The 243,793-nt window shown below is 41.9% G+C and overlaps 3 protein-coding genes and 1 long non-coding RNA gene across 11 annotated transcripts; 2 read left to right on the plus strand and 2 right to left on the minus strand.

Annotated features, from left to right (window-relative positions):
• The first annotated feature begins 11,261 nt into the window (after positions 1–11,261).
• Positions 11,262–105,178, plus strand: MAP1B (microtubule associated protein 1B). The gene is made up of 7 exons (XM_060143091.1): positions 11,262–11,445; positions 20,086–20,187; positions 80,335–80,417; positions 82,879–83,019; positions 89,947–96,466; positions 99,376–99,614; positions 100,718–105,178. The coding sequence occupies exons 1-7, from the start codon at positions 11,262–11,264 to the stop codon at positions 100,871–100,873; spliced, it is 7,425 nt and encodes a 2,474-aa protein (XP_059999074.1). The 3' UTR covers positions 100,874–105,178.
• On the minus strand, positions 86,509–106,280 carry LOC132516878 (uncharacterized). The gene is made up of 6 exons (XR_009539493.1): positions 106,134–106,280; positions 105,614–105,798; positions 101,952–102,086; positions 99,089–99,170; positions 96,221–96,334; positions 86,509–89,860 (listed from the first exon to the last, which is right to left on the minus strand). It is a non-coding gene; the product is annotated as an uncharacterized LOC132516878 (long non-coding RNA).
• A 7,542-nt stretch (positions 106,281–113,822) lies between these two features.
• MRPS27 (mitochondrial ribosomal protein S27) lies at positions 113,823–215,411 on the minus strand. 4 transcript variants are annotated; one of them, XM_060143095.1, is made up of 12 exons: positions 215,330–215,411; positions 208,364–208,490; positions 198,811–198,888; positions 186,789–186,859; positions 184,680–184,738; positions 132,954–133,068; positions 129,419–129,497; positions 126,278–126,393; positions 122,459–122,561; positions 119,983–120,125; positions 117,799–117,969; positions 113,823–115,048 (listed from the first exon to the last, which is right to left on the minus strand). In XM_060143095.1, exons 4-12 carry the CDS (start codon positions 186,840–186,842, stop codon positions 114,809–114,811), a joined length of 1,080 nt encoding a protein of 359 aa, XP_059999078.1. In that variant the 5' UTR covers positions 186,843–186,859; positions 198,811–198,888; positions 208,364–208,490; positions 215,330–215,411; the 3' UTR covers positions 113,823–114,808. The 4 variants fall into 4 exon arrangements, with proteins under 4 accessions (XP_059999078.1, XP_059999079.1, XP_059999076.1 ...); XM_060143096.1 differs by lacking the exons at positions 208,364–208,490; positions 215,330–215,411 and adding exons at positions 191,954–192,037; positions 205,363–205,411; XM_060143093.1 differs by lacking the exons at positions 208,364–208,490; positions 215,330–215,411 and adding an exon at positions 205,363–205,446.
• PTCD2 (pentatricopeptide repeat domain 2) lies at positions 205,536–241,908 on the plus strand. Of its 5 annotated transcripts, none has more exons than XR_009539494.1 (11): positions 205,536–205,662; positions 206,953–207,045; positions 210,693–210,822; positions 214,949–215,066; positions 217,733–217,811; positions 218,220–218,311; positions 220,782–220,895; positions 222,538–222,612; positions 229,198–229,311; positions 238,100–239,375; positions 240,799–241,908. XR_009539494.1 is itself a non-coding variant. In XM_060143097.1 (10 exons), exons 1-10 carry the CDS (start codon positions 205,548–205,550, stop codon positions 233,109–233,111), a joined length of 1,143 nt encoding a protein of 380 aa, XP_059999080.1. In that variant the 5' UTR covers positions 205,536–205,547; the 3' UTR covers positions 233,112–233,973. The 5 variants fall into 5 exon arrangements, 3 of the variants coding, with proteins under 3 accessions (XP_059999080.1, XP_059999081.1, XP_059999082.1); XR_009539495.1 differs by having other exon boundaries at positions 238,100–238,242; XM_060143097.1 differs by lacking the exons at positions 238,100–239,375; positions 240,799–241,908 and adding an exon at positions 232,887–233,973 and having other exon boundaries at positions 217,733–217,799.
• Positions 241,909–243,793: the final 1,885 nt, after the last annotated feature.

Consider the following 243,793-nt stretch of genomic DNA (forward strand, 5'->3'; position numbering starts at 1 on the left):
ATAATGAAATCATCAAATTAGAATGATGTGTATAATGCAGTGAACCAATCTTTTCCAGATTGCCAAAATGTATGTTACAAAATCACGCATGGATAAAAAATTTCACTCAAAGTGAAGAATAGACAAAATGGATTTTAATGTAACAAAATACAAAAAGTGCATTGATTCGCTTTCACATTACACGTCGAACGTAAACTTTAAGAATCTACCACTTGTTGAGTTTTAGCGTAGTATCAAAGAAGCATATCCAGTTACCTGAAAAGGTTATAAAAGTATCTTTCCCTTTTCCAGCTATCTGTGTGAGACTGGATTCTCTTCATATACTTCAACCCAAAAGAATTTATTGCAACATATTGAATGCAAAGGCAGACAGCAGAGTCCATGTACAAATGTATAACAATGCCATTTAAAAATGTATAACAATGCCATTTTCTCTCTGAAATTTTTGTTTTGAAAAATATAATTTTCATAAAAACATGTCCTTAGATGTTAACATGTAATAAGTTTATTACCATTATTTTTAAATGAATTGATAAAAATATTTTAAGAATTTCCCGATTTTAATTTCTAATACAATAAATATCAATAGTGATACCCACATTTACAAAAGCTCTTAAGGGTCCTTAATAATTTTTAAGAGTACCAAATATCCTGAGTCCAAAAACTTTAAGAACCAGTGGTCTAGAAAGAAGACACAGACCTATAAGTCACTAATTCTAACCTATTTCTATATGGACTTTGATAAGAAGCAGCACAAGATAACATGGGAGACTAGGGGATCCAGCCCAGTCTTGGAGAGTCAGAGAAGGCTCCCTGGAGGAAGTTATCTCTATGCTAGGACTTGATGGATGAGAAGCTAGCATAGTAAGAGGGGTAAGATGTTTAGGATAGAAGGAGGAGCTGATGCAAAGGTCCAGAGGAAAAAGAGAGTACGGCTCATTTATGAAAATAAAAGTTACTTGGCAGAGCTAGAGACTAGTTCGTGATAACCTAGATTGTTCTGCTTATATGATCATTTCAATAAAACGAGCATATATGTGCAGTGAAGGGTTAAAAATGGACTCTCTCTCAAGTATACATAATACTAATAAAGGGGGGAAGGTGGAAATAGTCTCTGGCATGCTGTAAATATTTATGGAAAGTTTAAAAGAACCACCTTAATAAGTTGGCACAAATATTTAATTAGAAGTTGTAGTCTACATTCCATAATATCTCTAAACTTAAGCCAAAATTCAGACTATCTTTAAAAGATTTTTTCATGTTTAAAAGAATTCTAATGAGATATTTAAAGTCTGATTTGAATTTGAAATATTACATGTTAAAGTTTAAAGCCTTATATTCTTTATAAATACTGTTTTCACCCTGATCAGTGATAGTTATCTCATGAATTCAGGTTATATCCAACAGTGATTTCCTCTAAAAGTGTCATAGATTGTAATGTCAACTTCTCCACATCTTGGTGGCTTCTTTGTCATGTTTGCCATATGGTCATGGTTTCCTGTTTTCTCATTTCCATTCTCTTTAGTAGAGTCTTCACATCACACTAAAGAAAACCTTTCAATCAAATGCCCTGGAAAACTCCACCAGGAGTGAGATGTTGGCAGAGGCCAAGGTAGGCATGTGTCCTGAAGACCAGGTAACCAGCAACTCTGAGAGGCATGTTCATACTCAACGCCCCTGGTCTATCCCATGGGTATTCATGAGCTGGAACAGAGCTTCTGAGAGTGATTTTTTCTCTTTTTGGTAGGAGTTCAGAAGCGGCAGAAACAAATATTTCTGGCTCAGAGGTTGGGCTCTGTTTAATTGGTATCTTGGAACAGAAAGCCACCCGCAATCACATGACTGCAATCTTTGGATGGCAGGCTGCTTTTACATATTATAGAATTAGGATTCACTGTGAGGAAAATGCAGTGGCCAAGGCTGTATTGCTACACTTCACAAATCATCTGAAGGGCTCTATTTATTCATAAACACTTATAGGGCACCCCAGAGATTATTTAGTCAGCTTCTGTTTGTAAGTCTGCCTGCATGTTGCTTTATCAGTATATCTTCTGCATTACATGTTGCATGTTGTTTTGCTTGTCTATATCTTTTGTGGTTCCTGAGACTCTGAAAGGACAAAATAATACAACCATGGGTGGATTATAGTGTGACATTTTTTATAGTCTATTGTACTTTAAGGTATTATCAAAAACAAACCAAAAAAGCGGCAAAAATATGTCAAACCAGTAAAACTAAGTAGTTTAAAAATAAGGTCAACTCTGGAACTGTGGACACCACCTGTATCTCCTAAAAGATTTAAAAGGACATTAGACAGTTAACATACTGTATCCCCAGCAACTAGCACTGTGTCTGACACCCAGTGTGTGTGTAGTAAACGCTGAATGAGTAAATGAATGGATGACTGAATTCTATGATATAGAAATGATAGTTATGCACAGTTTTCAAATGAGGAGATTGAGACACAATGAGGTGAGGTAGCTTGTCTAATACACACGGCTAATAAAAGGTGGGACTGGGCTTGGAAGTCAGGCAACCTGACTATAAACTCATTTGATAAACCTCTATGCCAGGCTTGAATGTAATGTTAGTGAAGTTTTCAGAGATCATTTATATTTAGGTAATGTGACATTTTTCCATCAAATATGATGATTGAATATTTAGTCATTATTAATATTTAATAATTATTTTTTAGGGTGAAAGGTCTAACTTCCTCGCTGTCAGTAATCACTTATTGGGGTCATCTCATTGGTGACAGTGAGGGGGGTGGTGGATAAAAATCTCAGGGGACAGCACATGTGGCTCAAAGACTAGCACAGTGGCCTTCGTATTCACATGACCTAAGTAGCCCCCTCTTGCATGCTTCCCTGCTGTGTGCCCCTCCTTCATGCTGCTGTCATGATTAAGGTAAAATGCTTTTCCAGATCAAATCAGAACCTTCTTTTACAATTACCATTTGGTTTGTTTTGTTTGTAATCCTGATGATTAATACATTTTGGAGTTTCAAATACTTAAAAGGCAGTCGATTTTTATATTTGCCACAGGAGGGCATATGGTTTAAAAGGCTGAGAAACGACAATATAGTCATGTTGCCTCCAGGTTATAATAATACCTGTTAGTGATGGTCCTAATGACCTCCCTGTGCTGGTGTTGTGTCCTGGAAAATGGAAGCATGGGAATTGAGAGAGACAATGTTTCTTAAGCCTGCTACAAGCTCTGAAGGCAGTACAAATGCCCAGTTACACGGGGGCTGTTCTGAGTCTGGTCATCATCCCACGCCCCTTTAGTTCTGGCAGATTCTCCACATTTCTCACTGTCAGTTGGCTCTTTCTTCTGTCATGTCCACTAGTGGCCAGCTTCTCACTCCCTGGTGTGGATGGAGAAACGGTGGTTCAAGGGCATTCAAGATGCCATCTCATTCCACACTGAATCTGTGCCACTTCACAGTTCTTTCAGAGACATTTTGTCCAGTGAACCTTCCTTTATTATCATCTAAAGAATGTTTAAGATGCCGTTTCTCCCCTTTCCCTGGTTTTCTGTATCTGTACTTCTTCCCTTCTGGAAAGTAAGCTCTATGAGGGTAGGGACCAAGCTTGTTTTTCTCATCATTGCATCTTGAGGAACTACAATAGTATCTGGTACATGGTAGGTGGTTATTAAAGACATGCTGACTGAACAAATGTATGAGTGACTTAATAAAGGACTATCCCTTTGTGCACTGATATCACATCTTGGAAAACTTTCTTTTATTCTGCTTGTCTGTATATGATTTCCCTTTTTTATTCTATCACTTTTAAAAACTTCTCACACGTACACACAGAAGGAATCCATCTCTGAAGTAACTAATCCATAAGCAACTATGGAATTCTAAACAGAACCAAACTCTTTTCAGAAATGGCAAAACTTGAATACCATCTAATGGGAAATCGGATACTTGCTGACTATGGGATTCGAGATAGATGGCCCACAGTTTTCTAAAGGGCAACTTTGATTGTATCGCTATTTTAAATCCCAGTGGTTTTCAGATGTTTTTGCTCAGCTCCAACCTATTTAGAGGGTGAATACCTTGTACTCTGAATGTGCTCTATGAGAAGCACAAAGATGAGAGACGCTGCATCAGGCAGCTTCACAAACAGTCCCAATCCTTCATTCTCAGACCCATTCTCCCCATGACCCAGCCCACAATGGGTGGGACTGGGACATAGCCGTCCAGGATGCCAGGCTACATGAGAGCTTCCCAGACGGCATGACACAGAGAATTAGGTTCCCAAAGTGTTACCTGTGTTAACAAATTACCACAAGTTTAGTGGCTTAAAACAACACAGATGGATTCGTTTACAGTTTTAGGGGTCGGAAGCCCTAAAATCAAGGTGTCAAGCAGAGGTTCGTTCCTTCTGGAACTTCAAGGGGGGAATCCATTTGCGTGTCTTTTCCAGCTTCTAGAGGCCACCCACGTTCCTTGGCTCATGGCCTTCTTCCCCCATCGTCAAAACTAGCGGAGTACCTTCAAATCTCAATCCCTCTGTCTCTGTCTTTCTCAGCTCATCACATCTCTCTTCCATCATCACATCTCCTTCTCTAACTCAGAAACTCCTGTCTCCCTCTTATAAAGACCTTTGTGATTATACTGGGCCCACCCAAATAATTCAGGGTAATCTCCCCATCTCAAAATCCTGAGCTTAATTACATCTGCAAAGTCTTTTTTGCCAGGTAAAGTAACATATTCACCCATTCCAGGGATTAAGACATGAATGTTTTGTGGGGGGCATTATTCTGCCTATAACCCCACCCCCCTGCTTTCTTCCTAACAGCCTCACAAAGTGGCCTCAGGTCCTCCCCTCTCCGGAGGCTGAGCACGCTCACAGGCTGCTGGAGGCCTCCTGCCATTTCCTCCTTCTGCGTTTTCCTGGTCCTCCCATCCGGATGCCACCTACTTCTTTCTCCACGTTCCTTGGAGCAAGCCGGACCCTCTCGGGGCATTCCTTTCTGCTGCCTCCCACCACATGTGTGTGTGCATGTGTTACTTTCCTGACTCACCTGAGCCCAGAGCCAGCTCTCTGTGCCCTCCTGGGGCCTAGAGCACTGCGGCAGATTACAGGTGCTCAGCTGTAGCTGCCAGTGCTCAGCAGAGGACACGTGAGCCACTTCTCCCTGGGCCTGGGGCCATCCGGAGGTTTCCCCAAGAGTCCCCAGACAGCACCCCTCACCCCAACCCCGGAGCACCTCTGCCCGCGAGGGATGGCTTCCCTGACTGTAAGCTGGTTGGATCTTGCTGTTTAGACTACAGTTGTGCCTGGGGCAGGGGCCGTTTGCCTGTGGCCCGGGAAGGGAGTTTGCACTTACGTCTGCAGCTTCCCACCAAGCCGGCTTGTTATTGCTCTGCTGTTTGCTGTGGCCCCGGCAGTTTGTCTGCAGTGCCAGCCGAGGAGCTCCGTCTCCAAGCAGCCTTGGCTATTTCCACTATAATTCTCTTTCCCTCAGGATGCCATCCTCTACATGTGTTTGTATGACTCACTGGGCACTTGTACTTGGTAAGCGCCTGAGCTTAATGAGAAGGCTGGCCGAGAACTTCGCAGACCCGTTTCAGCCACTTCCTGGGCAGGTCTTACCTCAGCACAGTCAGAATCTTACCTCTAGCCATCAAGAAATGCAGAAGTAAGAACTGCTTAATTGCCAGACACTAGGTGAAGCTTGGGGCTGGAGTTGAAGTGGATGAAAGGGCAGGGCAGGTGAGGGAATAAAAACATGAAATCAAAGTTTCTGCTCTTACACATTCAAAATCGGCTGGGGAGAAAGATAGGTTACCAAGTCATTGCAAAATCTTCTCTCAGCAAAGTGCTGTGGAGCTGAGGCAAAATGAGTGGATTCATGTCTCCCAGTCTTCATCTGGATAAATCCAAATCATTAAGAATAAAGTCTTAAAAGTACTAGAAAACCCCTGGGTGAATTTTTCTTACATAATCTCAGAATGGCAAAGGCCTTTCTAAATATAACATAGGACTCATAAACCGTAAATGAAAAAATAGTTAAATTTAACTACATAAAAAATATTCCCCATCACAAAATCTACAATACATAGAGTCAAAAAAAAAAAAAAGCCAAAATGAGAAAAAATATTTGTAAATCTTACTACAGAAAAAAAGCAAAGTTCCCTAATGTATAAAAAATAGACACGGATCAATAAGAAAAACACTAACCATCCAATAAAAAAGTGGGCAAAGGATATAAGCAGACAGCTCACAGAAGATGAAATGCAGATCACCCTTAAAAGTATGAAAAGATGGTCCAGCTCACTTATAATAAGATAAAAAATTTTAAATCCATTCATAAAAACTGAGAACAAAATGTAACAAAGGGACCTATTTATGTATTGAGTTAGTGGCATAATATATAGAAAGGAGTTAAGTGACTTTAAAACTGCATCCCTGTGGGATATATATAATAACAAAGAAAATTGCAAAAAACAAAAAATCCTAAATTGCTTTCAGTAATCCTATTGATATCAGTAGCATTTTTATTGCTATTCTGTTATTCTAAGAGGGTTGTATACGAATTGTAAAATAAAACAAAAAGAAAAATGACCATTTTGGTGTTTTTGGCAACTGGTTATTTTGGTTCTCTAGTGTGACACATTCTAAGAAAAAAAGTAACTGCAAAAATTTTAAACTGCTTTTAGTAATTGTTGGCAAAAATATTTTGACCTGAGACTCCTGTGAGTACAATTTTGTGTGTGTGTGTGTGTGGTACGCGGGCCTCTCCCTGCTGTGGCCTCTCCCGTTGCGGAGCACAGGCTCTGGACGCGCAAGTTCAGCGGCCATGGCTCACGGGCCCAGCCACTCTGCGGCATGTGGGATCTTCCCAGACTGGGGCACGAACCCATGTCCCCTGCATCAGCAGGCGGACTCTCAACCACTGCGCCACCAGGGAAGCCCCTGTGAGTATAATTTGTATATATTTTCAGGTAAAGAAAATGAGAAATTATCTGCTCTTCTAATTCTTTCACCCTTGGTGACTTTGAGAACTGGAATTCTTGGCATAAGACAAAGGAAATACGTTGTAAAATTGAGGGGTAAGCAAAATCTCTGCAGTCCTGATCCTGAATTGGCAATTTCAGAATGAACTCATATTATCTTGAAAAAAAATTCACTTTCTATTTCTGTCCACTGAAAATATCTACAAACAATGACTAAGATAGTAGCAACAAGTCACTCCTAGTATTCAGACTATGGTCTCTAAATACAATTTCCCTCTTAAGGAACTAGGGTTCCTTAGAGAAATGGCTAATTCCATGTTCTGAGGCCAGGTATATTCAAGGTGAGCTGGGAATATGTTAGCATATCACTGCCCAAAGATTGAAAAATTAAAATATCAATATGAATAATGACTTAAGTTATATTCTTAATGATACAAAAAATTATTAATCACCTTTGGAGGGATGTTATGGAATTCATTATTTTCAAAATTAGTAAATAAAGAGAATCATGTGTTTATCTTTCCCTTCCTGCATAAGTGTACCTCAGGCTAACCCAGTGACAGGGTGATATTTCTCCGAACAGAAGTCTCCCAGCTGTCAAATGAAGAAAGAATAATAAAATTAGAATATTATTATATTCCGACCTTTAATGAAATAAAGGATCTAGGTAATGATCATCAGTGGCTGCCAGGGCCCCAGGACAAGGTCAGCCAGTCTTTATGTGCTTCCTGATGGAAGAACACAGTATCACCCAAGAAGTATAATTGCAAAAACTATCAAACCTGAATGTGATCAAGCCTTTAGATTTAACTATCAATATACAGATAATTCAGGAGTTGGACGAACATGTTAAATAACACAACAGAGATGCAATCAGCAAAACTCAGACTGTGAAATTCTGCAGAACAAATGTTCCTACTATTCAACAAGAAGTTTCAAAGGAAAAAAAAAAGGGTAGGAACACATAAAGGGACTTAAAACATATCAATCAATCGAAATATATGGATCTCATTTGGATCTTGATTTAAATAAGCAAACTGTAAAAATCATTTGATTGGGGGTAATGGGTACATGGAGGTTTCTTATACTATTCTCTCTCCTTTTATATACGTTTGAAATTTTCCATAGTAAAATGTTTAACAATAGCAGGAACAACTAACCCTTACTGAGTGCTTATTATATATACGGCACTATTTTAAGCACTTTACGTATTTAAACTGTCCCCCTGTCTGTGAGGTGGGCATTCATCTCTACCATGCAAATGAGGAAACCAAGGCATAGAGTGGTTAAGCATCTTGCCCAAGGTCACACAGCTAATAAACCATGGTGCTGGGACTTGAAAGCAGGCAGTCTGACTCCAGAACCCAATTTCTAACCTGTACACTACTGCCTCTCATGATGATGGTAGCTTGGACCAGGATGGGGACAGTGGAAAGAAGTAGAAGGATTGAAAAGATACTTAGGAGGTAAAATTGACCAGACTCCATGCTAAATTGTACATGGGGCTGAGAGGAAGGAGTCCAAGATGTCTGTGAGGTTTTTGCTTGATCACAGGATAGGTGGTGATACCGTTCACTGAAATAGGAAAAGTGAGAGAGGATCAGGTTTGGAGGCCAAAGACAATTTGGGTTTGGAGCATGTTGAGCCTGAGGGGCCTTTGGGACACCCAGGTAATGTCAAGTGGCAGCAGGTAACACAGGTACTCTTATATGTTCGTTTTCCCCTTCTTCCTTAGGACTGTATCTTTTTTTCCTGAGATGGGGATGGGAGCAACTACTTTTCTAGTTTGTAGTGTCACTTAATATTCAATTCTTGTTTCAGAGGTGTTGGTAGTTGTGCCCAGCTTGATGTCACCTACACATTTTGTAAGGGTGCTTTTACTTCATTATCTGAGAAACCTGGTCAAAACAGGTCTATTCATCAGTCATGTCTTGAGGGCTTACTATGTTCCAATCACTGTATTAGGCATTTACATTTATATCATTTACTCTTCTCTTATGTAGTTACTCACACAGTTGTAAATATACTCCGCCCAGTATATAGATGAAGAGACTGAAGATAAGAATAAGTCACTTTCCCAAAGTTACGGAGTTTTACAGTGGCAGTCAGCGTCTCTGGTCTGTGTTCTTCCATTTTGTCTCTTTCTCACAGTGTGGGTAATGACTTAGGTGGTTCATGGTCATGGCATTTAATTGCACGAACTCATATAGTAAAAAGGCTCTTCTGTTGTTTATTTTCATCCAACCTTCTGTTATGACAACGGAGAATGACTCTGGTGCTAGTATGTCTTCAATACCTCTCTAACACTTGCTATCTCTGTGTTTAACTTAGGGTTCACCTCAGGGTCAGAGTCTTCAGCAAATAACAGTGTATAGCAGGAATTTTATAATTTACTTATTTTCGTTATGTTTATTCTTAAGGATACCTCCTAATTATAGTAATATTAGTGTTTCCATCTCTACAGCAATAAAGAATTTCATTTAAAATAAATTTAAGTAAAAGAAATAGAGCTAATGAAAACTATTACATAAATAGAAGTAATGGTGGTTCAGAGAAATGGAAGACAATCACTAGCTGACGCTAATTCCAAAGCCTGAAATTGGAAAACAGTGCCCTCGCCATTTCTCCTCCCCCCATCATGGGCTTTGGTGCTGGCCTCATCTCTCTAACAGCAATTGAATGCCTTCTCTTGACCAAAATGTGATCTGTTACCATCTCACTTGGAAACTCTTTGTCACTGCTCACTGGTGAGGGCAGCTCACCAGTAAGATTGTCACAGACCCCAAGTGCTGTGGGCCAGATGGTATCTTTATTCCCCATTGACCAGACTGGCATTTAGGATGGGGCTAGGACCATGTCAGGGTTTCAGGAAGGAGCTAAGAGCAAAGAGTACATTACCAATAAGTCAGGGTGGTTAACAGCTCAGACCATGGGCTATTTTGGAAGTCTTAGTATATCCAGGTGATTTTTTTTTAATATGCATTCTAGTATTAAAACTATATTGACTACTCTAGTTTCCATCCATTCCTCTTTCCTAAGCCTCTTATCCCCCAGTCTTTTATGATAGTACTGTGTTTGCACGTTTTGTTCCTTCTTCACCACCACCACCCCCTTCCTGGGACAGAAGCTATATTCAGTGTTTGTGAGAAATGGTTGTAGATGGGCTGCCTTTAAACAACATTTTTATGAGTTATTCTAAACATAGACAAAGACAATAAAAATTCCCAATGCTACATGTATTTTAAAAGACATCATTGTCACATGAAATAATTTTTCTTGTGTGTTCCCCAAGGAACTGAAAAGTATATTATAGTCACTGTAATCCTGCTGGGTAGAGACAGTATCTTCTCTTTATTCTTTGTTATGCCTGATATCTGTTCAGCATATTATTAAGAAAAATCTGTATCTGGAATAATGCATCTGCATTCTTTTCATTTCCCACGAGCACCACAAAGCCAGTACTTTTTCATCAGTGGCTCCTGCAGAGTAAGGTCCAAAGCCTGAACAATGGTAAGCTTAGGTTTTGCATTTTTGATGTATTCTTTACAGTGAAGGTGGTGCATACTGGTAAATATGTCTTCCTGAATTCACATCAAAGAAGAGACAGGTTCCATCTTCCCGGGCGGGGTACCCTCAGCCCCAGGTCCGCTGTGCTAACACAGCTCCTGAGAACCTGGCTTCAACGCAGACAGGACACAAGGCAGAGCCCTGACTTGTGCACCTCGGACAAGGTAAAATATCCCGACTCTGAAAACGGAAACACATCCCATTCTCCTGCACCAGCGGGGTGAGGGTTTGCAGCGGGCGGTGGGTGTGGTGTGGGGTGTAGGTTGGGAGTGTTTTCCCCCCTTAGAGTCCTCCTGCCACTTGACTCGCGGCCCTGCCCTGACCATTGTCCGCACATCTCGTCCCTCCAGCTTCCGGGCCGCGGGCGAGATGATTTGCTGCAGATGACATCAGCTCTGGGCCAACGGCTGGAAGAGCGGAGGCAGCCACCCCGTGAGGATGTGCCGGGTGGTCCTTGCCTCCTCCTCTTCCTCCTCCTCCCCGGTTCCCTGCCTAGTCTCCATATAAGAGGCGCCGCCTCCCCGCCCTCTCTCACTCCCCACTCCTCTCCGCCGCGCGCTCTAGGAGAGGGCGGAGGGGGAGGTGGCGCGCAGCGCCAGGAGGAGGGGAGACGCAGGGGGCGGAGCGGAGACTGCACCTTCGGAGATAATCCTTTCTCCTGCCGCAGAGGAGAGGAGCGGCCGGAGCGCGGCACTTCGCCGAGGCATAGCAAGCCGGCAGGATGGCGACCGTGGTGGTGGAAGCCACCGAGCCTGAGCCGTCCGGCAGCATCGTCAGCCCGGCGGCGACCACCTCGCCCAGCCTGTCGCATCGCTTCCTCGACAGCAAGTTCTACCTGCTGGTGGTCGTCGGCGAGATTGTGACCGAGGAGCACCTGCGACGCGCCATCGGCAACATCGAACTCGGTAAGAGGCCCTGCGCCCCGAGGGGACGCGTTTGGGGAGACGCGCAAACGCGACCCCACCCAGGGCGCGACGGCCACCTTTCTCCTCCGGCACACCCCGCGCCTATGTCTTTCCCCGCTACTTCCCGCACTCGGTCCAGACTCTTTTTTTCTGGGCTCATTTCGGAGAATAATTCGAATTATCAGATTTGAGACGCAGTGGGAGAGCCTCTCCTAATCTTGACGGATCCGTTACCAGGCTGGGTCGGCAGATCCCAGCTGGCTACCGCCTCTCCCGCTAAATGAGATGCAGGTGTCAAAGGGGCAGAGGCCACAATAAAGCCGCAACCGCAGGAAACCAAAGGTGGGGGGGGGGGTGCTGATGCGGCCACTCCTTTCAGCCCCCCCTCTCACCCCCGCAAAATGCTGGGATTGCCCCTCGCCGGCAGACCCCAGGCTGAAGTACCATGTGCCAGGGCTCTCGTGGGAATCATTCCCACCACAAACACCTCAGCCCCCGAGAAGTGCCTTTGCTGGCTTAAAACCTCCCCATCTTTTCTTTCCTTGGAATGACTAGGCTAGTCCTAGGGCCACGCCCGCTCCCCCCCACCCCCCGGGATGCGGAGATGGAGAACCGCCTGCGCCTCCTTCCCAGGAGGCGCCTGCCTCGCTACCGCCCCTGGGGCCTTGGTTGCAGCTTTCAGCAAGGACAATGGGACCCCCAAGTTGTGGGGTGGGGCTTCTTTTAAAAGTCTCGGCTTCGGGAGTGATGGCTTAGGGAGGGGTACGGCGGGAGGCCCGCGGGTAGGGCCGGCGCCTCGCCCGGTGCGCGCACTACTGGCGCGCCCTGCAGAGGCCGAATAGCGGTTTGCCTGGAACCCTGGGCGGGGCCGTGAGGGTCCGGCGGCGCAGCCTCGGGCGAGCGGACCGACCCGCCCCGCAGCCCCACCCGGGCTGCCGCAGTGCTCCCGCCCGCCGCACCTGCCCCCCGCACTGCGGCGCCCCCAGTGGGCGCGGCTGGCCGGGAGTGCGCTCCGCCAGGGCTTGGGGGGTGCTACCTGCCCCCACCTCTCCCCAGCCCGGCTTTGTTGCGCTCGAAGTCCCTGGGTAGGCAGTCTGTCCTCTGCCTTTCCCTTTACCCCCGGCGTCCCAGACCTCCCCTCGCCCTGACAGAGGTCGCTACTCCCTCTCCAGGCCCAGCCAGCGCTCTATTCTCTCGGGGTGGTGCTGAAGCGGTTCTGCCCGGAGACACCGGCTGGTGGGCGTGGTGCAGTCCGCACTGCGGTCTCTACGGCAGCCCGAGGCGGACAAAGGGCGTTCACGCAGCCCTCGTTCCCCGCGCCCGCCCCCACCCCATAAATTTAAGAAGAGAGAAAAACCTTGTTTTAGATGAAAAAAAAAATAAACGCTAGTAGTCTGCCTCTGCATTTGGAAACGGTCGCCTGTCCCCAGAACAAAAGGCTGCAGGGTGGGGGCTGGAGTTGCAGACCTGGTTCTTTTGTTTAACTTTAAAAGCACTGATGTTCCCTTTCAGATTAAAAAAAAGAAAGAAAGAAAAAAGAAAAAGTGAGCAACAAGCAGTCTTGTTATTTTCTTCGGAAAACAATATTTAAGAATAGAATATGTCAATAGTGAAATGCCTCATTTGAGCATCTCAATAACGCTTCATTTTCAAACTACAGCCCTTTAATCTGATCTGTACTAATTTAGTTTATTTGCACATTTTTTCCTTGGAAGATTTCACACGTACTGATTTTGGGTGTGGCTACTGTATGAATCAATGACTTTGTATTTTTTTAAAAATATTATTTGTCAGCACCTTTGCTGGGAAGCAATAATACATCAGGAAGTGTTTTTCTATCTATAAAAGGTTCATAACCACCCGATGCAGTGCGAGGGGAGGGACCACCATCCCCATTTTGGAGATGGGGGGCCCAGAGAGGCAGGAAGGATAAAGGGACCAGCTCAAGGTGACACCACTCCTAAGTGACAGAGGTGCCAGCACTGCAGCATCACTGGTTTTCTGGCCCTGTCATGATGTTAGTGCAGGACAAGCTAACATCAGGGAGATCAAACAGCAATTTTCAGAGCTTGCTTTTATACAAAGGCAATAGTCATCCACTTGTGGGCAGCGCCCCATGCAGGGAGGTGGTTCAGCAGTCACCTTCCATGTAATTATATTCCTGCTTTGTTACTCTGCTGATATCCTTTTAGTGCCCCGTTTCTCAGGGGGTTTATTCAAGCTGCTTCTGTTTGAGGATAAACTAGAGGCATTCAAGTATCGCTGTGAAGTGCTCTCTACTGTGTTTTACACTGCTAGCCCTTAGTGATAATATTCAGATTTGTCTTCCTGTCTTTTAAAAAAAAATTTTTTATTGATGTATTATATAGAGAGGAAAAGGCACAAATCATAAATGAGGAGCTTGGTGAATTTTCACAAAACGACATACCTGTATGATCCTGATCAAGAAGCAGACATTACTGGAATCCCAGAAGCCCCCTCAGGTTTCCTTTTCAGTCAGCATGCCTTCCTGATTTTTTTTTTTTTTTTCCTTTTTTGCGGTACCCGGGCCTCTCACTGTTGTGGCCTCTCCCGTTGCGGAGCACAGGCTCCGAACGCGCAGGCTCAGCGGCCATGGCTCACAGGCCCAGCCGCTCCGCGGCATGTGGGATCTTCCCGGACCGGGGCACGAACCCGTGTCTCCTGCATCAGCAGGAGGACTCTCAACCACTGCGCCACCAGGGAAGCCCGTCTTCCTGATTTTGAATTCCCTGATTCAGTCAGGTTTTCGCAGGTACCTCTGAAATGGCAGTATTGATCCCATTAAGAATCAACCAAGTGAGTGAGCAGAGCCATTTCCTAACGCACAGTAACAGATGCTGCTTTTCCTCTGGAGATCACTTTCTTGGGTCCTGGGGTCTCGATGCAGATCAAGCTGCAGGGCCTTCCAGTGCTAAGTGAAAATACTGCTCCCGTAGCTTTTCCGACAGTCTGAGATGACTTAGCAACAGGGCAGGCTGGCTGTTTCCCTGTGCCGGATTCGCTGCCGCCTCAGCTTTCAGGTCCCAGCTGGACCTCCTCCAGAGGTCACTCTGATACCACGGCTGTAGTTGCTGGTGCCCATGGACCCCGTTGTGTGAAGCAAGATGGAGATGCTCCAGGGGGTTCGGCTCTGATTGTGTGCTGCAGGCTGGGAAAGCCGTTCATCATCTGTTCCTCTTGCTTCCCATTTCCCCTCTTGCCTTAACAAAGGCTCTGTGGGTTTGGAGACCCTGGTGACTTGGATTTTTGCCATTTGATGACTTAGGCCTCTTTGGGAAGTCCAGCAAATGGGTCTATAGGAAGATGGTGGTAATGCAGTAAATCAACAGGCCTGAAACACCCCAGCATGGATGCTTAGTAAATTCTTCATGAAACCAGGCGTTACTGAACCAAACTCAGGTCTGCTCACCCTCGCACAGTAAAGCCAATCTACTGACACCAGGTTGTGGTGGAGGAAAGTGCAGCTTTATTGTAAGGTGCCAATACAAGGAGAATGGGTAGTTTGTGCTCAAAACCCTGAACTCCCCGAAGGGTTTCAGCGAAGCCTTTTTAAAGGCAAGGTGAGGGAGGGCGTCCTGGGGTTTGTGATTAGCTCGTGCATGATTCTCTGGTTGACTGATGATGAGGTAACAAGGCGGTAATGGGCACTATGTGCTCATGGTCATCAAGTAGTTAATTCCTTCCATTTGGTGGTGGTTTTAGCATCTGAAAAACAAGTCAGGAAGTAATGCATCAGAAACTAATATCTAGGTACTTCAGAGAGGAGCTAAAGCAGAAGATATAGGGGAGGGGTCTGTCCCAGGAAGGCCCCATAGGGTCCTGCTTGGTTACACAAGGAAGAGAGACCATCATTCATTTCTTCAGCTGTATTCAAAATGCATAATGGAGGGTCTGGTCATTTCTTCTCAAATTTGAAACAATAGACTTTCCTCAGACTGGTCTAGCTTTAGTTAGTTAGTTATGCAGGACTCAATGCCAAACCATTGTTGCTCCACCAACTGCTCTTTGGCACCTCTGTTGCCCCCTTCCTAATTAGTCCCCAAGAAGGACTTAACAGTCATCCCTATTTTTAGCAGAGCCTCCACTCCTCCTGTTTATTTTAGGACATGGACTACATATATCCATGCCTTGCAAAACTAATTCTATAGCCTTGTGAAAAGTTTTCTTTGCTTTATTTTTTTAAAAGAAACTAAAACATATAAAGAATACTAAGTGTCCGTTTAATGTTTTCAATTACTGTTAAAGAGTTTAACTTTCCTCTAGTTAACATTGGGAATCAGCGGGATTTGTTCATAATAAGATAGATGTGTGTAACATCTAATGTCCTGGATTTTTAGATGTAAGTTTCGCTAACTACAGTGTTTCTGATGTCATTTATTGAATGTTTTTAGTCTAAGATGGTTAAGAGAATTAACCCAGGAAAGATTTGGGGTTTCATTTCCATTTTGTTTCAACAGGAAAACAACAACAACATGGTGGGAATTAAAAGAAATGTTGGGGACTGTTAAATTGATTATATTCATCTTCATACGTTTCAAAGTCAAAAGGCAGATGTCTTCTGCTTGCACTGCTTAATTGGTATTACCTACTAAGGGTTCTTTGATCCATGCTGAAATATAAGCCAGACGCTAAACTAAGGTCATTAAATTGATGAGTCATTATTAACCTTCTCTAAAGGATTACTTTTTAAATAAGTTCTCACTTTTAGGCCAATAAATAAATTATTATAAATCACTTCTTTTGCTTGCTTCTAATGTGAAGTGCTAGCCAAGACCTAACTTATTTATCATCAATGCTTTGAAACGAAGAACTCTGTAAGATACTGTCTGCATTACACATAACATATAAATTATGAACGTCAAATTGTTGGCTTAAAACAAAAGGAAAAAAGCAAATTGAAGGTTAGGTCAAGGGAAAAAATAGGAAAACTTTTCTCTAGGAAAGAAAACCTTATGGAATTTAGCATTTCCTTTGTTTTAATTGTTTCTTTATGATTCAAATCTGACTTCAGATCACGTTTTAGCATAGTTTTGAAAATAGAATCTTATGGTTATAGTTTAGTAATAATTTAGGAACTTGGGCAAAAAATATTCAAAGTCTGTTTCTGAGAGGGAGCAACTAAAGCTCATGGAAGAAAACCAACTTGCTCAAATAGCAGTCAGATAGAATCCGTGTACCATTTCAGCACACAATGCATGGTCATTTCTTTCTGCTTTCTTCAATCTATTGTTTATTTCAGGATATAGATTTTCGCCTTTAAGTGAGAGGCGTTTTTAAAAAATTGTTGGTTTTATTAAATAATCCTGCAAAATGTTTGCATGATCAGTAAACCTGGCAAGATCTAACCTATGTAATATAAGGCGACCTGGTTCTTCCTTATTGTTCACCCTGACTTGTCCTGTGATACCCACCCCCCAACAATACACACACACACACACACACACACACACACACACACACACACCCTTTTCTTTTCTCCTTTTTTCATCTGTCAACTTTATGTGCACTTTAGCCTCCCCTTCGTGCACTGCCACCCCTGGAATCAGAGAACCGAGATGGAAATCCATGATCCTCTGTTCCCGCCTGGTCATCAGGCTATACATAGACAGTGATGGTACTTGCTTCCAGGGCTGGAAGACAGTGCCAGGTTAGGTAGGGGTGTTCTCAGGATGCCTAGCCATAGGCTAGCTGCCCACGGGTGACAGATGTTCTCTGGGCCCAGTTTAAAAAGTGGAGGTTGATCTCCTCCAACTGGTGGGGTTGTTTTGTCCCCACCTGGGTAAGCCTGTAAGGGCACAGTCATGATAGAGTTTGCTGGAGAAGCAGAGGCCCAGGGAAGAGCTTGACCTGGCGTGGACTGGGGGATAGTCAGAAAAAGGGCCAGGAAATTCCATGGCTTTTCTACTGCCCACTGGAAACCAGGATGACCTGCTTCTGAAAGCCTCTTCAGACCTTCTTTACCCCACTATCCCCTCCAGCCATGAACTCAGGGAGGGGACTATGTGAGAAGAGCCAAAGAAGACATTTTTTGGTCCTGTGAGCTTTAGAGAGGCCACTGCTGGCTTCCTCTTAGGCACAAAGGAGCGATATATAAACTAAGTGCAATATGAATCTTCATTGAGAAGTAGTATTTCCCTTTACTAATATTATCCAGTAGAAGGTACAAGGTAATTACACAGTCTTTTCTTTCTAAAATTGGTATAGAAAGTGGCTTGGTTCCAAAATTTTCCTTTCCAACTAAAATTACTAGTAAATCCATTGTAACCTTTATTTTATAAGTGGTAGTAGTGATGATGCATCGTTAAGATGTAATTTGGCTGGAAATTGCTCCCTTGAAAAGAGAATCCTGAATTTTTAATTTCACTGGGAGTATAAGTTACATTATCAGCTGTTTGCTAATGTAACTTAAAAATTACTAAATGGTTTTTCTACTGTTTCATACTTTTTCCATTGCTGAATTACAAATCATACAACCAGGAGTTTATGAAATAAAAAGCAAATGTTTAACTGCATGTGTCATGACATTGAAGTTAATTGAAGCCAAGGGAAAAATGGCAAACAACAATCTAAGAACAAGTCTATGTATAACTCTAGATGAAGCCATTCAAATAATGTAGCAATTTAGACATTTCTTAGAACAAAGGCAGAAAAATTATGCAAATTTAATTTTAATACATGTGTTCATTATTAACTTTATTGACCCTACTTGACAAGCCTGAAGGCAAAGTGGAGCTCAGACCTGGAGCACAGATAATCCAGTCACCAATTTCCAATTAAGCAGCTCAGACAGGAGCTCGATGATTTTCCATGCTAGCCGAATACATAGTATATATACGTGGAAGTAAAATACTCTGATGAATTCAGGCCTCTCGACCTGTCACGCTTTCTGTGAAACAAACAAAAACCCATTTATCATTTCTGCACGGAAAAGATCTGCAAAATCACAACATGCCTTTCTTGTTAAAATTTAAATACTCCATTAGCACAAATGCAAACTGAGGCTGTTAATGTTTCCAGGGAGACCCATAAAATTCTCCCTTGTAATTTAGCCTCTCTTTAGGAATGTTAACTCTTGCACACCTGAATTCTTCCCAAAGATTGTATGAGAAATTTCTCCCTCTATGTAGTAGATGTACATCTATTTGAAAATATTTCTCATATTCGTAAAGATGTTTGGTGTGTCATCTGAAGATATTTTAGATGTGTAGTCAACTCAGTTTCCAGAATCTTTGTTGTATGTGTGTGTATCTACCTTCATTCTTTGCAAGACAGGAAAACTGAACAAGATTTAAATGGGGGTAAATGCACGTATGCCTTAAGGATTTGAGAGGTGTGTTTAAATAACACACTGCCATTTATACTTCCAAGTCTGTATGCATGACTAATGACCAGCAAAAATGATTAAATGACCAAGTGTTTATTTAGAGATAGTTTACCTGTGTGGTACCCTTAGACGTTCAAGTCCCTGCCTTTAGTAGATAGGCAATAATGATAGTTGTTCCAGAGGTTTGTTTCCGGCAATGGAGGATGCTCCATGCAGGGGTACAATCTAGGATACTACCTACATAATGGCTCTACCATGAGCCGTCTATTTGGGAAGATATAAAAATACATGAAAAACAAACACACGCTCCCAGTTCTGTGGTTCCCCAATTTTGCCTGGCCTGCTTCCCAGGACTCCCACCTCTGCTGTACCCTGTAGCCATCTCTCTTGGAAGGTCAGGAGAGAGGAAGGAGGAAGAGATGAGGGAGGTAGGGTGTCAGCACTCCTTACCCTCGTATTCCCCTCACCCCAGCTTCCAGTCTTGTGAACAGAAGGCTGAACTTTTGTGGGAATAGACAGTTCATGGCCCTCAACTCTGTAGAAGTTTTATACAGTATAAAAAGTTGCCACATTTCTTTGCCTCTGGATAAGAAAATTCAGGACAACTAACAATTGTGAATGAAAGAGCTGTCTGCCAAGCCAGTCAGGTAAATGCCTGGGAGGACAGAGAGGCCACGTCTTTTAAGATTGAGATCCAGCTTTCTTAGCAAAGATCACACAAATTTTGATTGATATCTAGGGGTTGAGAAATCAAGGTCAAAAATGGGAGGGGTAAAGAAAAGTTACCAGATACACAAAATGCATATGCACACTGCAAAAACCTTTAAAAACAGAGCCCTGGACTTGAATGCCAGCCTCCATATCTCTGCTTCCCCACCCTCATTCTACATTTTCTAGCCACGTACAAGCGGACCATGGGAAAGCTAGCAATTGTCTGGTAGCCCCCTAACTGCTACAGGCTCACCATCTTCCTGTCCTTTCTACTCCCACCCTGGAGTAAAGCCTGTCATTTTCCTAATAACTGTTTTCCTTTACTCTTCCAGAAGAGCTGCATTTACATTTTATGAGGGGCAGGAGTTCAGTCCACACTGCTAGTTATCCTTCCCCTGTGGCCTGGTGGAGAGACTTCCCCGGCCCTCCCGTTTTGTGGGCATCCACTGCTGGTCACCACGCTCTTCAGGAAAGGAGTTTCCACATCCTTCCTTAAAGCTTGAGAAATGCTACCGTGATGTTTTCCAAACCACTTCGAAATGAGTAACTGGAGATCTGTCATCTGTCTTCCTTTCCTTCCTTAGGAATCCGATCATGGGACACAAACCTGATCGAATGCAACCTGGATCAAGAACTGAAACTTTTTGTATCCCGACACTCTGCAAGATTCTCTCCTGAAGTTCCAGGTGAGGCTTAGTTAAGTATTAGTCAAGGTAGAATTTGAAAGGACGAGAAACAGGCCATTGGCTGGAAAGCTTTGCCTGGGGCATGGAAAAGATTTCCTCTTATTGCTAAAGGATTCTTTGTGTTTGTTATTATCAACTAGGTTAGCAAGAAGCCATATTTTAGGAAGGTCAGCTAACTCTTAAGTTGTCACTGTGTGGGTTTCCATTTTGTGGAGTCTTAAAAGTTTTTAAGTTCTAGGGTAAATTTAAAAAATTTTTTTCATATTTATCTCACTGTACTCTGAGCTTAAAGGTTTGTAAACTATTTAAATGTTAATTTTACTCACATGAAGTTATGAATACAAATTGGATGCTCCCAGAATTTCATAACTGCCCTTCCCTCTCAAGAAAATGAAATATTTGCTTTACTGCATTTTCTATCTGAATGAAATACACATTATCATTTTCGTCATTGCATTATCACCTACTTTTCTCAGTGTGGGTAAAAGAGTCTGAAATTCCAAACTACTGTTAAAATAGCCTTTCTTTCAGAGATGAAAAGAATACTACAGAATAATTAAAGGTAAGGACACAAACATTTGTCATTTATGAAGATGTTGCCGCTAACTAGCCACTTCACTGGGGATGTAGTCTACCTGTGCCTCTAGGCCTGGGGATGTAGGCAGACTCACCCACCTTGTCTTCCTCATGTGAGCTGTGACCCATACTTCTCCCACTTAGTCACATTTGAGGATTATGAACAGAGTTACTGGCCCATAAAGACTCTAAACCTGGGGTGTGTTTTTCAATAGCTCTGCCATTGATCTATCACATACTGTTTTGCATTTTATTTCTTAAATACCACCTAAATTTTATGTAAAAGAGAGAACACCCTTTTCTGTTTACATGATTTTGTTGTATGATTGCAAATTTTGTTGGCGTTGATAAAAAACCAGCAAGGAGGTTCAGCCTTTTTTTTTTAATCTTTTTTTTTTTTTTTTTTTGCGGTATGCGGGCCTCTCACTGTTGTGGCCTCTCCCGTCGTGGAGCACAGGCTCCGGACGTGCAGGCTCAGCGGCCATGGCTCACAGGCCCGGCCGCTCCGCGGCATGTGGGATCTTCCCGGACCGGGGCACGAACCCGTGTCCCCTACATCGCAGGCGGACTCTCAACCACTGCGCCACCAGGGAAGCCCAGTTCAGCCTTTTTGACTGATTACATCGTTGTACATACTTGTACATAGCCTTGTACATACTGAGATCGGAAATCACTTACAGACTGTCAGTGCCTTCATGCATCACACTCAGCAGTATGCCCATGAGACTGGGATAGTTCTTCTCTTTGAGTTTGCTATTAGAATAAAATCCCTTACTTTTCAGTTATCAAATGAATTGTAGCTTTCAAGCATGGAGTTGAGTAAATGTGTTCAGAAAAACTTAGCAAGAACTGGTTCATTAAAAGTTAAACTTGCTGTAAAGCCATGTGAAAAGCAGCTCTGTAGCTTTGCGTCGAGCAAAAAGAATGATCCAGAGACTATCAGACAGCGCATGATTTGCTGAAGTAAAGGTACAGTATATGGTTTTTTCTCTCGTTGTTATGTTGCATTTTTATGTCTTGCACATTTCTGTGACTTTTGAATTCATCTCACGAAAAGAAAAATAAGGGAAGTACCCTTTTCGAACAAGTATGTTTCAAAATGTAAAATTCAAGCTTTTATCCTTTCTCTGTAGGTTGTTCTGGCTTTCTTGCTATGACTTTTTTTTTTTTTTTGGTAAATGAATCCTGTGATTTGCATTGTGTTCCTTCATCCTTGTATTGGACTTTATAGAATGACAGTATATTGTGAAATGAAAGGCTGCAAGAATTGCTAAAGAATTAACCATTTTTGAACCAGGGACCTAGTATGACTCTTGTGGACTAAGGAAGGTCAGGTCCCCCCACAAACCACTACCGTGGGCTCATGTGGCCCATTCTCCCTTCTTTTCCTGCTGTCACCCACAGTAAAGGTTGGTTACCGACCTAGTTGTAGCAGTGCTGTGCTAGGCTCTGTGTCTAGAGATTGGCGCCTGGACACGCAGCACCCTCCCATTCTTGCCAGGTCCAGGAAGAGGTTATGAGCTTCCTTCCCCAGCCTAAGAGTGCAGCTGTGCGGGGCTGGGCCTGCGCTCTGAGAACCGAGCATCCAGAATGCTGCCATGGGTGTGAGGCCCTGTGTGGGAAGCATTCAGAGCGGGGTGGAGGTTGCTAACCAAGACTACAGCAGAGGTTAAAAGCACACGTCAGATTCAGTTCAGGTAAGTAAGGGTGTTTTAGAGAGAAGAGATGTTACGTTAGAGGATGAGGGTGCGAGATTGGGTAAGCGGAGATCGTAGGGTGATCGCTGGATTGGACCCAAAGAAGTCTTTAGCTTTTCCTGGACGAACTGAAGGGTTTTATGGGAACATTTGAGATCTGTTTTTTAAGTGGCTCCAAATCTAGTGTGTCTTCCCCACTCCCTGATAGTCTGTAGAAGCGAATGCCTGCACCTCAGGCCCCTAAAGTGGAGTCAGCGGAACCTCTGCATTTAGAGTTTCAAGAGTCTGAGTTAACTTAGAGGCAAGGAACGAGATGAAGGTTGAATCCTCTAAAAAAAATAAAGCTGTCCCTTCAGCCAATTAAAAAATACCTAAATAGCACCTACAGTGTGCCAGGCCGTGTGGGGTGGGGAAGGTGAACACAGTGATGAACAAAAAAAACACAGCCACTGCTTTGCTTACTCTTGTCTTCTTGTGAGAAGAGTAGGCATTTAACAGTCATATACAGACTAGCATCAACTCTAGCACCCTGCATCAAATCCAGACAGTTTTTTTGTTTTGCTTAGGCTGGCAGAGTTTTAATAAAATATTCATTGCCCTCCCTGATGACACAAGTATAGGGGCACTCAGAATCTGTAGAGATTTGGTCCAGGACTCCTGTGGGTACCAAATCCGATGAATTCTCAAGTCCCTTATATGAAATGGCATGATGTTTACGTATAACCTACGCACATCCTCTCATATACTTTAAATCATCTCTAGATTACTTATAATACAATGTACAATACCTAAAAGCCATGTAGATAGTTGCCAGCCTGTGGCAAATTCAAGTTTTGCTTCTTGGAACTTTCTGGAATTAAAAGTATTTTCAACCCTTGGTTGGTTGAACCTGCAGATGTGGGACCCACAGATATGGAGGGCCAACTGTAGGTGAGGAGCTAGGGTTGCCCATATATCTGTTTTGCATTCATGCCACTATACCCCTGTTGCTATTTTTAAGAATTGGAGAGTCCTTATAAAAGACTGGTGATAGCCTCAAACGCAGCTAATAGCTCATGCGAACAGCACAACCAGATTTGTCAGATTTGTTCCCTTGTACTAGTTTACGTCTTGTACTAGTTTTTAAACATGGTTTTGAGATTCAGTTGGCCTATTTCTTCAGGATTGCAGGTCTGATTGAATGGCTTAGTCATCTTGAACAAATATCCTTTGAGCAGGAAGCTGGAATATGTTGCTTTCTCTGCAGAGGTGGAGGTCATCTACTATGAATAATGAGGTGATGGGTCCCCCAGTTCCCCAGAATGTGAGCTCTGGGATCACCAAGTGCCGTCCAAGTCTGGCATGCTCGAATTCTTGGAATAGTCAGTCATCTAGGGTCATCTTACTCGCTCAAACCTGTTGCAGCATTGACTTCCTCAGTATCCTTCAGCAGATGTCTCTGTTCCCAGGGCAGATCTCTGCTGATTAGCCCTGGTGTAACACCACTCCTGGCCACATCTAAGCAGGGTTCAAGTGAGACCAGTTATCTTGAGAGAAAAGGTTATGTATTCTTTCATGAACACCCCCCAGTCTTTTCACTCAAGTCAAAGTTCAACAGTTGAGTCTTTTGAAAATAGAGGAATAGTCATATATTTCCTTATATGTACAAATTCAAATACTATTGTAAATTTTTGTTTATATATTACAGTATGTTTTTTGTACCTTAATTGTGTTGGATGAGAATCATTTTGAAAAATCTTACCATGAGAGTAGAGCTAGGTTTACCATGCTGAATGGAATTTATTTCACTCTCCATTCCTGTTTGCTTCTCTCCCTAACTTAACTTGAGATGTGTCTGCCCCTAACAATAGAGAGGACTATATCCTAGGGTTCTAGAAAGTGTCCCATGATTGCCTGTGTTAGACAAACATCATTTCAAAACAACAAACAAATACAGAGCATTCCTAGGACAAGGGACACCAGAATGAAAATGAATTTCAGTCCTTTTTCCATCATTTTGCTACTTCTGCCTAGAAAAATAATTCAACATTTTTGTTAACCCAAATCCTCACCAGCAACAGAGCACGATGCAGATCCTGGATCCTAGCTCTAAAAGTTATTTGCTGTGGGATCTCTTGACAAGTTACCTAAGCATTCTAAGCCTCAGTTTTGTTGTTTGTAACACAGAGATGATCACTTCTACCTCGTAGAGTTTTCATGAGGATCAAGTGAATTAATTTGTATAAAGATCTTGAAACAGTGCTTATCACATGGGAAAACAATAAACATAAGCTAGTATTAAAGTTGTGGCCCTTGTTGAAAATCTATCAGATTTGTATATTTGGTGATTATTATTATCTAGGGGAAAGAGTGGCTTTAGATATTGGCTGGCTTCCTTTTCATCATTAAAAACTTTGTATGAAAGGTGTTTCTCGGAGAAGCAGTTGCCATCGACATTATCAGAAGGCACATAGTTGCTGGGTGTGTGCAGGAGACAGCAACATGCTTTGGCTGGGTTTAGGAAGGTCCTTTGGGTGTGAGAGCGAAATGGAGGTGACGCATTAAGGTGCTGCCACAGCAGGACCGTAGGGCAGGGTTGAAGACCATGTGCAAAGTGGTCCTGTTGCTGCCCCTCTGAGGATGCTGAGGTGGGTGAGATTGCTAGCCTGCTCTCTCGCTGTGATGATCTGTCCACGGGCGACGTCTTCTGATCCCTCCTACCCCTCAGTTCTCTCTTCTTTTCTCTCCAACCAACAAGTGACTATAGACTTTTCCAGTTTTAAGAAACTGAGATTTCTTATGGCTTATTTTCTTAGTCAACTGAATAAATAGTAGTAAGACTTTGGTACATTTACATTTTGTCACTCGTTTTATAACTCCTAGATCGCATTCACAAAAAGGCTTCACGTGGTGTGATTGACTTTGTGATGTGTATATGGGTGCTTCTGTTTTAGAATCCATGCCTTTTCTCTGGAAGGTAAATAAACCACAGATTTGTGCTGAGTGACTGCTCAAAATATCTTGCCTCAAGATTGGTTTTTGACGGAGAATTAAAATCAAGCCCTTTGAATTTAAGTCATGAGAATCCCTTTCACGTTGAAGAGTCAAGGATTTACAACATTTGCTGGTAGAATGATAAGAAAATACTAAAATGCTCTTAGAAAAAGTCTAAGAATGTTGGTACTCATCTTCTTTCTCTGTCTAGACTTGTATGTTTAGTCTGTCGTTGCACAGAATTAGAGCCTAATTGTATGTGCCTAGAATACATCAACCCCTCTGTAACAGCCAGTAATGAATGTGTTTTCAGCCCTGCTCCCAACCTTTAAAAGATAAAGCACACAAATACACGTTCACTTGCATTCGAGAGGCTGACGCGACCCTCAGGGATCCTGTGATTTCCGAGGGAAAGCAGATGCATTATCCCCTGTTCTCTCTCTCTCACGTGCACACGCACAGGTACAGGCACTTGCTCACATGCCCAGCGGGCTCATCTTTTCTCACTGCATCATCATATGAGGTTATGGCAGGAATCCTGGTCTTAGAAGAAAATGGCAAATAAAGAGCCTTAGTTTTGTTGAAGTAACCAGACCTCTGCTTAACATCCATTGAGGTCAATGCCGCCCGCCTGGGAAGGGGACTCCCATTTTAATGCAAATCACTCGCCTTTCTCCACTCGCCCCCTGCCCTCGGCCTTCCCGGCCCCTCCAGCTTCATGCTCCACCCAAGTGCTCCCATTCACACGCTGCCCCAAACTGCCTGCTTGCCCCTCGACCCCCCGCTCCGTCCGCATTCCTTTGAAACAGTGAGAGGGCCAGACTTTCCAAGGAGAAGATCCAGAATTTGGTAGTGTATGCAATACAGGCGTTAACTCCTGTGAGGTTTGCAGTTTGCTCAGCTTTGAAATTTGGCGATCCTTTATATCCATAGATCCTTACAGCGCATGTGATTTTTTTTTTTCTTTTTCTGGTGCAAGTGTGGCCAGAGGAATAAAACGGTGTTTCATTGCCCTGTGCAGATGCCTTCATTCCCCAGGGTTGTTAATGATGGCTCATTCGAACCACCCTAGAAATACCTATTCATCTCACTTTTTTTTCCGGAGTCGGAAGGATGCTTTACTCTGCCGGCTGTAACGGCTCTCAAGCAGTTCCTAATGGGCACTGCGGGACCACTCAACGTAGGCAAGCATAGGCAGGAAGGTAGCAGAAAATTGGCTGCCTGGGCCCAGTAACCATTTTGGGGGCTGTCAGTAACCCCGCCATTAAATCTCTCTCGGTGCATCCCAGAACAGCTGCTACCGTCGCCCACCAAGGACGGCATCTTACGCTGAATGTCAGTGCTTTTGTCTTCATTTCCAGAGACCAAAGAGAGCCCATGGTTTTTGCTAGATTTGTTGCTGGGGTGGGTGTGTATTTGTTTGTTTTTAAAGCACACCACACAGCAACCAGCAAGTACAGTCCCTTTACTTTTTACTGCCGGCTTTTTTTTTTTTTTTTGTAGGCTGTTTTGTTCAGCATCTATGAAAACATGCTGGAAATGATGGTGGAAGGTGAGGAATAAAGCATAAGCTAGTAGATTTCTTTTAAAAAAGTCAAGTAATATTTCTGAGTGTTTAGGAATAAGCAAGGAATTTGTAAAGGGATCTATGGAAGAATTAGGTATCCCCACTGCTTATAAGTTAGTTGGGAAAATATGTCATTCACAGCTTTAAAAGACACTAACAAAGAGTGTTTCCTTAATTTAAAAACCATGTGTGTGAGAGAGACAGACACACGAGGAGGGGTGTGGGGGTGGATTTAGTCAAATTCCTAAAGAAGACAAGGGGTGAGAAATGGACATCATAACAAGCATTGCATTTTGATTGTTCAACCACAGATTGAGTCACAGTGACAGAGGTTACCCAGGTACCAGCACCCCACCCCAGCCGCAACCCAAGCCTAATTAAACGCTACCCAGGCAACCATCAAGTATCTGCAAACATCATACTCCAGGGCTTACGCCTTTTGTTTTCTCCGCCATGGTCTAAGGGTAATTTCTATTGCATGTGAAGTCAGATTTCTTTGGTCCTAGAGAAATGTGAGAAAGTAAGAAGTGCCCCTGGGGATGTGCACTTAAAATTGGGCCACAGGGACTGGAGAAATTAACATAAACACAAGACGAAAATAATGTTTTAATAAACTTTTCTAACCCATGTCGAAGACTTGCCTACAGTCAGGACTAGAGAGGTGACTGCTTGCAGAAAATGCAATATGAGAGTTTACATATGATTTAAAAATAAAATTATCTAATTAAAAATGAGCATTAAAAGCCTGGGGAAGGTGGCGTTCTATGAGATGTGGCTCCTTTCCGCAGTTACAGCATCGCTCATTTTAAAGACGCAAACTGAATTGCCTCTAAAAATTGCCTTATGGAGTTAATTACCTGAGGGTTTGAGATAAAATATGAACATCCCTAGGATTGCCTTGATTTGGAAAGCCCTCTAAACCTGCCCTTTGCTGGCCCTTTCTTTCCTGATCAAACTGATTTTCATTGGAGGCTGTGAGTAAGTGAGGCACAGTGGAGCATTTTGGACGAAATTCATAGATTTCCTGTTTGCATCTCCCATGGAGAGTCTGGGGCAGGGACAGCTGCTCCCCTGAGGGAGCACCGCATTTTGGTGCACCTTGTCCCTAGGATACTGCTCCATATAGACATTGCTTTTTGGTTCCGGAAATGTCAGTCGGTGGAAATGTCACATTTGGGCAAGCTAACTTGATAGCCATAAAACTAAAGACGGCATAAATTCTGCATCTCAGGCTGACGACACTCTTGGTACAGAGCTCCTCAGCCATTTGGGGCAGTTGTTTTCTGCATTCTAAATTCCCATCTGGAAGTGTAGACCTGTGTAAAGAAAAAGACCAGTGAAATAGGCATGAAGACTGATTGATGGAACTCTTCCCCTTTAATGTTTGTGTGCATCCAAGACAGAGAGAGAGCGAGAGAGAGAGCGAGAGCGAGAGAGAGCGAGAGAGAGCGAGAGAGAGCGAGAGAGAGCGAGAGAGAGCGAGAGAGAGCGAGAGCGAGAGCGAGAGCGAGAGCGAGAGCGAGAGAGAGAGAGAGAGAGAGAGAGAGAGAGAGAGAGAGATGGAGGGAGGGATACCTTATCATATTTGGAAAGGAGATAATCTTTTCATATTATGTCTTTTGAGAAGGTGTCGTAGTATCAGCCAGTCATTAAATATTTTCGTGGCAGTTCCTGGGAGCTGTTTACAATTGAGCCTGAAAATAAGATAACTAACAGAACAAGTCAGGGTATAATAACGTGTCAAATGAGAATTTTGCAGGAGAGAATCCTTCTGTAAATTTTTTTGTTCAAGCTATTTAAAAAATATACAGGCATAAAAATATGCACTAAAATCTTATTATCTATACAAATTGAGGCATAAATACAACAGATCTAATGTACTGGATTCCCTCTGTGATCGAGAAATTTGGATTCACACTGAATTAATTATTCCCTAGTTTGGAGCTACATTGTAAGCCCTTAAATTTAATTATGAAAAGATTGAAAGTTTTAGGATTCCTTCCCCCCTCTCTCCTCCCCTTCCCAAAAAAAAGAGCATGTGAGAACAGAACTGCCGAACTGAATGTAGAGACTTGATTTCAAAATTGTCTTCATCTTTGAGTGCTGGAAAATTATCCATTGGCAGACTCTGAAGACACTTGGGAGAGATTGTGGCAGTGAAAGGTTTTATGGAAATAAATCTGAAGTAATCGGTTCACTGCCCCGAGGCTAGAAGGGACACTTTGGAGAGAGCAGGGAGGGGACGTCTGTTGTGAGCTGCTTCCCAGGACCGCCCCCTTCCAGAGAGTCCTCGAAGCCTGACCTAGTCAGCAGCTCTGGGCCACACCTGAAATTACTGTTGCCCACGTAGCCCCCTGAAAAGTTGCTATGAGGCCTTTCCCCTTCTTGCAAAACAAAGGGGCTGGACTAGATTGGGGTATCCGAAGCTTTGTTCTGCCAACTGTTAGTTCTCTAAAATATTAATAGATAGTCAGTGGGGAGGAATGCCATGGTGAAATAAATCTGGGAACTATGGCATACTAGATCTTGTGTTTTGAGGAGCCATAAGGTATGTAACTGCGTGTAAATAAACTTGTTTAGTTTTGTATAACCGTAAATGTCCTTAACCTGTTTGACCTGTCACTTCCACCGCTGCTGTCTCCCAGGGATCTAAATTTCTCTAGAACACAGTTTGGGAAAGGATGGACTAAATGACCTCTGAGTCCCTTCCAGTTTTTGTATTCCATGATTCATGGATTTTTACTAAATTGTCTCATCTGTGAAATGTAGAAGGGAATTTGTCCTGTTCTGTGTTTAGCTTACAATGGCTTTTAATCCAAGTTTTAAAATGTCAGTGAACAAATTTAGTTTAGAAAATCTGCCTGTTGCATCTGCTAGGATTATTAATTTTAGGGGAAGATGCACGGCTTTTTGACACTCAGGCTGATCTCCCAGTTTGGTAATTCTTGGCCCTTGGCTTTTCCCATCTGTCTTTACCTTGCAGACAGACCAAACAAGACAAAACTTAATCGTGTTTGCCACGATGCCAAACACCTGCATGGAAAGTATTTCAGATGTCAAATTCTTGAGTGTTTGGTCTACATAATGCCAAATAGGAAATAGCTCCATTTTTTCCCATTAAAATTAGAATTTCCACGTTGATGTTTGGTGCTGCATTGAGCTTCAGATTAGTTACTTATTCACAGATCTTTGGAAGGAGGCTGAAGACTCAGCCTCCTGAGTTCTGGGGATCATCTGTAGGTTGAGTGTATTAAAAGTGCCAGGGACCTCGTTTGTTCTGGATAATTGAGAATGGCCTGCGTTTTAATAAGCATGATCAGCTATGCATATCTTGTCCTGTGAACCATCAATTAGCACAACACAATTTAACAAGTCAGTACATGCAGATATGAACACCTTTGGGAAGCAATGCTCAAATCAAATTATTACTGACAGTGTACAGCTTGCATGCAGGTAATCATTATCAGAAAGCCATGATTGTCCAGAAGGGAAAGTGATTTTTATGGTAATGTGTCATGTGATTGACTCTTGGTATCTAATAACCTTTGAGGTAACGATTTCAATCTGTCCTCTCCCTAATTTGATCATGTTTGCAAAAAATGTTTAGTTCACTCCCTAAGACCTATGTGTAATATTTTTACAGCAAACCTTACAGAGTGTTCTAAAACCCAAATGAAATAATCTTTGTACCAAAGACATTACTGATAATATCTCTATGGATGAGAAGACTGGTGGGCTGGTTAATCAAATATTCTACGTAATAGAGAGTTGCCAGTAATTCCTTGTGGGATTATTATTCTTTGAAAGTTTTAGAATCTAGTTATACAGCCCTTTCTTTTATATATACCCTCAAATTTATCTAGAATTAGAATTCCTAAACCAAATTTATTTCTTTAGCTCAGGATATATTTAAACAACGTATAGAAAACATGCCCTTAGAAATCTGTTGTTCCTTTTTCCTTCCGATTATGGTGATATTTTCAGAGGGAGTTTTTAATAAATAACTATTGTACCTTTGGGGCAAATATTGGCATTTTATTGAAGCATGGGCCAAGAGAGATGCACTCACACGAGAGAACACACTTTGTTTGCCACCTACTTGGAACCCAAGCTCAGAACAATCTAAGTGAGTCTTCCTTAGATAATTCAGGAGGAAATTCCCCTGTGCTTTGGGTCCTCATTAAAAACGCTAGTGGTAACTACACTGTCTACACAGGGGTGTGCTGATTAGAAGCAAGTTCTTGTTATTGAAATATTAGTGAGCAAACCATTTATGTTGAGCTAGCCAAATGGCCACCTCAATACTAATATGATTGTGTTTCTATATAAGACATCGGATATCCCCGGTAGTTATACTGCTTTTGAAGAAGAGTTATTGGATCTAAGTATTGCAGTGGAACTCAGAACTGCGGTAGGGAAAGAAGGGGAGAGCGGAGAAAGAGACGACGGCAGTCTTCTAGGTAGCTTTACAAAATGCGACTTTGCAAAATATTTGTTAGCCCACTGCATTTACATTGTCCTGTTATATATACAACTACTACACCCCACGCCTAAGTCCTAGCCATTTTTCCTTTCTGCTTCCTATGTCTCTTGCACATGAAAACACGATTTTTTAAATAGAGAACTGTCTTCTCCATCACACCATCTCCCTCCTCATGAGCTAATAAACAGAAAAACCCAACCAAGTGGTAAAGGAAATGAGAAGTGAGATTATTTTTAAAGGCTTATGGCCTGTGCTTTTAGATGGTCTAGAATAGCTTTGGATCTGGGAATAGACAGGTTGTGTGGCTAAAATTGTGTAAACATTTCCATGCACATATGTAATTATACGTGTGTGCGTGAATGACTTTGCTTTTACATTATTTCAAAAACATCTTTCCTCTTTAAAGAAGCATTCCAAGAGCCAAGTAGATATCCGTTGATGGAAAAGTGACATTTCACGTGGGTTTACCTCCTTTACTTCCATTGTTTTGTCATCTGTATCAATCACTCAAGCCTTTTTTTTCTAATCTAATGTCATCTATTTCCCCCGTTTCTCTTTTCTTTTTCTTACCCTTTTTCCTAATATGCCCCTCTCCACTCTCCAATCACAGTTTTCTTTTCTACAGATAATGCCGGTTTGGGTTATTTTAAAACATCTGACAAGATCGTTGTCTGCTTTCTAAAGAAGCATTATATTATGTATTCGTTATACATATTATTATACTGTGTCTTATTTTCGTTTTATTGTTTTATACGTAGAACAGAGACTATGCGGAGCCTTTGGAATAACATTCCAGCATATAAATATAAATGAAATCATTTGGCAAATTGACTCACCCTGGGGTCATCTAGAAATATGATTCCATCATCAGATAGAAATTTCTGTTGTTGGGATCCTTTAGCCAGCAAATGGATTTTCTATGCTTGGTTAGCAGACTCATCAAAAATACGAAACTAGTTGTTAAAAAACAAAACAAAACAAAAAAACCCAGGCTCTAACTTACAACTTAAAAAGAAGGAAAAGAAAAAAAACCAACTAACCAAACAAAAACCTATTTCGAATGAAAAAAATGGAGACCAAAGACCTTGAGTCAAGTAATTGTAGGGCTAGATTTTTAATCTTTCAGGATTCTAACTTTTCAGAAATGGCTTTTTCCCAGTCGCAACTGAATGATAAGAGAAAAGGAATGCAATTAGGTCATAACCACAGAACTAAGGAGGCCTTAGGCTAATGTCCCTTAATAAAGAACCGTAGATCAGTGCCTGGCACGTAATACTGGCTTAGTATGTGTATGACAATGAAGAAGAGGTGTCATGGGTTTGAGAAACTATAATTAGCTCTCAGGCTTGACAAATAAGCTGCGTAAGAAATCTGAAAATTTGTAGTGATTACTTATATAGCAAACAATTTCTTTATTGCAGATTTCCTTTAAACATTGAGGTGCGGCAAAATGTTTATTTACAAACTATTGATTACTTTCAGAGACTTGGTAACCTAGAAGCTCTGGTTAAGAGCCAGTGTCTTGAGAAGCAATGGATAGAATCTTTGGAGGGTGGAGGTGAGGGATAGAAAATGTGTTCCAATCCCAGTTTTACTGCTAAGTAGATTGTGCTATTGTGGACATATTACTTAGCATTTATTAACTTCAGTTTCATTACCTCTGAGATTCCTTTTATGTTCAGTACTCTGATATAATGCCAACCCATAGTGAAAAAAGCCATTTACGTGTTAGAAAAAAATGGTTTGCCTGGAAAGTTGATAGGCATAGCCAACGTGTAGAAGCAAGATGTGTTGTTAGTATAAAGTGCTTTGGGATTCTTAGGATACAACAACTTGCTTGGTTGAACAGTGCATAAAAACATATACACTCAGTCTATTCCTTTCACATATATATTGCTTGTCTGATGGGGCTGGTCCTGTGTCAAATATTGAGGTTAACGATAATAAGCAAAGTAAATAAATCCGCTCCCACATGGTCTCCCATGGAGCTCTCAGTCAAGGTAAGGAGGCAGATATTAATCAAATAGCCATGTAAATATGGATCACAATCTGTGCTAAGTACTAGGGAAGAGAAGATGGTGCTATATAAGGATATAAGAGAGGAAACTGACCTCTAAGGGGAAAGTGAGAGAACTGTAGAGCTGAGATGCGTGATGAATGCTTTTTATTTTATAAAACATTGGACACCGTATTTATCTTTCCCTTTGAATGCAACATTAGCAATTTAACCTAGTTTTACAGGTTCTAGAGTATACAGATATTTCTTGACTTTCACAGGGATCAATGTGAGGTTACAATAGCACATTTCTCAGGATATAGGAACAATTAAATAGACATGATTTTAAAATATTTCTGTGAAGATACTAACATTCTTGTAAGGATTCCACTACTTTGCTCTGAGTTAAGAATGGAAGTAAAAGAGAGCTATCTGAATATTCATTGGCCTCTTAAAAGCGTGGGCTTAATTACAAATTTGCTGGGCTGCAGAAATCCCAATGAGAGGGAAGTGAAGCAACCAAAATTTCTGAATCAGAATTTGAAGGTTTGTGTTGCAAAATAATTATGGTCCCTGAGTCCCTCTGGAACATCCCTCATATACATGGTTCTTAGAGGTTCGTTCAGTACCTTCTTCCCAGCATCTTCCCTGTGCCTCCTTCAGGGATACTCACCTGGTCATTGTAGGGCTCTGTTAGGCCAGACATCCCTTACTGATGTTTTCTTTTTTTTTTTTCAGGCCAATTATAAGCAGCTTCCTCGCATCACCTCTCTGATCATTTGTCATTTACCTTCTGGTTTAAATGTCCATTTCTCCTCTTGCATGGCAATTAATATCTCTTGGCCCTACTTGATGAAGTATAAAAATATTTTGCTTTAACCTGGAGGATATGACCATAGCAAACAATCTGTGTATTATTGGAAACCAGTGTCCCTCATTGGGAAAAAGAAAACCCGACTTTCCCATTAAGTCTAGTATAGAACAGGCTTTCTTGTTCTACATAGGATTTTATGTGAAGGTGTTAAAAATTCAGTTGCGTTCAGATTAACTTTCCCAGTCATTTGTTCACTCCCAGATCTTGGCTACTCTTCTGACGCTATCTGAAATTAAAATATGTTGTAAAGAAATATTGAGATAGAAGTATTTTTCATTATTTTTTCCTGAAATACTCTTGAACCCTTTCAGACTGCAGACTTTGGTCTCTTTTCAGGTGCAAAGTTCCTTTCCATATATCCTTGTCATTGTCTCTGTTCCCGTTCTGATTTTAGCCTTAAGAATATGTATATAATTCTTATAATAGTATAAGTTGTTTTTATACTCATCCTCTGTCTCATCATTTTTCTTTGATCTTTTGCCACATGTTCTAGAACACCTCACATTTGCCTTGTACGTCACGGTCAGTATTCTACAGGGTTTGTCCTGCCCTTTATTGCCAATTTAATTTCTGCTGCTGCATTTCGTCTTTCCCAGAATTATTTTGTTAATTCCAACTGTCTTCTTTTTCAATCTCTACCTATAATTCAGCCCATTCTATTTTTATTGTTTTCTGTCATTTCACAGAGATGATGTCTGCCATCTTCTGTATCGAGTGTCATTTTCTAAAATTTTATTTTTTTCCCTGTGGAAAGTCATTTTTAGAGATAGGGTTTTCCACCAAGCCTCAAAACAGTGCTCATTTTTTCTTGTGCTGCAGACTCTTTTCAAAGGTCCCATTTTTTTCTATTTATTTTCTGCTTCTTATAACACAGAGAAAGGTCTGTCCAGGCACAGCACTGGCTAACAGAGGGTTGTGGAGGCTACTTACTGATCCCCACTGCCCACTTGGGTGCTGACAGTTTCACCCTTTCATAAGTAGAGCCTGGAAGTCAGGTTCAGGTGCATATCCCCACCCCGTGTCCATGGTCCAGCATGTGGCTTGGGATGCAGGCCTGAGAAACGATGGTGTGTCTTTGCTGTCAGAGCTTCTGCCTCTGATAGAGAACTAGATGGAAGCTGCAATTCTGCTTTGTACAAATAAGATGTCAGGAAGACCGTGTACAGTATGGGCTGCGCTCTGAGTTCTTCCTCTCTCTGCTTCCACTTGCAAGTGCTTTTCCTGAGAAACCATTCAGCTCAGGTTGTAATGCAGGATGGCAATATTTTTCTACCCCCAGTGTCTGCTGGGTTCTGAAGGTGAGTAGCTGGAGGGGAGGGGGGCAGGGAGCAGTGGGAACAGAGTTATCAGTTACCCTGCAGTAAGGGACCAAGACCTCTTTTTCTGGTCTCTGCATCCTAGACTTAGGGGCAGATATTGAAAGGGTGAGTCAAAACCTTTTTAACCTTCTTGAATCCAGCAAAATGGTGAAGGGCAGGGACTCAAGGGCTGGAGTGCCCATGTTCAAATACAAGCTTCACCTCATGCTTAAGTTCTTTGTGTCATGGTTTTCTCATCTATAAACCCCACCTTTAGGGGATTTATGTTCTTCATCTATAAATCTACCATACAGAGGATTTATGAAAATTTGGTGGCATTAGGACATGTAAAGCATTGAAGTGGTGGATGGAACATACTAAGTGCTCCACAAACGTTAGCTATTGTTAATATAGGTACTGTTTTTCTGGGGTGGAGAGTGTGTTCAAGTGTGTCCAAAAATGTGTATTTATTTCAGTTCCCTTTGGTGCAATTCTTCCGCCCCCTGCTGAACCCCTCTACAACACCACCTTTCAGCATATGGCCATCTATTTACTTTTTTTTTTTTTTTTTGGCTGCGTTGGGTCTTCGTTGCTGCACACGAGCTTTCTTTAGTTGCATCGAGCGGGGGCTACTCCTTGTTGCGGTGCGCGGGCTTCTCATTGCGGTGGCTTCTCTTGTGAAGCATGGGCTCTAGGTGTGTGGGCTTCAGTAGTTGTGGCACTCGGGCTCAGTAGTTGTGTCTCATGGGCTCTAGAGCGCAGGCTCAGTAGTTGTGACGCACAGACTTAGCTGCTCTGCGGCATGTGGGATCTTCCTGGACCGGGGCACGAACCCGTGTCCCCTGCATCGGCAGGCAGACTCTCAACCACTGCGCCACCAGGGAAGCCCCAAAATCATATTTTTAAGAGAGAATTACACATGTCATTTGTACAAAACAAATCCTCTGGTAAACTTGATTCGTTTCATGGTAAACAGCATACCATTCTTATTTTAAATAATGTGTAGAATTCTGTACTATAAACCAATAGTTTTCTTTACCAAATATGTTATATTTTCTAAAGGGATTTTTAGATAAAAGTGCTTTAAAAGAAAACTTTGTGAATGATTAATGCTTTTAACCTGCTGTTCAAGGAAATGAATTAGAAATGTTAGCAGGAAAAGCTGATTCATCTTGATGTAATGTTCAAATGACCTGTAACATTTGCTACTCATAAAATCTACAGTATTATTCAAGCATAATTTGTTTGGGCTTATGGTTTCTTTATAACATTATCAGTTCTCTTTACTTGAAGTTCCCTAGAGCTAAATATCTTTATTTCTCTTATCTAATCAAGGCTTTACACATTTCAAAAGTTTATGTAAATCCCTCTCTTCTTTACAGTTTAGAAAATTCCTTCCTGCAACTTCTAGTTTCTGCCAAATGAAGTGCTACATTCATTCTTATGTCACCATATGAAAACCTTGTGAATTACAGCTTTCTTTTTTACCTTCAGTTTGTGCATGTTTGTGAGTGTTTTATGTGTGTACATGTTGTCTTTTGTGACGCTACAGTTCTCCTTGGTTGAATGAGAAAAATGCAGTTTTATTTAAGTGGTATCTTGGGGACGTAAAGTTTGCATCAGAAAAATCAAGCCTGAACCCATGGCCCAGGTAGTGCTTTGATTTCTGCTTCTTTTGGTATTGTCCCAGCAAGACTCCACCACTGCATTCGTGGGTCCCATTGTATTCACAGAGAGGGCCCAGTGGGAAGGGCTTGCCTGCCCCTCCCAGCGCCTCCATCACTCTGCATTATTAAGCCTGTAATTACAGCGGACATTACATTTGTCCCCAGCTTCTGTGGGATGATGTCATCACCCGTCAAACAGGGGATTAGCATGAAGAGCGAAATCCTACTGACATGTTCGTTTTCATTAAGAAGAATTTGGTTTTACTTCATTTTGTTAACGGGAACTGTTGTCTTACTTCATAGGATAAATTTTTAAAAAGGAAAAAAAAAAACAAGAAAAACTTGAGAACGTAGAAACAGACATGCGCTGACTGCATGAATGGGAACGTGCTCGGTAGCGCTACTCTATCAATTAGTGAAAGAGTCTGGGACACAAAGCATGCCTGGGAAATCTGCTCCCTTTCTTACAAAAGCAGAATATCATTCTTCTCAAAGCCCACAATGGCCTGGGCCTGGCTGCAGAAAATGTTCCTGAAAAGAAGGAAAGCAAAGACTGTGGCTACCGCTGAAAGGGTTTGCAGGCGGCTCATCCCACCCACCTCTGAAATGTTTCCCTTTCTCATGATGGCGTTGATCGAGGATGTCTTAAAGTCTCATTCCTTACATCTTAGGGGAAAGCTTAGTTCCCTTCCCATGTGGAAAAAATAAATCAGGGAGAGAGGCCTGATGGCCAAAGGATGCTTTGGTCCCAGAGCTGAGTCCATAGGAGAACATAATTTATATCAATCATTTTCAGTGCCTCCAACAAAAATAAGCATAGGAAGAAAGTCATGGTCAGGCTTGGGAAAGGGAGTCCTGTCCTCCTTTGGGGCAAACTACCAATAATTCTGCATCAGGAAAGCTGGACTCAAACGCCAGCTCTGGCTTCTACTTAGCTCTGTGACCTCGGCCAGCTGAATCGCTCTGAGCCTTAGTTTGTTCATCTGTACAGTCGAGTTAACTAGCAGGAGTGCCTGCACCTCACAGGGCTGTGCCTCGTACCTTTCGGCTGGTTTTCATCTCCCCAAATGATGTCCTTTCAGAATATAGTTCTGAAGTGGCCTTATTACTCGAGCGAGTAAAGGAGGCAACCTCCTCTTGTCCTTTGTCTCACCATTTCCCTCAGCGTCTTGCAGGCACAGACCTAGATTCTCGTCAGTCTAGATTCTCTCCCTGGAGCGTGGGCTGGGAGCCGTGAGATTGAGGAGATCGAGGGTCCCTGGATTAGACAGGCTCTGGAATTTCAGTCTTTTTGAATTTTGTCACAGCACTGGAAGAATTTTTAGAAGTTCTCACAGATTTTTCTTGGGAGATTTTCAAACCCTTCTAATGTTTCTCAGTTCTCTATATTTGGACACCAGAATTTTCTTAGCATCCAGTTTCTTTGGAACAGAGTCGTCCTGTGAAGAAGGCTGAATCCAGTCCAAATCAGGCCCTCCTGCCGAGTGATAATTTTCCATCCACACTGCCCTGGGACCTTTCCATTTTCATTTTTGTCTTGCTTTGAAAGGTAGCTGGTACGCTGTTTCTTTTTTCTCATCTGACTTCTCAGGTTCAATTACCTAGCTGATTGTTGCTTGTTAGAATGACATTTTAGAAGTAAGATCCTGAACCACACGTGGTTTTGAGGTGTAGCACAGCTGGGTTTGACCAAAGGTCAGTGTGTTTGATTGTTGTGCTGGAAGGGAACCTAGATGTGCCAAGCTCTGCGTGAGTGTTCTAGAAAGAACTAGACCCTCCGAATCACCTCTCCCATTGCCCTCGTGTGGAATGAGGAGAAGGGAGAAGGCACTGACTCGTGCTGAGCACTTAACTGCGACGTGAAGTACCAGTTACTGCCCTGGACGTACCTGGGTACATGTGCTCTCTCTGAGTTTCCCCTGAGTTTCTCTACTGGATTTATGGAACTTTGCCATTGTTTCCTTCACCCCCACCTCCAGTACTCCTTAGATTATCTGAAATACAGGGCAGGTCTCTTACCACAAGTTACCCACCTGTAGATGGAATTCCCAGGAGACATATTACAAATAGGAAATTGTCAGTTGCTTTTGGAAGTTGAAATTGCTCTCTGTAGGTGGCAAGATGCTCTTTCCTGGGCGGCTGGTGGGGCAGTTAGGTCATCTTCCCAGTGCCTCATTGTGTCCTCTCCAAGCTCTCAGCATGGTGCTAGGATAATTAAATATCTCTTTTCCACCCCCTTGCCCCCCATCTCCCCAGACCTGATAGCTGAGATGGTAGGAAAAGGGAAACATTCTCAGATGCCCCAGATCATACCTGGTCTAATGCTTTGTTCCCTCTACTTAATTGTTGGCCAGCCACTCCCTTCCCTTCCAATTAGAGGGTATTCTTGAGTTGTTTTGCATTCTCCCCTGATTATAAACTGCAGACTTAACAAATTTTGTCTACTGAGTCCAAGTCAGCCTATAAGAAAAATCTTGTCTAGAGTTTGCCAAGATGAGTGAATCATAGGTGAATCTTTTTTTTTGCAAACACAATATAAAAATTTATTTTATTAAAAATGTATTGAATTCAGTTTTGAGTATTTTACATTCGGTCATTACAGGTTGTAGAGAGATTCAGATTTCTGCGTCTTCTTCCACCCAGAGAACCGAGTGCTTTCCTGTTACTGAAGGCTGTGCTTATGGCACAGAAATCAGTGGGGTTCTTAGAGTGGTTGGCATTTTCGTTTACAGCAGCAGTCTCAAGCGTTGAATGATAGATAATTCACAGTTCCACAAAGTCAGTTCAGTTCGTTCATTAGGATGCTTTTTTACAAAGCAGCTTTTCCATTTATCTTCCTAGGGATGACAGACCATTTGCTGATAGGGCCTGTAGCTTGGCTGTTGACCTCCATGGATAGGAGTAAAATCAGTGACTGGTTGGCCCTGTTGCTTTAGTGGTTGATCATCTTGACAGCCTGTTTCTGTAGAACCTTGGAGTGGATTGTATTTCCCAGATCAGTTTCCTCGAGACGTACAGGCAACAGAGGTGTTCCATAATTGTGGTTTCGTGAAAACCACACATTAAACCATATTTTTCATTTGAATTACATGAAAACCTTCTGATCGGTAACTGGTAAGACCCGTTTTCATCCAAAATGAAGTGGCAGCACCTTCCCTTAATTGGCCTGGCCAAATCAAGCCTGTATTAATTTTAAATGATCTGTAACTAGTGCATATCATGGTGTAGGAGAAGCTCTGGTCTGAAGATACCTCCTTCTAAAAATGCCTTTTGAAAAAAATAATAAGGCTACCTCTCTCCATTCATCTGATATTTAAACTTGGGTTTTCAATTATCACGATTCCTTAAATCAAGGCACGCATACCTGTGTCTAAAATTGGTTCCAGAGATGGCTTCAGAACTAAACTTTGCTTTCTCTTAATGATATCTAACATGAATCAAAGCTTGTCTGTTTAAGTGAAGTAACCTTAAAAATATTTAGTGAACAGATATTTTTAGTCATAAGATCCATGTGCGTGAAATGTCATAAATCACTCCAGTCCACCATTTGTCTTTTGTTTCCAACACTTTAATATAATCGGCGTGGAAAAAGTATTAACTCTGCATCCTGTCTTGGAAACATGGAGAATTGTCCTCTGTTTTGTTTTGTTTTTTTACCAGCAGGTGGCATGAGTTATTGCTATGCTGGTAACAATGTAAAAACCAATGCATCTTGTTACTTTAAATTGTTTTAGAGTTAAAAGTGATTCCCAAAGTATTTGCTCAAAATATAACAGTCAAAATTTAATATCCATATTATATAAAGAGATTTTATAAATTAAAAGTAAATCCTTAACATTTCAGTAGAGAAATGGGTAGATAGGAACATTCAGTTTACACATATGTACACAGACACACACAGCAGGGAGTTGGTGGGGGGGTCAGGAAAAAGTGAGGGATAAAAAATGGCCAATAACATAAAAACACTCAACCTCTCTATCAATTAAGAAATACAAATGAACACAATGAGGTACAATTTGTTACCTATAAATTGTAAGGCTTTAAAAAACTATACTAATGATTGGCAAAGAGGACAAGATAGGCAGCTTCATATTTTGTTCTTTGAATATAAATAACCTTTCTGGAATGGAATTTTTTAATATATATCTGGAGTCTTAACAGTACTCACACCCTTTACTCAGTAATTCCCTACAGAGAATTTGTTCTATGGAAAATAAGCAGAGATATGCACACACACACACACACACACACACCTATGTAAAAAGATGCTTACTGCCACATTATTTATATATGTGAAAAACCGGGGAAAAAAAACCCCGAAGTTGTCAGTAATAGTGAATGGTGTAATGGATAATGATTCATCAGCAGGATGCCACATTTGGCCCGTTTTATGAAGCATATATTTAAAGAATCTTTACTGATTCATGTATTTAATGAATCTTTACAATCATTACTGATGTGTAATGTTGAGTGAAAAGGGCAGGATATATGAAAGTATTTTTCAGTTTGATCACAATTTTGTACCGAAAGAATTTTTGTATATTCATAGACAAAATACACCCACATTTTTAATATGGGTTATCACTGACTAATATGTCAACAAGTTATTTTAATTGTCTTCCTTATCTTTTTCTGTAGTTTTTACATTTTACACAGCGGGCACGTGCTATGTTACAGTGAGGGAAAAGTATAAGACTTTTCCAAAATGGGAAGCCTAGCATTGGAGACATGAGTCACGAGTGCTTTTGTGATTCTCATGGAAATGAGATTCAGTAGTAAGTTATATGTCTGGGGAAAATAGAGCTCATTTGAGTCGGAGGTTGGGAAGCTCTTACGAACACTAACCTCAGAAACCTCAAACCAGTATAAAGTGGAATAATGACATGGCACTAAAAGCCACAGATGTCAGTTTGAGTTAAGGAGGTTAGGGTAAATACATAATACAGCCAACAGAGGAGAAAACTCACTAGTGTCTTTTCTCCAGCTCTGGTAACCTCTAGGGTCAGTCTGTGCCGCCATATTTAATCTGTATCAAGGTGCATTGCACTGGGGCTGGGTACTGGAGGCCTGTGTTCTCCTTCTGGCTGCTGTGCTGATACATTTTGTACTTAACCTTGGGCAAGTCACCAAGCTTTCTGAACTCTGAGTTTTCTTCCAGGGCTGGATGTTTATTCTTTTTTGCAGTTTGGCATTCTGATACAGTTTTGAGCCCTATAAGGTGAGTCTCTTGTGGTGTCTGGCCAATGCTGAGGCAGATTGAGGCCCCTTTGGGGTCACACCCTTGAATCAGATGCGTCTGATGTAATCCTGGTCCTGTCATTTTTGAATAATAAGTTACTCTGACATAAATCCTTGAGAAGGACTGCAGTCGAGGGTAAAAAAGGCAGTTACATTCTCTCTTGGAGCTCACAAAATGAAAGCAGAGATATGTCACAGAACGTGAACAGACCTGGTATACTTTAACAATATATTTTTTTCTTATATAAAAATTCAAGTTTGCAGACTCACAGACATAAAGAACAGGCTTGTGACTGCCGAGGGGGAGGGAGGGAGCAGGGGGAGGGATAGATTGGGAGTTTGGGACTAACAGATGCGAACTATTACATATAGAATGGATAAACAACAAGATCCTATCGTAGTGTATAGCACAGGGAACTATATTCAGTATCCTGTAATAAACCATAAGGGAAAAGAAAAAATTTCAAGTTTGCAATTATCAAGTTAATTTTCATCCCATCAATGGTAGAGGTGGTTTTAGAATTGAGACTTTAGGGGCCGTGGATCTGCATCCAGCAAGTACACTAGCACATAAGGAGGGCCCAGTGCAGGAGATTCTATCGTTTAACCCAGACGAACTTATATTCAGAGATGTATGGGAATGTTTTATAGACTTGTTTTACCATAACTGCAGTATAAAAAATATGTGGTGACTCATGAATACGTATAAAATAGAAATAAAATTCTCACAAGACAATACCTGTCCTTCCTATTTTCAGTGCGTTAGGATTGTTTTCTCTTCTATTTTATTCTATTCTATTAAATACTGGTTGCGACTCACTAATGTGATTTCCTGCCACACCACCATATTGCAAACTTCATTTTGAAGAACCCTGGTATAGAGCTTTTTAAAGAGGTGCACAGAATGGAGAGAAAAACTATTTAAACTAACCTTGAGAGCTATTAAATATCACTTACAAATTTCTTTGCAGAGAAATAGGAAAGGAAAATAGATCCTTTCTGTATTAAGTTCTTTGTGAGGAAACAAGAACGCAAATAACATAGGAAGCACATGTCAAAGAGGAGGTTTACACGTATCCAATAATTTTCAGGTGAGAAGAATGCATCTGAAAAGAGGTAAAATTGTGCTTGTGGAAGCAATCACTTTAAACCTCTGCAGGTGGAGGAAATGGCCACGGACTTTAGACACCTCAGGCAAAGAAAAGGGCCAAGATCTAAGTGGGCCTGTTTCTAGTGTCTACCTAGTTCTTTTTGCTTTTTGTCTCAATACCAACCTCAGTGTATGGGTCCTTGTGATTGAAAGGATTACCACACGATAAATCAGCTCTAGGCAGCAACTCCTGAGGGTGGGGGGGTGGTGCACTGTCCAATTTCCACCTGCCTCTGGACCACTCGATTACTGGGGATGCCCACGACATCATGTGCTTTTTCTGGTGTCTGGGTCTCCTGCAGCATCACCTTGGCCAGCGTAGGGAGGAGTACCCTGCACCCCAGGACTCCACTCCCACCGTGTAACTCCCTGCACTCCGTTTCTGCACATTGCCCTCCTCCTGCCCGTGAGCTTTTCTCCTCCTTTCCTCCCATCCTTTCCTCTCTTCCCCTCTTTTCTGCCTTTGCTTTACTAATGGCACCGGTGACCATATGGCTAGTAAGGCTGAACACTTGTCACCCAGTGTGCCAGGATTTAAGTGGTTGGAGGTCCTTGAATAAGACTTGGTAGCCACAAGTCTTTAATTTCTTCAGCAGGTTTTTAATGGCCTCGGATGCCCAGTTAGAAATAGATGAAAAGACCTTTGTGCCGGGCACTTTATCAGCAGGCCAGCCCTGTCTGTGGGCCGAATGGATCTCTTGAAATCATTAATGCGTCGAGCGGGGACCAGTAGCCAGACTGACCTTTCCCACTCGTGGCCAGCCTGGAGCTTGGAAAGGTTAAGCTCTTTCCTGTGTGAGCTGCCCACTCCGTCCCCGGTACTGCATGACTCAGAAAGCTTGAAAGTGCCCTAGGATGACTTTCTCTGTTGAGCCCAAGAAACATTGTGTAAAATCAGTCTGTCTGAAACTCCTTATATGGAGAGGTTCTGAGACTCTATTTTATGTTTGGTTTGTAAGAGGATCACAGCTTTAAAAAAGAAAGAAAAGAAAGGAAAGCCTAAGGCAAGGGAATGATATCATATTACTAAGAGGCTTGGTTAGAGAAAGAAAAATACCCTTTCCAATCCGTTCCACCCTAATTCTGGATTACTGTCGGGGCGACAGCAAATCCATCATTTGCACTGGTTCTGGCCGACCTTCCTCTGCATCTTGAACCCTTTGGACCTAGGAAGACTTCCCTGATGAGACGCTGTCTGCCCGTGTCTCCCAGCGCGGGCTGCAGAGAGGCTGCGAGGCCGGGAAGTCCTGCCACGTGTTTCTGTAAATGGGAGGTTTTTATTATTTCTGGAACGCAGCCCCCAGCCCTAAATCTTAAAATGCTGACAGGGCAAAAGCGAAGGAGATGTGTGGGGCCTTAACCAGCTACAATTTGCTGACCCTCTCCAACCTGGCTCTGTGCCTGGAGGAGTGAGTGACAGCAGTGGGGGACTGGCTTAGGGGCTGGGACACCCTCCCTGTGCCCACCGTGGACCCCCAGCCCTCCTAGCTACCCTGAGTTGACTGGGGGCGCAGGCTAATCAGTAAAGAGGAGTAATTGATTAAGGTACCTCTGCGGGATGGGGGTCTGGGCGCTGCTTATGATGCAGATGAGAGTGTGTTGCCAGAAACTTGCCTGCCTGTGGGCGGGGCCTGCCTTCCTGTGGGTGGGGCCTGCCTTTTCACATCCACCTCCTTTCATCCGGGAGGAGCAGGGGCAGGCTTTCTGTGAAACCTCTCAATGTCCTTTAACATAGTGTTGACCTGGAACCTCTGATGGGTGAGCAAGAGCCGAGAACTGTACCTAGGCGTTTCTAAGCCAGGATATTGGAGCTAATTGAGAAATAATGACGTGGAAACAAATTCAATATCCAATCTTAAATGGATTATTTAAAATGTAGTTAAATAAAGCTGTGCACTTCTAATTTTCAAAGATGATTTGAGAAGACAAGACTTTTCAAGTCAAAGAGACTTGAAATAAAGAAAAAGAGATTTCTCAGGGAAAAAAATTGCTCTCCAAGTGGAACAAGTGAAATTTTCCAGCATAAGTTTCAATGAAAACAAACAAGCAAACAACACCCCGGCAAACTGACTTCAGCACATGGTATTTGAGCAAAGAATCAAAGACTAAATCAGAACTGTTGTGGGTTATTTTTATATGGCCTGTAATCTGTAAACATTTTAAACTTCCAGTTTTGATTTTCTATTTCTTAATAGGTTGGGGGTGGGTGGGTAGATTGAGGCATAGAGTTTTTAACTGATTTGAAGGAAAGATATAATCATTCTAGGTCCAACTGCATAGTTGACCCTTCAGAAATAAGATTTTCTGGTTCTTGTGTGAAATCCATAGTGAAAAGTTTGGTTGTCTAGGTACCAACATGTTGGTGTTCTAATAAAGGATTCTTCTGTTGTGTTCTTAAGGGGTGTGTGTGTGTGTGTGGTTTCTACAGGAACACACAACTATTGACTCAGTGTGGAAAATCTTTATATTTACTTTAGATAAGCTGTATAGTTTGACGAGGATTCCCAGACGAGAAAATGTGAAATACTCGTCCTGGGAATTTAGTAACGGAAGAATACACTGCCTTGTTGTGATGCTATATAAAAGAGAATGTTCAGTGCAGTCCAAGGGGCAAATATGTTTCCTTTCAAAGACCCTGGGGGGAGGCAGTGCAGTGAGGCCTTGCTTGAACATCCTGAACAAAATCCAGCCTTTTAAAAACCAATTCAAGGTGATCATTATGAATGTCCACGATTGGATTATGTCATTGTGCGTTCAGTGTCCTAGCAGAGGGGACCTGTTGGTTTTTCCATCACACTAAATGGTCTCATCTATGTTTTTTAAAAAATTTTTATTGGAGTATAGCTGACTTACAGTGTTGTGTTAGTTTCAGGTATACAGTAAAGTGAATCAGTTATACATATACATATATCCACTCTTTTTTAGATTCTTTTCCCATATAGCTTCAGCTATGATTTTTTAATTCATAGCCTTTAGAAAACTTATCCCTCTTGATCTCCTCCATGGGTATCATGCTGTAGGTTGTTTCTTTCTAAATTACCTTCAGTTGTTTCTAAGTACTCTTCCATGTTAGTTTTCTATGGCTGTCCTAAGGAAGAATCACAAACTGCGTGGCTTATAACAACAGAAACTTATTCTTTCACACTTCTGGAGGCCGGAAGTCTGAAACCAAGATGTCAGCTAGGCTGGTTTCTTCTGGAGGCTCTGAGGAAGAATATGTTTCATGCCTCCCTCCTGGCTTCTTATGGTTGCTGGCAATCCTTGACATTCCTGGGCTCGTAGATGGAGCCTCTGTCATCACATGGTGTTTTCTCCCTGTATCTCTGTCTCTGTTTTCTCTTCTTATAAGGACATCAGTCATTGGATTAGGGCCCACCCACCGTAATGTGATATCACCTCCTCATAACTAACTAGATCTGCAAAGAGCCTATTTCCAAATAAGGTCACATCCTGAGGTTCCAATGTGGACATGAATTTGGGGGGAACATTTTTCTTCTTTCTATTTTGTTCTTTTGAATCTGCAGTAGATTAAAAATCCAGCAACAAAGCCTATTAGACCTCGTATCTAAAGGAGAACAAAAGAGGAGAGACTTGACCCCGTGTGTTAAACCTTGAGGGATTTCCCTGGGATAAAGTCCTTGAGCTTTAGTGCTTTGACTGAGTTGTATCTGTTTTGGAGCTCTTTTCTTTTCTTCCTGGACTCTAGCCTGAATGTCCTGTAGTGGAGATTGCTGAGTAAAGAACCTCTGAATACATGATGTGTTATGGTTGGACCCTTCAGACAGCACTTTGTAGGGTACTGGGGGAAAATGAGCCAAGTAATGCTTCTCAGAGGTAGTCTAGGCCATTACCAGAAATGGGCAAGAAGAGGCTGTGTGGGAGAGGTCCTAGAATGCATTCCTTCTTACAGCTGAAACACAGATCCCTCTTTTTTCTTGCCCATCTGAGTTGCTGGAAACTGTTGGTGCTTGTGTGTGATTTTAGAAGAGGGCCCATCCCTGCCTATCTCTAGTGCTGCTTGTGAATTACTCTCTGTGTCGGTGCAGATCATGTTCTGTACAGCTGTGGGGGACAGTGTCTGGGACAAACTCCCTCCTCAGTTCCACTTATTAATATTTTTTAAGAACTACCCTTGTGCAGATTTGCCCACTAGACTGTGGACGGGGAGGGCACTGGCCTCTAGAGAAAATGAGAACAACCCTAGTGGAAAATGGTCATCCACACAGTATGAAGTTATGGAAAGATCTTCCTGGGAATTTGGGAGCCCTTGCCACCAACCTTTTTATTTCTCTGCCGAAAGAAAATACTAAACCTCAGAGGAACACAAAGAAAGAGAACGATATGAAATGCAGAATGATTTTAATCTTTGGCAGCAGCCCACACACTTAAAAAAAAGTCCTGTTTCCATTGTCGTGCACCTGTCATGACACTGAATGAGTTATTTTTCTCTCTTGAAGGATGGTGGTCTTAAAAGCTTGGTGTTTTTCATTAACAAAGTGAAATGGGGTTCCAGTGCGAATGCTCTGTCATTCTGATGGAGTATAATGCCTGAATCGGTGTAATTATTCAGTGTTTGCATAATCAGCAAGATTTTGAAGGGGAATGTTGCACAACTCACAAGTGGCCTCATTTCACCTACAATATTCCATTCAGACTCCAAGCATCCCCTTCAAGAAGAAGTGAAGTGTTGGTGGATTTCTGTAAGGCACAAGGCAATGATGATGGGAAATTGAGTTGTCCTAAATCACTGGCTAATTATGATAATGCCCAGTGGGTACCTAGAGGGTCTTGCTCTAGATCTCAGATATATTCATCGCTGTTGTTTGAGAAATGTGCTTTATTTATTATGCATGAAGTATGATACATTGTCCCACATGGGTCCAGTAAGGAACGACCAGCCAAATCCATTAAATTCCATTCAGGAGTAAAGTGAGACCCAGAAATATGGGCAGTTTGTCGGGAATCCTGACAGAAAGGCAGAAGCTGAATAAAGAGGTAGGTCCAATCAGAGACTCATTGGGAGTGATTTGGAAAAAGCTACATAAGTTAAATGTATACTTTCCTTTCTGAAGGAGAGGGTCTCATTTATCTATACAAGGAAGGAGCTTGCTCAGTTGAGCTGTTTCAGAAACCCTTGCAATACCAGTTGCAAAGAGGGAGACTGAATTTTTCATTAACTCATTTAAATCAATTTATTTCAGCCCTGCATGACACCAGAACCATAAATCTGAACAGTGCCCCAGGGCTGGATCTCACAGTCATCCAGCTTCATCAGACTTGGACTAGATTGCTTTTTTCATTAAATCTAAAAATAATTTCAGGCAGGCCACCTTTCTAGGGATTTCTGTGGTGAATCATATTCTAGGGAAGAATGTTCGCCTTTCTCAGACAGAGCTAGTGGCTTTTGAGTCTGCGTTTGTTCCCCTTTTCTCCATGAAGCCAGCATGTCTTGATCCTCATTTTTTTTTTTTTTAGTTGAAGTATAGTTGATTTACAATATGGTGTTAGTTTCAGGTGTATAGCAAAGTGATTCATTTATATAGATGTATGTATATACGTGCATATATATACATACATAGACATACATATATAATCAAAAAGAATATATGTATTCCTTTTTTCTATTCTTTTCCTTTATAGGTTATTACAAGGTATTGAATATAGTTCCCTGTGCTATACAGTAAATCCTTGTTGTTTATCTGTTTTATATATGGTAGTGTGTATCTGTTAATCCCATACTCCTAATATATCCCTCCCTGCTTCTCATTCTTGATGAGAGTTAATAATAATAATAATAATAGCTAACATTTGCTGAATGATCACCTTGTGCCAGGCACTGTTCTAAGCACTTTACATGTATTAACTAATGTAATCCTCACAACCTCCCACGAGGGAGGTACTATTATCATCCCCATTTAACTAGGAAGAAACTGAGGCACAGATTAGTTACGTAGCCTGCCCAAGGTCACATAGCCAGTGAGTAGTGTAGAGAGATGGGGCTCAGACTTCAGCAATCTGGCACCAGGGCTCACTTCTCAATTCTCCAAACCTCTGAATACAAGTGGAGAGCGTTCTCTAGGTAAAGAACTCCTGCATTCCAAGGCAGACCCTCTGAGCACCTTATAGGTCTGGGGCAAATGGATTCCAAGCACAGGTAGTACATGCATTTGAGATGCAGCATCGACCCCTTTCTGGGACACCTAAAACCTTTTTTGAAAGCGGAGCCTGGGGCTTCCCTGGTGGCGCAGTGGTTGAGAGTCCGCCTGCCGATGCAGGGGGCACGGGTTCGTGCCCTGGTCCGGGAAGATCCCATATGACGCGGAGCGGCTGCGCGCGTGAGCCATGGCCGCTGAGCCTGCGCATCCGGAACCTGTGCTCCGCAACGGGAGAGGCCAGAGCGGTCAGAGGCCCGTGTACCGAAAAAAAAAAAAAATAAATAAGCGGACCCTGATTGGCAATGAGATATGCTAAAGGATACTCTCATACACAGCTGATGGAAGAATATATTTTATCAAAATCCTCTTTTTTAAAAAAAAAATGAGCAAAGCCTAGAATCAACACTGCTGGCCACTTTCTCAGTAAGGCTGTACCAGAAAGGCCTGTCTTTCGTCACTGGGCCAACATCCTGAAGGACACCTGTGCCGTATCACTTGCTCTGTAGTTATTTATAGTCCACGTTAGAGGAATTACTGGAAGGATCCCTTTTAGTGATTAAAAAAGAGACGGGGGAGATGTCTGGGAGGGAAAGGCAGGATCAGTCCCTGGAAACCCAGAGCCTGGGGTGAGGCCCACAGACGACACCCCGCTGAGTGATGAACTGGTCAGTGTTCACGTGTCCTCCTAGAACTCTGCCCATCCTCTCCTCCCACTGCAGTCGGACGGCCCGCTGGGAGGGGAGGACTTGGGAGAGATGTCAAGGGAGAAAACTGGTGACTATTGGATGGACCAGGGTTGGTGGCTATTGTCTGGGAGACCCTGCTGACTACAGAGTGGACCAGAGGAGGAGCCAGTTTGCTGTCTTCACTGACAGATTTATAGACTGAAAAACAAGGCTTTCTTACCAGACCCTAGTGAGAAGTTAACGTGAGAATGAAAAGGAGTCTCTGCAAAGTGGTGTTCAGGACAGTGGTTTCCAAAACATCTCTTGGGTACAGAGGAGAGAAAATCACCCCAATTAGGGAAATGGTAAGTTTCCCTAAATAGAAGAACAATTTCTTACAAAGATGGTACCTAGTTTATATAGCAAATGATCCATATTAATTATAAATAAAGTTTTTGGTAGGTAGGAGGGGTATGAAGACTTTAAAAATAGGCATTATTTTGTAAAATACTTATTTCCTGAAACACTTCTTTTGCAATGCTCCTTGGAACCAAAGAACGTATCCAGCTTAGTGAAGCGACTTCGGAAGCTCTCTTCTGTGGAATTTTTCATTTCACCCTGAGGCAGCACAGGGCTTCTTAAAGTCCTCTTTCCTCCTAGTCCCCTGGGGATTCAGAGGACACCCCCTCAGCCCCTCTGTTCTTGGAGACCAGTGGAGGCATGCAAAAGAAGAGCACTCATGCAGGGAGGTCTTTGCTAGCACCGTCTAAGGAATTGGCCACCCGTCCTCGATGTTACCCTGCTAGGTTTTTCAATATTCTCCCCTTCAGATTCACTGCAGAAAGTCCAGCTTAGCTAAAGCTTTCATCAGACTCCCTTGGCGGGGGCATGCATGTGACAAATCTACAGATTCCTGAGTCTCATCCCAGAGCTGCTGAACTGGAGCCTCCGAGAGTGGGATCCAGGAATCTGCATTTTGAACAAGCTCACCACCAGTGCTCATCAGAGCAGTTTTCTGCTCTTTCTAGAGTTTAGAAAGCAACATGCTCTTAAGCATTTTAAGATCTGTTGAGGTCTTAAGCATCACTGTTCCTTCAAACAAGGAAGAGATTTCCTATTTCTAACCAAATGATTTATCCCCTCTTGGGGCAGTGTACTAGTCAAGCATGTTAGGGGAGGTGGTGAGCAAAATCTAATTTCCCTTTTTTTCAAAATAGACATTTATTTCACTGTATACTCTCAGCATACATCTGATGAACATTATATTTGTCAAGAAGTGTTTGGTAATTTGTTGCCTTTGCTGAAAAGATTGTTAGCTCATTAGTAAGACTCTGGTCCAGCTTCCTAAGATTGGAGAACTTGATTTTCTAAACAGATTGTTGTAAGTCTCCCAGGACGCCCTCTGGATAGAGTTTGTTTGCTCAGTGGGGATGCCTCTGTCTTCTGTCACTCCTCTGAACTTTTATTTAGAACCACGGAGGCAAGTGGGTTGGAACAGAAGATGGGGGAGGTAGGGGCAGGAGGTGCGGACCAAAAGGAAGGTTTTCTCTTACATATACCCTATAGCCAGAAGGGAGAAAGTGGGATAAATGAAATTCAAAAATAAGAATCGAAATTTATTCCTCAAAGCCAACTTCTCTGTGTATGTTCGGGTTTTTGGTTTTTGTTTTTTCCTGAATATTGATGTAGCCACTTGAGTGTACCATGGGGAGAGAAATCTTGGCAGGATTAAGTTTGTTTTGGGATTTGGCTGTGTGTGTGTGTGTGTGTGTGTGTGTGTGTGTGTGTGTGTGTGTGTGTGTGTGTGTGTCTGAGTGGGTCTATCACATGGGATCCCATTTTCTCCACTAGGAGCTGGGCGCAGGCCATTTCTGCATCTTTACATACGTAGGTTTTCACTCATTTCTTAATATCGGGTTGATATTTATTCCCATTTACGTTTTTACAAAAATGAGTGTGTTGATGTAGTGTGCAACACAAGCAGACTGGCTCATTTAAAACACCACCATGGTTTTCTAGGTCTTGATGTCTGCTATTTTTATTTTATTCACTAATTTCTGATTCAGAATCCATTTAAGATTTTATACCTGTGTAACTCAGGGCACTTGCATTCTCTTTTCTTATGGGCTGAAATTTTCTCTGGTGGTCCCTGGCGTTTTATTCTAAGCATCATTAACTGACCACAGAGCCAAAATGGACCCAAATGTTCTGGAACAATCTGTTGTGCCTAATTTACCAGTGAGGAGTAACTTAACCCCAGAGAGAACTGGATACAGGACTGTTCTTTTCCTTAAGCCATCCCTGTGGTGTATTAACCGAGTGGACACAAGTTGGATGCACCTTGACGCAGTGGGTGTCCGGTTAGGGTGAACTGCAGAGCTGTTGCCCAGTGGAGTTTGTGGGCAGCCATTAAACCTGTGTTTGCAAAGCTTTGGGTTCACGTCGGGAAGTCAATTACGAAAGAACATTAAGTGAAGAAAGCAGGACCGCAGAACGGTGTTTCCAACATGCCTTCAACTATGTAAAAAATGTGTGTGTAGAAATGAAAGGAAATACAATGAAAGATGAACAAGAATGATTGTTTCTGGGGAAGGTGAGTATAGGTGAATGTTAGCTGCTGCTTCATTTATGGCATCCAAACTGTCCACAGTGGGACATTACATTTACTTTCAAGATTTGTTACAGGTGTTAGAAAATCCATCTCTGTGAGACTGAAAAGGGCGTGGTCTTGCTGTTGGTGTAGGTGGCCTCCCAAGGCGGCAGCGCCGAGCTGGCCTGACCCCAGGGTCCTGGTTCTATCCCTCCGTGGTTGTCACAGCTCCCTCCCTTGTTTTTTGGGTAGGTAATAACCCCTGTGTGTGGACTGAGCATATTTTTAATCCCTTTTGACATTTCTTTTATTTTTGAATAATTTTAGGTTTACAGAAAAATTTTAGATATACAGACATTTGAATAATTCTGGATTTATGCAAAAGTAGTACAGAGAGTTCCTCTAGATCCTTTACCCAGCTTCTCCTAATATTAACGAGTTCTATAACCATGGTACCTTTATCAAAACTAAGGAATTAACATTGGTAGAGTGCTAGTAAAGAAACTACAGATTTTATTAGAATTTCCCCAGTTTTTCCCATTAATGTCCTTTTATTGTTCACGGATCCAAGGAAGAATTCCACAGTGCATTTAGAGGTGGTTCTTCTTAAAGGTACAGATCAGAACAGCATTCTAGCAGGTGTGTATGTAGATTATTCTATCTGTTGTAGATTATCGTATCTGTTTTATGTACATAAAAACCAGATTTGTTTTCCTCTAGGGGTGGAGTGACACAGTTAAGCAATCAGCCTCTAACTTCTCAAAATGAGAATTTGTTTTTTCTCCAAAACCCAGGGCTCTAGTCCTATTCTATCCCCTTCCCACCCTGAGCATCATGTTGAACAACCGCAGGGGAAAAATAGCAGAACAAAAGAGAGCATTTGGAAAATCCCATATGCTTTTTGATGGCATTTCTTATAAATAAATCAGGTTCTGTAAAAAAAAAAAAAAAAAAAAATACAGCTTTTGTTGAGAAACGCCATTTCAAGGGAGGACAGTGTACAGCTAGGCCTCTGAAAGCAGTATGGCTGCAGCGTGGCCCCCGGGCTGCTGGCCGGCCTGGCGGTAACGGGAAGCAGCAGCGTGGTTCCCCCAGCAGAGCCGCAGGGAAACCCAGGCCGTCTGAAGTCTGAGAAGAAAGCCTGTCCAGGGTCCCAGGAGTGAGCATAAGAAAACAAAAGTCAGTCGGGAAATCGCACTGTGGCTGTGTCTGGCGTCCGGCTCTGTAGAGTCTGACCAGACGATAGACAGGTGTTCGCTCCGTTACCTTGTATTTGCGGAACCTTTTCGCATAGGTTTGTCTTTCTTTGCGTGCCACCAGCACACGCGAGGCCACAGGTCACCCTTGTTGCATGGCAACCGGCTGCGCTCTCAGTGCCCGAGCTCTCATGGGAGGGCGCTGAGCAGGTGCTGAGCCCGCACATCATGCCCCCTGGAAGCTGTCTCACAAATAGGTAGGGGCCGCAGTTGACTTGAAGAGAAGCACTCACTTGATCTTGTGAAGGTATGAGGTCTTTTAATTGGCTCAAGTCAGGAAATAGTTGGTAGAGGCAATAGTATTCTGCCATTTTTTCTGCGGGTACCAATCTTCCATTATAGTCGCACTCAAAAATGAAGTGAAGACAGGCAGAACTGAGGCCTTAAAGCTGGTGTGGTGGTGATTTCTAAGGGTGGGTTGGAATTGAATCTGGGTGGGACCACACATAGCGGGTGGTGTGTGGCTTTGGGTGGTGGGGGATGAATAAGATAGGCAGTTAGGAATATAACCCCCTGAAGATGTCGGAATTGGTTTACTTTCCCCTTTCCATTCCCGGGGTTCCCTCCTGTGGGTCATGAAACAAGGAGAGAGAGGGCATCCCTTACCCTGGGTTTAGAGACCACAGGTTGACTCTGAATAGCGAATGAGAATGGAAATGCCCAGAACATCTCCAGCTCTCAGCTGTGGGACCCTGTGGGCAGCGTGCTGCACGGACTCGCTCCCAAAGCCTGTGCTGGTGCTTCTACGTTGTGTATTTTTTTTTTTTAAATCTCTTTTCCTTAGATGACGTTCAAAACACAAATTCTGACTAAACCCTGCAGGTTGGAGCTATAGTTAGGGACAAATTCCTGATTAAAACACCCTGGAAATTTCTCATATATTGAACAAAAGCAAAACCAAAACACATACAGTGGTATAGAATTATTATTTTGCTTATGTTTCCACTGGGGGATTGATTGTCTTTATTACTTGTCTCTTCTTCCTCGCTCACCCTGTGGTGTCTGTCGCGGTGGGCATGAGGCCGTCAGGTTCTCTAGGAACGTTATGTACATGGAGTGTTTTCATGAGCAGAGGGGACAGGATTTTGGGCCAAGCAACAGGGATGGCCCTGTTTAGGGCCCACGTGTAATGCCACACAGACTGAGTGACTTTCTTCCAAGTGTATGTTAGGCTGACATATTTTTGGATCAGTTGAATGTTTTTGGTCCCGTTCCAGTTGCTATTAACAACTTTATCTATTTGTAAACAGACATAGAGGTGGTGTTTCTACAACACGAAGGGAGGTTTGACAACTTACAGTTAATTTGGCCGATCCAGATGGCTACGGGCAGGCAAGAGTCAGAGGGACCTGGGGAAGCAGTGAGCCTTGTGGTTTCAGCTGTGCCCAGCATCCTGTCCGGTGGAGCTCGTGAGCTTTGCCAGCCAGGGTTTCCTGAATAAATAAGCACAGGGCCCCTAGCAGACAGAAGGGTGAATGTAGCACAGGCCTCCAGGCGAGCGATTGTACCACTCTCTGAGCCCAGGCTTGGGGGACTGAGGAGCTGCTGCTTGTTCATGGGGGCCTCTGTCCTCCAGGTGCACTGGATCCCAGCAGGACTGGGCTTTCTCATTGCTTCCCTTCGTGCATGCCTCCTTGCATTGTAAACAGGCATCCTAACAGCTGCTGTCTATCTCTGCTCATCTTGAGAGTGTCTTCTAAACAGGCGGAATCTTTTATCTGGGGAAATTTTGCCCTGACAAATCCAGGCGCACTGCAAAGTTTTGAATGTCATCAGCGAGCTCCAAAGCCTAGGTTATACTACACTCGAGGTTGGACAACAGATTAGGTGTTTTTCCAGAAATAGAGGGCTGAGCAGTGTGGTGAATTGGAGATGAATCCATGTCCTTACCCACTGTGTCCCTTCCCTGGCCTGGCATTTGAATATATACTAGCATATATTTTCTAAATATTTTCTATACAAAAATCTGGCCTCACTGACTAGAATGTTAAACTCCTCAAGAGTGATAATTCCATGTTTTGTACATCTTGTTCCCCCCAGAGTACAGCAAAAGCCAGCTTGGGAAAGGGCTTAAATTCTAGGCTGAGGGGCTTGGATTTAATCCTGAGGGCACTGGGAGCCATTGGTGGTTCTTGAGCTGTGGACTAACTCAACAAAAGCAGTGATTGAGAATGTGATTTAGTGAGAGTGTGATGGCTCGAAAACAGAGGTTGTGGTTTTGTGTATTCCTGTCCTTGAAAGTTTCTGGTAGTTGTGCTAACAACAACAAAAATATGTTATGGATTCCATGAAAATAGTGTTTAAGTCTGTGAAGGGAAGAAGGAATGGCACAACCATCCCATTATTTCCAGGCTCACACAGCCACATTCAGGGTCTCCGTTCTGTGTTCCCAACATCAGCAGACTTGGAAGACCAGTAATGTTCTCTGGTCTATGGTGGTCTTTTCTTTAAAAGCATATATATATATATATATATATATATATATATATATACACACACATATACATATATTTACTTATTGAAGTAGAGTTGATTTACAGTGTTTCAGGTGTACAGCAAAGTGATTCAGTTATGCACATATATATATATACACACATATATATATATATATATATTCTTTTTCTTTTTCAGATTCTTTTCCATTATAGGTTACAAGATATTACAAGATATTGAGTATAGTTCCCTGTGCTATACAGTAGGTCCTTGTTTATCTATTTTACATGTAGTAGTGTGTATCTATTAATCCCAAATTCCTAGTTTATCCCTCCCCACCCCTTTCCCCTTTGGTAACTATAAGTTTGTTTTTCGATGATGGACGCTTTTGAAACATTTCCTAAATCACTTTGTTTCTTGACAGTTTCCCCCTCACGTTCGAGTAGCCTTTTGGTAGAACATCCAGTAAGAATGGTGCAGAGGTAGTTGAAGGATTTTCATGTTGAACACACATCTAGCCCCTCAGGCTCACCCCTCTACCCCTGCCCCCCGATTTTCACTTCCTCTGCTTCTGAAACACTGAATTTTCTTTATGGCATTCATGTGCCATCATGCTTGCTACTCCAGGCTGCGTGAAAACAGCAGGGGAGGTGGGGACCTTGCCCACGAAACCCACCCCTTTCTGCTCCTCAGCCTAACTTTCTTCTGTCTGGGGTTTCTTAAGCCCCCTCTGGGGATAAGCACTCAATTTAGGACACAAAACAGAAAGCTGTCTGGCTAAGCAAACATTTACTTTATGGACCAAGGAGACAGTAGATGAGGGCAGGAAATTTTTAAAAATCTCATCTTACAAACAGAAGGCCACCTGATCGTGGAGTATAGCATGGCCACATAGTAAGAGCCACTGTGTGCTAATGGAATGGTATAAGCGTAAAATATGACAGAGATGCTTAAGCACAGTAGAAAGATAAGCTATCGATTCCTGATCCTGAAGATTGTTACATTTCAGGGATGTGAGTGATAACTCGTATTTGTACAGTGCCTTCCAACGCAGTTCTCATGTTACCTCTTTTAAATTTTGGAACAACCCTGTAGATAAGAATTGTCATTGTTCCCATATTGTATACCAGGAAACTAGGACCTAGTAAGATTTAGGGACTTTATGGTTCTTCTGGTTTCAGCTCCTGTTGCCGTACTTTTCCACGCACCATGTGGGGAACTGTTTTTTCTGACATACACAGGAACACAGAGCAAGACCAAAGTACCTGAGTTCCTCTGGAGTGTCAGAGCAGAAAGAGACTCTCTAGGGAAGCCAGTACAAACTCCCTCCCCACCTGTTCCCACTTTACAGATGAGGAAACTGAGGCCAGGGAGACCTTGTGAGTCAGAGCGGAGAAGCAGCGGCCTCTCACAGAGCAGACCTTCCGCCTTCCTGGCTCCTAATCACTTTGCTGTAGACTTATTTGTACCGGGCAACGGATTGTAAGCTCCCACATCCACCCTAACTGGCTGGGGGCCCGTGACCAGCGCTTGGTCAGTGCTTAGTAAATGTGCGTTGAACAGATGTATGAATGATTGACTGCCTTCAGTTGTAACTGTATGCAAATGGTAAATTTCTTTTGTGTCTGATTTTTCACTCTGGATTGAGAGGGTGATGTTTATAAAAATCCTGAGACGATCAGCTGAGAGGCCCCGTATGTGTATCAAGGACCATCAGTGGTAATAATGAGTCTCTTTTCTGTGGTACTGTGGGTTAATCAAAGACCTTTGTTATCGTTGTTTTAAACACAAATCTCCAATTTGTTATTTAATTTCTTGCTTTTTCTTAACGTATTTGAAATGCAGATAGTAGCAAAACACAGGTCACCAGCTGCAGCTGTGGGCTGAAGACAGTGGGAGGCAAGGGACTAGCTGGATGTGGGATCCCATGCCCTCCCCGGGGACTGACTAGGGAGGACAGCTTCGATTACGGGGAAGCGGGGCGGGTCTAGGAGCAAGGGGGCAGCAAAACCTAAAAGGAATCATTGATCTCATTCCCTCAAAGTGGAAAAAATGACTAGAGAGCCCATACCTGCCTGATAAGATTCATGGCCATCCCCTAATGGATCATGGCTGGAGAAGCAAAGTCCAAGCCTTCCAGTAATTGCTCTGGACTATGGGAAATGACAGTGGTAAAGAAAATAATGCATGCAGAGCACTTTCAACAATGCCTTGCCCAGGGCATCCCTGGTGGCGCAGTGGTTAAGAATCCGCCTGCCAACGCAGGGGACACAGGTTCTAGCCCGGGTCCGGGAAGATCCCACATGCCGCGGAGCGACTAAGTCCGTGCGCCACGAGTACTGACCCTGCGCTCTAGAGCCCGCGAGCCACAGCTACCGAGCCCGTGAGCCACAACTACTGAAGCCCGTGAGCCACAACTACTGAAGCCCACGCGCCTAGAGCCTGGGCTCTGCAACAAGAGAAGCCACCGCAGTGAGAAGCCCACGCACCGCAACGAAGAGTAGCCCCCGCTCACTGCAACTAGAGAAAGCCGGCCCGCAGCAACGAAGACCTAACGCAGCCAGAAATAAATAAATAAATAATTAATTTTAAAAATGTCTTGCACATAGAAAGCACCTACTAAATGCTAGCTATTATTACTTTTTCATCTGATTTGTATAACATTATAGTCCTCATAATCAGATGTATTAGTAAGAGAGTGGGAAACTCTAAAATGATGCAAAATGAAATGAACTTTAAATCTTGTCCTAATTTCGCACAACTATTGAGGTGACTAAAGCAATTGGAGAGAAGAAAGAGAGGTGTTTGGGAAGCGTGACCGGGTTCCCTTCCCGCTAGCAGCGATGGATACACAAGGGAAATGTCACGTGGCTGAATGGGGGAACTTTTCAGTGTTGTTTTATAGGTGTGTGATTTTTAGGATGACTAATTCAGAGAGGATCACCGATGTATCGATTGGTAAAGCAATGACAGCTTGGAATTTTGGTGAGATCTAAAACTCATGCTCAGTGGCAATGATAAAGGAAGTGGCAGGTAAGATTGAGGTGCACAAAGCACTGTGCTGTCCCTGTTCTAGGACTCTTACGGCAGAGCAGTTCAGGAGTGAGAGCTGATGAGTGGAGGACGCCGAATGGAGACAGTCGGGGCATCCTGGAGAGGAGCACAGGGATGGTCCGGGGGGGTTGTATATAAATGTCTCTATTTTTGTATTGAAAGGGTTCATTTATGCAGGAAGTTAGATATTTGGGCAATATATCCGACTCTAATTATGATAGTAATTATAGCTACGCCCATTTAGTGAGTACCCGCATGCCAGGCTCCTAAGGAAAAAGACCTCATTGAACCCTCACTGCAGCCCTATGAGGTGTGGGTCCTGTTATTCCCATGTAATGATGGGAACGAGGAACCTGAGGATCAGAGGGTTTCAGTAATCTGCCCAATGTCGTAGCTAGCCAGTTGCAGCGCTGGGATTTGAACTCAGGTCTGCTTTCTCCACAGCTTCTCTCACTGCCTCTATTGAGAGAAGGAGCTTTATACAATCAAGACAGGGGATAAAAATCTGTCTTTGATAAAAGGCTGTAGAGAGGTGATCCATCGTTGAAGACGGATGTTTAGGAATTAGTCAAAATGATAGATTACTACTCCATTATGCCTACATTTGCACTTATTTCTTAAGAATCCTTAAAAGTAGCAACAACTCTCTGAGTCTTTTGAAGGGGCAAAAATATCCAATGTCTGGAAGCTCCTGAACAGGCAGATAGGCTGTTAACACAGTGAAGAATATTGCTAGGTGCTTACTTCCTAAGGGCTGGTAAGTAATTAACAATAGGCCATCTTCTAGCTTGGCTGTGTACATGAAATTATGTGGTTTAAGTTGACCTATTGTATTGTTGATAAACATCATTATACCAGTGATTTAGTTTAGGCCCTGGAGGAGGAAGTGCCTAGACTCTCTTAATGTTCATTAAAAGTTGGCATCGGTGGATTTTTGAGGGTGCCCTCTAGCCATTGAACGACGGAAATGAAGAAAGGAACACTTATAAAGGTTCAACAGGGATTTCGGGGGCCCTACAGGAACTAGAGTTTCGTACCAAATTCACATCTGAGTCTGAGTCCAATTTTCAGGGGAACAGTGTTTCACGAATAGCGTGAGATCCAGGCCTTCCTCATGGTTGTTTAACTTGAGAAATGGCGCACACACCGCCTCTGTCCACAGGAAATCATGCTTTTCACCTGGTAGAGGACGGGGCTCCATCGGAGTCACGCCCAACTTGCTTCTTTTCTGCTTCCTTATCTTTCTGTGGTTTCTTCTCGAGCCAAAATGTGAGGTCTATTTCAGTTTTTGTGGAGAAGGGCAAAAATATGTTTTTGAAGATTTCAACCCATTCTTTTCTCTTCCTCGTATTTCCGTTTTCACTTTGAGCACAGAGGAGGTTGGGGGGGGCAGGGGAAAGGAAGATGATGTTATTGTGCATCAGGGACAGAGGAAGAGGGGGCTGAGTTGGAACTAAAGCCACCCTAAGCGAAAAGACCTCCTGCAGCCACTTGAAAAGACTCTGAAAGGAGAATAACATCTTGAATCAGGATCAGTAGTGTTAGGTCTTTTACTACAAGTTATACTTTTCTTCGAGCCTGTATTTATTTTGCCTGGCTGGAAATAGCTGACGTTATTTCAGCAGCCATGACTGTTGTCTAGGAATTGGATGTGGGCTGGGAATAGACTGGCTGATTACCACACTGTTTAGAAATAAACTCCTTTTTTGGCAATCTCTTCTGGTGAGAAGCGTTCATAAATGTCCCTGTGGCTGGTTGTTCCATGGTGCTTTTTTTTTTTTTTTTTAAATCAATTCAGTAGCCTTATAATGCGATCATCTTCTTCTGGAATATATTATTTTAAGCAGAGTGCACAGGGCTAGTCTTGTTCCTGGAGACAGGTACTATAGGCAATATCAGGAAGCCTTATAAGAAATCTCTTAATTAGTGGTAGCACTGGTGCTACAGTGAAGGGATGAATGAACTGAAATGCTTCCCTCTCTGAGATGCTTTTCAACTGAAAGGGCCTCTTGCCCCATAACAGCCCGTAGTCTGGCAGATGGACAGACTGGGAAAGTTGCAGTGGCCGCAGTTGGTGATGTTCCTGGCTTCCTCTGCCCTTCTTACCTACTTCTGGGGTTTTCTGCACCCTCAAGTCACACTTGGCTCTGTTGATGGTGTGGTGAAAAGGTAGGTGTTACAAGAACCAGAACTGACAGCAGTTCAGAGACCTTATGGGCCTTCAGGTCTGAGACAGCACTGTAGGCAGCATGACTCCATCCAAGGTGAAAGGCAATGGACTTTCTGTGGTGCTTAAGACCTAATGTTCTGTGATCAGGGATGTGGCCTGTTGTGATAAAACTGGTATGATGGACAAGATGAGTGTCTGAGCTGGAAAGAAAGGGAAGAACCGAGAATAGAGGCAGAAGTTTTTTTTCTCCTATGAAAGTCATTGTCGATATGACCATTTGAAAGACCTTTTCATTTCCTCTGAGATCTTTTCAAAGTGATTACCTTGAAAAATCTTTGATGTGAGGGTCAGGACATGATGGGGAAAGCATCTTCTTTTTCTCCACTTTTATCTTACTCCTTGGAGGAGAGATGAAAATAAAATGGCTCTAAGGAAAAGGAAAACATTCTTTTAAAAAGAAAGTTCATAAAAAACAAAAGGTGATAGCTCTTTCCTTACCCACTGTGGTTACCTATGTTACCTTATGGTCGTGATAATGAAATATTTCTAAAGAAATAAAAGGATGATCGCATGATTTTCCCTCCTTAGATGTTGTCGCTTCGGTGGAGCCCAAAGATTTTGTTTATGTGCATCGTGAGGGACCCAACACAGTGGGGACTTCGTAAATATAAAATCATTATCATTAAAAAACACTTCCTACTTCATTCTGAGATCTTTCCGTTTTATGAATGCACATGGGGAGAAATACTAATTACAGCACCGTGAGTGTTGCTCGGAGGTGATTACGCCGCCCAGCTTGACGCCTTCCTGTGCCAGGGTATGAGGATTTTTATTTCGTCCATCCTCCAGAGTTTGCCACGAGGGGTCTCCGAAGACAGGAAAAAAGGAGCCTGAGGAGAGGAGACTTACTGGACATTCTGTGATAGAGTTCCCTGCCTCCACACTATATCGTTTTGTAAATAAGATAGTTATGTTTTCCAGTTTGTTATTTCTCTAAAAGAAGAGAGGATGTGTGACCAACAGTTTTAGCCTAAGTGGATGAGGTTCGATGTTTTTGCCATCACTGATCCAAATAGGTAACCTAAGAACAGAGCTTCAGTTGCTTCTCTCTCAGTCCACTTTTGCTTCCACTAAGGAATCTGAGCAATATCTAGACTGAGAATCAGATACCTTTCATGTCACTTAACAGGATGCTTCCGTTTGCTGTGGGATAGAGTGCAGGTGCAGGAGGGAGGCATCTGGATCCCAGAGCCGTGGGGTCACTAAGCTCTGTGGGAGCATCCTCAGCCTCTGCAGTGGTCCTTCCAGGAGAGGGAAAAGCTTGGGTGTCGGGATACCCACGCTTGACTCCTGGCTCTCACATTCTCTTGCTGTGTGACCCTGGACAAGTCACTTAGCCTTTCTGAACCTTAATGTCTATATCTGTAAGACAGAGGTTTGGAATAGATCCATCCAAATTCACATTTCTCCAAACCTGGATTACTGGCTGTAGGCCTTCTAGTTGGACTGGATCTCCTCACCCCTGATGGCTCATTTCTAGGGCTTGGGGCTCCCTGCTGTACACCTTCTTGCTTCATTTCCCCACCATCTTCTAACTCCCATCTAGATGCCATCTTAGTACAGAAGCCTTCCTAAGCCCTCCAGTTACTCCCATGAGCACTTCTCTCTCCTGGGTCAGAGTGGGGCCATCCTGCTCTTTTTGCTGACCACTACCCCACAGTTCTAGGGTCATGCCAGGGTCAGCACTCTGTCAGGATTTGGTGAATCGAATTATACCCGATCATGAAGTAAAACACGGCCTCTGCCCAGTCATTCGTTCTTGTTCTCACATTGGCTTCTAGCTCCTTCCAGACTTCTTTGACTCTTCGCTCTCCTGGCTTCGTCCTGGCCGGAGGTATTTGCTTTCATTCGAGCGTGCCACCTCTTTCTTTTCCTGTTTTCTTAACTTGTGAAAGCCCCTTAGATTATCTCCTGTTTCAAATCCTAGAGGTGACTATCTTGATACATTGATAAGAGGAGAACTTTCCCAGAGGAGTTGCTTTTTACAGTGTCACATGTGGTTATAAATCACTGGAACTTAGGATTTAAAGGGGCCCCTAGAGGAGCTTCCGGAGAGGTCAGCCCTCCCCCCAGCACTAGAACAGTCTGTAGAACGGAGCTTCCCAAATCTGCTTGGTGATCAGAATCATCACCCAGTGCTTTTAAATCACAGCTTTCAACCCTGGCTCTAAGGTTCTGACTTAGTAGGTCTAGACGGGGGGCAGCCATGTGTAATTTTCACAAGCACCTCCCGTGCTCCCGGTGGCCAGCCAGGACCAGGAGCCCCCAGGCTAGAACTGCTGACAGCTGGACCCTCAGCTCCTGGTTTCACACCGCCGCTACAGTGCGGGCAGCCAGCCTCTGGGAACGTGCTTTCAGCCCCCTTTCAGCCAGCCTCTGGGAACGTGCCTCGACTCTACAGTGCTTGAAATTATTAGCTGGATCTAAAACCCATATTTGTAGGTAAAGTCATTTATTTAATGACTAGATTAAATCAGGTACCTGTTTAACAACTTCTTCTCGGGTATTTATGAACAGGTAGAATCAGCTTATGGGGGACACATTTATGCAGCTGTTTAAACATATCTGAGGATAGCTTATAGTCTGAATCAATATCTTTCCTTGTCTGCCTCATTTGCAAAGTCTCTTTTTAATGATTCTGCATCCATTATTCAATTAATAGTACTATACTCTTTTCAAAACCTTGAACTACGATTTCCGTTAAGGAGGCCTTTCCTTCACACTGTCATCCCACGGACGAATAATAACTAAAGGCCGAGCACCCACCTGTAAGAAAGCACCGGATTCCATCTTGAAACCTGATTTCGGACCACGTGGGAAAGCTGAGAGTGATGTTTACGATCGTGGGAGTGAGCCCCAGCTGCTCTGGGGCTGGGCCCTTCAGGGAAGACTCCCCAGAGGTGGTGGTGTGTCTCCAAGACCTGAAGGAACATAGGAAGCAGCCAGGAGGGGACCAGTCTTCTAGACAAAGGGAGCAACATATGGAAAAACCCAGAAGGACCGGGTAGAACAGGTTGAAACATCCTAGCTACGGTTTGTGTGACTATGGTGTAAAAACTGCCTAATTTATGAGGTGTGTCCCAGCACTTTGAGCCTCAGAACGTCTTCCCAACGTTTCCTCCCGGAGCCCTGTGGCTTCTGTGGCTCACACAGAGCCTCGCCTCTGAGCAGTGCTGCTGTTTCGTGATCCACATGAGAGTCCAGGGGGCAAGGGCAGCTCGGGGACCCATTTCCCGCGTCTGAGAGGAGAGAACTGACCACTGGAATTGTGGTGGAGAGTATTCCAGGGTCCTGCTATATGATGGACACCTGTGTGTAAAAAGCATGTGGTTTTGGCCCAAAGAGCGTTCAGTGTGGTCTGGTTCTTTGCGCTCATCTGCTGGAATAGGGCCCAGTGATAACAGAGCAGTATTCACTCCCTAGAAATCGCTTCCAGGCACCCAGAGGTGTCTCCCTCATCTTCCCCTCGGCTCTCTGGGGTGGGTGACTACCTTTAGCTCCTTTATTGTCTGCGGCCAGCAAGCCCTGGTGATAACGTGAGACCTTGGAAGTCCAACAGTGCCACAGTTTGTCTCTGGGACTCTCCTCTGATAACGTGGAAAGAGAAATACAAGCCCCAGGCACCAGCAGCTGGCCGGCTTCCAGAGCCAAAACTGAATTAGAAACTCATTAAATACTTCGAGCCAGTTAGGCTGGCTGGGCCGTGCAGCGGCTGGGAAAGCTGGGAGCGGAGGAGGGGACGGGGCGGGCGTCTCTGGTTGGCAAATGGCAGGCTGCGCGCCGGGCAGGAAACAAGACAAAACAGGGCCGCCTTGCCTGTCACCCAGACGTGTTTGTGAGTGTGCTGGTTTAGCACAGTCACATAATGTATGCTAATTGCTATATTTCCTTTATTTTTTCCGCTGGAAACGCTCCGTTGGAAAGCTTTGAAACCAAAGAGGCGGCGCAGAAATGCCCAAATGTAGACGCTACAAAAAAGGGAGGAGGAACAAAGGGAAACGGGGGATGTGGGTTTACAGAATGGCTTCGCATTCTGCTCTGTGAGCACCTCCCTCTCCCACGCAACCTTATGGAGAATAAGTAAGCAGAAGGGTCTGGTTTCCTAGTCCGAACTTTGTTAGCTGGATTTTTTTAAACAATGGAGGGAACATAGAGGTAGCAAGACGAAACTCCAGAGTAGTTCTCACAGCTTCCAGTAAATGTTAATAAGAACGCACGGGCTGGTTCTCTCTCTGCGACTCTTGTGGCCAAGCCAGAAATGCAGAACTGAGGAGGGCACGCAACTGAGCCCACTTAAATAATTATCCATTAATAGGAAAGACTCTCTCAGTACCTTGTTTTTAACATGTCAAACCATGTGACTCTAGTGTCCCATTAGATACCCTTGAGTGACTGTCATTCTTTAAATCAAGTAAAAACAGACCAACATATTAAAATAATGGTTTTTCTAATGAAGCTTATCAGAGTGCACAGACATTTTGTATTGAAAAAAATGGGCTAGGGAAGAGAAAAATATATTTTCTTCATCAGTGACATCAAAATCCCAAGGGTTGTAGTATTGATAAGTGAACGTCTTGTCTTTACCCCAATAACCCTTAATTTTTTTAGCATTAAAAAATGTAATTTATTTTTTTAAAGCAGTTTTGGAGACATGAGACATTTAGGAAATTTCATAATGAATTCGATTGGTCTGATAGCAAGACAATGTAGATATTTTCTGGAACAGTATAGAAAACACATCAAAGCATCAGATTATATCCTTTCAGAGTTGTAAGGAAAAAGTGGCATAAATTTAAGCATCGTTTTCAGATGTTTTAAACTTCCTGTAAGGCTTTTTGTCCCAGGATTAAACATTTAGCCACACTGCACAAAAGATACTGGATATGGTCAAGTGCCTGTGTGGGGAGGCCTCTATTTTATACACAGAAATCCTCTTCTGGCCCGTTTCCCCCCAAGTCCTGGTTGTCTGAGGGCAGATTCCTTTTGTAAAGCCTAAAGTTGTGAGAGAAAGAGCATCCTCTTTGTCTGGGGCTGGTATTCTGGCCCAACTTCAGTTAGGAAGTTGCCTCCAGAACCACATCCAGACCCTGATCCAGAAGCGTTTCTCTGAAAGAGGGAAGACATCCAGCAGGTCCTGGAACCTCTTCATGGAAAAAAGTTAAGGCTTTAAAGGGAGGATGGTATTGGATTTGCCTGGAGGCAGGATGAACAGTGGTCCCTTTTCTTCAGTGTGATTTACAGAATAACCGTCCGGGCTGCAGTAAAGCCCCTGGTATTTGGTTCTCCGTATAGGAGAACCTCGTACTGAAGATTCCAAAACCCGGATTGGGAAGAGCCAGGAACCTTCTAGTGCACTTGTGCAGCCCCTGGTCGTGACCAGCACACTCCAGGCTCTGACCTGTACTCCAGCCTCACAAAATCGAGTCAGTGGTACCTGCTACAACCTTCGTGTACCCAGCTGACCTTTCTGGCTTCTCCAGTGACAGCCTCTACTCCAAAATAAATGGGCAGGTGTTCAGAGTGTTGTTTTCTGGAGCAGAATTTTATGTTCTTTCTTTCAGTTATACCCCAGGGCTCCAGCAGAGGACGCTCTGGGGAACCTGATTCTGTCTGTTCTCCAGAGCCAGCTTACCTGTCGACATTTTCTACTTGGGACAAAACATACTCTCAACTCACACTCTTTTATCTGTGAAAGGACAAAGAGTAATGCATTCTAAGAACTTTGCTTAGCATACACATGGAAAGTGCATATATTCCATGTGTATAAATACATAATAATTAACCAGTAAAGAATAATACAAGAGGGCTTCGCTGGTGGCGCAGTGGTTGAGAGTCCGCGAATAATACAAGATAGGAATGTAGAAAGTGATTTTATGCATGCTAATTTTCTTATGAGAACCTGTTACTTCTCACTGAAATTAAAATCTGGAAATTCTCTTAAAAGCAAGTTTTCCCAAAGTCCCCAATTTACCTACCTTCCTCTTTGAACTTATTCTAAACTGGAATTTCAGTCTTTCTTAAAAGATGATTGAAGAGGGTAGAATTTGCTTGACTGACTATCTGTTAGAATCACTTTGCATCACAGGGTTTGGACTTTTTTTCAGGAGAGCTACCTCTGTTGGTTCAGAGTACACTTAACACTGCCTTGAAAATGCCCCTTAGCCAGATTTGATTGAATCATGTCAAAAACCAATCTCTGCTAAGTAAATATTAATTAACTATATGGCCCTGAATTTAGTCCTTGTTTCCTACATTATTTTCCTAAGTCTGCAGATGTAGTCATTCAGCTACAGTCTCCTGCAGAAGGTCAAGTGTGGTTTGGCGACATACAGTGGTACCCCACTGATTGTGACCTTGTGAAGACCTTGTAGACGAATAGAAAATCAAGATGGAATCTTCCTAATGATGCCCTATGTTAATTCCTTAAGGAATCATAAGAGGGTGGCTGAACGACCAGAGGCAAAATTCAGTGCACTGGTGAAAAATATGAACACAAATAACTCCTGACATCCTTCTCCTGCTGCTGCCTGTTGGAACAACACACACAGAGTAGAGAGGATAACATGGGAGCAGCTGGGGTGGTGGTGGGGGACACTTACCTCTCCTTCACTTAGAATAAGAAAAAGAGGGGACTTCCCTGGTGACGCAGTGGTTAAGACTACACACTCGCAATGCAGGGGGCCTGGGTTTGATCCCTGGTCGGGGAACTAGATCCCACATGCATGCTGCAACTAAGAGTTCACAAGCCACAACTAAGGAGCCCGCCTGCTGCAACTAAGACCCAGTGCAACCAAATAAATATAAAAAAAAAGAATAATAAAAGGAGCAAACTAAGGAGGAAAACATGTGAGCAAAGATGTCAGTCTGCTGGGGCCATTTGTCAGAGCACGGCAAGGGATCGAGGTGAGCAGAAATCATGAAAGACTGGCTAGGAGCCACGAGTTTTCTAAAGAAAAGTTCTTTACAAATGGAAAGAGTGTGCTCCGGAATCAATGAGATGTGAGCAGGGCGTCTGAGTCAGAGAAGCTGTGGACCAGGCTGTTAAGTGAAACTTCACATCCTGGATCAGCAGACAGGGCACATAACTGAGGGCAAAGAACAGGAAAGCAAAGAGGAATCACGGCTCTGGCCCCGCTGTGCTGAGCATCACCCTTCAGCCCTAGGAGAGGGAAGAGCCAGGTCAATCAGAATTGGCTGTACTTTTCTGGGCAGCCCAGGCACCAACCCAGGACGGGACAACACAGGCACATGTAAAGGAGAAATATACAGATGCTGGGCGGGGCAGCCATTTCCGCACCCCCCTTTCTGAATGAGGCAATGTATAAATAAACGGAACTAACACAAACAACAAAATGACAGCTCCCTTGGGTTGGGCTAAGGCTTTATGCCAGGTACTTTAAGAGATATGACCAGGTTTACTCATAGCAGCTGGAACACAAGACTGTGTATCCACCTTCTCATTACTTACTACAGATGGTGGCAGTGGAGGCATCACTTCAGCTAAGGCCAGATCTCAGGTCCCTTGAGCCTCATACTTCCAGGTCAGGATCTTGACCTCAAGAAGTCCCTTCCTGGCAGATCACCAAGCTGTTTGCTGTGCCCCAGCCCGACGCTACTACTGCGGGTTGCATTGCCCCCTCGGGACGTTACCAGGAAAATTCAACTCCTGCTGTTTCTCCCTGGTGTATGGCTAAGAGCTACCAGGGGATTAGTAATTATTAGTACGTGTGATATATGTTATGTCAGCTATTTTTCTTTTTCTGTTTCCTTTTCAATAGCCAATAGCCAATAGGGACTGATTTGATTTTTGTTTTTAAGGCAGCTGGCTTTGAGGTTGAATCGTGTGATGATTTGGTTCTGAACAGTAACAGATGAGGGTGAAAGGTCAACCATTTCCCTGGATTTGATCAATGGCAGAAGTTTGATGGCAAATTAAATGCCAGATAAAACTGTCAGATGATTCTGAGAATCGATACTGACTGGGGAAAGTCGTTTGAGCCTTTAATGATCACACTGGCTCCCAAGGGAAATAATTCTAGAGTCTGTTCAGACCTTAGGGTAGTAATGCATGAAATCAACGTGAGGATGATTTAAAATAAGATCACTTATTATGCTGTTATTGAACAGTAGCACATTCAGCATCTACACTGTCTTGTTTCTCAAAGAAGGGACCACAGAACCAGAATTGAGACTGCGGAAATGCAGAGTCCCAGGCCCCATCCAAGCCTCCTGAATCAGACTGCCTGAGGGTGGGCCATGCAAGTCTGCATTTTATTAAGTCTCTCAGGTGACTGCGGGGAATATTACACCCTGAGAACTGCCAACCTACAGTCTTTTCCCTCCACCAGGCAGATGTCTCCCAGACAAAAAATAAAGCCATGCCCACGGGCTAAGCATAGTATCAGGGCAGTGGATATGTAGGTCAAAGTGCGTATGCTTTGGGTTGAATTTGTAAAGCAGGTATCAGTTATTACTGGATGATTTAATGCATTTGCAATATTCTGCCTCGACTCTCCTCTGTGTGGAGGTGGTTTGAGTTTGCAAATCAGGACAGCACTGCAGTTATAGGTCACGTCAGGAGCTGGGGCTGAAGGTGAGCAGAGAAGTCGGTGGCACCATCACTTCTCTCGAGTTTTTCTCCATCACCTTCACCAGCTCTTTCCGCTTTTGCCCACCCTTTAAATAGTGGCATTCCCCAACACTGTTCTCAGCAAAAGGCTCTTTCTCCAAGAGCATCACTTAAAATATGCTGATGCCTCCCTGATCTGTGCTTATGGCCCAACCTATGGCCTCAGCATCAGATCCACGTTTCTGCCTGCCTGTTGGACAGAGCCACCTGGCTCTCCCACGGGAGAGACCTCAAACTCAGCGTGCCCCAAATCGACCTCACTGTCTTCTGTCTTCCCTCCTCCCGTTTAAAATGACTTTTGTGGCTAAGAGCCTGGGCTCTGGACACTAACCACCCAGGTTTCCATCCTTCATTAATATTCCCTTGGGCTACTGCTTAACTACCCTGTGCCTCATTTTTCTCATCTGTACAATGGGATTAATGACTTCCTCATAGGGTTAATGTGCGGATTAAATGCGATAACCGCGCATAAATAACTTAGGTCAGTGCCTGACCCGGGGCAGGTTTCAGTATATCTTAGCCATTTTTATTATTCATTCCTTTATCAAGTATTGATTGAGCTCTCTGCTGTGTGTCAGACACTACTTCTGACTTACGTTTCCCAAATTAGACACTTTGAAAATTCCAAGTCTCCCCATGAAACTCTCTTCCCTTCAGGGTAGGTATAGCATCCCATTCGTGCTTTAATCTCAATGCTAGTTTATGAAGGTAGCACTAATTTGCCCAAATTAAACTTTAGAAAGGTGTGTTCTCTAAGTAATTCACATTGTCTTAATAAACAGGGGATATAACATCTCTTACAAAGGCAAGGAAGGACCAGTAGGATTAAAAAACATTCTCCGAAACCTACTCTGATCTCAAGAAAGTGAGGTCTAATTGTTGAACCATAGGAAAGTGTCATTTTTGAGTTAAAAAGTAGCTAATATTGGCAATCTTATGGTTTAACCTCATAATTGGTAGGGTACCTGAAACATGGCAGGTATCCCTCAATACCAAAAGAATTTCCAAACCTGGGTCCCCAATTCTGGGAGTATTCTATAATATACGAAGAGAAATGTATCTCAGATAAACCTTATTTTTAAAAAATAAGGTTTCAGACCTTGTAAACTCCTAAAACAATCTGAGAAGCATTGGGAGGCAGTGACAAGAATGGGGATCAGGATTCAGACGGGCTAGATTTAAAACCTAGTTCAACAGCTTATTTTATCCCTGTGTTGCTGGATAAGACAGCTAACTCTTATTAGACAACCTGCTTCATCAGCTTCAATTTCGCCATCTGTAAAAAAGGAATCATTATAACAGTTGAACTTTGTGATGCTCTGAGATAACGTGCAAAGTAGAAAAGATTTTATAAGCCACCAAGTGCATAACAACGAAAGGTAGTGTTAGTATTTTAGCACCTACCCCCAGACAGAACTGTCTACAGTATGCATAGGAATTGCCTTTGGCAGCTGTACAAATACAACAGTCACCTATCATGGGCCTCTGTGCCTCTGAGGCTCGGCTTTCTCTCCTGTAGAGGGAGAAGAGTGGGGTGCAATGTCGCCAGGGCTCCTTCAGGTCCCCCCATTCTATGGGATGAGGAAATTCTAGTTTCTTCTTCCACAGGGCTGGCAAGTCCTTCTCAAGGCTCATGGGTAGGAGGTTCTCTCCTTGGCCTGCTCGACTCCTTGCATCTCAGAGGCAGAAGGGACTCCTGTCTTATGCCTGAGGAGCATATACGTATTTTTCTTTGTCTGCAGCAGGTTTTGCTGAGAACAGGGCACTCAAACCTCCCACCTCGCTGTAGCCCAGAGGACCGGGTTCATAGACTTGGAACACCTTCATCAAGGTTTAAATGGGTGAGCACAGAGGAAGGCGCTTTGCAAATGGTAAAGTGCTAGATAGATGTTGATCTCTGGAGTTGGTGGCCCTGACAGGTTAATACATAGCCCTTCACTTTTTTTTTTTTAAATCTGTAACATCTGTACATTTTGAAGAAACAACCTTCAGGTTATCTTATCACCCTCAGCTGGTGCCAACGTTGGGTGCTACTGTTTCCCCGTAGATGCTCTCCAGGGAGCCAGACTTTCATCAACACCGTCTCTGAGATTTATTTCTACTTCTTTCAGCCAGAGCATAAAATAGGGGGAAGAAAAAGGAAACAAACAGCTTTCTTCCACTCTCTTCCACTTCTAACCCTTGATAGCCTGGATTCTCATCCCTCTGCCTTGAGACCCTTAGAAAAGGGAGTGGGGAAAGGGAAGAAGTTTACCTAGGAGAGCAGGATTGGGTAGGAGAAAACCCCGAAGAGAGGATTTAGAAAAACGGTGCACTGTGAGAACCCTGCAAAAGGAATAGACCTTTTGTCCCTGGCATCCCATTTCCTCACGAGCTGTGCTCCTAGTGTGAGCAGCTGGAACAGGATGGGAAGGAAATGCAAAAGGAGGCTCCGCCCGCCCCCAGGAACAAGGGTGCCTGCACCTTTGTGCGGTGAACGTGCTTGGGACGAGGGAGCCTCGGAAGCCTGGGCAATTTGGGTTGTTTGCTTATCTGGGCATCTAAAGGTCAGGGAAACATAAAGCAGAAGATGGCAGAGAACCCAAGAGAATGATGGGGTGGAAGGACCAGCAGGTACATGAAAAACCAAACCAAACCAAATGACAATAAAAAAGAAAGATAGTTCGGTCCAGAAAATGTAAAGAAAAAGAGGTATAGACTCAAATTCCATTATAACTAAGTTCTCTGTAATGCAAAAGATATCTCTAAGTTTTTGAAAAAAACCTCCCAAGCAATGATCAACTTATTTAAATTTAAAAAATTATTTGTGAGGGGCTTCCCTGGTGGCGCAGTGGTTGAGAGTCCGCCTGCCGATGTGGGGGACACGGGTTCGTGCCCCGGTCCGGGAAGATCCCACATGCTGCGGAGCGGCTGGGCCCGTGAGCCATGGCCGCTGAGCCTGCGGCCTCTACTGTGCTTCGCAACGGGAGAGGCCACAACAGTGAGAGGCCCGCGTACCGCAAAAAAAAAAAAAAAAAATTATTTGTGAAGTCTCCTGAACTTGTTTATAATGGAATTTGAGTTCTTATTCTCTTAAAAAAAAACAAACACTGAAAATTTGGGGAGTGACATGACACTCAGGAACATACATTGGGGTTGAAACAAATGCAGAAACAGAAAAAATGTATTTCCAGTAGAAAAGAAACACCATTTCCAGGAATTTCAGGGGTAAGGTGGGAGAGAACTGGGCTCCGATTGTGCAGCAGAAACAAAGAGGGAATTGGCCTCGGAGTGTGTGGGAGGCCAGTGTGCCCGCTGGAAGGGTGAGTGAGTGAGTGGGCAGGCATTGGCTGACCAGTGGCTGACCCAGGCTGCGTGTTTACTGCTTACAAAGGAGAATCTTGGCATCACAACTTGAAAACCTTTATTTTGGACGAGGTGGATCAGGAAAAGAGGGAGAAAAGGATAGTGTCACAGCCTTGGCCACGAGTGGCTGCATGGCGTGTGACATGGGCCCTAGTCCTGCTCTCCTGTAGTGTCTGTGAGGCCTTGGGCAAGTCATTAGACCTCAGATATTTGGTCCATGAAGAGGGGAAAAGAATATTTGCTCCCACCACTTCACAGGAATGTTATGAGGATTAAACAGGGCACCACTACCCACAGGACAAAGTGCTTTGGAAACTCTGAAGCCGTCTACAGGCAGAAGGGTTTACTGCTGTGTTCTTGTGATGGGCTCTCTGGCAAAGAGTTGGATGCTCTTACTTCCACGCATTCGCCTCCTATTTTAGGTGGTTTTTTTTTTTTTTTTGGCAGTACGCGGGCCTCTCACTGTTGTGGCCTCTTCCATTGCGGAGCACAGGCTCCGGACGCCGCAGGCTCAGCGGCCATGGCTCACGGGCCCAGCCGCTCCGCGGCATGTGGGATCTTCCCGGACCGGGGCACGAACCCATGTCCCCTGCATCGGCAGGCGGACTCTCAACCACTGCACCACCAGGGAAGCCCCTTTATGTGTTTTTTGATCCAGGTGGGATAGCGGGAAGCACACAGAAGGTGCTCCCACACCTGTGTGACCTGAAAACCAGCTCTCAGGGTTGGGTCATGCTTCTGCTGTCTTTCCCCCCTTGTTCCCCCTTGCCTCTGGGACACCCTGCCTGGAAAGGGTCCTCTTCCCAGCCCCAGGCTGCAAGCTGCAAGAACAGACAGATGAGAAAGATAAGGAGTTGATTTTGATGTGTGAGAGCCCCTGGGGAATCAAACTCCCTCCAGCATTAGGAGTTTTACTGCCCTGGGGAGGGGATCTGTGTCGTCTCCCTGACAGCTGGTGTCCTGTGGTCTGCACTGACACGGTTGGAGGTGAGAGGTTTCCTCTTTGAGAATACACTTTGGTGAAGAGGTAGAGTTGGAGAGCTCTCATTGCTGTCATTTTCTCTTTCTTTCCTCCCTCCCTCCCTTCCCTCTGAGGAAAACAGACTTTAACCTCAAGCCCTTCTGTGCTTGTGGGCTTTTCTTGATCTACCAAACCTTACCTTTAGTTAAATAATCACAGCCCTTCTCTACCCCACGCATTTCCCTTTCTAACTCTAGAATCTTCTTTAACCCTCTCTAAGATTTCTGCTTCTGCACATTGGACCTTTTTGTAGTGCTAAATCATTATATCAAATTCCTTTTCCAAAAAGAGTCCACTCTGATTTCCACCAGGGCTAGGGGCTGGAGGACTTGTGGGTGAAGACAGGGCAGCGGCGGGAGCTGGCGGAGGAAAGGGCAGGGCTGGCGGGCAGAGGGCTCTTCTTCTCCCGTCCCAGTTACCGGTCCGTCCCTCTCAGTGGTTCAGGACCCTTCTCCTCACCGCCCCCCGATACTGAATGGATACAGAAGCTATCTTTATTCTTCATATCCGTTTCTTCATTATGCTCGCAAGAGTTCATTTTTTAGGAAAAGCAAGTTGTAGGGATAAGGTTCTGGATTGCGATCATTCATGGAAATGGAAATTACATAGTCATCCCCAAGATATGCAGTTATCATTCCTCTTAAAGACAATCTAAAAGGTTTTAGCGTTACTGGTTCTTATTTTCATCAAGGATTTTCTCCCATCTCTTAGCGCCCCTGCAGCTTGGGCCCAGCACTCTCTCCTTTGCGCTCAGCTTTTTCATTAAGCGGCTGCCTGCCTGGGCGGAGACCGTGGCTGGTGTTGGCCTGGCAGCGGAGATGCCACAGCCTCCTAGGCCACTGTGTCCTGGGGCCGACGTGTGAGATGTGTGTGGGAGACAAGGGGAGCTGTGTGCCGGCGAGAAGGCTCGGAGTTTTATGGGGCTGGGTTATGGCTGTTCCTCAACAGTGCGTGTCTTTTAATTTAGCCACGGTCGGACCCTTCTGAAACCAGGAGAGAGCCTGTGTGTGTGCGTGTCTGTGTGTCTTTAGATGAATATTAACTCTGTGGAGATAAGACCCTATAAGCGTCCTAAAAATCAAATACCTAGACAATGACGTTTTGCTTTCGGAGATTTCAAAGCCACCTGGATACAGTAAAACGTAAACCACTAAAACAGCCCAACCTTACAAGACACATAGATTGAGTTAATCTGTCAGAATTTCAGTAATTAAAAAAGGGTCCAACAATAGCTGAAAAATACAGGCTTATTTGAGTTTTAAGCATAGCCTTTGGGAGCCCACAGACAAAAGTCTCATTGTGTGTGAGGCCCTGCTGCTTCAGGGGGTCCCCAGGCCTTCCTCTTTTGATTCCGAGGTGCAGCACACCCCTTTTTGTCACATAACAGTCCCCCCCGCCCTCCCTGCCGCCCAGGATTGAGCCTTCACAATGACCCTGAGTTTTGTGGGGAAGCCCTCAAGGACCTTTTTTTTCTTATCACAGCAGTAAGTGACAAAGTCAGTCCATCCCAAGCCCCCGCTTTTGGTGCCCCCAGACCAGTGCTGAGGAGACCTGACTATTCATCCGGGCTGCCTAATGGTTTCCCTGTGAGCTGTTTCTGGAGAATGCAGGCGATAATGGCAAAGAGAGAGGCTGCAACCGCGTTGTCTTTCTCTTCTGGGAACTTCTTTTCTGAAGCGACTGAATGAGACCTCTGCAGGCGAGGGTGGTGGCCTCTCCTTCAGAATGCCTGGCCTGTTTCCCAGTGTGAAACATTCCCCAAATATGCAACTTCGTGAGCGTCGCAGCAGCCCAAGCCCAGAGCCGCCTGCGGCCAGGAGAGCTGGCACCCCGCTGGGATGTGGGAGTGCGGGCATGGCTTGCCCGGGCCCCTCGTGCAGGCCCTGGGTCTGCCAGATGCCAGGAAGGCCCGGCCCCTGCTTACGTTGTCGGTCGTCTGGGGCGAGAATCTGGCCAACAGTCGGCTGTGATGAGAGCTTGAAGCTTCTCTCTCTCTCTCTTTAAATCCCCTTCTTCATTCAAATCCCATCCTGTAAAAAGGCTTTTGTTGAAGGAGCAGCCATGGCATCTTGGTGCATGTCTGTGTCACTGCTGTCCGTATTTCCAAAGATGGGCAGAGAGAACATCCTTGGTTGAATTCCTGAGCCAACAGGTCCAAAAACTGACTTGGAAGGAGTAGAGGTAAACGGCAGCTGTCACGTGGCATTTGTGTTGTTTGCAAGTGATGAAGCCAAAGAGGAAAGGAACTTCTTGAGGATGGTAAGAACCCCCTTCCAGGGGGCTTGGCAGGAGGGTCCTCACTGCGTGTCTTGGGGAGGGGGTGCTGGGCTTTTGTGCTTGGACTTGCATTTGGGAGGGTGCAGCTAGCAGGGTCTGGGCACTGTGTAGATCACTTAGGAAAGAAAGGAGCTCTGGGGAAGGAGCTGCTTCCATGTACCTCGCTGGATGTACTTTTGTGGGTTCCTACAGAGTATAGCCATGACCACAGCCCCACCTTGGCATTATGCTGCCCGAGGCTTTGGGTGCCAGAAGGAGGCACGTCCAGAGTACGATCGAGGAAATGAACACTCACTTTTCCTTAGTCTTAAGCTTTCGCGTAATTTCATCTCAACTTAAGCACCTCTGAAGCTCCTGAAGTCTTTGTTTCGAGGAGGCCACTGATGGAAGGACCTAGAAAAGGGACGGTTTTCTATGTTTTGCTGATTGTCGTTTTACCATTTGCTTAATTCAGTTTCATGTTCTTTCGCTTTAGCTTGAAATGCACATGCTTGTCAAAAGCAAAAACAACTAAGCCAAAAAGCCGTGTCTAATAAGTTACAGGCTTGAGCGTCCACAGTAAACAAATGTTCTTTCCCATGGCTTAGTTGGATTATTTTTCCTGAGGCTTTAGTCCTTCACCTGTTCAAACTGTGTGACATTGTTCTGTTTTGGAGTTTCTTCATTTCCAGGCATTTGTAGTAAAACGTCATGTCCCTTCCCTTAACTTCACCCTCTTTTATGTGGGTGTTCTGTCACCTTCGCTTTTTTTTTTCTTCTTTTTGCCAATATTCTTCTCCTCATGCTTTCTGAGTTCTTGCTTCTTTAAGCACATCTCTGATTTTACTCCTTTGGATTTTTCCCAAGCTCTCCCTTTGGCATTTGACGTCTGCACCATGTCTGTTTTTCCAAACCCTCATCCACAGAGCAGTGAGGCGGAGGGCTCAGGAGCCTGGGTGCAGGTCCCAGCATGACCACTTCTTAGTTCTGTGACTTGGGGCTCGTTAGTTCTCCTCTATAGGCTTCACTGTCCTCAGCAGTAAAAGGGGATAATCATGGTACCTCTGTCACAGAGCTCTTCTGGGGACTAAATGAGTTCGCACTTGGAGGTGCTTGGAACAGTGCCTGAAACGATTATTTACTTTGGGCTTTTTCCATTTCTAATGTGGGGGTTTACTGGTAAATATTAGCTGTTAGCAAAGATAAGACAATGGAGGAAAATGGGCTTGTCAATGTGATGGTGGTAAGTATTTCAAAATATTCTGTTTCTGTAGTACTTCTGCTCCTTGATGATATAAAGGAAAAAAGCCCTAGCTAAAGCCACCTTCTTTTTTTTCTTAACCTCTTTATTGAGATTCAATTCACACACCATATAATTCGCCCCTTTAAAATGTGCTTTTCAACGGTTTTGATACACTGTGTTAATAATTTTTTTTCATTTCTGGTAAAATATATATAAAAAATGAAATTTGCCATTTTAACCATTACTAGATGTACAATTCAGTGGCATTAATTACATTCACAGTGTTAGGCAACATCACTGCTATTCCCAAAACTTCTTCATCACCCCAAAGAGAAACTCGTACCCATTAAGCAGTAACTTCCCCAATCCCTCCCCCTGCAGCCTCTGGTAAATCTCATCTGCTCTCTGACTCTGTGAATTAGCCTACTCTAGATAGTTCATGTAAATGGAATCATACAATTATTTGTCCTTTAGTGTCTGGCTATTTCACTCGGCATGTTTTCAAGGTTCGTATTGATGCATGTATCAGAACTTCATTCCTTCTTATGGCTGAATTATGTTCCACTGCATGGATAGACCGTAATTTGTTTTCCAGTCATCCATCGGTGGACACTCGGGTTGGCTCCACCTTTTGGCTATTGTGAAAAATGCTGCAGTGAACATGGACCTACAAGTCTCTTTTCAAGTTCCTACTTTCAGTTCACCTAAAGTGGAAATGCTAGGCCATAGAGAAATTCTGTTTTAGCTTTTGGAAGAACTGTTTGCCTGGAAAGCAGTTGCTTTCTGGCCATCCTCTCTTGTATATTCTCCGTTGGTGTCTGTCTCCCTCAGATTCTATCCCATTTCCTCCTGTCACCAGTGCTTCATTGTCCTTCCTTTTCTACCATCCCAAGCACGTGTCTCCCAGCCGTGTGTCTGAGGGACACCCCTCTGCAGCTCTGTCCGTCACCCACTGCCAGAGCATGTATCACCCACTCTGGCCATACATCCGCTTGATCACTTTCATCTCATTGTCTGAGGAGGGAGACGCTTGTAGAAGGTCATCCGTAGACCATGCTGGCCACATGAAGTTCCTAAATCCTTTCGGGTGCGGGGAGCCAAAAGCCCCGAAGAATTTCAGCCCTCCTCAGACAGGCTCCTTCATCCTCACGTCCCCTTGCTTTCATGGTCTCCATCCACTTTGCTTGTCTTTTTTTTTTGGCCACCCTCTCCAGAGGGAGAGTTGTTCTCCCATCTTTATTTGCTCACAGTTTCTGCACTTTTCTATGAGCAAGTGAATTAATGAATGAATCCCCCAACAGACTGTAAGCCTGCCTCAGACAGACATTCTGGTTGTTGGGCTAATTGTTAGCTGGGGTTTCTGGTATGTCATTCATAGTAAGGCTCCTAGTTAATCTCAGCGCCGTTCTCACCAGAAGAAAGGCTGATACGGAGAAACATCCTCAATTACCATGAGAAAGGAAATGTCAAGAGCCCTGTTGAGTTTTACTGGCATCCACCCCTTGTCTCAGATGAAAACCGCCCTTAACGCGCAGAGGCAGCCTGGCGATCAACCCTGACAACTAGAGGGTTGTGAGAGCCCGTGGAGCCCCGGACCGTCTTGTTTGGTGACACCAATTGTGTTTCCCAGGACAGTGGGGAATCCTGGAGCCCTGGGCGGCAGCGCCTCTGCTGTCCCAGAAGCAGGCGGGGCGGTTTTAATTCGGAAAAGCTATAGGTCTCCTCTTTTGTCTGTGTTTTTGTGCCTGCAGGACAAAAGATCCTTCATCACAGAAGTGACGTTTTAGAAACAGTGGTCCTGATCAACCCCTCAGATGAAGCAGTCAGCACTGAGGTAAGTATCCGGCTCCGCAGGGCCTCACACAGTGGACGGAGACCCAGCTGATGAGAGGGGCTGGGCAGGTGGCAAGAGAGGGACAAGGGAGAGACAGGTTCTGGGTCCAGGGATGCCTCCATACCCCTAGTCAGTGGCTGGTTCTCTGCATCAGTACCACCCGAGACTGCCCCTTTCAGTAAGGACGGAGTGGAAGATGCTGGCCAGAACTGGAGTATTTTGTAGAGGTGAAGCGGGTGTGGAATGTGGGGGTATACCTGGAGGGTGTGCTGCTGGGATGGAGTCTGGCTGGGAGGTAGCAGGGGAAGGAGACTGCAAGCCTTCGGGCTGAGACCTTCATGACCCAAATTTGGAGAACAATGGCTTCTCAGATGCAAGCCTCCTTCAGAGCATCCTGCCCACCCCCTTAGCACTGTTGAAAGGCAGGGCAGCACAGCTGCCAGGGGCACGGCCTCTGCTGCTGGACTGCCTGGGTTCTGCCACTTATTAGCTGGCGGCCTTGGGCAAGTCATTGACCATCTCTTTGTCTCATTCCACCTCTATAAAATGGAGATCATAATAGCGCTGACATTTAGTTTTGTGTCCAGAAGTGTCAAGTGCTTAGAACACAGCATGGCATATGACAACCGAAACATATATGTTGGCTTTTCTCAGTATTAATATTTGTATTACCACCATGTGAAATTGTTGCCAGAGAGAGTGGGTATTTCAGAGCCTACTGTAAGGTAGGAACTAGGCTGACGCCAAGAATCCCTGCTCACCCAGGGTAGAAGAATTGTTTCACCTCCGTTTCCCACTGTCTTTACTGCAGTTTGGTACCTTTGAGATTGAGTTGCTTCTTGGATGTTAGTTAGAATAGCCACAGGCCCAGGGGCCTGCACCATCCACAGCATCTCTTCTCCCATGCTGAGCATCTCTGTGACTGTAGCTTGTTTTTCAAAATTGAGATATAATTCACACGCCATAAAATCCATCCTTTTAAAGTATGTAGTTCATTGGGGTTTAGTCTATTCACAGTATTGTGCAGCTATCATCAGTATCTAATTCCTGAATGTGTCCATCAGCCCCCTAAACCCCAAGCCCATTAGCAGTCACCCCCATTCCCCCAACCACCGGCAACCACTAATCTACTTTTTGCCTCTGTGGATTTTCCTGTTCTGAGCACGTTATTTCAGACAGTGGAACCATATGATATGTGGCCTTTTGTGTCTGGCTTATTTCACTTTATGTAGTGTTTTCCAGAGTCATCTACATCGTAGCCCATATCAGTACCTCATTCGTTTTTATGACAGAATAGTATTCCGATGTATGGGTATACCACTTTTATTTATTCATTCATCAGTTGATGGACATTTGGTTTGCTTCCACTTTGTGGCTCTCATTATATAGCCTGTTTTGATCCCATTTCATCTGCTCCAGATGAGCAGGACCTCTCTGACAATCCCTGAAGGTACAAGGTGAGGCAAGTGATGGGCTAGCAATCTGTCTTTGGCCATCAGGATCAGGAAGTAGATACAACTTGAAAAAAGCTGGAGGTTGAATATATGTGCAGGCAGATTGCCTGGAACAGCTGTGAGAAATGAAGAAGGAAAAAATGAGGAATTTCTTGAAGGAACCCAGGCTTGCCTGTGGAGCAGATGGGGCTGGAACAATTACTTCGGTACATGTGCATTTCCCTGGATCCTGGGGTTCGTGGGGACCATGGGTCACGTCCTGTTTACTTTGCATCCCTCCCTTAGTGCCTAGCATGATGCCTGGCAGTCACTTTGTGCTGAACTGAGTTGGGCTCAGAATGAATAACCTTGGTGCTTGGAGTGGTATTTCTGCTGAAGGACAGGCTGGCTCCCTGCCACTTAAAGAACAGAGAGTTCTTTCGTGCAAACCGTTTACAATTCTATTTAAAAGATTCCCAATCAGGGCAGCCTTTTGTTTATGTTCAAGTTCAACGTTAGGCACCTTGCTGATCCCATTGGAGACTGCTTTGGGAGCTGTGTGTTCGGTGTATGGCTTGGCAGGAAAGGGGTCCTGGGTGGAAGGGGCTGACTTGGGACCCTAGCTGGAAACCTATGTTTCCTGAGGCAGCAGTTGGGAGACCTGGACTGTACTTGGTGAGTCAGCCTGTGAGATACTCATGTCTCACGGACTGCACGCTGCTAGTAGGCACAGCTGTGCAACAAATGATTGCCAGCTGTGGAGACTGCTTTGAAAAAGACAAGGAAACTGAGGGGAGAAAGTTAACTCCTACTACTGTCTTGGTGGTGGCCAGATTTGGAAAATGGCATTCATGGGCAGCTGGTGACCACAGTCATTGGCTCTGTCCAGCACCCCAGGGGCAGAGTGAATACCGGGGAACGCGTAATTCTTGTTGGTAAGAAACTTCAAGAGCTCCAAGGGCCAGCCTGATCCTGAAGGTGGGATTCCAGCGCCCCCCATGGCTCATGCTCCCCGTGCTTTGTTTCAGGTGCGCTTAATGATCACGGACGCCGCCCGACACAAGCTGCTCGTGTTGACGGGGCAGTGCTTTGAAAATACCGGAGAGCTCATTCTCCAGTCCGGCTCTTTCTCCTTCCAGAACTTCATAGAGATTTTCACCGATCAAGAGGTAGGCTCCTGTCTGGGAGTATCCAAGCTTTACAGTTGCTCGGTTATTGTTGTAGCCTTAGGCTGATCTTTGAAAGGGTGGTGGGAGATAGGGGGCTGCGGGGAGGGGGTGTTGCACGCCTTTGAAATAAGCAAAACCGCGTGGTGCAGTGCCCTGCAGTCCTGTGGCTCATCTCCCGAGGAATTTAGAGCACTCATCTATAATTAATTGGAACCATTCTGAATGTGCCCGAGATACAGATGGAGGGGGGTTGGTACAGTCAGCATTTTACAGATGGCAGAGGTGATGGAGAAACTTGGAATGACAGAGTCCAAAAGAAAACCCAGGTTTCCTGTTTTCTGAAAGAATACTCCAAAGATCTCTTGGATTTTGGGTAGGATTTAACTGCCCTGATCTCTTTCAGTGCATGTACTTACTTATCCTGGTCAAATAATTTCTGATTTCTCTTACTTTTAATGCCTGGCCCCAGTGTTTGAACTTGGGCTGCTTGAATAGCCCAAGAAAGGGAGGCATGTAGGAAAACGGGGTGTGTGTATGGGACATGTCCATGCCCCAGGAGAAGGATGGTTAAAATAGCTGGACTGAAGTGTGATCATTAATATTGCTAACGAATATATCTTATTCAAGGATGATACATGTGAAGTTTTGAAAATTATAGGATACTAGTGGTATTTGGTAAAATCAGATCAAACATTTGAATTTGGTTATTTCTGCTTGCGAATTTATCTGGTTGGGAAACTTCTCTTTGCAAAATAATGCGCCTCTGGTCTCCTAGTTAGAGCGACAATTCAGGGCTGTCACCATAGCAGCTTGGGGCTGCCCGTAGCTGACAGCAGGTTTCTACATGGAGAGGTTGAGGGACGTGCTGACAGGAGGAGTTGCCACATCTATTTAAAACCATCTTCCTGAGAACTTCCTGAGATGGCGGCGTCTTAGTCCCGTGGATGTTGGGAAGGGCCATCTGTCTTTCTGCATTTAATCTTCCTTGGCCCCGAGAGTCACTGAGAGGCCTCTGTGTACTTTCCATCATTGGCAAGAGCTGTAAATAAACTGCCCAGCTTCATTAGGTTCACCTGGAGGCTTTGTGTAGAAAGACTGGTCGGATGACATCACTGTTTCTCCACTCACTGGGGAGGAATAAAAAGGAACATTTTTCTCCAGCTTTCAGAAGTTATGATGTCATCTGGGTCCCGAGGCAGATAGCCCAGGCTCCCCCCCATGGTGAGAAAGGGCCCAGGGCTCCCTCACAACCTTGTTTGATTGCATTGAGATTCCCAAGCCAGAGCTCTAATTCTCACTCTCCCTGCTGCCCTGAGATGGGTGTGTGATCACTGTATTGTCAGAATCTTACACAAGATTGTGTCCCCAGGTTCGTGTTCTGCCCAGGGCCAGCTGGGCATCTGTCTGGTAGCTCAGAGGTCACACCCACTATCAGCACCTTGGCCTGGGCAAGGGAGAGGGCTGCAGAGGCCTGGAAACAGCCCCATGGCCCAGTACCGGGTGGGCGGTTAACTGGCTTGCTCTAGGTTCAGTTCAGCCCTGAACCCTCAGCTCATTTACGTGAACACAGGTGCCTCTCCTACATTCCGGTGCAGTTCCACAGTTAGTTTCTAGTGGTTGGTTTCTACCCGCATGTCATTGGTTTGTCTTTTTTTTTTTTTTACAGTAAAATAGAACAGAGGACATATGTAAACAAAAGGGTTTGTCATTGCCAGAATTTTAAATCTGGAGGTATCACAATCCACCCATCTGGACCCCAAATAATACCTCTCTCTCTGTCTTTAACTAAGGCAGTGTCAGTAAGGTAGTGTTGTGAATATTGCTGCTTAAATCATTTTTACTAGCCCACAGAAGTAGAATTTTAGCACAAGGGACTGTGCATATATCAGAATTTACCACTAATTACAGAAGAAAAAGAAACAGCTTTAACTGGAACATGGGAGTTCCGTGCAAGGGCTGAATTCTAATCACTGAGGCGTGCTCGGAAGGGCACACATTTTCATTATACCAGGCAGGCATTTTAAAGGCCAGAGGCTCTGTCATATTCTCCTCTGCCGGCCCCGTAACCCCCACCCCGATACTTTGGGGAAGTAATGCTCAACATACGTTAAAAGATCTCTAGAACTTTCCCTTACAGACTAGATCAGTGGTGTCAGGGGTGCTGGGGGGAGACACAGGGTAGAATTCACTCACTTCCCCTTGTCCCAGCCAGAGTACCTGGGCCTTTACCTCTTTTACATTCTGGATTTTGGAGAAAAGATGCCGCAGCCAGAGTGGGTTGGAAACCACCGGAGCAGGCCAGTGGTTAGCAGGCTTTTAGAGCCGTGACTGCCTACTGTTGCCTTGGGAGAAGGTTTTGAGTACAGAATGACTCAGTAACTAAGGGATCTTAAAGACCGTTTGATGGCTACTCTTGCTCCTTTTATTTAGTCCTTGAAACATACTAGTCACTCCAGAGAAACCAGAAACACAATTTGGCAAAACCAAAAATGACACTTTTTTTTTTAACAAGAAGAGCTAAAAATAAATGGACTGAAAAATAGAATTATCAGTGCATTTTGAGCTTCAGCTTTTGTGAGTCATTGGAGGTCAACGACAAAACCAGAGCCTACAGATAGAACAGTCATCTGGCTAACCCATCCCGCCCTGAAATCTGAGGATGGTGAAATCACCATCTCCTGGGGACATTTTTCATTCTCTCTGTTAGAAAGTTTTTCCTCATTTGTCTCATCGTATCTTCATGGAAGGAATGTGATCCCTTTTCCACCTGACAGTGTCTTAACACCCTTCACCAGTGCTGCCAATTTTTTTCCCCTCCAGATTAATCATTTTCATCTACTCAGTGTTCTCCATGAAACAAGATATTAAAAGTTCCTTACATTCTCTGGTCACTGTCCATTGGCAGGAAGCGGGGGTAGGGTGGGGATGGGGGAAACTCAGGAGCTCATTCTTGGCCATGTTTCAGTGCCTTGGCGTTATCGGACAATTAGATCTAGGAGTCCAGAGCTCGGGGAACTAAGAGTGGGCTAGAGACATTAATGTGGAAGCCATCAGTACATTAGAAAATAGATGAAGTAGTCTAGAGGGAGGAATGTGTTAGAAGAGAAGGGGGCCCAGGTCTAGCGTTTAGAGGTTAAGGCCAAGGAGGAGGAGCGAGCAATTTCAGTTGGTTTGTTTTTGGTCCAGTTTCTCTAAAATGCTATGACTCACACTGGACACCATACTCCAGGGGTCACTGACCAGGTTAGGAGTGTGAGGGTCAGTGACTTCTACAGTTTTCAATACAATTTTCTATTCAATGAGTCTAAAACTAACTTTTGACCATCACCATCCACAATTAAATGTCAGTGAAGAAGGGATGCAGGCTCTGAGAAGCTCTGTAATTAACACAGTTTGGGGGGGTTCCCTTTAAGAAAAAGAAAACAAAATTATTAATACACAATTAAGTACAGGACTTTGGGAGGGGACCAGGCCGCTGAGGAGCCTTGAAATTTAAACTTCTTTAGCTTTATGATAAATGCACTTGACTGTCAACTAAAATCCCTGAGTCTTTTCCACGGATACTGTTGATAAGCCCCATCTCCCAATCCTGCTTTCCCAGCTGGTTTATTGGACTTTACATTTATCCCTTTAGCATACCTCTGTTAGAGGTGACTTAGTCATCGTCATCCCAATGTCAATGGCTTTCCTAGATGTCTTAATTCTGCCGCCCCACAATGCCTAGGCCTCCTGTTTTCATGCTGTCCGCAGATTTGATAAGCATGCCTTCACCATTTTCATTCACGTCAATACCAACAGGACATAAATGAGCCCATCGCAGACCTCCCTCCAGGTTGACGTGGAGCAGCAGAATTTATATGGCTGGCTAGGACCACCCAGTTCTACTGTCACACCGTGCAGAGATCCTGTTAAACATCTTGCTAAAACCCAGATACGCTGTCTGCTGTATTTCCTCATTAGCCAAGCAAGTAATCTAACCACAAAAGGAAACGTAGTTAGTAGGCTATGGTTTAGAAATTGCAATCTTATTTCATTAATATTATCTGCTGTAAAGTCGTTTATTTCCTATATCTTCCTTCCTCTTCCAGTATGCCTGCATTTAATTCGAAAAGGTAATTAACAAAAAGGACTATCTTTGCCCCAAACAATATTCCTTCTGGTCATGTCACCCACCCGTCTTTGCAAGAATAAGGGGAGGGTAGCAGAGTCAGTGTGTTTGAGAAGTATTAGTGGGCTCTGGTCACTTCCCAAGTGTCCACTTCAGGAGGACAGCACGTATTTAACTGGCCAAGTTCAGTGAGGTTCAACAAACATCGACTGAGCCTGATGATGTGCTGGGGAAACAACGGTAACAGAGCTAGAGAAGACGTGTTTCTGCCTATTCAGGAGCTTTTAGTATAACGGGCTCTACTAGCTAGCATTTATCATGGGGATGATTTGCAAACCCTTTTAGAGGAAGCCTCAGGTCCCGAGTCTAGGACCTACTCACAGGTCCCCTTGTCACTGCTCACATTGTTGGCTCCTCCTCGTTGCTCTCGCCTGCCCCTTGGTTGAGCGGGCACTTGTGAGACCCGGTCTTTGCCCTTGAGGCCCTGTGTCTCCAGTGTGCCTGCTGGCACAGGTCTGGAAGCCGGTTCTGGGGGGATATCGGGGCTTTGTTTCTGCTGTGCTGCTCCAAGGCCGCAGCGCTTGTTCTTCCTCCTCCTCCCGGACCCTTTCCATCTGTCTCTTTCATGACGGGTTCTCTGCAGCCTGAGACTGTGTTCTTGTCTCATGCACAGTGCGTTGTTGCTTCTCCAAAGGAACCGGATTTTCCCTCTGTGAAAAAAAAAAAAACCTGTCTGGCAGTGCTGACTTTTGTTTTCTGCTCTCTCTTGTACGTCATAGCTTTCCAGTCACCAGCCTCTTTGCTGTTTTTCAAGGCCCTTGACTTCCTCAGAATTCTGCACAGCTTTGTTTCCTTTGGGGGGGTCATTTCCTTCGTTTCATAGAAACTCTCTGGGTAGAGGTGAAAGGATGGAAAGTAAGGAGGTATTCCACAAGTCCTTTTACCTTCTCCTTGATGTTGGTGATTACCTACGTCACATAAAAAGAGCTAGTGACTGAATACCCCCTGCACACAGCTGGATCATACCTTTACCTGCCACACCCCTCAGGGTAGAATTTCAAAAATTAAAATGAACTAAATTTTTGCATTTCACTATTAAAGACTCAGCAGTTTGAGTTATCCTGGATTTCGCCTCAAAAATGTGTTATAAAACATGAATAGTTTGCATGTGCTCTGTGTGAAAATTAGGACTGAGACAATTGTAACTGTTCTATAGTGATGGTGATGTGGGTCTATGCTAATTATTGGACAGGAAACCGTAGTTGGTGCTGATGTTTGCTTTGGTCGGCAAATAATTTGAGCAAAGACTCCCCCATGGATGGCTACCATTTGCTGTTTATCAGTTTTCTTAGCTTCCAAAATAGTTGATTCTTATCCCTTTTATAGAAGATCATCAAGTCAGAGGAAAACAGCAAAGTCAAAGAAAGACTTGTTGTTTTGTGACCCTTCACATAAAATGTAGGACAAATAGGCTAACAAAACAAAAATGGCTATTCTACTGCAATCTAACGTTGGAAAATTCAGATTTTATAACCCTTCTAAACATTCATACTAGTAGCCTCAGAACGCTGGTATCCAGGAAGTTGTATGAGACAGAGAAAACCACTCCAATACTAGAAGGGAAGAGTTTAGACCCACTGGCTCAGGGATGCCTGGACCAAATGAAATCTTTGCTTTGCCCTCATCATTTACCATTAAGGACACAGAGCTCTTTTCACTGGAAACGCTGAGCCGATTTACGAGCTTTGCTGTTAACTGAAGGAAGAAGACTGGAGTTTATGGCATGATTCTCCCTCACTACCTACTAGGCATAGGGCCATAATATGGAGTGAGAAAGAAAACAGCATTTTCATTAAGTCACAGTCCCTGTTTTGGTCCCAATTAACTCTTCTGCATTTCGCATCCTGCAGTACTAAACAATGTGTTGAAAACTTTTCAGCCAGATTTGATTTTAGCCACTCATGCCCAGCTTGCCCTGAAAAGAACAGGAGTTGTAATAGAGTAGAAGATCTCACCCTGGATTCAAACAAGAGCAAATGGGGGACAAATTTTGGCTCCTTGCTCACATAATTATCCAACTGCTCTGACCATCTTGGTTTCAGAGTGTCTGTATTTGCAGAGAATCTGCTGGATGAACTACTCATGCTTTACATAGTGTGAACTGATGCCAGAACCAGTAATTTTTTGTAGTAATATGCAGTCTATAACTTTGTCTCCAAGATGCAAAAAAAACCCCACCAAACTTTTTTCTTCTCTACCTACCAAATTCTAAAAATTGACACCATGTGCACTATATCAAAATTCATTTACTGTGTCATCAGCCCTTTTTGCCCAGCCCAGTGGAATAAAAGAAAACGTTTCATATCAGTGGTGAAATGACTCACCGAGCCATCCCCTGTGATAGTTTGTTACTTTTTAAAGGGCATTTTTGCATGGCAAGTACCCAGGGGTTGTATCCAGAGTACTTCATAACCACACAGGCACTGATCATCCAGATGGTCACTAGTCTTAGAAGTGGAGCAGAGTTCTGAAGATCCCCTGCTGGGCAAGAACAGATGGTGGCGAGGTCTGAGGGGGAGGTGTTTGGGGCAGGGGGGAGCGGAGCAGGGAGTTGAGGGAGGAGGGAATGGTAGGAGTGGTCAGGACAGAGGCTCTTCACTTACCAGTATGGAAATATTTACCAACCAACATCTCTGACGTTTGCCCTGTGTGCGTCCAGTGATCCTGTAATACCTAGTAATAGATGGAGAGGATGGATCAGTGATGACAGTCACTTGAACTTCTTCTTTCTTTGTTTCTTATGATTTTTTAAATCCCAGATTGGGGAGTTACTGAGTACCACCCATCCTGCCAACAAAGCCAGCTTAACCCTTTTCTGTCCCGAAGAAGGGGACTGGAAAAACTCCAATCTTGACAGACATAATCTCCAAGACTTCATCAATATTAAGCTCAACTCCGCTTCTATATTGCCAGAGATGGAAGGACTTTCCGAGTTTACCGAGTATCTCTCAGAATCCGTGGAAGTCCCATCTCCCTTTGATATCCTAGAACCTCCCACGTCAGGTGGATTTCTGAAGCTATCCAAGCCCTGCTGTTACATTTTTCCAGGAGGGAGGGGCGATTCTGCATTGTTTGCAGTGAATGGATTCAATATGCTTATCAACGGAGGATCAGAAAGAAAATCCTGCTTCTGGAAGCTCATCCGACACTTGGACCGAGTGGACTCCATCCTGCTCACCCACATTGGGGATGACAATTTGCCTGGAATAAACAGCGTGCTCCAGCGGAAAATCGCAGAGCTCGAGGAAGAACAGTCCCAGGGCTCCACCACAAATAGTGACTGGATGAAAAACCTCATCTCCCCCGACTTAGGAGTTGTGTTTCTCAATGTACCTGAAAATCTGAAAAACCCAGAGCCAAACATCAAGATGAAGAGAAGCATAGAAGAAGCTTGCTTCACTCTCCAGTACCTAAACAAATTGTCCATGAAGCCAGAACCTCTGTTCAGAAGTGTAGGCAATACCATTGAGCCTGTCATTCTTTTCCAAAAAATGGGAGTTGGTAAACTAGAGATGTATGTGCTTAACCCAGTCAAGAGCAGCAAGGAAATGCAGTATTTTATGCAGCAGTGGACTGGCACCAACAAAGACAAGGCTGAACTAATCCTGCCTAACGGTCAAGAAATAGACATCCCAATTTCCTACTTAACTTCAGTCTCGTCTTTGATCGTGTGGCATCCAGCAAACCCTGCAGAGAAAATCATCCGAGTCTTATTTCCTGGCAACAGCACCCAATACAATATCCTGGAAGGACTGGAAAAGCTCAAACATTTGGACTTCCTGAAACAGCCACTGGCCACCCAGAAGGATCTAACTGGCCAGGTGGCCACCCCTGCTCTGAAACAAGTAAAACTGAAGCAGAGGGCCGACAGCCGGGAGAGCCTGAAGCCAGCTGCAAAGCCACTCCCCAGCAAATCTGGGCGAAAGGAGTCAAAAGAAGAAACCCCTGAAGTCACAAAAGCTAATCACGTGGAGAAGGCACCCAAAGTTGAAAGCAAAGACAAGGTAACGGTGAAAAAAGACAAACCAGTAAAAACAGAAACCAAACCTCCAGTGACAGAAAAGGAGGCGCCCAGCAAAGAAGAGCTGCCTCCGGCCAAAGCCGAGGGGCCTGAAAAGCAAGGCACAGACGCCAAACCCAAAGTCACCAAGGAGAAGACTGTGAAGAAGGAAACAAAGGCAAAACCCGAAGAAAAGAAAGAGGAGAAGGAAAAGGAGAAGCCGAAGAAAGAAGTGGCTAAAAAGGAGGACAAAACACCTGTCAAGAAGGAGGAAAAACCAAAAAAGGAAGAGGTGAAAAAGGAAGTCAAAAAAGAAATCAAGAAAGAAGAGAAAAAAGAAGTCAAAAAAGAGGTTAAGAAGGAAACCCCACTGAAGGAAGCCAAGAAGGAAGTTAAGAAGGAGGAAAAGAAGGAAATTAAAAAGGAGGAAAAGGAACCCAAAAAAGAAATTAAGAAACTTCCTAAAGACACAAAGAAATCACCTACTCCCGTATCTGAAGCAAAAAAACCGGCTGCATTAAAACCAAAGGTACCCAAGAAGGAAGAGACTGTCAAGAAAGATTCTGTTGCTGCTGGGCAGCTGAAGGAGAAGGGGAAAATTAAGGTCGTTAAGAAGGAAGGCAAGGCCGCAGAGGCTGTGGCCGCAGCTACCGGCACCATGGCCACGGCGGCGGCTGTGGCGGCAGCGGCTGGAATAGTGACCGCTGGCCCCGCCAAAGAACTCGAAGCCGAGAGGTCCCTTATGTCATCCCCCGAGGATCTGACCAAGGACTTTGAAGAGCTGAAGGCTGAAGAGGTCGACGTAGCAAAAGACATCCAGCCTCAGCTGGAGCTGATCGAAGATGAAGAGAAACTGAAGGAAAGCGAGCCCGTCGAGGCCTATGTCATCCAGAAAGAGACAGAAGTTACCAGAGGTCCTGCCGAGTCCCCCGATGAGGGAATCACCACCACTGAAGGGGAGGGTGAGTGCGAGCAAACCCCCGAGGAGCTGGAGCCCGTCGAGAAGCAGGGGGTGGAGGACACTGAAAAGTTTGAAGACGAAGGAGCGGGTTTTGAGGAGTCCTCCGAGACCGGAGACTATGAAGAGAAGGCGGAAACCGAGGAGGCCGAGGAGCCAGAAGAGGACGCAGAGGAGAGCGTGTGTGTGAGCGCCTCCAAGCACAGCCTGGCGGCGGAGGAGGAGAGCGCCAAGGCCGAGGCCGACGGGCACGTCAAGGAGAAGAGGGAGTCGGTGGCCAGTGGTGATGACCGAGCAGAAGAAGACAGGGACGAGGTGCTGGAGAAGGGAGAAGCTGAACAATCCGAGGAGGAGGGCGACGAGGAGGACAGAGCCGAGGATGCCAGAGAGGAAGACTACGAGCCTGAAAAGGCCGAAGCTGAAGATTACGTGATGGCCGTGGTCGACAAGGCTGCGGAGGCTAGCGGTGCCGAGGACCAGTATGGATTCCTTACCACGTCCACCAAGCTAGCGGGAGCCCAGTCTCCTGTCCAAGAACCTGCATCTTCAATTCACGATGAGACTTTACCCGGAGGCTCGGAGAGTGAGGCCACTGCCTCCGACGAGGAGAATCGGGAAGACCAGCCTGAAGAATTCACTGCCACCTCCGGCTACACCCAGTCTACCATTGAGATATCCAGCGAGCCCACCCCCATGGACGAGATGTCTACCCCTCGAGATGTGATGAGCGACGAGACCAACAATGAAGAGACCGAGTCCCCATCTCAAGAATTCGTAAACGTCACCAAATACGAGCCTTCACCGTATCCTCAGGAATACTCCAAACCTGCTGTGACATCACTCAACGGACTGTCTGAAGGGTCAAAAACAGATGCCACTGATGGGAAGGATTACAGTGCTTCAGCCTCCACCATCTCACCACCCTCGTCCATGGAGGAAGACAAATTCAGCAGGTCTGCTCTACGTGACGCCTACTGCTCTGAAGAGAAAGACGTGAGAGCTAGTGCCACGCTGGAGATCAAAGACATCGTCTCAGCAGTTTCAGATGAAAAACTTAGCCCACCCAAGAGCCCGTCCCTGAGTCCGTCTCCACCATCACCCATAGAAAAGACCCCGGTGGGTGAACGTAGCGTGAACTTTTCTCTGACGCCCAGTGAGATTAAAGTCTCAGCAGAGGCAGAAGGAGTCCCAGCATCTCTGGAGGTGACCCAAGAAGTAGTGGAAGAACACTGTGCCAGTCCTGAGGATAAGACCCTGGAAGTGGTGTCTCCATCTCAGTCTGTGACTGGCAGTGCTGGCCACACACCGTACTACCAATCTCCCACTGATGAGAAATCTAGTCACCTTCCCACAGAGGTCATTGAAAAACCAGCGGCAGTCCCAGTGAGCTTTGAATTCAGTGATGCCAAAGATGAGAGTGAAAGGGCTTCCATAAGCCCCATGGATGAACCTGTGCCTGACTCCGAGTCTCCTATTGAAAAAGTTTTGTCTCCTTTACGGAGCCCTCCCCTAATTGGTTCTGAGTCTGCATATGAAAGTTTTCCAAGTGCGGATGACAAGGCTCCTGAGAGATGTACCGAAAGCCCCTTTGAAGGAAAGAATGGAAAAGAAGGCTTTCCAGACCAAATAAGTCCAGTTTCTGACATGACTTCCACTGGTCTTTCCCCAGACAAACAGGAAGGGAAAAGCACAGACTTTATACCGATAAAGGAAGACTTTGGTCAAGAAAAGAAAACTGATGATGTTGAAGCCATGAGTTCTCAAGCAGGACTGGCTTTAGATGAAAGGAAGTTAGGAGGAGATGTTTCGCCTACACAAATAGATGTCGGTCAGTTTGGATCTTTTAAAGAAGACACTAAGATGTCCATTTCTGAAGGCACTATCTCAGACAAGTCAGCTACCCCTGTTGATGAGGGTGTGGCAGAAGACACATACTCTCACATGGAGGGTGTGGCCTCGGTCTCCACAGCTTCTGTGGCTACAAGCTCATTTCCAGAGCCAACAACAGATGACGTGTCTCCCTCGCTGCATGCTGAGGTTGGTTCCCCACATTCCACTGAAGTAGACGACTCCCTTTCAGTGTCTGTCGTGCAAACGCCTACCACTTTCCAGGAAACAGAAATGTCTCCGTCTAAAGAAGAATGCCCAAGACCAATGTCAATTTCTCCACCAGACTTCTCCCCTAAAACAGCCAAGTCTAGGACACCAGTTCAAGATCACAGATCTGAACAATCCTCGATGTCTATTGAATTTGGCCAGGAATCCCCTGAGCATTCCCTTGCTATGGACTTCAGCCGTCAGTCTCCAGATCACCCTACAGTGGGTGCAAGTATGCTTCACATCACTGAAAATGGGCCAACTGAGGTGGACTACAGTCCTTCTGACATGCAGGACTCTAGTTTATCACACAAGATCCCACCGACGGAGGAGCCGTCCTACACCCAAGATAATGATCTTTCTGAGCTCATCTCAGTCTCTCAGGTGGAGGCCTCCCCATCCACCTCCTCCGCACATACCCCTTCTCAGATCGCTTCTCCTCTCCAAGAAGATACTCTATCCGATGTTGTTCCTCCCAGAGATATATCCGTATATGCCTCGCTCACCACTGAAAAAGTGCAAAGTCTGGAAGGCGAGAAGCTCTCACCAAAATCTGATATCTCTCCACTCACCCCGAGAGAGTCCTCTCCTTTGTATTCCCCTAGTTTTTCAGACTCTACCTCTGCAGTCAAAGAGAGCACAGCAGCTTGCCACACTGCCTCTCCCCCACCAATGGGTGCAGCATCTGCAGAGCCATATGGCTTCCGTGCCTCCATGTTATTTGATACGATGCCACACCATCTAGCCTTGAAGAGAGATTTGACCACATCCAGCCTGGAGAAGGACAGTGGAGGGAAGACACCTGGAGACTTCAGCTATGCCTATCAGAAACCTGAGAAGACAACCAGGTCCCCAGATGAAGAAGGTTACGACTATGAGGCTTACGAGAAAACTACCCGGACCCCAGATGTGAGTGGCTATTACTATGAGAAAACAGAGGGCACCACCAAATCCCCATGTGACAGAGGCTACTCCTATGAGACCATTGAGAAAACCACCAAGACTCCCGAAGATGGTGGCTATGTCTATGAAATTACTGAAAAGCCCACACGGAGCCCTGAAGAGTCTGGGTACGCATACGAGATAAGTGAGAAGACAATAAGGACCCCTGAAGTGAGTGCTTACAGCTATGAAAAGACTGAGCGGTCTCAAAGGCTCCTGGATGACATCAGCAATGGCTATGACGACTCTGAAGAGGGTGGCCACACACTTGGGGATTCCAGCTACTCTTATGAGACCACTGAGAAAACTGCCAGTTTCCCCGGGTCTGAAAGTTACTCCTATGAGACATCGACAACAACTACACGAACCCCTGTTACCTCCGCATACTGTTATGAGACCCCCGATAAAAGCGCTAGAACCCCCCAGGCGTCTACATATGCCTTTGAGACTTCAGAGCAGCGCTACACTGCTGAAAAGAAGTCCCCCTCCGAGGCTCGCCAGGATGTTGACTTATGCCTTGTGTCCTCCTGTGAATACAAGCATCCCAAGACGGAGCTTTCACCCTCCTTCATTAATCCCAATCCTCTCGAGTGGTTTGCCAGTGAAGAGCCAACGGAAGAATCGGAGAAGCCCCTCACCCAATCAGGGGGAGCCCCACCACCTCCTGGAGGAAAGCCCCAGGGCCGACAATGTGATGAAACCCCTCCCACCTCAGTCAGCGAGTCAGCCCCATCCCAGACTGACTCTGATGTCCCCCCAGAGACAGAAGAGTGCCCCTCCATCACAGCTGATGCGAATATCGACTCGGAAGATGAATCAGAAACCATCCCCACAGACAAAACCGTCACATACAAACACATGGATCCACCTCCGGCCCCCATGCAGGACCGCAGCCCTTCTCCACGCCACCCTGATGTGTCCATGATGGACCCGGAGGCCTTGGCCATCGAGCAGAACCTGGGCAAAGCTCTGAAGAAGGACCTGAAGGAGAAGACCAAAACCAAAAAGCCAGGTACAAAGACCAAGTCATCCTCACCTGTCAAGAAGGGTGATGGGAAGTCCAAGCCCTCTGCAGCTTCACCCAAGCCAGGGGCCTTGAAGGAATCCTCAGATAAGGTGTCCCGAGTGGCTTCTCCTAAGAAGAAGGAATCTGTGGAAAAAGCAACAAAAACCACCACCACCACTCCTGAGGTCAAAGCCGCACGTGGAGAAGAGAAAGACAAGGAGACCAAGAATGCCGCGAATGCCTCCACATCCAAATCGGTAAAAACGGCGACTGCAGGTAGGTGGAAGGTGCTGGCATTCTGGTACAGGACACGACAGTTCTACTTGTAACTGCAGCCTCTGCATTTCCATTTGACTTTGTACTGGGGAGGTGAGAGAACACAACTTGGTGCTCTCCCTTCCCTTCACTGTTTTCTTCTGCCAAAAGGTATAGATCTCAGCCCAGTGTAGCCTGTAGGCCTGGGGGTAGCTCAGCCTATGGCCCAGGGCAGCTCTGATTTCCCAGATGCGACCCCTGGGTTTGCTCCCTTTTGCAACACAGCAACCACAACCTTGTTCTGAATCTTCAGAACCAAGGATGTGTGTTTCACGCTCCTCGGGAAGATTCTGCTGGCATTGGCTTCGGCCATGCCGGCCCCAGAATCAAGCTGAGGTGACACAGGCCAGGAGCTCTCAAAGGCCTAGGGAGAACCAGAGTTCCAAGCCAAGCCTGGAATAAGCAGCATAGGTCCAAGATTTAGGTCCCATTTTTAAAAAATAAAAACATTTAAAATAAAGTTATAACATTTTAAAATTAAAAGTTATACAGTTTTTAAATAGAAAAAAATTACCAGGCTGGAGATGCATCCCCATTAAAGGCAATGCTTTGTTTGATCAACCAGCGAATTCAGCTGACCACTGGGTACCCAGTACAAATAGACAGAAAAGCATCCAAGGCTCTACTTATCCCATTCTGACCACACGGCCTCACTAACAGAGACTCAGCGTTCTATTTCAGATTGAAATGCCACTTGGCAAGAGCAGATACCCCTGACTTCAGATTCCTAGACTTATCAAGGTCTCAGCAATGACCTGGGTTTTTGATGGAACAGGTCTCTGATGGCCTAGCTTCATTTTGTTGCTTCAAACCAATTACAGGGATTTGAATTCATATATTTTATTTGCTTTACACAGTTATTCAGGGATTTTAGATCACAGTTCACAAAGTAACATAAATTGACACAAACGTGTAAATCAAACAGTAATTTAAGCAACACTTCCTTGATTTATTATGGAAAATCTAAGAGATGAACCTTTGGGACTCTCAAATTCAGTACATTTTAGGAAGTATTAGTTACAGGTACAAATTTTTACTTTTAAGCAACACGGAACATCAAGACTCAGGTCTTAGCAGGTTTCCTCTTTTTACTTGCATGTAGAAAACAAACTGAATTTGTTCATGCTTAGACTTAATGGAAAACCACCAGATAATTAACTCCTTGATCTAAAGGACTTGACAACTTGACCTGCACTTAGGAGAAAACATGAAATCCATCCAAACATAAAATCCAACTGAAATCTGCTACCAAACTTGCTGAACATACACTCTAGCCCTCACAACTGATTTATTTTTTAAACTTTTTTTTTTTTTTTGGTCACTTAAAGAGAGAATTGTGAGGCAAAGTGAGTTAATTTGAACTTACTTTGAAGATGCTTCCCCAGTAGTTTTTTAAAAAGATAAAATTGCACTATTCATTAATTTTAAAACAAACCTGGGTCGACGTCTGGCTTGGGCTGCTGTGAGCAATGTTCAAGGGTGTTGATGGGAGTGATTTAGTGTGCAAGGGGAAACCGCAGACATTTTTAAATATTAGAAGAAATGTAACTCACAAACTTCTGTTACAAGTCAGAATTCTCGGGGAGACTCACACATGGATATGTTGAGGGCTTTTAGCTTAGGTTCATTATAGAGGCTGGCTAATCTGTTCATAGAATGAGTCGGTTTATCCAAATACCAGTTTGGCTGATTCTCACCACGTCCCTACCCACCCTGAAAATAAAACTAGACCAATTCACTGCTGGTTTCGACTCTGGGATGACAGCCTCTATACATCCCATGGAGAAAGGCAAGAGGATTAAATATATAGGATCCAGCTAGTATTTTAAATGGCTTTACAGCAGTGGTCTCAAACCAGATACACACTAGCATCAGCTGAGGTGCTTTTAAAAAATGGTGGTGTCCAGCCCAGTTAAGCCAGACTCTGGGGCCTGGGGCCTGGTATTAAGCATGCTAAGTGATTCTAATCATGTGGCCAGGGAGAGAATCACTGCCTTAGAATGCTAGTTGTATTAATGTTTCAAAAAGTTTAAACCTTCTAATTAGAACAAATCAGAAAGCCAGCTCACCAGACAAGGTGCCCAGAAACTTTGGGGTTAGTCTGAATCTTTACTTTGCCCGGGCTTTCTGATTTAGACTGGGAATTTTGGCTGCTACGTGCCCCTGACCTCAGTCTGGTATGTCCTGATTGGCTAGAGAAAGCCTAGTCTTTCTGACCCTTCCTCTTGCCAAAGTTTGGTATCCGATCTTGTCTAAGGAGAGACGTCTCACATTTTAGAGTACTGTCCTAAGGAGAGAATACAGTGTTTCATCAGTTTATGAATGAGGTTGAGGTGCCGAGGGTCTTGGAAATCATATGATGTTAATTAAGATCTGACCACTGGCTAGGTCGAATGTGAGGGTATAATATTCAGCTGTGGGCAAAACTGCTTTCAAATGAGATCTTAACTGGATTACAAAGATTGCTTAACTGTGTTTTACCAAATGCAGATATTTTCTTTTGTCCTTTAGAAATCTGTTTCTTAGACCACTTTTCAAATTAAAATGCACATTAGTAGCTCTTTCAGAAGGAGTGTTACTTACCTAGTTCCATCTTTGAGGAAGGCCTGAACTCTTCTTCCTAATGGGTTGTCCACAAAGGGAAACATTCCATTCTTCAGTTCTCCTGTTGAGATGGTAAACAACCAGGTCATATTTTCTCAAACTGCCAGTGTTAAATGCCCTCTATGAGAGAGGGGAATGCCCAGTACCCCCTCCCCACGTCCTAGAGGACCTTCTTGGGAAGGAGTAGGGAAGGTGTACTGGACAGATGGGTCTCTTCGCATTCCTGTGACCCCGGCTTTCTCTTTATTTTTGTTCATTTACTGAAGGGCCAGGAAACACCAAGACATCCAAGCCCTCAGCTGTGCCTCCAGGCCCCCCTGTGTACTTGGACCTGTGCTATATTCCCAACCACAGCAATAGTAAGAACGTCGATGTTGAATTTTTCAAGAGAGTGAGGTCGTCCTACTACGTGGTGAGTGGGAATGACCCCGCTGCTGAGGAGCCCAGCCGGGCTGTCCTGGACGCCTTGTTGGAAGGGAAGGCCCAGTGGGGCAGCAACATGCAGGTAAGAGCTCCAGGACAGTGTCCGCACTTCACATGGAGCTGTGTCCAGAGGCAGAGGGAAGGGACCATGTTTAATGAGGCACCATTATGACTGTGGATCCACCTGAGGTACCCTGGGGCGTCCGCCACATATAAACTGTCCTGAGGACAAAGTGGACTTAACACACAGAAGGCGGTCTAAAAGTATTCTTGTTACCACCAGCCACCAGGGACTTGGAGGAAAGCCACTTTACCACCCTAAAGCATAATACATTTATCTGCAAAATGGGACCAAGATTACTTGCCCTTCACCCTAATATACCAAGAATATTAACCAGTGTAACCAAGTGGTCATATTTCCATGTGATGCGGATGAGGACTTGTCTTTACTCCTTTGTGCTTCACAAGTAGACCAAAGCTTGGAATATGGCCGTTTAGAAAATCGGCTGTCCAGTGAGATGCTGCAGGAGGGGCACTGCTGGAAATGGTCCCCAGCAGGATACTCCCGGCTCCCAAGCATCATAACTAGGCACGAACCACTCTTAATACTATGTCAGCTATGGTTTTTGCTTATCTAAGTTTTCCTTATGGTTTTGTAGTCATTCAGTAAACTGTGCTTGCATAACATTGAATAGAAATGCTGGTTATTTCATCATATGAAATCTAATGAGAAACACCCAGTGGCCTCTTACTGAATACGAGGTGGAATTTTTACTGTTCAAGCCAGTGCCCGCCTACCCACCCAGCTCCTCTGCCCCTAAGCACACACACAAGTTAAAGATACAAACGTTTGTTCTTAGGATCAGTTATGTTAAAGGAAATACAAGAAATTCCACCTTAGCCGAAGCACTTCTCTTAACACTAAAGAACTGAAAAACCGACGACTCATTGATAAACTGATTTTGGTTCCAGTGTTCAGCTCCCCCAGAAAAACTGATTTTTTGGCAGCTTTATTCTGGTTCCTAGAAAACGTTAAGTTGAAAAATTCTTTGAATTTCCTAAGGACAATAGAAGGTTTTTCTCTTTGCCCTTCTTTTTCTAATGGTCTAATACCTCGCTGTTCTGTTTGTTTTTCATCCGATTTCCGGTTCTGCTCTTCAGCAGCTGTTTTTTCTCTCCCTGCAGGTGACCCTGATCCCAACGCATGACTCAGAAGTGATGAGGGAATGGTACCAGGAGACCCATGAGAAACAGCAGGAGCTCAACATCATGGTTTTAGCAAGCAGCAGTACCGTGGTTATGCAAGACGAGTCCTTCCCTGCATGTAAGATTGAACTGTAACAACCAGACCAGCCGCACCACAGGGTTTGAACTTTGTTTCCAGAAATTCTTCAGTTTGAAACCACCTTTTCTAACAAAAGTCAATTCACCTAAATAAGTCGCTGAACTGTTACCTGCCAAACGCTATACTGTGTCATGGTGATACAAGTCACTAATATTTCTCAGTTTTTGCTGATTGCTAAGGGAAGTAGCAGTCTTCCCACACTAGGGTTCAAGTTACTGCAAAATTACCTACCCCAGTTCATCTCTGCTGAACATTTGGAAACCATGCACTAGCAAACCCAACTGATTTCTGCTAGGTAGAGGCATCTGTCTTAGAGAGAGAAAGAGAGAGAGAGCGCGCACGCACAAAAGAGAGGGAACGCAGAACAGAGAGAGAGAGAGAGAAAATGAGAAAGAAAAAAAGAATGCAAGAGGAGGAGATGTAATGGTAGAGAATGCTGGTGAGATACCAGAGAGAAAGAGAGAGCAGGGTGGGGCAGAGAAGAGAAAATAACCATTAGTTAGGTCTGCATTGTCTATTCTGTAGTTTGCACAGGCAAAGTTTGCAACTTGTGTCAGTCTGAGTCATCAAAAACGGTCTTAATTTCCTAAAACAAGTTGGCTGGAAGAAAACGGAAAAGAACAAAACTTGTAATGAGGGCATGTGAGATTTTTCACGCCTTAATTAAATAAGCTCCTTCAGCTTGAAGGCTGCACACTGACAAAACGTAGTGAGTGTAGACTGGACATGCAAGTGGTTTGAACCCCATTCAGAACTCTCAGACTCTTCAAACACACGAGTAGATTGATCTAAGGCATGCTCCCAGCATCTGTGCACCCAGTTAGTCCACTCTGAGTCAATTAACCTGCATGTGGAGACACCCAAGTCCACCCCGATAAACAAGCAAATACCAAAGCAGTTGGGAGTACATACGGTAGACAATTTGCCTTAGGAAGTGACTTGAATGTACAAAGATACTTGATGCACTTATTTTTTAATGTGAGACAGCGAGTTTATAAAACATCCGTGTAGGATTATAGATACTCCAGTTAAAGGAGCATGTGTGTGCGCGTGGGAGGGGTACTAGGAGCTTACCTGATTGGTGCAACAGTCTGATGCTGAGCATTGCGTGTTGAATACCACCTCAGGCCCCTCAGCCAAGCAAGTTGAGCCTTTCACAGCTTCTTTACTACTGCAAGTTCAAGACTGAAACGGCTTCTATGATCAGAACTGGGAAAACAGTGAATCTTAATGGTGGAAGAGGTTCTCAGCAAGTGTACAGTATTTAGCTTCCCTTGTCTTACATTGGCTTTTTTTTTTTTTAATTTTCCATTAAGTTCAGCATAATTATGGGAACAAGTGTACAGAAGAATTTTTTTTTTTTAGATATGTGAGAACTTTTCATAGATGAACTTTTTAACAAATGTTTTCATTTACAGGAAAATGCAAAGAAAATTTTCAAGTGACAGTCTTTTTTTTTAGTGTTTCGTAAGACAAAAAAAATGAATAATGTTTTTTGAAGTTCTGGTGAGATTGAAGTCTGATATTGCAGTAATAATATTTATTAAAAGCCCATCGCTACCAGGAATAGTGATACCTCCCACCCCTTGAGTCCCATAACAAAAATCTGAGTATGTGCTATCTTAGAGTGGGGGAGAATGGCTACTTTTCCAGGCCTTTACGAGTACATCACCCAGTGGTATCCTACGTACTTCTTTCAAGATCTTCAACCATGAGGTAAAAGAGCCAAGACAAGTTCAAAGAACCCTAGCAAAAATTTGCTTGGGGATTTTCTTTTTTGGAAAAAAAAAACAAAGAAAAATACGTTGAAAACAAATGAATTCCCAACTCCTACGGTTCATCATGTAGAGTTCAGAGATCATTTCCATCATTGTCATCATTGAACTATGAACCTGGGAAGCCAGATCATGATTAAAACTGACGTTAAGTTTCAAGTTGCAGATCAACGCACCCAGTGTTCAGATGTGGCAAACTTTTCAGTGACAGCTGTGCTGGGCTCTGTCGAGTTGCGTCTCCTGCAGACTCTAAGATCTATGGAGTAGTCAACAATCACCTCGTTTTATTTTCTATGTTAGTTATTTATTTCAGAATTAACATTTTAGTTTATTTTTGTCTGATAAGTGTGTGTTTTGCACTGCTAACTACTATGAGGGTTTAAACAATGCTTCTTCCGGGTCCCTTCACCGAGGACCTAATGCAGTCTACTTAATGCTGTGAATTACATTTTTCAAATGTTTAATTTTTTAAAAAAATTAATATTCTATTTTTTTTTAGGCTTCTCTAGAAATGCAGCTTTTATTTATTACCCTATTTCTTTGAAGTCCTTAAGAACAACGCATTGATTTAGGGTACAAAAAAACGAGCACATGATGGAAAACACATTGTGACAAAAAAGGATTTCAGTGAGTATAAACTCACCTACTTAAAAGGTATTTTAAGAGACAACCTAAGACTCTGAAGGTGATTATTTAATAATTAGTTAAGTTGGTTCACATGATGCATTGGAAGAGAAACAGATTTCCAGCCTTCTTGCCAAATCCAGACCTCTGGTTGATTTTTCTTTGATAGAAGATGGAATTATTTTCCAATTTCCCAGATTAAATTTATTTAACATGTACATTATTTTGCTTTAAGAAAAAAACCAAACATTTTAGGAAAATTATAGCCACTCTTCAATTATAACCATTCTATCCCACTCCTTTTTTTTTTTCTTTTCTTTTTTGCTATGGAATTTAATGGAAAAAATATACAAAAGCTGTCACTGGTCAGCTGGCTCTTTTTCCTATGAAATAGATCAGTACCTTTCTCCATCCATTGTTCTCAGTGATGACCACAGAGCCTGAATATAACAGGAACACCAATATTTACATTACAGGTTGCTCCTGTCCTTCCAGACACCTTTCCTACCTGTGTGACTAACCTAATTTTGCTAGTTTCATAAATACACGATTAGTTTAGTAACAGCCATCACAATGTACCATGTACATTCATGGTGAGAGCTAAAGATTGACACAGACTTCTAGGAGCTTTATTCATACTGATTACTTAATCCAATTGTATAGATTGAATATTTGAGTGAAAGGAATTTACACTCTGTTTAAATGATGGGATTCCATCGAGATAGCACTCATGATCATGAACTTTTTGGTAGTATTCTTAAAATTCTACAGAGACTAAACGTTAGAGATGATCCTCCATTTTCAATTTTAACTAATTCTATCCCCTTTCTCAAAACCCAATCCCTGTGCATGCTTTCCCAGTCTTGTGGTGGGGCTGGATACAGTGACTGACCCTCCCCTCCCTTCCCAACCCTTAAATGCCATTTTCCATGGTGTTCCAAAAAAAAATGTTTTTTTTTTCTTAACCTTACATATCATAGTGAATGGTTTCCCCAGTGTATATGAATGTTTTAAGTGTCTCCAATAGCTTACACAGTTTAGGAGCTTTCCAGTACTTATTTAATAAGATTTAATCATTTGCTAATGGAAATTTTATCACTTCCCATTTTCCCTGTTACCAAATTTCAGCTCTCAGGAGCTGCTCTACAATTCTAAAATTGCTTTTCTTGCCTCTTTAGTCACCTGTCACAGGAGGTTCTTGCTCAGTAATGACATTGTGAGTTAGATTAATAACGTTTTTTTTGCGCTTCAGATTTAGAAGAAAAGACCCTGTTTCCATCTGAAAGGAACTGTAAGCTTTTATCTTTTAACCAACTGAACAACACACCAAAAGCAGCCTAGGGGGTGAGCATTTCTTTGAAAGCAATTAGGTTATTCACCTGGTATTAAAACTATTTACTATGAAAAAAAAATCTGTGACTTTATTAATTTAAAAGGCAGCATCAACAACTGAAAAGGAAGGGAAGAAATAAATAGCTTCTCTGCACTCATTTGGAGCTCCCCAAAAAAGGAGCCATCGAGATGGGGCATCAAGACCGGGGCTGCCCTTTTCCGAACGCCCCTGCGGCACTGAGTCAGGCTTATGGCGCTGCATGCAGCCCTTCTCCTTCCACCCTGGAAGGACATGGTCTTGAGCCTGGCTGAGAAGCACCTCCCACTCCTCTCTCTTGTTCTGAATGGTGTTTGTGTCAGTCTGCAGCTGTGTATGGTATTATGTCTTATAATCCTGCATCACTTCTATCCTATCCAGTCATATCTAATGTAGAAAATTAGTTTCCAGTGAAAGTAATATGTAGTGCTTTTATGATATTTGTGTGCAATATCCCCTCTTCCATTGAGGATATTTGATGTAAAAGAAAAAAAAACACCTCAGTTCCACAATAAAATACAAAAGTGGCAAAAGTTGGTGTGTGTGCTGTGCTGTCTTTTGTCGTGTGTTACTGAGTTGGGTGCGTTGGGGGGCTGGGGCGTGTATGGTGGGTTCATTCACAAGGGGTGATGGATTTTGTTCTTTTCAGAGTGGGCTCCCTGGCTTTTGGTAAACCGCTGAGAGGGCCCTGCTACTATTTCTATTCTGAGAATAGTTGTCTCATTATCCTTTATAGCCAAGCCCTAGAGGACCTTGGGGTCTAAGGACAGAAACCGGAAGATCAGAGAAAGAGTTAAAATTACTGCTTAAAAAGAAAAAGTCAACAGAGCAGTGTATCTGAAGGAGGATATTGGGAGGGTTTCCTACTAAATCACAATATAAACCAAAAACCAGGTTTTAATCTTAGCTCTGCCACACCTGGCTGTGTGACCTCAGTCACTTAATCCATCCGGAACTCCCTTTCTTACCTGTAAAATGAGAGGATTTGACAAGATGGTCAAACTGGATGATCCCTCCTAGGGCTGACTTTCTGGGGCTCTACGAAGTCATCACACTCGGTCATTATATCCAGTACGTTATCTCCTTTTTGGTTTCTTGCTCAGTTACAGAGTAAGCTCTATATAACATAATATGCTGTGGATTGGAGTCACACCTAGGAAATACAAGTTTTTTAGGAAAAGTGATGATAAATAATAAAAAAAAAGAAAAAAAGGAGGAATTCTCCTCAGTCATTCAATGATTATTGTACCTCTACTCTATACCCAGCAGTGGGTAAGACCATGGGGGTTTAAAGGTGAGCAAAACATAAGTCCTGCCCTAACTGAACGCGGTGGCTGGGACTCCCAAAATGCAAGGATGAGTGAAGCTGACCATAGGAAAAGCACCAGAAATGATGTCTAAACTGAGACTGTGTGTGTGTGGTGTGTGTGCGCCTCAGTTCCTGCCGCAGAAGACGTGCCCACAGAGTGATCAACAGACCTCCAGTACCTGGTCTTGTCTGTCCTCAGAGATGGTCCTTTGGCCTCAAAAGGCCACTGCAGCCTGTCTGAAGTCATAATGATGTTCCTCTGTCACAAGCACTCCTTTTAGTCTTACACTGTGCTTCCAAGCCATGGGGCTGGTCGACAGGTCCCATCAGAAGTCACTGTGTACCAGAAGGCATTCTGAAATCCCTCCAGAAATTAAAGGGTTAAGCATGTGAGCACTCAGGGTGGGAAATAATCACCAAGAGATTTTGATTACATCTGTCAGATTAAATTTAAATAAGTTGTTTTCTATTCCACTGCCAAACTACTCAGTTCCAGGAAGTCTTTCTGGCCTGGACACAGGGTGACCACGCATCCTGCTTTGCCCAGGACTGCCCTGGTTTCAGCATGGGAAATCCCGTGTCCCAGGAGACCCCCTCAGCCCCCGGGAAGCCCCAGAGTTGACCATACCTGAACCCCTCTGTGTGTTTCTATCCCACTCCCTCTGGACCGAGCACGGCGGAGATGGTGACGAGTTCATCTCCTTCCAGCTGGTCCTTTTCTACTTTGAAGGTAGCTTTTCTTCAGTTTCTGTTTTCCTATTTTGCAGGCAAATCAACAAAGTTCTGTTAAGGTACTATGACTACATTTTCTTTCTCTTTATAAATGTATTGCTCATTCTAGATGCTTCTCTGTGTCCCTTCAATGACCTTTCAACACCCACTTGACTCATGAATTCTTGGGTCTCTTGCATAATCCTGGATCCCACCATTTCCTCTCTGATCTTATACTGTACGTCTTAGAAATTCACTGGAGCCATACAGGCAGATTGAGTTTTGGTCACAGTCAGTTCCTTTAATATGAGCAGTTCTGGCTAATTCTCTGGGGGTTACTGGCAATGTTTTCACAGATGATGGAACATCATTATGAGGCCACGTTCATGGGGTAATCACCTCTAAAAAGTAGGCACAGTTCTAGTTCATGGATTTGACTATCCTTGACTCAAACCAATAATGCATGTTACTTCAATGCAGTCTCATGGATTTCAATGCTATGTGTCAACTGATGACTTTTACAATTTGTGTCTCCAGTCTGTACCTCTTCTCTGATCTCCAGACTCATATATTCAGCTGTCCATTAAAAGCTCCATTCGGGTGTGCAGTGGGGACCTTTAAAATATCCCAAATCAAATTTAACATGCCCTCAAATAAATGCCTGGTCTCCCCTGACTGCTTCTCCTTTTAGGCTTTTCCACCTCGGTAAATGGTACATCATCCCAGTTGCTCAGGTCAAAAATCTTGGCCCATCAGCAAATCTGCTGGCTCCACCTTCAAGACACACCCAGTCTAACCCCTTCTCCTCACGTGCGCTGTTAATACTGTTGTGCAGGCCAGTCATTTCTCCCCTGGATAACTGCAGTAGCCCCCTAACTGGTCTCCTGTTTCCTGTCCTCGCCCTCCAAATATCTGCACACAGCAGCTAGACTAGAATAATCCTCTAAAAATGTTAGGTCACACCATGCCATCCGGTGCTCAAAACCTTCAAATGGGTTCTCATCTCAGAGTAAAAGCCAGCGTCCTTACTAATGGGCTGGCAGTCTTCACCACCTGTCCTTTCCTTTACCCCTCGTCTCCCTGGCCTCAAATCCTGCTGCTCTGCGCCTTGTGCAGTCCGCTCCAGCCACATGGGCCTTCCTCATACACGCTAGGCACAGTTCCCTCCAGGGCCTCAGCACTGGTGTCTTTGTCTGCCACGCTTTTCCCCAGGCGACCGACCCCATGATCCTCAGCCTCATCCGCGTGGGTCTTTTCTCAAATGTCATCTTCTCAGGAAGGCCTTCCCTCACCGCCCTGTGTTAGGCTGCAACCTCCACCACTTAACCAGAACTCTTTCCCTCTTCCTTGCTTTGTCTCTGTATCACATATCACCACGTGACATGTTATATACTTATTATGTGTCTCCTTCCGTAGACTAGAAACACCACGAGGGAAGGGATCTTAGTCTATTTTGTTCCCTTCTGTATCCTCAGTGACTATTTTAACCATTCCTGACACACACTAGATGTTCAATAAATATTTGTTGAATGACTGAACGAATGAATGAACGTACGTAGTCCCAGGTTAGCACAGTGATTATAGGGGGTTGTTGTTTGAAAGGGGCTTTGGAATCAGACAAGCATGGGTTCAAGCACTGTCCTTGCCACTTATTAATTGTGTGGCCCTAGGCAATTCACGTAAGTCTCAGTTTTCTCCTCTGCAAAATGAGGGTAATAATCCCTGCCCTGAAGGGTTGCGGTAAGGATTAGAGAGGATTTATTTAATTAGGATTAAATTACGTAGGAATGGGCATTCACAAAGAGCAGTTGTTAAATATAATTTGTGTAATCAAGATGGGTACATGATTGCTTGTGAACCAGATCCGGGAAAACGCTGACACCCAACAGTGGCCCAGCCGACTGTCACTGGAGGAAACTTAGCGGGCATTCTTGCAGACTCTATTCCAGATACTATCTTAGGCATATTAACCTCGGCATTTTAAGAATTAAAATGTTGAACTCTGCAGAGATGAAGCATCATGGAAACCAAAAGGGCAAGCAAATTCTCTTACTACTGGGTATATCAGAGGATATAATGTCCCTTTTATAAATCCTTTATAAACCTTCCCCAAAGTCCTTGATCTAGCATTTAAAGCACATAATGGAATTTATTTTCAGACACTTCTTTTTTAAAGAACAAACCATTTTCTGAACATGTCCAGCTCAGATCTGGAATCATCACATTCATGTATAATAAACACAAAACCTAAGTGTCACTCACTGTTTTGTTTTAAACAAAGATCCTGGTGGTAACTGCCACACTCTCAGAGGCGTTGCCACCATCCTTTGGACTTCCTTGTTACCATACAGGTAATAATATCCTCATGGCAGCATGCAATGTCAGTGAAAAGGCCAAATCAATGAGGAAAGAAAAGGTTATTTTCAAGTGAAGAAGTTATTTAGAATAAAAGGCAACTTTCTGACATAACTATGTTTGTTAAAAAGTACTCCTTTCCCTGATTCACTAAAGCCAAAACTTCATCCCTTCCTCAGCCACACGACTGGGTGCAATGGTGTCGGGTTCCGCTGACTCAGGGGAGGAAGCAGCTTCATTGTGGAACTCAAGACTCCTGGTTCCAGCTACATACCCCCAGGTAGCAAATCATATATATCACAGACAGACTACGGACTGGGAGAAACTATTTGCAAATGATGCGACCGACAAGGGATTAATTTCCAAAATATACAAGCAGCTCACACAATTCAATAACAAAAAAAAAAACAACCCAATCAAAAAATGGGCAGAAGATCTAAATAGACATTTCCCCAAACGACATACAGATGGCCAAGAAGCACATGAAAAGATGCTCAACATCGCTAATTATTATAGAAATGCAAATCAAAACTACAATGAGGTATCACCTCACACCAGTCAGAATGGCCATCATCAAAAAGTCTGCAAACAATAAATGCTGGAGAGAGTGTGAAGAAAAGGGAACACTCTTGCACTGTTGGTGGGAATGTAAATTGGTGCAGCCACCATGGAGAACAGTATGGAGGTCCCTTAAAAAACAAAAGTAGAGTTACCATATGATCCAGCAATCCCACTCCTAGGCATATATCTGGAAAAACTCAAATTCGAAAAGATACATGTACCCCAGTGTTCACAGCAGCACTATTTACAACAGACAAGACATGGAAGCAACCTAAGTGTCCACTGACAGATGAATGGATAAAGATGTGATGTACACACACACACACACACACACACACACACACACACACACACACACACAATGGAATACTACTCAGCCATAAAAAAGAATGAAATAATGCCATTTGCAGCAACATGGATGGACCTAGAGATTATCATACTAAGTAGAATAAGTCAGACAGAGAAAGACAAATATGATATCACTTATATGTGGAATCTAAAATATGATACAAATGGACTTGTTTACAAAACAGAAACAGACTCACAGACATAGGAAACAAAGTAACGGTTACCAAAGGGGAAAAGGGACGGGGGGGGTAAAGTAGGAGTTCGGGATTAGCAGATACAAACTACTACATATAAAACAGATAAACAAAGTCCCATTGTATAGTACAGGGAACGGTATTCAATATCTTGTAATAAACTATAATGGGAAAATATATAGATATCTGAATCACTTTGCTGTACACCAGAAACTAACACAACATTGTAAATTAACTATACTTCAATTAAAAAAAAGAAAAAAATCATATAAATCACCATTTATCCTTTTCCATATGGACTTTTCTGAGGAAGGATAATGGCCCACCCTCTATCACTGCATATTTTATACTCATATACAGTTAGACAAGAAACAACTAATGTACATCACTGCAAAAATTCCTGTGGCTGCCTGGCTCGTATACCCTAGACGAGGTTTTGTAAGCTTGGCACCACTGACATTTTGGACCAGATAGTAGTTCTTTGTTATGAGGGCTGCCCTATGCACTGTAAGAGGTTTAGTAGCATCCCTGGACTCACTAATATGTTATTTCATTGAGTGAAAAAACGACTTTGATAAACCAGTTTTCAAGGCCTCTATTTGTAAAATGGACAAATTTCCCACACACATATCTGATGTCCACAGCCAGCTAGAAGGTATGAAAACAAAAGGCAAAGTTTGGTGCCAAGGCAACACAGCCCCAAGAAGAGGAGAGCAAGGTATGTATACCTCATAATTGTTTTTTCTTCTTCTACTACTCTGCCTTTTTCTTCTATTTCTTCTTCCTTTTTTGGTGGGGGAGCGGGGGACGCGCAGGGTGGGTGTGGGTTCATTCCAGTGCCACTTAATTTCTCTTGAACACCTACTTTACACGACTCCATGGGGAAGAAGAGGACCATCTCTACCCCAAGACAGCCTGAGACAGACCTATGTGACTGACTAAAGCACAAAGCAGGTGATGATGATTTCCCTTCATTAGAGCTTTCCCATCTCTGGGCTTGAAGTGCTCTTGCTGTGAACACCCATATCACTTTGTGTCTCTAATGATACTTTTTGGTTTATCAAGGGCAGGGCTTTTTCAACCACTCCATTATTATATCAAGAGGAAGGTTCAAGATACATCAAAAGGCGCCTTTTGCTCAGTAAATTAACCATCATGCATGAAGCATGATAGGCGCATATGTGCCTGCCCCCTCTCTCTCCCTAGAATATAAGTGATTTGAGGGTAGGGTCTATCGTGTACTCATCTGTGTAAGCTCAACAGTTCCTAGTACAGTGCCCAGCATACAGTATGTGCCACACAGGGGCCTGTGAGCGCAGGAAAGCAGCGCCAGAACAGAGACAGCCTGTGTGCTGTAGTCACCAAGCTTCTAAGGGAGTGATCAGTGCTGCTGAACAGAGCGGAGGGGAAAGAGTCACTGCAGTTGGTATGCAGCAGAGTGAAAGCCAAATTCTCAGGGTCTAATGAACCAGCAACGAACCAGTAAGTGGAGATACCCTTTTAAGAAGTTTGGAGACAAAAGGAAGGAGGGACAGGGTAGGAGCTTGACCGATGGCAGGATAAAGGCTTTTTTGTTTCTAAAAGGGAAGGAAGTCTTGAATAAGATTGCAGGCTTGGAAGAAGAAATCTGTAGGGACGATGCAAGATGGAAAGAGAAGATGGCTCTGGAACAGGCAGGCAGGTAAGGAATCAGGTCACAAGTGAAGAGCCTAACCTTGGAACGGAGGGCGGGGACACCTATCACTTTGAAGTAGAAGGGATGATGGAGAGAACAGGAAAGGAGAGAGCTGTTAAGGCAGAAACAAGGGAGACTGAGGTTGTATTATGTGGCCTAAATTTTCTTGATAAAGCAGGAGGCAGGAACATCTGCTCACAGTTCTGGTGGGGCAAGGGTCCAGGGCTTAAGCAGACCCAATAGAGAAGCTATTGAGGTAAAAATGAGAGTCAGTAAGAGAAATGAAAGAACTAAGTTGAAGAGGACAGCTGTAAATCTGTAGAGGAATCAGCCTGACATTACAACTTTGTATGTCAAACTTAGTGGGTCAGAAGCAAGGAGACAGAGAACAAGTGGCGGTGTGTTTGTCTCCTAGGGCTGCTGTAACAAAGTACCAAAAACTGAGTGGCTTAAAAAAGCAGAACTGGAGGCTAGAAGTTCAAAATCAAGCCGTCAGCAGGGTCACACTCTCTTTGGTGGCTCCAGGAGACAATCCTTCCTTGTCTCTTCTGGCTTCTGCTGTTGGCTTGCAATCCTTGGCTTGTGGATGCACCACTCCATTCAGGTAGCCATCTTCTCTCCGTGTGTCTTCACCTTGTCTTCCTTCCGTATCTATCTTTTGTCCAAATTTCTCCTTTTTATAATTTGATTTTAATTTGATTATCTTTGTAAAGACCTTATTTCCAGCTAAGGTCAGATTCTAAGGCATTGGGGTCAGGGCTTCAACATATTTTTTCCTTGGTGGTGGTGGGTGGACACCATTCAACCCATAACAGGTGGCTCCAAGGATACAGGTCTGTGGACGGCAAGTGGGCCTGGATAAAGGGAATGAGAGGAAATTAGAGATGCATCAGTGGGATGGCCAACCATGGGGCCCAGACTGGAAGGAAGGCAAGCAGGGTCTGAATTCTGGAGATTGAGGGTTTGAGTGACAGGGTTAAGGCTAAGGGTTTGCAGGCAGAAAGTACAGGGAAGAGCTGGTTCAGCGGGAGTCACATGATGAGAGAAAGGGAAGACTGGGAGAATGCGACTTCAGGCTGTAAGAGCTTGGATCAGTGATACGAGACTGGAGGTCTGGCTGTGACTATGGCAGGTCAGCTAGAGGGAAGGTCATCTGTTACAGTTCAGGTCATCCCCAGAGGCCAGGGTACTGACAGCAGTTTCTCCATCCACGTGGAAGAAATACAGACGGTGATATTGGTGAAAAGACCAAGGACAACTGTGGTCAGCTCTCACCATCTAGGAGGGTGGTAGGGTATCCTATAGCTCAGGGGAGGAGAGCCTGGGGAAAGGGGAGTAGATGGTGGGGAAAGACTCTCGAGAGTTCCTGAGAGAGATGCGGGCACATGTGTGGAAGAAGTCCGGGAGTGGAGAGCTTGGAAACTCCTGCTGGGCAGCAGCACAGTGAAGTGGTCTCTTGAAGCCTGGAAGTAAAGTGCCACAGGCACAGACAAGGAGGAAAATGCAGGCAAAACTATGAGCTGAAATATCAACCAGATGCTTCATGTGTGATGGTTGTTAATTTGCTGAGCAAAAGGCGTCTTTTGATGTATCTTGAACCTGCCTCTTGATATAATAAGGGCTGAAAAAGTCCTGCCCTTGATAAACCAAAATGTCAGAACCAACTTTTGTTCATAACCCTCTTCCTAAGTAAGACTCAGGCCCTGTGTTGGATACGGACTGCAGGTATGTACGGAGGGAACATGCAGCGTGAGAAGCAGTGGGAGCCTGACCCCACGTAAGTTACTTAGTTTCAGTTTCCTTATTCAAAAATAGGGTAATAGCAGTTCACTCATAGGGTTGCTGGAGCTCAGCCAGTCCTGAACACAAGTTAGTGGTTGTGGTGATTATTATTATTATTACAAATGCCACAGTCTACTGGAGAAGGAGGGTTGAAAATATGTTGCTCAAAATTATAGTGACTATAATGACGATGAAACTCCCTACTTCTCCCTCCCTTCCCCCAAAGATGAAGAATACACCAAAATGATCCTAGAACATTTATTTCCACAGGTTCTTGATACAATCCTGCATAAAAGTACACCACTACACAAAAGGGCAAAACTACACAGCAAGCAAGAGCGGCCACTGACCCCTTCCACAGAGAAACCCCAGAGAGAAAATTTCCACTTCCTGACAGTTTTACAATCATTCATGTCTTCTACGCACTGCAAGCCCCATCCCATCTCTCATTTTCTCCAGTTTCTAACTGAAACTTGTGTTCACAAATTGTATGTGTGTTCATGTGTGTGCTCACTTTACCTACTTGATGAGGGGCTGAGACAATGCTTTGTAAGAAAGTTACCGCAACATAATGGGGAGTCAAGCCACGGAAGCTTCAGAGCTAGGGCTAGCTCTCTCCTCAAAAGCCCTGACATGCTAAAAATGCCACCGGGGGTCCCTGAAATTTGAGAGCCAGTAGGTCTTGTGTTTGCTCCTGTACTGAACTTCTCCCAGTTCAGGTCTGGGAGGGGAAAGTGGGGATGTGCGGGCATCCCATACCCAGCTCAGGCTGAGAGCTTGCACGCGAGAGGAGACTAGGGGACAAGGTCTCAGGACCTGCAGGTGGCCTCGGCTGGGGACACAGAGACCATTCAAAAGCTTGTGCTTGAGACCAGATTCTTCAGTCACGGCTTCTCCCACCACCATCGCTAGGTATCAGGGATTTTCAGTCTTCAAAATTGATCCCTGTCCCCCAAGAACTCCACTATAAGCGTCGAGAGCCCTTATTTAAGGTATTTAGCTAGTGGCTTCAGTCTGACTATTTGCCACTTTCATGGTTCCACAGTCTTCTTGGCATCCGGGTGGGTGGTCACATGGCTTGACATGTGAACAGCTTGGCTTCTGTACCTTAGGGGGTCTGCTTTAAGAACAGGAGAAGGTGGATGCAGGACACTGAGGCTGCCCTCATGGTCACTGTGGATCCTGAGATGGGCTCTTGTGAAGTTCCTGTAGCCCCTGAGGGGCCTAATTAGGCAGATGCCTCTGCTGCTCTTCGAGCCTCCTGCGCCTGCTTGGCCCTCTCCCTCTGCTCCTTTTCCCTCTGAATCAAATGTACCCAATCCAGATGCCACTGCTGCAGCTTCTGCTCGTAGGCAGCGATGTCTTCTGCTTCACAGGTAGGGAGCTGTTCCTTGACAAGCTGGGTGGTCAGGGTCAGAAGGCTTTCTGACTCAACTTTGCCCAGAGCGTGTAGCTTAGAATGTAAGGCCTATTGGAAACAAAGGAAAAAAAAAAAAAAAAAAAAAAAGAAGATGTGGGAGGGGCAGGTAGGTAAAGAATACAAAGAAGAAAAGAGAAGAGGTTAAGTCACTTACAAAATCTCCACACATTCTGCTCACAGGAGAAGGTACTTTATTGGGAGCCTGTCATGCTGCCTTTCATCCAGGCACTGTTAGCTTTTGCTCTTTTTTTTTTTAATTTCAGCCCAGCAATTCTGCTAAGATGCACCACATGTCATTTCTTCCCCTTCACTCACAAACGGTAAATGGAACTCCATATGCTGTGACTCCCTGTGTAATTTCTTGTTTTAGACCACAAACACTGCACAAGAAAAGAAACCTTCATTTCCATTCTGACCTGCACCAAACCAAGCAGCAAACTCCAAGAACAAAGAACCCTAAGATGGAAACAAAATGGCAGAAGCAGCTGATAAAATGGAGCAAGTTCATCCATAGCTTTTCCTTTAGAATTACTGGGATAAATGTTTGCCTAACCAGTATTCCTTTCAACAGATGGAATTCACGTCAACGCTTTCTTACTAACGGCATGCTAAACAGCTCCCACGAGTGCCTGCGCTATTATAAGCCTCCACGTGCTGTGCTTCCCTGCAGGTCAGCCTTGACATCCTGACTACTTATGGCTCCATCTGAAACGGCAGCTCGATTTGGTCAGTATTGTATTTCTGGAGAAGTAAAGTACTAAAAACACTAGTCTACTTAAGTGCTTCAAGATGTAGATCATCAGAGACGCACTTATGGCCCCAGACTTAGCATATATGACACACCCCATGTTCCACAAAACAAATGCGATTTACTGGCATAGGTGATGAGGCCTGCTCTAACAGCAGGGGCTGGAAGGTGGGAAGGATCCATGGGCTTCAAGGAGTGGCCAGACGTCTGGTGTGACAGGTCAGCCACAAAAATGAGCCCCAAAAAGATTACCTGGGATTAACAAAAATCAGGCACCAGGAAGAAAAGGAGCGTAAAATGAGAATTCTTTCTTTCTGATATCACTTCCCACCTGGTTTGAGGCCAAGGAGACAGCTTGGGACACCAGAATAAGGACTCAACTCTGAGTCAGCAAATCCAAAGTGTTCAAATTTGTGTTCAAATCCAAAGCCAGTCACTTATGGACTAGGTTCCCTCAACCTTAGTGTCATGTAACACAGGAAGAGCAGTATCTACCACCCAGGTAAGGGTAAAGGAAACGCAGTAGTGCCTAACACACAACTAGCAGTCAAGAAATATTGGTCTTTTTTTGTGTGAATTAAAAAAAAAAAATGCACTGTGGAAGAGTGAGGGCTGAGAATTCAATGCTGGCACGGATTTCTATTCTCGGAGATTAAATATATAAGCAATAAGAAAAAGGTGGTAACTTTTAAGAGTCGTGGGGCAGCCTTGGTCAATAAGAACATGGTAAATGATGATCTATGGGGCTAAGCAGATTTTTTGCTGTTTAGCTTTTCTAAATCTGCAAAGTTAAGAGGAAAGAACAGGTATGTAAATTCTTAACCTAGCTGCTAATTCTCCGTGTAACCCTGAAAACATCGATTAACCTTCCTTTTTCAATTTCTAAATTATAAAAAAGGGAAGTTGAGCAATTACCTTATAGAAGTACCGGGAAAAACAGCTACTAAAGGTATTAGGATCCTCCTTAGAACAAGGGGAAATAGATTTCCCACAGCTGGTTCAATATAATTACTGCAAAGATTTCAATGTAATACTCTGGCAAAGTATACATCCCTCTGCACCAAAAGGACACAATGGGTCAGCTGGGAGGGATGGGAACGTTTTCTGCTTCACACAATGAATTCTCCTTCAGGCAGCAATTGTTCCCCCCCTCGCTTTGTGCTAAATAGATGAGAAACACAGCAAGGAAGAGGCCAAGGGCTTAAAATCTGAACATGGCTCTTCCTCCCTGACTCTGATCACAGAGCATTTTGGGACGTAGAGTTGAAAGCTACCAAAGGCAGTTTGAGTGCTCAGGGCTGTCCTGAAACCTGTAGAAACCTGTTTACACCATCCATGTAGTCCAGAGAGCATTTCCAATGGCCCTAGTGCACACCACAAAGCCGCGCAAGAGAAGATGCCTGCATTTCATCTTCATCATATTCAAATGAGGCTTTGTGATTTCTACCTGGGTTTCTGGTGATCAAGAAGGTTCAATGTAATATGGAGAAATGACCAGATCCTCTTCACCCAGGGCTGAAGTCAGATGCTTGCTATGAGAAGGCAAACTGTTACCCACCCATCAGGCAGACGTCAGGGAGGAGTAGCGGATAATGACATGCTGCCTTAGGAAAACTGTGACCGATTCGCTCAAGTATGAAAAGGAGCATAAAAATTCCATTTGTTTCTTTTAAGACCACTTCCTGTGTGAAGCAATAACAATGTGATTTTTTTTTTTTTTTCTGTATGCGGGCCTCTCATTGTTGTGGCCTCTCCCGTTGCGGAGCACAGGCTTCGGACACGCAGGCTCAGCGGCCATGGTTCACGGGCCCAGATGCTCCACGGCATGTGGGATCTTCCCGGACTGGGGAACGAACCGGTGTCCCCTGCATCGGCAGGCGGACTCTCAACCACTGCGCCACCAGGGAAGCCCAACAATGTGATTTTTGATGTCAGTTTTTAATGCCCTTGTGTGTGACATTGATGCATGAAAGGACTGCTGGTCTATCACCATGGCAGAGAAGCATGCTTAATGCACAGCTGAGAGGGACTCAATTCTGCTACAACTCACCTCAAATCGTTCCAGGTAACGGGGAAGCTTGGACTGTTCAGTTTCCTCCACATCCAGCTGCTCCACCAGTTCTTCTGACCTCTGGGTCTTCTCACCTTGGGGCTGGTCCTCTGAAGACCCCTGGGCCGGAGCGGTCAGAGCCGCCTTCAGCGCTCTGTCCAGCACATCGAGCTGCAGAGCAGAAAGGGGGGCAGAGATTAAACATCCTATGGCCCTGAAAGCACTGGGAAGGGAGGCTGGAGAAGGGAAAGGAAGGGAAACCTGGGATCTAAAATATCGTGAGAAGAGTTCTCTTATCAAATTATAGGGAACAGAAATGGTTATATAATTTTACACTAGAAACACCCTGTCCCATGGCATGAACACTTAGTACAAAACAAATGGAACAATACGCAAGCTCAGAATTATCTGTGTAAGTGAATCAACACAGCAGCTTTTGATTTCACTTTTAATCACCCAGGTAAGAATCCAAGAATCATGCTTGATGGGTACTGAAGTACCACCCCTTCCATGTTTTTCTTCCTCAATTGCTTTGGAATTGGGAGAAAGGGAAAGAAAAACCACTACAGACCAGAACCAAAATGGGCCACTTTGAATGCACGGTAAAACCTCTGAATCTAGGCAGGGACCTTCTTCAGAGAAAAATTTTAGCTCATAGGGTATCCAGAGATTAGGGATCAGTCAATCTATATAAGCTGCTGACAAAGACCAGATAGGCATACATGAAATTTATTGTAACAGGTGATTTCTATGGCTTAGAAAGTAAATAAACTATAAAACGGAAGGTTTCTTTTTGTTTTGACCCCTCTCCCCTACCACTTTCATTTTGGGGCAACCTCCCTCGACCCTCAAAGGGCCTAATCATCAGAGATGGGACAGAAACAACCTCAAGGCCAGCATTAGCACCTGCATGGATAACGATGAATTCTGTCCATGTCACTTCAGAACAAAAATCCAGAAAATACTCCAAGGCTTCTGAATGCCACTAATACATTATACCCAAATGTATATGTGGGATATACATATATATACATATACACATACATATATGTGACACATATCCCACTCTTGCTGACATCTGAATCACATTCCTATGAAGTCAGAACACAAACAACGCAAATCTGTCTCCAACTGGAAGGAGTATTTCCCTGGCAAAGCATTTATGTATAATTTTGTGTTTTCAATCACCAGCACTGACTACAGCAGGGTTAAAACATGAAAATATATTTAGAAATGTGTATACTTGGTAAATGTCTGGCAGAGAACATAAGGCCTCACTAGACACCAGTATAAGGAGCCAGTATAGGGACCAGACTTGTGCATCCTGTGACTGCGCGGAAGCCATGAGGTGAGTCCTAGTGATCAGCATCAAGGCAAAACAAATAAGCAGCTGCTCAAAGTTAACTTTTACACCCTGTTAATGAAACAACTGATGTCCTTCTATGCCTCACTCTGGCTACAACAGCTGCTTGGGCAGGAGCGAACACTGTTGGCTCCCTATCGGGTGTAAGCTCGTCGCGTGCTTTCCTGTAGCCTGAGCTCACTCTAGTAACTTCGTAGTGTCAAGAGCCCAAGGTGACCAAGAGGGATGAGCTTTGAGGCTGGTGGGAGGACAGTGTCCTAGTCCAGGCAAAGTGAACGCCTTAGAACTATGAAAGGAACATTTGGTCCAGATCTCCTCAGCATCATGCATTCACCACAGAATAGTTTAATGGAAGGAAAGAAAGACAGTGCCATCTCTAGTCCCTAGACTCATTTCTTGAGAGCTTGTATGATGGAAAAAACTGACAGGTAGTTAGGCTCCGGGGACTAAATGAGGAGACAGAAATGCCAAAAATTAAAGGTGAAATCTTAACCTCTCAAGCTCCTACTGAGATTTTACTTTAGGGGTCGGGTGGAATTAAACAGCATTTTACAGAATTCAGTTTGAATTTTAGGGAAGGGGAATGGTCTTCTTCCCAGACAGTGAACTATAAAATCAACATCAATCTTATTGTCTAGTGCTTTTTGTCAGTAACATTGAGAATGTTTGTGGTTTTTCACTCCTTTTCACCTGAATAAGTACATGATTCTATAGAGATAAAGAAAGTGGGGCATGGGGGTGACAAGGAAAACAAATCCAAAGCTTGACTTATGAGTAACAGGAGATGATAAATCCCACTGAATTAGAGACAGGGAACTTACCGCTTCTCTACACAGTTTTCCGTCTTCTGGGGAGGAGGCCACCTTCTCCATTACTTGAAGGGCTCTGTTGAGGTACCCTGGCTGCCACAGCAGGGGCATGTTATGGTACACAGCCCGCAGCCCTTGCTGCAATTCCACCTTCCCTGTGGCCAAAAAGAACAAAAAAGAAGGCTCAGCTGTGGCTTCCCACTATGTCTGAAACGGAGGACTTGAAGGCACAAGCGAATACTTACCTGGCAGCTCTAGAAATAGAGAAGGATAGTTTCAAACCTATACCAAGAGCCTCATCCCACCCAGTGAATGGGGACACTTTGGATGTATGATGAAAAATGTAAAATTCTATGTATACACCTTTCAGTATAAAGTCATGTGAACTTATTTTTCCTCTTTTTCATTTGGACTACTGGAGATTATCATGAGGATATATGAATCAAAGGGTGGAGGGAAATTTACAAACGTTGCTATTTATTTTTTATTTATTTATTTAAATTTGGCTATGCCGGGTCTTAGTTGCGGCACGTGGGATCTTTAGTTGCGGCATGCGGACTTCTTAGTTGCGGCATGCATGTGGGATCTAGTTCCCTGACCAGGGATTGAACCCAGGCCCCTTGCATTGGGAGTGTGGAGTCTTACCCACTGGACCACCAGGGAAGTCCCTACAGAGGTTGTTATATCTGCCTCTAAGTGAAACTACCCTGACAAAACAAGTCAAACAACTGAAATACTAGTTTTGTTTCAAGAACAAAATCTTCCTCTGAAAAAGAAATTCCACAACTTTTTTACAGTGGAAATCTTGTCAACGTCTGACAACGTCCCCTGCCAGGAAATGTTTGACATTTTTCAAAATGCTCCAAAACACCCCATGAAATACTCTTTATGAAAAAAAAAAAATCTCACTTTGCTCTCCTTTCCTTTATTTGAGGTTCATCAGTACTTAAATCGTATAGTCCTCATTCATCCTTTTGGGTCTCAGGACATGAATGTTTCTCTTGGTACCTCAAACAATCACAACTGGAGCTTAAAACATGGCTGGCAGCAAGGTCCCCGAGTGAGGACAGGGGCTGTCTCTGGACTCCTGGGGAACAGAAACTTCTGCACTAATGACCAAAGTCACCTTGAGCTGCCAGGTCTTAAATCTACCTTCACTTATCTTTCCCGGGAAGGAGGATTTGGGAAAGCTGTAGTGGAACATAAATAGACAAAGCTCATCAGGTGACAGCTAATTTTAGATCTGTAAGATGCTTGGGGTTGGCTGCAGTCACGTTCTGGGAAGCTGCTTCTGTCAGAGGTGAATGAGGCTGCGCAGCACAGGACACAGTGAGAGCAAAGGGCTTTGGATCTGATGCTCCCAGACCCAAAACACCCGGGCCTCTGCTTAGCAACAGGAACAACAAAGTACATTTTCTTAGCCTTGACAACTTCCCGGCCAATTCATGCAGTGTAACAATCCTGAGTGCTCATCTGAAGGCAAAGGCCAAAAACGTGTAAATCAATATCAAAAGTAGATGGTAAGTAAAGAGAAAATGATTTTTAAAAAGAGTGGTCAACTCTTTTGTTAGTCTGATCACCAGCCTGATGAAGTCCTCTCTCTGAGTCAGTTTCTATCAGAATCAGCATCTGAGAATGCCACACTACATTTTATTGGTGAAGATCAACTCCAAAAGCAGTCAAACTGCTATAACTTAGATGATTTTCAGAAAACAAAGGTAAGCAGACACAATGTATGATCAGAAGGGACTTTCTCAAATGCCTACCTACTTAGGAGAGAGACTGCAAGGATAATGAAATAACATGCATTTAATAAACCTGTGTAAATCGGGACACATTTTATGCACATTTAGGGTTAATGTTATTTGCCCAGATTCCACACAACCCAAGTGCCGAGGCTGCTCCTCAGAAGGCTTTGCCCTCCTGACTGTCTGATTCTCATGCAATCTGGGGTCTAAAGCAGAGCTAGCTGTCCTGTGTGTGGCACAGCCACATTGCACCAGTGAGCCCCTCTCTGCTTTCCCAAGTGCTGCTGGATGTGCTCTCTGAGTTTCTCTTCCCTCACACCTGAAAACAATACCAAGGATATGTGTTCAACTCCAACTCTTAATTTCTTTCCTCCTGGACTTTAGATTTAAGAGACAGAAAGATCTTTGTTAATAATGGGAAAGATCCTACTGGCCAGTTCTCCCAAAAGAGGGTCAGAACTTTCCTTTCTTTATCCCTTCCTCACACTGATCACCACTAAATATAATCGAGAGCCATCAGAACTAATTCTCACCTTGCCAGTGGTGGGAGGTTTTAGAACCCGCTTTATTGTCTTAGGTCATAACTGTAAGGCCATCAAAGTCTAGTTTTATGTCTAAAAATGAAAGCTGTATTGGAATTTCACTCGCAAATTTAAATCAAATTATAATTTCATTATGAAGTAAAAGAATGCATCAGTTCTATCCATGAAGAACAATGTTTGTAAGGACCTCCAGCTTACCAAGAAGCGCATAGCCGTACAACTGGGAACTCAACCCCACCGAATTCTTCTGCTTTAGGCCTGGGAGTAACAGGGATGCACCAAAGTTCCTCTCCTCTTCCCACTGCAACAGAATATACCAGATCACGGTGCAGCCAAGCAATGCATAAATGCATTTTGTACGCAAAAATGTGATTTTTAATGACACAGAGGAAAAAAGAACATGTTATAACATTAAGTAAAAGAAGCAAAATAACAAAACTAAAGGTACATTATAATTCTAATTTTGGAAAGAAAAGATATTTATGTTTAATGAAAAATACAGAACAGAAATGCCCAATATGTTAACAGATTTCTGGGCAGTGAAATTACAAGCAATTTTGGTTTTCTTCTTTGTACTTTTCATTACTTTCCAAATTTGGGGCAGTGAGTAAGAGTTCCTTTTACTATCAGAAAAGCAAAACAAAATAAAAATAAAGCGTACACTCTGGACCGGCATTGCCTCGAGACAATCAACAAAGATTACCCATGCTGTTAGCCCTGTACTCACACTGCTATGAAATGACAGAGCAAGCTTTTTGAATTTTAAACAATTCAGCAATAAGACTCCTTCTACTTCACAGTGTTCAAATAAATATAACTATTAGGCTGCCTTTAGATAGATTTACGCCTCTCAAAAATCAATTAGGCAATCAGAAACACTTGGCAATCATTTCTTTCAACCCAGGGTGCAAAATTACACTTCAATAAAATTGAAGCCTTATGAGACACGGGAAAAGAAGGGGCAAAGTACAAGCATTGCTAAGGCTGCTGCAGACTAGCAACAGCAGGGACGGGGGACTCACTGTAAAGGTAGGCCTGAGGAGAGCCTTGGCAACTCCCCAGACGAGGGCTGTGATCTTCTCGGTGCTGGTGCAGTAGGAGCACACAGCGGCCTAAGCCTTTGTTCCAGCTTGGAAATACAGAACGCAAAGCTCAGGTGGCCCTGCGCTGGTCAGAGAATGAACAAAGTGTGCAAGCTACAACTGCAACCAGGTATATAAGTGGGGTACCCAAGGTATTAAGGGGCACCCAAACCTCTTTATTAGGAATGACCTTCGTGCAATGCAAGTGCAATTTCCTCAGGTTTTTCTAAACCTTTGAAACAAGCAAAGACCTTGGGAGAAAAGCAAAGCCTCCTCAGGGGCTTCTGCAGCACACATAAGCAAGAGAGTTGGCAATGAAGGACCAGGTCATTTCACTTGCGAAAGCAAATCACTTGGAGGTTTGATTTTCCCCCACAAAAACTGCATGAAAAGGGGCCCAGGGAAAAGTTAATAAGGAGGCTTAGAAGCATTTTTTCTTTTCTTTAGGGAAAAACATGACCTATAGTATCAGGGTGCAACAGGGGCTAAAAGCCAAATGAGCAGCATCCTTGCTGTGCTAGAACTGAGCAGGGGTGGTGATGGTGCTGCAATGGTGATTCTTCCAAAAGCACTTTTACAAAGATGAATGAAAGCAAATGGATGTGTTAGAGATTTTTTGGATGATTGGGAAAAATACAACCACTGCTGCTTAGATGAAAGGCTAGTTATGTGTTAACATAAAATATCAGGTCTCTTCCAAGCCTTTACCTTCTACTCTATGTACTATTAAGGACTAAATCAGGAGCTATTTTACCAATGTCCTCAAGGTTTTCTCATTTTATGCTTCAGCTTCTCCCATTAATACAAAGCAAACCCTCCTTCTCTCCTTCCTCCCTCCACTCCCCTTCACAGCCAGACATCTCAAAACACCGCCGATGCTCACTGTCTCCTTTCTGCACCTCGGACTCACTCCACAATCCACTCCAATTTGGTTTCCTGCTCCATTACTCTATGGCCCTCACACCACTAAGTTCAACGCATTTCATAAAAGTCCTCGTCTCACCTACCCTCTGAGGAGCGTTCTACATGCAGACCACCTCCTCCCGCGGTGTTTGTTCCAACACATTCCTGACTCTCCTTTTGGCCTGTGGCTCGTCTGCAGACACTTACACGTGGATTTGTAAATTACATCTCCAGTCCAGATTTTTCCATTAAGATGCCAATTTCCCTTGTGAAATCTCTTGACTGTCTCAAAGGTATCTCAAAATGCAACATATTCAGAGCCAAATTAATGATCTTCCTCATCAAAAGAAGTCTTTGCAAACACATGGTGACCCTTTTGTCCAGATACCCCAGGCAGCAACTGAGGAGGTCAGACTTCACCTCCACCTCCCTGCCTCCACATCTACTTCCTTCCTCATCATGCTCTTTGCCTCCTAGATACGGACATCGGCTACTTTGTAACTCCACCACATTCTGGTCCCCACACTACCATTACTCTTACTCAGACGACCACGATAGTCTCCTACGTGCTCTGACCATAACCACCCTGGCCCTGATCCAACCTCCTACCCACGTTACAGCCCAGATACACAAATCTGATCATGCCACCCCTTCTGCTTAAAACTTTTCAGTGGCTTCTCACTATTTTTAGAATGTAGATGAAACAGCTTAGCATGACCTACCTTCTGCAATCTCATCTCACCCTACAATTCTCTCTGTGGCAGCTACACTATCTTCCTAGCTTCTTCCAGCCCCTTTCTGCTCAGCATGTTCTTTCTGCCACAGGACTTTTGCACATGTCATTTTCTCTTTTTGGATTGTTCTTCCTCTCTTCAGTCTGTTAATTCCTATTCATGCTTCAAATATTAACTCAGGAAATATTTCCTTAAGGAAGAAGGCTTTCCTAACAGGTTTAAAATACAAACAAAAACTCACTACCATACAGGCTTTTCATAGAAGACGTCTTTGTAGTGATCATTATAGTCATCATTTTATATTCGTGTGTTTGTTTTAAATGCCTGTATTCATCTTAGATTGTAAGAAGGAAATTTTTGCTCACCACTGTATAAGGAGCTCTTGAAATGTATGGAATGTAGTAGTTGCTCAATATATATTTAATGAACTAGTGAAATGTGAGGTGTGCCATAGGCTATGACATTCATCTTACAAAAACAAAACACACAATAAATTTTTTTAGAATGGGGGCTAGACTAAATGATCTTTTCAGTTCCTACCCAAAGTAGTAGTTTTTGGTGTTACATCTGAGGTTAAGGGCAGACTGTAGGGCCAGGCTGCTTGGCTTCACCAGGTGGCTTCATCACCTACTAGCTGGGTGGCTATTATGTAACATCTCTGTGCCCCAGTCCTCTCATCTGCATGGAGTTGTGAGGATTAAATGAATTAATAAATCTAAAACACCAAGAACACAGCCTGGTGTAAAGTAAGTGCCATTTAAGTATTAGCTATTGTTGTTGTTACTGTTGTTATTCTTAGGATAGCAATAAACAATGACTAAATATCCTAACCTAAGAGATGAAACCAAACTTAGTCTTCTGGACTGACCCAGAGCAACCTTAGGAAAATACTGACATAAATTAAACAATGAGTATTTAATACCTGAGGTCGTGGTCGAAGCTGGCTGCCTCACTGCTTCATTGGTATGTCATGTCCAGCTCTCACTGATCATCGATTACCTACTTCTGCACGTGTTAGGTGCACTTAGCCTAGCTCAAGTCTCAGAATGCACATAAGGACTTTCCCTTGAGATTCTTCCGAGTGGAAGAATGTCCAATTCCACTTTGTTAGAGCCCAGTACCTAAAATGTACAGGATGAACACTCACTCCTGGTTGTACGGGGCCACAGCGCTATACATCAGGCATCTTTTTCCAGATGCTGAGGGCAGAGGTTTCCTCTGGTGCCCACATCACTACTGAGCAGCCACTGCTTGCTTCTTCTAAGGCTCTCACTGCTGCTTTAGGGTAGATCACTTACACTGAAGTCTGTCTTCTTTGCCAGGCAGTAGTATAAAACGTAGAGGGAGAGGAGTTGGGTGGAGGGAACCTCAAAAGCTTCTTGCATCATGACCTCAAAAACCACAGACAGAGCATCTGGAAAGAATATCAAAGTAAGAATGAGAGGTAATTAGTTTTAGGTAACATCATCCAACCTGTATTTAACTATAAACACTCTTAAAAAGTGGGGCATGACAGAAAAATAAACAGAATTAAGAAGTTAAGAAATGTGGGCTCTGGTCCTAGTTCTTCCATAAACTAGGTCTTTCCCAAGTCTTCAGCTTCTATTGTACACACTACTGTGTACTGAATCAGGTGCTATTGTATCACTGTCCTCAAGGATGTCAAATAAACCACTCAATTTCTCAATATCATCTTCATGATGTTAAAATACCATTTGTCCCACATACATCACAAGACTGTTGACAGTCCAACAAAATAATACATGTGAAAATGCCTCATAAACTGTGAAGCAAATTTAAGGCATCATGTCCATCAGCTGGAAGAGCTAAGGCATACAGAAAGGAGGCAAATATATTTTCCAGGTCACCCTGACAAGTAGAGAGGGGGCTTGGCTGACTGCCCCACTGTATGTTCTGGAATTTTCTCCCTGTTTGGGCAAAAGAGAACAAATGCTAGAGACAATTCTAAATCTCAGGTATTATTTCAAAGACAGAAAACTGATGACTACAAAAAGGACAATCAGGCTCAATTTAAAAGAATTGAAAGAATGGAAAGGAAATGCTTATTCATAAGTTATAATTCCGTGAGTGTAACATAGAAGATATCTGTTTTCACATGAATGCTGATCATAGGAGACCAGACCGTGAGCAAGGTCTAATTTATTGTCCCTCAATATTTCACAACATAGGCAGAAGGCAAGAAAATCAAATTCAAACAATTTCTTTCCCTTAGTATTTGTTGTTAAATCAGAGAATGTTAATATTGGTTTAAAATACGGTGCCTGCACATAACACAGGCACAACGAATGTTTTTGAATAACTGACTGAGCTGTTCTGTTAACCGATTTTTGCATATAGGGCTGCATAAGAGTCAGCACTGATTTGCAGCTGTTGCTAGCCAGCTGGTTTTGTGTGTGTTGTCATGGTTCTACATGAGGCCACAGCCAAGAATTTCTATATATTTTTTGCAAACAGGGAAACTGAGATAGACAGGCAGACCAGGGAGGAGTCACCCAGTCAGTCAGTAGCAAAATAAGAACCTGGAAGAGATTAAACAAACAACACTCCCATCTCACCAACAAACCGACATTTTAAAAGAACACAAAGTTACAAATCAGTTTAAAAAAAATCTGTTTTGCCAACTGTTCAATACTGAATCCAAAATTACACATGAAAAATAAATCAAATTTATTTTATCTCTAATTTATATTCATTTCAGTCAGCTTGGGAAGTGAAATTAGGTTGATCTGTATAAGTAATTTCCTTTTCCTCCATAATTATTTATATACTTGGGTATTTCCTATTTTAGCAATAAAAAGTATAACATTTTCTAAATTTTTGCCATAAATAATAATAATCTTCATCAAAACTTTATTTTAAAAAATCCTCAATATTATTTACTCTGAATTTAGAAGGAAAAAAAAAGAAAAAAACCAAACCCAAAACTCCTTTTACCCTTCCAACATTACCTTTAAAGAGAGAGGGGAGAAAACTGCTACTACATAATTTTCCAATGATAGAGTAATAAGGATTCTTAAATCGGATGTTCACAGAGAACAGACGATGAAACATGCAAAAGCTAATTATCTTTTAGTTGAATTCAGGAAGCCCCTGTTTAAAATGGATAAGGGATAATGAGCATTTCAAAAAATAATGCACAGGGCTTCCCTGGTGACGCAGTGGTTGAGAGTCCGCCTGCTGATGCAGGGGACACGGGTTTGTGCCCCGGTCGGGGAGGATCCCGCGTGCCACGGAGCGGCTGGGCCCGTGAGCCATGGCCGCTGAGCCTGCGCGTCCGGAGTCTGTGCTCCGCAACGGGAGAGGCCACAACAGTGAGAGGCCCGCATACCGCAAAAAAAAATAATAATAATAATAATAATGCACAGCAAATATTTTTAGGTAGTCAACAACTGCAAGCCTTATGAGAGAGAAGATAAAGCAGAGGCCCGGAGAAGAGAAAGGAGAGAGGTCCCCGGTCCCCAGGTCCCCAGCCTCATCACTGAGTCCAGGCAGTGACGCAATGGAAAAGGCTGAGGGTGCTGGTGTGCAGGAACAAGAGGATGTAACCCAATGACAAGAATCACAGGTGTCATAAAAGCATAAGTGACCACCAGTCCACATTCACATTCCTGAGGTAGTGACTACCCTAACACAGGCATGGCTCCTCAGAACCAAGCCTGAGGATGAAATGGGGGAAGGGGAAGCCAGTGTGTGTCTTTACACAACGGCATGGCCTCCTCTTTCCTTCTTCACTGTCTGCGTAGCTGCAAGCACAAGCGTGCTGTACTACCCTTCCCTGTCCACTGGAGACTGGCAGGGCTCCACCTGACTGCTCTGTAGGGTCTGCCACATCCCCACCTTTCCTTGGCCTCCCTTACTGTAGCTGAAGGTAAGAGCCACTTTAAATTAATTCCATGGGGTCAGAGGATTTTGGGGGTAAAGAGATCTCAGAGTTCACCAATGCACTTACTTTAGAGAAGGGGGAACAAAAGCCTAGGGAGGTGAAATGACTTTCCTTCATAGCGAGGGTACTACTCTCTCCAGTATATAAGATTTTATACTTACACACTTCACATGCTGTAACAACTGTGATTTAAATAAAGTTAGCAAATGGTGCTAAAAAAAGTCAAGCTAATAGCTGAATTAATATAATCTTAACTAGCCATGGAAGCTCAGGCAAGGTTTATTGCTTCACTAAATTCATTGTCCTTTGCCCAAAGAGACATGAACAAATAAACTTCAGAAACTCAGAGGAAAAAAGACCTGAATATGGTTCTCCTATCTGGCCAACTGGTGTGGTAAATCAACTACGCACCTATTTCTGACTGAAAGAGTGATGTAGAGAGTCATTAAGAAATAAAAAAAGTGAAAGTGCCTACATTTACTTCCCTTTGGGAACTGAAGATCCATTATACATGGAACTGGGTTTGGTTTCTTACCTTTGTAATTTTCTTCCTTTATGAAATGATCCATCAGTAAATTAAATGTATAGTTATCTGGAAAAATACCATATTGGACCTGTAATGAAAATAAAAGTGAGATAAGGGAAAAAATATTCATTGAATTCAGTTTATAATTTATGCCTATGTATTATTCAGGAAAAACCTTGGCACCGTTAGCTGTAAAATATCTGACTATCATTTCACAGCATCTGGGACGGTGAAACAGAAGCTGTGACTCATGCCGTTTGGTAACTGGAACTGTTGGTCAGGGTGAGAAAGTTGTGAGTGGGTGTCTGATATAAGACAACTGACGTCTGAAAAATAAAGCTCAATTCTAACACTTCATCATAACTTAAAAAAACCCCAAACCAAACCAAGACAATAAAAAACCACCATACTCCACTCGTTCAGTGATTCTTTTCAGAAGGTATGAATATCAATGCAAAAATGGACTCCCATGAGAAAGCACACATTAACACATTATGCAGCATTTTCTGGTCCTTAGAGCACTTTTTCTCCAACTTTATTAAGATATAATTGTCATATAACATTGTGTAATTTTAAGGTGTACAACATGATAATTTAACACACATATATATTGCAAAATGATTATTACGATAAGGCTAGTTAACAAATTCATTGCCTCACATAATTACCATTTTTTTGGTGGTGGCAGTGGTGAGAACATTTAAGATCTATTTTCTTGGCAACTTTCAAGTATACAATACAGTACTGTTAACTACAATCACCGCGTTGTACATTAGATCCTCAGAACTTACTCATCTTACAACTGGAAGTTTGTATCCTTTGACCAACCTCTCCCCATTTCTCCCGAACTCCCAGTCCCTGGCATCCATTATTCTACACTGTTTCTATGAGTTCCGCTTTTTTAGATTTCACATATAAGTGAGATCATGACGTATTTGTCTTTCTTTGAGTGACTTATTTTACTTAGCATAATGCCCTCAAGGTTTGTCCATGTAGTCTCAAATGGCAGGATCTTCTTTTTTATGGCTAACTATTCCATTGTATGTATATGTTCATATACACACACCCCACATCTTCTTTATCCATTCATCTGTAAATGGACATTTAGGTTGTTTCCACGGCTTGGCTATTGTGAATAGTGCTGCTATGAACATGGAGGTGCAGGTATCTCTTTGAGATAGTCATTTCATCTCCTTTGGATTTATACCCAGAAGTGGGATTGCTGGATCAAATTGTAGTTCTATTTTTAATTTCTTGAGGGACCTTCATACTGTTTCCCATACTGGCTGTACCAATTTACATTCCTGTCGACAATGCACAATGCCACATTCTTGTCAGCATCTGTTATCTCTTGTCTCTTAGACTAGTTTTTAAAGACCCAAGAAGCCTGAAGTTGCCATGGCTCCCATGTGACTTGCACGCACAATCAAGTCTGACTACTAATGGTCTAGGCTGTGGTCATGTGTCTGTTTTAAATCCTTACTTCAGTAGGCTCATCCCCCCCACCCCCCGTCAACCACCAGAAACACCTGAGGAATTCTTTTTTTTCCAATTATACCCATCCCCTTAGAAATTCTGATAACCCTAAACCCCAGTTGCAAATCACTGCTGAACTGAGTCACTATTACCAGCACGCTGTGCAGAATGCCTCAGACGTGCCGAAATGGAAAAAAAGTTTAGAATCCATTGCTTTAAAGGTTGTAGCTCATGAGCAGTGTTTAAATTCATCAAAGCAGTCAACCAAATCTGCACTAATCCCTAAGGCAGGGTAAAAACAAAATATCTTAGAATGATAAATCATTAAAGCCAGAAGGAACCTTAGAAATCAACTGGTCAGTGATTCTCAACACTGACTGCAAATGAGAATCAGCTTGGGAGCTTTAAAAAGACACCAATGAGGTATGAAAAGGCAGAGCACAGAGGATTTTAAGGGCAGTGAAACTAGTCTGTATGATACTACAATGGTAGATACATGTCATTATACATTGTTTAAACCCATAGAATGTACAACATCAAGAGTGAACCCTAATGTAAACTACGGACTTTGGGTGATTATGTGTCAATGTAGGTTCATCAGTTGTAACAAATGGCTCACTCGGGAGGCTGTGCACGTGTGGGGGCAGGGAACATGTGGGAAATCTCTGTACCTTCTGCTCAATTTTATTGTGAACCCAAAACTGCTCCAAAAAAATAAAATCTATTTTTTAAAAAAACAATAAAAAAATACCAATGGCTGGGCTCCAGAAAGATTAAATTAAATGAGAATCTTGGGGGTGGAGAAAGGCATCTATAATTTTTAAAAGCTTCTTGTGTGATTCTAACAGGAAGCCAGGGCTGGAAATCACTGATTTAGTACAACTCACTTGACTTAAGAGTTGAAAAAACTAAGACCTAGAAGAATAAAATTACTATTTGCCTGAAGTTATGAGCAACTGGTAGAATTTATGAGGTTAAGCTTGGGTCTTCTGACTCCTTGTCTGGTGTTCTTTCCACTAAAAGACTAGTAAGAGTAGAAAATGAGATAGACATTTTTTGTCTTTCCAGAACTTCTTGTTTTGTTTTCATAGGGATCTTCTTCTTTGAGTATGATCTGTGTCATTAAAGTCTGAAGTGAAGAGCAAGATTTAATCCATTCCTTCCCCTGGGGCCTAATATTAGATTTATCAGTGAACCTGCTTATCTACTTTATTAAATTATAAGCTTTCCGAGGGAAAGGACAGGACATTGCTCCTTTTTTGGGACAATGCCATACCCAATACAACATCTCACACACAAACGATCTGAAATGTATAAGTTAAATTAGGCCCAAGTCATGGGAACAAGAACTCCCAAAACCAAAATTAGTATTTCTTTTTGAGGTCTGCCATAGAAGGCCCAGTGACACTACAGAAATAATACATTTCCACAGAAATACTGTTAAAGTCTTGTTAAGGGCCAAACTAGGATTGTAGCTTGAGACTCACAATAATAACATTCTAAACTTTTGCTTATTTTGTACTTATTTCATACTATGAAGGGAATGAAGACTCAACCCTTGGGTAGAGTATAACATGCAGAAAGACCCTAATCATAGGGGCTCTGGGGCTTGAGGGGAGGAGTCAGGGACTTAGGAAGACATGTTTTGAATAACCTAGGAAGTCTGTCTTCTTAAAAATGTGTAAGATGATCTGAATGCTCTGGAGATCACACTCCAGCAAAATGGTCACGTCTTTTTCTCTAAACTTCACCAAAGGGAACTAGGCAAAAAATCCAAGACTTCGGGATCAAGAATGAAATGACCACCGACAAAGTTCTTGTGATTAGATTACCTTTTGCTTTTACCACTCCATTTTTAAGTCACTGTGCTTGGAACAGCCACAGCTACCGGAATGTTTATTGTTAATGGGCTGGTTAATTTATACCAGCTCCATTCTAAAAAGATTTTCTGAGGGCAAATAAATTTAAAAGTTACTTCTTGTACTATTCCCTGCTGTTCTGTAATGGTACAAACACCAAATCACCTAAACTCAGGAGAATAAGCTGCAAATGCCAGGAAACCACTCACCTTATTTACAAGGGTATATAAGGCCTTGTCTTGTGCACCATATTTTAGACACTGCCTAATCCAGGTGTGGATAGTCCAATCTCTCAGGTACCAGCAGTTGGGGCTGTGTCGAAATCTAAATAAAGCATAAGAAGAGAGAAAACTGGGGTTAACTCTTAAATGTCAATGCCAAAATCCCTCTTCCATCAGCAGGTCCTGATGTGCAGTCAATGTGATCATAAAAGTCATAAAGACCAACAGTTGCTAAAAGCTTGAGGGTAAAACTCATTCACTATAAAGTCTGAAATGGGAAAAAGAAGGCAAAATAATAATAAACAAAAAGAGTATCAAAATTTTGTTCCTTATTTATACCCCCAATTCAATACGTTGTTTTAACATAAGATTTACAAAAATGATTTCAGGAATATGCTCTACTAACCATGGTGTTACATAAGTACACATTTCATTAGAAGACATGTGGAAGCTTATACTTTAGAAGTTTAAAATAAAACAGATGAAGCAAAAATGAAAACTAGGATAGCATAATTCTAGAGGAAAATCAGCTTTGAGTTATATTGCTATTTCTTGTGGCACTTAGGAGACATTAGGACACTCTTCAGTGAACTGAAAGAAAACAAAAAGAAAAAAAATTTTTTTGAGCAAAATTTAGCATTCAGGCCCTCCAGGATCCGTGATCACGCTTTCTCACAGCCCTATTCCAGTGCTTCGGTCTATCTCCTCTTGCTTCCTACTGTTCTCCACATGGTTTTAAAAGGCCTAAGCAGTCCAAGCTGAGGTGTATAATAGTACCAGTATTCCGACAAAAGAATGGAACTTGGAAAGGAATTCAAATGCTGCTCTTGCCTTGAGTTGGCACACACTGGTTGGAGCAGCTTCTCCTTGCTCTTGGGGGTCTGTGCCACAAGGCTGAGTGAGAGGGGAGACCTCTCACTCAGGTGAGAGGTGTGAGTGTGTGAGGCTGCCTCTGTTTATCTGCTTTGATCGGGACGGTTCCTCAAACATCATCTCGTGTCAGCTGAAGTCCCCACTTTGACCACTGAGGAAGCAAGTCAATCCCTGGACCCCACAAAATTCAGTTTTCTTAAAAACAAAAGGCAAGACAAAAACTTAAAGTGAAAGAATTTTGTGCCATATTTGAGAATTGGGGCTAGAGGCTAATACTGGTGTTTTTCAAAGGCTGGTTATTCAATCTGCCACCTGCTATTTCCTGCCATCTGGCATTGGGATAGTTTCCTGCTGAACAGGTTCTCTGCCAAAGTAAAAGCTGAGAAAAAGAGAGCAAGTGAGAAGTAGTATTTAATTTAGGCTATTTATTAGTGATCTGGTGAGAGATTTGATAAAAATAAGATCTGAAGATGTTTTATGGATTTAAAGTCATCTAGCTCTGTCCAGTTTTTTGACTGCCTTAGATTTGGCTGGAAAATGTCTCTCTCACTCTTTCTTTACAGAATGAACCCCTTTTGATAAAAGCAGAAGGATAGAAATATGTCAAATTATGTTTAAGATGAGAGTGACCTAGCCAGAGAAAGCCATTGTATAAGTGCCCTAGATAGTAGGTCTAATGAGATCCTCTGCATAGAAATGAAACAAACTATATCTTTTAGTATTTCATGCTTTCCCTCACATTTTAAAGTCAACAGTTGAGCAACCTGAGCGTCACTCCTTGTTACCTTGAAAAATCTGAGATTTGAAGTGTAATGGCCAATTAACAGCTAATTCTATTTAAAAAAAAAAAAAAGTCAAGTGAAATACCAGGTGTACTGCCTAAAGATGGTGATGTTTTCTCGCTAGCCTGTAGGCTCCCTGGGCAGTAAGTAGGGGCAGTGACTGCCTTGCTCCACACTGGTTCCTCAGTGCCTGACACAATTTGTGGCCCACAATAGGTTGTTGACAAATAAAAAAAGAGCTTTAAAAATCAGCACGTATTAAATGCAATAATGTATTGATCATTATGTTAACTTCTATGGTATATTATAGAATTGTAAATTCCCTGTTTGGGGTATTTATAATCTCATTACAAAAATAAGGTATATAAACCAGTTTAACAATAACACGGGGGCGGGGGGCGTGATAAACACTAAAAATGCAGAGGGCACTACTAGATGCTAGAGGTATTTTTGGTAGTAGTGGCTTTTAGGTTTAGTCTATTTTTCCTTTGAAAACAAACAAACAAAACAAAACAAAACAAAAAAATGTCAATTATCTCCTTTACCCACGATTATTTAAATCTTATCTTCTGCTTTAGGATGTCTCCAATGACCATTAAAGTTATTACTTTTCTTTTTGATGGACTTTAAAATAAGAGCACCATGACCACATCCAACCAAACACCCTTTTCTCTTATTCACAATCAGCAGACCATTTTTAGGCTTTGAAAAAGAGGAACAAAGATGGATAGGATCTAGTTATAGACCTTCAAAGCACAAATGAAAATTTGTTTAAAGCCATTTGCTAACACACAGATGAACAGAAAAGTCTTTTCTTCTCAAATCTTTCCTTATCACCTTTTATTTCTTAGAAGCCTAAAGGGAAAAGTAACTCAAGACTTCACACAACTAATATAATCATCTGCACGGCTGTCCTTTGAATGATGTGTCAACAGACTCACATGGGTCTTTACTAAGTTCACTCTCTCTCCCATCCTGGAACAGGGCTACTTGGTGTGATCTCTGCTCTGTAAGACCTAATAATCCAGATACACAACCATGACTAGGACATTTTCAACTAAGTGACAATATTAAATCAATTTAGGAATAAGAGGCAAACACACATATATTATGAAATATGCTGCTCAAAGTGCAATTCTTGTATTTCCTAGCCAGGCAACAAATAAACTCCTTTTGAAGCCCTCATTAGCATTAAAAAAAATTAGCACACAACTTATGTGAGTAACTATCTAGAATATAAACCACTCAAAACATTGGAATAGTAGGGTCCAACTTTGGATGTTGAGTTTAAGAATTCTTTGTCAGTGGCTTTTTAAGCAGTTCAGACAGAAAAACTCGGGCCCTTTTCAGAACAGCCAGTGGAAATATGACAGGCAGGTAAGTCTCTGGAATGGGTACTTGCCTGGAAAGATTCTGCAAACTGCTGGACCAGCATTCTCCCTTTTAGCCAAGAGAAAAGCAAAGAGACAAGAACACAACTAACACATTGATTTTCCAAATTGCCTGCAAACAGACTGGCTTTTGTTCTTGCCTACTCTGACCACCAGCCCAGCAGATTACAGGCAGCTACTGTAGGAGTCCCCCCTGTGCCCCATGCCATCAGCTGTTTGCTCACCTCGACAGAAGCTTTATTATTGTCCAGGCCAGCAGGCTGCCAAGCTAGGCAAACCGTGTGAGTGTGGAAAAGATAAACAAATGCAACCCAAATAACCCCAACAATGCTTGTGCTCATGAAGGCAAGAGACATTCTGAGCTTCCCGCTTATAAAACAGAAGCAAACTTGACAACAATCCTAAGAATATGAGTGTTTTCTTGGAAGGAAGGAGGGGCACAAGAAGGAGAAGGAGAGAATGAAGTGTGTTCTTAAGCTCCGGCTTTACTAGTTCCCAAAGCTGGTATCCTATGGCTGAAGATAACTCTGTCCATAGTGCAAGACAGAACTTGCCCAGGCAAGTCAAATGGCGGGAACTGAGAAGCTTCCTCTCCTCAAAAATCAGGTTACATTCCAGGCTTTTCAGGGCATTCACCAGCACTACTGTTCATTCAAGACTGATGTCACCAGCAAGGAAGGAGAGCAGAATCACAGGATGCATGACATGGGGAAAAAGTCTTTGATACCTTCGCGATATCTTAGAAGGGAAGAGCAGTTATATAAAGGAAGTCAAGAGTGAAAAGTAAAACACCAGAGACTTACTATGATTGCATAGGAGGTACCTCATTGTGTGTAGAAGTCACATGAGATTTCCTATTTGTGACCAATTTCATCATTGCATTAAAAAAAAAAAAGCGATACAACCTTTTTTCCATGGGTTCAACCAAAGGTTATTGTTGAAGGCAAAAGTGGTGATGCTCCTCAGCTATTTCTGTATCACAAATAAAAGCGCTCCTGACTGAGCAGGGCTAATGCACAGATGCCAGAGCCTGGAGCTCAGCGGCTCCACCATTTAGCTGCAGCGCTGGCTCTTCCATATGAATGAGCAAGCTTTCCACAACATTTATCTGATTATGAGAGCCACCATCCTTAAACACACACACGCAGCTTTCCCCTCCTCCCGAGTGAATTCTGTATCCTGTAGCAACAGGCTTTACAGATGGAAACCTCAGGCCCCGAGCTGGGTAGACATGGAGATGGGTGAGGGGCTGGGGTAAAAGGCGGACTGGAAGAGTGCCAAGAAGAAAACACAGCTGGCTTCAGAGTCTGTAGCGCGGATGGGGAGCCTTATCAATGAAGCAAAGTGGGCACTTATTGAAAGGTTTGAGCGCTTCCCTGAACTAAACCCAAAGAGCAAGAGGGTATCATGTGAGTATTCAAACCAGAATCTGATTCAGTCATGGCTACGCACTTTCTTATTCTACAAGGATAATTACTTTCTTTTGCATCCTGCTGGAAATTCTGCTTTCATCAATTATTAGTTGCCCCCAACTACCACAAATAAAACCAAGTTCTGATGCAATAATTTTCTAATGACTATTATATCTTTGTCAAGTGTTTGAAAAAGGGGGCTAATATAGGAGTCTAATATAGGAACTGATAATAAAGACATCAGTATTCTAGATTAAAACCACTTTCTTGCTTGAGATCCCAGATTCTTACTTTTATAGGGGAACTTCAGGTCATTTTAACCTTTTAAAAGATTTTATTTATTTTATTGATTGATTGGCTGCGTTGGGTCTTCGTTGCTGTGCACGGGCTTTCTCTAGTTGTGGTGAGCTGGGGCTACTCTTCATTGGGGTGCGTGGGCTTCTCATTGCGGTGGCTTCTCTTGTTGCCGGAGCACGGGCTCTAGAGCACAGGCTCAGTAGTTGCGGCGCACGGGCTTAGTTGCTCCGCAGCATGTGGGATCTTCCCGGACCAGGGCTAGAACCCATGTCCCCTGCGTTGGCAGGCAGATTCTTAACCACTGCGCCACCAGGGAAGCCCAAGGTAATTTTAACTTTTCAACAAATATGTCCTGCGTGTGCACTAAGTGACGCACCAAGAGCAAGAATCCCCTCCTTTCAAAACATTGCCCTCGCAAATGCCCAAGTTTGGGCTTGTACATTTCCAATGAATTCATTATCTACCTCTTAGGCAGATAAAAATGTCTTTTTTTTTAATTTTCAAGTTCTAATGCTTTTTTCTTTTTTAAAAAACAGGTTTACAAAGATACACAAACAGTAAAATTCATACTTTTCAGTGAATCTGTCTGTGAATTTTGACAAATGCATCCAGTTGTGTAACCACCACAGTCAAGCTAAAAGAACAGTTCTATCAACCCTAAAAATTCCTAATGCCTCCTTTAGAATCAACCTCTCCAGGGTTTGCTGCTTAATTTGAGCAAATTTTATACAGATAACCTCCTCGAGATTCTTTCTAAACCTAGAGTTATTAATTTTATAAGAGGAAAAGCAAATAAGGTAATAAAACTATAATTTCAGTTCAATTGTAATTTACATTCTGCCAATTTCCAAATTAGAACTTGAAAAAATTAAAATCCAGTTTACAAGTAGTTTTCTCTGAGTTCTATACACAGCCATGAGACATTTGGTATCCCTGTTTGCCTTCTAATAAGGGTAACAAGTAAGTGGATTTTTTGGTAGAGAATAACACAGGCATAGAATTTTACAAATGTGAAGTGCTAAATAAATGCAGCATAATAACACATTTTAAAGTGAAGATGGAAAACAGAGGGACTTGCTAGATATCAAAGTCAAAGTCTAAATTTGTCATACCCTGGGCTTAAAAATGAGGTCACCAGCATTTCACCTGGTATAATGAAATAACATTTCACATCCAAGAAACTACTCTAGCAGAAATACTCTATTTTCCATATCCATTCATGGACTAGAAAACAAGCAAGGACAAGTAGGACATATATCCCCAAAGTATCTGTCTTCTCTCTGATCTGGCTATTGTTTAGCCAGATCAACATCTCTCAATATAGGGGACACATTTTTCATTCACTAAGAAAATACTTACTAAGTAGCTACCCTGTGCCAGATGGTCTGTAGTCTAACCCTGCTGGTCTACCCAGTTTCCTCTAGTTTCAAACAATCTTAAAGATGACATCTCTCCCTTCAGATACAGAAAGAAAAAAACCTATAGACTGACTCTATGCTCTGCTGCTCCTCCCCAGTCAGATGAAGCCAATTGTTCTTTGTCTGAAGCCTACTATTTTTGTCAGCCTCCAAAAGGTGATGCATGTGGATAACAGGGAAGGATTATTTGTGGGGAGAACTGGAGAAGAAAAAAGTATTTACAGTGATTGCTGAGGTGCCCTCCTGGCGATGGTCCTAAAAGCATAAAACGTCTGTCTTTGTAGTCAACAACTGATCTGTCAGTGAAACTGCACCCAGAAGTGCCTGGTGGGGCTTCTCCAGCCACTTGCAAGGTGGATACACAGGTTAGCTTCATGCCTGAGAGACGGTGGAGGGCAAGGTGAGGCTAAAGGAAGAGGGCCTTCGGCTCAGGACAGCTGGAAGCTGAGAAAAACTGGATTTTGGAACCAGTCCTATTTATAAAAACACGTAGAGTTGTGGGAACTGGCTTGGGTCGGGCAAAGATAAGGGAAATATTTTTGGTTTTCAGTAGGAAATCTATGAGCCATAAATGAGCCAGTTTTAAAAAGACGCCAACATTTCCTGATGTCTTCTAAAGTTTTGGCTAGGAACTTCAGACATAACTTCTGCAAAATCATAAATAATACGATGACTGAGGCAGGAAAATCACATATATTAATTAACCAGGGGTAGACTATATATCTGAAGAGTTCTGAGGAAGGGGGAGGTGTGAAAGAAAAAGGAGGAAGACAAAGGAATAGCATTTCGGATTTCTGGAGTAGTCTAGCCTTAGTGAAGTTGCTGGGATTAAGTCTGCCACAAAAGAAATGAGCAGGCAGAGGACTGGCCCAGGGGACGAAGCACACCAGCATAAAAGCACGGAAGAGTTAAGCTGGTGTTGAGCGGATTTATATGTGTTTTTGTGTGTGAGATTATGGATCTCTTTTGGGGTATTTTTGATGGAAGAGAAGCTCAGCACTAATCTGGATTTCTTAAGAATGAGATCTTTTTTTTTAAATAAAGAAGAAAAGCATCACAGTGTTTTAAACATTTTGATTCTCTAACACATGGAAAAGTTGAACCTCAAAGGATTCTGTTTACAGCAAAAGGTAAGACTGGATTTACTTCCAGTTATACAACCCAAGTTCATAGCTAGTTTCTATTTCTGTAACTCTACTGACTTCATTATTAAGGCTTTAAGCTCTTAAAAGGCAGGGAACAAGTTTTCTATCTTTTCGTGACCTACAACAGTAGGTGTCTGATGATTTGGCAATAGTGCCTAGGCCTGCTAAGACTGTATAAATACCAATAATGTATGTTGAAACTCATGAGTATTATTTATATTTGAAACGACAATCCACTTCCGGTTTTGAAGTATTATCCTGCCTATAAACAGACGAAGCCAGGAGGAAATGCTACCTTTTTTGTGCAAGGCAGGAGATCAGAGACAGCAGAGAATGTGAAATAATATGTGGTCATTCTGGAAAGCCACCTACTCCTCACTTCTGCCCCCTGCTGCCTCCTTCCCATCATACATAAAAGGATACATGGATTCTGCAGTGCAGTGAGTTCAGGGAACAGACAAGCTGATGGGAGAGTGAAACCAAAAACAGGAGGATAGACAATAGAGCACATGGGTTCAAAGACCTCCCCTAACAAGTTCTAAATCAAAAATCTTAGACTCCTCTCAAGGTTGGAAGAGACTCTGAAAGCCATCTAGGCCAAGTAAATTGGGGATGGGGAAGGAAGAAAAGTTCATATAGAATTAGAGAATCTATAGTTTAGTGCTGGTAGGGGCCTTCAATAACCACTGTTCATTAAACTATTTATTGAGAAGTCACTACTTACCAAGCCCTGTACTGGGTGATGTGAAATGGTCTAGTCTAATTCCTTTACTTTATGGATGAGGAATCTTGGTGTCCAATGAGATGAAATGATTTATCCAAGATAAGCAAGATAACTCCAGGACCTAAACTATAAACTGGACTATTTACTCTTACTATTCCACCACTACCTTTCAATTCTTTTATTTGTAAGACATCTTTAAGAAACATCTCTGCAGTTTGACAAAGATCTCTAACCTACTAAAAACAAAGAAACAAACAAAGAAAAAAAAAACTCAGGCGGTGAAACAGTTTTGGAATTGCCCTGAATTAGCCGTTTGACATTGTAGTCACTCGATCCTTGGGGTTTCAGTAGAATGAAAAGGTAGAATGAAAGGTAGGATGAAAGGTAGAATGAAAAAAAGGTAGAATGAAAGGTAGAATGAAAAGGTAGGATTATCTAGATCATACACTCAAATGTCTGCAGGGGCCAGTCAGTTAATATAAATGCATGAAGAGGGGGCTTCCCTGGTGGCGCAGTGGTTGAGAGTCCGCCTGCTGATGCAGGGGACGTGGGTTCATGCCCCGGTCCGGGAGGATCCCACATGCCGCAGAACGGCTGGGCCTGTGAGCCATGGCTGCTGGGCCTGCGCGTCCGGAACCTGTGCTCCGCAATGGGAGAGGCCACAACGGTGAGAGGCCCGCGTACCGCAAAAAAAAAAAAAAAAAAAAAAATGCATGAAGAATCATGTAAGACAATAGGTACAAAGCTACTTGTATTATTATCAAGCCAAGTAGCTGCCTAGTTATACTGTTTTTGAAACTATATTGTATGGGTCAAACAAAATACACTGGAACTCAACTAGACCAGACCCCTGAAACGCCTTCCAGCTCCCATGTTTAATGACTGAAGAATAATAAGCCTAATCCATTCATTAAAACATCATACATTTACACACCTCTGTTAAACTAGAAAAATGGTAGTGATACAAATAAGAGAACAGAGACTCAAAGACAAATGCTACCATTCAGTCCACATCTGATTCTATTCTATTCCACTAGCCTCATTCCCCAGTCAGGTGAATATCACTTCACCCAGCTTGGGCAGTCTACATAGACTATTATGGGGACAGCAGACCTCACAAACTGGCATCTAAAATTTCAAGATGAAATGATACAATCACTAAATTAAATTCAAGGTCCTTAAAAGTAGATTTTAATTGGAGATCAAGTTTTGCAAGATAATAAAAATTTCAGCAACTGATCCCTCCCTAAGTAAAGGATTTTCTACTCAAATGAATACTTCATTGTATTCAATTTATATCTAAGAGTCAGCCATCCAAAGTAACTTTCCTATAAAACACAAATTGTTTCTGTATGTTGTTACTTTCTTTTACTCCTTAAATTATTGCTAAGCAGGCATAAACATCCAAATAGTTCACCACCATAACTTACTTATTTTTGGTATCAAACCCCTGTTAAGTGGCAATTCTTAGAGCAGAGATGGTTGAACCCTTCAAAACTGGGGGAGTGATATGGGAGTGGCCACAGGGATATTAAGAAATTACTTGCCAGTTTCTGCAACCATAAAAGGACATAATCATTTTTTGTAGCTAAAAGGGAAAGAAATTTGAAAACTGACGATTAGATTTGTTAGTCTAACTGGTTTTCTGCAAGCTTTAATTTACCAATTACTAAAACATCCTTATTTATATATGAAGGTAAGAGAATTAAGATGTCTTTTCTTTCCTGTGCTGCCAAATGGTAAAAACCAGACTGCCTACATTTAATAAGCAGCTCCTCTATTTAGCTCAAGCTAGCACCCCCATACTAAAACCAAACTTTTTTTTTTTTGCGGTACGCGGGCCTCTCCCGTTGCAGAGCACAGGCTCCGGATGCGCAGGCCCAGCGGCCATGGCTCACGGGCCCAGCCGCTCCGCGGCACGTGGGATCTTCCCGGACCGGGGCACGAACCCGTGTCCCCTGCATCAGCAGGCGGACTCTCAACCACTGCGCCACCAGGGAAGCCCTAAAACCAAACTTTTTAATAGCCGAATATTTGAAATTGTACATCACAATATACTAAGAAAATTCTTAAGAATGACCAAATGCAACATGATAACAATCATTTAAGAAAGAATGATTACCAATTTTAAACAGGGAAGAGCTGATTCCTTAGTAATACTCCAAAAACAAAGGCCTGGGTTTGTCTGTTCTAGCTGGCAAGACTTCCATACAACCACCATGCTACAGCTAAACAAAAGCTGTTAGGCTGGCCCAGAAGGAGGGAATGAACAATTTGAAAAACATCTTTTATTGCTTAAGAAAATTTTTAAAATGTCTGAAAGTGCCAGGAGAGCTGTCTCAGTGTGACTGCAGGCAGCTTTCCAAAGTCCCTCTGCTTTTCTAAGGATGAGTCACAAGGAGAGGAGAGAGCATCTTGGCAAGATACAGTCTTTCCTCTGGTTCCACGTTCACTCCCCCTTTTATTAAAAAAAAAAGAAAAGCTTTGATGGATAACATTTAAATAGATTCCAGACAGGCTTAACTGAAGAAGTTTGAACACCAGGGAGGCAAAATATCATCGCAGAAGTCTCTATTGTTTGCCATTGTGAGCCACAGACACAGGGAAGCATCTCCTGCATCCTAAAAAGGGCTGCGCCCTTTGATCGTGTGTCAGATCGTGGCCATGTTTTGTGGGAGAGGAGAGAGAAACAAGCTATGAAAATACCTTTGCTTCCCTAGCTTCCTAAATGCCATTAGCTCATCTGCTGAACAATTACAGTGAGCTGGAAGGAGTGGGAACCCGTCCTTTATGAATACACATCAAGTGCAATTTCACCTGCAGTAGCTGTAGGCTATCCACGTGTACCCGGCTCCTACAATGCATGCAGCCTTCAGTGAACAGGCACAATTTTTCCTTCACTAACTTTAGGCAAAAAAGCAAGGGAGCTAGTTAAAAAAAAAAATTTTTTTTTTTTAAACAGAGAACAATTAAGGAAAAGTTGAATGTTAAACTAGAGAGAATAGTTCTGCTACTGTACCTATATGGAATCACTTATTCCAACAGAATGGAGCATGTGGTGAGGACAAAGCTGCTCTCTTCTGCATGTGATCATTCATCAGCCTACTATGAATCAGGATATTCTGCTGGACACGAAGTGACAAAGATAAGCAAATATACTTCTTGCCTTCAATGAGGTTCGATTGGGATTATCAAAAACCAAGTATTTTGTGAGCACCTAAAACAAGCATAGAAGGGTAATTCAGAAGGATTATAATACAATTCCTCATTTATACAACACTGATTATTTCATAACACTCTGGTACTCAATTTTCTAAAAATCAGCTCTCAGTAGAAAAGTAAATTCAATGTTTCTCTCCTCTTCCCAATAATCTTTTTTGTTTTCTTTGAATATATTTTAAAGACAAAATATGACAGATATAAAGTTGTACCTTCCTCCTCTCACTTTCCAGAGGAGGAAAGTTGGTGGCCATCACTCTCAGGCATGTTTTTATACCTTTATTACCTAGGGATGTGTCCTGTGTTGAGTACTTTAGGGTACATATGCCTTTTAACTCTGTATTCAAGGGCCTGTCTGATAGAGAACTGAGCCAAACCATAGTAATGTGTGCTTCTCCAGGGGTAGAAGGGTAGGGACAGAAACAACAAAATTTCTGCTACCTGAGAGATGAGGGAGGCTAGGATGCTACTTTTCCTGTGGAAACTAATCAGCGTTGTCACCCTGACAATGAACATCCCTGACAAGGTGATTGCTGCTCTGCATCTGACTGGAGCCCAGCCCTGACTCACTTACTGACTGGTTAAACCGACCTGAGAATCAGTTTTGTCACCTGTAAAATAAAGGTGATAATGCCTTTATCACTGGGTTACTATGAAAATCAAAGGAGAACTGGGTTAAGTATTTTGACAACTTTTAATCCTTTCTGGAACCAAGCAGAGTAGAAATATGCACACAAACAAGAAACATTATTGTTACGGCCTACGTGATATAGCACTTGATGGCATTCTGTCTGCTACTGCTTACTCGCTGCCTCAAGTGCGTCCTTCCTGAGGCTAAGGCCTGGGGCAGAACTGCTTTTGGTAGTAGAGAAGTAGAGACAAGATCTGGCAGCAGATGGACCTCACTTCTGTGTTATATCCCCAGGAAACCGACTCTAAAACCTCAGGATCCTAATTTGTAGAATGTGGGTAAAAGTTGTTCCCACTTGTGTTGTACACCCCTGGATTGAAATTCAGGCTGGAGAGAGAAGACATGTGATGTGCTCAGTGCAATGGCTGCAACGGCGCTTTCAGGCAACCTGGACAGGGTTGCCACATGCTGCCTCACCACATGCTGAGGGCCGCTGAGTTAAATGTGAGCTCTTAGGACTACTTTTCTCCACAAAGCATGTGACTTGCACGGTGCTGGGCACCTGTGCAGCAAACACCTGACTGCCACTAGCCAACAGGGATGGAACAGAAGGGGAAGGACGGTCTCAGTAAGAAAGCGAAGAGTTCCCTACCCCTCACTCCTCTAGAGGCGGTTTCAAAGGAGGCACTGGAAGGTGAACCAGAGGAGAGAACAGAGGGGCTTTTCACAATCCCAAAGGCTCAAAGCCAGCCAGTACAGGGTGTGCCAGTCAGTCTGATGACTGGTAGCAGGGTTTCTGATTTTATTTATCAGAGGAAAAGGTTCAGGCTCCCTTCTCCCAAAGAAGGGAGTTGGGAGGTGACCTAACGAGGAGTTAATTTACCCATTAGTGCTCTTGGGCCCTTGGACTGGTTTTCACAAGCTTGGTGACGCAGGGTTACAGCACAGTAGAGTTTATGCTTTGAGTCCTCTGTCCACTCAGTGCCCAGCAGCCTGTGGCTGGAGCCAACAACTAAGGAGACAGACACCTACTGAAGATACACCAAACCACTCCGAAAAGAGCTGCCAAGTACGCTTATGGCTCAGATCTGCGTGTGGGGTAGAATCTCAGAGGAAGGAAAGAGTATCTACATAGGACATGCCACCCATCTAAGCCTAGCAAATAAGGAAAAGAGCAACAAGGCAACCCATTTGCCACTAAACAAACCACTGCCCAACCTGCAACCTTTGCCTGCTCCCACCCCACAAGCGGCCAAGAACCCTCTTTTCCATCACTTTTCTACCATCGGGCACCCAAGCAAGAGTGTAAGGCTGAAAGCTCCCATTCCTGCCCCCAACCCAATGGTGCCATCAGCCCCTTCAGACAACTTGGACAAGGCAGCTGACGACAGCCACATGCCAGTAAAGGGCCACCGAGTCAATGGGATATCTACGAAAAACACAATAGTTTTTCTCATGTTGAAAAGAAAAAGTGTGGATACGTACAACTAACCACTATTAACTTGTGTCTGTGTTAAGATAGGCTCCAAAAAGGAGAGAAAGACAGGGTAAGCTGTTGCTATAGTGACCACAGAATTTGATCATTTCTAGGATTTTTCCATAATCCCATGCAACCTTAGGAAAGTCTAATTTATTAGCAATACCTGAAGTATTTGGTTGGCCAAAAAGTGCCTTCAGTTTTTAAGTAATAATTAAAAACACATTTTTCATTTTCACCAAGAACTTTATTTAACAACCATATTCACCCTTTTGTTCCACTACCTTCTGCCATTTTTTCAGGCAACTTCATAATTCCATCTTCCCCAAATTTTTTAAGAACAGATGCCTTTCACAGTCTTCCAGGGAATTGAAATTTTTTCCATTAAGAGAATTTTGTAAAGACCAAAATAAATGGAAATTCGAAGGTGCAATGTCTGGTGAATACCGCGGATCAATCAGAACTTCCCAGCCAAGCTGTAACAGTTTCTGCCTGGTCATCAAAGAAACATGTGGTCTTGTATCCAGATGGAAGATTATGCATTTTCTGTTCACTACGCGTTTTCTGTTTTCTGTTTCTGTAGACGCTTTTTGTTGAGTGCTGCTTTCAGCTGGTCTAATTGGGAGCAGTACTTGTCGGAATTAATCGTTTCGTTTTCCAGAAGGAGCTCATAATAGAGGACTCCCTTCCAATCCCACCATATACACAACATCACCTTCTTTGGATGAAGACCACCAGCCTTTGGTGTGATTGGTGGTGGTTCATGTCACTTGCCCCACCATCTCTTCCGTTCCACATTATTGTACAGCATCCACTTTTCATCGCCCGTCACAATTTGTTTTAAAACTGACATGTTTTCATTATGTTTAAGTACAGAATTGCATGCAGAAATATGGTCAAGAAGGTTTTTTTCCACTTAACTTATGTGGAACCCGAACATCAAAGCGATTCACATAACCAAGCTGGTGCAAATGATTTTCGGCGCTTGATTTGTTTATTTTGAGCATGTCGGCTATCTTCCGAGTGGTATAACGTTGACTGTTCTCAATTAATGTCTCGATTTGTTTTTGTTTTTGTTTTTGTTTTGCGATACGCGGGCCTCTCACTGTTGTGGCCTCTCCCGTTGTGGAGCACAGGCTCCGGACGCACAGGCTCAGCGGCCATGGCTCAAGGACCCAGCCGCTCCGAGGCATGTGGGATCTTCCCGGACCGGGGCACGAACCCGTGTACCCTGCATCGGCAGGCGGACTCTCAACCACTGCGCCACCAGGGAAGCCCTAATGTCTCGATTTGATCGCTATCAACTCCAACTGGCCCACCCGCCCACGGAGCATCATCCAGCGAGAGATCTCCAGCACGAAACTTCGCAAACCACTTTTGACGTGTCTGATCAATCACAGCACCTTCTCCACACACTGCACAAATCTTTGTGTTTCAGTTGCATTTTTACCTTTCTTGAAATAATAAAGCATAATGGGCTGACAATGTTGCTTTTTTCCTTCCATCTTCAATGTAAAATGGCTACACAAAAATTCACCAATTTTGATGTCTTTTTTTAAATGCATGCTGATATGACAGCTGTCACATACAATCTAACAAAATTGTTTCGAATGAAGTTAAAGACAGCTAAGTACTACTAGAGCCATCTTACAGAAAAAAAAAAAGAATGAACCCTTTGGCCAACCCAATATATTTCTAGAAATAAATGCTTATAAAAGAGTACAACATACTAAAGCACTTGCTTGTTTTGAGTATTTAGATCTTTGTTTAAAAAAAAAAAATCAAACTGAGGGAAAGCTTCCTCTTCCTGGATCAGTTTGTGCAAAATCTTTATTACTGAGATTAATGATGAGAAGATGATAATGAATAACAGTATTATTAATTAAAAAGTACTGAACACTCATCATGTACTAGGCGTTATCCTAAGTACTTTATATACACTTTTTCGTTTTTACAGAGTAGGAAATTGGAACTTGTAATGAATCCAACACAGGTGGTTTTTCCCATAGTGTTTGAAACAGATTGCTGGTTGTTGTTAAGCATCAGACGTAGTTAGCTTGCATTTAGACAGCCTTCTTTATAAAAAATGTGTCACTCTGAGCACTAAACTTGAATTCAGCGTGGCAGGAATGTAGAAATGAAAACAACAGGTTCTTATCTTCCATCTCATGCTTTTGCGAGGGTAGCTTGGCAGCGTTATTTTGTTGGGGGGCTCCCAAGGAATGCATAGGTCTTTTCTCTTGCATTGGTCAGTTTGCTCAGAGAGGACTCCCCCAGTCTCCTCCCTGAGAGGCATAATAAGGCTTGTATCCTCAGGTCCAGAGCCTTTCTGCCTCAACTCTCCAGAAAGAAAACTACCAGTCTTCTGCTAGGGTTGGAGAGAAACAATCTGGGCATTTCATTACTTCTTATGAAAACCTCTAATTAATCTGCCTCAGTTCCACCCACATCTCTTCTTTGGGAATTACCTGCTGCTTTTTATTTATGAGCCTTTCTAGGGTCCTCTGGTATGAACCACCTTGCTTCCAGATTTCCTCTCCCGCCAGTTTAAGTTGCAGCTTTCTCTTTCTGCTAAGAAGTTTGTTACCTCCTGTCCATCTGTTTTCTAGCTTCCAAAATTTTGTTGCCTCCTCTCTTGTTCTCTTTATTCTGTAGGTGTTTATCTTTTTTACCCTCTATTGACATATTTGTCGAGATTTTGGTAGGAAATGGGGTTAAGCACATATGTTCAATCTGTCACATTTAATCAGAAGACGTCTACAGGCTCTTTGATCTCTCTATGGTTGGTCAATGGATATATAACGTTAGAAGTAATGATGATAAAGAAAATGTACTATTTCAGCAGTAATATCCTCTGTTAAAAAAGAAGGAAACATCTTGAGTAAGAAATTTAACCTCTCTGGATTTCAATTTTAATAAATTATGAAACAAGAGGCTAAAAAAGTCTCTCAATAACCCTTTCAACTCTAATACCCTTCAACGAAGGTCAAAAAGAAATCACAGTACTACATTTTGAATTATTTGTTCAATCTAAACCATTTTACTGAAAACATTTGTGTACACATATTAAGACCCTAGTACATGGATGGTATGCTAAGTGTTAAGAGTACTGTTAAGACAGGGCTTCTCTGGTGGCTCAGTGGTTAAGAATCCGCCTGTCAATGCAGGGGACACAGGTTCAAGCCCTGGTCCGGGAAGATCCCACATGCTGCAGAGCAACTAAGCCCGTGCACCACAACTACTGAGCCTGTGCTCTAGAGCCCACGAGCCACAACTACTGAAGCCCATGTACCTAGAGCCCGTGCTCCGCAACAAGAGAAGCCACCGCAATGAGAAGCTCGTGCACTGTGATGAAGAGTAGCCCTCGCTCGCCACAACTAAAGAAAGCCTGTGCACAGCAACGAAAACCCAATGCAGCCAAAAATTAAAAAAATAAAATAAAAATTTAAAAAGAGCAATGTTAAGACACAATCCCTAAATATTATTCTTTTTTTCCCTAGGGAAAAAAAGGATAATCATCTTAACAACATTATTCAGGATTACTCTGAGCAATGAAAGACAGGTAAATCAAGCTTGGCTAGTTCCTTCTTAAGAAAGTAGGACATTATGTAATATTGCAATAATTTCTTAAATGGTAAAACTTCAGCCATATTCATAGTACCTTGTCTGCTCTGATTTTTAAAAAATGAAACACTTTATTTACATCTTAAGGGTCAAGAAGCTAGAGGAACGGATCCCACAAGATTATGAAACCAATATAACAGGAATATCTAACCTAGGTTGAAGCCCAGCAGAGCATCAAGGTACTTATGTGGCGACGTCCTGTAGCAGGTTTGCACAAAGCCTGGGAAACTGAGAACATACATCACACCACAACCTAGCTTCCTGGGAAATACAATATCCACCCTCACTTATTCTTAGGGTTGACACAATGCTAACACCATTTCCCCCTTCCTGAAACTCTATACACGGACCCTATTGCTTTACATGGAGAGACAGCTACAGTCTAACAGAGATAGAAAAATGTCAGAATTTAGTGAATTCAGTACCACATAAGAACAGGGAACAAGAATCTCTTCCTTTGCGCACTGTGGAGAACCATTTGTATTACAGCACAATATCGCATATAATGCTACCTCTTCCTCTAGTAAATATGACAAAACTTTTCATTCCTTGTAAATGCCACATGGGATGTGACATTACACACAAGCCATGTCTTTAGGTACATTTTATTTTCTACCAATTTAAGGGATAACAAAGACTCAAAGGGTTCAGTTAAAAATTCGACTTTAGTGAATTCAGGTCATTCAAAAGTCAGGACTGTTGTTTGATATGCTTAATGATCTGCTTTCTGGCTACCCTATTTTTTTCTTCAGCAAAGAACCTGCTGCCAAGAAATGTGAATGTCACTTTTATTCACTGAATCAAAGAAATCTGCAGGATTTAGTAGCTCTACAGAGAAGAGCTTGTCTTTCGCATCTAGATGTAATACTTTTGTCGATATACATCAATATACACATATACATCTGAAATAAGAATAGCAGACGTGGGGAATTCCCTGGAGGTCCAGTGGTTAGGACTCTGAGCTCTCACTGCCGAGGGCCTGGGTTCAATCCCTGGTTGGGGAACTAAAATCCTACAAGCCTCGTGGTGCGGCCAATAAAAAATAAAATCAGTACCCAACATTTTCTGAACTCTTATGTTGTTCCAGTCACTGTGCTTGCTAATTGCTTTCGAAAGATTATTTCACTTACGTATTAGAATGACTCTATATAAGGTAAGTATGTTATTATCCCCTTTTTACAGATGAAGAACCTGAACACCAAAGGGTTAAATAACTTCTCCAAGGTCGCACAGTTAATATGAAACAAGACGAGGATTTAAACCCAGAGAGTCTGACTCCAGAGCTCTTGACAACTAAGCATACTGCCTGGTACCATAATTAGGTGATTTTAGGGGTAAAGTCTCTATTAACTTTCTACCAGTAATTGGGGCTTCTTAATGCTCCAGTCAGAGTATCAGCAACAGAACAGGAGGTCTATTCTAATTAAGATTTCCCTCTAGAAGGAGGAGGATTTGGCTAGAAAACTCTGACTTACCATTTCAGAAGTTAGAGATAAAATAATTTGGTTTGAATTGCACTGAATGAAAGCCATTCTCATTTTTCTCCTGATCCTGGAACACAACATTATATATAGATGTTCAGCAACCTCTCAACCCTAGCATTTCCACTGTTATTCACTAATGACAATCAAGTGTCACTATCTGCTATTATATCCTGCCAATGACTATATGCATCTAATGATATCACAGACACGTGTATCTGTGTATATGATATATTCCATGTATAGTGGAATTATGTTTTATTTCCTTACAGGTTTATACATATATTCACACATAAGAAAATGCTATCAAATGGAATAATACGCATTTTATAGCTAAGAAGCAGAGCTACAGCCATTCCAAAAATTTAAATACCTAAAAGTATAAATGAAAGAATGAAACTTAAGTTGGGAGGGTGGTAGGTAGGAGAAAGGACCCGTGCTGACTCAGTGGCAAGGCATCCTATTATAAGAATAATGGAGAGCTGGAAAGGAACTCTTCAAAGTAGCCAGTCAATCCTTTCACTTTCTTCACTACAAAGTGAGGTTGGAATGATCATGTAAACTTGGCCAAGAGCTCTTTGACAATTTTATTTTGTAAATTATATTAACTAGCCTTAATGTACTGCCCTCTTTCTTTTCTCTCAGCAATCCCAATGCTAAGTCATTTGGCACTGTAGTGAGTAGAACTGCAGAAATATAAGGGTGAGGCAGAGTGGAAGCAGTTCAGAAAGAAGCCTCTGAGAGGAGAGGAAATTATTCCATGTGCTATGATTTTAGGCATTTGCCTAAGTGATCTTCAAAACAATGAGTCTATTATAATGCTCATTTTCCCATAAAACGTCTACCAGTTCTGTACTCAGTGCCTCCATGCTGATTCATGCTGTATTATCAGATCTCAAGAATAAAATGAAAACATGAGACTCCTTAAAGCCTAATGCATTAGAGGACATTATTATTCTTATAAGATGCTATGGTGTGTTCCTGTACAGAACAACCAGACATGCCATCCTTGATAAGCTTAGGATTTAAGGCAGTCCCTAAGATAATTTCCAAAAGAAATATAAATGTAAGAATAAATACAGTATATGTGCAATTATGTGTTATTTATATACCATTGACAGGAAGGAGACTCACCCACAGGTAACCCACAAGGTATCCAAAGCCGTTCCTAAAGCTTCAGCTTTGATTCTCTATCTCCCACACCAGTCTACTTATAACTGTAATGATTTTTGGTGGAATTTTCATATAACTATACTCTATTACAAATAGCTATATACCTTTGGAAAAGTCTTTTATTCCTTTTGACATAGTTTCTAGCTCTGTAAATTAGATTATCTTGAACATTCCAAATAGACTACGAATCTATAATATAACACTGTCTTTGAAGGTCCACAAACACTTAGGCTATTCTCCCTACACTAAAATGAATATAGACTTTTCCCCCCATGGCTGGTAAGTCTTTCTCTTCTGTCACTATGGGCTGCTAGGGAGGAGCTGACCACTATGCCTGCTACTTTCACCCACAATCCTGAATCAATTGAATCAACTGAGTCAACTGAATTATAGCTCCATTGCTCCCATGTAGATTCATGTGCATTCGTTTTATGGGTAGCCTGTTTCAGAAGACCAAAATTTCATATCCCAGGCTATGGTGGGAAGAATAAGAATTGGATTTTTGTGACACTCCAAACAGCAGTAGTAGGGTTTCACCATTGTTATTATTTATTCAGTGTGGATTGGAGTGGTGGTGGTAAAGAGAAGACATTTTAGAATTGGCTGTCTCAGTTAAGATGGGATTTTGTGATTATTTAGAGTAGCAGCATGTACTGCTTATCCACCCAAGGAGCTGGTCTACAAGAAGGTCAAAGACTTGGAGAGTCCCTGTTACCATAGCACTTCGAAGATCAAAAGTCCTTGACAAAGGGAGAAGACATCAAAGAACTCTGACCTACTATATATAAAATAGGTAACTAATAAGGACATACTGTATAGCACAGGGAACTCTACTCAATACTCTGTAATGACCTATATGGGAAAAGAATCTAAAAAAGAGTGGATGTCTGTATAACTGATTCACTTTGCTGTACAGCAGAAAGTACACAACACTGTAAATCAACTATACTCAAATAAAATTTTAAAATAACAGAAAACCAAAAAAACCCCAAACCTCTCCCAAAAAACTAAAGAACTCTGACCAGAGAAGCTACAAGGAAAGCCCATGTATCTAAGTGAATGGAGCTACTGTTCCAAAATGCACTTATGTCTACTGTGTGATATAAAGAAGCCTACCATGTTTTCTCATTTTTAGAGGCTTAAAAAGCAAAAGGAAACAAGAGATTTCATGCTTTCTTTGATCTCAGCTGAATATGAACCATTTCATCATCATGATTTCAACAACTAAATACCTCAGGTGAGTATGTAGGTAATAAGCTTAGCTGAAAACATAGGTAGAACACTCTTTGACATAAATCACAGCAATATATTTTTGGAACTGTCTCCTAGAGTAATGGAAATAAAAGCAAAAATAAACAGATGGGACATAATTAAACTTAAAAGCTTTTGCACAGCAAAGGAAACCATAAACAAAACCAAAAGACAACCCACAGAATGGGAGAAATGGACTTAATTGATATTTATAGAGCATTCCATCCAAAAGCAGCAGAATACACATTCTTCTCAAGTGTACATGGAACATTCTCTGGGATTGATCACATGCTGGGCCACAAAGCAAGCGTCAGTAAATTTAAGAAAACTGAAATCATATCAAGCATCTTTTCCGACCACAATGCTATGAGATTAGAAATCAACTACAAGTAAAACACTGTAAAAAACACAAACACGTGAAGGCTAAACAATATGCTACTAAACAACCAATGGATCACTGAAGAAATCAAAGAGGAAATCAAAAAATACCTGTAGAGAATTGAAAATGAAAGCATGACAATCCAAAACCTATGAGACACAGCAAAAGCAGTTCTAAGAGGGAAATTCATAGCGATATAAGCTTACCTAAGGAAACAAAAAAAATCTCCGGTAAACAACCTAACCTTATACCTACAGCAACTAAAGAACAAACCAAACCCAAAGTTAGTAGAAGGAAAGAAATCATAAAGATCAGAGCAGAGATAAATGAAATAGAAACTAAAAAAAAGTAGAAAAGATCAATGAAACTAAAAGCTGGTTTTTTGAGAAGATAAACAAAGTTGATAAACCACTGGCCAGACTAATTAAGAGGGAGATGGCTCAAATCAATAAAATTAGAAATGAAAAAGGAGAAGTTACAACTGACACCACAGAAATACGGTGGATCATAAAATACTACTACAAACAATTATATGCCAATAAAATGTACAACCTAGAAGAAATGGACAAATTCTTAGAAACATACAACCTCCCAAGACTGAATCAGGAAGAAATAGAAAATATGAACAGACCAATCACAAGCACAGAAACTGAAACAGTGATTTAAAAACTCCAAACAAAAGTCCAGGACCAGATGGCTTCACAGGCGAATTCTTTCAAACATTTAGAGAAGAGTTAACACCTACCCTTCTGAAACTATTCCAAATAATTGCAGAGGAAAGAACACTCCCAAGCTCATTCTATGAGGCCACCATCACCCTGATACCAAAACCAGACAAAGATACCACAAAAAAAGAAAATTACAGGCCAATATCAATGATGAACATAGATGCAAAAATCCTCAACAAAATACCAGCAAACTGACTCCAACAATACATTAAAAGGATCATACACCATGATCAAGTTGGGTTTATCCCAGGAATGCAAGGATTCTTCAATACCCACAAATCAATCATGTGATACACCACATTAACAAACTGAACAATAAAAACCATAGGATCATCTCAATAGATGCAGAAAAAGCTTTTGACAAAATTCAACACCCATTTATGATAAAAGCTCTCCAGAAAGCGGGAAGACAGGGAACCTACCTCAACACAAGAAAGGCCATCTATGACAAACGCACAGCAAACATCATTCTCAATGGTGAAAAGCTGAAAGCATTCCCTCTAAGATCAGGAACAAGACAAGGATGTCCACTCTTGCCACTTTTATTCAACATAGTTTTGAAAGTCCTAGTCATGGCAATCAAAGAAGAAAAAGAAAAGAAATTGAAATTGGAAAAAGTAAAACTGTCATTGTTTGCAGATGACATGATACTCTACATAGAAAATCCTGTAGATGCTACCAGAAAACTACTAGAGCTCATCAGTTCGGTAAAGTTGCAGGATACAAAATTAATACACAGATATCACTTGCATTCCTACACACTAACTGTGAAAGATCAGAAAGAGAAATTAAGGAAACAATCCCATTTACCATCGCATCAAAAAGAATAAAATACCTAGGAATAAACCTACCTAAGGAGACAAAAGATCTTTACTCTAAAAATTAAAAGACACTGATGAAAGAAATCAAAGACAACACAAACAGATGGAAGGATATACCATGTTCTTGGACTGGAAGAATCAATATTGTCAAAATGACTATACTACCCAAGGCAATCTACAGATTCAACGTAATCCTTATCAAATTACCAATGGCATTTTTCACAGAACTAGAGCAAAAAATTTTTAAATTTATATGGAAACACAAAAGATCCTAAATAGCCAAAGCAATCTGGAGAATGAAAAGCAGAGCTGGAGGAATCAGACTCCCTGACTTCAGACTATACTACAAAGCTACAGTAATCAAAACAGTATGGTACTGACACAAAAACAGAAATACAGATCAATGGAACAGGATACAAAGCCCAGAAATAAACCCACACACCTATGGTCAATGAATCTACAACAAAGGAAGCAAAAATATACAATGGAGAAAAGACAGTCTCTACAATAAGTGGTGCTGGGGAAACTGGACAGCTACATGTAAAAGAATGAATTTAGAACATTCTCTAACACCATGCACCAAAATAAACTCGAAATGGATCAAAGGCCTAAGGGAAACTGGACAGCTACACGTAAAAGAATGAATTTAGAACATTCTCTAACACCATACACCAAAATAAACTCGAAATGGATCAAAGGCCTAAATGTAAGGCTGGACACTATAAAACACTTAGAGGAAAACATCTTTGATTTAAATCGCAGTAGTATCTTTTTTGATCCACCTCCTAGAATAATGAAAATAAAAAATAAACAAATGGGACCTAATTAAACTTAAAAGCTTCTGCACAGCAAAGGAAACCATCAACAAAACGAAAAGACAACCCACAGAGTGGGAGAAAATCTTTGCAAACGAAGTGACCAACAAGGGATTAATCTCCAAAATATACAAACACCTCATGCAGCTCTATAACAAAAAAAAAAAAAAACCCAAACAAAAAATGGGCAGAAGGTCCAAATAGTCCTTTCTCCAAAGATGACAGATGGCCAAAAAGCACATGAAAAGATGCTCAGCTCAACATCACCAACTTTCAGAGAAATGCAAATCAAAACTACAATGAGGTATCACCTCACACCTCACACATGGTCAGAATGGCCATCATCAAAAAGTCTACAAAAAATAAATGCTGGAGAGGCTGTGAAGAAAAGGGAACCCTCCTTCACTGTTGTGGGAATGTAAATTGGTACAGCCACTATGGAGAACAGTATGGAGGTTCCCTAAAAAACTAAAAGTAGAACTACCATATGATCCAGCAATCCCACTCCTGGGCATATATCTGGAGAAACCCATAATTCGAAAAGATACATGCACCCCAATGTGCACTGAAGCACTATTTACAACAGCCAAGACATGGTAGCAACCTAAATGCCCAATGACAGGAATGGATAAAGAAGATGTGGTACATATATACAATGGAATATTACTCAGCCATTAAAAAAATGAAATAATGCCATTTGCAGCAACATGGATGGACCTAGAGATTATTAAGTGAAGTAAGTCAGATAGAGAAAGACAAGTATCATATAATATCACTCATATGTGGAATCTGATTTTTTAAAATGCTAAAAATAAACTCATTTATGAAACAGATTTATAGATGTCAAAAACCAACTTATGGTTACCAAAGGGGAAACATGGCGGGGAGGGATAAGTCAGGAGCCTGGGACTAACATACACACACTACCATATATAAGATAGGTAACCAACAAGGACCTATCGTATAGCACAGGGAATTCTACTCAATATTCTGTGATATAACCTACATGAGAAAAGAAACTGAAAAAAGAATGAATATATGTATATGTATAACTGAATTACTTTGCTGTACACCTGAAGCTAACACAACACTGTAAATCAACTATACTCCAATAAAGTTACATATATATAAAAAGAAAACCTCTATACTACAGTCATGAACAACAGTATTGAACCAATTCTCCATAATGAATGGGGTGACAAAAGCAAGTAGATGGAAGAAAAGGAGAAGAGAGTTCCATCTTCTTGATGGAAGGGAGAATGATGGAATTCCATTTCATAGGAATTCTCCAAGAAACAAAGTGACAGTTCTTTATGCCTGTGTGATGGTGAATTTTATATGTCAACTTGATGAGGCCACAGGATACCCAGATATTTGGTTAAATATTATTCTGGTGTGTGAAAGTGTTTCTGGATGTGATTAACACTTGAATCAGTAGACTGAGAAAAACAAATTGCTTCTCCAATGTACATGGGTCTCATTCAATCTGTTGAAATCCTTTTTTTTCACTTCACTGTATGAAGTACATATAGTGGAGTATTTTCAGCCATAAAAAGGAATGAAGTATTGATACATGATACAAATGGATGAACTATGAAAACATTATTCCAAGCAAAAGAAACCAGACACAGAAGGTCACATACTGTATGATTCTATTTACATGAACAGTCCAGAACAGATAAATCCATAGAAACAGAAAGTAGACTATGGTTGCCATGGGCTAGAGGGAGGGTGTAATGAGGAATAATAGCTTAACCCTTTTGGGGTGACAAAAATGTTCTGGAACCAGATAAAGGTGGTTACTGTACAACACTGTGAACAAACTCAGTGCCACTGAACTGTTCACTTTACAGTGAAAATGGTATATTTTCTTTTATGTGAATTTCATTAAAAAAAAGAGAGAGAGAGAGAGAGAAAGAGAGAATGAGTGTGATGGGTTGAACTGTGTCCCCTCCCCGCAAAAGATATATTGAAGTCCTAACCTCCAGTACCTGTGAATGTGACCTTATTTGGAAAAAGGTCTTTGCAGATGTAATCAAGTTAAGATGAGGTCATTAGGGGAGGCCCTTCTAAGGACAACTGGTGTCCTTAGAAGAAGAGGACAAGACACACACACACACACACACACACACACACACACACACACACACACACACACACACACACAGGAGAATGCCATGTGACGACAAAGGCAGAGACTAGAGCAATATATCTACAAGCCAAGAAACACCAAAGATTGCTCGCAACACCAGAAGCCAAGAGGAGGGTATGGAACAGATTCTCTCTTAGAATCTTTAGAGAGAGTATGATACCTACTGACACCTTGATTTCACGTTTCCAACAAGAATTGTGAGAGAATCAATTTCTATTGTTTTAAGCCACCTAGTTTGTTGTAATTTGTTACAGCAGCCCTATGAAACTAGTTACAAAGGAAAAAACAAGGTAGGTGGTAGGCTTCGAGAAGGAAATAATTATAAGATGGAATAGCAACTAGACTGTCAGGAGAGCTCAGACATGAGGTTCAGGGTACTTCTATGGGGAGAACTGGAAAAAAATGATTCTGATCTTGCAGCTTAAGATGGTGGTACAATTTCAAGAAAGAAGAGTTGCAGATACTCATTTATTTATTTAACAGGCAATTACTGAACATTTATTGCATGCAGAATAATTTTTAAGGCCCTTTGCTAATTATTAAGTTTTATTAGATAAGGTTTACTCAAAATGCAGACAATCTCACAAAGCTGGGTCACATGTGATCAGTGTAACCTGAGTAATGCAAGCTAAGTTCTACCAGTGGGCAAGTCAGGGGTTACTGCTGGCTGGAGTGATCTGAAATGGCATCATGGAGTCTGGCCACTTAAGATCTGGCAGATTTTTAAAAGGAAAGGAATTAATCCCCAGGGCAAGAGCAGGGACCAATTTACAGATCAAATACAATTAATACTCATTAAGCAAAACTGAATGACAGGAAAGATAATTCCATAAATGTAGGGTTTATGTTAGGGATTAGTGATATCTGGCTGGAAAATTAGGCTGGCACCAAATTCTATAAACAGTCTGGGCTATATTTGAAATATGTGGCATCAGGAGCAGGAATGACCCTTAGGGGATGGAAAGGCTTGGGTAATCATTTTATTCTTCTAACTTTGAATCTAGTATATGATAGTGGACCTACTGATGACAGTGAGAACATATGAGTCACAAAGTTTTATCACCTTACAATAGTTTACTTGGACAGATGCCTCATAGAGTCATAAAATAAGTGAATGATGATGTTCACATCTCTATTTTACAAATGGGAATTGTAAATCCAAGGAGCCACGAATATAACTTGTAAAACACAGCGATAGCTAGTGTCTTAATTGAAAAAGAAGGCTGATTCTGTTATAAAAACCAAGAATATGACTTCAAGTAGACTATGACATTAACTAAAGTCAAATATCTTATTTGAAACTAATGATCAGACTACTAAAGTGAAAGCAGGATTCTGATTTGAAATTTGTTAATGATATTTTCTCTTCTTTGAAGGTTTGCTATGAACAAAATTTGAATATAGACACTTGAAATAAAAATAGAAAACAGGTTAGAGCTTGACCTAGGATGATATTCCATAGAACAGAGAAGGGAAGACACAAGAACGTGAAGGGAGAAGTCAGAGGCCTCAGTGAAGATGATAAAAAGTGAACCACAGATGCTAGGATATTATTATCATGGAGTTGAAAAGACATTGAGGCTAGGAAATTAGATATCCACTTTGCCTCCTCCTCCTACTTCTAAGACCCACTTCTTCCTTTTCTGACCAACTCCTAATGTGATAAGATGTGTGTATCTATCTATATCAGCTTCCCTCGAGAATCGCTAGATGTAGTATATACATGACTGCCCCAACTCCTAACCCAGGTAAAGAAGTTGAACAGCAACTTCCCGTGGCCTGAATTTGAACAAAAGTCAAGTTCCCAAAGTGGCACCATGTGCTTTTTCATGTTCTATGTATCTGCTGCCGACTCAGTTCCTAGCTATAGGAAGAGAAATGACAAAATGTTATTGAACTGCAGGAGAAGGAACTCCTACAGCAATACAGAAGGAGCCAGAAATGTGCTATGTGTTACCTTTAGGTTCATGAACCTTTCCTCACGTTAGAAAACATGCTGAAGTTTAAGGCAAAGGGTCCCCAAACCTTCCCAACGTGGGTCACAGAGCTCTAGGGAAAGCCATCTAGACACTGGAGCCCCTATAGAATACGTTAACGTTTCCAAAGCATTCCTACATGACTTTCTATCTTTATTTTAAAGATGAGAAGACTGAGGTCAGCAAGGCTAAGTGACCTGACAAGGATCAGACTATAAAAACCATTTTGGTGGAACTACATGGAATTCGCAGTCCAGGGCTTACTGTCAGCCCACACCATGTCCCTAGACTGATATTCTGTTTCACGGTGAAACTTATTTGAAATTGCCTAAATATTTGTCCTTACTTGCTCAAACAATGGGTTCAAACAGAGGAAGAGAAAGTGTACGTGGTCAGGGTTTTAAATGACATTAATTTGCTTTTGGACTTCATTCAACAAATATTTATTGAGGCTCAACTATGTTCCAGGCACATGTAACTGCTGGGAATACAAAATCAAATAGGATAGAATCATTATCCTTAAAAAGTTCACCTTAGATTGGTTGTTCTCCAGAAGCACATTTTGTCCAAAGTCAAAAATGTCAGCAGTCAAAATCAAATTTACTGCTGCCAAAGATGCAGATATCAAAACAAAAAGAATCCGTACTACCTTGCTGTAATAAGATATCAGAATCTTAAAAAAAAAAAAAAAATGTGTGCTCAGATACTGCTTTCCAAATACATATCCAGATGAAATGAACTATGTGAATCACTACCAAGCACTTGGCCAAAAAATTCTAACAGCAGAGCCCAAATGATTACACTCTACAAAGAAAATACTCAGAAATGAAAAAAGAGAGAAGGAAAAAAATTACATAAAGGCATTTATAACTACTTTCACACTGACTCCAACCTCAACAAACATGGACACCAAAACTAGCCTCAGGAGTCTCCCGACTTGGTTTCAAACCTGTATTCTATTCAGAGTTAAAAGTTCCTTCTACGGTGGGGAAAGATCTTCCTAAAAAAGATCTTAAAGTCAGCTCCTTAAAATGTAATAAAATTTTGGAATCATAAACATGACAATTTATCATTGGACTGTATCAGAATATAACCTTACTCTTAAAATCATTCTTTCTTTCAATTTTCTAAAAGCCCAGAGGCTTACAGACACATCTACTAGCGAATGAAAACAAATACCAGGCAACTTTTGCCTTTGTCCTTAAAAAGATTTTATTATTCTCTTTACCCCATGAGTGTTTCTGAGTAGGAAGAAGAGTGTTTTGGCACCACTAGGGAAGGTGATATGAACACCTAGCCAGAAATATGAGAGTGTACTTTCAGGAGGATGAAACATACCACCACGATTTCACGATAATTTAAATTTAACCTGTCTGGATGTTTGCAGAGCTGACAAATAATGTTTTTGTGAGATTAGGTGATATGGGAAATAAGTGTTCTTTCAGGCTTAGAGGAAGAACCAGAACTTCAAAAGATCTAGGATCAAGGTCCTCTGCTGTCACTCACTAGCCGTTTGACTTCGGAAAAGTTTCTCCCCTGGTTTACATCTTTTATCTACAAAAGAAGGGCAAAAACAATATCTGCCCTTTCTGTTTTGCAGGCTCTTATATTAGGATGATAAACAAAAATGAGATGACAATGTACTTTTGTAGAGATAAAAGTAATTATTATTTGACCTTTATTTTGATGATCCACAACGTCACTCCAATTGACAGGTGGCTAAATGGACTTTTGAGAGGTTTGTTCACTCTCGTCCCAATCTGACTGAGCATTCCCAAAGGCAGGGAGTCAGTGTGATCAGTCACTTGTACTCCCACTTACGGAAGCACATTACTGAATGATGTAACTAGCCAGCTCTGGAGCCAGCAGCTCAGATGGGAAGGAGAAGGCAAGGGAAGGAATATGCATCTGGCTTTCTTGCTAATTCTTTCATTGATTACATTATTTGTATGGTGCAGTGCAATTCAAGACTGTTATGTACAGGTTTGCTTTGTAAAGTGGCCCAAAGTTAGGAACAGGGGCTAAAATCAGTTCTAGCAACTATGTAATCAAGTACAAGGTTGCATCTTTCAGAAAAAGGTGCTTTTTCTCTAATCTATCTGTCTAGGAGAAGTAGTCTTTTTCTTATGTGCACAAAGATGCCCTAAATGCTCTTTGAGGTTCTGGTCACATACCTGAGACTTACAACCATCACTTGAGTCTCCCCACTAGGGAGAGGAAAGATGGAATGTATATTCAAATAAGGTACTTGGAAAATATTTCCATTAATAAGGTTGTTAAACACAGGAGAAAGGGGAATAATGGAGGCTGAGCAAAGAGGTGGACAAAACTGTGGACTTTTTCCTCAGATATTAAAACAGAGTAAGAAGCCACAATAATTAAAGCAAACGTGACTCTAATGGATGAAAAGGCAGATCAGTGGAACAACAAAGAAGGTTTAGAAACAGGCCCTAACTTAAACAAGAAATTAGTACATGATAAGGCAGCATTTTATATCAGTAGGCAAAACATGGGTTATTCAATAAATGGCATTAGGATAACTGGTTAGCCATTTGCTTTAGGCATGGGTGGGGGTATGTGTATGTATGACTCTGTACCTCACATAAGTAAACCAAAATAAACTCCAGACGAATTGTATATTTATACATTAAAAACAATACCACACATTCACTGATGGAAAATATGGAAAAATTTCTTGGAATAGAGTGTCACTCTTAGTCTGATGCAAAAGCCATAGAAGAAATAAATTCAATTACATAAAAAATTTAAACATTTACATAGCAAAAACTATCATAAAAGTAATTAAAAAACAAAACCAAAAAGGAATAAGAAAAATATTCATCAATCCAAGGTTATTCCCTAACAGTTAGAGGTCGTACAAATCAATGAAAGACTAACAACTCAGCAGAAAGGATAAAAGATAAGAAAGTTCACAGAAATATGAAAGACACTTCAGCATGGAAGAACATGTCAACTTCACCAATAATAAAAAAAAGATGCAAAATAAAACTACATTGAGAAGCCATATATCTGTTCAAAATATCAATTTGAAATTTAAAATCTTAAGAAGAAAACTCCAGGCCCACATGACTTCACTGGTGAATGCTATCAAATGTGGAAGAAATAATATAAATCTTATACAAAAATTTCAGATAATAAAAGGAAAGTACACTTTCCAATACACTTTATGACATCATATAATCCTGACACCAAAACCACACAAGGATGTTACAAGCAAAGAAATTTAGAGACCAGTATTACTAACAACACAGACACAAATATGTCTAATAAATATTAACAAACTAAGAATATATCCAGACAGTACATTCTTGAGAGTTTACCCCAAGAATGCGAGGCTGGATTAACATTTGAAAACCAATCAAAGTAATTCAGTATTATAACAGAATGGAGGAGAAAACCCATATGATAGCCTCTATATTTGTAGAAAAAGTGTTTAACACAATTTAGCATCCATTCATGATAAAAAAGTCAAGAAACTAGGAATAAAAGTGAATTCCCCCTAGAATGGCCATCATCAAAAAATCAAGAAACAATAAAGGCTGGAGAGGGTGTGGAGAAAAGGGAGCACTCTTGCACTGCTGGTGGGAATGTGAATTGGTTCAGCCACTATGGAGAACAGTATGGAGGTTCCTTAGAAAACTACAAATAGAACTACCATATGACCTAGCAATCCCACTACTGGGCATATACCCTGAGAAAACCAAAATTCAAAAAGAGTCATGTACCAAAATGTTCATTGCAGCTCTATTTACAATAGCCCGGAGATGGAAACAACCTAAGTGCCCATCATCGGATGAATGGATAAAGAAGATGTGGCACATATATAAATGGAATATTACTCAGCCATAAAAAGAAATGAAACTGAGCTATTTGTAATGAGGTGGATAGACCTAGAGTCTGTCATACAGAGTGAAGTAAGTCAGAAAGAAAAAGACAAATACCGTATGCTAACACATATATATGGACTTTAAGAAAAAAAAAATGTCATGAAGAACCTAGGGGTAAGGCAGGAATAAAGATGCAGACCTCCTAGAGAACGGACTTGAGGTTATGGGGAGGGGGAAGGGTGAGCTGTGACAGGGCGAGAGAGAGTCATGGACATATACACACTAACAAACGTAGTAAGGTAGATAGCTAGTGGGAAGCAGCCGCATGGCACAGGGATATCGGCTCGGAGCTTTGTGACAGCCTGGAGGGGTGGGATAGGGAGGGTGGGAGGGAGGGAGACGCAAGAGGGAAGACATATGGGAACATATGTTTATGTATGACTGATTCACTTTGTTATAAAGCAGAAACTAACACACCATTGTAAAGCAATTATACTCCAATACAGATGTTAAAAAAAATTAAAAATAAAAAAAATAAAAAGTGAATTCACCTGGATAAAAGGGCACTTATGAAAAATCTACAGTTAACATCAGTCTTAATGGTGAAATATTAAACACTTTCTGCCAAGATTTGGAACAAAAGCAAGGATATCTGCTTCCACTACTTTTATTCAACATTGTATCAGAGGTCTTAGTGCAGTAAGGCAAGAAAAAAATTAAAAGGCCTATAATTTGGAAAGAAAAACATAAATGTATTTCTATTCACAGACAACATGATTGTAGATTCCTTAGTGTTTTCTACATATCCAAACAACTACTAGAGCTAATAAGTGAATTTATCAAGTTCTTGAGATACAAGGGTCAAGATACAAAAATCAATTGCATTTATATATAGTAGCAAACAACTGGAAAATAAAATTTAGAAAAATAACATCAAAACCCATAAAGCACTTTGAAATAAATTTAACACAAGACTTACAAGATACCTACAATGAAATTTATAAAACACTGCTAAAAGCAAAAAACGACCTAAAAAGGGCAGGGGGGGCAGGCAGTGGGAGAAACCATATTCATAGGATGGAACTCAATATTTTATGACATCATATTAAGACCTAATTAAGAGGTCAATTCTTCTTAAAATGATCTATAGATTTAACAAAATCCCAAACAGAATCCCAGCGGGCCTGTGTAACAGAAACTGACAATCTAGTTCTAGTATATGGAAAGGTAAAGAACCTAAATAACCATAATAATATTGAAAAAGAACAAAGCTGAAAGACTCCGGTATCTGGCTTTAGAACACAGTTAATTAAGAGTGTGGCATTAGCATCTGGATAGACAGATCAATGGAAAAGAAGACAGAAAACAGAAACATTCATACTGAAGAAATTAATGTTAACACTTATCTTACACCATACAAAGAATCAGAGATCTAAAATTAAATTGAAACTACAATTTAAAATTATTTGAAACTACAATTTAAAATGTTTTAAAGAAGAAAACAGAAGAATATCTATGACCAAGGGATAGGCAATAACTACTTAGGACACAGAAAACAATAACCATAAAAGATTGCTAAATTAGATTTCATCAAAATTAAAAACTTCTGCTCATCAAAACACGCCTTTAAGAAACTAAAGAGAAAAGCTTACATTAGGAGAAAATATCTGCAAAACATCTATGACAAAGAATAATGAGAATAGGATTTCTTACTGTCAGAAGGGAATTACAAAATAAGGTAAAGGGTAAGATTAAAATGAAACCTGAAGTGTTAGACTGGAACTGCAGGCACCACCAAGAAGATGGTTTAAATATACATATACAGATGACAGACAGATGAATGGATAGATTGATTTTCTAGCTCTGACCACTGAGAAAGCCTGGGAACAATGACACTCCAGTAGCAATGAGTACACCTGACATCCAGATTTTGACTTCTGAATACCTTTCTCCTCTAAAAAGAACCAGGGCTCTTTGGCAAATTGGCTAATTCCAGGACTGGGGCAGGGAAAGTATAAAATAAAACTAAAATATCTTCTTGTACTAGAAAATAAGAAAATGCTCAAAGAATGATGGAGATAGAACAATGCAAGAGAGATGGTCTCCTACTGAAAGAATCTGGGATACGCTGAGCATCAAAACAAGTAGTGGATCAGAACTAACTGAATAAAATAAAATCAAGAGTCCTTATGACAGAAATAGATGAATAAATAAATGAAGGGAAAGGACAAGTTCTTTCCTACAATAGAATGCTAATTAAAATTTAGACAGAATGATGCAACTAGAAAATCAATATTAGTGGGTGAAAGTTTAATGAGGAACAGGATATTTCATAATCTCAAGTATCTCCCCACACATTACTTACTAATTACAAAGGGAAAAACAATGAATTTATAGTGGCCATATCTGGCAGATACCGCCTTAATAAAGTGATCAAAATTAACATCACCAATATAGGAATGAACCATCAATATGCATCTCCTCATAAAGATGCACTGAGAAGAACACAACACCACTTCCGTGGTACTCCCATTCACAAACTCCTCCCTTCCATGGAAATACCAGAAATTTTTGGTAGAACTGAAGGACATTCTACAGAATAACAGGCCTATGCTCTTAAAAAATGTCAAGGTCAAGAAACACATGTACACGCACACACACATACACACACCCCTCCAAAGGCTGAGGAACTGTTTCAAATTAAAGGAGACTAAAGAGATATGGCAACTAAATATACTGTATGATCCTGGTTTGGATCCTGGATAAGGAAAAAAATATATATCCATACACAACATTAAGGAGGCAACTGACAAAATCTGAATATGGACTGTATATCAGATCATACTATTGTATTACTGTTAAATGTTCTGATTTCAATCATTGTATAGTGGTTATGGAAGAGAAATGCTTAAATAAAAGGTCAAGTAATCAATATCAATATTCATGTGAGTTGGTATCTATCAGTTAACAAGGTCATCTTTCTTCTTCTGGAACCTGTGTGAAAAAGGAGCACATGCCAGCCACCTGCTGTTATCCAGCATTTGTCACAGGACTGATGATAATTATATCTGTGCTCACCCTGGATACAAAACAGCCACCCAACTGATTGCTTCTCCTCGTGCTCCATTGCAAAATCAGACAGCTTAGGAGTTAGTTTCAGCTATAGTCTCTACTTTTTCCCCTCAAAACAAAACAAAACAAAACAGTAAGAATGGATGAAATGATACAACAGGATGTTTCCCTCTGAAAATCTTAAGGACAGGGAAGTAGGTGAGAGTGTAGATCAAGGGTTGGCAAACTAGGGCCTATGGGCCACATCCAACCCTCAGCCTGTTGCTGTACACGCATGAACTAAAATTAGTTTTTATATTTTAAAGTGGTTGTATATAGAAAAGAGCCATATCAGGCCTGAGACTGTTATTCTTAGAAAGAGGGTAGTTATCTGGCCCAAGCTGGCCCAAACATATTATTACCCCGTCCTGCCAAAGTGAACTCTGACCCAAGTGGGGCCAGCCCTACCTCAAGATTTTTCTGAGAAGGAATTAGCCTCAAATCTGTTCAAATGTGTATTCTAACAAATGTGAAAAGATTTTTTTTTCTGTGTGGTGGGAGAAGATATTAAAACATTATGAAGTATTTTAAACATTCAGAGAAGTATAGAGCATATAACATTCATGTACCTGACTACCTACCTTCATCAAATTCTAAAATCTTGTCACACTTACTTCAGACTTTTTTCTTTTTTACAAAACAGAGTATTATAAATACAGTGGAAGCTCCCCTATATACATCTCCTGATCTTATTTCTACCCCACTGTCCTTCTTCACAGGTAAATAACATCCTGAATTTTTTGTTTATCATTCTTGGGCACTTTTTTACACTCTTACACTTCATATAGGTATCCATATACACACATAAGCTATGGCATTGCTTTACATGTTTTCAAACGACATAACTGGTATCATATTGTATGTATGATTCTTCACCATGCTATTTTTAACTCATTATGTTTTTAAGAGAACCATGCTTTAAAAAAAAAAAAGAACCATGCTTTAGCTCCTTCTTTCTAACTGCTATATGCTATTCCACTTTGTCTACTTTCCTGTTGATGAACATTGAAGTTGCTTCCAGATTTTTACTATTAGGGACAATGCTACAATGAATAATCTTAGAAGTTAATCCTTGTGCATGCCAGAGTTTCTTTGAAGTATATACCTAGGAGTAAAATGCTGAGTAGAAGACCATGCCCATCCTCACTTTTACCTCATATTGCCAAACTGCTCTTTAAGATGCTATACAACTTTCAACTCTCACTAGCATCAGTTCCTGTTCCTCCTCTACTTTGCCACAATTATTACTGTTATAACTCTTTGTTTTCACATCTGATGATTGTGAAAGTATGTAGCATTTTAATCTGCAACTTAAATGTTACTAATGAGTGAGCATCTTTTCATATATTTATAACCACTCTGATTTTTTATTCTGTGAATTGCTGGTTCATATCCTCTACCCCGTTCTCTATTGAATCATCTTCTTATCTTATTGATCTATAGATGTAGTCTAATGTTTGCCAGTTACATGCATTGCAAATCTTTCCCTTGTCTTTGACTTGTCTTTTAATTTGCTAATGATATCTCTTGTGATATAGAACTTTAAAATTTTAATTCATCAAAATTTATCAATCTTTTATCAGTTTTGTCTTATTCAAAAATCTTTCAGAAAGTCACACAAATATTAATATGCTCCTATATTTCTTTATAAAATTTTATACTTTGCTTTTTCCATTTAAGTTTTAATCTAACTTAAAAAAATGTGTGTGCACTTGCATTCTGAGGTAGGAATTTTTTTTCCCATATAATCAATTGTCCAAACACCATTTATCAACTAGTCCATTCTTACTCCTGTGATATATAAAACATCTCAAGTTTCCATGAGTACAAATAAATTTCTGGGCTCTCTCTATTCTGTTGCACTAGTATGTTTGCCTAAGTCTAATGCAATATCTTATTTTTATTTATTGTAGCTTCTTACTAATTCTTGTTATCTATCTTGTAGAACAATCATTTTATCTTAGTCTTCTTAAAAGTGTCTTAGTATTTTTGGCCCTTTACTCTTTCATTCAATTTTAGGGTCATGATCTCAGGTTCCACAAAAAATTTTGCTGAGACTTTGAATGGAATTACACTGAATTTATAGATGAAATCTGAGAGTTAAATAGTTTAAAACAAATAAAATGCAAAGGTGTAGTAAAAAGCCTGGCAGGAAACAATAATAAGCGACTGATTTCTCCTGTACAAATTGGAAAAGAAGTATGTCACTATGTTTTTTCATAAGCAAAACATAAGTTTAAAAATATGGAAAAATTTATATGTTCTAACCTATCCTGCAGGGCCACAGCAGTCAGCCTGGTTTTCCATATAACAATAGGCTACACAAATAGAAACTCTTACTAAGTTTCTATAGCAGGGGGAAAAAACCCAATAAAATAAAATAAAGAATGGGGAGGGAATGCTGACAACATTAAGCATCCTTATCTATTCTGAGCTGCTCTTGTGTACTACAGGTATCAGAGCTAAAAATCACTGGAAGCAGTCGCTCAGTTTCTATTTCAACTGTTTAAATGTTTTCCTGTCATGCTCCCAGCCCTCAGAACAGACTTCTCTTTTTGTGTCTAATCTGCATTTTGATTGGTTATTCAATAACATCTTATCGGAGATCAGTTTTGGTGCAGGTTGTTCCTAATGGGAAATCACCTTCTTTAGGCTTCTCCCTGTCTCCACAGATGGGAAGCAGGTAACTTTCTGCTGCCCCCTTCTGGTTTCTGACTGCGGTAAAGCTTAAGCAATATGGGTATATACAACCCTCAGAATGGGAGAACATATTTGCAAATGAATCAACTGACAAAGGATTAATCTCCAAAATTTACAAGCAGCTCATGCAGCTCAATATCAAAAAAACAAACAACCCAATCCAAAAATGGGCAGAAGACCTAAACAGACATTTCTCCAAAGAAGATATACAGATTGCCAACAAACACATGAAAGGATGCTCAACATCACTAATCATTAGAGAAATGCAAATCAAAACTACAATGAGGTATCACCTCACACCAGCCAGAATGGCCATCATCAAAAAATCTACAAACAGGGCTTCCCTGGTGGCACAGTGGTTGAGAGTCCGCCTGCTGATGCAGGGGACGCAGGTTTGTGCCCTGGTCTGGGAAGATCCCACATGCCGCGGAGCGGCTGGGCCTGTGAGCCATGGCCGCTAAGCCTGCACGTCCAGAGCCTGTGCTCCGCAACGGGAGAAAAAAAAAAAAAAGTAAAAAATCTACAAACAATAAATGCTGGAGAGGGTGTGAAGAAAAGGGAACCCTGTTGCACTGTTGCTGGGAATGTAAATTGATACAGCCACTATGGAGAACAGTATGGAGGTTCCTTAAAAAACTAAAACTATAACTACCATACTAGCAATCCCACTACTGGGCATATACCCTGAGAAAACCATAATTCAAAAAGTCATGTACCACAATGTTCACTGCAGCTCTATTTACAATAGCCAGGACATGGAGGCAACCTAAGTGTCCATCGACAGATGAATGGATAAAGAAGATGTGGCACATATATACAATGGAATATTACTCAGCCATAAAAAGAAACGAAACTGAGTTATTTGTAGTGAGGTGGATGGACACAGAGTCTGTCATACAGAATGAAGTAAGTCAGAAAGAGAAAAACAAATACCGTATGCTAACACATACATATGGAATCTAAAAAAAAAAAAAAAAAAAGGTTATGAAGAAACTAGAGGCAGGACGGGAATAAAGACGCAGACCTACCAGAAAATGGACTTGAGGACATGGGGAGGGGGAAGGGTGAGCTGGGAAAAAGTGAGAGAGTGGCATGGACATATATACACTACCAAATGTAAAATCGATAGCTAGTGGGAAGCAACCGCATAGCACAGGGAGATCAGCTCAGAGAGATCAGCTCGGTGCTTTGTGACCACCTAGAGGGGTGGGATAGGGAGGGTGAGAGGGAGGGAGACGCAAGAGGGAAGAGATATGGGGATACATGTATATGTATAGCTGATTCACTTTGTTATAAAGCAGAAACTAACGCACCATTGTAAAGCAATTATACTCCAATAAAGATGTTAAAAAAAAAGGGTATATACATTGAGCCCTTCCTTTTTAATGTCAGACAGCTTTCCAAAAAATGTGATGTCCTTTCCATCTGGGTGTTTAACTACTAGTGTTCATAAGCATCTATTTCTCCCTATCTCTGAGCCATGATAATCTTTGCACCTTGATGCCCTTGGGGTGGGAGTGGTGAAGATGTATGGGAACTATTAGTCTTAGAAAGGTAAACTGGAGTCAAAATACATTTTTCCTAAGGAGAGAAGTATGGTGAAGAAACAGTCCCTGTCCTTCAAGATGTTACAATCTAGCAAAACCAACACTAAGGCCAAATTTACTGAACACTAACCTTCTCTGTCCTAAGATTGTTCTAAGGACCTTATTATAATATATTCATTTCTTTAAGTCTCATATACCTATTCTAAATCACAGGCACTATTTTAATCCCCATTTTGTGGATGAGGAAACTGAGGGACAGAGAATATAAGTAACTAAATCATACAGTTAATAGATAGCTGTATTCAAATCTAGACAGATTGGCTCCAGAGGCCATGCTCTTATCTAATACATTATACTGTTTCTCAAGTAAAGAAAAATAAGAAGCACATATTTTTGATTAGTCAAAAGACAAAACAAACTAAATAAGCACCCCTGACTAGATAAAAGAAAAATCTATACAAGGGGTCAGAGAAATCACAATCAAATCATGAAAATCAGAGCAAGTTTATGGATGTAATAGAATTTGGGACAGGCCTTAAAAGACGGGTTGTACTCTTATTATAGAAGGAGATGGGGAATGGAGGGAAGAACAGAGGCAAAGACAGTACAGTACAGGGCACATTCAGAGAGCAACAGTCCATTTTGGCTGGAGTCTAAAAGCACTGTGTAAATGTCCCATACACGTTAACTGTTTCCACCTGCTATTAAGTCAGTAAATGGAGGATTATAATAATCTATACGTACAAGATACACAAAGTTCTCGTTTTAATGAATAATTTCAGTGTCCTTCCTATCAAAACTCTGCCTGGGCTTTTATCAATACGGACTAATGACCGATTTGAGTTCCCCTCCTAGTAGCATCCATCACTGAGCCATGAAACAGTCCGTGTGTAATAAATACAGTGTTCATGTACTGTAATGGCCTAGAGTTGGAACACCTGGTTTTAAGTCCCAGCCTTGCCCATCATTAGCTATGAAACTGGTGATAACATTTGTCTTAGTATCAGCACTGATATTAAAAAGAAGAACAGAACAGATTTCAAAATACAAACTCTTGCCTGGTTCAAAAAAACAACAACAAACAAACATAACAGGAAATCTGGCATGGAAATGACAGCAGCCAAGACCACTAAAGAGAATTCACATCAAATACTTCTAGCTCCTCAAATGTCCTCGTGCCTAGACCCATGACATCTGGAAATACTCAGGAATTTATTTGCCACTGGCCTCAAAAGTCATGATGCAATCAACTGAAACCTCTGTTCCCACAAATCTCTTCCTGAAGCTTTTGTTTATCTACTCATCTCTCCCTTAAATATTGTACCAGCTCCTGAAAAGATCTCTTAATTACCTTCAAATCAAACCTCCTCAATACAAAACCCTACCAAAGTCTCTTTAATAAATATAATATATTCAGTTATACTTTCTCTCTGCCCTATAGCTATAATTCCTTGTACCATGGTTATGACTTCACAGTTATGAAAATAACCAGTAAAAAGAGTTTTGGATCAAAGGACTCTGTACTGTGGAAAAAACAACTTGGGATATATCTTTTTATAGGAACTATTGGAGTTTTTAGGTTTAATCCGCAAAGGGTTCTGCAGCTATTAGAATAGATCAACTTTAGCCCTCTCCTTCTAAATCCCATGTACATGCAAGGCATCAAAAATATATGTTTTGTGGGCCTTTCAGATAAAGATCATAGGTAAACGTCAAATATATATGGTACAGAAATTAATTCTCTGGAAAACAAGAGTGAATACCCTACTCTCATACCAAGAAATTTGCTAAAGGTACTTATAAGTAAGACAGTAAATGAAGAAGCCTGCCCCTCAAATCCAGAAGAGAATGAGTGATCCCCTATTCTTTCTGTTGTTTAATTTTACATCTGCTAGTTGTTCTTTTGATATTCATGGTTAAGGTGGCTGAACTTCAATTCTACTATTTAAATAAATAAGGCTCTGAGTGAGAAACTAAACAAAGACCAGAATCTCATGCTTTCAAAGTCTGAAGCTCCTGGTGATAAAGTCTAGCTTCTGTATCAGTGAGACTGAGAAACAGATTTCAGATATGTAAGGTGCCTTGAGAGGCATCCAAGATCAGCTGCTTGTCTAGGAAGCTGATGTCCAGATAGTTCATTAACTGGTTCCAGTTTACAGATCAAAGTGGGAACTAAACCGGTCCTGAAAACACAGGTCACCTGACTCCTTCCTCCCATCCTGATTCCTTCAGAGTCTTTTCGGCTCTTTTTTTTTCCCCCATGACTATGTATTTTTAACTGGTGAACCTCTGTATATGCTAGGTTTTTCTAGGTTTAATTAACTTCATGTCACTTTGTTAGGAGGTATTTAAATATTCACCGAGTATGCTGGTTTACTACCTAGACTGCCTCAGGAAAAAGAACTGGCACAAAGAGACACACTGGTCTAGCTGATGACCCTCTGCACTTCAAGTCAGGCCTTCATCCACAACTAGAGCTTGGACTTGTCACATGGAAATTGCTTAGTCTTCCTAGGTCTTAATTTCAGATTCTGAAAGTTAGCAGGACTTCAGGGCTTCAGAGATCACCTAGTTTAAAAGTTCCCAACTTGTGTACCAGGATACCGGGTAGACCCTAATGTAAGTATGTTTTGGCAGTTGTTCTTTCTCTGTGGCCAGTTCCTCTCAAACAATCCAAATGTGGTCTGTAGGCATAAGACGTGATGCAGCAAACTTAGAAATATGTATACGTACAATGAAAAGGCAAGAAAAACACACTGCCTTGCTGTCTTCTAAATCTGCTTCCAATTCAATACTTCTATTAAAGTAGACCAGCCTCATTAACTGAGGTTCAATTTTCAGTTCATTTTTGACCTTCCTTGTTTTCTAGCTTTATATTCAACCTGTCACTAATCCTGTTGATTGATTTTTCCTTCCTATGTGCAAAATATTCCTTTCTTCATTTCCACCACAGGACGGGCCTTTTATCACCTTAAGTACAGATAATAAATTTCCCTCCCACACTTACCTCTTTCAATCCAAAACTTACTCTATTAACCTTCCTGTAATAGGTTTATGATATACCTTTCTCAAGAATCTACTGATGACTAACAATCTTAAGGATCTTTAAAAATATTTTTTTTAATAACTAATATCTGCAGGCCTTGACGGACATAATCTTTTTGTAATGGATATTATTTCATATGTATGCTGTGCGTCAGAAGTTCCTAGAGGTGAAATTATTGGGTCAAAGGGTATATGCATTCATAATTTTGATAGATGTTGCCAAAGTTCTCTCTACAGAAGTTGTACCACTATATATATATATCTACTAGCAACGCATGATGCGGCCAGCTTTCTATTCCCTCTATAATCTGCCCACCTTATTTCCCACGACTCCCTGGTAGGCCCGTCAATCCCCATAAGGTCAGATCTCACCTCACTCTATTAACCCCCCCATACTGCTTGCTGCATCTTGAACACTCACTCCCATTTCTTCTACTCATCCAATCTTCAAGGCTGTCTCAAGTTCTGCCTCTTTTATGAATGTTTGCTGATCATGACATCAACCCCTCTTCCAGCCTGCCCAAAGCATGTTTTCTCAGACACACACATTTTGTTACATATCATCAATTTATCTATTTATTATATCGAAGATTTCTGTTGATGTTGAATTGTTTCACATATCTAGTTATCCCCAGCCAATTTACAATCTTTTTTTTTTTTTTTTTTTTTTGCGGTACGCGGGCCTCTCACTGTTGCGGCCTCTCCCGTTGCGGAGCACAGGCTCCGGACGCGCAGGCTCAGCGGCCATGGCTCACGGGCCCAGCCGCTCCGCGGCATGTGGGATCTTCCCGGACCGGGGCATGAATCCGTGTCCCCTGCATCGGCAGGCGGACTCTCAACCACTGCGCCACCAGGGAAGCCCTATAATCTTTTTGATTGTAGTGATTCATATCCTTCCTTTGAACACACCACAGTTCTGGTAAATCAAAAAATACTTCTCTTAAACCTGCTATTGGCTTTGGAAATTCCCTTTTACACAGAACTGAGAATCATTTGTCTTACAGACTTGAAATCTGAAATTCTGTCAGGACAGTTTAAATTTGTCTTCAATGGAAAAAGAATGATTACTGACTTTCAAATAATCAATATCCCTTCATATCCTATAAGATCCTTCTTACCATCTTATTTCTAAATATATACTAGATACTCAACACATATTTCTGGAATTGATCTTGCTCCTACTTTCTCTATTATTAATAATATATGTATGCATGTATGTGTGAACATACACACAAAGTGATTCTAAAATTGATATGGAACGCAAAGGACCCAGACTAGATAAAACGACTTTGGAAAAGAACAACAAAGTTGGAAGACTCACACTACCTAATTTTAAGATTTATTATAAAACTACAGTCATAAAGATAATGTAGTACTGGCATCAAGAGAGGCAATGGAACAGAGATCAATGGAACAAAACAGTTCAGAAAGAGACTCACTTGTCTATAAACAACTGGTTTTCAACAAAGATTCAAAGGTAATTCAGTGCAGAAAGAAAAGTCTTTTCAACAAATGGTGCTGACACGACTAGGTATTCTTAACACCAGAAATTTAACTTGGACCCTTACCTCATACCATATTAAAAAAAATAACTTAAAATGGATCATAGACCTAACTGTGAAACCTAAAACTATAAAACTTCTGAAACAAAACATAGGAGAAAAATCTTTGTGGTGTCGGGTTAAGCAAAGATTTCTCAGTTGACACCAAAGGCATGATTCATAAAAGAAAAAATTAACAAACTGGACTTCCATCAAAAATAAAAACTGCTCTTTGAAAAACACTGTTAAGTGAATAAAAATAAAGAAGATTATGAGAGAAAAAGTTCTCAAAACTCAATAATAAGAAAACAAGCAACTCAATAAAAGAAAAAAGGGCAGAAGATTTAAACAGATACTTTACCAAGGAGTTATATGGCTGGAAAATAAGCACATGAAAAGATGCTCAACATCGTTAATTATTAGGCAAATACAAATTAAAACCACAGTGAGTATAACCACTCTGGAGTGTATACCTACTATATGTTCCAGCCATTCCACTGCTAGATATTTACCCCAAAGAAATGAAAGCTTACGCCTCTACAAAGACTTATAAATAGATGTCTGTAGCAGCATGAACTGCTTTGGCCTCCGAGGATAAGGGCCTTCAGGGACCCATTCATTATGCCAGAGGAATACGAGAGTATCTAAGGTGTGAGATCACTCTGGGCAAGTTGGGTGGAATGTTAGAACCATAGCCAAGAAAACACCCTTGAATGTTACCCCTACACTCCTCCTATGACCAGGCTCCAGGTTGAAATAACAAGACCAGCGGGAGAGAAGTGCAAAGTCAGAAGGAGTGGAGGCTCCATGGGTCTTTGGCAAGGCGTGGACGATGTTCGTGACAATCTGCTATCCTCTCATGCAGAGCCATTAACAGTACCCCTCTCCCAGGCCTGTGGTAAGGATTAGCAAATAAGAACTAAATAAAGCACTTGGCAATATTAAAGTATGAAAGTGTTTTTCTAAAAAATGCTTTAAGACTCATTTACCACCCCTCTTGGGCTCTTTGCTCTTTCCTTAATAATGTTCAAACATAATGAGACTTGGCAGTATGCTAACAGAAAAATTTTTAATTTCATTTTAGTGCTGTAAAACACAATCTCTATGCCCTCAAAGAAAAATGATCACTGCTTAAACTCATGAACAGTGTTCCCTCCTAGTAAACTCCCACTTGCCCCTCTTCCTACAGGCAGAAATGGATTCTTCTAACATAGGCCTGGGGTAATGCACTCACCTTCTAAGGAACCATGTGGTTATTTTTGCTTATTGAAAAATGAAGCTATTTTGGTCCTTCCTTTTTAAGGCTGGCTGCCAACTCGGGACCTGGAGACGTGCAGGCTGCCATCTGCCTCGCCCCAGCTGTTCCTGACCCGCCATCCGTCTCCAACCAGGGACACTTGGTATCTGCCAGGTCGGTTAAACCACGGATGAAAGATGCCTGAGGCCAAGGTACAGTGTGGATGACTCTGTTGGCAACACACAGCCTGCCACACATCCTTAACTTCCTCTCATTAGTGGGTGGCACGCCACTCTCCATGGCAACACAGAGAGCTGTATTCCAAGAAAAACAGACCTTCTCATGGAGCTCTGCAACAATTTTTTCTTATTGTGTGAAAAGTAATTCAGCATTCCCCACATTTTTGTTAACAACCAAAAGGCTACCTTTTAAAGAATGTACATTCTTAAAATAGAGAGAATATGTTATATAGATATTAGAAATGTCTATCACTTATCCTTAGGAATGACCATTTAGGTTGCAGATTAAATTATCAGTTCAAATTATTGACGCTCTAACAGTAAAAGGGAAGTTTAATTTCATGCATCTCTTAACTGCCACGGTCCCAAAGTTATTTGAAAGTCTAAATAAGCCTTTAAAAATGCAATTTGCAAACATCCTCAGTGAAGAAGGAATTTTTATGGCTTGGGTTTGCATTCTATTAATGCAGTAATCAAATACTAATACAGCCACTGTTAAAGCTTGTTATAAACCATGAAAATAACAGCTTTTACTGATGCCACAATTTCACTGATGACATGCAGTTTTATCTCAAAGGGAGACATAGAGCCTGCCTCAGGGCTCACGTGTCTGCACGTGGGCAGCACACATCAATCTGCAGAGTCCTGAGCTCAGAACTACTGACTAGGTGGTCCAGAAAAGACACGCTCTCCAAAAAATAATAAATGAAAATTCTAGATAAACTCACTATACAATAACATTGACCTCAAGTGGACAGATCACAAAAAGAGATCTATTATGGAGAAAAAGCTAAGATCATGGTTCTTAGGATACAAACAACAACAACCCACAGACTATGAGAAATATAAGGGATTTCCTCTTATCCCTTAATTTAATTTAATTTATTATTTTCTTCTTTTTCTTTTTTTTTTTTTTTTTTTGCGGTACGCGGGCCTCTCACTGTCGCGGCCTCTCCTGTTGCAGAGCACAGGCTCCGGATGCGCAGGCCCAGAGGCCATGGCTCACGGGCCCAGCCACTTCGCGGCATGTGGGATCCTCCCGGACTGGGGCACGAACCCGCATCCCCTGCATCGGCAGGCGGACTCTCATTGCGCCACCAGGGAAGCCCCATTATCCCTTAATTTTAATTTCCTCCTGCTTTACCACACTCTAGACTGTACCTTCCATGGAATTCCTTCTGCCTCAATTTTCTTAAAAATAAATTGTAGCCCCATCTGAAATCCTTATCGGTATTACCTTGCACTGGGAAAGCACTGTCTTGGTCTTTCTAGTACTGTTCCACTGTTCACATTCACCCTCATGACTTCCTTTCTCAGCGCCGGACAGGCAGTGGCTTACACACACACACTCTATGTTGGGTCTGCTCAGTTAATCTCCACGCCTTAGTCTCTGTGTCAGTAAAATCAAGATGCAAACTGGATTCTTAGCAACACTATAAATTGATAGTAAGGCAAAGGTAAGAAATCTTTTTTCTTCAAAAGCCAATGAGAGGGCATGTGGGTAAGAAGCAGAAATCAATCCTTTGGCAAGGAAAAAAAAAACTGGTTGCTCAATTCCTTTTAAAACTAAAGTGGGACGTATAAAACTCTTTTTAACAAATGTTAAGCATGAATCAGCAGTCAACTTCTCATGCTCACCAATCACTGAGCAGCCTCTTCCTCTTAGCTGCCATTAGCTGTGCTGTGCTCTTACCTTTATCTTCTGTGCCACCAAACCTCTGCTGCTACTGCAGGGGGAACACCGTGGCTTCTCCCCTTGCCAACCCGGGGCTGGAGTGCGGAGGGGGGCGATGATACCAAAATCGAGCAGCGGTGTTCCCACCCAACACCCTCCCAGCGCTAGTCTCCTGATGGACAGCATCTCAGGGCCTGTCCAAATCTCACTTTTCACCAAACCTCTTCCTGCTCCAGTAGGGAGACAAGAGACTGGCTGTATCTAAGTTCTCATTTGGATAACAGAACACATATCAACCATATGCCTGTCTTACTCTATAAGGTCTAACCTAAAATAAAAGACAGACTTCTTTGTAAGAAGAAAAACAAAGAACTAGAAAACTTCAAAAAGCCTGGGGTAAGAAGCAGGAATAAGCCTAAGCAAAAGGCCTTCACAGTGAGGTTTATCACATTTTTTTGTGGCATGAACTCGCGGGCAGTCTGATGGCACCTTCTCGAATAATGTTTTAAATGCACAGGATAACGAAGGAGACCAATTATAGTGAAACAGAGTTATCAAAACATCAAAAAATCCTTGAGATATGGTCACATGTGCTTCTCCATTAACGTATGAAACAAAACTAGCCAGCAGTAGTTTAATTATAAATGCAATTTCTAAGCAGTGATGAGCATAATTTGTCAAGATAGCTGCAACAAATGTAATGAGATATAAAAAAAAATCAATGATTTTTATTGGTGAGAAAGACACAGATGCTGCTAACAGTATTGTGATCTGTTGCCTATATTCACAATTGAAGGCAATGCTAAATACTGAGAGCTGAGTGAAAATAAAAATGTAATTTTATTCTCATCTAAGTTCCCAGAACCCCCTGAATTCTCTCCACCACCCCGATATATAAAGAAGCTGGAGGCACAGCTCTTCTGGCTGAAGTAGAAGCAGAGGGCTGGTGGCAGGACTGTCTGGCCTCTTCCTCACATCGTATTCCTCCCCAAGCCACGCAGCGGAGGCCCCTGTGAGGAACCAGCTCGAGGGCTTCTTGGAAGACAGTTTGCAAACCACTCATAAAGTGATTTATTAGTCAGCCTGCTGAGAGTATCACTGCAAGAGCATGCCTGTGCCTATTTTCCTAACCTCCCAGCCATATCTATACACAGTTTATGAAGTCCCTGGCTCACGTCCTTCTTATCTTGCTTTATTTATTTTTTATTTGTTTCTTTTATTCTCTTATTTTAATGTTTTATTTTGTTACAGCCCAACAGTTCTTAGCAGGCTTTGCTCTCTTATTTCTTAGCTTTCATATTTTGTTTATTTTACTTCAATTTAGCCTTTTTACTGTTGTAATCACTTTTACTCTTGGTTTGTTATAGAGTATTATCAGGTTTTTAAAAAAAATTCCTTTATTGTCAACCTATATCGTTCCTGGTATTAACTGACTTAATCATCTTTAGTTCACATTATTCTTTTGTTTAAAGCATCATTTCCCTTTCCTTGGTGTTTCCATTTTTTATTTGTAAGTGGCAGGGCAGAAGTTGATCAAAAGGTTGTGGGCCCCCAGAGAGGAGCCCAGAGCCCAAAGAGGCATGGTTGAGCATTTTTTCTCCCTCCTGCTATCTAAATAGCAGCCTCTCTTTAACTCTCCTTAAAACATCCCTGGGACTCTTTAATGTTGATGCCCCCAAACTTTTAAACCTGTGTACTTCAGGAGATTCAAAGGCTGAGAGTCTTTCCTGGAATGAGAGGAGGATAACACACTGGCACGTGCCAGAAGCACCCTGAACTGCTTACTTGTTCACCTGACTCAACGGCAGGTGCTCAATTAGCTCTCCACTGATCACCCCAGGTTTCCAAACTTCTTTGGCTCTAACAGCCTTTACATAATCACTGGGGAGATCTGATCACTAGAAGATGAGAGGATGCAGTGATTACATTCTGCTTGCAGAGCCTGGTCTCTACAGACTGAGGCAGGGAAAGATTTGTGCCACTGACAGAGGTGGCAGCCAAAGTCCTGTTGTGGGCCTTCCCCTCAAAGACAGTACTGCCTGGGGAATGAGAAATTCTCCAGGCAGGCCAGGAAGAAGCTATTAGTTGCAGGATTAATGAATTGCTCCTATATTTCCGTATCTTACACCTGTGATTGTTAAGTTTACCCTGAGATATCTAAAGTCATCCCATGTGGAAATGTTAGGCATGGCAACCATGAACGCTGAAGACCTAACTGGTGGAAATCCCAGAGGCCCTCGGTGTCCTCAGGATTAACATTCTTGATTTCAATTAAAGCAGGGAAACCCCAAGAGTTCATAACTTAACCTGCAATTCTGCTGAGGCATTACTATGTTTTGTATATCCTCTAAGGCTGGAAAGCAGGAGTTGATGCTTAGCTGATGCACGAATACTGGCCAGCCTCCATCATCTATACCTGATGCAGCTTTACTGTGCTGTATTTGGTCTCACACACATACAACAGTAATCTCGTGAAGTCATAAAAACATTTCTTTCTTAAAAAAAAAAAAATCTCAGAAAAAGAGAGCTAATTTTCTTGGCAATGGGAGGAGAAAGAACGGAAATAAAACAGTGATAAGTCATGGTTAGAACACTAGTTTTGATTAAGCAAAGGATAGGGAATGTCAAATTAAACAACGCCTCAGATTTAAGATGGACAAGAGTCTTCTATATGACCTATATAAAAACAGGGAGATTTTATGAAGCTTTCAATAAGACTCCAGGCCTCACAAAACTGGACATGATATGAAGAATTAATCACAGAATGTCTTTCTGTAGGACTTAAAATTTCTCAGTTAAACTTCAATGCGTGAAGACAGGGAGACTGTCTAACTTATTCACCACTATATGCCCAGCACCTTGGACAAATTCTGGGCACACAATGGGTGCTCAGTAAATACATGCTGAATATTGAATTGCTGAAATCAATTATATGCTACAGAGGTACAAGTAAATTTGGGACATATTTCTTCTAAGACTATAGCACTGTGTCCTACAGGATGGAATTCTAAAAAATAGTTCCTATTTATAAACTGGAACTATTTTCTGCATTTTCCCATGAACAAAGCAAACAAAGGTGCCAGCCCAAATACACCTTTCACCACTGGCAAAAATAACTACCAAAGGAGCCTTACAGTGCCGAAGAACCACTAAAGGAAGGCAGGGCTTGCTCCCATCAAGGAATCCGTTTATGTTTATCTTAATGAAGGGTAGGAGGGCACTTGCAATTATGATTTCAGCACCTAGAATTTAAACTGCAGACACTGTTAAAGACAATCTTAGATTTTTTTTTTAAGGTTTGGAATCTTATCTACTTGAGATTTGTATTTAAACAGAAAACACCAAAACGGTGGTAGAATCTACCCAATTCAGGAAGAAAAAAAAGAAGCCTTATTACTAGTTTGCAATATCACATGCAAGAAAACTGGATATGTTTTCCCTAATATAAAGAAAGCTTTAAAAAATATATACCCAGATGTAAATAACTGAAAACTCTCTTGATCAAAACAAAGTTAAGGGACTTCCCTAGTGGCGCAGTGGATAAGACTCCACGCTCCCAGGGCAGGGGGCCCGGCTTCGATCCCTGGTCAGGGAACTAGATCCCACTTGCATGCCGCAACTAAGGGTTCGCATGCCGCAACTAAGGAGCTCACGTGCACAACTAAGGAGCTGGTGACTCACAACTAAAGAGCCTTCCTGCAGCAGCTAAGGAGGTGGCAAGCCGCAATTAAGGAGTCCACCAGCCGCAACTAAGGAGCTCACCTGCCGCAACTAAATAAATAAATAAATATTTTTAAAAAAACCAAAGATCGAATGGGAAATTCTAATACAATGTTCACTGGAAACATTTTAAATTTCAGCCTGAGTCTTTTTTTGCAGCCTAGGAATTGGAACAAATCATAAATCTGATTTTTTAAATCACAATAAAAAGTTAGTTGTAAAAAAAAAAGTTAGTTGTAAGGTATCATTTTGACAGGTCAACTATAAAAATAAATCATAATTTATTTGATCAATCCTTTATTTAATGAACTTTAGGTTATTCCAGTTTTTACTGCTATAGACGGTGCTGTACTGAACATACTTCTTTGTACACAGGGGAGAGTGTAGCTGTAGGTCAGTGGGATTGTTCCCAGTTGTGAGAAAGAATGAAGTAAAGGTAGTAATGTAGAGAAAGTGTTAATTGAAAATAGGAGCTGAATAGTACTTAAAGAGTGCATTTCCACCTAAATAAAAAAGGGAGGAAAAAGATAAACAGACATATATTTTTTTCTCCTATCAGACTAACAAAAATCCAGAAGTGTGAAAATACCTCTGTTGACCAAGCTGTAGAAACAGGCCTCTTTCATACACTGCTGGTGGGAATGTAAATTGGTAAGACCCCAATGGAAAGCGATTTGGCAACAGCTATTGAAATTAAGTATGTATATATATATACATGTGTATTATTACATTTACATATGTATTAAATATACATACTTATGAGAACTATGTGCAAAATTACCTATGTAAAAGGTTATTAATTATTGCATTGTGCATCATACAAAAAGAGAGCACAAACAACCTAAAGGCCCTACAATAGGGAACTGGTTTAAATAATATATTCATAGTATGGAATGTGACAGTTATAAAAGATGTCTAATCTCTCTATACACTGATATGGAAAGATCTCCAAAGCACAAAGTTAAAAAGCAAGGAGTTGGGGGCTTCCCAGGTGGCGCAGTGGTTGAGAGTCCGCCTGCCGATGCAGGGGCACGGGTTTGTGCCCCGGTCCGGGAAGATCCCACATGCTGCGGAGCAGCTGGGCCTGTGAGCCATGGCCGCTGAGTCTGCGCGTCCGGAGCCTGTGCTCCGCAACGGGAGAGGCCACAACAGTGAGAGGCCCGCGTACCACAAAAAAAAAAAAGCAAGGAGCTGAACATTATATACAGTACTTACCACCTTTTGTGTTAAAAAAAGGATGTGAAACAAGAGAATATATAGTCAAATGAAATGGAAAACTTACTTGTACAGGTAATACTCTGCATGGTCTATCTCTTCTCGAGATGAAATGTTGTCCACAAACTAAAAGACAAAAAAAGAAACCTTTGGTTGAATATAAATTATGCCATATATTGAGCCTAAGTCACACACTGACCTTAAAAATAAAACACGCATTTTATTAGAACAGTGTTCATGTAGTGTGGCTCCATCCTCAAAACCACTCTATGTTAATGCCAACAAATAATCTACAACGGCCTCTCTTTTTCAATACGTAGAACAACCTTGGTTAGAAAAACTGTTTAAAAACTAAACGTTAACCTTGCTCAGAACAAGAGAGAGCTCCTCTTAGTGTATTTATAATTAGTCACTGGTATTTCCCATTAACTTTAAACCCTGATATTTTCTCTATGTTCCAAACTCCAAATACATGGGAACACATAGTTGAAAGGATGAAGACTCTAATGGCTGAAAAAACATGGCCCAAGAGAGGAAAAGTCTAAATTTAGAGAACTCAGTCTTATAACCATTTTTCCTATCTGATTTGGTTCTACTACAGACCAGTCAACCTGTGATTCTTCTACCAGCAAAGTCTCCCCTCGAACCACAAACTCCTTCAGTGTGCTCAATTCTAAACCAGAGAAACAAACAGAAAAGACTCTTCTAAGGAGGAATTCTACTCTAAAGTAAAGACTCAGAGGAAAAAGGGTGAAGTAGGAGATAATGGATATAGTGAATATAATTAAAACCTCGGGAAGAAGGAGAGAAAAGTAAAGAGGGGGAGACTTAATGGATCTCCCCCTTTTTAGGACTTATAGACTTGATTTAGAAATCTCATTAAGGGGCAGATAAAATATAGTTCCAACACAGGACCTGAAGTTGAGAACCAGCTCTCCTGACTGCATGCTGTGTGGCATAAACAGACGGCACAGCCCCTCTGGAACTCAGTTGCTCCATCTGCATAAACAGAATAAAGGCACCTGCACTGAAGAGGACGAGGCTCCAACGAGAAAGTGTACATGAAAGCTCTTTAAACTCTGAAGTGCTGCCTAAACAAACACCAGGCATTATGGCATACAGAGATTTTATACATCATGTAAGGGATGAACCAGTGGTCTTTCAGTTCCCCTCCAATATGAAAATGATAAGTCTATAAAATTTAGGTTATAACCTAGCTAAACAGTTCCCCTACTAAAAGGAAAATATCAAGGAGCAGAAAGAAAGGACTCAAGACTAAAAAGGATGATGGTTTCTCTACTTTTCTTCTCCTAGATTTAAGTCTCTTGAATTTTATGGTGCCATGAATTTCTACAAAGAGTTTTCATATCTAAGATCTCAATTTAGCGTCACATCAGCCCTATGAGGAAAATACTACTGTCCCCATACTGAATATGAGAAAATTGAGAGGGGCCCACTTGCCCAATGTCATAAAGCAAATTCATTAAGACAAGATAAGATCTATTTAAGGGAGGCAACAGAAAAGAACTTCAATGTCACAGAGATCTGGGTTTGAAGCCCAATTTTTCCACCTATGAACTGTGTGAACTTGGGAAAGTCATCAAGCTTTCTGAGTCTTACATGCAAAATGGAGATAACAATGCTTACCTCATACGGCCGCTATGAGAAGAGCAAGATAATGTAAGTTAAGAAACTAGTACAACAGCTGGCATAGAAGGTGATCAGTAATGGTTACTCTCAAGTCCAATTCCTGACTCCTAGCCTAATATTATTCTCCCATCCATTGCTCTGTAGCAGTTTAACATTAACATTAATATCCATTCTTTTATAGACTTTCTCAACTACCAAAATTACTTCCAATATTAACAAGTAAATACTATCACTTTGAAGGGTATATCAACTTAAAAAAAAATCATGATACCAAATCCTGGAAAAATTAAAATAAACCAGATACACAACAGTAATCACTGATACTGGAGTCTGATAAATTTATTACCTTTTATTTTAGTCAAAGAAATTTGCTACTTCATCATAAAATACCTATTAGCAACTACAAAAACATACCATACTCTGGGAAAATATATCCTAAGAAAGACAGACTTTATTTACAGAGACTCATGTATATAAAGTGGCTTTCTTGCCTTCTTTCTCTTTCTTTATATTTAAGTTTTCTTACCCGTGATATTGTTAAAGAACTAACAGGCAGCTTTCTCTCATATGTTTTATCCATTAAAGATGCCAGATCAGCTGTGAAGACAAAGAAGAAAAAAGAACCTTGTTAAATATATGTATTTCTTAAGAAAAATCTAACAGATACAACTCCTGCCAGATGGCTGTCAACATTATGAAGTCAGTATTAAAACAGATGCTCTTTCTTGCTCTTTTTTGAAATTATTTTTATATAAATTAAAGAGGATAGAGAAATATTAGTATAATTTTTTAAGTATTTACTTGATTGAAGAAAGGATTATTTTTAAAGTCCTAGCATAGATTTAGCTTTAAAAAAATGGATCAGTAAAATATCTCTTGAAGGAGATACAAGAAAGTGTTATTATTGACAGACTCCAGGCAAAGGAGGGCCAAGATGGTAGGGGGGCAAGAAAAGGAAACTCTTCATTGCTTACACATTTACTCCTTTTGCATTTTGAACCAGGTAGATATATTAGCTGTTCAAAAATGTTTTAAGTTGGAACTTATTAAATTACTTTTATACATTCCCTGAACGAATCACAGGGGCCAGGCATTCTGCTTATAATTAATGATTTTCAGCCTGAAATATTCCTATTCTGATTCCTTTTACCAGAACATCCATACAAATACTTGGTATTCCTGAGATTACACTGCCATCTCAGAGTCTAAAAAGACCTGGAATAACAGGCAACATACTCTTCAAAATAATTATTTCATACCTCCTCATTGCTCCTAGAACTTAAAATGTGTGTCTTTCCCCTTCTCCGCTCACTCTCACTCTCAGCTCATGATTTTGTGTCTTATCTCCCTAAGCATAAAACAGAAGCAATCATGGGAACTTTACCCTCCTACCATCAGGTCTATCAGGCTACCAGCATCTGTATCCATATACCCTGCCTCCTATTTTTTTTAAACAAAGGATGAACTTTATTAAACAAACAAAAAACAAAAATTTCCTTTGACCTCCTATCGCTCTCCAGCTACTTCTCCTTTGCTCTGCTCCCGTCAGCAGCGAGATGCCACAACAGAGTCATCCCCAATACAACTGTCACCACTTCCTTAGTTCCATCCTCCCTTGAACTGACTCAAATCACATTTTGGTTTCCATCACTCTACTGACACCAAAGACCACCTCTACTTTGTTAAATCCAGTAGTTAATTCTTCATCCTCATCTTACCTCACCTCTCACTAACAATTAATATAGTTGAGCATTCCGTTCTTCATGAAATGCTCTTTTCTCTCTTTCTTGGGTTCCTTTGTAGGATCTCCTCTTCTTGACTTCTTGATGTTGACGTGCCCTAAGTCTGAGGAGCAGACTCTTCACCATCTGCTCGGTCTCTGGGTATCTCATTCTCTCCCTCCCATAGCTTTAATCATCATCTACAGACTACTGACTCCACACATATATGCCTACCCTGACTTCTTGTGACTCCAAACTTGTATTTCCAACTACATGGGTGACATCTCTATGTGGGTGTCTAATAGGTCTCTTAACATTACATGTCCTCTTAATTCTCCAACCTTCCACTCCAAACCTGCTTTTCTCCAAACCTTTCCCAGCTCAGTAAATGGCCCCTACGTTAACTGGCTTACTCAGGCCAAAAACTAAGGTGTCATCCCTGATCCCATTCTTTCTCACTCTCTGTAACCATATGTCAGCAAATCATATACGCTCTAGATCTGAAATATAAATATATATATATAAGTAAATCAGATCCTGTCATTTTCTTTTCTCAACCAGCCAATAGCTACCTATCACACTTGGAATAAAATCCAAAATATTTTCTATGATCTATAAATGCCTATATACGCTGGTCTGTGTTTGGCTTTTTGTTTTTTCTCTTTTACACTTAGAAGTAAAAATCATGAAGGCAAGGACTTAATTCACTGATATATTCTCAGTTCCTAGAAAAGTTCTATAAAAGGCACTCAATAAATATCTAAAGAAATAAATAAAAGGAATAAAGCAAGGGAGGGAGAGAGAGAGGGGAGAAAGAGAGGGAGGAAGGAAAAAGAAATGCAGTTATCTCTTGGTGTCCACATGGGACTGGTTCCAGGACCCACTGTGGATACCAAAATCCACAGATGCTCAAGTTCCATAGCTGGCTCTCCGCATCTGCGGATTCAACCAACTGCATCATGTAGTGCTGTGTGGAAAAAAATCCACATATAAGTGGACCCACAAAGTTCAAATCCATATTGTTCATGGGTCAACTCTAACTGCAGTTCCAAGTTTTTTTTTACTCCCTGGTGGAAGAAATTAGTATTAAGCAAAACGGCAACAGGTAATCAATTGACAAGTATTTGTTAAAGACCTATTGCTGTCCACTTAACCGATATTTTTCTCTTTTCTTTCCCTGGGATAATGCTCTCAATGACTCAGTAGCTACCACGGAAAAGGAACTTTGCAAAACCACTAAAACCTGATATGATGTAAAAGTAATTACTTTTCTTATGACTATCTTATGACTATCTTTTCTTATGACAACCCCTTAAAGGGGTTGGTACCATGTGAGTTAAAAATTTTAAAACACAAATACACATATACAAAGAAGTCCCTAAAACCTCTTTATACTAAGGCAAATTAATATTGTTAAATCTAACTGCTCACAGAATGATATTAAACAGCATTCCCATGATACCAAATCTTTATGATCTCTTCATAATAGAGGCTCTTGTGTTGAGATGACAGGCAATATAAAGAATCAACTAACCCTTTACTCAAAATTTAAATTTTAACTAAAAAATGCAGGATCAGGATCTACTGGCCTAATTAAAATGACCTCCATTTCCTCATGGGTTTCATATAGTACACAGCATATAACAAAACAATGGATTGAGCGGGCTTCTGTAGTGTGATAAGTCAAGATTCCATTTTAATCTTCTACACCAAGATATCCTCAGTCAAGTAAAATCGGCTGGGGCCTCAAAAAAGGCAACAGCTGCACAGCCAGCATCTGATGAATAATATTTGCATATTATAAGTCAGAGAAAGGTTTGCTGCTAAATATAATATGCAACCAATCACCTCACATGACAGCACTAGCGTGATGAATGAGGCAGAAAACTGCGCGGAGCAGGGATGGCCGTGAAAGCTGGGGCAGCTGCAGCCTGCAGAGGGCCAGTGCCACAGGCTTCTGGACCATGGTTTCAACAGTCAAAATCACTCTTCGTGTTTCAGTGAGGGGCCAGCAGATGCCCAGGTTTTATTCAAAGGGATGTGCCAAAGAAGATGCTTTCCTGCCTGTCACTCAGCTCCTCAGGAATATACATTGCAGCGGATGGTTGTGGTCAACAAAGACTATAAAGGAAAATGGGTCTGAAATTTGAATTCCTCATTGAATTCTTCATTAACAAAACTTAAAGCTGTATAGACAATGTGGAAGTATGTCCAGAAAATGAAATGTATACTAGTATAAAAATGTTTTTGTTTGAAGAAAACAATACCATTGATAATCTAAGGACATAAAGGATTTTCCTGAGGACCCTGCACTATTCGAAGTATAGGAGTGTAATCCTGGTTAAGGATCTGAACCCCTAAGAGGCTTTAAGACTTTAAAACGTCAGATTCCTAGGCTTCACACCCAGAGGGTGATTCTAATTCCATAGGTTTGAAGTGAGACCACAGAAACACAAATTTTTAAACAAAAGCCCCAGGAGATTGTGATGTAGCCTGGCAAGCACTCGAGTGAGTTAGTTTGAGAACTACCAGAGGGAACACAAAAAGGATGTTGCTCCTAAGTTCGAAGATGATATTAAACTGAATTCCACCTCAGCAATAAGGTGGACTAAATAGCCTTTAAAAAATTCCCCCTACTATAAAAACAAAACACCTAAATAAAATGTTAAAAAAAATTCAAATATATGACTGAGCTTTCAAGAAGATAGATGTAATTGTCAGCGGCTAAAGGCAGGATGGGAGCACAAACCTTGAGTGTTTTAAGGGACTACTAAGGGTAGCAGTCACCTGAAAGCATCCGCAGGTCCGCAGGGAAACAGAGCTGTGGTTTTAATGACTTACAGGGAACGGAGGATAGAACCAAGGCCTCTGTAAGATAGGAAGCTGTTTCAAAGATCCTAGGTAAAGCCAGAGCTGCCTAAGGCTACACCTGTAGTGAAGGTGAACTAGAAAGTAATGCACCCTGCAAAGGGAAAACAGCAAGGACATCGTCCCCTGAGGATTCTAAACCACAAAGTCAGCCTTCACACCTCTGAGGCCCTAATTATACTTCCTATGTCATACAAGATACACCAACTTGAGAACTATGTTTTAAGTGGTTTAAAGAGTTGATTTTACTATATAAAATTGTAGAAAATACATACTAATCTATGATGACAGAAAATATCAGAGGTTTCCTGGGAATGTGGAAGGTGGGCGGGAAGAAGAGGAAAGGACTACAAAGAAGTAGGAGAACATGTGGGGGGTGGGCGACAGATATGCTTATTATCTTGATTGTAGTAATGATTTCATGGACATATACACACGTACATATGTCAAGACTTGTCAAATTGTACACTTTAAATATGTGCAGTATATTCTATGTAAATAATACGTCAAGAAAGCTGTAAAAAAGAAATTCGATGAATAAGTTAAAGAGCAGGTAAGACACAGGTGAGGTGAGAATTAGCAACCTGAAAGATCTAAAGGAAATTACAAGAAACTAGAAGACTCTGCAGCAAAGATAGATAAAAATGAAAGTATAAAAAAGGAGTTAAGAGATATAGAAAATAGAATAGTAAGGTCTAAAATACATTTAATTGAATCTCCCAAAGAAGTTAATAAAGAGAATGGGGAGAGGTAATAGATGATGAGCTAATTGCTAAGCATTTTTTAGAACTGATAAAAGGAAACACAAAAAATCTCAAGTCAATTAAGTAAAATTAAGCCCACACCATGGTACATTACACTTAAACTGAAGAATAAGAGGACTTTAAAAGTAGCCAGAAAGTACAGACAGATTACTTACAAAGGAAAAACAACTATACCAACAGGTGTTTTCTCACTAGAAACAACAGAAAACAGTAGAATAACATGTTGGGAGTAAATACAATCAAAATAGAATTACGTATCTAGCAAAATTATCTTTAAGATTAACGGAAAAATAAAGACACTTAAAAACTGAAAGAATTTATTAGCAACAAATACTCACTAAAGGAACTTTTTACAAGTTGTGTTTTTCAGAAGACGTGTTTTTGGAAGAAGGAAGATGATCCTTTAAAGAAGACTTGAAATGCTAGAAAGAATGGTAAGTAAATAAAATTAATTTAATTTGGGGGGAAGTTGTTTAAAATAATAATGTCTTATGTGTGTACGTGTGTTTTAAAGGATAAAACTTTAATGTTAGACAATAACACATGGTTGGGGGTTATGTGACTGGACTGAAGGACAGCAGAGTGTGAATAACACTAGAATTTAAGGTAAATATGCATGCTAGAAGTTATGCAGCAACCATCTAAAAGATGTAGATTTAGAATGGTAAAACCCACCATTCTGAAAGAGTAGAAATAGAGGATAGAATTTCTAGAGGGGGAGGAAATGTAAAAAACAAAAACACCACAACCATCCAAAAGAAGATACAAAAGAAAGAATAAAGAAAGATGGGACAAATCACTAACTATGGTAGAAACAAATCCAAATAAATCAACAATCATAAAATGACACTAAATAAACTTTCCAGTTACAAAGACAAAGATTGCCAGATTGGTTTTAAAAATACATAATCCAGCTATATAAATCATATGAACACATGAAGAGTTGAAAATAACTGTATGAAAAATGTACTAAGCAAAAAGTAGCCTAAAGAAAGCTGGTATAGCTATATTAATATCAGACACAATAGATTTAAAGCAAAAAGAATTCATTTTTCAGATTAGGTGGGTCATTACATAATGACCAAAAATTCATTTTTCCAGGAAGATAATTGGTGTGCACCAAAGTAACACAGCTTCAAAGTATATAAAATTCTGAGAAAGAAAATGATAATCTCCTCAATGATCACAAAATCTATAGTAGAGATGTGCTAGGAAAGAAGCCCCTTATAAAGGAGGGTGGTCTCTGGGTCAAAGTTATGATGAGGAAGTTCTCTGAAGGAACGATGGATCCTCTGTTGAACCCTGGGAGCTTTAGGTGAGAAATTATTAGATGGTTTCAGTTTTTCATGATTTCTATGTAACTGTACATCACTGTTACCCATTCAGTCAACACTAAGTTCTTTCTGGGCATGTGCATACCTCACCTAATTTATGTAATTCTTTAAGGACTAGATACAAGTTATCACTGTACTTCCTAGAAGAAGTGATCTGGAAAACACAGGCTAAAACTCTGTTTTTGTTTCAGGGATAGATGACCTATAACATGTATGGAAATAATAGAAGGAATTAGGAAAAATTAACCTAAGAACCATTTGAATATAGATATTTAGCTTTCCTTCTATTTGTCTTTCTGTCACCAGAAGCTTTAAAATAATAAAGAAAAAAATGTGAAGGCAAGCTTCATATACATATATACTAAGACTAAAGGAGGAGGATGTGCAGGCCAGACCCATCTCTAGAACTGCCAGCAGACAGTAAATATGAAGCCTAGTGAATGAATACATGTCACAGACATGCAAATAGGAAAGCAGGCCTCAGAAAATCTCCATCAAGCTTCAAGAGCAGGATTTGAAAAACTACTGCAACAAGCCAAAGGCCTCCACAGCTGAAATGACACAGTAAAACTAAACCTCAGCTAATAAGTGTCCAGCTAATGAAAGATGACCACAGTGCTCAGTTTCAACCTCAATGCAAAAAAAAAAAAAAAAAAAACAAAAAAGCAGTAACTAAAACTGAAAGGTATCTCTTACTTTATGATTATTTATAAAATGAAAAATCAGAAATAGAATATTTAATTCAGTAGGGCTCAGGAACTAATTTAGTTCAAGTCACCTAGTCCCTTGCCCCTGGCAGGATAACCCAAGCAAACTTCTCATGGAACACAGGGAACTTCCCCCATGAGGCCTGCCTTCCTACCAGCACCCTACCCAGTTCCCCAGAATGGTTTTCTCCTGAATCCTATTCACTGTGGGCCCTAATCTATAACAGCTGCTAACTGGCTAATGCTGCGAACTTTCACCCTGTATCTCTCCAGTAGATCTGCATGGCTAATGCAGGAATTTCAGAGACAATGCTTTAATTCAGTGTTTATTTTAACCAAAGGGAAGCCCAGTACAGAAACAGTCTAAAATTGAAATCTTCTGATTTGAGTTGGAAAGCTCAAGAATTCCCAGGGCTCTACAAAGCCTAGCTGGAGAACTACGGCTCTTTCAATAAAATATCAACTGCAATGAATTAAAATGTCTGGAATAGTTAAGTCCATGAGTTCATAATATTAGAAAAAAAAATTAAAACCCTCACTGATAACCTTTGGAGGATGGTAGGAGGTCAATTTATTATTTTCGAAGCTGCCTCTTCCATACAAACTATAACTCAGGATAACTGAACCTGATGAAAGGAAATTCTTTCACAAAAATTTTCTGGGTAATTAATGAGAGAAATGATATAATTAAGATAGCAACATTTTGCAGCTCCTAATGAAAAAATGGATCTAAGCAATGATCACGAATGGCCTTTAACATCACAGTGACAACCAAATGCTCTGTGCCTCTTGACAACAGTAAACAACACTTCCTATGAAGTACTCATGCCAAAAGAAAAAACAAAAAACCCTGCTGAATCTGATCAAGGCTTCCTCTCTAATTGCCAGTTTTATAGGACATATGGAAGGTAGAGGAACGTGTTAAACACCACCATAAGGATGAAAACAGCAAATCTAGAATGTGGGAAACTACAAAAGAGACCTGTTTTCTTCAACAAATAGACTGCCAAGACAGAAAGAGAAACCTATAGATTAAAGTCATCTCAACATATTACAATGTATGGACTTTATCTGGATCCCATTTCAACAAACTGTAAATTAAAAAGAAATTTATAAGACATCTGAGGAAATGTGAACATTGAGGAAATATTTAACGATGTTAAGGAATTACTAATTTTTAGATATGAGAATGGTATTATAGCTATGTTTTTAAAAAAATCCTTATCTATAGAGATATGTATCAAAATATATATAAAATGATCAGATAACAAGAATTTGTTAAAATGTAACCTGGCGATGGGGTAGGGTTTGATGAAACAACACTGGCAGGGAATTGATAACCATTGAAGCTGGGTGACAGACCATGGGTGATCATTATACTATTCTCTCTACCTTTGTATGTTTCCATAAAAAAAGATTTAAAAAGAGGCAAGATAAGAGGGGAACATAACCAACTGCACTGTATGGACCTTATGTGCATAACCATTAAAAAAAATTTACCAGAGTATCAGGGAAATTTGAACACTGACTTGATATTTCATATTTAAATGATTATTAATATTTTAGATGTAAAACGGTATTAAAAATATCCTTATCTTTTAGAGGTATATACTGAAATATTTATGGGTAAAATGATATACTGTCTGTGATCCGCCTCAAAATCATCCAAAGGATCAGGATGGGGAAATAAGTAGAAGTAGAAATGAAAATTGGCCAGGAGCTGATAACTGTTGAAGCCAGGTGATGGGTAAAGAAGATTCCTTATACCATTCACTCTACTTTTGTATGTTGTACATTTTCCATTATAAAACATTAAAAAAAAATAACCTACAGTGCTAGAAGTCAGAATAATGGTTACCTTTGAAGAGGGTAATGGGAGTCACAATAAGGGTTTCTGGAGTGGTAGGAACCTTCTATTACACAGGCTTGTTTACTTTGTGATAATTCATCAATCTGTACATTATGATTTGTGCACTTTTCAGTATATTATACTGCAATCAAAAAATATTTTTTAAAAGCAAGAGATCCACTACTTCAATGCAAGAGAAGACACTAAGGTAGAATTACAGGTACTACAGCAATCACTAAGAAAGTTTAATGAGCAGAAAGGCAAGAGGATACTGTATGGCCCTAAGCAAATGCTGGGATCTGGTCTCATTTTTCCTATCTCTTAAGGGAAATAGCAGCTGCCTCGGCCGCTGTTGTGGAGCATTAAACGTAACAGTGTGTGTGAAAGTGCTTAGCACAGACACGGGGCACACATCTAGCAGTGAACAAAAGCTGCCTTTTGACTTTTACGTCAGAGGACCCAGCCTGCATTCATGGCCTGCTTGCCCTCTAGACTGCAGTATACGTATACGGCACTCGTGGTGTTAATCTATACCTCCGTAGTAATAAATTACTCTCAGACGGGGAGCTGGGTAGATACCCATCAGACCTCCGCCAAGGCTCTAACAGAAAACCACTAATGAGACTGAACAGAGGAGGCACCACAGCAGCACGACCATCGAGAGAATCCAGCAGGTCTCCTCCGCAGTATTCGGCATGGACGCAAAACCGCTTCAGACCAGGGAAGCCCACGCCCACGCCCACGCCCACGCCCACATCCAGGCACAGTCCCTCCCGAGCCGCGATCCACTCCACCCCACTCCACGCCCTCCAATGGGGACGCGCGGAATAAAAGCCTCATATCGCCCCCTCCTCCCTCCCCCAATCAGCAAGCCCGCACCAGATCACAGCGCCCAATCACATTGCTCCACATGCCGAGGGCAGCCCTCCGCGCACGCGCGCATGGAGAGGCTTCCCAAGGCCAGCGCCCAAACGCCGGGCTCCACCGGCTGCGCGCGTCTCCGCAGAGGCCACACTGCCATCTACTGCCCGATCATCCGCATGTAGCCCCAGGCGTACTGCCTGATTCTCTGGGCCCATACCCCAGCCCAAAGGCTCAAATAAGAATTAGGGAAAACATGCAGTAATATCACGTATGAACGCAAGTTTTAATTACATTCTCTTACACAGAAGAAAAAAAATATTGTCTCTAACAGCCTCTTTTTCTTCCAAGCAGTTTGAGTTTCAAAACCTCATCTCACCTCACAATCTAATGTTTTATATATGAGTAAAATCAAGGGGCCTAGGGACTTGTTCCTTTCACATATTTCTGGAGTACCTACTATATGTCAGGGTATTACCTGGGGTGGGCATTATCATCCCTAATTTATAGATATAGGAACCGAGTTAAGGGACAGTTTCTGAAAGCTGGCAGAGCTGGGGTTCACAGCCAGCTGTCTTTCCCTCCAAGTGCAGACTCTTCACCACATCACACTGCATAATGAAGGTACAAAGTGCTGTAAGAATACAGGATGAGGAAAAAATCAACTGCCTCAACAGGGACTCAGGATGTACAGAGAGGATTATTAGCAGGGTGGTATTCAGTAAATGGTAGCTGGTACATACTGCTTTTCTAAGTACATTAATCTTAACAGAGAGGAGACAGTTACCTCCATGTGATACTTATTCATTGCAGATTATGCTCATTCTTTGGCAAAAAGCATCTGCTCACTCAGGAATCCATGACAGTTTTCCCTAGGTTTGTCTCCGAATAACAGAGATGACCCATACCAAGGCACCAAATATAATGGTCTTGTTTCCTAATTTTCCCTTCATACCTAGGAAAGTGTTAATAGCTTATATGAAATTCTTCGTTCTCGTTTCTGCACTTCCATAGCACTTTTCTTATGATTCACATATGGTACATCAGAACGAGCTCTGCAATATAATTAACTTAGCCCATTGTGCTTTCATCACTAGAACAGTGGTTCCCAAAAGAAGTACCAAAAGGCCCTCAAGGGCATTTTAGAATATAGGGGGGTATCTTTTTGACTGTCTAAATGACTGCAGGCCATTACTGGCACTTACTGGGTAGAAGACAGGAAAATTACATAACTTGCAATCCCTAGACTGATGGACACATCAAAACACTGTCCCTGTTGGGAGCCAGTGTTTTCAGTATGGAAGGGAGATACAAACATGGACTAGAGGAAGGCAAGGAAGAACTCTGTAGAGATGAACTGGAATTGCAGGTTTCAGAATGATTTTTTCATAATTTGTAAACTATGTACATATAAGCTTATATGCATGTATGTGCACATGTTTATGTGTACATGTATACATGTTTTTCCTAGCTCTGTCCACTGAATGGGCAAAGAAGCAAAAATTCCATAGTAGCAAGGGGGACACCTAGTGCACAGATCTTGGTTTCTAATACCACTCCCTAGTAAAAGGAACCAGTGCTCCTTGGAGAAATACAGCTGACCCTTGAACAAAACAGGCTTGAACTGTGCAGGTCTATTTACACATGAATTTCTTTCACTAAATGCGTACTACAGGATTACATGCATGATCCGCAGTTGGTTGAATCCGTGGGCAGAAACTTGGCTAGGAAGAAACCACATATACGGAGGACCAACTTTACGTTATATGTGGATTTTTGACTGCATTGAAGGTGGGCTCCTTTAACCCCCATTGTTTAAGGGCTAACTGTAATTGATTTCAGGGCTAGAGCAAGAAAGGTACAAGATGGAACACTGGGAGACAGCTTGAAATGCTTCTACTAGCCAAATTACAGAGAACTGGACTACCAAAATAACTAAGGATGGTAATGAATCATTAAAGGGAAAAAAAAAGAGGAATCCATAAGATCATACTGATAATAAACAGAGAAAGAAATGGGAGAAAAAGGGTTCTTGCTTACAGTAAATACTGAGTAATAATTAGTAAATGTGGAGGTATTAATGAATTTGGAAAACCATCATTTTGCAACCATCATAGTAAAGATTGATTTTGCAGATAAAACAGTCAGGCTGCATGGTAACTAACTATATGATAAAAATGAACAAAAAACAAGAAAGAAAATAATTGTTTACATAATTCAGGGAGACTAACTGTGAAGGCAAAATGAAACAGAAATTTGCAGGAAAGAAAAAATGATTTTGCCACATGTGAAACAACAGTCTAATTCTTTTTAAGGCTTAAAAATGTGCTTATCTGAATTGGATTATCATAAAAGCATCATTTCACATATATCTCATACGAATATATGATGACAAACATGGAGTGACTAGAAATGACCCACATAATAGCCCGATAAGTACCTACCAAGGTGACAATCTTCTTTTTCTCTTGCTTCCCATTTGTGGCTGTCCACATATGCTGCAGAAAGTAGGCATCTTTTACCTGAGGAAAAAGACAATTTTTTCAACAGGCATAGTTTCACAACAGGTTCAGTTTATATACCTGTTTTATTAAACATATCTTTGCCATATTTTCCATTTACTAGATTATTTAAAGATCTATTATGAAACTGTAACCAACATTACACAGTTTACAATTCAGTTCATGACAACATGCATTCAACCTCTAACAAGCAGAAGATGCAGAAAGCCTGTTAAAATTTCTACCATAACGTTATGAGCAAAAATGTTGCTAATTCTGTTCCTATTACTTTAGGACTAGTAGCCATTTGTTTCCACTAATGCAGAGCCTAGATGAGCCTTAAAACTCCTTCTTAGAACCTAAAATATTTGCTGAACAGCTGTTTAACTCATTAAAAGACTGCTTTATTATTATTAGTCCTAAAAAATTTCCATCTGACTTGGATCAGCATATTTACCCTTATTTCACATAAAGCAAAGAGTAATATCTTACCCGGTAACACAGCACCCCAGTGGTAAATAACAGAAACCTAATAAGCCAAATCTGGTGTAACCCACAAGATGACACCTGTCACAATGACTGGCATACAGCAATGCTCAATAAACATGAGCTCAAGGAATTAATGAGAAAGAATGAATGGCAACCTAAAATTAAAACCTTTTGAGCTTCAAAGACACCATCAAGAAAGGGAAAGAATAACTCAGAATGGGAGGAAATATTTCCAAACCATTTATCTGATCAGGGACTTGTACCCAGAATATATAAATAACTCTTACAACTCAAAATTTAAAAAGACAACCCAGCAGAAAAATGGGCAAAGGATTTAACAGACATTTCTAAAAAAAAAGAAAACACACAGATACATACATACACATAAATACACACACACACACACACACACACACACACACACACACACACGGCCAACAAGTGCATGGAAAGATGTTTAATATCATTTCCCATTAAGGAGATGCAAAATATATTTAAATACAACTTCACACCCACTTAGGATGGGTATAATCAAAAAGGCAGATAATAACAGCTGTTGATAAGGATGTAGAGAAACTAGAAACCTCATGTATTGCTGGTGAGAATGTAAAATGGTGCAGCCACATTGGAAAAGTTCAGCAGTTCTGCAAAATGTTAACATGGAGTTACCAGGTAACCCAGCAATTCCACTCCTAGGTATATACCCAAGAGAAATGAAATCATGTCCACCTAAAAAACTGTACATAAATGTTTGTAGCAATATTATTCATAATAGCCAAAAAGGAAAAATGCAAATATCCATCAATTTATGAATGGCTAAACAAAATAGTATATTCTTATAAAGGAATATTATTCAGCAATAAAAAGAAATTAAGTACTGATACATGCTACAACATGGATGAACCTTGAAAATATTACGCTAAGGAAAAAGAAGCCAATCACAAAAGACTACGTATTATGTCATTCCATTTATATGAAATGTCCACAATCGGCAAATCTAGAGACAGAAAGCAGCTTATTGGTTGCCTAGATCTGGAGGGTAGACAGGCAGAAAAACCTGGGTGGAAATGGGGAGTGACTGCTAATGAGTATGGATTTTTTTTGAAGTGATGAAAATGTCCTAAATTGATTGTGGTGATGGCTGCTGTACAACCCTGTGTATATACAAAAATACATTCAACATTAAATTGACTACTTTAAATGGGTGAATTGTATGTGAACTAAATCTAAATAAAGCTGTTTAAAAAAACTGAAAAGGAATGAATGGCAGACTATTACCTGAAGGTCATAGCAGACCATAAACCAAACACAACTAGAAGGCATGGGAGCCGATTAAGCACAGTATTTGCATGCTATTGTTATTCTCTATCCGTCTCCCAACTAAAACAAATACAAACACGTCTGTGTGTTTATACACAAGACCAGTCCCTCCCTTGCCTTCAGCAGAGGTTGGGTCAGACCTTTACTAGAATAGTATGTCTAAATTTGAAGTCTAAAGTTTAAGCAATGAAGCAATAATATTAAAAGCTGTCAAAGACTGCCTCAAAGGGGAACTAAGATATTTCTTAAAAATAGTAACTATTAAAAAGTGCCTGCATTTCAGATGGATTTTTTTTTTAAATGATTAGATGTTTGGAACTTAGAATACATTTTTCATACAAATGATGTTATAAATTGTCAGTTACATTCCTAGATCTGTCAAGAAGGATGAACAAAATGTAACGGCATTGATGGCATGACATTAGGTGTGTAGCTGCACACTAGGTCAGGAGTGAGCAGACCTGAGATTTAGTTTGAGTTTTACCAGCTGGTAGAAAACTTCAGACCGTGCAGTTGTAAGTGAAGGAACTGGCCGGGTGATATTTAAGGTCTCTGCATGCTCCAACAGTCTGACATAGAACCAAAACAATCAGTTCAGATAACCCATTCATAATTTACTGTAGCATTTCTATGCAAACTGAATTCCAATTTCTAAAACCAGGTAGATCTCTCCTTTCTGTGGGAAACAAGGGCAGCCCTTTTCCACGTGAGCATGAGCTCAGGAGAGGGCTGTTAACCTATATACTCCAGGATACCAGTGACTTAAATATTCTCTATTCGTTGTTATTACATTCTCTTACTTATTCTCTATTTCTTCTCCTAGCATATGTTTTATTCTAGCATAAGAAATCAGCCCTCCTTGTTCTAAAGTCAGAAAAGACAATTATCTAGAATTATGTTCATGAGTTTTGAACTGGGAGACAAAAAGCAGAGGAGGTGATGGTGGGGAAAGACAGGAGTGCCAGAATGCTGTGTGCAGTTGTTCAAGGAGATCACATGACCGAAAACAAAATTAGAACTAGTAAATTTACAAAAGATAAGCCCAGTAACTTTCATATATATATGAACTTTTAAATGTTTGCTTTATAAGAAAGTAACCAGGGTTTCCCTGGTGGCGCAGTGGTTAAGAGTCCACCTGCCGATGCAGGGGACACGGGTTTGTGTCCCGGTCTGGGAAGATCCCACATGCCGCGGAGCGGCTGGGCCCGTGAGCCATGGCCGCTGAGCCTGCGCGTCCGGAGCCTGTGCTCCGCAACGGGAGAGGCCACAACAGTGAGAGGCCCGCGTACCGGGGGAAAAAAAAAAAAGTAACCAGTAATCATTTTCCACCTCCATTGAGGATACAGTGAAAGGAAATAGGTATAAGGATAAAGAATTTAAATTTGGCAAGTGGAAAATCTTCCTAATAGAAACCAATGACAAACATAGGAATGAGTTACCAAGTGGGGTAGGCAGAATAATGTCCCCCCCCAAAAGATGTCCATGTCCTAGTCCCCAGAACCTGTGAATATTAGGGTACATGAGAAAGGGGGATTAAGGTGACAGATGGAATTAAGATTAGCACATCAGCTGATCTTAAAATGAGAAGACTGTCCTGGGTTGTCCAGGTGGGCTCAGGGTTTGTTTGTTTGGCCACACTGCACAGCATGTGGGATCAAACCAGGGATCAAACCCGAGCCCCCTGCACTGGAAGCGCAGAGTCTTAATGACTGGACTGCCAGGGAAGTCCAGGTGGGCTCAATATAATCACAGGTCCTTAAAAAGTGGAAGAGGGAGACAGGTTGTTAGTGTGATGCATGAAAGACAGAGGTATATAAGAAGCACCTGACTTGCCACTGCTCGCTTTGAAGATGTCTGAGAAAGGGACGATGAGCCAAAGAATGCAGGTGGTCTCCAGAAGATGGAAAAGACTAGGGAAACAGATTCACCCCAGAGATTCCTAAAGGGAATACACCCCTTTCAACACCTTGACTTTAGCACAAAAAGACTCTGTATCAGACTTCTGGCCTATAGAATAGTAAGGTAATAAATCTACGTTGTTTTAAGCCACCAAATTTGTGGTAGTTTGTTACAGCAGCAACAGGAAATTACTACACCTTCAGACAGACAGACATTTCATTATCTGTAAACCTTTTAAAGTAGGGTATTCATCTTGCTGAGATACTTTTAAATGACATCATTTAAAGTTTTTCCCATCTCTGTATGGTAGTTGAGGGGTTTGTATATTAACGTTAAAACCAAAGAATTTCTATGAAGCCAGACAGGACATTAAGTGGACAATGGCAAAATGGAAAATCTAGATCACCTTCTCAAACCTAATGTCCATATGAATCTTGATAAAATGCAGATTCTGATCAGTAGGTCTGGGGTGGGAACAGAGATTCTGCATTTCTAAAAGTTTCCAGGTAATGATAATGATGTTGACCCTCAGATAACATTGAGATAACGAGGGAACAGGATGTTATCAGCCTCACAAGTTTAGATCTGAGTCCGTTTAATCCCACTCCGTATATGCCACCCAAGAGCATATATATACCCTTCTTGAACCTGCTAACCCTTCAGCCAGTCAACTTTACGAGCAACAATATTCTAAGATAACTCTCCACTAAAAAGCAAATATCTCCCCTGCTTAATTCTGAAAAGATACCTCCATGGACCAGAATTTCAAAGTTTAGTAAATACTTATTTATTAAAAACTTACTTATTTTATAGTTAATTTGGCCTTTGGTAAAATGTCTCCAAACATGTTCTCCATCCAAAGGGAAGCAGTGTGATTGTGAACACAGATAGGCTTTAGAGTCACAAAGTCTAAGTGTGAATCCTAGCTTTGCTATAAAAAATTTTATAAAAATGTGGGCAAGTTACACCAGGTCTCTGAGCCTCTTTCTTCATATGTAAAACAGGGAAATACTATATAATTTAAATAAGGGCATATATTAAGTACCTAGCCTTATGTCCACTATGTAGTAAGTGCCCAAAAAGTTTCCCTCTCTAGCCTCTTCATATACTGAAGTCACTTTTTCAGTTCATCTCAATAAACCTTTCTCTCATCCTCTTGATCACTCTAGTTGCCCTTATCCATTATGTTGTAGGGAGCATCAGTGGAAGCACTGAAGTATTCCAAATACTGATTGGTCCTCAGTTTGTACAAATTTTTTCTTCTTTTATCTGGTAATGGTTCAAAATGTTTTGATGACTTAAAGCTCCTTATCAAACCCCCAGTGGTCCATAATGTACTATCCTACATACTTATATCACTTGCCTTATACACTTCAGTTCCTGATTTCAAGACTCCTTTCATCTGTGGCCTAACCCCCTGCTTGTGCAATATAACTTTCTGTAATGAAGGAGATGTTCAATTCTGAACTGTTCAATACAGCAGCCACTAGCCACAGGTGTCTACTGAGCACTTAAAATGTAGCTAATGTGACTAAAGAACAGCATTTTTAAATTTAAACTAATTTAAATAGCCATGTGTAGCTTCCGGCTATGTCAATGGAACAGCACAGGTGTAACCTATCATGAGCACACCATTTCAAACTACGATCAAAATGCTCACTGGAAATTCTCTCAATTCACCTTTATCTAATTTCCATTCCCCTGTTAGTATGACTGCCCCCGAATATCCTAAGCAACTATGATACTTTCCCTGATAGACAATCCAAGGTCTTGTTTAAATTGAAAAGCATTTACTAACAACATAAGTAAACAAGCTAGTAAATAGCTACAACAGTTAATTCTTACTGAGGTGCCAAGTACTGTGCAGACAGCTTTACCTAATGTGTGGCATGAAACATTTTCATTAGCTAGGTCAATCAGTTAATTCTCAGAAAACTTCTGGTGGCCAGCTATAAGGTTTCACGTTGATATTTAAAGGCGTGTGGGCAAAACTGTATGTGTTGCTTTTTAACAGGGGCTAGAGGAGGTATGTTGGAAAGAGGAGATAATAGGCATTGGAAAAATCAACTGTGATTATTGTATTTTAATCATATAATCAGATATGTATTTTAATCATATAATCAGATACATCTGTCAGGATTTAGCTTCTGTGAATTAAAAAAGTTTTTCCCAATGTCTTCATCAGCAGGTCCTGTAAACAGGCTTTGAGTGAGCCGTCATTCATTCGGGTATCAAAGTACTTTAAAAGTAACTATTAGCATTTATTGTCTGAACGGAAAACTTGGGCAAAGAAAAGTCAATCAAAAGTTGCGCCCAAGGTCATCAGGTAAACTGAGATTAGTAAGAAATTCCTTCACCAAGTGAAAACCAAGGGTCTGGCCACACGTCAGGTGTTGAGGAGAACGTTTATGAGTTTCCCTCTAAGGAAACTCAACAGGGAGGGAAATTTCATAGCCCCAGGGGGGACACATTTGGGCTTTTCACGGGCAGCAAAGAGATGACCACCCTCACACACAAACCCGGCAAATCATACGCAAAAGCTCTCATGCCCGGACTTCCTCTGCTCTTCACACCTTTGGATAGGCAGACACTATTGGTTTAGGGAAGGAGATGGGTCATAGACCTTACCTCCCCTCTCTGTGCTACCAAACACCTCCATGGGTTTCTCCAGCAACTAGATCCCAGAAGCATTTCCTCTCCCCTTAAAAGCCCACTGCTCCCTTTACTCAAGGAACAGAGTTCTCAGGGGCCTAATGAAGCAGCCCCACGAAGGTAGCAGCCACCAACCTGTCAGGGAGAGCTGAGGCAGCGACACTTTCCGCGCCCAGAGAATGCCGCGCCGCACCACGCGGACCGCCATCTTGGAGCATACCAAAGGAATGACCGGTAGGGGGACTGCGGGCGGAGGAAAGGCTAGGCAACAGTCCACGCTCCCCCCCCCGGCTCCCGCAGTTGGTACAGCCCGGAACAGTATGGCGGCCGCCTTTCTGCCCCCGAAGCAAGTCTTACCGCTGCAGGTGCTGCGGAGTTTAGTGCATCCAGGGTTGGGAGGCTTGGGCTCCACCTGCAGCCGCTGCCCTCTCGGAGGTATCCTAGGCCTCGGGCCGTGAAGGAGGGGAGGGATGGGACAGAAGGGAGCTTTACACCTCAGCGGGCATCTCTTTGGAGAAATAACGGCGCCTCACTCAGGGGCCTAGAGCAATCGAGCATGCACTTGCCCTCTGCACGTGGGTACAGTGGTGGCCTCTGGATGTCGTGGACGCCCGTGTGCCTGGGAATCAAAGGACAGATGGGCTGGGCTCTTGACCTGGGGACTGTAGTATTCCCTCGGATGGAGCTGTGCTGCGCCCCGGGAACACCTCCTCCCCCTTGGGTGTACTGTCCTGCAGAGTTTGGGAGGGGAGGTCAAAGACTATGAGATTGGAGTCCAGCTCTGTAGCGAACAGTTTGAAAGACTCTGAGCAGGTTTCTTTATTTGTAAAATTATCCCTTAATATCTTTTTGAAAATGATTAAATTTGAAGATGCTGGTGAGTGATAATATTTAACACTTCGTGTCAGGCTTTCCTGTAATACATTTTACATACATTCATTCCTTTTCTCCTCACATCACCCAGTGAGAGAGGTACTATTCTTCATTTACAGAGGAGGAAACCGCAAAGCTAAGTAATTTGCCCAAGGTTAGAGGGAACTGGTAGAGAAAGGGTTTGAACACAGGCAGTCCTACTGTAACCCCTTCTCTGGACTGCCTCTCTAGAAATCAGCAATTTTTGTTGTTACATTGTTACTGTAGTACACAGAGCTCTTGTAGTGGATGGTTCTTTGGCCAAGCTCCAGTTCATGCACAGCCGAGCATCCTAAAGAAATGATGTTTCCTCAACTGATCATTTCTGCTAAGTTGTGGTCAGTGATTCCTGATGTATCTAGAGGATACCAAGAGTCCAAATATGAGAGGCCATAACGCCTCATTTCACAAACTGTCGACAGTCCTGGAAATTCCAATGGTCACACTATAGCTTTTTCCCCTACCCTATATGCTTCTACCTGTTTAAACCAAATCTAGATATACCAGTTTTGCTGTCTGTCTTTCAGATCCCAAATTCCTGTCTACCCATCCCCATACCCAGTTAATCACTAGCTCCTTTCACACACACACACACACAGACAAAACTTGTCTTGTGGAGGATTTGCATTCTTTGGTACTTTGGACATTTTTTTCCCCACCAGGGTGACTATTCTATTTGTACCTGTCTAGGTGGGTTATTTATACTAACTGAAGATAAGATCAGTTATTAGAAAGAGATAGTCAAGCTCTACACATTATTTGCTAAGTATAAAACAGTCAAAATGATTTTACTTTCTTTTCTCTGATTTTTAGCTAAAAGATATCTACTTACAGATAATATTGTGAAATTAAAGGACTTTCAGCATAAGAAGGTGGCTGTTGCATGTAATCTTCCTGGCACCAAAGGTAATCAAATCTATTTCATTACTTCTTTCATTGACCTGTCATTAAACTTCCCTCTGTCTTTATCCCTGTTCAGTCTCTTCTTCAATGACCTTATCTCACAGAAGAAACTGAGATGATTTATTCTTAGTTTCTTAGTCTGACCTTGCATGCCCCTTTCACCTCACTCTGTTACTGCAGAGTCTACCGCTCTTCTCTTGTCCCTTCTCCCAGGACCCCAGAGAAATACTAAACCTAGTGCTGCAACCAGTCCTCTAGATCAGTGCCACTCAAAGTGAGGTTCAAGGATTAGCAGCAAGTGAGAGGTGGATAGAAATGCCAAATCTCGGGCCCCAGACAATTTGTCTGCAAAATAAAGTCTGAGGGCTTCCCTGGTGGCGCAGTGGTTGAGAGTCCGCCTGCTGATGCAGGGGACACGGGTTCGTGCCCCGGTCCGGGAAGATCCCAAATGCCGTGTAGTGGCTGGGCCCATGAGCCATGGCCGCTGAGCCTGCGCGTCCGGAGCCTGTGCTCCACAATGGGAGAGGCCACAACAGTTAGAGGCCCACGTACCGCAAAAAAAAATAATAAGAAAAAATAAAGTCTGAGAAGAACTGCTCCACATGACTGGCTTTCAGACTTCTTGATGCCACCCTCAGTAAAAAATACAATTTGCATTGCATCTCCAGTATACATATATATATCTATAGATAAATGAGATAAAATGAAACAAAAAATGTATGATGATGCATTTTCATATTTTCTACTGTGTGCTGGAAGAATCAGTAGACTAAACCAAAGGTTTCTTTAAAAAACCAGCAAAACATTGATAACTGTTGAGGCTGGGTGATGGGCACGTGGGAGGTGCCCATCTCTAATTTTAGGTATGTTTGAAAATTTTTATTGTAAAAAGCTAAAAACTCGTCACCACCACCCTACGTCCTATTCCCTTTCAGCATCTGAGAAATCTTGTTGCATTCATTCCCACTTCTCCTGCACGTTGAGTTTTTCCCAGTACTTCAGATTCCTTTAGAAACACAGCAAGCCTCTCCTCTTTTTTTGTTTTTTTTTTTGTTTTCTTTTTGTTTTTTTTTTTTTGTTTTTTTTGCGGTACGCGGGCCTCTCACTGTCGTGGCCTCTCCCGTTGCGGAGCACAGGCTCCGGACACGCAGGCTCAGCGGCCATGGCTCATGGGCCCAGCCGCTCTGCGGCATGTGGGATCTTCCCGGACCGGGGCACGAACCCATGTCCCCTGCATCGGCAGGCAGACTCTCAACCACTGCGCCACCAGGGAAGCCCTCTCCTCTTTTTTAATAACAACTCTTTTGTTTGTCCTACTTACTTTTCCAGCTTTCCTCCTTCTCACTGTCAGATGTTTGTGAGCACCTAATGAACACTCCTTGCTTCTTATCTCTCCAGAAAGCAGTCTTCCTTCACTGGTCCGCTATCATGCTGTTGTACAAAACCACCTACAGAACAAGAAGATAAGAGTGACGGAAAATAGATTAATCTTCACTTTAGTAGACTCAATCTAGATTTTACTTCAGTCTTTTCTTCTTACCCCAGGTCGTCTGGAGCTCTGTAAAGTTTGCAGTTAGGGCTTCGTGTCACTATCTAGTTGTTATTCCAGTTGTCATAGTCTTTCTAAGGCTGTGACAGTCGTGCATGTGTTCTAAAAGGCAATTAATATAATGAATGCCAATCTACTCCACTGTCAGGTATTTATAAAATCCTGTCCACATTTCATCATTATAAGAACCCACAATGGTACTCTGTTATATACCACATCATGTACAAACTTGCCCCTTCCCTCCAGCTTCCTAGCTCTTCCACAGTGGATCTCACCCTTTCTAGAACCAGTGTGATTTCCTGTTAATCTAGTCACGGTCTCCCCTCACCACCTTTTCCCCCAGTTCTGTGCTTTTTCTCATGCTGATTCCCATACCGATAGTTCCCCAGCCCCTCAGCTTTGCCAACCCTACTCAGCCCCTTCCTTCCTCTCTGGTACCTCTCCACTTGCACCAGACCTGGTCTGTTTCTGCTGCCCTGATTTCTCTCTTCTCTCCTGTTATGTTTATACTGTCACATGTCACCTACTCTGTCATTATTTTCAGGTAGCTTTATATAGATATATCTTGTCTTCTCAAATAGACTCTAAGCTCTTTCAGGGTAGGAACCATACCTTATCCTTCCTTGTGTCTCTCACACAAAGAAGGATACCTCTGACTATAATATACGATAAGCACTTAATTTTGATGGATTTGTTTTAAAATACAAATTACATCTGTTGAAATTTTGGACTTATTAAGTATTAAGAAGTACAAGATGTAAAGACGTCCCATTAAAGTCTTTTAGCTTGGAAATTGTTTAGAAATATTTAATAGAATAAATCCTCGTGACAGAGGAATGAAAATAAGAACAATATGTCTGTGATCTCCTAGCAGTTACTACACGCTGGGCCCTGTGCTAAGTCCTTTACGTACATTATCTCAGGATGACCCCACGAGGTAGGTATCATGTCCCTCACTTCACACATGAGTCTTGTCTCAGAGACAGGCCTCCCCAGATCTCCCCATAGCATGCAAGTGGCAGAGCCCAGATTTCAGCTCATGTCTTCCCAACTCTAAAACCTTTAACCATTACACGATTCTGCAAATAGAGATTGGAGGGTCCGTTGCATTAATTCAAACCTAATGGACCTTCTTTTCTTGTAAATCAAGAGCAGTGTCTGCCTCAGCTTCCCGATCTTGTGTTTTTAATGTATATTGTGCCATCCCTTTAAGCAGCATTCCTTCGGAGCTCTGGGCCTTGGAACAAATCCTGTAGACTTTCGCAGCTTCTGATACTGAGAACAGCCCTGTCTTCTGGAAAGCAGATGTTTGCTTGGTGGCTGCCTTGCATCTCACCCTACGTTCTGCCAAAAATACAGTCCCTTCCTAATGCCAAGAAGCAGTGTTTCCTGTTGGTGTTTGATTGTCTCCACAGTTGATCAGATACAAGACAAGGGACATAGAGCGTGATCACCTTGAAATGATTCTATCACTAAAAGAGGTTTGCTGCTGTTGGGAGGACTCTTTTACCCCCTGTGCCTTATGCAGTACTGTGGCATGCTTTCTAACAACTGAGTAGAGAGGGACCAGGAGGAATGAAAAAGTGGTAAAACTGAATCAAGTGAAAAAGACTTGAAGTACTCCTGGATCATGTGAGTCATCCGTTGTGGGCTGACGGCATTTTCCTTTCAGTTTTCCTGCTAGGTGCCCTGCCAACTGATGGTTTGGATATCTTGGTTAGTTTTTTTTTCTCATGCGTCACCTGTAGATACGGTTCTTTGGGCTAAGCCTCTGGGACGTTAGTTCTCCAACTTTACGGTGCATAAGCATCACCCAGGTAATCAAAAATGCACATTCTTGTGCTCCTCCTCCCAGAGTTTCTGTGTTGGGAAGTCTGGAGTGAGGTCTGGACCTGCGCCCTGTGACAGATTCGCTGCTTCATACACCACGTCTGACACTCTGCTCTCGAGACCAGCCAGTGACGGGAGCTGCGTGGCCGTGAGCCCCCCTCAGTGGCTCTTTGCATTGTGCCAGGTTCTAGCCTCCCCTTCTCCCTGAGGTCAGCCTCCTGACGGTCTGAGACAGCCTAAGTGATGGCCACCACACTGTGCTTTCTTCCAGAAACCTATTTGAGAAACTTGGAAGAGAAACTGACGCAGAATAAGCTCATCTTGAAAGAGGAGTTGAGAACCTTACTTCATTTGTGTGAGTGCTGGGACGATGTGGAGCTGGCTAAAAATGTCATTTACAGGTGAGGCATTTCCTTAAAATCCTGCCAGCCTTTGTCTTTTCCTACTCTCTCCTTTTTCCTGAGCAATCTCATCTACCTCCAAGATTTCAGCTCTCACCTCTAAACTGGTGACTTCCCAATCTCTTGTCCAGATGCCTGCCCTGAGCTCCACCATTTATATTCATTCATTCATTCAGCAAACACTTATTGGGTTCCTACATGCCAGGTGCCGAAGATAGCAAAACAGATAATTCATGCCCCAGGAGATCACCAACCTCTTCACCAAGTCCACTTACGTGTTCCCAAGGTCTTCACATTCAACCTACACAGATTTCTTCCTCTTGCTGTGTTTGCTGTCACACTGACCAGTCATTCTTTCCCCCGATCTCATTTGCCCTCCTCCTGCGTCTGCTCCGCGGTGTCTCTCATCCCTAGCCGTCCTCTCTCTGTCCCCATTACCAGTGTCTTAGCTCAGGCCTCACGCCTCTCACTTGGATCACTTCAGTGGACTCCGAACTAGCCTCCCCCCTACAGGCTTATGCCTGTTACGTTCACTGTCTCTGATCCCTTATCAGACTTCCCCATGCCAGCAGGAACTCATATGTAATCACAATCTGCTGTTAGGAAACCGAGCAAAGGTGTCACTTGGGAGCAGGATGGCACCAAATCAACAGCTTCCTTTCACCATTCTTTAAAGATACATTTCTATACATGAAGCTGCATTTATACTGTACATTTACAGAGAAAAATACGACGTATTCATATATGGAATACTGGAAGAATATATACCGTAAGTTAACCATGGTTCTTTGAAACATTATATTTTTTGTTCGTCTAAATGTGTACTTTTCTGATTTCTCAAACTTGTCTTTAAGGGACATTATTAATTTTATAATGTGAAAAAATTAATGTTATTTTTTAAAAGGAAAAGAAAAACAGAATTACGCAAATTTCATTGAAACTTTGAAAAACACGAAAAAGTAGAAAGAATACTGCATACATCACACAGTTTGCTGTTTCGATTGTCTCTTGCTGCATAACAAACGACACCAGAACTTAATGACTTAAAATGATGACTGATTATTATTTCTCATAACTCTGTTGGTCAGGAACTGGGGCCGGTCTCAGCTGGGCAGTTCTTATTGTTATCAGCTGAAGTCACCTGCACACCTGCAGTCAGCTTGGTAGGCTGAGCCGGGAGGTCCGAGAAGGCTTCGCTTGCGTTTCTGAAGCCTCAGTGCCCCTGCATGCAGCCCCTCCCCCCGCTGGTAGAATCTCACTGCTCACGAGTCCAGCCTGAGCTGCACTAGCGCACAGCACACGTGGAAGCTGCAGGCCTTGTGGAGCTGCCGAGGATTGGCACGTCTTCACTCCCGTCCCATTCTCTTGGTCAGGGCAAGTTAGCGGCCAGCCCCGATCCACGGGGAGGGGAAAGGATTCCACCTCTGGAAGGACGGAGCTGCATACACATACAGGGAGGAATGATGGCGGCCAACTTTGGGGCCTGTCTACCACATCCAAGAAACCACTGTTAATATTTTGATACATTTTCTCACTGATTTTTTTTCATGCAAAGATTTTGAGGTTTAGGTAGGGTTTATTTTACATAGTTGTAGTTATTTACTGTGTATATAAAATGATATTTTCTTGTTTTCTAATTAGCATTGTAGCATAAATGTTTTTGCCTGTTAATACTCTAGGAATCATATTTTAATGGCTATACACTGTTTGATTATAGGTTAGGTATTTTAATTAACTGTGCCCCTATTGTTGAACATCTAAATTATTTCTAATTTTTCACCAGGATAAATAATGCCATGATGAGCAAACTCTGTGCATAAAATTTATTCTTTATTTCCTTTTGGGGCTCGGAGGGCATGCACCTTTTAAAGCTTGTCAATACAGACTGCCAGATTATTTTCCAAAAGGGATTATGCTAATTCACAGTCACACTATATCTGCAAACCTAAACCTGCTATTTCAGTTTCATACAGTTGAATCATTTGAGACCCTCTGGCTCGTTTTACTCTCAGTTTTCTTTTTACTACCCAAAGCTATCAGATGTTTACAAGAGTAACAAAACAGGATAACATTCTAAATGCTCCTTCCACTCTTATTTTTGTCATAAACATTCAAAGTATGACTCATAATCCGTTTATTGATGCTAATACTTTCTGCCTGGTTGCTGTCCTTTCCCTCTACTTGTGGACAGCTGGACAAGCTGCGGGGGGCGGTCCATCCTCGGCCTAACCAACCTATTCTCTCTCTTCCTGAGACAGGCGACCCCCTGTTGGGGAAAAAGAGCAACGAGCCAGAACATAAGCTCTTTATTGAGCCAAAAATGGGGAACAACTGAATCTCCTCATAGTCTGGACCACATGCTGTTGTTTGGTTTATAGAAGGGTTTTAGATCCTCTAACTTGAATGTTTCTTGTCAAGAAGAGGTGATATCAACTATCTCTGTGACTTTCTAGCACTTTTACTAGTCTGTCATTTCAGTTAGGAAAATGTTCATTTTTGTTTTTAATCTGGCACACATTTCTCTTGAGATGATTTACTGAAATACTTTGTTTTTTTTTTTTGCGGTACGCGGGCCTCTCACTGCTGTGGCCTCTCCCGTTGCGGAGCACAGGCTCCGGACGCGCAGGCTCAGCGGCCATGGCTCACGGGCCCAGCCGCTCCGCGGCATGTGGGATCTTCCTGGACCGGGGCATGAACCCGCGTCCCCTGCATCGGCAGGCAGACTCTCAACCACTGCGCCACGAGGGAAGCCCTGAAATACTTTGATTTTTAAAGATGTTCTCCTCAACTTGCCTTACATTGTATAAGAGGGAGCATATGTCTAAGGCTTACTGTGTGCCAGGCATAGCATCTCATTTGATCCTCACAAAAACTCTCTGAGTTATTTTCTTATCTCCATTTTACAGATGAGGAAACTGAGGTACAGAGTCATTAATTAATTTGCTCATGGTTACACAGTTAGTAAGTAAAACAGCTGGGATTTGAACTGTCATTTTGGAATCAGAGTCTAAAAATCCTTAATCACGACACTATATTTGCCTTTTAATAACTTAATTATTTCTTCTTTCCTCCAGCTTTATTGAGGTATAATTAACAAATAAAAATTGTATATCTTTAAGGTATACAACTTGATATTTTGATATAATAAGTTAATTCATAACTGTTGTAAATGAAGCAATGAATATTTTTTGTAACTTTTATAACTGGATTATGAAATGTATCTTTAAAAGTACACTCATTCTTTTTGGCAGTACATATGTTTAAAATAGACTATCCATATGCTATTATGACTTTCCTCACTGATTTTAGCAGAAGGTAAAAGAATATTCTGTTCTTTAAAATCAGAGCTTCCTAAAATCTGATTTACATGCAATCATGAGGTACTTGTTTTGTCACCAGATTGTCTTCTTGGTGTCTAAAGCAGGAGGAGTTGGTTATTGAAAGGAAATTTACGGGCGCAATTTTCAGTTCTGCAGTTCTAACTGGCAGACTGGCTGCTTGTAGAAATCCCAAGCCACATACATATAAAACATCACTGTCTTTGAAACTAGCCTTTTTCTAAAACTAAAATTTCAAAGCTGCATTTAATTTGTTTGGCTAGGTGATTGTAGTTCACATATACTTTTCCCTTAGCCAAGAAAAACAGAGAAATTGGTTTAATTGTAAAATGCACCTATTGGTCGTTTGACATCCCATATGGGGATAAAGCCAGACTTGAGGGGGACACAGCATCACCTCACTCCTTTCCTTGCTCTTCTCCAGGAGCATGGAAGGAGACAGTCAATTCTGCTGGGCTTACAGATACAAGACCCCTGCTATTCCCTGACATATGCTCATATTCAGTCCTAGCAGGTTGTTGGTAAATTGAGATGATTACAATCTGCGTTTTTACTTTCTTTTATTTCAGAGTATGTGGGCCTCTAACGACCTTGTTTGTTTATTTAAATGCCTAGTATACTTCTGCTTGCCAGGGTTCTTCTGGTCATCTTTAATTCTGCACTTTCCCCTCCAGCCTATGAGAGGACCTCATTCTTTGCTGTGTCCCCAGCACCTAGTAGAGTGCATGCCACCGTCTGTCTTTCCTCAGGTCCCACTGTTTGGCTCATTGAATTATTTTGCTTACCAGGTACCATGCAGAGAACAGGAATATCACTTTGGGGGAGTACAAGTTTGGACCACTTTTCATGAGGTTATGCTACGAGTTGGATCTCGAGGAATCTGCAGTGGAGCTCATCAAAGACCAGGTTACTGTCTCCCAATTGCCTTCCCTGCCATGGTGACTTCCTTGCGCTGAGGATGGGGTGTTTTCGGTGATGTTAGGAAGGGCAGCTTTCTAAACACATTATTCCTGGGTTCGATTTTCAGAGAAAGGCTGCTGGGTTGAGGGAATGAGCTCTTCCCTGGATTTTTAAGGTTTCCGTGGAGTCACTGCCTACGAAGAGGCATAGGTCTCTTTATACAGAGGTGTGGAAGAGGTGTAAGTACAGATTACAAGGTATCTACCTACCTTGGATGTGTGTCCACCTGGGACTGACATCTTCTCTTTTGAGGAGCTTTTAGTGGGGGCTAGTTTGAGGCAGGCTGCCTTTCCTATTCTTCACCTGTGCCTCTCTCCAGTTTTCGTATTTTTACTTCTGGTTGAAGGCTACGTTGTAAAGTGCTTTTCTGTTTTCAGAATTTCTGCTTTTCACATATTCTGATTTTATTTTCCTAAAAGCAAAAGTAACAATAATTAGTTTTGTAATTATTCATTGAATATTTACCAAGTTCGCAGCATCATGCTTAAGCATTTTACATGTTTCATTTCATTTGTTTCCCACAATAGCCCTGGCGAGGTAGGTACTATTATTATTTCCATTTTACAGATGAGGAAATGGGGACTCAGAGACATTATAAATTCATCCATGGTCAGAAACATTTATTAAATTTGGGGGCCAGGGCTGGCCCCCTGGGACATTTTAATATTTTTAAGAATCTCCGTAACTAAGTTGTCCTTTTGCCTCTTACTTTTTTTCATATAAAGTGTTGTATCCATGGAGGAACTGTTAACTCTCACCTTGCCCCTCTTTTAAGGACCCTGGGTATTAGAAAGATGACCATAATATATTAGTAAGCAGAGAAAAGGTGGTTTCAGAACAGTATGGGTTAGTTTGAGCCTATTTTTTCCTAAAAGAAGAAATATACATACATATTTACATTATAGCATATATGTTTTAAAAATCTAGAAGGATATACACTAAACTACTGCTTATCTTCAGGGGGTAGAATTAGAGGAAATCCTCACTTTTTACTGTATATACTTTTGTATTGTTTGACTATTTTGTAATAAGCATATGTTAATGTTGTAATTAAAAGAAAACAAACGTTTCATTGTAATAAATCATAGCCATGAGTATAATGATAAAAAGAAACAAAAAGAAAGAAAATGAGGGTAAAGGTTTTCGTTTTTTGGTTTTTTTTAACCTACCTAAGCATGAAGCATTCATGTATGTATATGTTTCCTGGAGTTGTAGAGTAAACTGAATTAGAGTCAAGTACCATAAAGCCTAATCCTGCTTCCACCTTACCTTGTCGTGTCCCCTGCCCAGAACCCTGAAGTGCTGCCAGTATGGTAGCCACTACCCCCATGTACCCTTGAAAGCCTTGGACTGCGGCTAGTTCAGATTTACATGGGCTGTAGTGTAAAATACATGATGGATTTTAAATACCTGGCATAAAAAGGAGAATGTAAAGTATCTTATTAATAATGTTTTATATTGATTACATGTTGAAATTTTGGATTTCGTGGGTTAAGTAACATATTATTAAAACTGATTTCACATCTTTCTTTTTACTTTTTTAAATGAAACTACTTGAAAATTTAGAGTCACATACGTGGCTCACACTTGAGGCTTGCAATCTCTCCCTATGGACGGGGCTGCTCTGGTGGCTTCCCGTCCCACTTCGCATAGAACTCAGACCCCTGACCATGCCCTCAAGGTCCCGTTGAGGTACTTCATGTCCTGCCACTCTCCCTCTCGCTTACTCCACTCTGGACCTTCTGGTTTTCTCTCAGACAGCCAGGCCCGTGGCCTCAGTGCTCTACATCTGCATCACTTCATTGAGGTCTCCTCTTCTCAGAGAGCCTTCCCTGACCACCTTCCATCATCTTCTCTGTTCCCTTTATCCTGTTTCACTGTTCTTCATAGCCCTGATTGATACTTGAAATTATATTTTTATTTTTTCCGCTTGTTTTATTCACTTGTTCATTGTCTCCTCTGCTAGAATTTAAGCTCCCCTAGATTATAAGCCCTACTAGAGTTTAGGGCAGGGCCATTGTCTTGTTCATCATTTCTTTATTCTTAACACCTAGAATAGGGTCTGCCTAATAAGGTCTCAAAAAAAATAACAGACTTGCACAAGACATTTAATGGTGTATTTGAATAGCATGTGTCACATTATCATCCCATTAAAAATGATGAGAACCACTGTTGTAGGGAGTTATTTCAAAAAGTGAATAATCAACTATTATTCGTTTGCCAAAAGAGGATCATAGTTGTGTAAGCCTCTCCCACCTTAGCCCTCAAGCATACTTATAGCTGCCATTTCGTGTTAATATTCTGCACCCAGGTTCCAAGACAACCCCCAGGAGGGCTAACCGGCTTGCTTCTTTCTTCTAAGCTTAGCAGAGCCCATTGCATAAAGACGTCCTTCACTGGATTTCTGAAACCTAGAGATCTCTTGCCGTATCTTTTGCCTCTTGTTCACTGTGCCCGTTGCTAAAGGCATGACCCCAAAAGAGTGGGCACCATTTAAAGTTTTTTGCTAAATGAATAAAATATGTAGACAGTCCTAGACAGAGAAGATGCAGTATAAGTACTCCCTTAATAGTTTTACCTTTTAACCAAACTATATTGTTTTTCTTCATTAGCATTTACGAGGTTTCTTCTCAGACTCCACATCATTCAATATTTTGATGGATATGTTGTTTATCAAAGGTAAATATGAAAGTAAGTATCACAATTTATGTTTGCTGAAAAACAATGGACTATGTAAAATTAGGAAAAACCATGGACTATGTAAAAATGATCTTTATATTCCTGATGAGTGGCTGAATTATGGAGACCCCATTCTTTAAGTGTGAAAACATTATTGCATCACATCATGACTTAAACACCCCAGATTTTACTTATGCTGCAGTTATAATAGGTTTTAAAATACTAGTTCTTCCTGTATGACCTGATAGTTTATTTTGAAATTTAGTTAATTGATAAATGACTTCAAAAGTTTTTATTGTGCTGAAATGTACTTTTCAGTAGATGGAGCTAAACAGATTGAACTCTGGGAATCAATAGTAGAGGACTCTGAACTCACTTGAATGCATTTAACACTGCCGGCCCACTCCTGGCTTTTGACAGGTGCATTGGAAGTACTGATTGAGATGAAAAACCAAGATGTGAAGTTCAACAAAGATACTTACATCCTTGCTTTTGCAGTTTGCTACAAACTGGTAAGACTGTCTTCCCTAAACTTTTAGAGCATTTTGGGTAATGTTTGAGAGAGGATTTATTATTTTTTTTCTCTACAAATAAAGTTCAGTTCCCCTGAAGTCTGTTTTCCATCTGGTGCAGATATTTCCATTTTAAATATGTTCATTTTTAGAAAACCCAAGTTAGCCATGTCAGACAGTTTTATCATGGGAAAAGCAATTTTATCATCTTTCCATCTTTTCTGGCATTTGTGTAGATAATGAGAACAAGAAACAGCATGCTGGGTTCACACTCTGCTTCAGAGGCCTCTTTCTCTTGCTGGACCTCACCAGACCAGGCTTCTCTGTGGCCCTCTCCCATGGAAGTCTTAGCATCCTTCACTGGTGAACTCAAGGGCTACTCTGTCCTCATCTGTGAAGTTTTCTGTGATCACCTAAGTTGGAAGTGTTCTCTGTGTCCTTCAGTATCCCTTGATTGTGATCTATTTGTATTCACAGACATGGCACTTCTAACACTGCCTGATCTACTAAGTGGATGCACATTCCATCCTCCCCACTAGAGGGTAAACTCCTCGAGGCATCTTTATTTGCCAGCACCTAACAGTGCCTGGTTCACAAGCGATCTTTAATAAATGTATGTGACATTAAAATGAGTTCTTTGAGAATAGAGAGCATGGCTTATAAATCCCTGGCTTATTACTCTATCAGGATTGTTTCTTGCACATAGACTGTTTCTTTATTACTTATTGAATGCATAAATGGTAACTGAAATAGTACAGTGACCAAGATTCCATGCATTACTGTACACATTCATGCCGTTTTAACACTGGAAACTTAACAAAACCTTTTTATACTGAAAATGAAGGAACACTAAGTAAGGTAGAACGTGGCTATTGAAAAATTTCCCTGAAAAGCATAGCGATACCAATTTTCCAAAACAAGAGGGGCAGTTGGGTTACAGGGGGAAGAAACCAACTTGGAAATTGAGAAATGTGGAGTCTAGTCTCAACTTTAACATGAACTGGCTTTGAAGTGGTCACTTACCTTATTTGTGAAATGAAGCATTTGGATTCAGGAGCCAGCAAGCTTTCTCTATAAAAGGCCAGATAGTTAATATTTTAGGCTTTGGGGGCCACTTACGGTCCTAGGCACATCTTCTTTGTTTTTACAAATCTTTAAAAATCTAAGAACCATTTTTAGCCATAGGCTGGCTTTGGCCCCAGGGTCGTAGTTTGCTGACCGCTGGATTACTAGATGATCCTTTCCAATCCTGCCACTTTATGATTCTGTGAACAGAAGCCAACATGACACACACTTGAGCATTGGTTCTTCAGCACTGTGATACACAGTTTCCTGGCCTTCTTAGAGATGTCTCCCTGAGCGTATACTGAAGTGGAGAGAATTTAACTCTACTACTTACAAAGGGCCAGAGGACTTTTCTCCCCTATATCAGGGGTCCCCAACCCCCAGGCTGCAGACTGGTGGCAGTCCGCAGCCTGTTAGGAACCGGGCCGCACAGCAGGAGATGAGCGGTGGGCAAACAAGCAAAGCTTCACCTGCCGCTCCCCATTGCTCTCGCATTACCGCCTGACCCATCCCCACCCCCAACCCCAGCTCCGTGGAACAGCTGTATTCCACGAAACCTGTCCCTGGTGCCAAAAAGGGTGGGGACCGCTGCCCTATATTGTGTTCAAGAATAATTTGTTTCACTCAGTGGAGACTGGAGTTGAAAAATTGAACTGGTCAGCTGTTACAAATTGCAAGCCAATTCTGGGAACCATCCCCTCTCATTAAATTCAGATTTTCCTTTAGGATTTGAGTAACGAATCACGCCATGACAGACAGATACAGAACTAATGCTGCTCTCGTAAACCTAACCCACCTACAACATAGATAAAGGAAGAGAATTCTGTCTTACCGCTGCTGTCTGCTACTTTGTATATCACTCATCTTCCTGGTGTGTGTGGTTTTTTTTGTTGGTTTTTGTTTTAAGGTATCTGGTTTTATGGGATTCTTTCATGATTTCCATTCAGGTATGTTTTCATGTTTTCAAACATTTGACTTAACACGGATATTTTCAGATTGGAAACCCCCTAAGGAAAAGTTCTGTGGTGTTGCTAAGCTTTACTCTTATCATTGAATACGGTAGTAGCACACTGACTCTTCACACGTGTATGTTATGGGACCTATGTCTTGAAACCAGCCTGCCTGGATGAAAAGAGACCTGTATGTTTGTGGGTAAAGCTGCCCCAGGTCAGAAAACCGACAAAGAGCTAAAAATAAAGTTCATTTAAGATTTGAGCTGCTAATATATAGATAACTGAGTCTATTTGCAAATAGTCTCTATATGGAACTTAATCTTTTAAGCGGCTTGAGATAGGCTCCAGGAAATTCTTCCAAAAGGAAATCTGAAACACTGGGCACCATTAATCATCTTATTAACCTAAAGGTTTGTGACATTTATTTATTGAGCAATCCTGTCTTCCCCCAGAATAGCCCTGAATCTTTTACAATCTGTACCACGTTAAGGGAAGAAGCCCTCATCAAGGGAGAAATCCTCTGCAGGAGAGCATCCTGTTTTGCAGTGGCATTAGCTCTGAACCAGGTAAGGCTTTGGGGTGCACATAAGTGAATTAGGAGTAGGCAAGACTTTACTACTTTCATTTGTTCTTGCTTTTATTTTATCTTTTTTTCTCTGACTCTGTCATAAAGAAAAAGTCCCCATAAAGAGACCAATGCCTTTGGTGCCATGGCAACCTACATCTATACCTCTGCCTCCAAAGAATGTTTTCATTTACAGTTGAGGGCCTAACATGCACTGCTGTTTACACGGGGCTGGCCAGGATCCTATGGAAAATCAATGAGGGAGGCTGTACTCAGAGACATTTCTCAAATAATAAAAGTGGAAATTTCAAATGATTCGTTTACCAAGTAACGTGCTCAGGGAATGGTTTTAATTTAAGGCTCTCCAAAGTGTGTTCTAGTAAATTCCTCAGGGGAACAGTACTCCTTGAGTTCTTGGTATTTAAAATTATTTGCCCTTTTTTTTTTTTTTCCTAAAAACCTGAACTACAGTTTGGCCAGATATAAAATTGTGAGGTGATATTTGCTTTACTTGAGGTTTTCTTTGGCATTGTTTTTCTGTCTTCTAGTATGGAATGTTGCTATGGTGAAATCTGAGGCCTGCCTGAATTTTTTTTTTTTTTTTTCCACTTCTGAGTGACTTGATCTTGTTAGTTTTTCTCTTTTCTGTCCCTTATATCCATGGAAACATTTTTCCTTTGGGAGTTCTTCATCAGCCAGTTCTTTTCTTTTCTTTTTTTTTTTTTTTCCTTGCTGTAATCCTTTTTTTCTTTTTTCCTCATAATGTCTTTATGTAGTTTACATGCTGGCTCTTTTTTGGTTATTCATCATTGAAAGATGCTTAGACCAGCCACTTGCAGAAGATTCATGTCAGAAGAGAATAGCGCCGTGTTGCCACGTTCTAGGCTAGCAGGAATTTTCTTTATATCTGAGTTTTGTCTACAAATATGCATTGGCTCTATTTCTGCCTGGCCAATGGGAGTAGGCATGTAGGTGATTTTCAATGAAAAGTCTCTTCTCTGATGCTGCTATAAGTGACATATTGTTTCCTGCAAGTATGGCTGATCTGTGTAAATTCTTGATTAGCCGCACCTCTGCCACCAAAAGGATCCAAAGACCTCATTACTAGTTCTAAACGCTATTATCATCATTGTAAACAGGAATTTAGTACTTCAGGCTGTGCCCTCACCTTTGAGAACTACTTTGTGCACTCCTTCTGAGATATGCAGCAATGTCCTCCTCTTACTGCTTTGTCTGGAACTCGCGTATGCTCCATCTCCAGTGTTTTTGGCAATGCAGATTTCTTCTGTGGTTTGAGGTTTCTGCTATGTTCTAATCATGTCAAAGATGGGTGTGCATTTCTATTTCTCAACCTTGTTTTTTTTTGAAAGCTCATTCCAGTGAGAGAAGGGGAAATGCCAACTTTATGCCCCCATCTTAGAACGTGGAACTCAGGCAGGTTGTTAAAACATTCAGTAATGTGCCACTGTAGGAAACACTTTATAGAATGTCCATTTTTGATTACCAAAAAACTTTTTTTCTTTGTGTACTTCAAAACCCTGGGGCACCATGAATAGGACTATCCTGACATCTTAAATGATCTTTATGATAGCAGAGTAATGTTTATATGCCTTGGGGGTATGACTTGTTTTTCTTCCTTCTAGAACCAGCTGGCAAAAGCTATATCCATTTTTTCTCAAATCATGAAGCCAGAAAGCATAATCTGCACTAATTTAAATGTAAGTGACTTCTTTATGGTTTAAAGTAAGGCTTGAAGTGTAATAAAACGAAGTCTAGATTTTTTTGTCTGTGTACAACAAATGACTTTTGATCTCCCAAGGTCATCCATTATGTTCATTTATTGATCACTGTGTGAAAGTTATAATGGAGCCCTATGAGAGGAGTCAATACGTTCTTCCAGGAGTGTATAAATAGGTGGGAAACGCAGATATGCTCAGATATAAGAGGTGGCTAAATGCTGCAGGTGTAACACATGACTACAGAAAGGCTGTCAATTTAGAGAGAAGGGAGATGGACTCTGCAGTCTCTCCACTGAGACTTAGGAAGAGCCTGCGTGCTGATTACATCCTATCCATGGTACCTGACTCACGGAGTCAGTACACCTATGGCATAAGGTGGCATCTAACCTGGTAAGCGCTCAATAAATGCGAGCCATTTTCATTCTTACTTTGTTGCCACCTTTTCAGTGAGCAGTGAGTCGTCTGCGCCTCCTTGGGGCAATGAAAAGACTAAGAGACTCTCCTGTCATTAACGACATCACAGCCCCCACTCAGCTAGGCCCTGCTGAGGCCCTGCTTGTATGCTGAGTACGTGTGTTGTGGGGAGTTGAAAAGAAAGCCCCTAGCGTCCAGGAACTTACAGTCTCCTGAAACATCAAGGGGTCAAGATGAACCGAAATGGGTAAACACCAGCATGACATGAACTGGGATAGCGGGTCATAGCCAGTGCGGTATTCCAGGCTGGGGAGCAAAGAGCTGGCCAGCAGGAGCTAACGGAGGAGAACTGGGGAGAAGAATATTGTTGAGCAGTGTTCTGAAGGAGGACAGGGCTGTGGGACTGGAGGCATGGAGGTGAAAGGGCGTTCTCTGTTGGGAGATTCGTTTTGCTGAGGGTTCTAGTTTGCCAGTTAGTTTGCTGGTTCTCTTCCTAGTTTTGAGTCCTTAGGCAAAGTTACTTAACCTCTACCACCCATTTTCCTTCTATCTGAAGTAGCAGTAGTAATAGTACCATTCTTTCATTAGGAGAATTGAAAGAATAATGCATATAAAGTAGTTAGTTAACACAACACAGTTGGTGCCTGGCATGTAATCAGTGTTCAGTGATGCTTGCTAATACCAGTAGTATTTGTTTAAAATGAAATATGTTAAATAAAAGGATTATTTATTTCTAACAAATCCTAGAACCCGTGAACAGCAATTGGGCATAACTGCAAGCTCCCGTGGTTTTCAGTTCTGCCCATAATTATCCTCAAATGTCACCCCCAGACCAGTGCCCAGATGACTTTCAAGAGAAGGACTAGATAAGCCTTTATGGTAAATTCTGGGCAACAAGTTCCACCAAGAAGTCTGAGATAAGAATACCTTATATTTGACCTCATATTTACTTTTCAAAATGCCTACACAGGAGGGAAAGATGAGCCTAGGGAACCAGAAAGATGGAGACAGTGATAGTAGAGAACCTGGGAGGAAAAAAGGGAAAGAGGTGGGTTTGGAAGGGAAGAGACTAAATATAAGAAAAATACCCAAAAAGAGATGTTGTAGTTGGCAAAGGGCAGGAGCCTGGAGTGGGGATGAGTGTCAGAGCTGTCAGTTAAGAACTTATCTGTAAAACCTGGTAATGGATCTGCTATAAACTGATGAATGCCACAAAAAAGGGAGGTAAGAGGTCCCAGAAATGAGTTTTTACGGCATTAATGGTGAGGCAGAGGAAGCAACAGAAAAAGACAGGGGAGGAATCACACCAGTGGATTGAAACCCAAGAGAGCTGATAGCCCTACGTGCCATGGCCTCCTGCAGGCAGCCCCTGGCCCAAGACTGGGCACCTGAACAGAAACTGCAGGTCAGCCTGAAAAGCTCTCAGCTGATGGAGGCCAAGGTGGCAAAGGTCCAGAGTCCAGAAGTCCAGGCCATGTGAGCCAGTAAGCCAAACAGACTGGGAATCCTGGTCTTCCAGCAGATGCATATGTTATTTTTTCTTCTTCTCAGCTTCCTACTGGATGTGGACGGCTCAGCATCTCCAAGTATTAATATATTTATCTGCTTCTGAGAGAGTGGCCTGCAGATGCACTCATTTCATGATTGGATAGCAGTAGAATTGCTAGGATTCCAGGTGGTTCATAGCATCAGCGGGGAAAGAAACACAGGAGACTGTGTGAGAGAAGTTTTATGTGGGTCATTAGTCGCTTTTCCTAGAGTTGAAATGGGCATGGGGGGATCAATAAGGGTTGATAAGAAACGGAAGAGAGTGAGATCGGCAGGGTTTCGGTTTATTTTAGCTAAGGTGCCACGCTAGATACTTACATTTGTCGGTTTATTTTATACAACACTGTCAGAACAGTATTTCTCCATATAATACATGTGGAAAATGAAGATTCAAAGGGTAAGTAAACTACCCAGGTTCTCACAGCTAATTAAATAGCAGAGTCAAAGTTTTAACACAATCAACTCTGTTTGACTACATACAAAGCCTAGGGTTTCCCCACCACTCCAGACCTACAGAGATTAGCGTTGTGCGTCTTTTATCTAGGACTGGAGCTAACTGCTTCTCCGGAATGGTGAAAGGAACACAGGATGTCAAAAAACGAACCTGCTGTTAGTGCACGTACTCCATGTGCTTGAATTTAGATTCCTCGGCTATTCAGTCGTGGCAGCAGGAACAGCTCCTCCTGGGAGAGCTGGGTTGGGGGGCGGGGAGACGGCCGATCAACATGGTCGAATGAATGGGCATGTTTCTGGCAAGCGCTCTGTAAGGATCCTTGAGTTGATCTTGAATATGAACCATTCCCTCCATGAACTGGGTCGCAGAATTATCCATTGTCCAGAAACTTAAAGATTGTTTAAAAATTTTCACTCAGGCAATTCCTGCAAATTTCCAATCTAAACTTCTCCTATTTCAATACAAGCCTGTTTCTTCTTCCTTCCTTGGGAATGGTGGAAAAGAGCTGGTTGCCATTCTCAGGTTTAATAATCTTTCAGATTCTGGGTCTCTGTTATTAGAGCAGGTTTTTAAAAAATAATTTAATTCCGGGCCCTAGCTTCTCCAAGGCTGAGTCATCTGCTTAGAATCCTTAAGGGCAATTTGTTAATTATTCAGAAATGGAAAACTAACAAATAGGCTGAATAGAGTCTCTTCAGTCAGTATCAGCAGAAATAAATGAAGTTTTTTTCAGATCCGCTTTAAAAATTAATGCCTTACACTAAAATCTTTTCTTGCTGCCAGTTGGAATATGAACTTACCTAATTTTTCCCCTCAACTTAATTTTCTTTTCATTGAAATTGCTCCTGCTGCTGATACGACCCAGAGGGCCTGGCTCCCCATTTCCCAGCTCATGCTCGCTCCACACCGAACTGGTTGAGCACATGATCTCATTGAATTCTAATCATTTCTCTAGAAATCTAGACCCATTCTGGAATTGAATTACCTTACAGGGGAATTGACAAGTGGTGAGTTTCACTGCTTTTTTATCATTTATTTGTTAACACAGGTAAATGTTTTAATGTTTGTTTCTCCTACTCACTAAGGCCACCCTAAAGTTCTAGCTCATGCTGGGCAGTCCTAGGCCACACCGGTAGGAAAGGAGACAGGACTTATTATTTCTCATAAATCCCTTTGTGGCAGCATCTCACCTATATGTTTAAGAATTGCATTTGGCTGGAAGCAATGCAGACTGTAAAAATACAAGAGTCTATACAAATTAGACGATTTCTTTTTCTTCCAAGTAGAAAACCAGAGGTGGTCGGTCTAAGTCTGGTATGACATTCCGTGATGTCATCAGGGACCTGGCCTCTTGTATTTCCATACCACTATCCTAAGCACGTGACTTCTACCCATTACATCTATTCCAGCAAGAAGTAGGAGAATGCAGGAGGACAAAGAAGTTGGTCCCTTTTAAGAATGCTTTCCCAAACAACTTGTACTTACACGTTAATGGCGAGAGCTTAATCCCATGACCACATCTAGCTGCAGACAGACCTGAGAAATACAGTTTCTGAGTTCCGTACATGACAGCATCAGTTAAAGTTAGGAGCTCTGTTATCAAAACAAAGAAGGGAAATGTGGATATTGGTTAGAAAATTAGCAGTCTCTACCACACTGTGCTATTCTACTTCAAATATAGCAAACTTGGAAAGAAAAGAAATGCAGAGATGTCTGCATGTTCAGGGCTTCTGTTCCCTTTTTTGGTCAAAGGTGTCCAGTGACACATTTCTTGAGGTCTCAGAAAATCAGAAGGGTGGGAAGTATGTGTTCTTTGACTAGTTTTTTTTAGCGAAAAGTCCCCCTGCTCCTTGCTAATTCAATTTTCCTAGCCTTTTGTTTGAAGTCTGTAAGATTGAAGCCATGCACTGTACCCTGATTTAGCTTTCTTAATTGTACCCTGAGACTTCAGTTTGAGACAAGCTCCTAGCTTTAAATTTTTTCTTTGCCTTTCATCGGTAACTGCCTCATCTATGTTGCCCTTCAGCAGTATAGTTCCAGGTATTGAACCTTACTCTTGAAATCCCCACTGAATCAGGGTTAGTTGCTGGAGGCAGGAGAGAAACTGGGAAAAATTAGGAAGAAAAGTTGAAATCTTTCAGAAGCACATCATTAATAGTTTCTAGCATGAGGTCCGGGAGGTTTATCCCTGTAAATTGCTAGGCGACCTACACTCCCTTTCTCATTTCTCGTTGAGGGTCTACGTGGTGCCAGGCACTGCAGATATGGCATCAACAAGGTAGACTTCTCCTTGCCCTTGATAGGACCGACCACTGCCGACCAAATTGGGATTGGTTTTTACTAACAAAACTGTTAAGAACTATTAAGACTTGGAGATTTTACCCCACTTCTGAGCTAACGAGTTAACCTGCCACAGTTTTGTGGATGCTGGTGGAGAACACAAGACACCGAGAGAAGAAGGACAGTTTATTACTCACAGCAATAGCAGTAGCCAGCGGATTAGCATTTTTGCAGCAGTTTCTTGAGCCCAGTTCCCACAGAGCGACATGAAGAGGTCTATATGCTTCTTGCACACACAGGGGATTATATTTTAAGAGAGGAGCTGTGAACTTGGGGAACCCAAATCTCTTAAATTGGACAGTAAGCATACCTGCCCTCTGCTTTGGATGAGACACGGTCTGTCTTCCCAGGCTGCTGGCTGCACAAACATCCTTGAAAATACACTCGGGACTAAAGACAGTCAGTGCCTCTGCCTGACTGTGAGAGACCCACGAAACGTTCTCTCCCTACAAAGGGTTTTGCCTGTGCTCTAGAACTCAACTTAGATCAGGGCTTTTGGAGTTAGGCTACTTGGGGCCATTTCATTCTGTTCTTCAGGACCAAAGATAACCCCTCATCCTGATCACCTGCTCAACAAACATACAATGTTATAAAATGGACTGTTAAGAGGACTTAGTTGATTTGGTATAAGAAAGGAATATCTCTCCCAGAAAAACTATCCTTCCTAAAGATCAAGAGGCTTAAAAATGTTTACACCCTTCGATTTTGTAATTTCACTTCTGCGAATCAAGTCTAAGAAAGTAACAATTTTTTAAAATGTATGACATCTATTGATATAATAAAGTATGGTATTGCTTTATTTGATTTATATGATGGATTGCTATGCATTCATCATTAAAAATGAGGTTTTATTTTTTCCTAAAACTTCTTGATGCTGTGAGAAAATGTTCACTTTATAATAATTGACCAAAAAGCAGAATCAAATTGGGGGGTGGGGGGGATTCATATACTTGGAAGATAATACATGAGATTGTAAACAATGGTTAACATTAGTTGGTGAATTCTGAGTTATTTTCTTTAAACTTTGCTGTATTTTTCAAATTAGACTAGTGAACACTGGTAATTGGGGTGCGGGGGAAATGTGTTCTTTTTTTCCCTTATGTTAATTGTATCTGATGGAAGGTAGTTAGTGGTATCATTTTGAAAGCCAAGTACAAGCACCCAGTTTTGATAGCTGTAGTATAAATAGGAGTGCCTCATTAAGACTTTAACCGGCTTCCACTTTATACTTGAACAATCTGTATGCCTGCAATTTCCTAACCAGAAAAATAAAAAGATAAAGGTATCTTTTGACCCAGAGCCAGTCTTATGAGATTGTCTGATTGTCATATCCTCTGAATCTAGAGGAAATAGGGAAGAATCTAAAAGTAATGTTTGTTGAGGACCTCCTGCGTGCTGATATTTCATTTAATGTTCACAGTAATTCAGAATGTGAGATGTAAAGGTATTTTCCTCATTTCACAAATAAAGATACTGAAAGAGATTAAATACCTGGCGAGAGTCACTTGGCTGTAATTGCCAGTGCCAAGACTCTGACCCAAGTATGTCAGACTCCAAAATCCATGTTCTCTCCATTTCTGCCTGTTAGCAAGCTTTGAAGTGGTGGTGTTTTGATTAGCTATTGGAAAACAAGTTTTGGTTGGTGGCCATTCATTCAAAGCACCTTTGAACTTGAGCAAGCAAATGAATTAGGAAGTGGCATTAAAGCAGGGTCGATGCCTATAAATGTAGGCTTACCTCACGGGGTACATGTCTCAGTGTTGATCACTAGCTCAATCTTGTTTTTCTTGTTTCTTCTTTTTCTTCAGCTTATGATCCACATCCAGTCAAACATGTTGAAAAGCCTAATAGACACACTAAAGGATGCTACAGAGGGGAATCTGTCAAGATTTGTGAAAAAACCTGTGTTCTCAGAAGAAGTGGTGAGTAGGCGGCTTCCACAGAAATCCTGTAAAGGTGCAAGAACACCCCTGAAACTGTCCACTTGATACCTTCATCCTGTAGGCCACCTCTTTAAAGAGACTGTCCAATCCGGCAACCTCTCTGTGGTTCCTGTGGCTAGATTTCTATGTGTGGGTGCAGACTTTGTTCCTCTAACACAAGAGAATTTCCTCTGAAATTCTAGGAAAACTTGTTCCTTTTACATGGTTCTTTTCCCCACACTGTCTTCATGGGTGTCGGCCCTCTTCTTTTCCTTTTTCCTTTCTCCTTAAGCATCCAATTCCTTCTCCCTACTCCTCTCAGCTGATGACCTTGCTTCCTGTTTCACAGAGGAAACAAGCGATTAGAGGAGGACCGCTGCGGCACCAACAGCCTCCTTGCCCCCCTCTCTCTCTGCTCAGCCTTCCCTCCTGAAGCTGTGGTGACTGTAGGCACCTCTCTAGAGCCTGGGAGCCCATCCCCACCCCCAGCCAGCCCAGGGCATCAGCCCAGAAGTTGCAGTCACCTTCTTTTGAACATCATCACTATTGCTAGTCTTCCCTGTGGATCATCCCCATAGGCAAACAGTAGGCTATAGTATCTCTCATCTTAACAAAAAGAAAATCTCCCCTACCTAAACAAGGAAAAAGACATACTGGCCTAGAGGGGTGGGATAGGGAGGGTGGGAGGGAGGCGCAAGAGAGAGGAGATATGGGGATATATGTATGTGTATAGCCAATTCACTTTGTTATACAGCAGAAACTAACACACCATTGTAAAGCGATTATACTGCAATAAAGATGTTAAAAAGAAAGACCTACTGGGTGTTTAGATAGGAAGACTCAACCTCATAAAGTCAGTTCTGCCCAAGTTAATGTGATAATGTAACATTTCAATAAAAATACCATTAGGTTTTTTTCTGTAGTTAAGGTTTAGTAGAAAGAGCAAACTAGCAAGAATAGCTGGGAAAACTCTGTGAAAGAAGAGGTGCTAGACCTGCCAGATATGAAACCATATTAAAGCTTTTCTAATTAGAACTGTGGTTTTAGCTCCTGAATAGACCAACTAATGGAACCATATAAATGCTTCGCAAAATTATAAAATAAAGTTAAATAAAAATGAAGAGAAAGAAGCAATTTCTAAAACTTGAAAGTAAAATGAAACAAATGAACCTTATGCCATACTGATGGCTTAAGCACATAAAGAGGAATTATTGTAAGTCATTCGAAATTTAGTGATTTGTACATCACTAGTCATATATAACCTACAGGGAAAAAAGACTGTGAGGAAATCATAAATTATTGGCAGTGATCATATTGTTAGTAATGATACTGGTATAGTCATTTTGACTAACCAAGGGGCCTGGTTGTCGGTCCTCTCCCAGCTTTTCTCCCTTTTCCCTGGCCTTTGGTAGCACAGTCCCAGCTGGGTTCCGGCTAGCACCTGAGATGGCAGGTTGGCAGCAGAGGGCAGGTGGCAGCTCCCCACCTCTGCCGCACTGTGGCCTTCCCAGCCCAGTCCCATTCCTCACTCCTACCTGAAGGCTGTGTAAAGGGAGCTTGTCGGGAAACTAACTGGTTATGATTAAATTTAAAGCTTCTTTCTATTTGAGGTCTTAGCTCTGTGTAGGTTGTGAGCGACCTGAACCTTTTGGGAGTGTGTTCAGAAAAGTAGGGGAACTAGAAATGTAAACTGGTTTGAAAGCACACGATCATGTGCATGTGTGCGCAGCACTGACACAACTTCTGCTTTCTCACTAGCACTGATGTTAATCCTTCCTTAGACCTGGCCCATCAATATGTTGCCTGGATTATGCGACTAAAGCATCCAAACTTCACACTGAAAAAGACTCATTGTTTTTATCTGATTCTCCCCCCGCCCAAAACCTATAAGGCTGATTTACTTAGAAAGCTCACCCTCTAGTTCAGTGTATCCCCTGGTTGCTGTGAGGCTACCCAGGGAACTGCTTGTTGAGAAGTGAACTGATCCCTAAAACCCCAGCAGCTTTTGAGCTAGTTCTGAATATCTTTGTGAGATTGCAATGTGGAGTCTTATGTTGTAAAACTCTGCATTTTACAAATGCTCTATTTAGTGTTTATGCCACCAGTTACTGGACATGTTTAATGTGTGGTGAGAAGGTGCTGTTGTGCCCCTAGAGGAATGGTGAAAAGAACTGCGGACTTTTCTGCAGCACCGTGACGGAAACCACTCCAACGTGAACTGTTTCCTTATTGACTTCTTTTTTAAAACTCAATTAACAAACAATGTCGTACCAACTGTTTTCTGCTTCAATTGTAGGATGGTCCTAGTGATACCATTTAATATTTATTTTTGTAGTGATTTAAGAGAACTGAGGTAGTTAAAAAAAGAAAGAAAGAAAAAAGAAAAAAAAGAACTGAGGTAGTATCTGCAGTGAGAGCAAGGTTACCTCCAGCTTGGCTCACCTGCTTTGCTTCTTTTGAAAGCCATATGCTGCTGCATCTCACCCTGAACATGAGGAATAAACAAGCTATTCTTTTTAAGAATGTTAGAAGTGTTTAAACTTTACCAGAAGGTTCAGTGGGGAGCCCTTGTTTGAAAAGAAGGTGTGCAGGTTTGTGTTATACTACACAACCTGTGTATATGTGATAGACTCACATTCACATTCTAATTTTGAGCTCACTCATTTTTGTAGAATTAAATACCATTCATACACTTGTGATGCTAATATTTATACCTCTGGTCTAGACCTCGCCCCCATGCCTCATAATTGTGTAGCCAATAACCTCTGGACATGTCTGCCTAGATGTTTCACAGACATCTCAATCTTGTCCAAAACAGAACTCTTGATTTTCCCTCTCCAAATCTCATCCTGCCATCTTCCCCATCTCAGTTAATGACACCCCCCATCTCCAGGTTACTAAAGCCCAAATTGCGAAGATGTCTTTGATGCCTCCCTTTTCCTCTCCCCTTCAACAATAAATCCTTTCAGTTTAATCTCCAAAATATACTTCATATATATCTACTTCTCCATCTTTTCTATACCTTTCCCAGTCTAAACCATCACCTGCTCTCATCTGGCCTATGATGGGGGCCCCTAGATTAGTCTCCACATTCTTGTACCCTCCAGTTCTCCACATAGCTTTTTAAATCGAAATCAGATCATGTCCCAGTTTGGACCTTCTGATGGCTTTTAGAATAAATTCCAGAAAACTTACCATGAGCTAGAAAGCCCTACATCATTTGACCCTGCCTCCTGCTCTGATCATTAAATTGGACACACTTGATTCCATGCTGTTTGACCTCCTTTCCCTGGTATGTTTCATCGTATAGTATGGTCCACTTGAACCCCCCCTTTTATAAAATACCAGGGGTGATTTTTAAGTACTAATCCTGAATGTTGTTTATAGCTTATGGAATCCCTTATAGTTAGTTATACCTCTGTGTGCCCCAGCACCCTGGTTTTTACCACTTTAGGTGCACACTCTTTTTTTTTTTTTTTTTTTTGCATTTATATCTCTGCTTCTTGGAGGATAAAAAGAACAAGGAAGAAATCTTGCAGAGATATAACAATCTACTCTTCTTGCTTTTTTTTCAGCTGGTCAAAGTGAGGGAAAAAGTGAAGGATGTGCCCGCTCTTTTGGCCACATTTGATGAGCTGTATGGGAAACTGCACATAAATGGCCAGGTCACCACTTACACTTTGGATGCTCTGCTCTGCCACACCCCCAGTGACAGGAAATCCCACACGGTGCTATTAAACAAGAGGACAGTCAGCCGTCGGACCTTCCAGCCGCTCAGCCAGTCCCTGTGGGCTGAGTAACCCTGAGTTCAAACCATCCGTGGGTCTGAGTTGGAGGGGGCCTGCTTCTAGTGAATTATTGGCTTCCTAAGAAATCGGGCATCGTACTCCAGTGTACAGTATACTAACACTTGGTCTCCTTAAATTTCCAAAATCATTGAGCACTGGCGTGCTGCCTTGAGACGTTCATATGTTGTGCCACCAGGAAGATCTAGATACAGGCAAGCAGAAAGCTCGGGCTCCCGCGGGAAGGAGGCTTCCCCTTGTGAAGGGCTGAGGATGCTTGAAGGAACACGGTCACGGTCTCCAGGGGCACCCAATAAGCACTAACAGGAGGGAATTTCACTATAAGTGGCCACCTCCAGCTAATTTTCAGGGGAATCGTGGTCTGAAACCCTACTCTACCATGCTGGGAAATAGCCCAGGATTTTCTCACTGCTTCTGTCATCATTTACCTGTGACCCTAGACAAGATACTTGAGCCCTCAGTTTTTCATCTGTAAAATAATAGTGCCTGTGTGAATCTCCATATTGATTTGAAATTTTCATTCAGCGTTCAGTAGGGTCAAGTTTTCTCAAAAATCAGAGAAATTAAAAGGTTCCTGAGAAAACTTGTTGTTTTCTCAGCAGAACAAACAAAACCAGAATTTAACTCTCAGAACTGATAATAAACCAAAATTTGAATGGTTACCACTTTGGTCATGGGCAATCCACGTGCTTTTCAAAATAAATGCCAATAAAAACCACATAACGCTCTCTGTATTCCTTCGTTTTCTATATAGGTCATAAATATTTGGTCCTATAGTTCGTCTCGTTTGTTAATGATTTTCTCTTTTCTCTCTTTGGATGTTTTATCTTTTATAAATAAATATGTCATGACAGCAGGTCAGAGCTTCCTCGTAAGGATCTGCCTCTTGATGGTTTGAAGGCCAGCACCTGGGGGGGTTCGTTTTGCCTTGTCTTTCTGAGGGCCCACATGATGGTGAAGCCTCCCAGCTGTCTGCCTGGAGTGCTGCAGACTCCTTATCCAGTGCTGTTTCAAAACCCGGAGATAACTCTAAGTTTACTGTTATTCATAGAACCAGAAGTTCTAGAGTAGGAGGAACCTTCTAAGTCTCCTCCTCAGGTCAAGGAAAATGTCCTGTCCAAATTGGTGGAGCTGAGATTAAAATCCAGATTCCTAGTCTCATTCCCTTCCCACTGCACCACACGATGTCTCCTCAGAGAAGAAACAGGAGATTCTCTTCAGAGATAGAGCACTAAGAGCTCCTTGACTTACTGTGTGGCCATGGGCTCCCGTCAATCTCCTCATCTGTTAAACAGGGATAATAGTAATACCACCTCGTGGACTTACTGTGGACAGAATGAGGTAATAAATGCAAAGCAAGCTGAACACTACCTGGCACAAAGAAAATGCTATATAAACATTAACTCTTGTTATTACTGTCAGTAGCATTCAGAGTGTTCGCACCTAGTTGAAGAATTACGTAAACAAATGAGTTCTTCCTCCTGTTCAGAAATATCAAAAGAATTTCTTTAGCCTATGTCCTGTGAAGCATAAGCTTCATTTAAAGAAAATTCTCTGCCTCATAGAATCTTAATTACATCTTATGTGTGTCTGGTGTTTTGCAAAAGAAAAAAAAAAGGATTTAAATTTCTCTACCTTCAAAGTCTTAGGGAATAATAGGGCATGCTTCCTGTCCCTCAACTTATCTTTTATCTTCTCCAGCATTCACAGAGAGCATTCAAACGGCTATTATGCCCTGGGTGAATGTGGCCTTGGTTGTTAGCTAACAACTATTCATTAGCAAAAAAAAAAAGATCGTGAGCAATAAATAGCAGCCATGACCTTCCCAAGCCCTGCTGCTCCGAGCAGCTGCCGGCTGTGCGTCTCGGCGGACTGCAAAACCGGGCTCTTTGACCTGTTCCCAGAAGTCTTACTGAGGGGCAACTTAGTCATGAGGTAATGAATGTGCATAACGTTCACCTCAAAATAACAGACGATTCTAAAGGCAAAGAGAAAACCATCGAAGTATGCTCAGTATATAGTGACCATTTCATTCTTTAAAACTTGGCAGTTTCTTTGAAAAATGGTGTTTCTCTGCGATCCATAATTTGCCTAAAGCATCTACATACTCTACGGTAATTTGCCTAAAGCGTGTACTTACTCTGTTAATGGGAATATTTGACGGACGGAACATCTTACTCCCCAACTCTATGTGCCTTTGTAGATTGTTTTCATTTAGTGTAAATGTTGCTACAGAAGCCAAAAACTATGATGAGTACAGCACAGTATGAAAAACAGACAAAAAGATGTCTCCTTAATTGGGTGATATAAGGGTAGTGGTCTGGTTATCTACTGCTGTGTCAAAAATACTCCAGAAATTAGTGGCTTAAAACAAGACCAATCATTTCATTAGACTGAGCTCAGCCAGGCAGTCACCTCAACGACTTCTTCCCTTAATGCTTCTGGCACTGGATTCTAGGACCTCAGCTGAGGCTGGGGCCTGCACATCCACACGTGGCTCCCTGACAGCACAGTACCTGGTACCAGGGAGTGAGTGTCCCCAGACAGGCAGAAGCTTTGTCACCTTTCATGACCTATTCTCAGAAGTTGCATAGCATCACTTCCACTCAAGTCACAGGCCCATCCAGATTCAAGGGAGGGAGCATACATTCCACCTCTCGGTGGTGGTGACGTCAAAGAATTTATGGACATGTTTTAAGCCACCACAGATCATTTTTTCCAGCAAGCTCTTTAAACTTGTCCTTTCCCGTTCACTGTTACTTCCCTAATTAAAGTCACCATCATCCATCAATCATCTGTCTTTCAGCTCTTCTCTCTACTGAAGCCAGAGTGAGGTTTCCAAAACAAATTTGTCCTCTGCCCTGTTTAAAACCTCCTCACATCCCTCTGGGTAGAGCTCAGACTCTAACATGTCCGAATCTGGCCCTCGGTTTGCCCATCCAGCCCCACCCTGCCGCGCACCTCTTCTTCCCTCCTACACGTCTTTTGGGTCGTAACTTAGACATCTTTTCACCTGGGAAGACTTCTGGATCCACCGGATCCCAGCCAGGTTAGGGGAGCTACCGACCTTCCCCTGTAATTCACTCATCAACACACGTATACTCCCGTCGTTGCCTGTTTTCACTTTTTTACTAGACTCGGGTGCCACCTCTATCTTGTTCTCCACTGTGTGCCCTGTACCTAGCGCGGTAGGGAACGTATCAGAGGACGAGTACTCATTTAACTACGACCTCATTTACATTATGTAATGACAATGGCTGTCATCATGATCCCCCTGGGAATAGCGTTTCTTCTCCAATGCCATCCGCTCAGTCCCAGACACTTCTCATTTAGACCCCACTCCACGCTTTTGCTCAGCCCACTATGTATCCTTGTCTCCTCCCACCTAAAATGCCCTCACTCTTTCTCTGCCCACCCTTTTCTACCCAACGCGTGTCACCTCTTCCATAGGCCATTCTCAAGCTGTAGAACCCATATGGATTCTCCATTCATTCATTTACCAACTCCATATTGAGCATCTACAAAGGACAAGGCACTATGAAAGGCCCTTAAGTTGCCACAGGGTAAAGACTGACCATATTCCTTTCCCAAAGCAGAATGTTTTTATCCTGCCATGAACTTAAGGACCTTTTGGCCTAGTCATTTGCTCTTAGCTTCTGTAGATAGTACTCATTACAGATTGATCAAAATCCTACCAAAAATAGACTCGGTAGTGAAATAGACCAACCCTGGGCCATTTTTGCTAACAGTTTTGTTGATGATGACCCAAGAAATTAATACAAATTTGAACTAATTCATAATGAATATCACTGGGAAATTATAATGGGGTGGTAAAGATTTATCTGCTACAATTCAGGTAGGCAAAACTGTAGATTTCTCTATTTCTTTGCAAGTGAACAAAAATTTCTTATTCATTTTCTGGTTATATTGAGAACCCAAGAGAGGAATTCATGGGAGACTTGATCTTGCTTGAAGGATATTTTTTAAGCTTTGTTTTAGATAAATGTTTGATCTTTCTGGATATCTTCCTCTTACCCATTTTCATAGCCACGAGGACAGCTGGGGATAAAGCTGTGGTTGTCAAACTTTAGCAAGCACGAGAGTCAGCTGGAGAGCTTGTTCAAACCCAGAAGGCTGGGCCCCAGCTCCAGAGTTTCTGAATCCGTAGATATGGGGTAGGGCCCAAGAATGCATTTCTAGTACATTCTCAGCTGCTGCTGTTGCTAGTCTGGAGACTGTGCTTTTCACCACTGTGTGAGAGGAAGCCTGTGCTTCTTCATGTGCATGGGAAGCTCAGGCTTCAGAGGCAATCTCTGGGTCCTCTCTGGTCTCTGCTGTGAGGAGGGAAGAGCAGGGAAGCGTGGCCTTGTCCCTGGACTCCTGAGCCAGTATCTGCTTGCACCCACTTCTGAGCTCTGTGCCACTGCCATTTGTCTCTACTCATAAGGACCCTCCCTCTGATGTCAACCAACCCCAACCCCTCCACTGGACTCAATGAATCAGGAGTCCCAGGGCATTATGATTTAAGATCAGTGAAAAGTGTATCTATTTAGTGTTTTCAGATTCACATATCCATATAAACAGATGGCAAAATAGTACAGGGCTTGACAAAACTAACCCAAGATTCAGGTTACGTTATAACACTTCTGTCTACAAATTTGACTTGGGGAAATTAAACTCAGTAGATAAAGTAGCCATTTAAAAAATCACAATGGAAGAAGCTATCATTAGTAAAATTTGATATGCATTATGCATAAAAAATGTGTGGTGCACCAAATCACTGTGAATGGATCTCAGTGGAAACAGTTCAGAAAAGTAAAAATCAAAAGATTTTTACAAAGGAAATGGTTTGACTCTACTGCATAGAAAATGGATCACAGAATTAAGTTGGCTTAAATGGCGTTACCTCAAAAATATCTTCTGAACAAAAACTGAATGATATTGGTGTAATTCTGATTGAAATATTTTTTATTCATTAACAGGGAGTTAAGAACAAGGGGATTAAAAATGCCCTCTGTTCTCATGGAGCCTGCATTCTACAGGAGGAACAGACATTAATTGGATGACAGTGCAAATGACCCCATGATCACAATTGGGATAAATGATTAGCCTGGGGGCATAGAGAGTAAGTGGTGTATGTGCACACATGCATGCACACACACACACACACACACACACACACACACATAAGAGGAGGACCTTTTCTGGTCTTGCATAGCACCAGTTGTCTATGGCATTCATTTTGACACAGAAAGTATGTTGCCGTGTATTGTTACAGAACCTTATAGTATATCAAGTGTCTCCTGAAGGACGAAGTATTCTACATTTGTCTTATATGACCCCAAAGTGCCTATGTAGCATAATACTGTACATACAATGGGGCCTTAATGTTTTTTGAAAGAATGAACTAATTAATGGCAGATTTTAGTTAATATGGACCATCTGCCACAATATGCTTTAAGTATTTCACGACGTTCTCACAAACCGGTCACTCTTTCTGTCCCAGTTTTATAGATGACAGACCCCAGACCCAGAGAAGGGCGCGTGGGCCGACCAGTGCATTAACAGACTGGCCGAGCCCCTCTACCTTCCAGCTCTGACGCATGGATTCCCACCCCTCCCCCGCCTTGTTGCCCAGCCCTCAGCTAATCTGAGACAGAAGTGACCACGCATCCATCCAGCTGCCCACCTCGCTCAGGTGACCCTTCTTCTGAGGGCTGGGGCCTCCAAGGGCCTCAGAGGCACTGTTAGCACCGTGATCAAAGGTGGAGTTGGGGAAAGGAGGCTCAGAGGGAAAAAAGCCCACGCTTGGCTGCTAATCACTGCCCTGCAGCTGAAACCTCCAAAGCTGGGTGAACTGGGACGGGAGAAGGCCTCATTTAATTAGGCTCTGAGAGGAAAATGCACCAGTAGCCCGAGTGGGCCTAGAAGGCATCAGGGTTTCCTGTGTGTCACCCGCAGGCCTGCCTGGGCAATGCCTGCCCAGATTAATGATGCTTACACCCACCATCTTCGCTGATTCCTTTTTCCTACCCCAAATCAGGCAAGCTGCTCACCCACAACAGCCCAGCGTCACCACATCACTTAATCCCCCAACCTCCCTCACTCCCAGGCAGCAAGATCATCCTGTCAAATTACAAGTGACATCACAAAGAAGGAAGGCACAACCCCCCACCAACTGACTGCTCTACAACTGGATCTGGTTTGAGTTCACGAATGCAAGTCACATGCCTGGCCACCAAGCAGCAGAACCTCATGGTGTGTCCTACTCACCCCAGGGGGACATATTATGTAGCCCTTAGGGTTCAAGAGGGTGAAAGTGACCTTCACTTTTATGGCTGAAAATTACTGGATTAATATCAGGTAGTTTAAGGAGTATGTTCTGGTTGTAGCAGGTGGCAGGATGGCCACATGCACATCCAAAGATAATTCAACACGAGTGCCACTCGCTGAGAAGCCAGGAGAGAACCAGGCAACTCAACATGAGGCTTTTGGGCCATAGGGTTTGTCCCCCCCATATAAAACAATAGAGAGCAGAGAAAATGTCATTTCCAATTTAGATGAGCATAATCGCTTCTTTGACAGTTTGCTGCTCCGGTGACAGGGAATTCAACAACAACAACATATGCTTTGTATGCTAAACTTCATAAAATACAAGAAATAAAAGAAAAACTCTAACACATAAGACTTACCGTTTGTCAGATCCTGTTTAAAGCACTTTGTATACAGTATCTTATTTAATCGTCAGGAAAACTCCACGTGGGACTATTACCCCACTTCTCAGATGAGAAAACGGAAGCTCAGAGGGGTTAAGGTACCTGCCCATGGATATAAGAGTAGGGAGTGGTTGAGCTCACGTAGTCTGGCACCAGACCTCACGTTTTCAACTCCGTCTCTGTACTCCAGCTCTCACGGCGACTGTACGTACACGTGCGCGCGCGTGTGTTCGCACATGCGCATATGTGCCCTTTTTCAGGCGAAGCGGTTTGCAGTGTTGATTCAGCAGAACCTCAAAGGGGCCTCTGAGCAAAAAAGGTTAAAATATACATGCTTACACACATATACATAGATATGCATGTTATATATGCGTATATTACACACACACACACACACACACACGTACATAAATGTGTGTGTGTATGTCTGAGTCTTTTTCAGTTGATCCCCGGCCAGCTTCAAGCTTTGCTCTGTCGCCAGGACGCAGCTGAAGAACTTAGAGTAGCCAGCAGAGGGCGCCCAGAGTCACTATTTTTAAAGGTGCAAGTTTTTAGAAGCATCTTCCATTTCTGGAATTCAGAGAGAACAGAGGTCCACACTGCAGGCTAGACAGGAAAGGTAGCTGTAGATAGACTTCAGAGAAGATACAGCCTGCACTCAGATTGAGAATTATCCAGTGTAGAAAGGATGTTTTTAGAAGAAAGAAAACAGAGAGGATGATCCTCTGCAGATAATATACCAATGCAAGTGTGTGTTGCATCAACTAGATGTTTCATGAGAAAATATACAACTCAGCTCCTTATGAAGGAAAAAAGATGGTCCTTGCCTCACTTGGGAAAGTTTCCTCCTATATTAAGAAGAAAAACAATGAACTGTTTGCTTTATTTACTAAAATCACATGGTTATGAGAGAGAAGTGAAAAGGAATTAGGCTCTTAATTATTTCTATTGTCTTTCCACCCTAGTCAAATCAACCAGATGAATGCAACCTGACTACCTCTTCCAGCTGCCATCAGAAAGGTCCTATGTCTTGGAACTTTCTCCACTTAGGTGAGGGGGAATTTGGTATTCTGGTATTCATCACTGCCCATTTCTAGGAATACATCAAAAATCAAGTCCATTATCACGAAGCTTTAATGTATATTTAGACTTCACAGAGTACTAATTATTATAACAGGATTGAGGTTGGGATTCCGGTGAAAGACAGCCCTGACAGAGACCAGAGCCCAGGAGGAGGAGAATGGCAGAGCCCTTGCTCAAGAGTATTCAATAGGTAACTCCTAGGAACCACGAAAAGTACCTGGAGGAGATTCTGTTGGACTGGATATCTGACAACAACTGACGGGGTTGAAAAAAAATCACAAAACACCTGGTTGATGGCCATTTGATCAAACTCCTGTAGGAGTGTGGAGTGGAGTGGCCAGAGCTAAGTCTGTCTACATGCCGTGTCTGCAGCCTCTTATCCCATTCAGAGGTTGGATGTGGAGGTACGGCTATGTGAAGGCAGTGCTCTACTGCACTGCACCTGGTGGAGGGGATCTCACCATCACCTGACTCACTGCAAGTAAACAATCAGTAGCATGAAACTCAGTCATGCAGGATGTGTCCTGACAACACTGAGAGCTGAGCGCTTAGCCAGTGAACAGTCGGTATGAGCAGCAGTTCTGGACTCCTACACACCTGGCAGTCCACAGCTTCTGTTACCTTCTTAGAGTCAAAATGCTGAACTCAGTGGACAATGGGTCTGGCCCAAATGTATAAACCTTGTATTCATATGGACCATTCGGGTCTGTTTTTAAAATCTTTTGTTCCCTCGAACCATCTGAATTCCGCATTTCACTCTGCAACAGTAGACACAACTTATAAGTTGTCTATCCTTTCACTCTGTTGAAATCCTTTTATGTGCGAAACACCTGGATAGATACAGAGGGGGAAACAAAGGTAAACAGCACACAACTGCTACCTCTGAACAGCACATCTCCTGGCTCCATTCTGAAGATTCTGAGACAGACAGCTAATGAGTCCCCCTGTCTTGGAGTTAGTTTTGACAAGCAAGCTGGGCTGGAGGAGACTGGGTGCAATTTTGCCTTCTGTTAAGTTTTCAATAAACCAATGTCATGATTTTTTTTTCCTCCTGAATTCTACTTCCTCTTTCTTCTTTCTCTGTTCTTCTATTTTGTGTCTTCCCCATCAGTTTGTTAATGCTTCTCCCTTTGAAAAAAAAAATTTTAGGTCCCTTTTTCGGGCTCTTTGGTGACGGAGTTCGGCTTCCTGTGTTCTCACTCTTTCACTCACTGACTCAGAGTGGAGCCTGCTTTACTGGAACTTAGGAGAAATTTGAGGTTTGCTTTCAGTCCTGTTTTCTCCCTAGCAGAAACTATTATTTCAAGGGAGAAGATCTGAATAGGCCAAGTTGAGAAAAGCAAGCAACAAGCCTAAAAACCGGTTTTCCTCACCAGCTGCCCTTGGGCTATATTCTGTAGAAAGGGAACAAGGCCTTTTGGAGCTGCCCATTTGCTCCCCAAATATGTCTTCCGTGCCCAGCGGCTTATGGAGCCTTTGACACAAGTTAAGTCTCTCAAAGTAGGGCATGGGCAGGATTAACGAACTACAACTGTCTTTTACCTCAACTCAAGGTACGTTTCAACTTTCCCACTTTATTCAACAGAGGATATTTAGCAAGCATCCATTCTGCCTGGAAGACAGGACAGATTAAAAATAACAAAATGGGGCTTCCCTGGTGGCGCAGTGGTTGGGAGTCCGCCTGCCGATGCAGGGGATGCGGGTTCGTGCCCCGGTCTGGGAGGATCCCACGTGCCGCGGAGTGGCTGGACCCGTGAGCCATGGCCGCTGAGCCTGTGCGTCTGGAGCCTGTGCTCCGCAATGGGAGAGGCCACAACAGTGAGAGGGCCGCATACCGCAAAAATAAATCAATAAATAACAAATGTGTTTTTGCCAGTTCAACGTTTCCAGACCCTATATTCAGGTATCTCCTGACGATGACCTTCAGATCTGAGTTTAAAGTTCAAGTCTAGGACTTCATCTTTCATTCTCTATTATAGTTTGGAAGATCCTTATTACCACAAAATTAGTAATATTATCCCATCACTTTCATCTTTGTTTTAAGTGGAGGCAAGCAAATTACCTTTGTCCATAGCAGCTAGGAGAGGAATATCTATTTTAAAATTGATCCCATTTTTTCATTCATGGAAACTGATAGACGACTAGAAGATGCCCAATCAAACCTCTGGGTAAGAAGTCAAAGATTGTGTGCATGTGTGATCAGGGAAATTGTACACCTAATGAAGACAACAGTGGGAAAAGAATGAACCACGATGCTCATGATGACTCACTTTTCGGTAAAGTCCACACCGTTTGGAAAGCACATTTTCATCCCTGGTGTCAAAATCTCCAATGGCACATAGAAAAGTAAAAGATGCTGGTCCATGATGAGTTTATCTAGGGTTATTTTGGAAGCTCCTGTAGTGTTTAATGATGATGACTATGCCTTTTATTTCTTCACCTTGTCTAGCAGACTCCTTGTCCAAAATAATGAGTAAAAAGGAAGGAAGGCCAACTAACGAGTAGTCAGCCCACAACTGGACTGGTTCCAGTCAAATCCAATAGAACCACATCAAGTTGCTAAAGAAATTTACCTGCTGACAACAGTGGCACAGCAGCAAAGCTCGAGCCTTTGTTTCACATTCCCCACTGTGACTAGGCTGTTATGGCCCAGATTTTGAGAAATTTAACCTGCATGCAAATGTGTGACAGGGCTTTCCTGGCAACCTGTAGCTCAGCAAAGAATAGGAAATGAAAACCATCATTATCGCCACAAGGTTCCTCTTACACGAGTTTCCATAACTTAGAGAGGTACCTCTGCTAAGGACTCTGTCCTAATTTTCTATCTATGCTGCTCTGCACTACCTCAGAATGAGGAAGAAGGAGAAGTGCTTGTCC

Source organism: Lagenorhynchus albirostris, chromosome 3 (assembly GCF_949774975.1).
Source record: "Lagenorhynchus albirostris chromosome 3, mLagAlb1.1, whole genome shotgun sequence".
Lineage (NCBI taxonomy): Eukaryota > Metazoa > Chordata > Mammalia > Artiodactyla > Delphinidae > Lagenorhynchus > Lagenorhynchus albirostris.

What these genes read in the sequence shown, in the direction of transcription:
- MAP1B (XM_060143091.1), top strand. Translation starts at nt 11,262, where the DNA reads ATGGCGACCGTGGTGGTGGAAGCCACCGAGCCTGAGCCGTCCGGCAGC. An exon ending in CATCGGCAACATCGAACTCG is followed by an intron (nt 11,446 to 20,085) that starts GTAAGAGGCCCT and finishes TTCCTTCCTTAG; the next exon opens with GAATCCGATCATGGGACACA. An exon ending in AGTGGGGCAGCAACATGCAG is followed by an intron (nt 99,615 to 100,717) that starts GTAAGAGCTCCA and finishes CTCTCCCTGCAG; the next exon opens with GTGACCCTGATCCCAACGCA.
- MRPS27 (XM_060143093.1), bottom strand. Translation starts at nt 205,435, where the DNA reads ATGGCGGTCCGCGTGGTGCGGCGCGGCATTCTCTGGGCGCGGAAAGTG. An exon ending in GTTCTTTAACAATATCACGG is followed by an intron (nt 184,739 to 186,788) that starts GTAAGAAAACTT and finishes TTTGTCTTTTAG; the next exon opens with TTTGTGGACAACATTTCATC. An exon ending in GAAAACTGTGTAGAGAAGCG is followed by an intron (nt 117,970 to 119,982) that starts GTAAGTTCCCTG and finishes TCTGCTCTGCAG; the next exon opens with CTCGATGTGCTGGACAGAGC.
- PTCD2 (XM_060143097.1), top strand. Translation starts at nt 205,548, where the DNA reads ATGGCGGCCGCCTTTCTGCCCCCGAAGCAAGTCTTACCGCTGCAGGTG. An exon ending in TTGCAGTTTGCTACAAACTG is followed by an intron (nt 218,312 to 220,781) that starts GTAAGACTGTCT and finishes GTCTTCCCCCAG; the next exon opens with AATAGCCCTGAATCTTTTAC. An exon ending in CTGTGTTCTCAGAAGAAGTG is followed by an intron (nt 229,312 to 232,886) that starts GTGAGTAGGCGG and finishes CTTTTTTTTCAG; the next exon opens with CTGGTCAAAGTGAGGGAAAA.